The sequence below is a fragment of the Lycium barbarum genome, chromosome 7 (assembly GCF_019175385.1).
Source record: "Lycium barbarum isolate Lr01 chromosome 7, ASM1917538v2, whole genome shotgun sequence".
Classification (NCBI taxonomy): Eukaryota; Viridiplantae; Streptophyta; class Magnoliopsida; order Solanales; family Solanaceae; genus Lycium; species Lycium barbarum.
Genome location: NC_083343.1, coordinates 42,036,329 through 42,324,686, shown reverse-complemented (window position 1 = coordinate 42,324,686; position 288,358 = coordinate 42,036,329). Strand labels below are relative to the sequence as shown.

At 40.3% G+C, this 288,358-nt stretch overlaps 1 protein-coding gene across 1 annotated transcript; it reads left to right on the top strand.

Moving 5' to 3' along the window:
- The first annotated feature begins 199,198 nt into the window (after positions 1–199,198).
- LOC132601472 (protein ALP1-like) lies at positions 199,199–200,366 on the top strand. The gene is made up of 4 exons (XM_060314553.1): positions 199,199–199,332; positions 199,435–199,486; positions 199,600–199,825; positions 199,939–200,366. The coding sequence occupies exons 1-4, from the start codon at positions 199,199–199,201 to the stop codon at positions 200,364–200,366; spliced, it is 840 nt and encodes a 279-aa protein (XP_060170536.1).
- Positions 200,367–288,358: the final 87,992 nt, after the last annotated feature.

Below are 288,358 nucleotides of genomic sequence, written 5' to 3'. Positions count from 1 at the left end.
CCGCGTCAATATTTTCATGAACAACATATATATTAACTAAAATCAAAATATTTCCTTATCTCTTACAAGTCACAATTATTTCAAATTTTTTCGAATGTGCAAAATACGGGATATAACACTTGTATCACCCCGGAAAGGAAAATGTTGTAGCTAATGCTCTTAGCCGCAGATCTATGGGATGTTTGTGTGATGTACGACCAGAGAAAAGAGAAATGGCTCGTGAGCTCCAGCAACTAGCTAGTCTAGGAGTTCGAGTAGTGGACTCAGGTAGCTAGGGAGCTACTATCCATAATTCAGCATTCTCGTCGCTAGTAGCAGAAGTGAAAGAGCGAAAATATGAAGATCCCAGACTAATGCATTACAGAGATATACTCCCTCAGAAAGAGGAGTCATCATTTGATATTTCAGGAGACGGAGTTCTCCAATGCCAAGGCGGATTGTGTGTTCCCAATGTGGCAGGTCTACGCCACCAGATATTGAGAGAAGCTCATTGTTCCCATTACTCTGTTCACCCCGGTGCGACGAAGATGTATCATGATCTTAAGTCTGTATATTGGTGGAATGGGATGAAGAAAGATATAGCGGAATTTGTAGCTCAATGTCCCAACTGCCAACAACTGAAAATCGGGCACCAAAAGCCGGGTGGATTGTTGCAGGCCATAGAAATTCCAACTTGGAAGTGGGAAATCATTAACATGGACTTCATTACAGGCTTACCCCGTTGTCGACGCAAGTTTGACTCTATATGGGTGATTGTGGATAGACTCACCAAGTCAACTCATTTCTTACCAGTCAGAACGACGTATGTGGCAGAAGATTATGCAAAGCTTTATCTTAAAGATATAGTAAGACTCCGTGGTGTTCCAGTATCTATTATCTCCGATAGAGGGACTTAGTTTACATCCAATTTTTTGAAGTCTTTCCAAGAGGGTCTAGGGACCCAAGTGAGCCTTAGTACGACATTTCACCCACAAACCGATGGACAAGCCGAGCGTACCATTCAGACTCTTGACGATATGTTGCGGGCATGTATGCTAGATTTTGGAGGAAATTGGGATGACCATTTGCCACTCATTGAATTTGCTTACAATAACAGTTATCATTCTAGCATTCAAATGGCACCGTATGAAGCTTTATATGGACAAAAGTGTAGATCCCCAATTGGGTGGTTTGAAACGGGAGAGGCTAAATTGATAGGGCCAGACTTGGTCCAGCAAGCCATAGAGAAAGTCAAGCTCATACAAGATCGGTTGTTAGCAGCCCAAAGTCGTCAAAAGTCCTATGCGGATAATCGTCGAAGAGACTTAGAGTTTCAAGTTAAAGATTGGGTATTCTTGAAAGTGTCACCAAAAAAGGGCGTAATGAGATTTGGCAAAAAGGGGAAGCTTAGTCCCCTATATATTGGACCTTATGAGATTGTACGAAAGATAGGAAAGGTGGCCTATGAGTTAGATTTACCTCCGGATTTAGAGTCAGTCCATCTAGTTTTTCATGTCTCGATGCTTTGAAAATGTATTGGAGATCCTACTAAAATCGTGCCAATAAGCGATGTGCAAGTGACAGAAAAGTTGACTTATGAAGAAGTGCCCATTTCCATTCTAGATATTCAAGTACAGAGGCTTAGAAACAAAGAGGTGGCCTCAGTTAAGGTTCTATAGAGAAGTAGTAAACGAGAAGAAATGACATGGGAGGCGGAAGAAAGTATGAGATCCAGATACCCGCATTTATTTCAGCCCTTGGAAGAGATCAAAGATGAGATGTCAAGATTATAAGGTATGTATGTTTTCCTTTTATGCTTTTCGGTCGTGTGTGGCCAAATTATATTGCTATTATGTTGTAGCCCTGTGAGGCATTGGTATTATGGGTTATTGTGACAGGATGGTAGTGCCATGTTATAGGGGATACTCTGGCGAAATTTTTATAGAATCCCCGAGGACTTTAACATTCGAGGACGAATGTTCTTAAGAGGGGAAGAATGTTACACTTCGAAAACAAACACCTCTGTTGTTGCACAAGTGAATGAACTAGTGAGGAGTACGAGTATACGATATTTCCATGAGTATGAAATGACATTGATGACCCTAAGTAAGATTCCAATGGCGATTGCAATAAGAGATAGGTTATGCTCCATAATGACTAATTATAGGTTCTGAAAATGTGGAAAGGTTCAGATTTGTATTTTGGCCAGTTGAACGTAAAATGAAATACGGACCGTAAAGTGGTATACGGCCCGTAAACTGCCATGTCGTATTTTGGCTTCCAAAACTTCAACTTTCTGCCAAATGATCAAATGGTTATATACGACTTGGAATACGGACTGTAAATCGAAATATGGCCCGTAAATCGTGATCGTAAATCACCATGACTCCAGCATACCTTTCTGGTTCTATGATGCTTAAATACGACCATGAAATACGGCCCGTAAAATAGAATACGGACCGTAAACTGGGTTTACGACCACTGCGCACTTTCGACGACTGCTCATTTCAGATAAGATTTTGGGTTATTAAAAAGGGGACCAAGTTTATTATTTCATTTCATTTCACTTCTACGTGACACCCCTTCTCTCTAAAACATCTCTCTACATAAATTCCACAAGAATTCAAGGATATTTGGAGATCAACAATATAAACTAAGTGAATCAAGTATAAGGAAAACCCATTAAGGATCATACAAGTCAAGAAATCTCATTGGAGATAAACTAGGGTTTTGCTCAAGTGTAGTATTATCAACCAAGGCTTGTTCCTACGATATCTAAGGTAAGAATTATGATATTTCTATGTTGTTTAAGCTATTTAAGAGTTGAAATATTTGGATTGTAGAGAGGTATGGCAAAATGGGTCATGAATGTGGAATAGTACCATTTTGAGAAATAGTTTTAATTGAGTTATGAGTCTTGATGTATTGTAATGTAAATATGTTATAAATGGTGTTGACAACATGAGATGAGCAATGTACGTGAATGGACATAGTCGTGTGTTATAGCCATGGATATGGGTAATTGAAAGCAAATTGAGAAATGTGGATAATGTGGATGAATAATGACTATTGTTATGGTATTGTGAATGTATTATTGACGTGTGAGAGTTGATATACGCTATAGAGGAATGACATATGAATAGAGGGGATGCTGTCCGATTTTCTCTAGCTTTAGTCATATATGCTAGCTATCGATTCTAATGATAGTATGACATTAATGAAGGAAGAAATGCTAGCATTGGAGGAGAACGCGCAAGTGTAGAATAGTTGAACGGAATAGGTATGTAAGGCTAACCCTTCTTTCATAAGGCATGGTTCTTTGGCCAATCATCTAAATCTTCTACGAGCTTATGATATTCTCCAAATGCTTCTATCTTCGAAGCTACTAAGCTTATGATTCTCCATATGCTACGATTGTAATAAGTTCCTCGTATGACGAGTAGGCCTATTAAGGTAAATGTGATGGATGACGATAATAGTAAAGATGCTTATGAGTTATTAAGTATATGTATCTATGTATGATTATTATGGGACCCCGAGCTTATGAGGCCGGGTAGAATATGTAAATAAGTATGTATATGATTACGTAACGCGCCCACACCTCTGCAGATGGTACGGATAACCCTGAGGCCTTGGTAGGGCTAGGTATGAGTAACTTTGAGCCTTGGTTGGCCAAGTATGTATGAAACACCGATCCTGCATGGTCGGGTATGCTATGTAAATGCAATGTATATGATATGATTATGTATATGATGTGATTGCGTATATGATATGGATACGATATTGTTATGTCTCGTATTTTTATACATTGGGACATTTTAAACTAAACGCGACAAGTTAAAGACAAGACTATTTTAAGATACGAAATAGAGACTCTAACTTCCGGTTTCGTTTCAAGTCACAAGTTGCCTATAAATTTTGTTTGGTATAGAAGTATTAATGGAAAATTGGGATTAAATTAACCATGATTAGATTAGTAAGTGGGATTAAAAAAACTAAATCAGTCCATTAAAATAGCCATAAGTGGCCGTGTAAGTTATATTGATGTGGTCAATGATAATTGACTCAAATATTGAGTAGGACACATGTCCAAATCATGGACTACATATACATAACAAGAATGCTGATTCATTCTACACTAACTAAATCATTTGCATCTTCACAAAGTTTAGAAACTTAGAGATAGAGTGAGAGGGTCTCGGCTAGAGCTGGCCGAGAATAGGGCTGCTCCAAGTTGATTAAAAATTCAGTTTCTCAAGCAATTTAACCCCTTTGAAGGTGTACAATAACGTGTAGCATTCATTGTAATAGCAAGAATAAGTGTTGAAATTCAAGAAGTGAATTTGAAGGGCTAGCCGATTGAAGGATTGAGTGACAAGGTAAGAGTTGATCATCTTTCATATGTTTTGTGGTGAATTGAATGTATATGATTGTGCATGTTGGTATTGGACTATTGTTGTTGAAGTTGAAGTGGGCCGTGTGCTATAGGTCTATAGGAAATAACGTGTAATCTCCTTGTACATGTATTGGAAATGGATGCAATGTGTTGTAGTACGAATAAACGAATGAAATTCATGAAGTTGTTGTAGTTGTGTTGAAGCCGTGTAGGGGCTGGTTTAGAGGAATTAATGGACTGTTTTGTGTCATGCTTTGATTGTTGTTGTTATGGAAATTGTGGTGTATTGTATGCATTATGAATATGTGAATTGAGGTGTAAAAGAAATGATTTATGTTGAAGTAGAAAAACAGTCCAAACCGTGGACTGTTTTAATGAAAGGGATAGATTAGTTTATTTTGAACGTTGATTGTTGTTATGGACGTATAGTGAAGATGAAGTTTAATGATTCAAGTTGAATTGAGATGGTTTGTGGGCTGTTGTAGGAGTTAATATGATGCTAAAACAGTTCCAATAATCGTATAAGTAAATGTTGTTAAACGTGTTGTTGTCGTTGTAGTTGAAGTTGGAAAATTTCGAATTGAAAATGGTAATGTTGTGTGGGCTGTTTGGCCGTGAATAGGGGACTGTTTTGAATAATGTACGGGCTGTCCGAAGCTCCCTTAAGTCATGTTTTAAATAATCCCGGGTTGGTACTTGAAAGTATGACTAGCAATATTAGCTTGGAGTACTAGTTGGGTTGAATGCGAACGAAACGTCGTCTAAATGTTAGAAAGGGATTATTAACATTAAAATACGTATTGAATTCCCTCGTGGACTAATCGTAACTCTTGATATCTTGATATAGGATAAGGTACTATTGGGCAGCGAGTACGAGTTATAATACGACTAAACGCTAAAGGTATGTAAAGCCTAATCCTTCCTTCTTTTGGCATGTCCTAGACGTAAGTAAGAAATGATATGAGCCTTGGGGTAAACTATACTCTCTAGTTCCAAGCATGACTTATGATTCTATTCATTCCTTAATGTTATTGTCACGAGCCTACTATATGATTGACTAACAAATGATGTATGGAAATTCCTACTCTTAAAGAATTGCATAATTAGTCATACTTGACCTTCAAAAGCTATATCATGTTAAATTGATACATGTATATGAATCCTGAAACGTTCCTTGCTATGGTTTGTAATAAGATTTAGAAAGAACTGGATATGATTATTATCCTGACACTTGAAAGCTGATTAGTTACTTATCTATTGAGTCTCCAAATATGATTTGCATGTATGTGGTTGCTTATTATTCTGCTCGTGCTTACCGTTACATCCTTCACTGAGTCCCGGGCCGGACACGTTTTCGTGCGCATATTTACTATATTACTCACCGAGTCCCTCACTAGAGGGTCGGGACACGTTATATATATACATGATGATATGATGACATGATGATATGATGATATGGGGATGGCGGCCAGGAGGGCATATGATCATTATTTCACTGAGTCCCTCACTAGAGGGCCGGGACACGTATATGTACATGTTTATGATGCTATGATTTTAATTACCGAGCCCCTGACTAGAGGGCCGGGACACGTTATATATGCTATGTACAAAATGATTATTCAACTTTGACTACTAAACTCTATATTGATATTGGTATGAGGTTGATAAATATGAATTATGTTCAAAGGTAAGTTTTATGGATTTTTGTTAGTTGCATTAGATCCTACACTCTTTGTCTCAGTATGATTCTATTTACTATATTTCACGCTTTACATGCACAGTACATATTCCGTACTGACCCCCCTTTCTTCGGGGGGCTGCGTTCATGCCCGCAGGTACAAACGCTCGTTTTGGAGATCCGCCAGCCTAGGATATCTATCCAGCTACTTTGGGAAGCTCCTTTGTTCCGGAGCCTAGCTTGTGGTATAAATCCCTTTTGTTGTATATATATGTGTTTGTTCGGGGTACGGCGGGGCCCTGTCCCGTCATATTACACTGTCATTACTCTTAGAGGTCTGTGGACATTTGTGTGGGTCTGTATATAGTTGTTGTTTCGTTGTATGGATATGACTTATGTTTGGGGCGTACCCATTCGTAGTGGCAGCCTTGTCGGCTTGCATATACATATATGTTTGGGATGTTGCGTGTAGTGGCAGCCTTGTCGGCTTGCGTAGATATATATATGTTTGTTGTTGGAAATTGTAACTCCTCAGGAGACAGGTGGCTATGACATGCATATATGTGACAGCTTTAAAATAACGTCTTGCCTTTTTATACAAATAAGTTCTCGCTATGCTAGCTGTAGATGATTATAGTTAACAGGTGATATGAGTGTCCAACTCGGGCACTAGCCACGGCCTACGGGGTTGGGTCGTGACAGATATGAATGTGAATAAGGGTATGTATACAAATACGAGTACTAATTTGGAACGGATACGATTTGGATGTAAGCACACAAATACGCATTAGAAATGGAAAGATCCTATATAAGGCAAGTGGGCGCCTATGACGATGATATTACCATCTCCCATCTTGTGCTATTTCTCATGTTCTTCATTATGCTTTTATATTGATATTGATCATGCTTTATATACTCGGTACATTCTTCGTACTGACGTCCTTTTGTTTGTGGACGCTGCGTCATGCCCGCAAGTGCACTGGGAGACAGGCTCGATCCATAGCTATATTCTCAGAGACTACATAGCAGAGCTCCATTTCATTCGGAGCCATAGCTTTTGGGTACTTATTCTTTTATGTATATAATTATGGGCATAGGGGGGTCCTGTCCCGCTTATGTGATATGTTATACTCTTCTTAGAGGCTCGTAGTCATGTGAATATGGTTAGATATGTCTGGCCTTGTCGGCCTATATTTTGTATGTCATTTTGATAGCCTTGTCGGCTCATGTACATTGGCGTGGTATAGATGCCAACCATGATATGAAAGCATTATCGTCCGATGGGACTATCCTGAATGATGAATAAAAATGTATGTTTAATTATGTGGCTCACCTAGATGTAAGTATAAATGTAAGCCAAGGGGTACCCGGGTGGGCTAGCACCGGGCGCTCGTCGCGGCCCCATAGACGGGTCGTGACACGTACATACCTTATATTGTTGGCGTTTCATCTTGAATCTCTCCTGGGGGTTGGAATAAATGCGGGTACGTGGATTTCATTTTCTCTTCCGCTTCCCAAGTCATTTCTTCTCGGTTGTTGTTTCGCCACAAGACCTTGACTGAGGCTACATCCTTATTTTGAACAACAACCAACTCAATACAAAGACCAACAACAACAACAACAATACCAACATCAATCATAATATTCGCAATACCAAAATAATCCATAAACATTCCAAATGGGGTTTATCCCATATTTCCACCAACAAAACTATTATACTACTATTTGACAGTTCTACCTCCGTAAATAAACCAACATTAACATTAATAATAATAGATTCATACCTTTCTCCCGATAATATTGCTGTATCTTCACTTTTTCACCTTGAATTTAAGCCCAACTCTACCGCAAAATGATGTTATAGGCACAACTATGCACCACCCGAGCCTTGGTTAGCTAAAATCACTCAAATCTCTCATCTTTTTATGACCAAAATAACCCTATATGTGGCTGAGCTCTAAAATCTTATTTTTGGTGAAAAAATGGGGTTTTACCCCTTTTATAAGGTTATAAATTCGGGTCAGGGGTCACTGTAGCACTACTGTAGAAGTCGGTAATGTAGCAGTTACTGTAGCACACGTTTCTGCTCCGTCATTCTAACTTGTAACGTCCATAATTCTCTACTCCGATGTCGTATCAACCAGCGGCTTATTGCGTTGGAAAGTAGACACGACGAACTTCATTTTAGGATTTTGAAATACCTTAAAAAGCATAATATACAAGGAGATATAACCCTCCAAAGTTGACTAAAAATTTGCCCAAAATCCTGCCAACTTTTTATGTATTTTCTTCCAACTTATTTTCTTCGATTTTCTTGATCCCGGAATATTCCAAAACTCTCCATACATGATATTTATCATTAATCATACTTAATAATGTTCATGTCTTTTGGTTCCAAGGTTGTCCTTCCCGGTTAGGACTTACAAGATCATAATTCATCCTTTACTTAAAGTTGTCTTAAACAATATACTTAATAATGCTTCGTTCCTCACAATCCAAAGTTGTTTTACCTAGCTATAGCTCGACATAATTACATTCAAATTTAACCAGTGCTTCTCCGAGGTACAGGGTGTAACATCCTTCCCCCCCCCCCCCCCCCACTCCCTCTAGAAATATTCGTCAACGAATGTTGAGCTCTTAGCGATTTCTACAAACATTTTGCCAAAGTTTCCCCTGTAATTGTACCACAACCATCCTGTCTCAACAAACCCAAAATATGCAATGCCTCACAGGGCTACAACATCAATACTCATATTGGCCACACACGACCAAGAAATTATTCAAAGAAGCATCACATACCTGAGGATAATGATGTCTATGGTTGGAGCTCTTTTGTTCTCGTGTACATAATCAGAAATCAACTAGTATCCCATCCTCGCTCTCTCTCGGTTACAGTAATCTTGCCTTATTATGTCACGGCTTTTCCACATCCTGCGAATACTCTCTTTTCTCGCTCTTTATTTCCCTATTAGTGGGCAACTCCCTTGTTTACTCCTTCGATGCTGCCTCGAGCTATCCCTTCTTATACTCATTGATCTTTTATATGCACTATATTGTCTCCTTATCGCTTCTTTAGGATAAGTCACTGCGTATCTGGGTGCGGTACAATTTCCCCAGTACGAGGGATTCGAACCACGGTCTAGAAACATCATTTTCTTTGACTTGTTAATTCCCCTTATGTTCCTATCATACTTTATTTCTCATAACTGCCCCATAATAGACTTATTTTCGACCCATTTCTGCTTTCTCCTGATACATTCTCAAACTTTGGCCTTTTCAAGCTAACACATTTCTTTCTTTGGAATTTTGGGAAGGTCATAATTCATTTGAGGACTAAATCTGCTCTTCCCCCCTTTTTAAGGATGTTCTTATACACCAGTAACCTTTGAATATTAATCATTTTTTTAATCACCTGGCCAACCTTAATGATCCTTCTACCTCTCGGTTCCTTATAATGCCGGAGTTCCTTTCATCACATGGTTTGACTTATTTCCCTTTCTACTAGTTGAAGCCTTGTATCAGATCAAAATGGGCATACATATCAGATCCAATATAGGTGCCTCCTTTATCGTCTTTTCACTTCTATCTTTCATGACTAATAATTCCCTGGCTAATAAATTAAAGGGGACAGCGGAACTCATTAAACCTCTTCATGGAATATCATATTATACCTCGCTTCTTTAACCCTAGCCTCCCTTCTCTTCTTTTTCTTCTTCGTCTTCTTCTTCTTATTATTCTTCTTCTTCTTCTTCACGACTATCTCCTTAACACCCTTAAAATTCTTCTTGCTCTAGGTTCTCAATTCCAATTTACGCTTATATTATACCATTAAAATTTAACATTCCACACCTTTCATTTCCACGACTCGTCCATTCATGTACTTAACTCATTTGTCTGTAATTCTCCTTAACCACGTGTTTGTATCATAACTATGTGTTATAGTTCTTCCAGTGTCCTGTCGCTTCTAGTTCTTATCATAAAATACTTACAAGGTACACTCTTTCCCTTTTTATCTTGGTCAAGCCTTCTTCTTTCTTTCCGCCCCTACGGCCGGTTCATTTTTATAATTATTCCCCCTTGTATCGGTCTATCTTCTTTATGATCAAATCTCTATACTTTTTACAGAGGTTCCTATCCCATGCCACTGATATATTGCCTCTTGGTAAGCTTTATTAACTTATTATCCTCCCCCTTGTCCTCGGTGATTGCCTGATTTTCTTCAATCAATCCGTTAGTGCACCCTTCTTACTTCCGTTCTTAGGGGTTTTAAGTTCCTTTACTCCTAAATGCTCTCCTCCACTTGCCATTTAATAACACTGGCCCTAGAGTTCGTGGAATATCCTTTTAGAAGTGCACATCCGTGCTATCTTTGAGTTATCTTTTTGGAAGGGCTTCTCCATTTCCGAGGTAGTGTGGCATGTTATTAAGACTATACATTCGCTTCTTCGAATGTTCCTCAAACGTTAGAAACTCTGTAGCATCTTTTACCAAATCCTGCTTATTCTTTCCCAATTTACATCCCTGTTCGTTGTTACTGCTCTTCAGTCCCACTTATTAAAATCTATTTGGGAACCCTCTACATTCGTCTTTCGTCCATACTACATACTCCAATCTTTCCGTATACTTACTTTCGAGATTCATCCGAATGGTTCTTTGCCGATGTACTTACCTTCAAGATTCCAATCTTGAAGCTTGAGTTAACCCTTTCTAGCAACATACCTCCATTGCTTACACCTCTCATTTTCCCAGGGCATCCTAATTTTCTTACACTTGTATACTCACTTTCTCCCTTTTCCCTGATGTGATTACATCAGGATTATCCAACTTTAATTTTAGAGAGACTATTATCGCCTCACCCTGTAACACTTACCACTCGAACTTCATTACCTTGTTCAATCAGTACCTTTAACACATCGCAACGTCGATTATCGGGGCACGCAAACTGATTGACCACACATAAGATATCGTATATACCTCTCCTAACACCTTACTTAAAAAATATCCCCAATACTATTTTAAAATCGTCCTAGTTTTGTAGCTGTAATAGGTCTTCTCTCTCTTTGCCAAGCTGGTCCGCCTTATCTCTCACAATAATTTGGAGTTTCCAACCGTGAGTTTCATATGCTTCTAATTTCCCTCAAACTATTCTAGTCCCTCATCCTTCTCTTATGCCAGAATTTGTAGGACTCTTAGTACAATTCCTAGGGGGTCACCCATCCTAGTATTACTCTCACCCCAACACGTTTAACTTTAGAGTCCTGATGAGATCCGCTGCGTTAATGCTGGTACGATCGTATCCATCCTGCTGCGTGACCTTTATCGTATGACCTAGAACAAGTTGAAGTTCTAATGGATCCTCATAAAATTCCTGTAATGCATCTCCCTCCGTATTGGGACGATCCCTTACTTTCCTGACCGAGCAAAAGCTAGTTTAGCCCTCGGAACTCGCAATAATAACCATTGATCAACAAATGACTGTCTTCCATTCCTAAATTTAAGATTCCTAGTAGGGGCCAAAACATCTTAGTCACAGTTATCCATAAATTTTAGCTTTCTTGTTTCCGTCCCTGATTCCGCTTCGTTTCTCCATCACTCGGCCTTTCGTGACATCCTTGTCTTAGAACTTTGAGTAAGGCTTTCCTTGAAATCTTCTAACCTTATCTTTTTTGAAGTGGTTCCTGGTTCCTCTTTCTTGTACCTTGGTTCTACCTTTGTCTTTTATTCATGTGTCCTTATATACCTATCTCCGCACCACATCCATACCAACATATTTCATGTACTAAAAGGCCTTTGTCGACATCTGGCTCTTTTAGTAACGTACATCGTTCTCTTACCTCAGATACCCCTTTGTACTTTTAAATCATTAGCATATTTATACTCAAGAGTCGTATTTAAACATATACTTATCCCTTCCACTTCTTACCTTGAGAAGAAGTAACAACTCCTATCTAATCATCTTGACGCCACACTGGTGAAGCACTCTGAAAGGTTTAATCACATTTTGCCCCGATCCGACCAGCAATATAGGGAGTAATAGATAGCAATGTAGGATGCGGACCAGTCAATACATATACATCGTAAAGAAATACTAACAATTTACCTGCAACAATGTCGGGTGAAGACTCAAGTCCCTATCGCTTAGCTAGTACATAGGTATGATGCTGAAGATTACTCGACCTAGATGCTCCTCTTTGAGATCTACCCCAGTCTGCTGATGTCTGAGAGCTTTTCCCTGTAGGGCGTACAAATGACGAAGAACCGGTTGTTAATCCTGTGAGCGGGACCTTACCTTTATCACGCATCCATGGATAGTCACGCCTACGATGGCCGGGCTGAGCATAGGCATAACAAACATCTAACCCCCATCGGCACGGTCCAGAATGCAGTTTACCATACTGGGTATATCGTAGTATAGGTGGTCTCGTCTGACTGGAAACAATCCTAATCTAAGAACTGGAAACTTTAGAGCTCTGAATTGGCCCAGAATAAATGGATCTATCAAACCCGGGTCTAGAAAACTGTGAAGGCGCACTAGTTGTTGAAAGAGCTGAGTGCCTAGGGAACAGCTTTCTCGGGCCACTTCTAAACACACTGTAATTCCTTGAGGACCTAACCCTCTTCCTTTGACCCCAATTACCATGGCCCGCACCCTATCGCTGATCTTGGGCTGCTACTAACTGGGTCAGCAAAAGGATAGCCTGTCTCATCTCCTGGTCTGTGGCACCTGGTGGAAGAACTGGAGGTATTTGAGTAGGAGTTGAAGCTCTTTCCTGCTCCGCTGACAAGGGTGGAGTATGAGAGGCTCAGGAGGGAACCTCATTATGAGACTCACCCTCTCCTACCTCCGCCGGTGGCTCCCGTTCGATTCCTCTTTCCGCTACCGTCTGGCCCTTCTGGGCTGCTGTAGCTTTCCACTTCACAGGCATTGCTGAAATCATAACACGCAATTAGGAAAGAGGGAAACCTGGTAACATGGCTCTATCGCACAATCTAAGATAAGAAAAAAGGTCAATTGTTCCTAAATGCCCTACAGCATCCTGTCTATAAGTATGGCACGCTTCACACCCATAAACAGGATTCTACTAGACACGACTCGTAGACATACCCTAGGACGAACTGTTCTGATACCACTTTTGTCACCACCACACTAGAGACCATGACGAGTACCCGGTACTAATATACCGAGCACCTCTGATATAATATTCCATTCTCGCTACTTGGTGGGCCACATGGATAATTTATGAATATCTTGCTTAATATAGTCATCAATGGCTATACCCGTAAGCATATGTCAACAAGCTTTACCAAATATTATATAACAGCAAGGATTGACGAAGTTACGAAACATCTATCCAGATACGTCTGTCTATGAGCCTCTAAATAAGATACATAAATCCACGAGGACAGGGCAGGATTTCACCATGCCCAAATATATACACAAGAGCCGTACTAATAAGTTGTAGCTCCGGAACAACTGGAGCGCTTTCAAGATGCCGCTGATGGAGCTTCTAAGGATTAGGTGCGTCTACCGGTTTACCTACGGGCATGAACGCAGCGTCCACGAGAATGGACGTCAGTACGAACAGAGTACTGAGTATGTAAGGCAGGAATAATAATATAATAAGACATATGGAGCATAACATAAGATAAAAGAATAACCTGTATATCTGATGGCCTGTTAAGATGGATAACATGCATGCTTAGCTTTTCATAAAATCTTTCTCATACATATGTATCATAATAGTGCTGCAGAACGTGCAGGCCAATCCATATATATATATATATATATATATATATATATATATATGAATGAACGGCCCGATCCATTTAACCATATATCCCGTGTCTAGGCATCTCGCGTCCAGGACGACATCATAATATACCAACTTATCAGGTGGCCATGAGTATGTAACGCCTCGCCCATTTTCCTTTCCCCAAAAAATCATATAGATACATATAAGCATATATAATATAAGTAGCATGCATAAGAGCCCAAATAAAGGTTGTTACTTTATCGGAGTGACGTAAGGTCGGTAACCTCCGTTTTTGTATTATGGAATAATCATCATCGCTCTATCTCACCTTGAAGGAACAATGATTATAAGGTGAGATCAACAACAATGAATAAAATCAAGGAAATCATGAAATAAGCTCAATAATCTCATAATAACATTAAAATTACAAGCTTTGAAATTTCTAGGATTAAAATCATCATCATCATGCTCATCATAGAAAACATCTCATCTTTAGCATCATAAGAAACGTTTAAGAATCATGAACTTCTAACTTTTGGAAGTAAGGAGATTATGAAAAATATGTAGGGAATTATAGCATAGGAACTTCTAGAAATAGGATTATCGTCATCATAAAACATGCTTATCTTTAGCATCATAAGAACTCTAAGAATAATGAATCTCTAGCTTTTGAGAATAAGGACATTTTAGGAAACATGTATGGGTTCACACGAAAGGAATCATGCCTTTGGAAAGAAAGGGTCTAGCCTTAACCTACCTTTTTGGAAGCCTTAACTTTATCTACTCAACGCTTGTCCTCCGAGGATCGTAAATCTATATTCAAGAAAATTTATACTATTGTTAGACTCACCCCCAGGGGCCTGTCTTACGCCCTCAAACTAACCCTTTCTAGAATCTGCTGAAATTTCGGCAGCATCTCCCCTGTTTATATGCCTAGCCCGAAATCTCAATTCAACAACCAACAACAACAACAACAATACCAACATCAATCATAATATTTTCAACACCAAAATACTCCATAAACATTCCATATGGGGTTTATCCCATATTTCCACCAACAAAACTATTATACGGCTATTTGACTGTTCTACCTTCGTAAATAAACCAATATTAACATTAATAATAATAGATTCATACCTTTCTCCCGATAATATTGCTATATCTTCACTCCTCCACCTTGAATTTAAGCCCAACTCTACCGCAAAATGATGCTATAGGCATAACTATGCACCCCTTGAGGCTTGGTTACTAAAATCACTCACATTTCTCATATTTTTATGACCAAAATAACCCTATATGTGGCTGAGCTCTAAAATCTGATTTTTGGTGAAAATAATGGGGTTTTACCCCTTTTATAAGGTTCTAAATTCAGGTCACTATAGCAGTTACTGTAGCACACATTTCTTCTCTGTCAGCCTAAATTGTAACGTCCATAATTCTCTACTCCAATGTCGAATCGACGAACGGTTTATTGAGTTGGAAACTAGACACGACGAACTTAATGTTAGGCTTTTGAAACACCTCAAAACGCCTAATATAGTAGGAGATATACCCCTCCAAAATTGACTAAAAATCTGCCCAAAATCCTGTCAACTTTTTCCGAATTTCCGTCAAACTTATTTTCTTCTATTTGCTTGATCCCGGAATCTTCCAAAACTCTCAATACATGATATTTATCATTAATCATACTTAATAATGGCCATGTACTTTGGTTCCAAGGTTGTCCTTCTCGGTTACGACTTACAAGATCATAATTCATCCTTCACTTAAACAATATACTTAATAATTCTTCGTTCCTCACCATCAAAAGTTGTTTTACCTAGCCATAGCTCGACATACTTACATTCAAATTTAACCAGTGTTTCTCCGAGGTACGAGGTGTAACAGAAAATCACTATAGAGATTGAACTGGTGAAGCGTAGCATAGTGGAAAATAGCAATAGCGAAATATGGTATAAGTCGAGAAACCTAAGTAAAGACATAGTATCCTAGATATGGTACATCTTTAAAAACCAAAGATTAAAAGAGTATTCAGGGAAGGAGTATTTCAGTAAGGTAAATTTATAGAGTATCAGGACCGACTATACGATAAATGTAGTGAAGTTATATGATCTATTCAGAAGTAACAAAGGTGAAATATTACAGAGTTTGTGATTCGTTAATAAATAAACAGGAGCCTGAAAGACCGAGGAAGCAAATGGATATGTCGTTAGGGAATGAAGGAATGGATATGGATTTTATAATTATAAGGGATCATGTAAGCTATATATAGAATTGGTTGGTTAAGATGATCAATTGTTGTGGCTGAATTGGCATATCTAGATGGCCCGTCTGAAGCTCTATAAGAATGGGAGAATATTAGATTGTTTGAGGCTTGGAATTTCATCCTGAAAAGCTTTAAGAGAGGTAATAAAGAGGATATGTTTACACTTGGATACCTTAGACTTTACAAGATGATAATCGAAGGGCCTATAAGATTTCTCTTAAGAATTGGAATCTGCATATTCAGTCCTTTACACATCTATGCTCAACAAATGTATTGAGAAATCCCCCACATTTGTACCCATCTGATGACATTCAGAATACAAAATAGTTATCCTACGAGGAAGTTCCTACTACTCTCTCAGATTGCCAAGTTCTAGGGTTGTGAATTGAGAATCAGAGATGTAACCTCAGTAATAGTACTATGAAAGAATGTGAAGGTAGGAGAGATGACTTTAGAGGCTGAGGAAGATAAGAATTCCAGGTATCCACATTTGTTCCCACTCCTAGAGAAGGTTTAGATAGAGCCATCAATGTCATCAGGTGCATAATGCTTTCTTTGAATGATTTCTTGGTCATGTGTGGCCAATATGGGTATTGATGTTGTGGCCCTGTGAGGCACTGTCTATATTTTGGGTTGTTATGGCAGGACGGTAGTGGTACAATTACAGGGGACTCTATGGCAAAATGTTTGTAAAATTTCCAAGAGCTTAACATTTGAGGACGAATGTTTCTAACGGGGGAGGAATGTTACACCTCGTAGTTTTGTACATTGAGATTTTGTACATTGAGATTCGTTACTTGAGATATTTCCTAGGGTATATGAGATTATATGTGCCTATTTTATGGTTATGGGGGTTTAATTTCATGTAATACGTCATGGAAGGATTGGAGAACAAGTGAATCAAGGAAACTAAATTGTTGGAATTTTGGAGAAAGGATGGGCATGATTTCATACAATAATTTTGAGCCAATTTTGGGAAAGGATATCTTTTATCATATGAAGTTTTTTGAAGTACCAGCTATGGGTGAAAATAGCCAACTAGTGGGCTTAGGTAGACCCACCAGCCTAACTCTCTCTTTTATGTATTCAATTTTTCTGTATGTATATGTAATTGTAAAAATGTGTGAAATATTGGAACCCTTATGTATGCTTAGAATTTTGGAAAACGTAGTACTATTAGGAATGTCGCCTAAACATTTTCAAAACTCGACTAATTGTAACTTTGAATGAAAAATGAGATTTAACCTGATTTTGCAAAGTTTAAAAACTTGTTCAGCATCTTAAATAAAAGAATAAAACCATTTCAAAATGGTTAAGTAGTAAAATGATTTGGGCTTTCGCCTCTTTAAGGAATTTGAAACAAATAGTGACTGAGTAAACCGTTTTCTGGGCCTTAAGCCCAATGGATAATATTATAAGTTATTTACTGAATTTCTGAAGATTGGGACCTGAGACAAAAAATAAAGAGGTAACTAGAGGCTGTTTGTGGTGAAGTTCTTTTTGACAAAAACACTTTGAGTGAAATTCTGAAAATTTGAAAAGTTTGAGGCTTCGGTACCATTTGACACGGAATTGGACTTTTTTCGGACTTGAAATGTAAAATGATTCTGAGATTGTTTGGACCAAAAGCCCAAAGACTTGTGGACGGAAAACAAGAGGAAATTCACTTGGACCTAGTTGAGATAAGATGGAATTTGGTTTGATATAAGTTGACTTATGGAGCTTTAAATAAATAAAATTGGACTTAACAAAACTTTCATTTTCCCCTATGTATATATATATGTATAAAAATAGGAGATATACTCCATATTTTCTTATATATATGTATATGTCACGACCCAACTTAGGATCGTGCGGGCACCTAACTATCCTGCCTCTGTAGACAAACCCTCAATTAAATAACACATCAACCAAGTAAAGACAAAGCATTTAATCTAGTAAATATATAAAAATAACTGCGGAAATCAATTTATTTTATGAACTCAAGATTTCAAAAGCAATTACAGTAGTTAAATAATTACAAGACTCAATCCGACTTTCCACGACCTGATCTAGACTAGTGCAAGAGCGATGAAATGATCAAGATTACAACAACACTTTAAGACCCAACCTCCATCCAAGAACGAAGTGGGAGGAGGCCTTCAAGATAGGCACCGTGCATTTCCGAACGTGTCAAAATCATCACCTGAAACACTCTACACCCAAAAGGGTGTAACAAAAGCAGTATCAGTACAATCAACGCGTACTGAGTGAGTATCATAGGCCAACAATGGTTAGAAACACATATCAGTAAAAGTATTCACAAATAAGCACGATAAGCACTAGATCAACCATACATCCATCTACCACTCGTATAACACCAAGACTCTAAAAGAAAATCATGTAAACTCTCCTCTAATGACCATTATTCAATTCCACAACGGTTTTACATTAGTCAACTATTATTATGCCATTCATCCTGAGTAAAGGAGTCCACTCATCATTAAGGCATTCCTTTCCTACATTCATTTGCAAGCCAAACGTATAACTGATCTTATGATTGATCTAATCGATAAAATAACAAGTATAAGGCAACCATAATCATAGCCAAGTACACATCTTCGCCTAAGTAGAACATCTAATCCCAAATGACCAAGCCTTACTCTATCAAATCCAAATCAAACATCACAAGTACAAAACCAAGTCATCTCAAGGTAAGTCGTGAATGCAATGCAGTGCAATAATGTATGGATGCAATGCAATGCCATGCAAATTCTGTGTACACATGTACTAAACATCAACATCTCGGTAGCACAACCCAAGGTGACTCGCGAAGTCTAAGTGCCACTCGTCCCGGATCTTTGCCCAACAAACAGACGAGACCCCAGATCTTTGCCCACGGGGGTTTTCATCGGCACCACCCTGGGGGTCCCGCGCAGTCCATGCACTTACTCAATCCATGATTTCAGAACTAACATCGGATATCGGACTCTCATATCACTCTCATTTAAAAAATGAGCCAAGCTCATCACAATGTTTCATCAAGTATCATCAGTGTCTCAACAGTATATCATGAAGAATGCGATTGTGTGCAATGCATGTATCAACATAAATAATCATGCGCGATATCACAAGTACTAACAATGGTTACGCCAATAATATATCAATGTCACAAGTACCAACAGTAGGTACACAAACAGTATCACAATCAAGATGGAACGATAGATTCCAATATCTACTAACAACACGTGGCATTAAGCCAACACAATAGAACAATCAAGTCACAACACATTATTATCGCGCTCCTTTTATCAGCCTATTTAGCATAATACAAGTAACTTCACCTTCTACTCACAAGATATTCGCTACTACTCATTCTAGAACTAATTCACAATCTTTAGTACCTTTTATCCACCCAATTATCAAATGGACTCACTATTAATGGCATAGCGCAATCGGTAGCATCTTACGGAAGTTGTCATCATGAGGCATAGAAAATTAGGTACCACCCACTACTTCCAAGTTGCATAAAATCCACCGATACTCAAGGAAATCTAATCAAGAATCCAACAATACCGCACAACAATACCATCCTATGTTTCCATCCCAAATATCCAATTCCTACACATGCATTATTCGTTTCTTCTAATACAAGATTATGGGACACTAATTGGAGTCTACCGAAAGGAAACCCGTAGCCTACCTCAAGGCCGAGCGGGTGCCATGAACATCCGTTGATTCTCTAATTTGATCATCACGTCGTAATCCGCACGAAGGAACCCTGAGACAAACATGAGACCCAAGAATAGAAATCATCATTAGAACTCTTATTGGAGATTTCAGATTAATAAGGAGGGTTTGGGAACATAGCCTACTTCTCGATTTCATTCATAACAACACTAGGTGATTTATCAACTTCTTTCCCTGAATAAGGCCAACTATTTTAGCCATTAGCTAGGTAAAGTTACCATTTTTAAGCTTATCTTGGAGATATCCATTTTTAATATCTATGGAAGAGTCCCATTTAGTAACTTGTAAGGAAATGAGAACTTTTTTGGAACCATTCCAGGGTGATGAACAAGAGGGAATAATTCAATGAAATCCATAATAAGAACAACTAAGTAATCCTCCTTGTAAGTCTAGGAGATTGTGATACCCATTCTTGTGGTTTCTAAATGAGGGATTTTAATAAGAATCACTAATGTAAAGAATGAATAGTTGAAGTTAGAAGGATTACCTTCCCCAATAAAATATCATTTTTGGCTCCATAAATGCTCCAAAGGCAGGTGGACTCTTTAAGGTTTGGAAAAATGAGGTCAAATCCCGAAATGAAGTCTTAAATAGGTAATTCACTGTACGTAACCACCCTAGCGGTATGTTCACCACTTCAGTGGTGCCGCTAGGGTGGATATGTCGGCCACCGCTAGCCAATCACCCTTACCTCAAATGCGGTGTTTCAACTGCTACAGTGCCGCCCCTATAGCGCCCTTGCAGCTACTGTGGCAGCCCAACTGGGCCTGGTAGCCCTCGTTCCAAGATTTTACGTGATGCGCCCAATGGTATTTTATTTAGTTAGCGATTTCCAGAAACATAACTAAACGAAGACATTTTAAGGAGTCAGGGTTGCAAGTTTCCTCGAAATTCACAGTAACGATGAAACGGGTCATTACAGTATAAAACCTATAAGTACTAAACTCATTTTATAAGGACTAAAATAGTAGCGACTTTACTCAGCAGAAATCCCGGGCCTATCGTAGTCCGGCAATAAAGTGAGTTGAACACTTATACGGATTTTCAAACCCAAAACGCCCTTTTCCCAAGGGGACCTTTGTGCCTAAATTTTGAGTTTAATGATAAAATGAATGACATTTTGCAAAAAATTAAACACTCAAGCAAGTAAATACATTAATCACACATTAAAGCTTGTAGGTCAAACGTACTCTACGGATCCGTAATACTAGGATGCTTAAAACCTTTCTTAGGGGATCACCAGAACCCATACCTCAAACTCTAGTCCAAAAAGGATTTTTCTCTTGTTTGAAAAACCCTTTTAAACCCAGTTTTCCTATTTTCGCTTAAATAAATTAGGTGGCGACTCTAAAATACTAAAATCCAATTGGAGCACCAACCACCTCTTTGTAGCTTTTATGCGCCCGCGTAAAAGTGAGCCGTAACAGATGGCGACTCTGCTGGAGATTTCCTAGGTTCTAACCATAAGTGTTTCAATATAATGTGATTTTAACTGTATTTATTTTCTTATGTGTTTAATTTGTGCAATTTTTAACTGTCATTCATATCATAAACTCTGTTACTCCTGGCAAAAACATGGTTTCAAAGGGGACACACGGGATCGCGGTCTAACCTTTACTAAAAATCAGAAACACCCTTTCTTTGGAACACATTGAATGTTAAGTTGGTGTGTGGTCACCCAACGGCCAATAACGGTTCACCCCGAGTAGTCCGCTTGGGTCCATGGTCAATTAGAAAAACCCACTCCTGCATAAGCTTAGGATTAGAGCTAAGAACAATCCAAAGATGAATTAGACCGGGAGGGTTTGGATATTTTAGACATATCTAAACTCGTTAGGAAGACTACCCCATGTCAAGTACGGTCTTGACCCGAAAAACACTGCATCTCATATTATGTGCTACTTGAAAACATGTAATGTGCCTATGAGTTAAACCATTGCCTATTGAGGAGGACGGAAGGGGGAATTAACCTTAGCTTTTGTTTTGTAGATGTCGGTCAATTTGGAATTCAATATGGTTCTTACTACACCGGACTTACTACATATTTGGTAGGCTCAAATGTCTCAAGAGGAAAAGAAGTGTATTTCATGTCATTTAGAAAATTTGACATCTATTATGACAAGGGCGGGTTGAAAAGAGTTGATAGAGGTAATTATCAAGTTTTGGGAACGGGATAGAATGGTCTTTAACTTTGGGAGTGATGTAGAGATGGCCCCCATCTTGGATGTTTTGACTAGTGTAGGTTCGGGACTAAAAAGAAGAAAAAAACCCGACCGTAATGCCTTAATCCCAGAAAAGCTCACCTACTCCCAAATTTGCAAAATGCTTTCCTTATCCCACCCCAATTGGGCCTACGGTCCAACCATACTCTTTAGAGAGTTGTACAAAAGGCTCCGAAACCAAGTGGATTTGTGGAACATCTGGGGGAGTTCAAAACATTGGGGACCAAACCAAGCAGAGTTGGGCCTTCACCTTTTCTAGGTTGAAAGAAGAATGTGTTCAATGGATGTTCCACGACTTCATATCCGATAAAGTTGTAGTCAAGGGTAGGAAATGTCCATTTTTACCGCTTATAGGGATTCGAGGAATTCACCTTTGTATGCCTGCTAGAGTCTTAAGACAGTTTGGGAGGATCCAACTAATACCCCAAGCCGGAGGCATGGGAGATTTCATCATTGACTATGACAGGGATAGGCTGCCAAAAGCTTTGGAGTGCTTGCGCGAGTGAAAAGGTCTCATGACTTGGGCTCCCGATACTTTAGCTCCCAATAGGTTTCGTCCTGGGTGTGTGGTGGAGTATAAGGATTTTTAAGGGTCGACTTACTGGGTACTCTCCCTCCCAGACCCATTCTCTACAGTAGTGTACAAGATAAGGATTCACAGGTGGAGATTCGAGCCCGTCTGGTTCAGAAGAGAGCTGACGACAGAGATTCCAAGTATTTGAAAAAGATTGAGCACGACAAAGTCACCATTGCTAGTTTGAGGCGTGAGTTGGAGTTTACTAATAACTGTTGGTTGAGCTTGATGATCGGATGAAGAAGACTTTGGATGACGTTTCTCCATTGACTTTTACACAGAAGGGTTTTCCGATGGAGGCCATATTGGCATCAGCCCAACTTCATATCTAGACTACCCTCTGAAAGGCAAAGAAGGCCAGGGACTGAGCTTCATCATCAGCCACCGCAGGACACTTCTTGTTATATCCCGTATTTTGTACATTCGGATATCTCAAGATAGTCGTGGTAAGTTAAGGGCAAGACTATGTCCCAAAGTTATTTTAATATCCAAGTTGTTTATTAGTATGGAAATATTGAGAAAGGCTAAGGGTAAAAAGGGTCATTCGGCCATGGCTCCAAAAATTTATGCCATGGAAAATTGATCAAAAAAAATATTTTCTTCTAGTAATTCAACCAAGTGGAACGTCCCTAACAACATGGAGTGATTGTTGGAGTAAGCAAAGCATTTGTTGTGCAAGTTGTAAATCTAGCCGAGTAAGAAGATGAGTGGGAAAAAGGTATGTGTTCAATCTTCTTTTACATGTGTTATGGATGATTTGTGAGTGTTGTAGTATGTAGAAATGGATGAAATTCATGAAACTATGTATGTTGAAGTGAGGCCGTGTAGGTGTGTGTATCGTGTAGAAGTGATGAACTAATTCCACTTAGTATTTTGATTGTTGTTGTTGTGGATTCCATAATTAAAAAAATGAAGGTTTGATGGTTTGAAATGAAGTTGTAATTATTGTGGGATTGTTGAAGAAGTTAATGTAACATTAGTGTGGTTTCTTATAATTATGAGAATGAAGTTGTTAATAAGTAGATTGTTGGTGTAGTTCATGAATTTGGAAGAAAGGAAATGTGTTGTTATTGTTCTTGTTGAATTTGGAAGGTTTCGGGTGAAGTGGTATGTTGGTTGGGTTGTTTTGAATATTGTGTGTGAATTGTTTGAAGTGTTCTTGAGTCATGTTAGAATGATTTCGGGTTATTGTTGATAATTTGGCCGAGTTGAATTCTCAGATTGTTGATTGATAATTTGGTCGAGTTAGATTCTCAGGGATGGATGTATTTACAGGGGAAATGTTGCCAAAATTTTGGTAGATTGTAAATAAATTCATTTGAAGGACTAAGACAAGTATATGACAATGAGTCTAATGATTGTGTCAATTCTCTTGAATGTAGACTAGCAAGCTTGGACGAATAAGCGTAGCCAATAGGACGTGGAACAGGTATGTAAGGCTTACCCTTTCTTTCTTTTGGCATGATCCTTGTTAAACGAACAGACAATGTATATGTATGATTTCAAAGAAACTCCTATTCTTAGAGCCACTAGGATGGCTAATGTTCTTGACTTCCGAAAACTATTTTGCTATGTCTTGATATGTGTGTGTGGTTTCAAAAGTTCTACTTTGATTTGATCCATAGCGATATTCGAAAGGTACTTGATATGACTATTGCTTTGATTTTCCAAAAATAGCCTCTAAAACGTTCGTGGAGGTTTCTGTACTAAAATGTCCATAACTTTCTTATACTAACTCGGATTGACTCAAAATGTGTTTATGAACCTCAAATGTCGTTTTGAGTACTTATTCATCGAGTCTTAAAATTTGATTTATGTGCATATATTTTCTCACTACTCTGCTCGTGCATGCCTCAATGCATTTTTCACTGAGTCCCGGGCCAGGATCTGTTATCGTGCGCCTTCCTCTGCATTGTTCACCGCGTCCCTCACTAGAGAGCCGGGATCTGTTATATGTATATATGTATATGATGATATGATGATATGGGGGTGGCGGCCAGGATGGCATATGATGATTCTGTTCACCGCGTCCCTCACTAGAGGGTCGGAATCTGTTATATGCATATATGATATATGATGTCGGCATACATAAATTGTGTCTGGAAAACAAGCATTTTGATATTCTGGATGATTTACTTACTTTCTGTACTTCTTCTGACATATGACATCGGCATATACGATTTGCGTTTTGAAAAATAAGCATTTTGGTATTCTGAATAATGTACTCACTTTTTTTACTGCTTTTTCCATTATGGTTCTGTTTTCTGTATTCTGTGCCTTACATACTCAGTACATATTCCGTACTGACCCCCTTTCTTCGGGGGCTGCTTTTCATGCCACGCAGGTACACCCAGATGAGTAGAAGACATTGCTAGAAGATGTTGGAGCGGGATTGGCGAGCTTCATTTCCTTCCGGAGTGTTGCCGAGTCTGAGTATATATGTTATGAATTCTGATTGATGTTAGAGACTTTGCAGACATAGTCGTGGGTATAGAATGTCAGTCTTGTAAGCGGCTCTGCAATCCGATGTACCATTTTGCGTTATGTTATAAATTCCATATGATTACAGATTTTAGTTTACTTGAGAATGACAAAGAGATTGTTTCTGAAAGCCCTTATCATATATTTCATTGTTATTGGACTTAGGAGTCCAAAGCGATTATGTGTGTAGTGAGAGTCAGCAGGTTCGCTCGGCCCTAAGTAAGGGTCGGGTGCCCATCACACCCTAGCGAGGTTAGGGTGTGACACTTCTACTGATTCATTTTATGCACTTTCTTTACTTTATCCTTTTTATACCTCTCTAGGGAAGAATATTATTATTAATGAAATATCATGACTATAAGGAATGTCACGACCCAACCCCGTGGGCCACGACTGGTGCCCTACTTAGGCACCCCAACCAGACTCACAGCCAGATCATCGGATTCAGACTCATTCAAACTCAGCATACGTTATTTGAACTGAATAATGAACAACAGACGCCAGACACAAACATTTATCGAACACTTATCTTAAGCGATCGCCCGTTCAAATTAGTCAAATCAAAATTAGAAAGGTGGCGGAATATACGTCGCCCAAATGCACACACACATACAAACTCAGGGGCCGTCTTGGCCATGGTAGCGTACGGGCCGCTTAAGAAAGCACAACAGATTCACATACAAACACACCGGACCCACGACCCACAAATGTGACTACAGGCCTCTAAACAAAACAGAACATACGAACGTATGACGGGACAGGGCCCCGCCGTACCCACACATCCACAAATGTACAGAATACCCACACAACAAAAGGTATGTACCAAAAGTTAGGCTCCGGATCAAAGGGAGCTCTCCAACACAGCAGAATGAGTAGCCTAAACCGGAGGACCACCCAAACGAGCTTCTGTACCTGCGGGCATGAAACACAGCCCCCGAAGAACCGGGGGTCAGTACGGGAGAAGTACTGAGTATGTAAAGCAGATGGTACAGAAATCACAAACACAACTGGAGTCAGAAGGAACAAACACAAACGTCAAAGTAGCAAAGCAAACCTGTGCGGAAGGCAAATGTACAAATGCAAATGAAATCATGTATAGGGTTTAGGAACGTGGTCACCCCCGACGCTGGTGCCACAACACATCATAACTCCAGAAGTTTTCAAATCTCCGTACAGTCTCCAGACACATCATATCACACACATATCACATCATCAGAACATATCAAATGCCATATCACATCATAACTCCATAGACGGTGACCGGCCATATGGCGAGGCCTCGGAAACCGTATCACATCATAACTTCCGAATATGGTATAGCGCGCACGATCACAAAGCCGGCCCGGGTACCGACGAACGAATTCATAGTGGATGGCACGAACGGAGTAGTGCAAAAACCATATGCATATTAAAGGTAAGTTACCGGACTCGACATATAGTTACATATAGGGATATACCGACGCCAGAGGGCTCGGAGTAGAAGTCAGGTCGATCAAAATTAATGTATGGAAGTCGCGAAGTTTCAGACTGCAGAACCTTTGGAAAAACCATTCACGGATCATTTTCCGAACATCTAACATCATTCATAGTGCAAAACGTTCCATGACGATATAGAAATTTTCAAACGAACCTTTGAGTCACAGACAAATGATTACTTTTCCTATCGAACGAAAACAAACCAAACAAGTCGAATAAGGGAAGCCTCGGGGCTTGCGGGCCCACCTCGAGTCAAATTGAGGCGGCGGACACAAATCACTGACTCTAGGCTCCATAGAGCCATCTACGAAAGTTTCGGAGAGTTTCGGACACAACGGCAAAAGTTATGAAGGTTCGAACATTCTTTCAACCAAATACAACGAATAGGGTTCAATTGCGCTGAATGAATAGTATCCAAACTTGAATCTAAATTTCCAAGAGCAGAGTTATCCCCGAGGGTCCGATCTTAACCTAGTATGACTAGGACATGCCAAAAGAAGGATAGGTAGGCTTTACATACCTGGATGGCGCCTTACGCTCGTCAAATCTCAATTCCCGTTTCGTCCGAAAACTGCAAATGGTCACTTTTACCAGTTACTATTCATGAAAGTTAACATTTTCATCTTTGGGCTATACTTGGCTACCGAAATTTCGGCAGCACTTCCTCTATAAATCTAACATCCCCGAGACTTAACTCGGCTCAAAATACAACAACAACAACAACCCAAACATCATCAAACAACAAAACCCATAATCAAACCACTCTAGCTTCACAATCCTACCTTACTACACAAGTTGACAATTCTTGATAATCACTAAGTATGAATCATATATATCCACTTATAGAACATGTGCATGGCACATGATCATTAAGAAAGGGCTTGGGCCATTGATATGGCCGGCCACCCCTTCAAATTATTGGGCCTCATTTTTGTTTTGTATTTCCTTGGCCCAATTCATAAAACATCCCGTTTTGTAATTCCCGAGACTAATTTCCGAAATTCCAAATTTACCCTCGGCCTTCCCCGGGGTCTTAACATTAATAATTCCATAACCAACATAGTCATATTCACTAAAATCAAATTATGTCCTTATAACACACAAGTCGTAATTATTTCTCGATTTCCAATTATACGAAAACACGGGACATAACATTCTCCCCCCCTTAAGAACATTCGTCCCCGAATGTTAAATCGACCTTATGGGGCGTCATACTGCTCCGGGAGGGTTTTCTTTATCGTCCTTTACTGATTTTCCGACACGGCTTCTTTACCAACATTAGGGGGTAAAAATTATTTTTTTTCTTTTCACGTCACTGACGCAAATACCTTCATAATACATTTTCTCATACCCCACGTAATCACCAAACCACACGCTATATTATTGTAATGGACGAACGCTTTCCAGACATCATAGTCAATATCATTTTTCGTTACACTTCTGAGTCTCTTACCACATCGTCGTAATCTCACTTTACTTCATACCAGGCACTACATGCCAAACAGATTCAGAACTAAGGCCAGACGCGCATAAGCATATCGGACGGATTCATAGTTAACATCAAAGGTACGGAAGTATATCAGACAAATCTGAGATCGGAGTCAGACGTACAAAGGCGTATCAGACGGGTTCATAATCAGACCCGAACACACGGAGACATATCAGACATATTCATAATCGGGGTCAGATGTACGGAATCACATCGGACAGATTCGAAGTCAGGATCGAATGTACAGAATTGTATCATACAGAGTCGTGATCAGACAGACTGAAATGTGTCAAACATACGCGTGATCAAAATCAAACGCACAGAAGCATATCAGACGGATTTATATCCAGAGTCAGACATACAGAGGTGTGCTAGGCAGAGCCTTATCGGAATCGTGAGTGCAGAAGCACAACAGATAGAATGTCGAATTAAGATCAAATTGCTTCTATTAAGGCTCCAATAATTCATAAGAATTTCCTCTTACTTGCAAACTTGTTTGCCAGGTAATCATACAAATTTTCTTACATGTCGTGTATCGACTTTTTCAAAGATTCTACTTATTCACACTACTTCTCTTTCATCTTCCCTACCCTCCATACTCATTTTCTCTTTCAGGCATCGTCATTCCAAACTATGTTATAATGTAATCGGGGATTTTCTATCCCTTGACAACATTCGGGTCGTCGCTCCCCACTTCGCTTCATGTATTTGGTTTAATAAAACCTTTCGTCTTTCACAACATTAGTTGCCGGGGCTCGGCTCTTAATCCATACGGGCACCAAACGAAAATCATACACACACACATACACATACTTACTAATACCGTACTAGCGAACGTCTCTGACTGTTATTCAAATTCGTTCAATTTCCCAAGCGGTGATGTACCCTTTTCTTTTTGCCCATTTAGTCCGCCTCGTTCCGCGCGACTCCTGAAAGGGCACTAATTACTCCACACACATTCTATTTACCTGCTGATTACCCCAAATTTCTATTTATATTCATCATACTCTCACTTATGAAAAACTTTGCATTACTTCCCAGGGGGGTCACTCATCGCAGAATTGCTCTGGCTTGAGCACGCTTAACCCCGAAACTTTCATGCATTTTGACGCGTTAGGGCTGATATAATTTCATCAATTGCCCCGCACGACCTTTATCACGTAATGTTTAGGGCCAAACGGTGTCTTAGCAAATTTTTCGGGAAGTTTTTATAGCGGGTCCCACTCCAACCCAAAGAGGTCGTTTGCTCTTCTGGCTATGTGGTTTATCGTTTTAGCCTTCCAAATTCCATATATTCGCCTCCCACATGTATAGATAACTGCCTCGGATATTTTCATTAATTCGGATTCTTACCCTACTTTTACTGACACACAAAAAGAGAATATCGCATAATATACTGGAATACAGACCTATCATTGCACATATTCATTCAGAAAAAGGTTAGTAATATACCTGGGTCTGCGTCTGGGGATGCCTCTGGGTCCCGCCGACCAGTCAAAGAGTATATGCGGTTCGAGGGACCGCTAGAATCTGAACCCCCACCACGGCCTCTACCGCGGCCCGCTGGTGCTGGCATACCTCGCCCCGTGGAGCGCGTGGCCGAAGGGGTAGATGACGAACCAGCAACGGATCTCATCGGCGGTGCTGCACTACCGGAACCGCCTGCCCACGGACAATCCCGCATAATATGGCCCTGACGGCCGCAAGAAAAACAGGCCCCTGTGGCCCTGAAGCACTCACCTGGGTGCGATCTTCCACAATACGAACACGGGGGCATAGGTGGCCTAGTCTGACTGGGACCCCTACTCGCCTGAGAACCTGGGGCTCTAGAACTCTGGTCTGCCCTGGACGGTCCTGCGCCATCAAATCGCTTACTAGCAGACTGTGTGTCCCGGCCTAACGGAGGGAAATACCCACTGGACTGATACTGGGGCTGCCCTCCCCGAGAATCTCCAGAATACCCCGCTGATCTGGCCCTCTTGGGCCGTCTCCCATCATACTCTCTGCTGGGCCTATCTGCTCGGTGCCGGTTCTCCATCCCCTGGGCGTAGGCCTGTAGACGGGCAATGTCCATATCTGTCTGCAATGACACCACTATACAGCCGTCAATCAGGTAACGATCCAACCCCATAACATATCTATGCATCCGATCTGTCATATCTGCCACCACGGCAGGGGCATACCGGGCCAGGGAATCAAACTCCAAATTATATTCACGAACGCTTCGACCCCTCTGCTGCAGATGTAAAAACCGATCAGCTCGCTCTCGTCGTAACTCTGGGGGCAGAAAGTGGCAGGTGAAAGCAGTCACAAACTGATCCCACGTAGCTGGAGGAGCACCCTCACCCCTGGATAACTCCCAAGTCTCATACCAATGTACGGCAACATCCCGAAGTCTATGCGAAGCCAGCTCAACCGACTCGGTCTCTGAAGCCCTGACAAAGTCTAATGCACGCCGCATCCCCCGAATAAAGTCATGGGGGTCCTCGTCGGGCTTAGACCCGAAAAACTCTGGAGGGCCACATAATAAGAACTCCCGAACTCTCAGGCTGTCCCGCCTGTCCTCATCATCATCGTCCCTCCGCCCGCGTCTGCGAGCCTGTCCCGCTACTATCGTGGTCAACAACTGTACAGCCTCCCTCAGGGTCCTATCCTCCGCCCCTGGCTGAGGAGCTGGAGTCTCAGGAGCGGGTGCACGGACCTCTGGAGCTGCTGAAGGTCCTGCTCCAGGCTGTACTAGTGGGGGTGTAGCAGACCCCTCAGAATGAGGCACAACCTCAGGCAGATCATAGACACGAGCTCGGGTAGCTCGCTGTGCCTGGCTAGTCTCTCCCATCTTCGCCTTGCCCTTCTGGGCCGCCGTTGCCTTCTTCGGAGGCATCACTGCAAACACAACAACGGGTCAGATCAGAATGACCCTAATAGCACAGCTCTATCGCACGATCTAAGATTCCAAAGACAGCAACATCCTAAATGCCCTGTGGCCTCCTGTTTATAGATGTGGTGCACAACACATCGATAAACAAGACTCTACTAGACACGGCCTGTAGACATTCCGAGGACAAACTGCTCTGATACCACGTTTGTCACGACCCAACCCCGTGAGCCGCGACTGGTGCCCTACTTAGGCACCCCAACCAGACTCACAATCGTATTCAGACTCATTCAAACTCAGCATACGTTATTTGAACTGAATAATGAACAACAGACGCCAGACACAAACATTTATCGAACACTTATCTTAAGCGGTCGCCCGTTCAAATTAGTCAAATCAAAATCAGAAAGGTGGCGGAATATACGTCGCCCAAATGCACACACACATACAAACTCAGGGGCCGTCTTGGCCATGGTAGCGTACGGGCCGCTTAAGAAAGCACAACAGATTCACATACAAACACACCGGACCCACGACCCACAAATGTGACTACAGGCCTCTAAACAAAACAGAACATACGAACGTATGACGGGACAGGGCCCCGCCGTACCCACACATCCACAAATGTACAGAATACCCACACAACAAAAGGTATGTACCAAAAGTTAGGCTCCGGATCAAAGGGAGCTCTCCAACACAGCAGAATGAGTAGCCTAAACCGGAAGACCACCCAAACGAGCTTCTGTACCTGCGGGCATGAAACACAGCCCCCGAAGAACCGGGGGTCAGTACGGGAGAAATACTGAGTATGTAAAGCAGATGGTACAGAAATCACAAACACAACTGGAGTCAGAAGAAACAAACACAAACGTCAAAGTAGCAAAGCAAACCTGTGCGGAAGGCAAATGTACAAATGCAAATGAAATCATGTATAGGGTTTAGGAATGTGGTCACCCCCGACGCTGGTGCCACAACACATCATAACTCCAGAAGTTTTCAAATCTCCGTACAGTCTCCAGACACATCATATCACACACATATCACATCATCAGAACATATCAAATGCCATATCACATCATAACTCCATAGACGGTGACCGGCCATATGGCGAGGCCTCGGAAACCGTATCACATCATAACTTCCGAATATGGTATAACGCGCACGATCACAAAGCCGGCCCGGGTACCGACGAACGAATTCATAGTGGATGGCACGAACGGAGTAGTGCAGAAACCATATGCATATTAAAGGTAAGTTACCGGACTCGACATATAGTTACATATAGGGATATACCGACGCCAGAGGGCTCGGAGTAGAAGTCACGTCGATCAAAATTAATGTATGGAAGTCGCGAAGTTTCAGACTGCAGAACCTTTGGAAAAACCATTCACGGATCATTTTCCGAACATCTAACATCATTCATAGTGCAAAACGTTCCATGACGATATAGAAATTTTCAAACGAACCTTTGAGTCACAGACAAATGATTACTTTTCCTATCGAACGAAAACAAACCAAACAAGTCGAATAAGGGAAGCCTCGGGGCTTGCGGGCCCACCTCGAGTCAAATTGAGGCGGCGGACACAAATCACTGACTCTAGGCTCCATAGAGCCATCTACGAAAGTTTCGGAGAGTTTCGGACACAACGGCAAAAGTTATGAAGGTTCGAACATTCTTTCAACCAAATACAACGAATAGGGTTCAATTGCGCTGAATGAATAGTATCCAAACTTGAATCTAAATTTCCAAGAGCAGAGTTATCCCCGAGGGTCCGATCTTAACCTAGTATGACTAGGACATGCCAAAAGAAGGATAGGTAGGCTTTACATACCTGGATGGCGCCTTACGCTCGTCAAATCTCAATTCCCGTTTCGTCCGAAAACTGCAAATGGTCACTTTTACCAGTTACTATTCATGAAAGTTAACATTTTCATCTTTGGGCTATACTTGGCTACCGAAATTTCGGCAGCACTTCCCCTATAAATCTAACATCCCCGAGACTTAGCTCGGCTCAAAATACAACAACCCAAACATCATCAAACAACAAAACCCATAATCAAACCACTCTAGCTTCACAATCCTACCTTACTACACAAGTTGACAATTCTTGATAATCACTAAGTATGAATCATATATATCCACTTATAGATCATGTGCATGGCACATGATCATTAAGAAAGGGCTTGGGCCATTGATATGGCCGGCCACCCCTTCAAATTATTGGGCCTCATTTTTGTTTTGTATTTCCTTGGCCCAATTCATAAAATATCCCGTTTTGTAATTCCCGAGACTAATTTCCGAAATTCCAAATTTACCCTCGGCCTTCCCCGGGGTCTTAACATTAATAATTCCATAACCAACATAGTCATATTCACTAAAATCAAATTATGTCCTTATAACACACAAGTCGTAATTATTTCTCGATTTCCAATTATACGAAAACACGGGACATAACAAGGAAATAGTTTGACTCTAATGGCATATTCATGTTTCAAATGATTAGTATGCCTTGGTTCAAAAAGTCTTAGGAACGCGATTAGGACACCTACACTTGTATAAATTGCTCTGCGTGACTTATTTGCTTCATATGTTCCTTTTAAATACTTAATTGATCTTAAGTACCGACCACTATCCCAAAGAAAAAAAATGAAAAACAATGCCCATACTAAGCTTAGGGCTGCCTCTGCCACACCACCAAGCCCAAGAAGGGAGCCCGACAAATGGGTAGAGTTCTTCCGACCGGCATCGCCCAGGCACGTGACAAGTGAGGAAGTTTTGGACAAACTTAGGAGTAAGGGGATAATTTGTATCAGCCATGAGAGGTTGCCACCTTGTGCTCCGGTTTTTGCACATAACAGGTGCCCTTTTCATCAGGAGCGAGTTGGTCGTACTGCGAATGAGTGTTTGGCCCTGAGGAAAAGGATTTTGAGGCTGATAAATGAAAAGAGTATAACTAAGCTATAGGGCCCGCACTCATTGTTGCTCCATGACAAAGTTCCCCCAGCTCAAAAGATCACGCTGAACACTCACATTTGGGGTTACGACTTCACTGTCTTCAAGGACTCGTATGCCAGAATTTTCCAAAAGTTGGTCCGCATTGGGAAGATCATCCCAATCAGAACTCGCAAAGCTTATACTAAGGGAACCAGCAGAAGGAGGATGTGCCTTTACCATTCCGAGGCCCTTGGCCATGATATTGAGGAGTATGAGGCTTGTAAGTTTGAGGTGGAACATTTGGTCCACACGGGCAGCATCTGGGTGCTGCTCCCACCGCAGTATTAATAATTAGGGCCTGTGCTCCGAGAGAAGGGTTGAAAGGACAAACAACTCGTTCTGACCTCAGGAAAAGGTCACATTTTGGTTAATTTTTAGGGGATCCCATTTTTTGTATTTAACATAGATTTTGTTATACCCCGTATGTTCATACGTCAAATTATTCGCAAGCAAGTCGACCCAAGTTAAATGAAGAATCATTTTTGGACACGAAATAGAAATCTTTTAATTTGCAATTTTAATTAGAACATAAATTGTGTATAAAATTTATTTAGTGTAAAAATATTATTAGGGATTAAATTAATTGTGATTAGATTATTAAGTAAGGGTTAATTATTTATAAAAATTAATTAATTTAATTATTGAAAGTGGGCCCCACCCGAAAATTTTAAAAAAAAAAGAGATAACAATTTAACAAAATAATTGGTGAGTCATTAAAGGGAAGGGAGCACGTGTCCAAGGGAGAGAAATCATATATATAGTTGTGTCAAAGACCAACTTGATCAATCCACTTTCATTTTGCAAATTAGAAAGCTTAGGAAAAAAAAAACGTTCATGGAGCAGCCATGGCTGCTACTGTTCACGACCAACCATGGCTGTTTTAAAAAAAAAATCTTTGATTTAATTTCAAGGTGATTTGCAAGTTCAAGGAGGTGATAGCAACATTGGATATTGAATCGAGGAAGAAGAAATTGGAACAATTGGAACAATTGAGCGTACAAATTTCTCCGAGGAAATTAAGGTAAGATTTTCCTATTTTATGGTGTAGTTGTGTTAATAATGTTGTAATTAAATTATTAAAATTGAATTGGACGAAATTGGAATTAAAAAAATGCATGAAATTGATGTTATAGGAAATTGTGGGTTGAAATGGATTAAGAGAAGTTGTTGGGTTGTTATAATTGTTATGGGCTGAATTGTGAGAATTTCGTATGTATATCTCTGTTGTTGGTATTCCTGTGTTAACAGGAGGATAAATGGAAATTCGAGTTAGGCAAATATATAGGGGAAATGCTGCCCGATTTTCGTTAAGCCCTTAACTAATGAAAAACTCTAAACGAGAATGTATAGGTTAAAGAACAAGTTCTATAAAGTGATGGGCTACGGATTTACGAACTAGAAAGTATAGTTACTGACGATAACGTTACCTTTATGTTAACTAGGCTAAAAGAGCAATAAAGCGAACGGTTTTGCGATTAGTCGTCAACAGGTATGTGAAGTTGTCCCTTCTTTCTTTTGGCATGTCTTAGACTTAAGTCATGAATGATATAAAATTTGGGGTAATTCCATTCATAAACTTTGAGTGATATTTATAATTCTTATTCACTTCTTGATGTTTCAATTCTCAAGTAATTGAGCCTTCCTCTTCAGTTTTTTGTACGTTGGTTAATAGTCGATATATATCCGTTCCTATTCTTCGGAACTCTATGATAACTAGTGACTGGACTTCTATAAGGTGTTTCATACTATAGTAACATATGACTATGATCCTTAAGGCTTTGTGATATACTTATGATGACATTCAAGGGATGTTTGATATGTTCCGAGTGACATTCGAAAGGTATTTGATACGACTATTGTCCTGATTTTCAAATGGTAATTCGTGTTGATTATTCTATTGAGTCTTTGAAAATGTTTTTAAATTGCATATAGTTTCTCACTACTCTGCTCGTACATGCCTCAATATGTCTTTCACTGAGTCCCGGGCCAGGATATGTATTCGTGCACAGTTTCACTGCATTGTTCACTGAGTCCCTCACTAGAGGGTCGGGTACGGTATATATATATTATGGTGTTATGCTGTGTTATGGAGTTATGCTGTGTTCTGGAGTATGCTGTGTTATGGCGCCAAAGACGGGGTGGCGACCATGTTCACCGAGTCCCATAATGCGCCGGATATGATATATGATATTGACATGCATGATTTAAGTTTCAAAGGCAAGAATTTTGGTATTCTGGTTATTGTACTCCTTATTTCAGTTATGATCCTGTTTACTGTATTTCATGCTTTACATGCTCAGTACATATTCCGTACTGACCCTCCTTTCTTCGGGGGGGGGGGGGGGGGGGGGGGGGGGGGGGGGGCTGCGTTTCATGCCCGCAGGTGCAGATACTCGTTTTGGTGATCCGCCAACTTAGGACTCCCTTTTTGCTGTCTTGGAGAGCTCCGTTGTTTCGGAGTCTAGACTTTTGGTTTGAATCTTATGATGTATATACGTATATGCTATCCAGGTGTACGACGGGGCCCTCTCCCGTCATATTTCACTATTCGTACTCTTAGAGGTCTGTAGACATATGTGTGGGTTGTGTATGGGTTCTGTTCAGCTGTGTCTATACGATGTGCTGTGGTATGATGTTCGTCTGTAGTACTAGCCTTGCCGGCTTGCATACGATATTGATATGTGATGGCAGCCTTGTCGGCTTGCGTATTATTTCATGATATGATTAGTTGTGACTCCTCAGGAGACCGTTGATCTGGAAGTATATATATATATGATGATGTTACGAACTTTGGAGTTCCTTTATAAGTTTCCGCATTGTCGTAGTTTCAGTTTGATGTTATATGTAACAGGTTGGTATACGGGTGCCCAGTTCGGGCACCAGTCACGGCCTACGGGGTTAGGTCGTGACAAAAGTGGTATCAGAGCAGTTCATCCTCAGAGTGTCTACAGACCGTGTCTAGTAGAGTCTTACTTATCGGTGTGTTGTGCACCACATCTATAAACAGGAAGCTACAGGACATTTAGGATGTTACCTTTCTTTCATCTCTAAGATTGTGCGATAGAGCCCAGCCATAGGAAATGAAATTCCTTGTACTAACCTTTGATTTCAGCTGAAGAACGACATCGACAGAGGAAAGCGACCGATGATATTGGAAGCTACACAGTACGCAGGTAAGCAATGGTGCGAAAGAGGATGTCGAATAAGGTTGGAATATTGAAACATAATTGAAACGTTAAGTTGGAGGATGAAAGAGGAGGTGGATAGGAAAGTATAGCAGAACAGATCGTCAAAGGATCAGGTACGTCTCGAGGTGTGATATGTGAGGTAAGTTCCGACACCTTTATACCTTTTACTCGAAGTTGGGAGCCCTGTGTGGCTATGATACGATATGATATATGTGTATATATGTTGGCCCTGTGAGGCATTGTTGGTATTTCCTGCGTGCAGATTCTGGGATAGTAAGAAGTACAGAGGAAACTCTGCCCAAATTTTCCCAGGAATAGGAAAGAAGAAAATGAAATATAGGTTCATAACATGCCTTGAAAGTTGATACCGATAGGGTAAATTTATTATTATGGACTAAAGCTTTAAGAGATACCCTCCATGTCATTCGTAAGGGGCACCATTCTTACTTGGGAAATTTTATTTCGAAAAAGCATATATGAGCAGCAAAGTTTGGAATTCATTTGGATGGACCAGAATACTGTCCAGACGCATTTTTGCTTTAGAAAAGTTTAGGTTGAAGGGCAAAAACGTCTAGCAATTAAGTTTCACTTTATTGGAAGAGTACAAAGCATACAGTAAGTAGTTTGTGAACTAAATAGTTCATTCATGACCTAAGGACGAATGTGAAGGTAAACTATGCAAATCAAGCATTAGAAGTCCCGTGGTGCTGGTCGGATTCTAGTTTTTCTTCTAGTGGTGGTTGGAGAATGCTTTATGGTAACATTTTATTAGTTCTTACCAACTAATTGGAGATAGAATTTGTGAAAGGAAAACTCAAACTTATGAGCTGTCACGGATCAGGTGTTCCATATGTTATTGATGAAATACTAGGATAATTTGGAAGGGCTTCTGATACTAAAGGATGATTTAGAAAAAAAGTGGCACATCTTAACAAAACATTTTATTGAGGTATCAGGTGAACTGATAAGTAGGGATAAACTATGACGAGTTTACAGTTAAAAGGAGTAATAATATGATTGAGATAAAAGTACGAAGGAGGAAGAATTATGACGAATCATGAAGGTATTGATAAGACAGCTTGTGAGATATTAAGGATAAGATTGATCAGAAAGGATGAAGGGTTAAGTACGCCTAGTCCATAGAGTGTAATTAAAACATAGTAAGAATCGTGAATAAGGTTAAGAAGTGTTACGTTATAGGATGGATTACGAACATGATGCAATGTGAATACCATAAGGATTGCTATAGAAATGAGTAAAGCCTAGCAAGGAAGTAACTAAAGAATATGATGTGATTAGTGTGAAACGGAAAAGTAAATGTAGAATGAATAAGAAAGACTTACAAAAGTTCTATAGGGAAAGTTCAGAATAAAAGTATGGTAACGAAAGTGAAAGTGAGCACAGGAAGAGAAGGAGTTAATAGAAAAAGGAGGATAAGAAGAAAGCGAGTGGGATTACAGTGTAGTGATGCGTTATGACAGGTATAGCTTAGAAAACGAGTAATACAAGTGACAGAATTGTGAAAGACTAACCTAAAGAAAGATGAGCAACAAGATAGAGTGAATGCCAGAAATGACTGGTATGATAAGAACAAATAGAGATGAACAGAATTTGTTTTGAAAACGAGAAAGGGGTTATGTAGAAGTAGTGTTCCTCGTGCACAAAATAAAAGATGGGCACATATTGGGGAAATGAAACGAATGAAGCACTCAAGACAGACGTAATTAATTGAGTATGAGTATAGGATAAAAGGGAAATGTATAACTACAAACTTAAGGTGTAGTATGGCAAAAAGATGATAAGACAAGACCACTATTAAAACGAATTTGATATGATTTTGAGTAAGTTAGAAGTTAGCGTTGAGTATCCAACAAGAATGAAAGAGCATGAGGCATAAAAGAGTGCTACGTGTATGTGACTTCACCTCGGAAATAGTGAAATCTTTAAAGGACAAGGATTGCGGATTTGGCAAACAACTGAGGTATTGTGAATTTATTAGAAGAAACAGATGATATCCGTTGGGATAAAGACGGTGTTATAGGAAAGCTTGGGACATTTATCATTAGAATATAAGTGCTACCGAATGGAGAATTTGAAACGACTATAAGCACTAGCTAATTGCTGATTGGAATGAATGGAATGTGGCTTCGGACAAATTAGGCTACATTAATTATATCACTCGAGTACCAACCATCAGACGAGATTTTGTACTATATGTCGAGAGTTCCCATCGCCTCGTGATTGCGTTGGGGTTTCATACATGGGTAATCTAAATTATAGATGATATAAAGGAAGACATGGATATGGCACAGTATACCAAATGTATTGGAAAAAGAATCATAGGAATTTGAAAGTTGGAAATGGAGTCATAGAGTAGAATATAAATAGATAGTGATGTGGGTACACCCTAAAGGGGGGAAGTGGATGAGAGGAATGCAATTGTAAGATGAAATCAACTGATATTGCAACACGTTTAATGTGAACACTTAAACTTCAAGTGAGATTGTTACACCTTGGAAAATCTTCCGTTGGAACGCAAGTGAATGAACTAGTGGAAATACGAGTAATGGGTTAATGATGACTTGAGGGCGTTTTGGGAAGGAGTTATAACGTCCCTTAGATTGTTAATGAAGTATTAAACAAGTGTTAAGAAGGTTCCATAAGAATCGGAGATCAATCGAAGTGACTAGAATAAGTTCAGTGGACTGATGGGTTATACGGCTCATTATACGGATCGTATAATGTTTTACGGACCGTATAATGGACCGTAAAACCATCACAAAAAAGGTTGCTCGCTGGAGAGGTTTTACAGTAAGTTATACGGACCGTATAAATTTATACGGACCGTATAATGGACCGTAAAACGTTCACAGTGAAGGGTGAAGGAGAGACCCATTTCACGGTCAATTATACGGACCGTATAATGGACCGTATAATGAACCCGACAGATCAGTGATGGGTTATTAAATAAGAGGCCAAGTTCATGAAATCATTTCCACATTTTATCCTTCTCTCTAAAATTGTCACACCCTAATCCCGCTAGGGTGTGATGGGCACCCGACCCCATATCCAGAGCCGAGCGAACCCACAGACTCTTATTTTATACATAATCTCCTCGGACTCTGAAATTAAATAGTAGTGAAATATATAGTAAGCTTTCAAATCTTTATTTCATCAATGTTTTTGAATCAGACAAAAACTATAATCATATAGAGTTTATCACATAATACAAAATGACATATCGGCTTATGGAGCCGCTTACAAAACCGACATACTACACCCACGACTCTGTCTGCAAAGTCTCTAATTTCGAACAAACAATCACAGTACATATACTCTGACTCAGCAACACTCCAGGAGCAAATGGAGTTGCCAATCCAGCTGAAGCATCTTCTAGCAATGTCCTGTACTCATCTGGGTGTACCTGCGTGGCATGAAACGCAGCCCCCGAAGAATAGGGGGTCAGTACGGAATATGTACTGAGTATGTAAAGCATGGAATACAACAAACAGAATTATAATCGAAAGAAACGGTACAGAAGTAAGTACACTTTCAGAATACCAAAATACTTATTTTTCAGAATGCAAGTCGTATGTCACGACCCAACCCCGTAGGCCGCGACTAGTGTCCGACGTGGACACTCGTATATACTTACCCACCAAATCTCACTTATGCCTATATATTATGAATCTCGTGCGTCCCAAATTATAAACATATCTTTTAAACCATCATTTATATCATAAAACATAGATCGATCATATTAACGTAGTGTAGGGGAAAACTGGGCACAAACCAAGCAAACATCACTGACCAAACACGACCCATGACCCACATACATGTCTACAGGCCTCTAATACAGACAACAGAATCATATGACGGGACAGGGCCCCGCTGTACCCAAAATAACCATAAACACGAAATCATATACACCAGAGAGTTCTATACCGAAAGTATGGGCTCCGGATCAAAGGAGCACTCCAAGCAGCAGACTGTGTACCCTAGGATGGCGGATCACCACAATAAGCGTCTGTACCTGCGGGCATGAAACGCAGCCCCCGAAGAAAGGGGGTCAGTACGGAATATATACTGAGTATGTAAAGCATGGAATACAGAAATCAGAACTATAGTCGAAACAAGCGGTAAAAAAAATGAGTACATGGTCCAGAATATCAAATCACTCACTCCCCAGACCCAGATCATACAGATCATCACAAATCATACAAACCGATATAACCTGTCAAAAGGGTTGCCAAACGTACAGAGTTTCCAGACACAACTTATTCCTACCTAGCTCATGTGTCAGCCGGAATGTATGACATACATAATACTCAGATGACGTCATATATAAAAAGGAACACGGGACTTACCGGGTACTCAGATGATATAGTATACCGGTTGGAATACAGGACGTACAGTGTATCAGAACTTACTTTCCAGACGCAGATCACACATAGTGCACATTATAGTCATATGCCATATCAGAACGCCATAGCGTATCGGATCAAACGCTGCAACCTGGGAATCATATGATGTTTACAAGAAGTGTGCCACCTTGAGCTCAGCCCGGTACAGTGGTCACACCATACATAAACGTATCGTATCAGGCGGCGTATAGCCGGAGTATATCATATCAGATCATATCATATCATATAGGAACACGCGTCTACAAGGGGTATGCCACCTCGAGCTCGGCCCAGTACAGTGGTCATCCCAAGCTGAAACTGCCCGTTTTTCCCGCTCGAGCTCTGCCAAGTACACGGGTCACGGATCAGTCTCGGGAGCTCGAGCTCTGCCCAGTACACTCCCAACGCGTCCGCCTGGTATCAGATTATGTAGCGCAGATACTGTCCGCTTTGGGGATCGAGCTCAGCCCAGACCACCCTTCACGGTTTTATTTCAGAACACTGTGGACAACATAGGGGAACAGCGCACGATAACATATCCTGGCCCGGCTCAGTGAATAGACATGCTAAGGCTCGCACGAGCAGAGTAGTGAGAAACCAGATGCACATGGAAACCAAGACTCGACAGACAAGCGTCCTTACCGATACCTGGAGGCTCGGAACAGATTTCAGGTCAATCCAACGTAGTATGAGAAAGTTACGAGCGTTTGAAGTACAGAACGCTTCGTAAGCGTTTCAGAAGCCTTTTTCGGAGAATCAGAGTCATAGTCATACCAGGCACCTTCAGATGTCCTTACGAATCAGATCAAACAGAGATTTTTGGTACCGGAACCTCTTCGGGCACTTCTAAGCAATCCGATGTCGTATACGAAAGTTGGAGACGCTAAAGTTTACAGAAAGCATTCATATTGGATACTCACATCAGAGTACTTGTATCAGAATACTCATAGTAGAATACTTATAATAGAACACTTACATCAAAAATCTTGTTTCAAAATGCTTATGTCGAATACTTATTTTAGAAGACTCGTATCATAATACTTTATCCAGATACTTATATCAAAATACTTACATCAGATTACTTATATCAAAATATTTATATCGGGATACTTATATCAAAATACTTCTAGCGGAGTACTTGTATCGGAACACCTATGCCCGGATACTCATGTCAACAAAAGGGCATACGGTCGAATTGTCATAGTGCGCGTGATCAATAACCGGCCCGGGAACCGGTGAACGATATCGTAATAAAGGGGCACGAGCAGAGTCATGAGCGACTAATACAATTTATAAATCGAAATAGTTATAAAACTTGATATAATCATATATCAGCCCATTAGTCAGACTAGTTCGAACAATTGGTCAATACAGGATTTATTTCACGAAATTACTTTCAAAGTTACATTTATAGTTCGAAATGTAATTTAGAACGTCAGGGACAGTCAAGACATTATTCTATGATAGCCAAAGTCATAACAATAATCTTTTTCCGACACTATACAAAAATACGCCTATTAGAACAAACAAAGGAGTCTCGGGATTAGTGGGCCCACCTCGGGTCATGTCGAGGAGGCGGACCTGAATCACAAGTATTAGGATTTATGGAATCATCAATGGAAGTTTCGAAGCTATTCTATTACATTTACCAAAGTTTCGGACGTTTGATCATTTTCCAACAAAATGTGAGGTTTTCTAATTCAATTAGATTGAATGAATAGTACTCAAATTCAAATTCGAATTTCCATGAACGGAACTGTCCCCGAGGCTCAAGTATTGACCTAGTATACTTAGGACATGCCAAAAGAAGGAATGGGTTAGCTTTACATACCTTACGTGCGTCTTTCGCTCGCTTAAACTCAAATCCCGTTTCGCCCGGAATCTACAAATGGTCAAAGTTACCAATTGTAAGTTATGGATTCTAAGGATTCAACTTGAAGTTATAGTTGTCTACCGAAATTTCGGCAGCACCTCCCCTGTAAATATAGCACCCCCGAGAATTATCTCGGCTCAAATAGCAGCAACAACAACCCAACAACATCAACAATGTCACAATCATCACAAAAATGCATTATATCCTCAATAGTCTACTTTTCTATATAGTTTACAACTTCCATCCCACTTTCCATTATCCAACTAACATCAACATTTTCCATATTCATTACCTAGTTCAAGATCATCCAAATACATTCAATAGCATTCCAAACAATATTCATGAATTCAAGTATTGCCGCTAATTTCATATTCCATCCGATGTTTCTACAAACGTAACGAAACTTCCAACTCACATTGTTTTCCTTCCTAACTCTTTAACAACAACAAAAATTCACATTTGAATCTTACTTCCATACTTATATAAAAATCTTACAAAATTCATATAATTTCTCATAATCACATACAAGCAAATTCAATGCCAATTCAAATCATTAAACCTTCATTTGCATTGTAAAGATCACAACAACACAACAAGACTTCATAACACAATTAAAAGGGATGAATTCTTACCTTTCCTTCAACTTCCAACTTTCCCGCAAACGTGGTTCTCTCACTAAACTAATTATACCACGTCGAAGAGCGCCTTGAACTTATCAATAATTCAAGAAAGACAAGATTTTTGGATTGGAATCAAAGGCTAGGAAAATTTTTTCTTTTCCTTTCACTAGGGCCGAATGCCCTTGTTTTGTGGTGTTCTTCAATTTTTTTGAGAGTGTTCTTGAACTTTCTTGATCATGAAATCCTTTATATTAATTTGTCACATGACCTAGTCACATGACAATTAATAACATGGGTTTGGGCTAGCATTATGGACCATGGCCGGCCACCTTGTGGCTTTGGGCCTCAATTTTTCCTCAAATTTTTGTGAGCCCAAATTGTTAGAATTCTCATTTTAAAATTCCCGAAACTAATTTCCAAAATTCCAATTTTGCCCTTGGCCTTCCCCGATGTCTCCGCGTCAACACTTTTCATAAACAACAACATATATGTCAAATGAAATCTAAAGGGGGCCTTATTCTTTACAAGTCACAATTATTCCAAATTTTCCGGATACGCGAAAACACGGGATATACATCCTCCCCCCCCCCCTTTAGAACATTCGTCCTCGAATGTTAAATTAGCCTTATAGGGTTTTACAAGCATTTCTCGGGAGTTCTCCTTATTTCCTTCAAATTTCTGCCACTCCGTCACAATTATTATCCCTTTTTACACACTCGCCTTAGTTCTATTCTCGAATATCATTACGCTAAGACTTTCCGGCTTTAACTAGTGGTGAAACCGACATCAGTCTACTTATAACAGTTACATCGTGTCTTTCGCTTTGCCCCTTAGGTTCCGTTCAGTCAAAGTTTTCATATATCATAACACTGACTGCTGGGGCCCACCTGTCAGTCAAAACAGTCGTAACTGGGATGTGATCTACACACATATACATTCATTACCATTTCCCTTACAATACATTTTCAAACGCAATTTAAATTTATTCTAATTCCAGGACTGTGTCGCACCTTCCTTTTCTTCGGCGGCCGAGCTCGCCTTAGCCTACCCGACCTATTTAGGGTTTCTAACCTTTCGGTACATTCTAATTTATTTAGGTTACCCCAGACTTTCCATTGGTCTCTTATATCTGCGTTTATGAAAATTTTGTACACTTCCCAGGGGGTCACCCATCCCAGAATTGCTCTGGCCCCAGCACGCTTAACCCAGAGACTTTAGTATATTTAGACGCGTTGATGCCGGTATAGTTGCATCGACCGCCCCGCACGGCCTTGGTCACATAATTTAGGACAAGTCGGGGTCTCGGTAATTTTGGAAAGTTCTCGTAGCGGGTCCCGCTCTGATATAGAGAGGGCCCCTTTTATTTTTTTATTTTTTCCGATTATGTAACTACTGCGTTAGCCCTTTTAAACTTTTCGACTCTCACTTTTTTATCCACATATATCATTACCTCAGACGATTTTATCAATTTGGGCCTTATCTCAGTTTTACTAGCAATCGGGGAGGAATACATGATGAAACAAAATCTGGACCTACCAAAGCGTGTGTGTGTATATATATATATATATTCAGAAAAAGTGGGCAATATACCTGTAAACACATCTGGTGCCGCCTCTGGGTCCTGCCGGCTAGCCAAAGCATATAAGCGGTTCAAAGGACCGCTAGAACCGGAAGCTGCGCCACGACCTCTACCGCGGCCCGATGGTGTCGGCACACTCTGCCCCGTAGGGCGTACCGCTACAGAAGAAAAAGGTAATCAGCAACTGACCCGCTGGGCTGGGCTGCACCACCCGAACTGGTCCTATACGGACACTTTCTCATAATGTGGCCTTGACGGCCACAGGAAAAACAAGCATCTGTAGCATAATGACATTCTCCAGAGTGGCGTCTCCCACAATAAGGACACCGAGGTCTGGGTGGCCTCGACCGACCAGAACCTCCGTCCACCTGCGAGCTCAAGACTCTGGAGCTCTGTCCTGCCCCGGAGTACCATGTGTCACCAGACCTCCTGCCCGAACTCTGTGGAGGGGTATCCCATACTGGCTGGGAAAAATGATTGCTGTGCTGCTGCTGAGGCTGTCTGCCTAAGAGTTTCCTAGAATACCCAGCCACTCTAGCCCTCTTGGGCTGTCTCCTGTCACAACCTCTACCTGACTGATCCTCTTTGTGCCGATCTTCCATCCCTAGAGCATACGCCTGTAATCGGGCGATGTCCATGTCAGTCTGCGATGCCATCGCCATGCAGCTGTCAACCAAGTAGGGGTCTAACCCTATCACGTACCGGTGCATCCGGTCAGCTATATCAGCTACTATAGCGGGTGCATACCTAGCCAGAGAATCAAACTCCAGATTATACTCACGAACGCTCCGACCCCCCTGCCGCAACTGCAAAAACCTATCAACCCGCGCCCGCCGTAGCTCCGGGGGCAAAAAGTGACGGAGAAAAGGAGCCACAAACTCATCCCACGTAGCTGGGGGAGCATTTTCACCTCTGGACAGCTCCCAAGACTCGTACCAATTTACCGCTACATCTCGCAGTTTGTGTGAGGCCAGCTCGACAGACTCGGTCTCGGAAGCCCTAACTAGTCCCAGCACACGCCGCATCTGTCGAATGAAATCATAGGGGTCCTCTTCGGGCTTAGACCCGTAGAACTCTGGGGGACCACAAGTCAAGAATTCGCGGACCCTTAAACTGTCACGCCTATCCACATCATCAACCCCTAGCCCGCGTCCGCGAGCCTGCCCTGCTACTATCCTCGTCAATAACTGTACTGCCTCCCTCATCGCCCTGTCCTCTGCCCCTGGCTGAGGAGCTGGAGGCTCGGGCGCTGGAGCCTCCGGAGCTAATGGCGGAGCCGCTCCAGGATCGTCTGCTAATGATGGCGTAGCGGAATCCTCTGACTGGGGTGCAATATCGGGCATAATCTGAGTATGAGCCCGGGTGACTCTATGTATCTGACTGGCCTCTCCTACTTTGCCTTTCTGGGCAGCCGTCGCCTTCTTCGAAGGCATCACTGTAAACATAGCAATCTGTTAGAAAAGAGCCACCCTAATAGCACAGCTCTATCGCACGATCTAAGATTCAAAGAAAGGGTAACATCCTAAATGTCCTGCAGCCTCCCGTTTATAGATGTGGTGCACAACACACCGATAAACAGGACTCTACGAGACACGGCCTGTAGAAATTCCGAGGACAAACCGCTCTGATACCACTTTTGTCACGACCCAACCCCGTAGGCCGCGACTAGTGTCCGACGTGGACACTCGTATATACTTACCCACCAAATCTCACTTATGCCTATATATTATGAATCTCGTGCGTCCCAAATTATAAACATATCTTTTAAACCATCATTTATATCATAAAACATAGATCGATCATTGTCACGACCCAACTAGGGGCCGTGACGAGTACCCGATACTTGTACCGAGCACCCCTTATCTATCTCGTATAAACAGAGCCATATTTTTTTTTTTTTTTGAAACATAGACTTGCAAACGTCGTTAATACTTTATACAACAACATCATAATGCCCAAACATCGTATATCTACTGAACCTGCCTAACTGTACATATCTGTCTACGAGCCTCTAGACATAGTGTAATTACACATAGAAAGGGCCGAGTACTATCGTGCCCGAATATACATATACAAAATAGTACCGCTGAAGTAAAGCTCCGGAACAACTGGAGCACTGTAGAGTACTGCTGATAAGCTCCTATAGATCACGTCCACCAGCCTGCTGACCTGCGCGGCATGAAACGCAGCGTCCACAAGAAGGGACGTCAGTACGAATAGTGTACCGAGTATGTAAGGCATGGAAAATAATAGAAGCAGTAATACAGAGCATGATTAACAATATCAGGGAATCATAGGATCGATAATGCAGCAAGAAAATAACCTGCACGTAGCGAGGCCCCTTCTCGGGCCGGCTTTCATATGGACTTGTCCCCTTTTTTTTTTTTTTTTTTTTTTTTTTTCCTTCTGCAACGTTTCTTTTTCGTAGACTTAGGAACTAGGGTTAATATCATGTTGCATTTTGTCACATTACGCTCTGCACTATCATAGTATGTCGTATCCGGTCATATCGTAGCTTATCACCTCACGGTATTTTATATTCTAGCGTATCATGTCATAGTGTGGCTTGCCACAATATAGTCTAGCTTATCATATCCTATCTTATCATATCATAGCATTTCGTGTCATAGTATATCATCTTATTACATAGCTTTCTTTTGAAAAATCTCTTCTTATACATATATGTAAAAATAAGATGTCTCATATTGCCGAGGCGTCGGCAGCCGATCCATTTAGCCATAAATGTACTTCCCGCGTCCGGGCATCCCGCGTCCGGGACGATATCATGTCATGTAATGCCAACTGATCAGGTGGAAATGCGTGTATAACGCTCTGCCCTTATCCCCATCTTCCCCGTATACGTGTACATACATCATGCTTATATGTCAGCGTCTATAGCGCTCTGAATCTTTGATTATAGACATACTCTGGTACCATGTATGGATGTCGGCGACTATAGCGCTCTAGATCTTTGATTATATACACAGCTTGTACATACATATGTGTTTTACATACATTTACTTACATTATCTACATATACATATAGTGTATAAGCGTACAAGGGGGCCAAGGAGAATCATGTATCCATCGGAGTGACGTAAGGTCGGTGACCTCCGATTATCTTATGAAAGGATAGTGATCGTTTTGTCTTACCTCGGAAAGAAAACAAGTATTTAAGATGAGAGTATCAATGGAGGATAATATTATAATGGACGTAAAATAAAATCGGGGTATTATAGATGTCATTTCATAGACTTTGAAATCTTCTAGAAAATAAAATCATGGCTAGGGAATATAAATAAGTTTCAAAAATTAGTTTGTCACTTTCATGTTCGTATAAGATGCTTAGCTTAGTCGTCTTAGTCATAGGGTCATTCCGGTGGTACGTATTATAGGCATTCCCGCTTATCTAACATCATGGTCATCCTTGTCATCACAGAGGCATCCTCGTTAGAGGAATCATAGTACTTATCTCATGGTAACAAGATCGGGATCAAAGGTTCCCTTCGGGTTCACTTGAAGTACATCAACCAATACTATAGGAAAGTCCGGGGGTAGCGGGCCCACCTCGGGCCGGATGAGGTGGCGTATATTATTTACATATACTACAGGTCATGTCATTACTTGTGAGGGTTCTAGGGTGATCGGGTCCCATTTACGCACGTCATAGAGGTCTAGGAGGTCTTTCTATCATTTTGCGCACTTTCTACTTCAATTCAATTGAATGAAAAGTTGAAAACTTTAGGTGCGGATTCCGGGGATTGAGGTCGTCCCCGAGGCTTGTGCCCGACTTCTTACAACCAAGACATGCCATAGAAAGAAGGGTGAAGCCTTACATACCTCTCTCCGCTCCTTTAGCTACTCCAAAATCGCGTCACAATCTCGTCAAAATCTGCAATTTGGTCAAGTTTACCAAAACTTTCATTAGTATACTTTGAGTTAGAATCTTAAGGAAACATTTGGCTACCGAAATTTCGACAGCACTTCCCCTATAAATACTCCATCCCACCAAGTTCAACTTGGCTAATTTCAATCAACAACAATCCCGGGAATTCAACCCGGCCAAAATATCAACCACAATTCCAACAACAACAATACTAACAACTTCCATATTCAATCAACTTACTACTTCTTCCAAAACTTTCTAACTTTTATGAAAACAATGACAACCTCATAATCTATATTCCAACAACATCATACTAAATAAAATTGACTCATTCTCTTCCATTTTTTCCATAACCACACGGCCAACACCAACATACACACTACAACTTCTTAATATCCATTCAACTTCCATTTTTTTTTTCCATATATCATTCACAACAATAACAACCAAACATTAATTAAAATAATTGAAGCATGGCTCATACACATATATACATACACACGGCCATGTACTATATTTCTCTCCTTCATAAATTTCATCCATTTTAGCATACTACAACACATATAAACCATGTATAACACATAAAGCAAGGTTAGAATTTTACCTTTATTCTTCAACTTCTCACTTGCTTATCTCTTGGAAACCTATATGATTTTGAATTTTTCTTGCTCCAACAACAACTTCACCTTGTTGTGCACCCTCTACTTGATAGAAAATAATTTTTGGAGAGATTTTTTTCAATTTTTCTTGGATTTTTTGTTCTTGGCCGAAAGGCCTTGGGGTTTCTCCCCTTCTTTCTTTCTTTTGAGTTCTTGAAATTTCTAGACACTTAATGGATGAAGATGACTTAGTCATCCCTTATATTGACTAAGTCTTATTTCATATTGGGCTTGGACCCTCTCCAAGGCCGGTTGGGCCTATAAATTCCCAAAGAAAACCTTCAAGCCCATTTATATTTTGGGCTACTACTTGAAATTCTTGAAGGCAATTTTTCCAACTTCCAATTTTGCCCTTCGTCTTCCTCCGTATTTCCACGAGTCATGTCGTGAACTCCCCTTCATGCTCTTGACCTTTCTCATTATTTCCACTCCTAGACTCTTCATAAACAACTCAAGTGCCAAACACAATAAAATGTAGCCTCGCTTGTCGTTTTCCCGCGATTGTCTTGAATTATCCAATTACATAAAACGCGGGGTATAACAATCATATTAACGTAGTGTAGGGCCAAACTGGGCACAAACCAAGCAAACATCACTGACCAAACACGACCCATGACCCACATACATGTCTACAGGCCTCTAATACAGACAACGGAATCATATTACGGGACAGGGCCCCGCCGTACCCAAAATAACCATAAACACGAAATCATATACACCAGAGAGTTCTGTACCGAAAGTATGGGCTCCGGATCAAAGGAGCACTCCAAGCAGCAGACTGTGTACCCTAGGCTGGCGGATCACCACAATAAGTGTCTGTACCTGCGGGCATGAAACGCAGCCCCCGAAGAAAGGGGGTCAGTACGGAATATGTACTGAGTATGTAAAGCATGGAATACAGAAATTAGAACTATAGTCGAAACAAGCGGTAAAAAAAAATGAGTACATGGTCCAGAATATCAAATCACTCACTCCCCAGACCCAGATCATACAGATCATCACAAATCATACAAACCGATATAACCTGTCAAAAGGGTTGCCAAACGTACAGGGTTTCCAGACACAACTTATTCCTACCTAGCTCATGTGTCAGCCGGAATGTATGACATACATAATACTCAGATGACATCATATATAAAAAGGAACGCGGGACTTACCGGGTACTCAGATGATATAGTATACCGGTTGGAATACAGGACGTACAGTGTATCAGAACTTACTTTCCAGACGCAGATCACACATAGTGCACATTATAGTCATATGCCATATCAGAACGCCATAGCGTATCGGATCAAACGCTGCAACCTGGGAATCATATGATGTTTACAAGAAGTGTGCCACCTCGAGCTCAGCCCAGTACAGTGGTCACACCATACATAAACGTATCGTATCAGGCGGCGTATAGCCGGAGTATATCATATCAGATCATATCATATCATATAGGAACACGCGTCTACAAGGGGTATGCCACCTCGAGCTCGGCCCAGTACAGTGGTCATCCCAAGCAGAAACTGCCCGTTTTTCGCGCTCGAGCTCTGCCAAGTACACGGGTCACGGATCAGTCTCGGGAGCTCGAGCTCTGCCGAGTACACTCCCAACGCGTCCGCCTGGTATCAGATTATGTAGCGTAGATACTGTCCGCTTTGGGGATCGAGCTCAGCCCAGACCACCCCTCACGGTTTTATTTCAGAACACTGTGGACAACATAGGGGAACAGCGCACGATAACGTATCCTGGCCCGGCTCAGTGAATAGACATGCTAAGGCTCGCACGAGCAGAGTAGTGAGAAACCAGATGCACATGGAAACCAAGACTCGACAGACAAGCGTCCTTACCGATACCTGGAAGCTCGGAACAGATTTCAGGTCAATCCAACGTAGTATGAGAAAGTTACGAGCGTTTGAAGTACAGAACGCTTCGTAAGCGTTTCAGAAGCCTTTTTCGGAGAATTAGAGTCATAGTCATACCAGGCACCTTCAGATGTCCTTACGAATTAGATCAAACAGAGATTTTTGGTACCGGAACCTCTTCGGGCACTTCTAAGCAATCCGATGTCGTATACGAAAGTTGGAGACGCTAAAGTTTACAGAAAACATTCATATTGGATACTTACATCAGAGTACTTGTATCAGAATACTCATAGTAGAATACTTATAATAGAACACTTACATCAAAAATCTTGTTTCAAAATGCTTATGTCGAATACTTATTTTAGAAGACTCATATCATAATACTTTATCCGGATACTTATATCAAAATACTTACATCAGATTACTTATATCAAAATATTTATATCGGGATACTTATATCAAAATACTTCTAGCGGAGTACTTGTATCGGAACACCTATGCCCGGATACTCATGTCAACAAAAGGGCATACGGTCGAATTGTCATAGTGCGCGTGATCAATAACCGGCCCGGGAACCGGTGAACGATATCGTAATAAAGGGGCACGAGCAGAGTCATGAGCGACTAATACAATTTATAAATCGAAATAGTTATAAAACTTGATATAATCATATATCAGCCCATTAGTCAGACTAGTTCGAACAATTGGTCAATACAGGATTTATTTCACGAAATTACTTTCAAAGTTACATTTATAGTTCGAAATGTAATTTAGAACGTCAGGGACAGTCAAGACATTATTCTATGATAGCCAAAGTCATAACAATAATCTTTTTCCGACACTATACAAAAATACGCCTATTAGAACAAACAAAGGAGTCTCGGGATTAGTGGGCCCACCTCGGGTCATGTCGAGGGGGCGAACCTGAATCACAAGTATTAGGATTTATGGAATCATCAATGGAAGTTTCGAAGCTATTCTATTACATTTACCAATGTTTCGGACGTTTGATCATTTTCCAACAAAATGTGAGGTTTACTAATTCAATTAGATTGAATGAATAGTATTCAAATTCAAATTCGAATTTCCATGAACGGAACTGTCCCCGAGGCTCAAGTATTGACCTAGTATACTTAGGACATGCCAAAAGAAGGAATGGGTTAGCTTTACATACCTTACGTGCGTCTTTCGCTCGCTTAAACTCAAATCCCGTTTCGCCCGGAATCTACAAATGGTCAAAGTTATGGATTCTAAGGATTCAACTTGAAGTTATAGTTGTCTACCGAAATTTCGGCAGCACCTCCCCTGTAAATATAGCACCCCCGAGAATTATCTCGGCTCAAATAGCAGCAACAACAACCCAACAACATCAACAATGTCACAATCATCACAAAAAATGCATTATATCCTCAATAGTCTACTTTTCTATATAGTTTACAACTTCCATCCCACTTTCCATTATCCAACTAACATCAACATTTTCCATATTCATTAGCTAGTTCAAGATCATCCAAATACATTCAATAGCATTCCAAACAATATTCATGAATTCAAGTATTGCCGCTAATTTCATATTCCATCCGATGTTTCTACAAACGTAACGAAACTTCCAACTCACATTGTTTTCCTTCCTAACTCTTTAACAACAACAAAAATTCACATTTGAATCTTACTTCCATACTTATATAAAAATCTTACAAAATTCATATAATTTCTCATAATCACATACAAGCAAATTCAATGCCAATTCAAATCATTAAACCTTCATTTGCATTGTAAAGATCACAACAACACAACTATCATGTTACACAAAATAAATCCATCATTATTTCATCATAACATAACCCACGGCCAACATGGCAATTTTTCCACTTCATCCAATTTTCATTCAACTCTCATTTCCAATGCAAATTCCACAATTATCACAACTAGAATACAACTTAAAATTCAACTCATTCCACTTACACATTGATACACACACACGGCCAAACTCTATATTCCATACCCACTTTGCAAACTTCAATTTTTCCATACAATCAACTCATTCCCACATACTACAACACAAACAAGACTTCATAACACAATTAAAAGGGATGAATTCTTACCTTTCCTTCAACTTCCAACTTTCCCGCAAACGTGGTTCTCTCACTAAACTAATTATACCACGTCGAAGAGCGCCTTGAACTTATCAATAATTCAAGAAAGACAAGATTTTTGGATTGGAATCAAAGGCTAGGAAAATTTTTTCTTTTCCTTTCACTAGGGCCGAATGCCCTTGTTTTGTGGTGTTCTTCAATTTTTTTGAGAGTGTTCTTGAACTTTCTTGATCATGAAATCCTTTATATTAATTTGTCACATGACTTAGTCACATGACAATTAATAACATGGGTTTGGGCTAGCATTATGGACCATGGCCGGCCACCTTGTGGCTTTGGGCCTCAATTTTTCCTCAAATTTTTGTGAGCCCAAATTGTTAGAATTCTCATTTTAAAATTCCCGAAACTAATTTCCAAAATTCCAATTTTGCCCTTGTCCTTCCCCGATGTCTCCGCGTCAACACTTTTCATAAACAACAACATATATGTCAAATGAAATCTAAAGGGGGCCTTATTCTTTACAAGTCACAATTATTCCAAATTTTCCGGATACGCGAAAACACGGGATATAACATCCTCCCCCCCCCCCCCTTTAGAACATTCGTCCTCGAATGTTAAATTAGCCTTATAGGGTTTTACAAGCATTTCTGGGGAGTTCTCCTTATTTCCTTCAAAATTCTGCCACTCCGTCACAATTATTATCCTTTTTTACACACTCGCCTTAGTTCTATTCTCGAATATCATTACGCTAAGACTTTCCGGCTTTAACTAGTGGTGAAACCGACATCAGTCTACTTATAACAGTTACATCGTGTCTTTCGCTTTGTCCCATAGGTTCCGTTCAGTCAAAGTTTTCATATATCATAACACTGACTGCTGGGGCCCACCTATCAGTCAAAACAGTCGTAACTGGGATGTGATCTACACACATATACATTCATTACCATTTCCCTTACAATACATTTTAAAACGCCATTTAAATTTATTCTAATTCCAGGACTGTGTCGCACCTTCCTTTTCTTCGGCGGCCGAGCTCGCCTTAGCCTACCCGACCTATTTAGGGTTTCTAACCTTTCGGTACATTCTAATTTATTTAGATTACCCCAGACTTTCCATTGGTCTCTTATATCTGCGTTTATGAAAATTTTGTACACTTCCCAGGGGGTCACCCATCCCAGAATTGCTCTGGCCCCAGCACGCTTAACCCTGAGACTTTAGTATATTTAGACGCGTTGATGCCGGTATAGTTGCATCGACCGCCCCGCACGGCCTTGGTCACATAATTTAGGACAAGTCGGGGTCTCGGTAATTTTGGAAAGTTCTCGTAGCGGGTCCCGCTCTGATCCTTTTATTTTTTTATTTTTTCCGATTATGTAACTACTGCGTTAGCCCTTTTAAACTTTTCGACTCTCACTTTTTTATCCACATATATCATTACCTCAGACGATTTTATCAATTTGGGCCTTATCTCAGTTCTACTAGCAATCGGGGAGGAATACATGATGAAACAAAATCTGGACCTACCAAAGCGTGTGTGTGTATATATATATATATATATATATATATATATATATATATATATTCAGAAAAAGTGTGCAATATACCTGTAAACACATCTGGTGCCGCCTCTGGGTCCTGCCGGCTAGCCAAAGCATATAAGCGGTTCAAAGGACCGCTAGAACCGGAAGCTGCGCCACGACCTCTACCGCGGCCCGATGGTGTCGGCACACTCTGCCCCGTAGGGCGTACCGCTACAGAAGAAAAAGGTAATCAGCAACTGACCCGCTGGGCTGGGCTGCACCACCCGAACTGGTCCTATACGGACACTTTCTCATAATGTGGCCTTGACGGCCACAGGAAAAACAAGCATCTGTAGCATAATGACATTCTCCAGAGTGGCGTCTCCCACAATAAGGACACCGAGGTCTGGGTGGCCTCGACCGACCGGAACCTCCGTCCACCTGTGAGCTCAAGACTCTGGAGCTTTGTCCTGCCCCGGAGTACCATGTGTCACCAGACCTCCTGCCCGAACTTTGTGGAGGGGTATCCCATGCTGGCTGGGAAAAATGACTGCTGTGCTGCTGCTGAGGCTGTCTGCCTAAGAGTTTCCTAGAATACCCAGCGACTCTAGCCCTCTTGGGCTGTCTCCTGTCACAACCTCTACCTGACTGATCCTCTTTGTGCCGATCTTCCATCCCTAGAGCATACGCCTGTAATCGGGCGATGTCCATGTCAGTCTGCGAGGCCATCGCCATGCAGCTGTCAACCAAGTAGGGGTCTAACCCTATCACGTACCGATGCATCCGGTCAGCCATATCAGCTACTATAGCGGGTGCATACCTAGCCAGAGAATCAAACTCCAGATTATACTCACGAACGCTCCGACCCCCCTGCCGCAACTGCAAAAACCTATCAACCCGCGCCCGCCGTAGCTCCGGGGGCAAAAAGTGACGGAGAAAAGCAGCCACAAACGCATCCCACGTAGCTGGGGGAGCATTCTCACCTCTGGACAGCTCCCAAGACTCGTACCAATTTACCGCTACATCTCGCAGTCTGTGTGAGGCCAGCTCGACAAACTCGGTCTCGGAAGCCCTAACTAGTCCCAGCACACGCCGCATCTGTCGAATGAAATCATGGGGGTCCTCTTCGGGCTTAGACCCGTAGAACTCTGGGGGACCACAAGTCAAGAATTCGCGGACCCTTAAACTGTCACGCCTATCCACATCATCAACCCCTAGCCCGCGTCTGCGAGCCTGCCCTGCTACTATCCTCGTCAATAACTGTACTGCCGCCCTCATCGCCCTGTCCTCTGCCCCTGGCTGAGGAGCTGGAGGCTCGAGCGCTAGAGCCTCTGGAGCTAATGGCGGAACCGCTCCAGGATCGTCTGCTAATGATGGCGTAGCGGAATCCTCTGACTGGGGTGCAATATCGGGCATAATCTGAGTATGAGCCCGGGTGACTCTCTGTATCTGACTGGCCTCTCCTACTTTGCCCTTCTGGGCAGCCGTCGCCTTCTTCGGAGGAATCACTGTAAACATAGCAATCTGTTAGAAAAGAGCTAACCTAATAGCACAGCTCTATCGCACGATCTAAGATTCAAAGAAAGGGTAACATCCTAAATGTCCTACAGCCTCCCGTTTATAGATGTGGTGCACAACACACCGATAAACAGGATTCTACGAGACACGGCCTGTAGACATTCCGAGGACAAACCGCTCTGATACCACTTTTGTCACGACCCAACCCCGTAGGACGCGACTAGTGTCCGACGTGGACACTCGTATATACTTACCCACCAAATCTCACTTATGCCTATATATTATGAATCTCGTGCGTCCCAAATTATAAACATATCTTTTAAACCATCATTTATATCATAAAACATAGATCGATCATATTAACGTAGTGTAGGGGCAAACTGGGCACAAACCAAGCAAACATCACTGACCAAACACGACCCATGACCCACATACATGTCTACAGGCCTCTAATACAGACAACGGAATCATATGACGGGACAGGGCCCCGCCGTACCCAAAATAACCATAAACACGAAATCATATACACCAGATAGTTCTGTACCGAAAGTATGGGCTCCGGATCAAAGGAGCACTCCAAGCAGCAGACTGTGTACCCTAGGCTGGCGGATCACCACAATAAGCGTCTGTACCTACGGGCATGAAACGCAGCCCCCGAAGAAAGGGGGTCAGTACGGAATATGTACTGAGTATGTAAAGCATGGAATACAGAAATCAGAACTATAGTCGAAACAAGCGGTAAAAAAAAATGAGTACATGGTCCAGAATATCAAATCACTCACTCCCCAGACCCAGATCATCACAAATCATACAAACCGATATAACCTGTCAAAAGGGTTGCCAAACGTACAGGGTTTCCAGACACAACTTATGCCTACCTAGCTCATGTGTCAGCCGGAATGTATGACATACATAATACTCAGATGACGTCATATATAAAAAGGAACACGGGACTTACCGGGTACTCAGATGATATAGTATACCGGTTGGAATACAGGACGTACAGTGTATCAGAACTTACTTTCCAGACGCAGATCACACATAGTGCACATTATAGTCATATGCCATATTAGAACGCCATAGCGTATCGGATCAAACGCTGCAATCTGGGAATCATATGATGTTTACAAGAAGTGTGCCACCTCGAGCTCAGCCCAGTACAGTGGTCACACCATACATAAATGTATCGTATCAGGCGGCGTATAGCCGGAGTATATCATATCAGATCATATCATATCATATCATATAGGAACACGCGTCTACAAGGGGTATGCCACCTCGAGCTCGGCCCGATACAGTGGTCATCCCAAGCAGAAACTGCCCGTTTTTCGAGCTCGAGCTCTGCCTAGTACACGGGTCACGGATCAGTCTCGGGAGCTCGAGCTCTGCCCAGTACACTCCCAACGCGTCCGCCTGGTATCAGATTATGTAGCGTAGATACTGTCCGCTTTGGGGATCGAGCTCAGCCCAGACCACCCCTCCCGGTTTTATTTCAGAACACTGTGGACAACATAGGGGAACAGCGCACGATAACATATCCTGGCCCGGCTCAGTGAATAGACATGCTAAGGCTCGCACGAGTAGAGTAGTGAGAAACCAGATGCACATGGAAACCAAGACTCGACAGACAAGCGTCCTTACCGATACCTGGAGGCTCGGAACAGATTTCAGGTCAATCCAACGTAGTATGAGAAAGTTACGAGCGTTTGAAGTACAGAACGCTTCGTAAGCGTTTCAGAAGCCTTTTTCGGAGAATCAGAGTCATAGTCATACCAGGCACCTTCAGATGTCCTTACGAATCAGATCAAACAGAGATTTTTGGTACCGGAACCTCTTCGGGCACTTCTAAGCAATCCGATGTCGTATACGAAAGTTGGAGACGCTAAAGTTTACAGAAAGCATTCATATTGGATACTCACATCAGAGTACTTGTATCAGAATACTCATAGTAGAATACTTATAATAGAACACTTACATCAAAAATCTTGTTTCAAAATGCTTATGTCGAATACTTATTTTAGAAGACTCATATCATAATACTTTATCCGGATACTTATATCAAAATACTTACATCAGATTACTTATATCAAAATATTTATATCGGGATACTTATATCAAAATACTTCTAGCGGAGTACTTGTATCGGAACACCTATGCCCGGATACTCATGTCAACAAAAGGGCATACGGTCGAATTGTCATAGTGCGCGTGATCAATAACCGGCCCGGGAACCGGTGAACGATATCGTAATAAAGGGGCACGAGCAGAGTCATGAGCGACTAATACAATTTATAAATCGAAATAGTTATAAAACTTGATATAATCATATATCAGCCCATTAGTCAGACTAGTTCGAACAATTGGTCAATACAGGATTTATTTCACGAAATTACTTTCAAAGTTACATTTATAGTTCGAAATGTAATTTAGAACGTCAGGGACAGTCAAGACATTATTCTATGATAGCCAAAGTCATAACAATAATCTTTTTCCGACACTATACAAAAATACGCCTATTAGAACAAACAAAGGAGTCTCGGGATTAGTGGGCCCACCTCGGGTCATGTCGAGGAGGCGGACCTGAATCACAAGTATTAGGATTTATGGAATCATCAATGGAAGTTTCGAAGCTATTCTATTACATTTACCAAAGTTTCGGACGTTTGATCATTTTCCAACAAAATGTGAGGTTTTCTAATTCAATTAGATTGAATGAATAGTACTCAAATTCAAATTCGAATTTCCATGAACGGAACTGTCCCCGAGGCTCAAGTATTGACCTAGTATACTTAGGACATGCCAAAAGAAGGAATGGGTTAGCTTTACATACCTTACGTGCATCTTTCGCTTGCTTAAACTCAAATCCCGTTTCGCCCGGAATCTACAAATGGTCAAAGTTACCAATTGTAAGTTATGGATTCTAAGGATTCAACTTGAAGTTATAGTTGTCTACCGAAATTTCGGCAGCACCTCCCCTGTAAATATAGCACCCCCGAGAATTATCTCGGCTCAAATAGCAGCAACAACAACCCAACAACATCAACAATGTCACAATCATCACAAAAATGCATTATATCCTCAATAGTCTACTTTTCTATATAGTTTACAACTTCCATCCCACTTTCCATTATCCAACTAACATCAACATTTTCCATATTCATTACCTAGTTCAAGATCATCCAAATACATTCAATAGCATTCCAAACAATATTCATGAATTCAAGTATTGCCGCTAATTTCATATTCCATCCGATGTTTCTACAAACGTAACGAAACTTCCAACTCACATTGTTTTCCTTCCTAACTCTTTAACAACAACAAAAATTCACATTTGAATCTTACTTCCATACTTATATAAAAATCTTACAAAATTCATATAATTTCTCATAATCACATACAAGCAAATTCAATGCCAATTCAAATCATTAAACCTTCATTTGCATTGTAAAGATCACAACAACACAACTATCATGTTAAACAAAATAAATCCATCATTATTTCATCATAACATAACCCACGGCCAACATGGCAATTTTTCCACTTCATCCAATTTTCATTGAACTCTCATTTCCAATGCAAATTCCACAATTATCACAACTAGAATACAACTTAAAATTCAACTCATTCCACTTACACATTGATACACACACACGGCCAAACTCTATATTCCATACCCACTTTGCAAACTTCAATTTTTCCATACAATCAACTCATTCCCACATACTACAACACAAACAAGACTTCATAACACAATTAAAAGGGATGAATTCTTACCTTTCCTTCAACTTCCAACTTTCCCGCAAACGTGGTTCTCTCACTAAACTAATTATACCACGTCGAAGAGCGCCTTGAACTTATCAATAATTCAAGAAAGACAAGATTTTTGGATTGGAATCAAAGGCTAGGAAAATTTTTTCTTTTCCTTTCACTAGGGCCGAATGCCCTTGTTTTGTGGTGTTCTTCAATTTTTTTGAGAGTGTTCTTGAACTTTCTTGATCATGAAATCCTTTATATTAATTTGTCACATGACTTAGTCACATGACAATTAATAACATGGGTTTGGGCTAGCATTATGGACCATGGCCGGCCACCTTGTGGCTTTGGGCCTCAATGTTTCCTCAAATTTTTGTGAGCCCAAATTGTTAGAATTCTGATTTTAAAATTCCCGAAACTAATTTCTAAAATTCCAATTTTGCCCTTGGCCTTCCCCGATGTCTCCGCGTCAACACTTTTCATAAACAACAACATATATGTCAAATGAAATCTAAAGGGGGCCTTATTCTTTACAAGTCACAATTATTCCAAATTTTCCGGATACGCGAAAACACGGGATATAACATCATATATACCGATGCCACATGTCATAAGAAGTACAGAAAGTAAGTAGGTCATCCAGAGTGCCAAAATGTGTATTTTCCAAACACAGACCGCGCGTGCCAACAGCGTATGTCATCATATACGTTTACACATAACGGATTCATATGTAACATAATAGTGCCGAGGAACGTACGGCCCGATCCACATATATATTTGCTGCTGAACGTGCAGCCCGATCCATATACACATTTTATATTGTTGTGGCACGTATAGAAGGTTAGTACAGACATTAAGCACGATATGCAAAATAATAAAACACTTACTGGGAACACAAATCATGCATGCCAAGAATGGTATCCGGCCCCTTAGGGGACCCGAGGAAACGTGGTGCCGCCCTGCCTTTGGCGCCACACACATCATACTCCAGAAGGCTTGCTCCGTAATCTCCGTCACACATCATAATATCACATCATAAGATCAGAACATACATATACACATATATGGTTCGGCGAACCATGAACACATCATAACACCGTAACACATCATACTCTGTAATACAAATATGGCACCCGGCCCTCAAGCAAGGGACTCGGCGAACCATGCGCACGATATATACCGGCCCGGGACTCGGCAAAAGAAGTAATAACCCATGCACGAGCAGAGTAGTGGGAAAGTAAATGCACATAAATCAAGACTCGATGGATAAGTATACTTACCGACCTCTGAAGGCTCAGAAACGAGTTTCGGATCAATCCGAATTAGTATAAGAAAGTTATGAGCGTTCTATGAACATTTCAGAAGCCGTTTTTGGAAAATCGAAGCAACAACCATGTCAAGTACTTTTCAGATATCGTTATGGACCAAATTAAATATAACTCTTGGAACCATATGTACGTGAAAGCTACGGACAATTTTACAACAGAACTTTTACGACCATTTCAAAGCAAACCCAAGATCTTTTACGAAAGTTAGGGACATTAAAACTTACAGATCTCTTTTAGAAACACAATTCTTTTTGCTTATCTCGTTATTCAATCATATAATAAGCTCGATCATATCAGACTTACTTATATCAGAGGTGAATCAGAATCGTAGACAACCTCGGAAACGTGTCAAATAGAACTTCGGAAATCATAGATACATATCAAAAAGGTGAATGTGAATCATAAAGAAACTCTGAATCACAGAATTGCATAATCCCCAAAATGCATATCATACCATATTCGACTCTAGGACATGCCATAGAAAGAAAGGGTAAGCCTTACATACCTGCTCCACGTCCTATTAGCTACGCTTATTTATCCAAGCTTGCTAGTCTAAATACAAAGAATTCACATAATCATTAGATTCATCGACATATACTCGCCTTAATCTTTCAAATGAATTCACTTATATTCTACCGAAATTTCGGCAGCATTTCCCTTGTAAATACACCATCCCCGAGATTCCAACTCGGCCAATTTTATCAACAACAATCCGAGAATTTAACTCGGCCAAAATATCAACAACAATACCAACAGTTATTCTAACAATATCCACAACAACAATTCTAATAATCTTGCCAACAACATCAATAATCAAATCGAGACACATTCGAACATTAACAACCTTCATCGCAAAATCCAACGGTATTTCATTTAGATTCAATTCAATCACCTATAATCAAGCTAACACCAATGATCTCACATTCAAGTATTAATCCGAAATCTTTCTAACATGATTCAAGAATGCTTTTAACAATTCACATGACATTCCAACAACCCAATCAACATTTTTACTTTACCCGAAACCTTCCAAATGCGACACAACAACCACAATACATTCTCTTCTTCCAAATTCATGAACTATACCAACAATTCACACACTAACAACATTATTTTCCATAAGTGCAAGAACACTATATTCAATTCACATTAACTTCTAAAATAATTTTCCAACATTTACAACTTGAACTAGAATTATTAAACTTCCATTTCTCATCACAGATTCCATTACAACAATGACCAAAATACTACATAAAATTAGCTCGTCATCCCTACACACTACAACACATATACACGGCCACACACACTACACATCCATATTTTCACAAACGATTACAACTTCATTTTCAACCATTAAATCCTCATTTTACATCATAGAATCCACAACACAACAACAATCAAATTACTAAATAAAATCAATTCATTTGTTCTACACAATACACTTATATTCGGCCACAACATCAACCCACATGGCTACAACATAGCACCCACACTTTCATGAATTTCATCCATTTCTTCACTCTACCACATATACAAACCTTACCCACAACATGGCCCTTTTTATTCAAGCCCACTTCTTTTCTCTACTCTTCTTTTTTTGTTTATAATTCATGAAAATTATTTTCCTAATTCCAAATTTTCCCTTAGCCTTCCATAATATTTCCATGAACTCTTTTGTGAATTTCCCTTTTTACCCTTAACCTTTCTCAATATTTCCATACCAATAGTACTCACAAATAATATTCACAAACAACTTGCACACTAAAATAGTTTTGGAAAATGGTCTCGCCTTCAACGTACCACGACTACCTCGAAGTATCCAAACGTACAAAGTACAGGCTATAACATCCTCCCCCCCTTTAGAACATTCATCCTCGAATGTTCAACTGATCTTAAGGGGTCTCATGACACTTCAGGGGGGGGGGGTCCCTCTTATAATTGTCCTTTCCTTCATGCCCATTCCTTATCTTTCACCCTATTTCATTTATAATCAAACTTCTTAGTCTTTACATGAATCCTTATTCCGTGTCATAGGTTCCTAATCCGCTGTGCCAACTCATGATCCTTGTACTCCCCAGATTATCTCTTCTCTGTTATTGTTTCATCACCACACTTGACAGAAGCCACGCCTTTGGTGCGCAATCTTTACTTAACGATCCAATATGGCCACAGGCTATTCCCTGCTCTCATTTGATCTACAATATTGCAGTCTCACTTGTCATGCTATAAATATTCGTCTGTCTTTGGTGTTCTCCTTTCATCACTCCCTGCTTCTTTATACCTTTGTCGCTATCCCCTTTTTAATTTTCCATTCTAAATATTCATCCAAAAATGTATGTACGAAATGTTTCCTTATTTATTATGCCTTCGCAGTCCAGTAATCCTTATGGTAGCTTATGATTTGAATTCGCCTAACTTCTTAGTTCACAACACCTTTGAGTTCTTACTACAACTTCTTCTTTATTTCCTTCCCTCACATTTTTCGACACAAGTGTACTTCTCTTTGACTTCTTTGTATTGGCGCTCAGTTCGTCCTTTGTTATTTCTTGTTGGCCCTCCGGTGGGGATTTCTTACAAATGTGATCGAGCATCGCTTCACATCGATGATTCTTATAAATTCATAGCGTATATTCTCATGTTCCGTATAATTAATGGTACATGAACCATTTTCTAGTATCCGACGAACTCTTCCATTTTACTCATAGGTACTGCGTTCTTTCTTTCGGTCAAAGTTTTTGGCTATAAATTGTTGATACTCCCGTTATAACAGTCGTTCCCGTCCGAAACATCTTTTGAATCTAATCATTTCCTCCCTTATCCTCTCTGCATTTAACTTGTAGACATTTTCTTGCTCTTTTATTACTCTTACAAAATGTCACTGCGTACTTAGGTACGGCGCAAATTTGTCCGATAAGAGAGATTCAAATCACGGCATAAACATAGCATAATTCATGTTGGCAAGAAATATTCTCTTAAGGTATCTTTTATTCTTTCCCTTCATGTCGGCCTCACGGTACACTCACTGTCGGTTCGTTTCTACTCCTTCCATGTATCCTTTTGATGTGTCGACATGTTTCGAACTCTGGCCCCGAGCTAATAAATTTCCCCTTTCTAGCGTTTGATAATGTCATGATTCCTTTTTGGCCTAATATAATACGTTCTCCCCCCCCCCCCCCCCTTTAAGGGGGCTCCTTGTGTGTCAACAGTCGTCAAGTACCTTCGGCTACGACAATTACCTTATTCCTCGTCTTTCTTTCCAACTCTGTGCATAACATGTCGAAAACTCCATACCATAAGCTTTTCTTTCATTTTTATGACCACATCATCATTCTTGTCAACATTCCCATATCTTTTCATCCACTATTAGTCCTTTCACTTATTTAGCTTACTTGCTTGTAATTTTCCTTAACCGTGCACTTGCGTTGCAACGACACATCCATATTTTTCGAGCATTCCGCTACTCTTGTTCTTAGCACAGAATCCTTACGGTTTGTACCCTTTCCTTTCTTTTCCAGATATCGTTGTGTTAAGACTTTTCCATTCTTAACCTGTAGCGAGAATAACATCAGCTTATTTTATAACACTTGCACCATTTATTGTTTTGCTGTCACTCGAACTTCGGTACCCTTAACTGATTAATGCCTCCTTTACTGCGGCGCTGGTTGCTGGGACCCACATGTCCACCGATACAATCACATATGAGATATCGTACACATTCACATATATAAATATATATTGTTACCAACTAGCCCACAAAACACTTCCAAACGCTATTCAAGCCTATCCGAACTCCTAAGCTGCCGTGCACTTTCTTTCTCTTTACCGATCTAGTTTGTCTCGTCCTATGCGACCTCTCGTGGCCTCCAACCATCCCGTATACTCTAATTTCACTCAGGCTATTCTAGCTTTTCATTCGTCTCTTATGTCTAAATCTTTAGGATTTCTTGCATACTTCCTAGGGGGTCACCCATCCTGAAATTTCTCCCACCTGACCACGCTTAACCTCGAAACTTCGATAGAATCCGATGCCTTAATGCTGATATAATCGCGTCCACTTCCTCGCATGACCTTTGTTACATAATCTGGAGTAAATCGAGGTCTTACAAATCCCGAGATATTTTCGTAACACGTCCTTCGCCTTTACAATTACTATTTTACCCTTACGGTTCCCAGTGTCCACTTTTCACTTATATGTATAACTATTTCTTATCCTGGACTTCCAGATTCCCGAGGGCAGCGAACGTACTTTCATCGCCGTTACTTATGCATACTCGATTACTAGCCAGTTCGGACTCCCACTCACCATCCTTACATAATAATCTACGACAAAACGGCTTGTCAACGTTCTCTGAATCTTTCAACAGACCTGATTCCCCTTATACCATTCTTTTCCTTTCAAAATCTGTACACTACAAATATCAACAATGCCTCACAGAGCATACGACTATTTATCACATTCTAGCCATCCGGAACTGCCAATTTCAAGTAACAGATCAAATATATTAATACTTACCGCAGTGACTTTCCGTATCATCACTTACGTCCTTCCGTCGTATGTAAGGCTTATATATGGAATTTCATTTTCTTATGACTTGGCTCTATCGCAAGATCTAAGACAGAAAGAAGGTCAACAGTCCCTAGATGCCCCGTAGCCTCCTGTTTATAAATGTGGCGCGCTTCACACCATAAACAGGACTCTACCGGACAAGACTTTGCAGACAACCCCTAGGACAAACCTGCTCTGATACCAGTTTGTCACACCCTAATCCCGCTAGGGTGTGATGGGCACCCGACCCCATATCCGGAGCCGAGCGAACCCACGGACTCTTATTTTATACATAATCTCCTCGGACTCTTAAATTAAATAGTAGTGAAATATATAGTAAGCTTTCAAATCTTTCTTTCATCAATGTTTTCGAATCAGACAAAAACTGTAATCATATAGAGTTTATCACATAATACAAAATGACATATCGGCTGATGGAGCCGCTTACAAAACCGACATACTACACCCACGACTCTGTCTGCAAAGTCTCTAATTTCGAACAAACAATCACAGTACATATACTCTGACTCAGCAACACTCCAGGAGCAAATGGAGTTGCCAATCCAGCTGAAGCATCTTCTAGCAATGTCCTGTACTTATCTGGGTGTACCTGCGTGGCATATGTACTGAGTATGTAAAGCATGGAATACAGCAAACAGAATTATAATCGAAAGAAACGGTACAGAAGTAAGTACACTTTCAGAATACCAAAATACTTATTTTTCAGAATTCAAGTCGTATATACCGATGCCACATGTCATAACAAGTACAGAAAGTAAGTAGGTCATCCAGAGTGCCAAAATGTGTATTTTCCAAACACAGAACACGCGTGCCAACAACATATGTCATCATATAAGTTTACACATAACTGATTCATATGTAACATAATAGTGCCGACGAACGTACGGCCCGATCCACATATATATTTGCTGCGGAACGTGCAGCCCGATCCATAAACACATTTTATATTGCTATGGCACGTGTGGAAGGTTAGTACAGACATTAAGCACGATATGCAGAATAATAAAACACTTACTGGGAACACGAATCATGCATGCCAAGAACGGTATCCGGCCCCTTATGGGACCCGGTGAAACGTGGCGCCACCCTGCCTTTGGCGCCACACACATCATACTCCAGAATGTTTGCTCCGTAATCTCCGTCACACAACACAATATCACATCATAAGTTCAGAACATACATATACACATATATGGTTCGGCGAACCATGAACACATCATAACACCATAACACATCATACTCCGGAATACATATATGGCACCCGACCCTCAAGCAAGGGACCCAGCGAACCATGCGCACGATATATACCGGCCCGGGACTCGACGAAAGAAGTAATAACCCATGCACGAGCAGAGTAGTGGGAAACTAAATGCACATAAATCAAGACTCGATGGATAAGTATAATTACCGACCTCTGAAGGCTCAGAAACGAGTTTCGGGTCAATCCGAATTAGTATAAGAAAGTTATGAGCGTTCTATGAACATTTCAGAAGTCGTTTTTGGAAAATCGAAGCAACAACCATGTCAAGTACTTTTCAGATATCGTTATGGACCAAATTAAATATAACTCTTGGAACCATATGTACGTGAAAGCTACGGACAGTTTTACCACAAAACTTTTACGACCATTTCAAAGCAAACCCAAGATCTTTTACGAAAGTTAGGGACATTAAACTTACAGATCTCTTTTAGAAACACAATTCTTTTTGCTTATCTCTTTATTCAATCACATAATAAGCTCGATCATATCAGACTTACTTATATCAGAAGTGAATCAGAATCGTAGACAACCTCGGAAACGTGTCAAATAGAACTTCGGAAATCATAGATACATATCAAAAAGGTGAATGCGAATCATAAACAAACTCAGAATCACAGAATAGGATAATCCCCAAAATGCATATCATACCTTATTTGGCTCTAGGACATTCCTGTTATAGCCCGTACATTGTACGTTTGGATAGTTCAAGGTCGTCGTGGAAAGTTAAGGGCGAGACCATTTTCAAAACATATTTTTGGTATACAAGTCGGTTATGAATATTATTTATCAATATTATTGGACAGAAGTATTGAGAAAGGTTAAGGGCAAAAAGGAGAAATTGCAAAATGGTAAATTGTAATATTGAGGAAAGTCGAGGGGCTTAAGTGTATATACATAGGTAAATGGTGGACAAAATAAAAAGAAGACATATGGATAAAGCTTATGAGATAAGCTAAGTGGTCATCTTTTATTTAGGAAAATTTCAAGAAAATGGAGGAAAACTCTAGACAAAGAAAGAAAGGGAGGCATGTGGTTATTTCATATTAAGTGGGGATTAAAGTGTACAAAAAAAAACGACACTTGGTCTTCTTTGACCAAGTAAGAGGATTCAAGAAAGGAAGAGAAAAATCAAGGAAAAAGAAGAAAATTCTAGAGAGGGACCTAAGTGCAAATATATAAAGGTGGTGGAGGATGTATATATATATGAAGTCATCTTTAATTCAACAACTTTGGAAGAAGAAAGAAGAAAAAAAAAAAAAAAAAAGAGAAGAGGAGAGTGGGTTTCGGCCATGGCTTCAAAATTTAGCCATGGAAAATTGATGAAGAAAAACTATTTTCTCCTAGTTTTCCTACCTAACGGAAGGTCCTCTACAACATGGAAGGGTTGTTGGAACAAGAACATCATTCATTTGCACGAATTCATAACTTTAACCAAGTGAAGAATCAAAGGAGAAAGGTAAGAATTCATCTCCTTGATTGTGTTATGAATGGTTTGGTATGTTGTAGTATGTGGGAAAGAATAGAATTCATAAGAAAATATGGATGTTGAAATTGTAGCCGAGCATGGTGTGTGTGTGGCCTTGTATGTGTTGTTGAATGTAAGTATAATGAACTAAATTTATGTAGTAGGTTGGTTGTTGTTGTAATGCATGAAAAAAAATGAAAATCCATGGAAATATGCATGATGTAGTTGTGGCCGACTAAGGGGCTGTTTTGGTAGCTATGGTAAATTGATTTTATTTGATATTCTAGTTGTTGTTAATGTGGATTCTATGATGAAAATGATGGTTTGGTAGTTTGAAATGAAGTCGTCGACGTGTAGATTGTTGATGTGGTACTTGAAGTTAAAGGTAAGAAATGTGTTATTGATGTTTCATTTAATTTGGAAGGTTGCGGATTATGTTGTGGTAGTTGGTTGGAATCTAAACAAAACGCCGTTGAATTTTGTGAAACGAGTTATTAATGTTAGAAGGTGTTTTGAGTAAAATTATTGAAATTGTTGGTATGATTGTTGGCATTGTGTTGATAGTTTAGCCGGGTTGAATTCCCGGATTGTTGTTGATTGAAATTGGCCAAGATAGATTCTTGGGGACGATATATTTACAAGGGAAATGCTGCCGAAATTTCGGCAGACAAATGTTACTTTAAAATCCCACTTCTAAATGCTCTAATTAAGGTTTGGTAAATTTGGAGCTTGAGTTTGGTGAATTTGGAGCTTGAGTTTGGAGAAGCAAAAGGAGCGGAAAAGGTATGTAAGGCTTCACCCTTCCTTCTTTGGCATGCCTTAGACATAATAGGTCGAATACGAGCCTCTGGGACAACTCTATTCTCCGGAATCCGCGCCTAAAGTTTTCCTTTTTTCATTCAGTAGAATTGAATTAAAAAGTGTGCAAAATGTTGGAAGAATTTCCTAAACCTCTAGAACTCGCATAAATAGGACCCGACTACCCTAAAACCCTCACAAGTAACGCCATGACATGTAACATATGTAAATTTGGTACGCCGCCTCATTTGATCCGAGGTGGGCCCATTGGTTCCCGGATTTACCTTATTGTTCCGCTTGACTTACTTTGAAGCTGAATCCAAAAGAAACCTTCGATCCTTATTCCATTACCAAATGACAAGTACTGTACCTATCCCAACGAGAATACTTCCATGACGATAATGATAACGATGATGTCAGAAAAGAGAATATGCCTATGATAAGTACGACCAGAATGATTCCACGACTAAGAGCCTTGAGCTAAAAATCCAATGTGAATATGAAAGTGTTATACTAGTTCTTGAACCTTAATTTTATTCCGTAGCTATGACACTAGTTTCTAAAAGACTTCAAAGCATATGAATTGACGGATATAATGCCCATGATTTCATTATATGCTCTCTCTTAAGGCTATTTTCCGTTGGTAGTCTCGCCTTAAAATACTCGTTCCTTCAAGGTGAGACAAAGTGACCATGATTATTCCATAACGTAATCGGAGGTCACCGACCTTACGTCAGTCCGATGGACACATGACTTTCTTTGGGCTCTCATGCAGGCCAATTGTATGACATATGTATATGAATTTGAATATGTATATGTATATGTATATGGGGAAAGGGGAAGGGCCACTGTTATATCACCACCTGATTCAGCTGGATTTCGTCCCGGATGCGGGATGCCCGGAAGCGGGATATGGGAGAGCCGGATACGGCGTCTGTATATGTGATATATATATAATATGTTGGGACACTGTTGGGGAGGGGGGTGGGAGAGCCGATGTACTCGGCGTCTGTGAATGTAAATAAAGGACACCGTTTTCTGAAATGTTCTGTTTTCTGTACATGTAAATAAAAAGCACCGTTTTTCTGAAAAAGAAACTAAGCATGCATGGCATCCACAGAAAGGCATTCACATGTACAGGTTACTTCTGTTCCAAGATAAGCTCCATATGTCTATTCCGTTATTATTCATACTGCATATTCCTTTATGATGTCACTATTCATGCCTTACATACTCAGTACATTACTCGTACTGACCCCTCTTCTTCGGGGGCTGCGTTTCATGCCGCGCAGTTACTCCCAGATGATTAGAAGACCTTACTAAAGATGTTCCAGCGGAGATGGCGAACTCCACTTGTCCCGGAGAATTGCCAAGTCCAAGTATATGCTATGATGTTCTGTTCTATGTTAGAGACTTTGTAGACAAAGCAATGGGTATTGGGTTGTCAGTCTGTAAGCGGCTCTAGCAGCCGATATGCTATTATGTTTTATGTCACGAGTCTTACATGATGTAAGAGCTTACTTATGAAAAGAAAAAAAAAATATTGGAGAGCTTACTATGTATTTCTTTCTTTACTGATTCAAGGGTTTCTATACGTAACAAGAGTCAGCGGGTTCGCCCGGCTCCAGATATGGGGTCGGGTGCCCATCACACCCTAGTAAAGTCGGGGTATGACAAAGTGGTATCAGAGCAGGTCGGTCTAAGGGGTTGTCTGCAAAGTCGTGTCCAGTAGAGTCCTGTTTATGAGTGTGAAGCCGGCCACATTTATAAACAGAAGGCTGCGGGGCATGTAGGAAATGTTGACCTTCTTTCTGTCTTAGATCGTGCGATAGAGCCAAGTCATAGGAAATAAGATTCCTGATACTAATCGTTGATTTTCGCAGAGGTCCAGTAGCGACGGGAAAAGGCGAATGACGATATGGCAAGTCACAGAGGTAAGTCTGGATATCTGTTCTGTTACCTGAACTGGAAGTACTGGATGGCGGGGATGTGCCGTATAGTCGTACGTTCTGTAAGGCATTGATGACATTGGCCGCATACAAATTTTGAATGATAGGAACGGTAAAGGAGGTTCTGCCAGAACGGGTACGCCCCACAGGAATAAGTATGGAAAAGAGATACGGTAAATAGGCAATAAGTGAAATGCGTTGGTTCCGAAAGGTTATAGATTTGGGCGTGGCGACGAAGGTGAGGTCGCTCCCATTGGGAATCTGGAAGTCCAGGATAGGAGTTAGCCATAAGGTGAGTGTTGGAAACCAAGAAGGGCAAAATAGTAATTACACAAGAAAGGACGTGTCGCGAGGGTGTCCCGGGATTTGTAAGACTTCGACTAGTCTCAAATTATGTAATAAAGGTCATGCGTGGAAGTGGACGCGAAAATATCTGCATTAAGGCACCGGATTCCAGCAAAGTTTCAAGGTTAAGCGTGCTCAGGTGGGAGCAATCCTAGGATCGGTGACCCCCTGGGAAGTTTATAAGGAATTTTACATATTCTGACATAAAAGACAAATGGAAAACTAGAATAGCCTAAGTGAAACTACGGTATATGAGCTGATGGGAGACCATAAGAAGACGCGTGAAACAAGGCAGACTAGCCCGGTAAAGAGACAGAAGATGCATCATAGCCCTGGAATTAGGATAAGCTTGAATAACGTTTGGAAGTATTTTGTGAACTAGTTGATAGTAAATATGTATGTATATATGAATGTGTAAGATATCCCGCATATGATTGTATCGGTGGCGTGCGAGCCCCAGCAACCGAAACTACGGGGAGAAAGGTATTGATCACGCAAAGGGGCCGAAGTATGAGTGACAACAAGAGTAAATGGTACAAGTGCGGCGAGTGAACTGTTATTATTTTACTATAGGTTGAGGTCGGGAATTCCAGTATAACGATACTCGGAAAAGAAAGAGAGTGTGAGTAAATGGAAGATAGGAAGCTTAAATGTCGGAAAAAGGGAAAAGTTAAGAAAACCTTAGTAAGTGAAACCCCCGCTAGAAATTAATGGTAAAAGTACGAGACCACTAGGATGAAAATTCAAGTAGGCATGTGAGACGAGATAGAGTGAGGTAAAAGGGAACAAGGAGAAATGTGGAGAGGTTGAGAGTTGATTTCAACAAGTAGGGCTAAGAGAGTGGTGACCAGGGTAAAGGAATGTGAAGTAAGAGAAAGAATGCTCAGGATGGTGATGGTGTTGAGGTGACAGATCTGTAAAAGGACAAGTATGTAGCTATAGTAATATGCTTAGAGGTTTAAGAAAGTAACAGAACGCTTAAGAAATATGGACGCACAGCTACAATACGAACACGTAGTTAAGAAAGAATTACGAGCAAGAGAGCTGAGCAAGTTAAAGGACGAATAAAGGATAGAAAGGCATGAAAATGTGGACAAATGAGGACCTAGACAGGAAGTAAAAGAAGAGCTTAAGATAAGAAGTTTTCAATATGTAGGCACAAAGTTGGAAAAGGAGGTGAGGAATAAGGTATAAGCGAAGACTTCATAAAGGACTATCAGCATATAAAGAACCCCTTAAAGGGGGGGAGGCCATATCAGGCTTACAAGGGATAACGATGAACGAAATGAGCACCAACACATGAAGTCAAAGACAAGTATACCTGTATCAAGAAGATACGAAAGGAGACTGAAGAAAGAATTGTAGTAAGAATCTAAAGGTGTGGCTTTTGTTAAGATATGGTCACGAAACAGTAACGGAAAAGAGATGATCTGAGAAAGACAAGGATAATACGTTGACCCGACAAATTAGAAAACCCATGACACAGGAAGAAGATTCATGTAAGAACCAAGAAGTTCGATTATAAGGAAAATAAGGTAAAGGATATGGAATGGACATGCAGAAAAGGGCAACTATAAAGGAACCCCCTCCTGAAGTATTATGACACCCCATAAGATCAATTGAACATTCGAGGACGAATGTTCTAAAGGGGGGGAGGATGTTATAGCCCGTACTTTGTACGTTTGGATAGTTCAAGGTCGTCGTGGAAAGTTAAGGGCGAGACCATTTTCAAAACTTATTTTTGGTATACAAGTCGGTTATGAATATTATTTATCAATATTATTGGACAGAAGTATTGAGAAAGGTTAAGGGCAAAAAGGAGAAATTACAAAATGGTAAATGGTAATATTGAGGAAAGTCGAGGGGCTTAAGTGTATATACATAGGTAAATGGTGGACAAAATAAAAAGAAGACATATGGATAAAGCTTATGAGATAAGCTAAGTGGTCATCTTTTATTTAGGAAAATTTCAAGAAAATGGAGGAAAACTCTAGACAAAGAAAGAAATGGAGGCATGTGGTTATTTCATATTAAGTGGGGATTAAAGTGTACAAAAAAAAAGACACTTGGTCTTCTTTGACCAAGTAAGAGGATTCAAGAAAGGAAGAGAAAAATCAAGGAAAAAGAAGAAAATTCTAGAGAGGGACCTAACTGCAAATATAGAAAGGTGGTGGAGGATGTATATATATATGAAGTCATCTTTAATTCAACAAATTTGGAAGAAGAAAGAAGAAAAAAAAAAAAGAGAAGAGGAGAGTGGGTTTCGGCCATGGCTTCAAAATTTAGCCATGGAAAATTGATGAAGAAAAACTATTTTCTCCTAGTTTTCCTACCTAACGGAAGGTCCTCTACAACATGGAAGGGTTGTTGGAACAAGAACATCATTCATTTGCACGAATTCATAACTTTAGCCAAGTGAAGAATCAAAGGAGAAAGGTAAGAATTCATCTCCTTGATTGTGTTATGAATGGTTTGGTATGGTGTAGTATGTGGGAAAGAATAGAATTCATAAGAAAATATGGATGTTGAAATTGTAGCCGAGCATGGTGTGTGTGTGGCCTTGTATGTGTTGTTGAATGTAAGTATAATGAACTAAATTTATGTAGTAGGTTGGTTGTTGTTGTAATGCATGAAAAAAAATGAAAATCCATGGAAATATGCATGATGTAGTTGTGGCCGACTAAGGGGCTGTTTTGGTAGCTATGGTAAATTGATTTTATTTGATATTCTAGTTGTTGTTAATGTGGATTCTATGATGAAAATGATGGTTTGGTAGTTTGAAATGAAGTCGTCGACGTGTAGATTGTTGATGTGGTTCTTGAAGTTAAAGGTAAGAAATGTGTTATTGATGTTTCATTTAATTTGGAAGGTTGCGGATTATGTTGTGGTAGTTGGTTGGAATCTAAACAAAACGCCGTTGAATTTTGTGAAACGAGTTATTAATGTTAGAAGGTGTTTTGAGTAAAATTATTGAAATTGTTGGTATGATTGTTGGCATTGTGTTGATAGTTTAGCCGGGTTGAATTCCCGGATTGTTGTTGATTGAAATTGGCCAAGATAGATTCTTGGGACGATATATTTACAGGGGAAATGCTGCCGAAATTTCGGCAGACAAATGTTACTTTAAAATCCCACTTCTAAATGCTCTAATTAAGGTTTGGTAAATTTGGAGCTTGAGTTTGGTGAATTTGGAGCTTGAGTTTGGAGAAGCAAAAGGAGCGGAAAAGGTATGTAAGGCTTCACCCTTCCTTTTTTGGCATGTCTTAGACATAATAGGTCGAATACGAGCCTCTGGGACAACTCTATTCTCCGGAATCCGCGCCTAAAGTTTCCCTTTTTTCATTCAGTAGAATTGAATTAAAAAGTGTGCAAAATGTTGGAAGAATTTCCTAAACCTCTAGAACTCGCATAAATAGGACCCGACTACCCTAAAACCCTCACAAGTAACGCCATGACATGTAACATATGTAAATTTGGTACGCCGCCTCATTTGATCCGAGGTGGGCCCACTGGTTCCCGGATTTACCTTATTGTTCCGCTTGACTTACTTTGAAGCTGAATCCAAAAGAAACGTTCGATCCTTATTCCATTACCAAATGACAAGTACTGTACCTATCCCAACAAGAATACTTCCATGACGATAATGATAACGATGATGTCAGAAAAGAGAATATGCCTATGATAAGTACGACAAGAATGATTCCATGACTAAGAGCCTTGAGCTAAAAATCCAATGTGAATATGAAAGTGTTATACTAGTTCTTGAACCTTAATTTTATTCCGTAGCTATGACACTAGTTTCTAAAAGACTTCAAAGCATGTGAATTGACGGATATAATGCCCATGATTTCATTCTATGCTCTCTCTTAAGGCTATTTTCCGTTGGTAGTCTCGCCTTAAAATACTCGTTCCTTCAAGGTGAGACAAAGTGACCATGATTATTCCATAACGTAATCGGAGGTCACCGACCATACGTCACTCCGATGGACACATGACTTTCTTTGGGCTCTCATGCATGCCAATTGTATGACATATGTATATGAATTTGAATATGTATATGTATATGTATATGGGGAAAGGGGAAGGGCCACTGTTATATCACCACCTGATTCAGCTGGATTTCGTCCCGGACGCGGGATGCCCGGACGCGGGATATGGGAGAGCCGGATACGGCGTCTGTATATGTGATATATATATAATATGTTGGGACACTGTTGGGGAGGGGGGTGGGAGAGCCGATGTACTCGGCGTCTGTGAATGTAAATAAAGGACACCGTTTTCTGAAATGTTCTGTTTTCTGTACATGTAAATAAAAAGCACCGTTTTTCTGAAAAAGAAACTAAGCATGCATGGCATCCACAGAAAGGCATTCACATGTACAGGTTACTTCTGTTCCAAGATAAGCTCCATATGTCTATTCCTTTATTATTCATACTGCATATTCCTTTATCATGTCACTATTCATGCCTTACATACTCAGTACATTACTCATACTGACCCCTTTTCTTCGGGGGCTGCGTTTCATGCCGCGCAGGTACTCCCAGATGATTAGAAGACCTTACTAAAGATGTTCCAGCGGAGATGGCGAACTCCACTTGTCCCGGAGAATTGCCAAGTCCAAGTATATGCTATGATGTTCTGTTCTATGTTAGAGGCTTTGCAGACAAAGCAAAGGGTATTGGGTTGTCAGTCTGTAAGCGGCTCCAGCAGCCGATATGCTATTATGTGTTATGTCACGAGTCTTACATGATGTAAGAGCTTACTTATGAAAAGAAAAAAAAATATTGGAGAGCTTACTATGTATTTCTTTCTTTACTGATTCAAGGGTTTCTATACGTAACAAGAGTCAGCGGGTTCGCCCGGCTCCAGATATGGGGTCGGGTGCCCATCACACCCTAGTAAAGTCGGGGTGTGACAATGCCAAAGAAAGAAAGGGTAAGCCTTACATACCTGCTCCACGTCCTATTAGCTACGCTTATTTATCCAAGCTTGCTAGTCTACATACAAAGAATTCACATAATCATTAGATTCATCGACATATACTCGCCTTAACCTTTCAAATGAATTCACTTATATTCTACCGAAATTTCGGCAGCATTTCCCCTGTAAATACACCGTCCCCGAGATTCCAACTCGGCCAATTTAATCAACAACAATCCGAGAATTTAACTCGGCTAAAATATCAACAACAATACCAACAGTTATTCTAACAATATCCACAACAACAATTCTAATAATCGTGCCAACAACATCAATAATCAAATCGAGACACATTCGAACATTAACTACCTTCATCGCACAATCCAACGGTATTTCATTTATATTCAATTCAATCACCTATAATCAAGCTAACACCAATGATCTCACATTCAAGTATTAATCCGAAATCTTTGTAACATGATTCAAGAATGCTTCTAACAATTCACATGACATTCCAACAACCCAATCAACATTTTTACTTTACCCGAAACCTTCCAAATGCGACACAACAACCACAATACATTCTCTTCTTCCAAATTCATGAACTATACCAACAATTCACACACTAACAACATTATTTTCCATAAGTGCAAGAACACTATATTCAATTCACATTAACTTCTAAAACAATTTTCCAACATTTACAACTTGAACTAGAATTATTAAACTTCCATTTCTCATCACAGATTCCATTACAACAACGACCAAAATACTAAATAAAATTAGCTTGTCATCCCTACACACTACAACACATATACACGGCCACACACACTACACATCCATATTTTCACAAACGATTACAACTTCATTTTCAACCATTAAATCCTCAGTTTACATCATAGAATCCACAACACAACAACAATCAAATTACTAAATAAAATCAATTCATTTGTTCTACACAATACACCTATATTCGGCCACAACATCAACCCACACAGCTACAACATAGCACCCACACTTTCATGAATTTCATCCATTTCTTCACTCTACCACATATACAAACCGCCCACAACATATAAAAGGGGATGAAACCTTACCTTTTTCCTTAACTCCACAACTTGGCTTGGGTTGCTCCTTGTAAGAATGAGTGGTTTTCTTGCTTCAACAACTATCCCATGTTAAAGAGGACATTTGAATTAGTAGAAATGCTAGGAGAAAATATATTTTTTGAATTCAAAATTGGATGCCTCTCTTTCTCTTGCTCATGGCCGAATAGGCCCCTTATGGTTTCCTCTCCAAGGTTCTTGAAAATTCTAAGGATGGAAATGAAAATATGACTACTTAGTCACCTTATATGCACATGCGTAATTAATTTAGTTGGGCCAAGCCCACCCCAAGTGCACGGCCAGCATGGCCCTTTTTATTCAAGCCCACTTCTTTTCTCTTCTCTTCTTTTTTGGTTTATAATTCATGAAAATTATTTTCCTAATTCCAAATTTGCCCTTAGCCTTCCATAATATTTCCATGAACTCTTTTGTGAATTTTCCTTTTTACCCTTAGCCTTTCTCAATATTTCCATACCAATAGTACTCACAAATAATATTCACAAACAACTTGCACACTAAAATAGTTTTGGAAAATGATCTCGCCTTCAACGTACCACAACTACCTCGAAGTATCCAAACGTACAAAGTACGGGCTATAACAAAAACATCTCTCTACATTTATTACACAAGTTTTCATGGATTATAAGCCATCAACAACATAAAACAAGTGAATCAAGAGTAAGAACCCATCAAAGATCATCTAAAGTCAAGAAATCCAAATGGAGGGAAACTAGGGTTTTGCTCAAAATGGAGTATTATCAACTAAGGCTCATTCCTACGACATCTAAGGTAAGATTCATGATATTTATATGTTGTTCAAGGTGTTTGAAGGTTAAAATGCTTGGTCATTAGAAGAGTATAGCAAAATGGGTTATGAATGATGAATAGTGACGTTTTTGAGAAATAGTTTGAATTGAATCATGATTGTTGTTGTATTGTGACATGAATGTGTTATAAATGACGTTAAGACCATGAAATAGACATTGTATATGAACGGACGAAGTTGGGTGTTGTGACCATGAATATGGATGAATGGAAGTGAATTGAATGTGGATAATGTAGATTATTAATGGCCATTGTTATGATATTGTGAATGTATTGTTGACGTTTGGAAGTTGAATTACGATATGGAGGAATGTCGTATAAATAAAGGAAATGTTGTCCGATTTTCTCTAGCTTTAGCCATGTGTGCTAATTGTCGATTCTAATGATAGTACGACTTTAATGAAGGTAGAAACGTGAGCATCCAAGGAGTATGTGCAACTGTAGAATAGTTCGACGAAAAGGTATGTAAGGCTAACCCTTCTTTCATAAGGCATGGTTTTTTGGCCCAAAGTCTAAATCCTCTATAAGTCTACGATTCCTTCAAATGATTGACCTTCTGAGCTAGTAAGCCTATGACATAGATGTAACGATAACGGTGAGGATAGAAATGATGCTAGAGATGCTTATGAGCTATTATATGTTCGTGTGCCTATGAAGGGCTATAATATGACCCCGAGCTTATGATGCCGGGTAAGAATATATGTATATGAATATGTATAAAGTATGTATAATATTATGTAACGCGCGCACACCTCTGTAGATGGTACGGATAACCCTGATGCCTTTGTAGGGCCAGGTATGTATGACCTTGAGCCTTGGTTGGCCAAGTATGTATGAAACACCGAACCTTCATGGTCGGGCAAGTTATGTATATGTATGTATATATGTGAATATGTTATGTATATGAGATGTAAATGATTATGAGAGTAATTAAGTACGGATGTGGATGTATGTATACGGATACGCAATAGAAACGGAATGCCCCTATGGAAGGAAAGTAAGTCCCATGATGATGATATTGTTGTCTCCCCTCCTATGTTACTGCCTAAGTTGTCTATTATGCTTCTATATTGATGTTGATCATGCTTTACATACTCAGTACATTCTTCGTACTGACGTCCTTTTGTTTGTGGACGCTGCGTCATGCCCGCAGGTGCACAGGGAGACAGACTGGACTCATAGTTGCTTATTCAGAGATTGCATAGCAGAGCTCCATCTCATTCGGAGCCATAGCGTTTGGGTACTTATTCTTTTATGTACATAATTATGGGCATAGCGGGGTCCTGTCCCGCTCATGTGATATGCTATACTCTTAAAGGCTCGTAGTCACGTGTATGTGGTTAGTTATGTCTGGCCTTGCCGGCCTATATTTTGTATATCATTTTGTTGGCCTCGTCGGCCCATGTACATTGTTGTGGCATAGCTGCCTATGATGATTAAAGATGTTGTCGTCCAATGGGACTAGTATGATTGATGCTTAGAAATGTATGATTGATGATGTGGCTCATCTATATGCGAGTATTAGTGTAAGCTAAGGGGTGCCCGGGTGCTCGTTGCGGCCCCCTAGTCGGGTCGTGACAAAAGTGGTATTAGAGCAGTTCAGTCCTAGGGTGTGTCTACGAGCCGTGTCTAGTAGAATCTTGGTTATGGGTGTGTTGCGCGCCACACTTATAAACAAGAAGCTGCGGACATTTTAGGAAAATGAATGACCTTCTTTCTTCATAAGAATCGTGCGATAGAGCTATGATGTAAGAAATTCTTGTTCCTTAATCGGTTGTTGTGTATTTCAGAGAATGCCTGTAAAGAGAAAGACTACAGCAGCCCAAAAGGGCAAGACGGTAGCAGAAAAGCGGGCTGGAAAAGCACCGCCACCGGTAGTAGAAGAAAACAAGGCCCAGAGTGCGGCCCAATCTCAGCCCTCCCAGACAATGCCTATTACTGAGGGGCGTGAGGGAGCTTCAGCCCAGCTCCAGCACCTCTAGCTCCTCTACCGGATGCATCTGGCAAAGATGTAAAAGAGGCCATACAGTTGCTTACACAGTTGGTTGCTGCTCGAAGTCAGTGGCAAGGTACGAGGCAGGGTGATAGGGCTGTTAGTGCAAGGGCCCGTGATTTCATTACTTTAAACCCTCCAGAGTTCTTTCGGTCAAAGCCGGAGGAGGATCCTCAGGACTTTATTGATGGTATGCTAAGGACGCTTCGGTTGATACATGCTTCAGACACCGACTCGGTACAGCTAGCGTCACGTAGATTGAGAGATGTCTCGATCCAGTGGTATACGGTATGGATGGCTTCACGGGGAGCCAATGCACCTCCTCCGGTATGGAAAGAGTTTGTTGATCCCTTTCTCCTTCATTATATGCCTCTAGAAGTTCGGCGAGCTAGGGCCGATAAATTCTTGAACTTGAGGCAAGGCAGTATGAGTGCCTTAGAGTATAGCCTCCGCTTCAATTCCTTGGCTAGGTATGCTTCGGCCATGGTAGCGGATATGGGCGACCGGGTACACCGATTCGTAAAGGGCCTAGGGACACACTTGATGGATAAATGCTTGACTGCGTTCCTTCAGGACGGTATGGATATTGCACGGATTCAGGCACATGCTCAGAACTTAGAAGAAAACCTACAGTAGCGGAGAAGTGAAAGCGAGCAGGATAGGGGTCATAGTAAGAGGGCTGGATATTCAGGCCCAATTAGTGAGTCCAAAGGCGGACACAGGCAGCAGTTTCCCAGACATTCAGGCTACTCTATGACCAGTGCACCTCCATGGGTTTCAGGCCAGGGATTTGATAGATCTGCTCGTTCGGGGCCGAGTCAGAGTTATTCAGGACCTCAGTTTAGAGATGATTCAGGCCAGTCAGGGCCACCTGTGCCATGATGTTCCCAGTGCGGGAAGTCGCATTGGAGTCGATGCCGATTGGGTTGAGATGTTTGCTATTCATGTGGTCGACCAGGCCATATCATGCGTGATTGCCCCTCAGTACATGGTAGAGGTAGGACCCCGCCATCAGGGTCGGTAGCCGGATCATCGGCATCTGTACGCCCAACGGGGCCAGGTTCATATGCGCCAGTCGGCCATGGTAGAGGCAGAGGGGGAGCCCCCAGTTCCAGCGGTCCTCAGCACTGTATTTATGCTTTGGCTGGACGCCAAGATCTTGAGTCTTCTCCTGACGTGGTCACAGGTATATTATCGGTATTCTCTCATGATGTATATGCTTTGATTGATCCGGGCTCCATATTATCATATGTTACTCCTTATATTGCGGGTCAATTTATAGTTGAGCCGGAGTCGATCAAACCTTTTGAGGTGTCCACACCCGTGGGTGAATCAGTAATAACTAGCCGAGTATATAGAGATTGTGTAGTTATGATTTGTGATCGTCGTACCATGATTGATTTTGTACGAGCTAGAAATGGTAAATTTTGATGTCATTATGGGCATGGATTGTTTGGCTTCTTGTTATGCCAATGTTGATTGGCGAATGAAAATGGTTCATTTCCAATTTCCGGGAGAACCAGTCTTAGAATGGAAAGGGAATACGGCGTCACCAAAAGGTAGTTTTATTTTCTATCTAAAGGCAAGGAAGATGATCGCAAAAGGATGTATTTATCATCTAGTGCGAGTTCAAGATGTAGAAGCTGAGTCGCTGACTCTTCAGTCAGTTCCAGTGGTGAATGAATTTCCGGATGTATTCCCGGAAGAGCTCCCAGGCCTTCCTCCCGAGCGGGAGATTGATTTTGCTGTTGATGTATTGCCAGGCACTAAAACCATATCTATTCCTCCTTATAGGATGACTCCCGCAGAATTGAAAGTGTTGAAGGAGCAATTGAAAGACTTGCTTGATAAAGGCTTCATTAGGCCTAGTTCATCCCCGTGGGGAGCACCCGTATTATTTGTCCGAAAGAAGGATGGCTCTTTGAGAATGTGCATTGATTATCGGCAATTGAATAAAGTGACGACCAAGAACAAATAGCCCCTTCCGAGGATTGATGACTTATTTGATCAATTACAACGTGTCAAATGGTTTTCAAAGATTGATTTGAGGTCCGGGTATCATCAAGTGAGAGTTAGGGAGAAAGATATCCCTAAGGCAGCCTTCAGAACAAGATACAGTCATTTTGAGTTCCGAGTAATGTCATTTGGGCTAACTAATGCGCCGGCAGTATTTATGGATTTGATGAACAATGTATTCAGGCCTTTTCTGGATCTATTCATGATTGTATTCATCGATGATATCTTGGCGTATTCTAGATCCGAGGCCGAACATGCCGATCATTTGCGTATTGTCCTCAGAGTTCTTCGAACTCGAGAGTTGTTTGCCAAATATTCCAAATGTGAGTTTTGGTTGAACTCAATGTCATTTCTGGGGCATATTGTTGCAGTTGATGGTATTCGAGTGGATAGCCAAAAGATTGAGGCCGTGAAGACTTGGTCAAGGCCCACGACTCCTACGGAGGTTCGTAGCTTTCTAGGCTTAGCAGGTTGTTACAGGAGATTCGTTGAGGGTTTCACTTCCATTTCTGCACCACTCACAAAGTTGACTCCGAAATCAGCTAAGTTTCAATGGAGAGACGCTTGCGAACGTAGTTTCCAAGAGTTGAAAGACAGATTGACTTCTGCCCCAGTCTTGACAATCCCAGAGGGATTGGAAGGATATGTTATTTATTGTGATGCTTCAGGCGTCGGGCTAGACTATGTATTGATGCAAAATGGTAAGGTGATTGCGTATGCTTCAAGGCAATTACGGAAACATGAACGGAATTACCCAACACATGATTTAGAATTGGCTGCGGTGGTCCAAGCATTAAAGATATGGAGACAATATTTATATTGTGTCCATGTGGATATTTATACAGATCATAAGAGTCTCTAGTATATTTACAAGCAGAAAGAGTTGAATTTGCGGCAGCGACGGTGGCTGGAATTGTTAAAAGATTATGATGTTGATATCTTGTATCACCCCGGAAAGGCAAATGTTGTGGCTGATGCTCTTAGCCGCAGGTATATGGGGAGTTTATGTGATGTGCGATGAGGAAAGAGGGAAATGACTCGTGAGCTCCAGCAGTTAGCTAGTCTAGGAGTCCGAGTGATGGATTTCGGTAGCCGGGGAAGTACTATTCAGAATTCTGCAGTTTCGTCGCTAGTAGCGGAAGTGAAGGCACGACAATATGAAGATGCCATGCTAGTGCAGTGCAGGGATGCCCTTCCTCAGAGAGAGGAGTCATCATTTGACATTTCAGGAGACGGAGTTCTCCGATGTCAAGGCAGGTTATGTGTCCCCGATGTGGCAGGTCTACGCCACTAAATATTGAGAGAAGCTCATTTCTCCCGTTATTCTATCCACCCTGGAGCGACGAAAATGTATCATGATCTTAAGTCTATGTATTGGTGGAATGGGATGAAGAAAAATGTAGCAAAATTCGTAGCCCAATGCCCCAACTGTCAACAAGTGAAAATAGAGCACCAAAAGCCGGGCGGACTGTTGGACGCTATAGAAATCCCAACTTGGAAGTGGGAAGTGATTAATATGGATTTCATTACAGGGTTACCCCGTTCTCGACGTAAACATGATTCTATATGGGTGATTGTGGATAGACTCACCAAGTCAGCCCATTTCCTACCAGTCAGGACGACATATGTGGCAGAAGACTATGCCAAGCTTTACCTTAAGGAGATAGTGAGACTCCATGGTGTTCCAGTATCTATCATCTCCGATAGAGGGACTCAGTTTACAGCTAAATTTTGGGAGTCTTTCCAAGAGGGTTTAGGCACCCGAGTTAGCCTTAGCACGACATTTCATCCACAGACTGATGGGCAAGCTTAATGCACCATCCAGAATCTCGAAGACATGTTACGGGCATGTATGATAGATTTTGGAGGAAGTTGGGATGATCATTTGCCACTCATTGAATTTGCTTACAATAATAGCTATCATTCTAGCATTCGAATGGCACCGTATGAGACTTTATATGGGCGAAAATGTAGATCCCCAATTGGGTGGTTTGAAACTGAAGAAGCTAAATTCATAGGGCCAGACTTGGTCAAACAAGCCATAGAGAAAGTCAAGCTGATACAAGATCGGTTGCTAGCGGCCCAAAGTCGTCAGAAGTCCTATGCGGATAATCGTCGAAGGGATTTGGAGTTCCAAATTATAGATTGGGTGTTCCTGAAGGTGTCGCCAATGAAAGGCGTTATGAGATTTGGCAAAAAGGGGAAGCTTAGGCCCCAGTATATAGGGCCTTATGAGATTGTGCGCAAAATAGGAAAAGTGGCCTATGAGCTAGATTTACCTTCGGAATTGGGATCAACCCATCCCGTATTTCATGTCTCGATGCTTCAAAAAAGTATTGCAGATCCTACTAGGATAGTCCCAGTGAAAGATGTGCAAGTGACAGAGAGACTGACTTATGAAGAGATACCCATTGCCATATTAGGCAGGCAAGTACAGAGGCTTAGAAACAAAGAAGTGGCCTCAGTTAAAGTTTTGTGGAGGAATAAAAATCGAGAGGAAATGACATGGGAAGCGAAAGAGAATATGCGATCCAAATACCCACATTTATTTCAGCCTTTGGACGAGGGCCAAGATGAGACGTTGAAATCACAAGGTATGTATGTTTTCCTTTTATGCTTTTGGGTCGTATGTGGCCAAATTTTAAATGCTATTATGTTGTGGCCCTGTGAGGCATCGATATTATGGGTTGTTGTGGGAGGATGGTAGTGCCATATTATAGGGGAAACTCTGGCGAAATTTTTATAGGAATGTTCTTAAGGGGGGGGGGGGGGGGGGGGAGAATGTTACACCTCGGAAAATCTTCCGTTGGTACACAAGTGAATGAACTAGTGGAAATACGAGTAACGGGTTAATGATGACTTGAGGGAATTTTGGGAAGGAGTTATAACGTCCCTTAGATTGTTAATGAAGTATTAAACAAGTGTTAAGAAGATTCCATAATGATCGGAGATCAATCGACGTGCCGAGAATAAGTTCAGTGGACTGATGGGTTATACAGCTCATTATACGGACCGTATAATGTTTTACGGACCGTATAATGGACCGTAAAACCATCACAGAAAAGGTTGCTCGCTGGTGAGGTTTTACGGTCAGTTATACGGACCGTATAAATTTATACGGACCGTAAAACGTTCACAGTGAAGGGTGAAGGAGAGACCCATTTCACGGTCAATTATACGGACCGTATAATGAACCCGACAAATCAGTGATGGGTTATTAAATAAGAGGCCAAGTTCATGAAATCATTTCCACATTTTATCCTTCTCTCTAAAACATCTCTCTACATTTATTACACAAGTTTTCAAGGATTATAAGCCATCAACAACATAAAACAAGTGAATCAAAAGTAAGAACCCATCAAAGATCATCTAAAGTCAAGAAATCCAAATGGAGGGAAACTAGGGTTTTGCTCAAAGTGGAGTATTATCAACTAAGGCTCATTCCTACGACATCTAAGGTAAGATTCATGATATTTATATGTTGTTCAAGGTGTTTGAAGGTTAAAATGCTTGGTCATTAGAAGAGTATAGCAAAATGGGTTATGAATGATGAATAGTGACGTTTTTGAGAAATAGTTTGAATTGAATCATGATTGTTGTTGTGTTGTGACATTAATATGTTATAAATGACGTTAAGACCACGAAATTGACATTGTATATGAACGGACGAAGTTGGTTGTTGTGACTATGAATATGGACGAATGGAAGTGAATTGAGAATGTGGATAATGTAGATTATTAATGGCCATTGTTATGATATTGTTGACGTTTGGAAGTTGAATTACGATATGGAGGAATGTCGTATAAATAAAGGAAATGCTATCCGATTTTCTCTAGCTTTAGCCATGTGTGCTAATTGTCGATTCTAATGATAGTACGACTTTAATGAAAGTAGAAACGTGAGCATCCAAGGAGTGCGTGCAAGTGTAGAATAGTTCGACAAAAAGGTATGTAAGGCTAACCCTTATTTCATAAGGCATGGTTCTTTGGCCAAAAGTCTAAATCCTCCATAAGTCTACGATTCTTTCAAATGATTGACCTTCTGAGCTAGTAAGCCTATGACATAGATGTAACGATAACGATGAGGATAGAAATGATGCTAGAGATGCTTATGAGCTATTATATGTTCGTGTGCCTATGAAGGGCTATAATATGACCCTGAGCTTATGATGCCGGGTAAGAATATATGTATATGAATATGTATAAAGTATGTATATGATTACGTAACGTGCGCACACCTCTGCAGATGGTACGGATAACCCTGATGCCTTGGTAGGGCCAGGTATGTATGACCTTGAGCCTTGGTTGGCCAAGTATGTATGAAACACCGAACCTTCATGGTCGGGCAAGTTATGTATATGTATGTATATATGTGAATATGTTATGTATATGAGATATAAATGATTATGAGAGTAATTAAGTACGGACGTGGATGTATGTATACGGATACGCAATAGAAACGGAATGCCCTTATGGAAAGAAAGTAAGTGCCATGATGATGATATTGTTGTCTCCCCTCCTATGTTACTGCCTAAGTTGTCTATTATGCTTCTATATTGATGTTGATCATGCTTTACATACTCAGTACATTTTTTGTACTGACGTCCTTTTGTTTGTGGACGCTGCGTCATGCCCGCAGGTGCACAGGGAGACAGACTGGACTCATAGTTGCTTATTCAGAGATTGCATAGCAGAGCTCCATCTCATTCGGAGCCATAGCGTTTGGGTACTTATTCTTTTATGTACATAATTATGGGCATAGCGGGGTCCTGTCCCGCTCATGTGATATGCTATACTCTTAAAGGCTCGTAGTCACGTGTATGTGGTTAGTTATGTCTGGCCTTGCCGGCCTATATTTTGTATATCATTTTGTTGGCCTCGTCGGCCCATGTACATTGTTGTGGCATAGCTGCCTATGATGATTAAAGATGTTGTCGTCCAATGGGACTAGTATGATTGATGCTTAGAAATGTATGATTGATGATGTGGCTCATCTATATGCGAGTATTAGTGTAAGCTAAGGGGTGCCCGGGTGCTCGTTGCGGCCCCCTAGTCGGGTCGTGACAAAAGTGGTATTAGAGCAGTTCAGTCCTAGGGTGTGTCTACGAGCCGTGTCTAGTAGAATCTTGGTTATGGGTGTGTTGCGCGCCACACTTATAAACAAGAAGCTGCGGACATTTTAGGAAAATGAATGACCTTCTTTCTTCATAAGAATCGTGCGATAGAGCTATGATGTAAGAAATTCTTGTTCCTTAATCGGTTGTTGTGTATTTCAGAGAATGCCTGTAAAGAGAAAGACTACAACACGTTCGCGCGCCGTTTGGGCGCGCGTTCGCGCAGCCTTAGTTTTTCTGCCTGCGCCTTCGTCCAGTAAAAAGGTCATAACGCTTGATCCCGATATCGTGTGAGGGTCCATGAAGTATGGTTGGAAAGCTATTTCAATTATATAAAACTTTCATTCTTGTGTTTTTTAAAAATTACCAACTTATAATATCGTTTTGGCCCCTCCAAGTCAAATCATCCGAAAATGTTTCCTTAAATCGCCCTCTTGGGGGGCTTATGCCCATTTTTGGCTTAAGGGACCTTCTTAGGAATTGCTCAACTTTCCATGTACTACTCATATACTTCTTTATATGTCCTTTCTAAAACTCGGGCGTGTGGACCCCACTTAGCTTATAGCAGCGAGGCTTTTCGTCAAGTGACATATGAACTAATTCACACCATATGGTCTCCAAATGTCATATATATTATTATTACACTCTTGTAATATAACCTTCGTCCCGAACCGGGGCATCAAAATTGCTCAGCGTGTTTGGGCCTCGTGGTGGCGCGTTCGCGCTGTATTGTCCCTCGGCCTTCTGCGAGTTCAGACCACTCCCTGGCGCGTTCGCGCAGACCATTTTCATGGTCTACCAGCCCTACTTGTAACGTCCATATCTCCTTAACCCGATGTCTTATTGAGGAGCTGTTTGTTGCGTTGGAAACTAGACTCCCCGAACTTCACTTTAGACTTTTGTTTCACTTCAAAACTCTTAATATACTAAAACATATTCTTTCTTCCAGTTAGACCAAAATTTTCGTACCAAACCTTGCCCAACTTTCCTTCAAAGCCTCGGAAGCTTAATCTCCTTAGTTCACTGGTTTTCAATTCATCCTATAACCTGTTACACGAACTCGGACTCTTATAATCGTAAAACGAGCACCTATGATCTTGCATCTTCTCGACAATAACTCCGTTGTATGCAATTGAATAGCTAATACCTAACGAATCTCAACGTACAGAAACTACGGGGTGTAACATCCTTCCCCCCTTAGAAACATTCGTCCTCGAATGTTGCAGTATTGCCAACCTACAATACCATCTTTGATTCCTTAGAACTGTTATTCTTCCCTTCGGGTCCGATTACGTTTGCTTAGACTATAACTTGGTTCAGGCTCTTCTCATCTTCCCTTAACTCTTTCATCGCCTTCAGTCAGCTTCTTTCACTTCTTTGTCTTCATGTACATGGTCGAAAATTAACTAGCATCTCGCTCTCATTTTGTCTCCATTATTGTAGTCTTGACTTATCGTGCCATAACTATTCATCGACCCGTAAGTATTTCGCTTTTTCTTATTCCTTATTTCCTTGTTAGTGACCTACTGCCTTTCTCATATACGGTGCCCTTTCTGCGTTTATCCCTTCAGTACCATCTCGGGCTACTCTTTTTGATATCTGTTGGTCTTGGATATACACTGTACTGACTCCATGTAGTTCATTGGTCAGCTTCATTAGTCCTGACATCCTTGTCGCCATCTCTCTTACCCTTACATTCCGAGTGTTTATCCAATATGACCTTGTCGCTAGCGGGCATAATGGTCGTGTTCCTTAAACTATTCCTCCCAGTTCCTTTCAAAGACCACTTCGATCGATCCAAAGTACGTATATACATAATGGTTCTTCACCCATTACTATCCTTCGCAGTACCATTATATTTATGGCAAACTTATAATTCGAGTTCAAGTTAAATCCCTGGGGCTCCTGCCACAACTTCTTCGTTAGCTTCCTGCTCCCAAATCTCGCGATATAAACCCAGAAGCGTAGGATTATGACAATTATCACTCCATTACAACTCTCTTACAACATATATATATATATATATATATATATATCTAGCTTCGATTTGTTTGTACCGGCGATCACTTCATCTGTCGTTATTCCTTATTGGCCTTCTGATATGACCTTTTTGCAAAGATAGTTGGGCATAGCTTCACGTTGACGGTTCATATAATTCCCTAGCATATACTCTCATGTTCAGTATAATTAGCGATCCATGAAGTGTTTTCTAATATCTGGTGAACTCTTTTATTTCCATCCACAAGAGCTGTGTTCTTCATTTCCTTAGAAAATTACCAAACTACCAGTCTTCGTTGCTTTTGATACAATTGTTATCCCTTCCGGTGCTAAAATCCCTTTTTTTTTGTCATTCTTGGATTCGCTGTCCTCTCTGTCATCCTTATAAATTTGAGTTGAAAACCTTTCTTGCTCTCTTTATTACTGTTTAGGACATATCGCTGCATACTTAGGTGCGGTACAATTCTTTCCTGATATGGGGGTTTCAAACCACGGTCTAGAAATGTCGTAGCTGATGTCGGCGTGAAGAATTCCCTTGAGTTGTCTTCCATACTTTCTTTCTATGTCTGCCTCATGGCATACTTATTTTCCGTTCGTTTCTGCTTCTTTCTAATATCTTCCTGATATGCCGATATGTTTCGAACTCTGGCCGCGAGCTAATAAATTTCTCCTTCTGGAGCTTGAGAACGTCGTAATTCCTTTCAAGTTCAATATGTTCTTCCCCCCCCCCCCCCCACCCTTATTAAGGAGGTCCTAATACACATATAGCTTTAGAAATATCCATCATCTTCGGCAATTATCTGCCGCCTTTCACGACCTTCTCACGGTCGGGGTTCTGTCATCGTATGTTCTGCCTTATCTATCTTCACTCTTGTATCTAATCGGAACACTTATAAGGGTTAGATCCAATTCTGATGCCTCCCTTTCCGTCTTTTCACACCTCTGTCTTTTATGACTAACGGTTTTCAGACACGCAAGTTAATGGGTGCATCGAGATTCACCACGTCCTTTATTAAGTTTTCGACTATACCTTACTCCTCGTCTCCTTCCCATTTGCTTATGAAATCTCTAAAACTTCTTACTATGAGTTCTTCTTCCATTTATGTCTATATCCTCATTTTGTCAATATTTCCATACCCTACCATCCACTACTAGTCCTTTCGCCCGTTTAGCTCATTTACTCATATTTCTTCTTAACTATGCGTTTATGTTGCAGTTGTGCATCCAAGTTTTCCGAATGTCCTGCTACTTCTTGCTCTTAGCACGGAATTCTTACGATGTACACTCTCTCCATCCTCATTCATCGAGCCTTCATCCTTCTTTCTGATGTCACGGCCATGTTTTCTTCTCCTCCATGAGCATTCTTTACATTTCATTCTATTTCCTTTATAATCGAACCTCTCAGTCTTTACAGAAGTTCTTGCCTCATATCATTAATTTTCTAATCACATGGGTCACCCCATAATCCTCGTTCTTATCTTGATGATTAATCGGTTTCCTACCGCCAACTCGTTAAAGTATCCTTCTTACTCTCATCGTTAAGGATTTCTAGTTACTTTGCTGCTAAATGCTCTCCCCCTTTTTTTGGGATCAACCATTAGTATACCTTCCCTATTTTCATCCTTAACCATCCTTAGGTTCCTTCCTCCTTGAGCGCCTTTCTTCTCTCGTTATTTACAGTATCGACCCTGAAGTTCGTGAAATATTCCTTAAAATGTGCAAATCCGAAGTTCGTGAAATATTCCTTGAAACGTGCAAATCCGTTCTATTCTTAAGTCACTTTTTAGGAAAGCTTATCCGTATCTGAGGCAACCATATCAATATGATTACACATCTATCCCTTTATATATATATATATATATATATTTCGAGAGTTGGAAATATTTTAGCATCGTTGCAAGGCTTAATCATTTTTTCTCTTACTTCACATTCCTTGTCGTGGTCACTATCCTTTTTGCCCCACTTATCGAATTCGGTCCTCGAACCCCACCATTCCTTTTTTGTTCCATACTACCACACTTTATCCCTTTCACATGCCTACCTTCGAATTTTTACCCAAATAGTCTCGTGCTTTGCCCATCGTCTCTCTTGGAGACTCCACTCACTCATATTTCTTACTTTTGACATTTTGATCTCCTTACCTTCCATATATTCACTTTCTCTCCTTTCCAGATGTCGTTGCATTAGAACTTTCCAAGCCTAACCTGTAGTGAAAGTAACATCAGCTTATCTAGTAACGTTCTTCCGTCACTTGCACTTTATTACCCTGTTCGATCAATGCCTTCAATATACCACAACGTCGGTTGCTGGGATACTCCTACCCGTTGATACAGCCGTATACGGGATATCATACGCATTCATATATATATTTTTTCTAACACCTCGCTTACAAGGTATTTCAAAACGCTACTTAACCTCATCCTAGTTCTAGAGCTATGATGCACCTTCTTTCTCTTCACCGGTCTAGTCCGCCTCGTCATACGCGACCTCTTAAGGTTTCCGACCACTCCGCACACTCTAATTTCCTTTAGGTTACTGTAGCTTCTCATTTGTCTCTTATGTTTAAATTTATAGGACTTTTAGTACACTTCCCAGGGGGTCACCCATCCTAACATTTCTCTCACCCCAACACGCTTAACCTTGAAATTCTGATGAAATCTGGTGCGTTAATGCTGGTATGATCGCATCCACCTAATCCCATGACCTTCATCACATAATCTGGAGCTAGTTGAAGTCTTAACATATTCCAAAACATTCTCGTAACACATCTCCCTCAGAATTAGAAAGGGTTTTTACTCTTCTGACTATACAATCACTATTTTGGCCTTTTCAATCCTCAATATTCACCTTTCACCTATGTGTATGACTACCTTTCATCCCAGATTTCCAGATTCCCACTGGTGACGAAAACTCCTTGATCGCCGTTACTTATAAATACTTGGTTATCGGCCCTTGGATTTCCGCTCGCCGCTATTAAGTAATAATCTTACGCCAAATACACATACCTAGAAAATTCCAACAAAGGCTCATATATCTGTAGCCGATCGGTCTATACTCTGATCTGGCGGACTATAAGGTGAAGTGTGCTCCTCATCATCGTCTACCCACCATCTGCTCGCGTGGCCTTCGTCATCTCTTTCATCTGAATTCGAGGGATATACATAACTGGGTAACTCCTGTGTTATAGCCCGTACTTTGTACGTTCGGATACTTCAAGGTAGTCGTGGAATGTTGAGGGCAAGACCATTTTCCAAAATTATTTTAATAAACAAGTTGTTTATGAATATTATTTATGAACACTGTTAGTATGAAAATATTGAGAAAGGATAAGGGTAAAGAGGGAAATTCACAAAATGGGTCATGGTAATATGGCGGAAGGCCAGGGACAAAATGGGAATTTCATAAAATATTCGGGAAGGTTCTTGGAGGAGCCATGTTGGCCGTGTGGCACATGCCATATTTTATTAAATGGGGGCTAATTATAAATATATATGGACTAAGCTTACCTAGCAAGACAAGTTGGCATATTTGATTATTTTTAAGAAACTTCAAGAAAAATAGAGAAGGGACATGTGTCCACTCTTCTATTTGTTGGGAGTAAGTATAAATATGGGTAAGGCTTACATAGCAAGACATGTAACTTGGAATGAAAAAAAAGAAGAAGAAGAAGAGAGAAATATAGTAGGTTCGGCCATGGATCAAAAAATTGAGGCCATGGAAATTGATCAAGAAAAATATTTTCTTCTAGCTTTTCTACCAATTGGAAGGGCCTCTATTACGTGGAGTAGTAGTTGGAGCAAGCAAACCATTCTTTGAGCAATTTTAACCCCTAGCCAAGAAAGAAGATGAGTGGAAAGGAAGGTATGTGTTCAATCCTCTTTTACTTGTGTTATGGATAATTTATGCATGTTGAAGTATGTGGAAATGGATGAAATTCATGAAATATGCATATGTATGGTGTTGGCAGAATAAGAGGGGTGTTGGTAAGATGTGATGAATTAATTTTATTTAGTAGTTTGATTGTTGTGTTGTGGATTCCATGATGTAAGATGAAGGTTTGGTAGCTTGAAATGAATTTGAAATCGTTTGTGCATTATTGGAGAAGTTAATGTGACGCTAGTGGGGTTCCTTGTAGTTGTAAGAATAAATTTGATAATGTATGGGCTGTAAATATAATTCATGAATTTGGAAAAGAGACATGTATTGGAAGATTGTAAGTTGGGTTGTTGTGTTTGAATTTGAAAGAAGGAAATGTGTCGTTATTATTCTTATTGAATTTGGAAGGTGTCGGGTGAAGTGGTATGTTGATTGAGTCGTTTTGAATGTTATGTGAATTGAATTGAATATAAATGAAATGTCGTTAAATTGTATGACAAAGGTTGTTAATGTTAGAATGCGTCTTGAGTTGATAGTTGATGTTGTTGGTATGCTTGGTGGTATTGTTGATTGATGATTTAGGCCGAGTTAGATTCTCGGGGATGGTGTATGTACAGGGGAGATGCTGCCGAAATTTTGGCAGATCATAAGTGAATTTACTTGAAAGATTAAGACAAGTATATGGTGATGAGTCTAATGATTGCGTCAATCTTCTTGAATGTAGACTAGCGATAGCGAGCTTGGACAATTAAGCGTAGCTAATAGGACGTGGAACAGGTATGTTAAGGCTCGTCCCTTTCTTTCAAAGGCATGATTCCGATGTTATGATTTCATAATTGTTTCCATATCCTCCTTGTTTTCGAAAGTTAGATGTCTATGATTCTAAGGCATGATTACTTTCCCGATAACCCATCAATGTTTTCCAAAATGTCCGTATTTTTCCAAAACAAAGGTTTATGGTATCGTAAGCTTTTATGACAATAACGATGGATATGTTTTACAACGACATTGATGATATCAAGGATGAGAGTATTTCTATGATGACTATGATAAGAATGATTTTCCAAAAATAGCTTCTGAAATGTTCGTAGGAGGTTCTGTACTTGAAACGCTCATAACTTTCTTATACTAAGTCAGATTAACCCGAAACTTGTTTCTGAGCCTTCAGGTGTCGGTTTATGTACGCTGTTATTCATTGCTAGTCTCATCTTATAATAATTGTTCCTTCAAGGTGAGACAAAGTCATGATGATTATTCCATAATGTAATCGGAGGTTACCGGCCTTACGTCACTCCGATGGATACATGACTTTCTTTGGGCTCTCATGCATGCTGCTTATATGATATATGTATATGGGGAATATGGGGAAAAGGGACATATGTATATGTATATGGGGAAGATGGGAAAAAGGGCCAGAGAGTTATATACGCGTATCCACCTGATCAGTTGGTATAATATGACATCGTCCCGGACGCGGGATATATGTGGGGAAGCCGACGTTGTTCGGCGCTATGTGGGGGAGCCGACGTTGTTCAGCGCTATGAAATGTTCTATTTTCTATATATATGAAAAAGAAATGTTTTCAAAGGAAAGATAAGCATGCATGGCATCCGCCCTAAGAGGCACTCATATGTACAGGTTACTCTTCTACCTCATGATATGTTCTATATTTCCATTCTGTTATTATTCATATTTATATCCCTACTATGTTACTATTCATGCCTTACATACTCAGTACATTGCTCGTACTGACCACTATGTTACTATTCATGCCTTACATACTCTTCTACCTCATGATATGTTCTATATTTCCATTCTGTTATTATTCATATTTATATCCCTACTATGTTACTATTCATGCCTTACATACTCAGTACATCCAGATGAGTAGAAGCTACTATAGAGGATGTTCCAGCGGAGTTGGCAAGCTCCATTTGCTCTGGAGTGTTGCCGAGTCAGAGTACTATGCTATGATATCTTGGTTGAAGTTAGAGACTTTGCAGACAGAGTCGTGGGTGTAGTATGTCAGTCTTGAAAGCGGCTTCACCAGCCGATGTGTCTTTATATTTTATGTTACAGACTCCACATGACCACAGATTTTGTTTGACTTGAGAACGGCGAAAGAAAGATTCTGGAGGCTTAACTATGTTTTTCATTTCTTATTGATGTAAGAATCTACAGAGATTAAGTATGCAATAAGAGTCAGCGGGTTCGCTCGGCTCCGAATATGGGGTCGGGTGCCCATCACACCCTAGTAAGGTCGGGGTGTGACATCCTGGTTTATCGACGGCCAGGATAGGGGCTGGAGTAATCCATAATACCCACCGGGGAGGCTGGTCCGACGTAGTTCTCAACCATATGAGCAGCTGGTACGGCCTCGGGAATCTCCTCCTTTGGTGTCCCAGACGAATACTCGGACGGATCTGTGTCATAACTGCCCTCAGGGGGGTCCTCCTCCCTAGAAATCAAAAACTCTGGAGGAATAGTCGCTAGGTCCCCCGAAGGATCAGTCTCAATAGAATAACTGGGCTCCTCCTGCTCGGTCCTGGAGCCTGTGGTCCTGGAGATACTCTAGGGGCCTTCTTAGCACCCTCACTATCTGAAGCTGATCTCCTCATCTCTCGTCAGTCTGTACTTACCTGCAGGAAAAATGATTAGAAGCTATCTTTCCTAGACTCTGACTCTATCGCACGGTCTAAGATAGAGGAAAGGTCAAGGATTCCTAAATGCCCTGCAGCCTCCATAAGTATGACCGGCTTCACACCCATAAACAGGACTCTACCGGACATGGTCAGTAGACAATCCCTAGGACAAACTACTCTGATACCACTTTTGTCACGACCCTAACCGATGAGCCGTGACAAGTACCCGGACACTACTGGCCAAATACTCCTATGCTTGCATTTACTTCTCACTGACTATCCTGGGCCCATACACAATCTATAACCAAGCTGAACTGTCTCCCGAACAATGAACATAAGAGACACCGTATCAGGAATTCACAGCCAACACATACATATAAACACAAATGCTGAGAGTAACAGTGCAAGCCGATTTGGCCGCTACATATCTATTGTACAACAAAATAAGTGCCGACGAGGCTGCATAACAACACGACTACGTATCACTGTCTACAGGCCTCTATAGAATACAAACTGTAGAAAGGACAGGACAAGGCCCTTCCGTACCCATATATGTACGTAACAAGATGGCATACTAAACGGACTGAAGTTCCGGATCAATGGAGCGTACCGACTGCAGCTGAGGGGAGGTCCTACTGCTGTGAATCGTCTGACTGTCTACCTGATCCTGTGGGCATGAACGCAGTGTCCACATGAAGGGACGTCAGTACGAGTAATGTACCGAGTATGTAAGACATGAACGATAATATAATAAGGGATACAAGTATGGATAATAACAGAATGGAAATATAGAGCATATCATAAGATAAAAAAGTAACCTGTACATATGAGTGCCTTTTAGGGCGGATGCCATGCATGCTTAACTTTCTTTGAAAAACATTTCTTGTTCATGTATACATAAAATAGAACATATCATGTTGCCGAGGCGTCGGCTCCAATCCATTTAGCCACATATGTCCCATGTCCGGGATGATATCATGTCATATAATACCAACTGATCATGTGGATACACGTCTATAGCGCTCTGGCCGTCTTTCCCATATTCGTATACATGTATCATGTTCATGTATCATGTACATATATCATGTTCATGTATCATATACATATATCATATAAGCAGCATGCAGGAGAGCCTAAGGAAAGTTATGCCTCTATCGGAGTGACGTAAGGTCGGTAACCTCCGATTATATTATGGAATGATCATCATCGCTTTGTCTCACCTTGAAGGAACAATTATTATAAGGTGAGACTATCAATGAAGAATAAAATCAAGAGAAAACATAGAATAAGATCATAAATCTCATAAGGCGTCAATTCATATACTTTGGAATCTTTAAAAAAATGGAGTAATTCAATGAATAAAATCGAGGGTCAAGAAATGGTTCATCATTCTCATATTCACATAAAAACCAAGGGCTTGGAATACTTTAATAGCAAATCATCGTTATCAGTGTATCCATAAAATCATAATCATCATCACATGATAGAAAATGTTCCCATCTTTGATATCACCATCATCGTTGTGAAAACAAGTTCATCGTTGTTATCGTAAGAGCTCACATAATCATAGACCTTTGGTTTGGAAAATACAGGCAGTTTGGAAAGACATTTATGGACCACCAGGAAAGGAGTCATGTCTTTCGAATCATAAGATTTTAACTTTTGAAAACAAGATGTTATGGAAGCATTTATGAAATTGTAACATAGGATTCATGCCTTTGAAAGAATGGGGCAAGCCTTAACATACCTGTTCAACCTCCTATTGGCTACGCTTATGGGTCCGAGCTTGTAAGTCTACATTTAAGAGGATTTACACTAACGTTAGCCTCTTTATCGCACACTTATTCCAAGTTTCAAATCAAACTATTCTTTATTATGCCGAAAATCGGGCAGCATCTCTCCTGTTTATATGCCTAGCCCGACTTCTCAATTCAACAACCAATAACAATCATAACAATACCAACATTAACCATAATATTTACAACTCAAAAATACATCATAAACATTCCATATGGTGTTTGTCCCATATTTCCATCACAGAATCATTTTATAACAATTTTACAGCTCCTTCTCTGTAAATAAACCAAAATTAACGTTAATAGCAAGGGATTCATACCTTTCTTTCGATAAGAATGCTATATCTTCACTCCTCCACCTTGAAATTAAGCCAAAACACGTTAATACATAATTTTTTAGTTGCAACGATACCCGTCTGGACCGGGATTTGGGAATTATACCTGGTTTCGGGCTAAAAAGTTGATGATAGAAAGTTGGGGAATATTCTGGAAGATTAGTGTTACACCTCAGAAATTTCCAATCTCGTACAGTGAATAGACTAACGAAGAATATGAGTATACGATGTTTTAATCAGAAGGGAATGACGATTGACGACCCTAAGTAAGATTTCAAAGGCAATGGGAATAAGAGGTAGGTTATGAGCCCAAAGACTATTTATAGGCTCTGAAAATATGAAAAGTTGCAGATTTCCACTTTGGTCTCGTCGATGAAATACGGACCGTAATGTGGTATACGGCCCGTAAACTGCTTTGTCGTCTTTCAACATTCCAAAACTTCAACTTTCTGCAAAAAGACTTGAATGGTTAAATACGACATGAAATACGGACCATAAACTGAAATACGGCCCGTAAACTAAGTTCGTAAATCACCATGTCCTCAGCCTACCTTTCTGGTTCTGTTATGCTTAAATACGCCCATGACATACGACCCGTATTCTAGAATACAGACCGTAAACCGAGTTTACGACCACTGTGCACTTTCAACTACTGTTCATTTCGAATCAGATTTCAAGTTTTAAATAAGAGACCCAAGTTCATTTATTTCATTTTAATTTTTCATTCTCCACAACTCAAGACTTCTCTAGAAACTTCCACACATTTCATATACAAGAACTCATGAGAAATTGATGACAACTTCATCAAATCAACAAAACCAAGTGTGGGAAACTCATCACACTTCATCCAAGTTAAGAAATTTCAAGAGAAGTAAACTAGGGTTTTGGTGCAAGAAGAGTAATACCACTCAAGGCTTGTTCCTACAACATCTAAGTATGTTTTATGGCATTTACATGTTATTTATGGTATGGAAGAGTTGAAACACTCGGATTATAGAAGGATGTAAGAAATGGGTCATGGAAGTGTGAATAGTAGCATTGTTGAGTAAAGGTTTGAATTGAGCCATGATCATTGATAATTTGTGATTATAAAAAAATATTATGAATGACATTTAGAACATGGAATAACTATCCTATGTGAGAAAAATGCGACAATGAACCATGGCCATGATTATGGAGAAATTGAAGACAAATTGTGAAAGACGGATATTGTAAACGAATGATGAGTGTTGTCTATCATATTGATAATGTTGTTATGAACGCTTGAGAGTTGATATAGAATATGGGAAGAGTTGTATAAACGAAGGAAATGCTGTCCAATTTTCTCTAGCATTAGTAAGTCGTTCTTATAATTGTTAGCTAATGTCGATACGAATTCTCTTGAAGGTAGAACGTATGCACTAAAGGAGAACAAACAAGCGATTGATTAGTAAACAACAAAAGTATGTGAGGCTAGTCCTTTCCTTCTAATGGCATGAATCCTATATCGTGACTCTTCTTTCCTTTTCATGAATTCTTACATTCCGGAAAGCTAAAAGTCTATGTCCATGAATAGCTACATAAGATAAGAGATATATTATGAGCTTATAATGATGATGATGAGCTAATGTATAGAGATTTTAAAATGTATGATATGATGATCCTATAACGTTAATGATGTTATTTATTGCTTACACTCACCTTATATGCTAATTCCTTCAAGGTGAGGAAGAATGTCGGTGAATGCTCCATACTGAAATCGGGGGATCACGACCTTACGTCACCCCGATGAAGTATAGTTGTTATTGAGCCTTATGCATGTACTATGATAAGGATATTATAATGATGATATACACCGCGCCTATATGGCCGGGCAGTCACCACTAAGGCAGGCACCGTATACACCATGGCCAGATGGCATGGGCAGACACCACTATTGGGCGGCATGAGATGATACCCCGGACGCGAGAGACCTGGACGCAGGCTAACGTTATGATTATCACACCGATCCGATAGGGACGGGCAACTTATACATTATCACACCGTACCTATATGGACGGGCAGCATTTCCATTATGCCCATATGATATGATGATGAGTATGAGCAAGGCAGCATGACTTATTTCCTTTATACTTGACAGTCAGATATAGATGATCCATATTGATATTTCCCTAGCATCATTGTCTTATTTCATTGTTTATGCCTCTCATACTCAGTACAATATTCGTATTGACGTTCGTTTTCTTTGGACGCTGTGTTCATGCCTACAGGTAGACAGGGAGGAGAGCTCGACCCAGATCCGTAGTAGCTGTCAGCTGATTGGAAGCACTCGTTTGTTCCGGAGGTGCTTGATTATTCTTTTGTGTATATTCATGTATATGTATTTTTGGGCATGACGGGGTCTTGTCCCGTCCTTGTGTTTAGCACTCCAGTAGAGGCTCGTAGATACGCTGTGTGGGTTATGTGGTCTTACGAGGTCGCTACTATGTATATGTATATATTATTTTAATGGCCTAAAGGATTATGCATATAAAAGAAATTATGTTTTCAAAAAGAAATATGATTTTCTTATAATTGAGTACAAGTTTGATAAAAGAGCATTAAATTAGTATAATGAGTAATAGAACGAGCGGTGCTCGGTGGTTAGTCCCGAGTACCCTTTGCGGCCCCTAGCTGGGTCGTGACAAAAGTGGTATCAGAGCGGTTCAGTCCTAGGAAGTGTCTACGAGCCGTGTCTAGTAGAGTCTTGTTTATGGTGTGTTGCGCGCCACATCAATAAACAAGAGGCTACAGGGCATTTAGGAAAAATGACCATCCTTCTTCTTATGAGATCATGCTATAGTGCCTTGTATAAGATATTATCCTCCCTAATAGCGTGTTATGATTCCAGAAATGCCTCCAAAGGGAAAAGCTACAGCCGCCCAGAAGGGTAAGACTACGACAAAGAGGCGGGTAGAAAGAGAGCCTCTGATGAATATTTAAGAGGGTGGATCGCGTAATGAGGCCTTATCTCGTACTTCCTCCACCCCGCCTAATGTGGAAGAACAAGGAGGAGCTCCAACTCCAATTCCTCCACCGGGTGCTTCGGGTCAACAAGTGACCGAGGCCATTCAGTTATTGACACAATTGGTTGCCGGTCAGGCAGAGCTGAAAAATGCGGGCCCAAGTGATTGGTCAGCCAGTACTAGAGCCCGTGATTTCATGACTTTAAATCCTCCGGAGTTCTTCGGGTCGAAGTCGGATGAAGATCCGTAAGGCTTTATTGATGAGATGTTGAGGACCCTAAAGATTATTCATGCCTCTAAGACTGAATCCGTGGATTTGTCCTCTTATAGACTTCAAGATGTGGCGGTATTGTGGTATAATAACTGGGTATTATCAAGAGGAGAAAATGCGCCTCCTCCGGTCTGGCAAGAATTCGTAGATGCTTTTATCCGTCACTATTTTCCACCCGAGGTCCGCCGAGCTAGAGCGGATAGATTTCTAAATTTGAAGCAAGAAAACATGAGTGCCCGGGAATATAGCCTTCAATTTAATTCATTAGCTAGATATGTCTCGACTATGGTGGCTGATATGGGGGATCGGGTACATAGATTCATGAGTGGCTTAGGGCCACATTTATTTAAAGATTGCTTGACAACTTCGCTATAAGACGGGATGGATATTTCCCGAATACAAGCCCATGCTAAGAATTTAGAGGGGCGACAACAACCACAAAGAGGTGACCGCGATATTGATAGAAGGCAAAGTAAGAGGGCCAGATCTATGGGAGCAGGAAGTGATTATAGAGGGGGATCCAGGCAGACACATTCTACGTATTGAGGCCAGTCGGTGACTAGTGCACCTCCTCGATTTGCAGGTAGGAGATTTGATTGTTCCTTCCGTTCAGGACAGGGCCAGAGTTCGAGGGCCTCAGATTCCTAGTTCAGGGAAGATTATAGTCAGAGGAGACCCCCCGTATCGCGATGCAGCCAGTGCGGTAGATTACATTCCAGACAGTGTCGCCAGGGTTCGGATGCTTGCTATGCTTGTGTCCAGGTTGAGCACATGATGAGGGATTACCCGTCGATGAGTGGTAGAGTTGGAGTTCAGCCCACAGGTTCAGCAGCCGGTTCTTCCTTAGTGCGCCCGGTAGGGCAGACTCCCCAGATGTCAGCAGGCCGATGTAGAGGCAGAAGAGCAGCATCTACTTCAGGTGCCACTCATCCCCATGTATATGCTTTAGCCGGACGACAGGATCTTGAGTCCTCCCCGGATGTGGTTACAGGTACATTGTCTATATTTTCCCGTGATGTGTATGCATTGATAGATCCGGGTTCTACTTTCTCTTATAACACTCCATATGTTGCTGGTTGTATTGGGGTGAAACCCGAGCCAATTAAACCTTTTGAGGTATCTACTCCGGTTGGTGATCCCGTGATAGCTAGACAAGTGTATAAAAATTGTATAATTGTGATATGTGATCGCCAGACAAAAGCTGACCTATTTTGGATGGAAATGTTAGATTTCGATGTAATTATGGGTATGGATTGATTGGTATCATGTTATGCTAATGTCGATTGCCGAATGAAAGTGGTGCGATTTCAATTTCCGGGAGAGCCCGTGCTTGAATGGAAGGGTAATACATCATCTCCAAAGGGTAGGTTTATTTCCTACCTTAAGGCAAGAGAGATGATAGCTAAAGGCTATATTTATCATCTAGTTCGAGTTCATGACACCGAGGCAAAGTCGCCAACTTTCCAATCCGTTCCGGTAGTGAATGAATTCCCAGATGTATTTCCTGATGAGCTTCCAGGTCTTCCTCCAGAAAGAGAAATTGATTTTTCTATTGATGTGTTACAGGACACCAAGCCTATTTCTATTCCTCCGTATCTGTCACGACCCAGCCCCGTGGGCCGCGACTGGCACCCTACCTGGGTACCCAGACCAAATCGCATATTCATTTCTGAATCCAAACTTATTTCAGAATTTTCAAGAAGTTATATCAAACATAATTTATATCGAAAATATGTCTTAAGCGGTCATATCAAATCAAACTCAACAAAGCGGCGGAATAGACATCGCCGGTCAAAATACAAATATATACAAAAGGGCCATTCGGGGCCATCATATCAAACAGACCACTTTAAGACCCGAAGGCAAAATCAGACAATAAACACATAGGACCCTCGCCCCACAAAGATGACTACAGGCCTCTACGAATTCAAAACATAACATAAGGCGAGACAGGGCCCCGCCGTACCCAAACTGTCAAATATACAAAGTATATACAGAGTAGAGGAGTCTGTAGCAAGAGTGGACTCCGGACCCAGTAAGAGTACTCCGAAAAACAAGAAGTGAAGCCTACTGCGGAGGATCACCGATATCTGCACCTGCGGGCATAAAACGCAGCCCCCGAAGAAAGGGGGTCAGTACGAAATATGTATTGAGTATGTAAAGCACGGAGTACAGAATTATAGATCAAAACCGAAAGCAAATCAAATGTCAAAGTGGGGTACAAACTGGTATGTCAAAATCTGTATCGGAATCATACACATATATTTTATGCAAATAAAATCATGCAAACGCTTAAGAACGTGGTCGCCACTCCGACGCTGGCACCACACACATCATAACACCAGAAGGTTTCAAATCTCCGTACATCCCCGAACATAATCATAATCATCGGTGAGCGTATCGCATCCCGAGCCATATCACAGCATAACTCCAAACGGAACCCGGCCCTATGGCGAAGCCTTGGGAACCGTAACACAACATACGGCCGAATTATCATAAAACGCACGAATCAAAACCGGCCCGGGAACCGGTGAACGAAGTCATAATAAGGCACGAGCGGAGTCGTGATCAAACAAATGCAAATCGTATTTCAAAATAGTGTTTCAAAACAAAGTAAACTCATAAATCATATCCTATTACAAAATAGTCGAATACTTAGTCGACAAAAGGTTTCATTTTGCAAAACGATTCCAAAATGGTCCATATAGTTCAAAACCTGGATTAGTGCATAGAATAGTCCAAACATACCCCGTGGAAGGATGTTCCAAAGATCAGAAGTGGTACGTTCAACTCTATTCTCAAAGATGGCCCGAAGGGCAAATCGGGCATTTTGGGGTAGCGGACCCACCTCGAGTCGACGTGAGGTGGCGAACATATTTTTACGAGCAATAATATGCCAAGGGTCATACATAATCATTTCTAGGTTACCCGACCACATTTCGATAGGTTTCGGACGAATAATGGCATTCTAGCCAAAAGGGAGCCTTTAGGCTTCAATCGAATTGAATGAATAGTAACTTTCCTGTGGATCGGGTTTCGAGGAGCAGAAATGCTCCGGAAGGTCTCATATTCAACTAACACACTAAGATATGCCAAATAAAGAATTGGGAAGCTTTACATACCTCTCAGATGTCGTAAGCTCCTCCAAAAGTCCGTCCCGTTTCGTCAAAAATCTGCAAATGGTCAAAGTTACCAATTGAGATTCTTAGGCTCAAAAATGCCTTTAACTTCATATTTGCCTACCGAAATTTCGGCAGCATTTCCCCTATAAATCTAACATCCCCGAGGCGTAGCTCGGCTCAAATTAACCAACCACAACAGCCCACACATCAACCAAACAATGTAAACAACAATCAATTCACTCTAGCTTCAAAGTCCTACATGATTTCTTAAGTTGGCAACTTTCCATTCAAACTTTCAAAATTCCAATTCTATATCTACCTATTTGTATTCATTCCCACATTCAAACTTATACAACCACATTCTCATTACAATTCAAACCATACACGAAATTGCATCAAAATCCATTAGTTCCATAATTCTTCAAAACATTAAAATTCACGACGAACATTCTAACTGACGTCGTTTCAATCCGAATTCGTCAACATCGATATAGATTCATATCTAAAGTCTATAGCACCCCAAAATATACATTGATATACATAAGAATACCAAGGATATACACTTTCCGATAATATCCGAATTCGTTTTCCACCGCCAATTTAATTCAACAATCAATCAATTACGATCTAAGGGTCACAACAACACATTATGCCAACTTAAAGAAGATCAATTCAAACCATTTCTTTCCTTCCATAACTCACGGCCAAACACACTACACACACACACCCACGACTTTCTAGTTACGTTAAAATTACGGGATCTCCATCTACTTCCAATGCTTAACACATTCACATCAATTCTATAACATAAAAGGGGCAAAATTCTTACCTTTTCTTGAAAACCCGACTTGTCGAAAACGTCATCCTCGTGCCAAACTATTTATACCACGTCGGAGAGCGTCTTGAGTACTTCACAAATATGTAGAAACCAATATTTTTGAATCACTACACAAGCTTGGAATTTTTCTCTTCTTTTCCTTTTTCACTTCGGCCGAACCCCTTTTTGGTGAGTTCTTGATTTTTTTTTTTTCTAATTTTGTGATAAGTCAAGTGTAATCCATGTATATATCTACTTTAGGGGTCATGTGCATAGCACATGCCCCCTTAAAAAATGGGCTTGGGCCACTACTATGGCCGGCCCCCCCTTCATTTGTTTGGGCTTCATTTGCATTGTAATTTCTTGGGCCCAATTCTTAAAATGCCCCGTTTTGTAATTCCCGAAACTAATTTACGAAGTTCCAAATTTATCCTCGGCCTTCCCCGAGGTCTTAGCATTTAAAGATTTCACAACCAACATAGTCATATTCACAAAAATTAAATCATTTCCTTTTTAACACACAAATCGCAATTATTTCTCGATTTCCAATTATACGAAAACACGGGACATAACATTCTCCCCCCCTTAAGAACATTCGTCCCCGAATGTTAGATTAATCTTATAAGGTCTTATGATCAAGGCAGGAGTGTCCCTTTTTAATAATGACATACATAATTTATTTTATCAATCACCACAACAAACTGAAAAAAGGAATTAGATTACCTGTGGATGTCGGGAACAAGTGGGGATATTTCTTCTTCATCTCGTCCTCCGCCTCCCAAGTCATCTCCTCCCGATTATTGTTGCGCCACAGGACTTTGACGGAGGGCACTTCTTTAGTGCGTAGTCTCCGCACCTGTCGATCCAGAATAGATACAGGCTGCTCGTCATAAGATAACTGCTCCGTCACCTGAATGTCGTCAACTGGGAATATCCTGGCAGGATCACCAATGCATTTCCGCAACATAGACACATGAAACACCGGGTGTACGGCCTCCAAGTCGGATGGTAAGTCTAGCTCATAGGCGACCTCGCCTATCTTTCGCACGATCTGATACGGTCCAATGTACCGGGGGCTCAACTTACCCTTTTTACCGAATCTCATGACACCCTTCATGGGCGATACCTTCAGGAATACCCAGTCGCCAATCCGGAACTCTAACGGTCGACGTCGTCTATCTGCATAAGCTTTCTGTCGACTCTGAGCAGCCAATAATCGTTCTCGAATAAGCTTTACCTTATCTACAGCCTCCTGGATCACGTCTGGGCCAATCAACTTAGTCTCGCCCACGTCAAACCAGCCAATAGGAGACCTGCATCTCCTGCCATAAAGGGCCTCGTACGGAGCCATCTGGATGCTGGAGTGATAACTGTTATTATATGCAAACTCAATAAGCGGCAAATGATCATCCCAGCTGCCCCTGAAATCAATAACGCAGGCCCGCAACATATCTTCGAGCGTCTGAATAGTGCGCTCGGCCTGCCCGTCGGACTGAGGGTGAAAAGCTGTACTGAGACTCACCTGAGTCCCTAATCCCTCCTGAAATGACCTCCAGAAATTTGCTGTAAACTGGGTACCTCGGTCAGTAATAATAGATATAGGGACTCCGTGAAGTCTGACTATCTCTCTGATATACAATCTGGCATAGTCCTCAGCCGAATAAGTAGTCCGAACCGGAAGGAAATGGGCTGATTTCGTCAGCCTGTCAACAACAACCCAGATAGAGTCGTACCTGCGTGGAGTGCACGGTAATCCAACAACAAAATCCATATTAATCATCTCCCATTTCCAGGCTGGAATTTCCATCTCCTGTAATAATCCACCGGGCTTCTGATGCTCGATCTTAACTTGCTGGCAGTTCGGGCACTGACTAACAAACTCAGCAATATCTTTCTTCATGCCGTCCCACCAATACAAACACCTGAGGTCCCGATACATTTTAGTGGAACCAGGATGAACAGAATACCGTGCATTATGGGCCTCGCCCATAATCTGCCGCCGTAAGCCCGCAACGTCCGGTACACAGAATCTGCCGTCATATAATAATACTCCGTCAGGCGAGATCTCCAACTGAGTCTTTGATTTACTAAGGGCCACATCTCTGTACTGAATCAAAAGAGGATCCTCAAACTGGCGCTGCTTTACCTCCTGAATAATAGATGACTCAGCAACTGGACGGACAGAAATCCCAGAATCTCCAGAATCCACCAAACGGACTCCGAGGCTGGCCAGCTGATGAATATCACGAACCAAATCTCTCTTATCAGATGGAACATCAGCCAGACTACCCACGGACTTGCGGCTAAGCGCGTCAGCTACCACATTGGCTTTCCCCGGATGGTACAGAATATCAACGTCGTAGTCCTTTAGTAACTCAAGCCATCTCCGCTGCCGCAAATTTAGTTCCTTCTGCCTAAAAATATACTGGAGACTCTTATGGTCCGAATAGATATCAACATGGACCCCATATAAATAATGCCGCCAAATCTTCAAAGCATGAATCACCGCGGCCAACTCAAGATCATGAGTGGGATAGTTCTTCTCGTGCGGTCTGAGCTGTCGGGAAGCATAGGCTATAACTCGACCGTGCTGCATCAATACACATCCTATCCCAATACCAGAGGCGTCACAATAGACAACATACCCGTCAGATCCCTCTGGAAGAGCCAGAACTGGTGCTGTAATCAATCTCTCCTTCAGCATCTGAAAGCTGCGCTCGCAGGCATCCGACCACTGGAATTTTGCTGCTTTCTGGGTAAGCCTCGTCAGTGGTGCTGAAATAGAAGAGAAATCCTCCACGAACCTGCGGTAATACCCAGCCAATCCAAGAAAACTACGCACCTCTGTCGGTGTAGTAGGCCTGGGCCAATTCTGCACAGCCTCAATCTTCTGCGTGTCGACCCGAATACCATCTGCGCCGACAATATGGCCCAAGAATGCCACAGAAGTCAACCAGAACTCACACTTAGAGAATTTAGCATATAACTTCTGCTGACGGAGGATGCCATGTACCGTCCTCAATTGATCTGAATGCTCCTCGGCTGATCGCGAGTAAATAAGGATATCATCAATAAACACAATAACAAACATATCCAGGAAAGGCCGAAATACCCGGTTCATCAGATCCATAAATACTGCTGGAGCATTAGTCAGCCCGAAAGACATAACTCTGAACTCATAATGCCCGTACCGAGTCCTCAAAGCAGTCTTCGGGATATCTGACTCCCGTACTCGCACCTGATGATAACCAGAACGCAGATCTATCTTTGAAAAATGTCTAGCACCCTGCAGCTGGTCAAACAAATCATCAATCCGGGGGAGGGGATATTTATTCTTAACAGTCACCTTATTCAGCTGCCGGTAGTCGATACACATCCGCAATGACCCGTCTTTCTTTCTGACAAACAGCACCGGCGCTCCCCAGGGTGATGTGCTGGGTCTAATAAAGCCCTTATCCAGCAAATCTTTCAGCTGCTCCTTCAACTCCTTCAACTCAGCTGGTGCCATTCTGTACGGAGGAATAGATATAGGCTGCGTATCCGGCATCAACTCAATACAAAAATCAATCTCCCGCTCAGGCGGAAGGCCAGGAAGCTCGTGAGGAAAAACATCTGGAAACTCGCTGACGACCGGAACAGACTGAAGGGTAGGTACCTCCGCGGCAGTATCGTGCACACGAACCAAATGATAGATATACCCCTTCTGGATCATCTTCTTAGCCTTGAGGTATGAAATAAACTTACCCCTCGGCGATGCTGTAGATCCGAACCACTCTATGACTGGTTCCCCTGGAAACTGAAAACGGACTACCTTTTTCTGGCAGTCGACATTAGCATAACAGGAAGACAACCAGTCCATGCCCATAATGACGTCAAACTCAAGCATGTCTAACTCTATCAAATCAGCCTTAGTGCTACGATCATAAATGGTCACAGAACAATCCTTATAAATCTGCCTCGCTATAATAAAATCCCCAACTGGCGTAGCTACCTAAAATGGTTTTATAGGCTCAGACACTATCCCAATCTTACTAGCAACGAGCGGGGAAATATATGATAAAGTAGAGCCAGGGTCAATCAATGCATATACAGATCTGGAGAAAACCAGCAATGTACCTGTGACGACGTTTGGCGAAGCCTCCTGATCCTGGCGGCTGGCCAAAGCATATATGCGGTTCGAGGGACCGCTAGAACCTGAAGTGCCACCGCGGCCTCGACCGCGTCCTGCCGGTGCTAAAATACCTCGCCCTCCAGGGCGTGCAACTGATGGAGCAGAAGAAGAACCGGTGGCTGACCCTGTCTGCTGAGCAGCACTACCAGAACCGCTAGCCAATGGACAATCTCTCATAAAGTGGCCCTGACCACCACACGAAAAGCAAGCTCCAGTCGCTCGGTAACACTCCCCGGGATGAGACTTCCCGCAATGAGGACAACGGGGTCTGGGTGGTCTGGCCTGGCTGGGACCCCTGGGTACCTGTGAACCTGCCACTCTGGAGCTCTGACCGGCCCCAGACGGTCCTGTACTGTCGAATCTCCGGCTACCTGACTGAGTACCCCGGCCGGAAGGAGGAAAATGCCTGTCTGACGGCTGCTGCTGAGGCTGTCCGCCTCGAGAATCCCCTGAATAACCCACGGATCTAGCCCTCTTGGGTGGCCTCCTGTCTCGATCTCTGCCAGCAGGATCGGATCCGCGACGGTCCTCCATACCCATCGCATAGGCCTGAAGCCGGGAAATGTCCATGTCTGCCTGCAATGACACTGCCATACAACTATCAACCAAATACCGGTCCAATCCCATAACATATCTGTGCATCCGATCGGACATATCTGCTACCACGGCCGGTGCATATCGGGCCAGAGAATCAAACTCAAGGTTATACTCGCGAACACTCCGACCCCTCTGCTGCAGACGTAAGAATCGATCAGCCCGTGCCCGCCGTAACTCTGGGGGCAAAAAGTGGCGGGTGAACGCTGTCACAAACTGATCCCAAGTGGCTGGAGGGGCACCCTCTCCTCTAGACAGCTCCCAAGTCTCGTACCAGTGGGTAGCCACATCTCGAAGCCGGTGCAAAGCCAGCTCAACTGACTCGGTCTCTGAAGCCCTGACCAAGTCCAGTGAGCGTCGCATCCCCCGAATGAAGTCGTGGGGGTCCTCGTCGGGCTTAGATCCGAAGAACTCTGGAGGGCCACATAGCAAAAACTCCCGAACTCTCAGGCTGTCCCGCCTGTCATCATCATCGTCGTCCCTCCGCCCGCGCCTGCGAGCCTGTCCTGCTACCAGTGTAGTCAACAGCTGTACAGCCTCCCTCAGGGTCCTATCCTCCGCCCCTGGCTGAGGAGCTGGAGTCTCAGGTGCGGGTACACGGACCTCTGGAGCTACTGAAGGTCCTGCTCCAGGCTGTACTAGTGGGGGTGTAGCAGACCCCTCAGAATGAGGCACATCCTCAGGCAAATCATAGACACGAGCCCGGGTAGCTCGCTGTGTCTGGCTAGTCTCTCCAATCCTCGCCTTGCCCTTCTGGGCCGCCGTTGCCTTCTTCGGAGGCATCACTGCAAACACAAAGGCGAGTCAGATCATAATCATCCTAATAGCACAGCTCTACCGCACGATCTAAGATTTCAAAGAAAGTGACATCCTAAATGCCCTGTAGCTTCCCGTTTATAGATGTGGTGCACAACACATTGATAAACAAGACTCTACGAGACACGGCCTGTAGACATTCCGAGGACAAACCGCTCTGATACCACTTTTGTCACTACCCAGCCCCGTGGGCCGCGACTGGCACCCTACCTGGGTACCCAGACCAAATCGCATATTCATTTCCGAATCCAAACTTATTTCAGAATTTTCAAGAAGTTATATCAAACATAATTTATATCGAAAATATCTCTTAAGCGGTCATATCAAATCAAACTGAACAAAGCGGCGGAATAGACATCGCCGGTCAAAATACAAATATATACAAAAGGGCCATTCGGGGCCATCATATCAAACAGACCGCTTTAAGACCCGAAGGCAAAATCAGACAATAAACACATAGGACCCTCGCCCCACAAAGATGACTACAGGCCTCTATGAATTCAAAACATAACATAAGGCGAGACAGGGCCCCGCCGTACCCAAACTGTCAAATATACAAAGTATATACAGAGTAGAGGAGTCTGTACCAAGAGTGGACTCCGGACCCAGTAAGAGTACTCCGAAAAGCAAGAAGTGAAGCCTACTGCGGAGGATCGCCGATATCTGCACCTGCGGGCATAAAACGCAGCCCCCGAAGAAAGGGGGTCAGTACGAAATATGTACTGAGTATGTAAAGCACGGAGTACAGAATTATAGATCAAAACCGAAAGCAAATCAAATGTCAAAGTGGGGTACAAACTGGTATGTCAAAATCTGTATCGGAATCATACACATATATTTTATGCAAATAAAATCATGCAAACGCTTAAGAACGTGGTCGCCACTCCGACGCTGGCACCACACACATCATAACACCAGAAGGTTTCAAATCTCCGTACATCCCCGAACATAATCATAATCATCGGTGAGCGTATCGCATCCCGAGCCATATCACAGCATAACTCCAAACGGAACCCGGCCCTATGGCGAAGCCTTCGGAACCGTAACACAGCATACGGCCGAATTATCATAAAACGCACGAATCAAAACCGGCCCGGGAACCGGTGAACGAAGTCATAATAAGGCACGAGCGGAGTCGTGAGCAAACAAATGCAAATCGTATTTCAAAATAGTGTTTCAAAACAAAGTAAACTCATAAATCATATCCTATTACAAAATAGTCGAATACTTAGTCGACATAAGGTTTCATTTTGCAAAACGATTCCAAAATGGTCCATATAGTTCAAAACCTGGATTAGTGCATAGAATAGTCCAAACATACCCCGTGGAAGGATGTTCCAAAGATCAGAAGTGGTACGTTCAACTCTATTCTCAAAGATGGCCCGAAGGGCAAATCGGGCATTTTGGGGTAGCGGACCCACCTCGAGTCGACGTGAGGTGGCGAACATATTTTTACGAGCAATAATATGCCAAGGGTCATACATAATCATTTCTAGGTTACCCGACCACATTTCGATAGGTTTCGGACGAATAATGGCATTCTAGCCAAAAGGGAGCCTTTAGGCTTCAATCGAATTGAATGAATAGTAACTTTCCTGTGGATCGGGTTTCGAGGAGCAGAAATGCTCCGGAAGGTCTCATATTCAACTAACACACTAAGATATGCCAAATAAAGAATTGGGAAGCTTTACATACCTCTCAGATGTCGTAAGCTCCTCCAAAAGTCCGTCCCGTTTCGTCAAAAATCTGCAAATGGTCAAAGTTACCAATTGAGATTCTTAGGCTCAAAAATGCCTTTAACTTCATATTTGCCTACCGAAATTTCGGCAGCATTTCCCCTATAAATCTAACATCCCCGAGGCGTAGCTCGGCTCAAATTAACCAACCACAACAGCCCACACATCAACCAAACAATGTAAACAACAATCAATTCACTCTAGCTTCAAAGTCCTACATGATTTCTTAAGTTGGCAACTTTCCATTCAAACTTTCAAAATTCCAATTCTATATCTACCTATTTGTATTCATTCCCACATTCAAACTTGTACAACCACATTCTCATTACAATTCAAACCATACACGAAATTGCATCAAAATCCATTAGTTCCATAATTCTTCAAAACATTAAAATTCACGACGAACATTCTAACTGACGTCGTTTCAATCCGAATTCGTCAACATCGATATAGATTCATATCTAAAGTCTATAGCACCCCAAAATATACATTGATATACATAAGAATACCAAGGATATACACTTTCCGATAATATCCGAATTCGTTTTCCACCGCCAATTTAATTCAACAATCAATCAATTACGATCTAAGGGTCACAACAACACATTATGCCAACTTAAACAAGATCAATTCAAACCATTTCTTTCCTTCCATAACTCACGGCCAAACACACTACTCACACACACCCACGACTTTCTAGTTACGTTAAAATTACGAGATCTCCATCTACTTCCAATGCTTAACACATTCACATCAATTCTATAACATAAAAGGGGCAAAATTCTTACCTTTTCTTGAAAACCCGACTTGTCGAAAACGTCGTCCTCGTGCCAAACTATTTATACCACGCCGGAGAGCGTCTTGAGTACTTCACAAATATGTAGAAACCAAGATTTTTGAATCACTACACAAGCTTGGAATTTTTCTCTTCTTTTCCTTTTTCACTTCGGCCGAACCCCTTTTTGGTGAGTTCTTGATTTTTTTTTTTTTCTAATTTTGTGATAAGTCAAGTGGAATCCATGTATATATCTACTTTAGGGGTCATGTGCATAGCACATGCCCCCTTTAAAAATGGGCTTGGGCCACTACTATGGCCGGCCCCCCTTCATTTGTTTGGGCTTCATTTGCATTGTAATTTCTTGGGCCCAATTCTTAAAAATGCCCCGTTTTGTAATTCCCGAAACTAATTTACGAAGTTCCAAATTTATCCTCGGCCTTCCCCGAGGTCTTAGCATTTAAAGATTTCACAACCAACATAGTCATATTCACAAAAATTAAATCATTTCCTTTTTAACACACAAATCGCAATTATTTCTCGATTTCCAATTATACGAAAACACGGGACATAACAGTATCGAATGGCTTCGGCAGAATTGAAAGAGCTAAAGGCACAGTTGAAAGATTTGCTTGAAAAAGGGTTTATTAGACCCAGTTCATCACCTTGGGGAGCACCAGTCTTGTTCGTGAGAAAGAATGACGGATCCCTACGAATGTGCATTGATTACAGGCAGTTGAACAAAGTGACGATAAAGAACAGATATCCTCTTCTGAGGATTGATGATTTATTTAATCAATTACAAGGTGCCAAGTGGTTTTCTAAAATAGACTTGAGGTCGGGTTATCATCAAGTGAGAGTTGGAGAAGCAGACATTCCTAAAACAGCTTTCAGAACGAGATATGGCCACTATGAATTCCGGGTGATGTCGTTTGGGTTGACTAATGCTCCGGCTGTGTTTATGAATTTGATGAATAATATTTAGGCCTCTCTTGGATTTGTTCGTGATAGTATTTATTGATGACATTCTGGTGTACTCTCGCACAGAATCAGAACATGCAGATCACTTACGTATCTTACTTGGAATTCTTCGAGCCCGCGAATTATATGCAAAATTTTCAAAGTGCGAGTTTTGGCTAAATTCTATAACATTTCTGGGCCATGTTATTTCAGATGATGGCATTCGACTTGACACTCTGAAAATTGAAGCTGTGAAGACTTGGCTAAGGCCTACGACGCCTACAGAAGTTCGTAGTTTTCTGGGTTTGGCAGGTTATTATAGAAGGTTCGTAGAGGGCTTCTCATCTATTTCAGCCCCATTGACGAAGCTAACCCAGAAGTCAGCTAAATTCCAATGAAATGATGCGTGCGAGCGCAGTTTCCAAGAGTTGAAAGACAGATTGACCTCAGCCCCAGTCTTAACACTTCCGAAAGGGTCAGATGGTTTTTCGTGTTTTGTGATGCTTCTGGTGTTGGGTTAGGATGTGTATTGATGCAACATGGTAGAGTTATTGCTTATGCTTCGAGACAGCTGCGGAAACATGAAAAGAACTATCCAACTCATGATCTCGAATTGGCTGCGCTTATTCATGCATTGAAAATGTGGAGACATTACCTGTATGGTGTGCATGTTGATATCTATACAGATCACAAAAGTCTTCAGTACATTTTCAAGCAGAAGGAGTTGAACCTGCAGCAGAGGCGATGGTTAGAATGTTGAAAGATTATGATGTGAATATTTCGTACCACCCCGGAAAAGCGAATGTAGTAGCCGATGCGCTTAGCCGCCGATCAATGGGCAGTTTATGCGAAGTTCCTCCGGAAAAGAAAGAGATGGTTCATGAGCTCCGTCAACTAGCTAATCTTGGATTGCGTGTAATTTATTCTGGTAGTGCAGGGATCGGTATAATGATCCAACAGTTTCATCTTTGGATATAGAAGTGAAAGAGCGGCAATATGAAGAACCTCAATTGTGTCATTACAGAGACACATCTCATGGAAAAGAAAAGTCTTCATTTGAAGTTTCTAGGGATGGAATTCTTAGATACCGAGGTAGGCTATGTGTGCCGAATGTGGCAGAATTGCGCCGACGAATTCTAGAAGAAGCACATTGTTCCCGGTATTCTATTCACCCAGGTGCAACCAAGATGTATTATGATCTTAAACTAATATATTGGTGGGATGGCATGAAGAGAGATATAGCAGAATTTGTAGCCTAATGTCCAAATTACCAACAAGTAAAGATTGAACATCAAAGTCCAGGAGGCTTATTGCAAGCGATGGAGATCCCTATTTGGAAATGGGAAGTAATCAACACGGATTTTATTGTGGGGTTACCTCGTTCCCGTGGCAAGTATGATTCCATTTGGGTGATCGTGGACAGACTCACGAAAGCAACCCATTTTCTTCCAGTTAGAACCACGTACTCAGCAGAAGACTATGCGAGGTTGTATCTCAAAGAAATTGTGCGACTCCATGGTATAACATTATCTATTATCATAGATAGAGGAGCACAGTTTACAGCCAAGTTCTGGAAGTCCTTTCAAGAAGGTCTAGGCACTCAAGTGAAGCTTAGCATGGCATTTTATCCACAGAATGATAGACAAGCCGAACGTACTATTCAGACCTTAGAAGATATTCTACGAGTATGTGTGCTGGATTTCTGTGGTAGTTGGGATGATCATTTACCGCTAATCGAATTTGCATACAGCAATAGCTACCATTCCAGCATTCAAATGGCCCCATACGAAGCTTTATATGGGAGGAAATGTAGGTCTCCAATTGGATGGTTCGAAACAAGAGAAGTGCAATGGATAGACCCTGAATTGATTCAGCAAGCGGTAGAAAAAGTTAAGGTGATCCAAGATTGATTGCTAACAGCCCAAAGTCACCAAAAGTCTTATGTGGACAATCGCCGACGAGACTTGGAATTCCAGGTTGATGATTGGATATTTTTGAAAGTGTCGCCAATGAAAGGGGTGATGAGATTTTGCAAGAGAGGGAAGTTAAGTCCTAGATATATTGGACCTTATAAAATTATCCGCAAGGTAGGTCATGTCACCTATGAATTGGACTTGCCTTCGGAGCTTGAATCAGTCCATCCAGTCTTCCATGTTTCGATGCTCCGCAAGTGTGTGGGAGAGCCCACAAAGATTGTCTCGATAGATGATGTGCAAGTAAAAGAAAAGCTAACCTATGAAGAAGTGCCTATTGCTATTCTAGACAGGCAAGTACGAAGACTTCGAAATAAGGAAGTAGCCTCAGTCAAGGTCTTATGGCGAAACAACAACTGGGAAGAAATGACTTGGGAGGCGGAAGAGAAGACAAAATCCACGTACCCACATTTATTTCAACCCCCAAGAGAGATTCAAGATGAAACGCTAACTATATAAGGTATATATGCTTCCTTTTCATGCTTTTGGTCGTGTGTGTCCATAGATATGTTGATATTGTGATGTAGCCCTATGAGGCGATAATATTATGGGTTGTTGTGACAGGTTGGTAGTGCCAAATTACAGGGGGAACTCTGGCGAAAATTTCGCAGGATACCGAGTGCTTAACATTCGAGGACGAATGTTCCAAAAGGGGGAAGCATGTTACACCTCAGAAATTTCCAATCTTGTACAGTGAATACACTAACGAAGAATGCGAGTATACGATGTTTTAATCAGAAGGGAATGACATTTGACGACCCTAAGTAATATTTCAAAGGCAATGGGAATAAGAGGTAGGTTATGAGCCCAATGACTATTTATAGGCTCTGAAAATATGAAAAGTTGAAGATTTGCAATTTGGTCTCATCGATGAAATACGGACTGTAAAGTGGTATACGGCCCGTAAACTGCCTTGTTGTCTTTCAACATTCCAAAACTTAAACTTTCTGCCAAAGATTTGAATGGTTAAATACGACTTGAAATACGGACCGTAAACTGAAATACGACCCGTAAACTGAGTTCGTAAATCACCATGTCCTCAGCCTACCTTTCTGGTTCTTTTATGCTTAAATACGCCCATGAAATACGGCCCGTATTCTAGAATATGGACCGTAAACCGATTTTACGACCACTGTGCACTTTCAACTACTGTTCATTTCGAATCATATTTCAAGTTTTAAATAAGAGACCCAACTTCATTTATTTCATTTTAATTTTTCGTTCTCCACAACTCAAGACTTCTCTAGAAACTTCCACACATTTCATATACAAGAACTCATGAGAAATTGATGAAAACTTCATCAAATCAACAAAACCAAGTGTGGGAAACTCATCAAACTTCATCCAAGTTAAGAAATTTCAAGAGAAGTAAACTAGGGTTTTGGTGCAAGAAGCGGCATACCACTCAAGGCTTGTTCCTACAACATCTAAGTAATTTTTATGGTATTTACATGTTATTTATGGTATGGAAGAGTTGAAACACTCGGATTATAGAAGGATGTAAGAAATGGGTCATGGAAGTGTGAATAGTAGCATTGTTGAGTAAAGGTTTGAATTTAGCCATGATCATTGGTAATTTGTGATTATAAAAAAATGTAATGAATGACATTTAGAACATGGAATAAGTATCCTATGTGAGAAAAATGCGACAATGAACCATGGCCATGATTATGGAGAAATTGAAGACAAATTGTGGAATACGGATATTGTAAAAGAATGATGAGTGTTGTCTATCATATTGAGAATGTTGTTATGAACGCTTGAGAGTTGATATAGAATATGGGAAGATTTGTATAAACGAAGGAAATGCTGTCCAATTTTCTCTTGCGTTAGTAAGCCGTTCTTATAATTGTTAGCTAATGTCGATACGAATTCTCTTGAAGGTAGAATGTATGCACTAAAGGAGAACAAACAAGAGATAGATTAGTAAACGACAAAGGTATGTGAGGCTAGTCCATTCCTTCTAATGGAATGAATCCTATATCGTGACTCTTCTTTCCTTTTCATGATTTCTTACATTCCGGAAAGCTAAAAGTCTATGTCCATGAATAGCTACATAAGATAAGAGATACATTATGAGCCTTATAATGATGATGATGAGCTAAAGTATAGAGATTTTAAAATGTATGATATGATTATCCTATAACGTTAATGATGTTATTTATTGCTTACACTCACCTTATATGCTAATTCCTTCAAGGTGAGGTAGAATGTCGGTAAATGCTCTGTAATGAAATCAGGGGATCACGACCTTACGTCACCCCGATGAAGTATAGTTGTTACTGAGCCTTATGCATGTACTATGATAAGAATATTATAATGATGATATACACCACGCCTATATGGCTGGGCAGTCATCGCTAAGGCAGGCAGCGTATACACCATGGCCAGATGGCATGAGCAGACACCACTAACGGGCGGCATGAGATGATACCCCGGACGAGGGAGGCCTAGACGCAGGCTAATGTTATGATTATCACACCGATCCGATAGGGACGGGAAGCTTATACATTATCACACCGTACCTATATGGACGGGCAGCTTATACATTATGCGCATATGATATGATGATGAGTATGAGCAAGGCAGCATGACTTATTTCCTTTATACTTGACAGTCAGTACAATATTGATATTTCCCTTGCATCATTGTCTTATTTCATTGTTTATGCCTCTCATATTCAGTACAATATTCGTACTGACGTCCGTTTTCTTTGGACGTTGTGTTCATGCCCACAGGTAGACAGGGAGTAGAGCTCGACCCAGATCCGTAGTAGCTGTCAGCCGGTTGAAAGCACTCCTTTGTTCCGGCGGTGCTTGATTATTCTTTTGTGTATATTCATGTATATGTATTTTGGGCATGACGGGGTCTTGTCCATTCCTTGTGTTTAGCACTCCAGTAGAGGCTCGTAGATACGCTGTGTGGGTTATATGGTCTTACGAGGTCGCTACTATGTATATGTATATATTATTTTGATGGCCGAAAGGCTAATGCATATAAAAGTAATTATGTTTTCAAAAGGAAAGATGATTTTCTTATAATTGAGTACAAGTTTGATAAAAGAGCATTAAATGAGTATAATGAGTAATAGAACGAGCGGTGCTCGGTGGTTAGCCCGGGTACCCTTTGCGGCCCCTAGCTGGGTCGTGACAATTAGATAGAGTTTGGGGTGGTTTGGGACGAAAATGAGGGGGTCTCCCCCTTTAAATAGTTGTCCAGGTTCTGCCTGGACCGACTTAATTTTCCTTTAGCGCGTTCGCGCAGTCTTAGTTTTTCTGCCTGCGCCTTCGTCTAGTAAAAAGGTCATAGCTCTTGATTCCGATATTGTATGAGGGCCTATGACCTATGGTTGGAAAGATCTTTCAATTATCTAAAACTTTCATTGTTGGTATTGTTCCAAATTCCCAACTTATAATATCGTTTTGGCCCCTCCAAGTCAGATCATCTGAAAATGTTTCCTTAAATCGTCCTTTTGGAGGGCTTATGCCCATTTTTGGCTTAAGGGTCCTTCTTAGGAATTGCTCAACTTTCCATGTACTACTCATATACTTCTTCATATGTCATTTCTAAAACTCGGGCGTGTGGACCCCACTTAGCTTACAGCAACGAGGCTTTTCGTTAAGTGACATATGAACCAATTCACGCCATATGGTCTCCAAATGTCATATATATATTATTATTACACTCTTGTAATATAACCTTCGTCCCGAACCCGGGCCTCAAAATTGCTCAGCGCGTTCGCGCCTCGTGGTGGCCCGTTCGGGCTGTATTGTCCCTCGGCCTTCTGCCCGTTCACGCCACTCCCTGGCGCATTCGGGCAGACCATTTTCCTGGTCTACCAGCCCGACTTGTAACGTTCATATCTCCTTACCCCGATGTCCTATCGAGGAGCGGTTTATTGCGTTGGAAACTAGACTTCCTAAACTTCACTTTAGACTTTTGTTTCACTTCAAAAATCTTAATATACTAAAGTATATTCTTTCTTCCAGTTAGACAGAAATTTTCGCACCAAACCTTGCCCAACTTTCCTTCAAAGCCTCGGAAGCTTAATCTCTTAGTTCACTGGTTTTCCAATCCTCCTATAACCTGTTACGCGAACTCGGACTCTTATAATCATAAAACGAGCACCTATGATCTTGCATCTTCTCGACAATAACTCCGTTGTCTGCAATTGAATAGCTAATGCCTAACGAATCTCAACGTACAGAAACTACGGGGTGTAACAATTTCATCGTGGGATTACCCCATTCCCGAGGCAAGTACGATTCCATATGGGTGATCGTGGATAGACTCATGAAAGCAGCTCATTTTCTCCTAGTCAGAACCACATACTCCGTAGAAGATTATGCAAGGTTGTATCTCAAGGAGATTGTGTGACTCCATGCTATCTCGATATCCATTATCACAGATAGAGGGGCACAATTTACAGCTAAGTTCTGGAAATCTTTTCAAGAAGGCTTAGGTACTCAAGTAAAGCTTATCACGACATTTCATCCGCAAACTGATGGGCAAGCCGAACGTACCATTCAGACCTTGGAGGATATGCTAAGGGCATGTGTTCTAGATTTTGGTGGTAGTTGGGATAACCACTTACCTCTAATTGAGTTTGCATACAACAATAGCTACCATTCCAGTATCCAAATGGCTCCATATGAAGCTTTATATGGAAGGAAGTGTAGATCCCCAACTGGATAGTTTGAAATAGGAGAAGTACAGCTAATAGGCCCTGAGTTGATTCAACAAGCAGTAAAAGTCAAGGTGATCCGAGATCGATTGTTGACAGCCCAAAGTCGCCAAAAATCTTATGCGGACAACCGCCGGCGAGACTTAGAATTTCAAGTTGATGATTGGGTATTCTTAAATGTGTCACCAATGAAAGGAGTGATGAGATTTGGTAAGAAAGGAAAGTTAAGTCCTCGATACATTGGACCCTATAAGATTATCCACATGGTGGGCCAAGTAGCTTATGAATTGGACTTGCCTCCAGAACTTGAATCAGTCCATCTAGTTTTCCATGTCTCAATGCTCCGTAAGTGTGTTGGAGATCCTACGAGGATTGTTCCAATATATGATGTTCAAGTGACAGAAAAGCTAGTCTATGAAGAAGTGCCCATTGCCATATTAGACTGGCAAGTACGGAGACTTCGAAATAAGGAAGTAGCCTCAGTTAAAGTCTTATGGCGAAATAACAACTAGGAAGAAATGACTTGGGAAGCAGAAGAGAGTATGAAATCAAAATACCCACACTTATTTCAGCCACCAGAAGAGATCCACGATGAAATATCGAGATTATGAGGTATGTATGTTTTCTTTTTATGCATATGGGTCGTGTGTGGCCAACTTATATTGCTATTGTGTTGTGGCACTGTGAGGAAATGTTATTCTGGGCTGTTGTGATAGGATGGTAGTGCTATATTACAGGGGAAACTCTAGCGAAATTTTTGTAGAAATTCCCGAGTGCTTAACATTCGAGGATGAATATTCCAGAAGGGGGGAAGAATGTTACACCTCGAAAAAAAATTCCCGTTAATGTACAGTGGATAGACTAACGAAGGGCATGAATTATACGATGTCTATATAAGTAAGAAATCATATTTGAGGATCCTAATTGAGATTTCAAAGGCACTTGAGGTAAGAGAAGAAAGTTGTTAAGGAAAGCAAGGTATATGTTGTGTGTCGGGCAAAATTTACGAGTATCGAATTACTGAGAGCTTAATGAAGTTTTGGAGAAGAATCATAATGTCCCTTGGATTGGTAATGAGGTGTTAGACAAGTGTGAAGAAGGTTCCATAAGGATTGGAGGTCAAACGAGTCGACGAGAACGAACTTCGGAAAGCTAGGCATTATTCGGCCCAACATACTGGCCGTATAAAACATACTGGCCGTATGTTAGGCCGTATGTTATGACCAGAATGGGTCCTTCACTTGACCAGATCTACAGCCAAACATACGGCCAGTATAATTTATACTGCTAGTATATTGGTCCGTACAATCTGGTCGGGACAGCTTTAAGAATTAATATAAGGATCCTCTCTCATTTAATTTATTTCATTCTCTCTCTCCACACCTCAAGAACCCTCTAGAAAGCTCTGCACTATTCATGCACAAGAACCCAAGAGATATTGGTGATTAACTTCATCAAACCAACAAAATCAAGTGTATGAAACTCATTGAAGTTCATCCAAGCCAAGAAATTCCAATGGAAGTGAACTAGGGTTTTGGTGTAAGAGGAGTATTTCCGCTCAAGGCTAATTCCTACACTATCTAAGGTAAGTTTTATGATCTTTCCATGTTGTTTAGGGTGATGAGAGGTTGAAAGACTTAGATTATGGAAGGAGATTGAAAATGGGTCACAAAGATGAGAATAATGAGATTGTGAATAGTAGTTTGGAATGAGTCACGAATATTGATATGTTGTGATTGTAAGTATGTTATGAATGACATATAGAACATGTGATAAGCATTATATGTGAGAGAACGTAATAGTGAACCATGACCATGATTATGGAGGAATTGAAGTGAAATTGTGAAAATGTAGATGAATGATGATTGTTGTCTATAATATTGTGAATTTTGTTATGGATGTTTGGGAATCGATATGTGATATAAGGAAAGTAGTATAAACAAAGGAAATATTGCCGAATTTTCCCTAGCTTTAGTAAGCACGTTCTTACAATCAATTAGCTAATGTTCATACAAACTTTCTTGAAGTAGAAACGCGAGCATCGAAGGAGAACAATAAAGCGATAGAATTGTTAAACGAAAGAGGTATGTAAGGCTAATCCTTCCCTTGTAAGGCATGACTCCTACGGCATGAATCTTCCTATTTTTCCACGATCTTCCTAAATAATGGAAATTATGAGTCCATGACTATAAAGAGCTACACACGTATATGATAAAGAAAGGAGATACGATACGAGCATGATAATGATGACGATGAGTAAGTATAAAGAATCTTTAAGTGAGGTACGATGTCCATGCGGTTAATGATCCTAAGTATGGTTCCATTGATGCTTTTCCTTGTGTACGCTCACCTTAAAATATTAGTCCCCTCAAGGTGAGATATGGTGATTATGATCACTCCATAATGTAATCGGGGGTTCACGACCTTATGTCACCCCGACATAGTCATAGTTGTCTTCAAGTTCTAATATATGTTTTGATGATAAAGATATAGTGATGCTAGTTATGATAAGGTCATGATATGCCTATGAGATGTATAATAATGATAAGTCTATGATGCGCTCACGATGATAAAATTCCACCGTGCCCAAATGGCCGGACATGTCACCGCTAAGGCGGGCTGCTTGTGATTCCACCGTGCCCAAATGGCCGGACATGTCACCGCTAAGGCGGCCTGCTTATGATTCCACCGCTCCGAGAAGGCCGGACATGATAACCACTAGTGGGCGGCATATGATAGTTACTCGGACGCGGGTTAACGATGATGATATATATGATGTGGGGATGTATGTGCTATGATGATATATGTAATACGATTATATATGATATATGTATGAAATGCATCCATTCTTAAAGATTAAGCAGGCTATATCTTCATCTTATGTCTTATGATTCCTTTATTTTATTCATTTCATTCATGCCTTACATATTCAGTACAATGTTCGTACTGACGTCCGTTTTCTTTGGAAGTTGTGTTCATGCCCATAGGTAGGCAGGGAGGTGATCCAGACTCGTAGGAGCTATTAGCTGACTTGAGAGAACTCCATTGTTCCGGTGGTGCCATTGACTTATTCTTTTGTGTATATACATGTATTTTGGGTACGACGGGGTCCTGTCCTGTCCCTATGTCTAGCACTCTAGTAGAGGCTCGTAAATACATATGTGTGGGTAATATGGTCTCACGGTTTCTCCTCGTATGTATATATATATTATTTTGATAGCCGGAGGGCTTATGTATATAAAGGTAATTATGTTTCAAAGTGAAAAGTGGGTTTTCCCATGATTTGAGTATAGGGCTAATAAATGAACGCTTGATATGTACGGCGGGTAATGGTATGAGCGGTGCTCAGTGGTTGGCCCCGGGTACCCATCATGGCCCCTAGTCAGGTCGTAACAAATATAACATAGACATCAGCTCAAAGGATATTCAAGGGCAGCTGACACAATCCTGTACCTGAAACTTGAAACTTATCATTAGATCACAACTTATAAGGATATATCGACAGAAGTTACTAACACCATAGTTAGTCTCGTGAACAGTGACAATGCATACTTTCATATAAATCAATCTCAAAGCATCAGCTCTTTAAACCCATCAGTACACGAATACTCAAACTCTTAGAGACCAATGTATGCATATATGCATGGGCCTTCATACACAACAATGTATATATATGTATGTATGTATGCATCATGGCGTACCCGGTCTGGCCCAGAACTCGATGTTTAAATCATGCAAGTATAATCTGTATACCGTACCCGGCCCTTTAGTAATGGACTCGATTATGTAAATATAAACTGTACCCGGTCCTTCAGTAAGGGACTCGGTTATATAAATATATATCGTACCCGGTCCATTAGTAAGGGACTCGGTTATGTAAATATATATTGTACTCGGGTCTTTAGTAAGGGACTCAGTTATGATGCATTATGAGTGCAATATGAATGTAGGATGAATGCAAGATGAATGTGTACTGTAGAAATAAACTCGTAATCATCCGTTCGTGATAATAGCCCCACAGGAATAGTCTATCTCATATCATATTAGTCAGTCAGGTGACTTTGCACTCGCATATCGTACCCGGCCTGTCATATAGTGGCTCGGTGTGTATGATACCAAACAGCACATCTGTAACTTTTAGCCATCTTATTAATACTCATAGGATTACCTTGAGACTCTTTGAATGCTAGGGCATTATATTGCGCACGACTGTCAACAGAAGTTACACTACGACATAAGAGCTTAGAATCATGACAAAGACTATAGTAGGATGGAGTAGTCTTATAGAGTTGAGAATATCAATCACACTTACACTTCTAAGGATAAAGATTCTTGTGATGCTTATATGGTTGTAATTTATTCACCAGAGATCTTGTTCATAAGAAAATGTAGAAGACTGAGTATGGTAACTAGTGAGAGTCGTACTGAATCTATGTGCGCTGAGTCTGTCCATGTAGCGTAGCTATCTGTTTCCTTAGTCATTAGTGTCAGTATTAACTTGGTTCTATTATCTATGCTTTCTATCATCCAGTAATTCTGAGTAATCCAGTTCAAGGCACTAAAATCGTTTTGTCATTCTACGGCGCTTTGTTGACCAATTCCTCACTTAAGTATAACTTGTTTCCTAAGGGTGAAACCATAAAATCTAGGTGTAAGCATGACTATGTAAGTTACGTCACCAATCTGAAGATAGGGTGTTTCTCCTGACTTATATGACAAGTTATTCCGCTCACTCTAGTGACTCATATTTCTTCTGGAAGGTTTAGGGTCATATGAAGGGAATGGAAAAACAAGTAAATAAGGTTGGCAAAGGGTCGCCTCTATTAGATTAGAAATACTTATCTCATTCTCACATCTTTATAATATTCCCCATCTCATCTTATTCTTTTCTCTAGCCGTTCATTATTCTTTAGACAATAAGGAATCCATTGGGTGATTACAAGAGTCTAGAAAATCGCGGAACTTATATACTTGTTTCTTGACTATAGGAGTTTCAGGAACGTATTGCTCAAAGAGCTACTATCATTAAATCGGGAATAGATTGACAAAAAGGTACTCAAGCTTAAACTTTGACTTGTATTCCTCTAGTGGCAAGATTATCGTAATAACAATGAGTATATAAAGAATTCGTAGGATGTTTCGTAGAGTTCGTTAGTAAAACATAGGCTCGCACAACTATTTAATGTTATTGGGACTTATTGTGACTACACAAGACCTTTTGGAAACATACGCACAATTAATAATTCATAAGATAGACATTGGAGATAACCTAAGTGGTCCCAAGATGTTCAAGAGTAAGAATCATCTGTGGCTCATGAAACTTTATGACATTATTATGAATTACGTCATCGCTTAGAGAAGTTCGGGAATCATGAATATGAGTCAAGTTACAGAGAACTAGCCTTTAGGAATCAAGAATACTAATCATCATAAGAATACTAAGAATGGAAGTCATCTTTAGATTTTATACATTAGTCGTCACTCTATCTTTACACAAGACATGCCAAGGAAGAAAAAAGGATTAGCATTAACATACCTGGTCTTAGCTCAACGGCTCAAGAACTCAACTCATATTGGCTCCACGATCTATATGATAACAATAATAATACTATCGTTAATTATACAACGATACCCTTAATAGTATAGAGAAAATTAAACTTATCCTAAAACAAAATGGGCAGCATCTCCCCGTTATTCTCATTTCCCCCAATTCCATATATCAATAACAACAACCAGAACAATCCATCAAGTGCATATATCAATAACAAGATACCATGTAGTAACAACAAGTCATAAGCATTTCACGACGAGCGACGAGCGACAAGACCGAATGAATCATCCAACACACTTCTCCAATTTTTCTTTCCTTCAACATACATATCAATGACAACAACATCAATATACTTAGGTTATTCCAACAATTTCCAGACACAGCACTGTTACACCTCGGAAAAATCTTCCGTTGTTGCACAAGGGAATGACCTAGTGGGGAGTACGAGCATACGATATTTCCATGAGTAAGAAATGACATTTAACGAACCTAATTAAGATTCCAAAGGCAATTGCAATAAGAGATAGGTTATGCTCCATAATGACTAACTATAGGTTCTGAAAATGTTGAAAGTTGCAGATTTGCACTTTGGCCAGTTGATCGTAAAATGAAATACGGACCGTAAAGTAGTTTACGGGCCGTAAACTACCATGTCGTATTTCAGCCTCCAAAACTTCAACTTTCTGTCAAATGCTTGAATGGTTAAAGACGACTTGAAATACGGACCGTAAACTGAAATACGGACCGTAAACTGTGTTCGTAAATCACTATGTCTTAGCCTGACTTTCTGGTTCTGTTATGATTAAATACGTCCACGAAATACGGCCCACAAACTGGAATACGGACCGTAAACTGAGTTTACGACCACTGTTGCACTTTCGACGACTGTTCATTCCAGATCAGATTTTGGGTTATTAAAAAGGGGACCAAGTTTATTATTTCATTTCCACACTTCACCCTGTCACGACCCAACCCCGTGGGCCATGACTAGTGCCCAAACTAGACACTCGTATGCATACCTGTTGAATATGATCACATTGAGACTACGACAATAGGGGATTTTGCAAGAGTAAGCTATAGACTCAAAACGCCGCATATCATAAACCTGTCCCTTGAGGAGTCACAGCTAACCAATACATAATATGATACGCAAGCCGACAAGGCTGCCACTACATGTCAATATGATACGCAAGCCGACAAGGCTGCCACAACACATCAATTACCATACGCAAGCCGACAAGGTTGTCACAACATATCAATACCATAGCAAACCATATAGATGCAGCTGAACAAAACTTATACACAACCCACACATATGTCTACAGACCTCTAAGAGTATCGATAGTGAAATATGACGGGACAGGGCCCCGCCGTACCCCTGGATAAACATATATATATATACATCAAAATATCTGTACCATAAGTCTAGGCTCCGGAACAATGGAGCTCTCCAAGACAGCTGAGTGGAAACCCTAAGCTGGATGATGACTGGTTCGCCATTTTGTATATACAAATTTTGATAACGTAACCTCGATGAAATATCTTGCCTCTGTAACTCCCAGTAGCATTATTTACCTTCTCTTGTCGACACCACTCTCCTGCTGAAATCAAAGGTCAGTATATAAGGGGTATCATTTCCTATCTCTTGGCTCTATCGCACGATCTAGAGTAAGAAGGAAAGGTAACATCCTAAATGTCCTGTAGCTTCCTGTTTATAGATGTGGTGCACAACACACCGATAAAAAAGACTCTACTAGACACGGTCTGTAGACACTCCGATGATGAACTGCTCTGATACTACTTTTGTCACGACCCAACCCCATGGGCCATGACTAGTGCCCGAACTGGACACTCGTATGCATACCTGTTGAATATGATCACATTGAGACTACGACAATAGGGGAATTTGCAAGAGTAAGCTATAGACTCAAAACTCCGCATATCATAAACTTATCCCCTGAGGAGTCACAGCTAACCAATACATAATATGATACGCAAGCCGATAAGGCTGCCACTACATGTCAATATGATACGCAAGCCAACAAGGCTGCCACAACATATCAATACCATAGGCAAGCCGACAAGGCTGTCACAACATATCAATACCATAGCAAACCAAATAGATACAACTGAACAAAACTTATACACAACCCACACATATGTCTACAGACCTCTAAGAGTATCGATAGTGAAATATGACGGGACAGGGCCCCGCCGTACCCCTGGATAAACATATATATATATATATACATCAAAAGATTTGTACCAAAAGTATAGGCTCCGAAACAATGAAGCTCTCCAAGACAGTTGAGTGGAAACCCTAAGCTGGAGGATCACCAAATCGAGTATCTGTACCTGCGGGCATGAAATGCAGCCCCTCGAAGAAAGGGGGTCAGTACGAAATATGTACTGAGTATATAAAGCATGAAATACAATAAAGAGGATCACGACTAAAATAGGGATCACAGGAGACAAATATGACATTCAAAATACCAATACACTTGCCTTATGAACTGTAAATCATGCATATCAATATCATATATCATACCCGGCCCATTATGGGACTCGGTGAACAAGGTCATCACATGCCATCCTTGGCGCCATAATCACATCATCATATCATCACATCATCATATCATCATATATATACTGTACCCGGCCCTCTAGTGAGGGACTCGGTGAACAATGCAGTGAAACTGTGCACGAAAACATACCCGGCCCGGGACTCGGTGAAAGATATATTACGGCATGCACGAGCAGAGTAGTGATTAACCATATGCAAACTAAATCACATCTGAGACTCAATAGAATAATCAAAATGAACTATCATTTGAAAATCAAGACAATAGTCATATCAAGTACCTTCGAATGTCACTATGGATTATATCAAAATAGGACGTCTGGAATCATAGACACGTATTAAGACATAATAAAATAAGTTCTGGGAATAAAAACACATTAGCCATCCTAGTGTCTCTAAGAATAGGAGCTTTTTTGGAGTCATATACACGTCGTCTGTTTGTTTCATAAAGATCATGCCAAAAAAAAAAGGGTTAGCTTTGCATACCTGTCATAGACCAATCGTAACCAAGCTTGCTTCGTCGCCCCTTTAGCCTATGAATATGAGAGTAACACTATTGTTAATAAACTACGACTTCCCAAACTTATAAATTTACAACAAATCACCTATGGGAATCACTTCTTAGTTCATACTTCTTGATTAGTATTTTGATTAGTTAAGAACTTAATGGAAATCGGGCAGCATTTCCTCTATATAATTCGCCTAACCCGAACTTCCAATTAATCTCCGACTAGCACCGCAACACTAACAACAACGATTCCAACAGTTTCATATCATACTAGAATTAAATTCATTCTTAAATCACTTCCAAAACAGCCCAATATGCATTCGTATACCAATGCTTGTATACACTTCTTTATTTTCGTATATCCATAGTATAACGGCAACAAAAATAACAACAACTAAAACTACAACCAATCCCACGATATTCCAGCCCACAAAACAATTTATGACAACCACCAACCAACCCACATGATAACAACAACAATAACTTATTCGATTTTCCGCAATTAATTTCGTAGTTCCCGTCTCACAATTTCACTATGACCTGGATGAATTTAAATATATCTAGTAGACGAGAATTCTTACCTCATATGCCAAGAAATACTCTTCTTCCATATTACTTCATCTTGAAGAAACCCAGATTCACCTACACGATGAAATGGAATAATGAGATCGAAGCGGTGAGCAAAACCCGTAATATAATTAAACACTGTTGCTGCTTCAAAATAATTTGTTGCGTTGATGATCGAAAATAGGGAATGAACTAAAAGTAGCTGAAATGTATAGCTTAATGTTGCTGCCTAATTATCACGTTTCAGCCCTCTATATATTTATAACATCATTTCTATCCTACGAAGCCACTATGCAAAGACCTCAAATATTTTTCTCTTGGTGGAATGTGGGGTCCAGCCCCCCCCCCCCCACCCCCAACGTGTCCCTACCAGAATTATGACCTTAAATTAGTCATATGGTCCTTACATGCATAGTCCCACGTTGATATGGAAATAAATGCCATAGCCCCACTTATCCTCTTAATTTCCTAACTAAATCATTTTATAAATTCTACTTTATTGGTAATTAATTTCTTATACCCAATCCACTTATACACATAATTAATTTCTTGATCTCAATTCACTTAAATAATAATCATTTTTGATATACTTCATATAGCCATTACCATGACCATGTAATATAACACTAGTCCACAACCTCAATTGCCATACATAAAATATTATTTGCAATCGCCGTCGTCACACTCTTCCATCTTAAATCATTTCGGGACTTCATTCCTCGTATACACCGAGTTCTTGATTTTCATGCTTGAATATAACCAAATTTTCCGGACTCGAGTAAATTTGCTCATGTTGGACGATTAAATTTTCTAATCCAAAAATACGGGATATTATTACTTGGACCGTATTCCATTCAAATAAATTTCAAGGTTGCTGGTACGTTCCTGGGAAGATGAATCACTATGAAAAATGAATTCTCCAAAATTGTAATAATTTATAGGACCATGGGTCCCCCCTAGATCAGCCATTATTTATGTGATAAAGTCTTGGCTACAAAGTGGCCACAATTAAGTAGACAAATATAACTATGAGTCATAGGTTCCTTATTTGTAAAGGCCCCACGTGGAAAGTCACTTATCCACTTATACATATATTAGAATCTTGTTTCTCACTATAATTATACCGCCACTAAACCAATTTTTCTTGAACATTAATTAAATCCCCATTTAATAATCTAATCATGATTAATTAATTCCTAATCTTCACTATTGTTTTCATACTAATAGTAATTAGCTAGCAAACCGTGCAATATTAAAATTGGGATTAAAAAGTCCTTGTCCTACAACATCTAAGGTAAACCAAGTGGAGTATTATCAACCAAGGCTTGTTCCTACAACATCTAAGGTAAGATTTATGATATTTCTATGTTGTGTAAGGTATTTGAGAGTTGAAATACTTGGATTGTAGAAGGGTATAGAAAATGGGTCATAAATGTGGAATAGTGCCATTTTGAGAAATAGCTTAACTTGAGTTACGATTCTTGATGTGTTGTGATGTAAATATGTTATAAATGATGTTGAGAACATGAGATGAGCAATGTATGAGAATAGACGTCGTCGTGCGTTATGGCCATGATGATTGAAAGTAAGTCTAGAAATATGGATAATGTGGATGAATAACGACTATCGTTATAGTATTGTGAATGTATTATTGACGTTTGGGAGTTGATATACGTTATGGAGGAATGTCGTATAAATAAAGGAGATGCTGTCCGATTTTCTCTAGTTTTAGTCATATATGCTAGCTATCGATTCTAATGATAGTATGACTTTAATGAAGGTAGAAACGCTAGCATTGGAGGAGAACGCGCAAGTGTAGAATAGTTGAATGGAAAAGGTATGTAAGGCTAACCCTCCTTTCATAAGGCATGGTTCTTTGGCCAATCATCTAAATCTTCTACGAGCTTATGATATTCTCCAAATGCCTCTATCTTCAAAGATACTAAGCTTATGATCCTCGATATGCTACGATTGTACTAAGTTCTTCGTATGACGAGTAAGCCTATAAAGATAGATGTGATGAATGACGATAATAGTGATAATGATATTGATGACGGCTATAATGGTAATAGCGATGATGATAATGATGAAGATGATGATAGTAATGATAATAGTAAAGATGCTTATGAGGCCGGGTAGGATATGTAAATGAGCATGTATGTATGTTTATATAAAGCGCGCACACCACTGCAGTTGGGCACGGACAACACTGAGCCTTGGTAGGGCCAGGTATGTGTAACACTGAGCCTTGGTTGGTCAGGTTTATATGATCACCGAGCCTAGCTAGGGTCGGGTACGTGATACACCGAACCTTCGAGGTCGGGTATGTTGTGCAAACGATATGTGTATGATGTGATATATGATATAGATATGAACATGAATACGAGTATGAATAGGGATATGTATACGAACACGATTATGGATACGAAATGTAAAGGAGTACGAATATGAGTACAGAGAAGGATACGGATGTATGTACATAATTATGTGCTAGAAATGGAAAGTCCCTATGAAAGGCAAGTAAGTGACCGTGATGATGATATTACTATCTCCCATTTTATGTTATTTCTTATGTTGCTCACTATGTTTCTATATTGATATTGATCATGCTTTACATACTCAGTACATTCTTCGTACTGACGTCCTTTTGTTTGTGGACACTGTTGTTACACCTTGGAAATTTCCCCGTGAACGTATAATGAATAGACTAACGAAGAATACGGGTATATGATGTTTCAATGACAAGGGAACGACGTTTGACGACCTTAAGTAAGATTTCAAAGGCAATTGTAACAAGAGATAGGTTATGATCCACAATGAATAATCATAGGTTTTGAAAATGTGAAAAAAAAAAGTTGCAGATTTTCATTTTGGCCAGTCGGTCGTAAAATGAAATACAGTTCGTAAAGTGGTATACAACCCGTAAACTGCCAGGTCGTATTCCAACTTACAAAACTTCAACTTTCTGCTAAATGTTCAAATGGTTAAATACGACTTAGAATACAGACCGTAAATTGAAATATGGCTCGTAAACTGCGATCGTAAATCACCATGATCCTCAGCATACCTTTCTGGTTTTGATATGCTTATATACGACCACGAAATATGGCCCGTAAACTGGAATACGGACCATAAACTGGGTTTACGACTACTGTACACTTCAGCTACTGTTCATTCCAGATCAGATTTTAAGTCATTAAAAGGAGAACCAAGCTCATAAAATTCATTTCATCTCCACGACATTTCTCTCTAGAAACCTCTAGAATACTCTCCACTCTTCACTTACAAGAAAACAAAGGAAATCAAAGATCAATATCAAGAATTCAAGTGAATCAAGTGTATGGAACTCATCAAATCTCATCCAAGTTAACAAATTTCAAGAGAAGCAAACTAGGGTTTTGGGTGCAAGAAGAACAATACCACTCAAGGCTTGTTCCTACAACTTCTAAGGTAAGTTTTATGGCCTTTACATGTTATTTAGGGTATAGAAGAGTTGGAACACTTGGATTATAGAAGGATGTAAGAAATGGATCATTAATGAGTGAATAGTGTCATGGTTGGATGATAGTTAAATTGAGCCATGATCATTGATAAATTGTGATTATAAAAATGCTATGAATGACATTTAGAACATGGAATAAGTATCCTATGTGAGAAAAATGCAACAATGGACCATGGCCATGATTATGGAGAAATTGAAGACAAATTATGAAATACGGATATTGTAAACGAATGATGAGTGTTGTCTATCATACTGAGAATGTTGTTATGAATATTTGAGAGATGATATAGAATATGGGAAGAGTTGTATAAACGAAGGAAATGCTGCCCAATTTTCCCTAGAAATAGTCACGCGTTCTTATAGTCGATTAACTGACGTTGATGCGAATTCTCTTGAAGGTAAAGACGCGAATATTGAAGAGGAACGATCAAGCGGTAGAATAGCTAAAGGAAAAGGTATGTAAGGCTAGTCATTTCTTTCCAAGGCATGAATCCTATGATATGATATTATTTCCCTACATTTCCCTGGCTTCATTATATTCCGGGACCAAGAGCCTATGCTCATGGATAGCCACATGAGATAAGGATAAGAGACATGTTATGAGCACGATAACGGAGATGATAAGCGTAAGACTAAAGATTCTAGAGTTCATGGTGTAATATTTTAACAAATCTAAAGACATTAACTACGATCTATTAGTAATGCTTGAGGTATACAGTCACCTTATATACTAATTCCTTCAAGGTGAGGTGGAATACCTATGAATGCTCCATAATGTAAGCGGGGGCTCTCGACCTTACATCACCCCGACATTGTTATAGATTGTCCATAAGCCTCAATGCATATCCTATGACCAATGTTTCGAGAAACTACGAGTCTATGTTCATAAAGGATTTCATATGAGATAAAGGTAAGAGATACGCTATAGAAATGATGAGCTTAAGCCCAAAGATTATAAAGACTATCATACGATATTTATACGAAATTCGTGCTACGAATATGATGTGATTTTCATAGATTGTCTTTAAATTTAAATGTGTGCATCAATGAAAGGTTACAATAAGCTTATGAGATGAATGTGATGGCAATGATAATGATGAGATATATTGATCCTTGTATGATGCATGTGATATGGTCGAGCCACTACGTGGCCGAATACGGAAGATATGTATATGATATTATTGAGCCACTACGTGGCCGAATACGGATACTGTCGAGCCACTACGTGGCCGAATACGGATATTGTCGAGCCCTACGTGGCCGAATACGGATAATGTATTTTGTGTATGAGAAGCTATGGTACTACGATGAGGATGTATACGCTATCATGATTTATGCACGACGATTATGTATATGTGATATATGTATGAAATGCATTCATTCTTAAAGGTCGCGCATGTTTTGCCTTCACCTCATGACTTATGATTTCTCTATTATGTTTGTTTCATGCATGTCTTACATACTCAGTACAATATTCGTACTGACGTTCGTTTTCTTTGGACGCTGTGTTCATGCCCACAGGTAAACAGGGAGACGGCGCAGACCTTTAGGAGCTATCAGTAGATTTGCAGAAGCACTCTATTATTCCGGAGGTGCTAATCGGGTTTATACTTTTGTGTATATATATATGTATATGTATTTTGGGCACGACGGGGTCTTGTCCCGTCCATATGTCTCGTACTCTAGTAGAGGCTCGTAGATACGTATGTGCGGGTTATATGGTCTCACAAGATCACTACTGTATATATGTGGATATGTGTACATTATCTTTTGATAGCAAAAGGGCTTGTGTATATAAAAGTATTTATGTTTCTTAATGAAAATGATTTTCTTATGATTATGAGTTCATGAACGAAAAAAAGGCTTAATGAGTATGATAAGTAGTAGAATGAGCGGTGCTTGGTGGTCAGCCCCGGGAACCCGTCACGGCCCCTAGCTGGATCGTGACAGCTGCGTCATGCCCGCAGGTGCACAGGGAGACAGACTTGATCCATAGCCACATTCTCAGGGTCTACATAGCAGAGGTCCATTTCATTCGGAGCCATAGCTTTTGGGTACTTATTCTTTTATGTACACCATTATGGGCATAGTGGGGTCCTGTCCCGCCTATATGATATGTTATACTCTCCTTAGAGGCTCGTAGACATGTGTATATGGTTAGATATGTCTGGACTTGTCGGACTATATTTTGTATATCATTTTGATAGCCTTGTTGGCTCATGTACATTGACGTGGTATAGATGCCAATCATGATATAAAAGCATTGTCGTCCAATGGGACTAGCATGAATGATGAATAGAAATGTATGTTTAATTATGTGGCTCACCTAGATGTAAGTATAAGTGTCAGCCAAGGGGTGCCCGGGTGGGCTAGCACCGGGTGCCCGTCGCGACCCTCCGGTCGGGTCGTGACAAAAGTGGTATCAGAGTAGTTCAGTCCTAGGGAGTATCTATGAGCCGTGTCTAAGTAGAGTCTTGCTTATGGGTGTGTTGCGCGCCACACTTATAAACAAGAAGTTGCGGACATTTTAGGAATAAATGACCTTCTTTCTTCATAAGAATCGTGCGATAGAGCTATGATATAGGAAATTCTTGTTCCTTAACCATGTGTTGTGTATTTCAGAAATGCCTATAAAGAGAAAGGCAACAGCAGTCCAAAAGGGCCAGACGGTGGCAGAAAAGCGGGCTGAAAGAGCATCGCCACCGGTAGTAAAGGAAAGTGAGTCCTAGAGTGCAGCTCAATCTCAGTTCTCCTGATCAGTACCTATATTAGAGGAGCGTAAGGGAGCCTCAGCCCCAGCTCCAGCACCTCCGGCTCCTCTACCGGATGCTTCAAGCCAAGATGTGAAAGAGGCCATACATTTGCTTACTCAGTTGGTTGCTACTCAGACTCAGCGGCAAAGTGCAGGGCAAGGTGATAGGGCTGTTAGTGCAACGGCCCGTGATTTTATTACTTTGAACCCTCCGGAATTCTTTGGATCAAAGCCGAAGGAGGAACCTCAGGATTTTATTGATGGTATGTTGAGGATGCTTCGATTGATACAAGCTTCAGACACCAAATCGGTGGAGTTAGCGTCGTATAGATTGAGAGATGTCTCGGTCCATTGGTACACAGTTTGGATGGCTTCACGGGGAGCCAATGCACCTCCCCCGGTATGGCAAGAGTTTGTTGATGCTTTTCTTCGACATTACATGCCTCCAGAAGTTCGGCGAGCTAGAGCCGATAAGTTCTTAAATTTGAGGCAAGGTAGCATGAGTGCTCTAGAGTATAGTCTCCACTTCAATTCTTTGGCTAGGTATGCTTCGGCCATAGTAGCGGATATGGGGGACCGGGTACACTGATTTGTGAAAGGCCTAGGGCCACATTTGATGGATAGGTGCTTGACTGCGTCATTTCAGGATAATATGGATATTGCACGCATTCAGGCTCATGCTCAGAACTTAGAAGAAAGTTTACGACAGCAGAGAAGTGAACGCGAACAAGATAGGGGTCATAGAAAGAGGGCCAGATCTTCAGGTCCGGTGAGTGAGTTCAAAAGTGGGCACAAATAGCAGATTTCCAGGCACTCGGGCTATTCTATGACTAGGGCATCTCCACGGTTTTCAAGCAAGAGATTCGATAGATCTACTCATTCCGGGCCGAGGAAGAGTTTTTCAGGGTCTCAGTTCAGAGGTGATTCGGGTCAATCAAGGCCACCGGTACCACGATGTTCCTAGTGTGGGAAGTTGCATTGGGTTCAATGCCGATTGGGTTCAGAGGGTTGCGATTCATGTGGTCTACTGGGCCATATTATGCGTGATTGCCCTTCGATTCATGGTAGAGGTAGGACCCAGCCTTCAGGGTCAGCAGCCGGATCTTCATCTTCTATGCGTCCTATGGGGCCCGGTTCACATGCGCCAGTCGGCCATGGTAGAGGCAGAGGGAGAGTTCTCAGTCCTAGCGGTCCTCAGCACCGTGTTTATGCTTTGGCTGGATGCCAAGATCTCGAGTATTCTCCCGACGTGGTCACAGGCATATTGTCGATATTATGTCATGATGTATATGCTTTGATTGATTCGGGCTTCACATTTTCATATGTTACTCCATATATTGCGGGTCGATTTAGAGTCAAGTCGGAGTTGATTAAACCTTTTGAGGTATCTACACCCGTTGGTGAATCGGTAATAGCTAGCCGAGTATATAGAAATTGTGTAATTGTGATTTGTGATCGTCGTACCATGATTTATTTGCATGAGCTAGAAATAGTGGATTTTGATGTTATTATGGGCATGGATTTGTTGGCTTCTTGCTATGACAATGTTGATTGTAGAATGAAAATGGTTCGTTTCCAATTTTCGAGAGAACCAGCCTTAGATTGGAAAGGGAATACGGCGCCACCAAAGGATAGGTTTATTTCCTATCCAAAGGCAAGGAGAATGATCACAAAAGGGTGTATCTATCATCTAGTTCGGGTTCAAGATGTAGAAGTTGATTCGCCGACTCTTCAGTCAGTTCCTGTAGTGAATGAATTTCCAGATGTGTTCCCGAAAGAACTTCCAGGCCTTCCTCCCGAGCGGGAGATTGATTTTGCTATTGATGTGCTGCCAGGCACTAAGCCTATATCTATTCCTCCTTATAGAATGGCTCCCGCATAATTGAAAGAGTTGAAGGAGCAATTGAAAGACTTGCTTGATAAAGGCTTTATTAGGCCTAGTTCATCCCCGTGGGGAGCACCCGTATTGTTTGTCCGAAAGAAAGATGGCTCCTTGAGAATGTGCATTGATTATCGAAAATTGAATAAGGTGACAATTAAGAATAAATATCCTCTCCCGAGGATTGATGACTTATTTGATCAATTGCAAGGCGCCAAATGGTTTTCGAAGATAGATTTGAGATCCGGATATCACCAAGTGAGAGTTAGGGAGAAAGATATCCCTAAGACATCTTTCAGAACAAGATATGGTCATTTTGAGTTCCGGGTAATGTCATTTGGGCTAACTAATTCACCGGCAATGTTTATGGATTTGATGAACAATGTGTTCAGGCCCTTTCTGGATTTATTTGTGATTGTATTAATCGATGATATCTTGGTGTATTCTAGATCCGAGGCAGAACATGTGGATCATTTGCGTACTGTCCTTGGAGTTCTTCGAACTCGAGAGTTGTTTGCGAAATTCTCCAAGTGTGAGTTTTGGTTGAACTCAGTGGCATTTCTGGGGCACATTGTTGTCGCCGATGGTATTTGAGTGGATAGTCAAAAAATTGGGGCCGTGAAGACTTGGCCAAGGCCCACAACTCTGACGGAGGTTCGTAGCTTTCTGGGCTTAGCAGGTTATTACAAGAGATTTGTTGAAGGTTTTTCTTCTATTTCTGCACCACTCACAAAGTTGACCCAGAAATCAGCAAAGTTTCAATGGACAGATGCTTGTGAACATAGTTTCCAAGAGTTAAAAGGTAGATTGACTTCCGCCCCAGTCTTGACACTTCCAGAGGGATTGGAAGGATATGTTGTTTATTGCGATACTTCAGGTGTTTGGCTAGGCTGTGTATTGATGCAACACGGTAAAGTGATTGCGTATGCTTCAAGGCAATTACGGAAACATGAGCAGAATTATCCAACTCAAGATCTCGAATTGGCCGCGGTTATTCATGCATTAAAGATATGGAGACATTATTTATATAGCGTCCATGTGAATATTTATACAGATCATAAGAGTCTTCAGCATATTTTCAAGTAGAAAGAGTTGAATTTGCGGCAACGACAATGGTTAGAGTTGTTAAAAGACTACGATGTCGATATCATGTATCACCCCAGGAAGGCGAATGTCGTGGCCGATGCCCTTAGCCGCAGATCTATGGGAAGCTTATGTGATGTACAACCATAGAAAAGAGAAATGGCTCGTGAGCTCCAACAATTAGCTAGCCTAAGAGTTCGAGTAGTGGACTCGGGTAGCAAGGGAACTACTATTCAAAATTCAGCAGTCTCGTTGCTAGTAGCAGAAGTGAAGAAGAGACAATACGAAGATTCCATGCTAATGCATTACAGGGATATACTCCCTCAGAAAGAGGGGTAATCATTTGAGCTTTCAGAAGATGGAGTTCTTCGATGTCAAGGTAGATTATGTGTTCCCGATGTGGCAGGTTTACTCTACCAGGTATTGAAAGAAGCTCATTGTTCCCGTTATTCTGTTCACCCTGGAGCGACGAAAATGTATCATGACCTTAAGTCTATATATTGGTGGAATGGAATGAAGAAATATATAGCGGAATTCGTAGCTTAATGTCCCAATTGTCAACAAGTGAAAGTCGAGCACCAAAAGCCGGGTGGATTGTTGCAAGCCATAGAAATCCCAACTTGGATGTGGGAAGTGATTAACATGGACTTCATTACAGGCTTACTCCGTTCTCGAAGCAAGTATGACTCTATATGGGTGATTGTAGATAGGCTCACAAAGTCAGCTCATTTTTTACCAGTCAGAACGATATATGTGGCAGAAGATTATGCAAGGTTTTATGTTAAAGAGATAGTGAGACTAGATGGTGTTCCAGCATCAATTATCTCCGATAGAGGGACTCAGTTTACAGCAAATTTTTGGAAGTCTTTCCAAGAGGGTTTAGGGACCCAAGTGAGCCTTAGCACGGCATTTCACCTGCAGACCGATGGGCAAGCTGAACGTACCATCCAGACTCTTAAAGATATGTTACGGGCATGTATGATAGATTTTGGAGGCAATTGGGATGATCATTTGTCACTCATTGAATTTGGTTACAATAATAGTTACCATTCTAGCATTCAAATGGCACCGTATGAAGCTTTGTATGGGCGAAGGTGTAGATCCCCGATCGGGTGGTTTGAAACAGGAGAGACTAAATTGATAGGGCCAGACTTGGTCCAGCAAGCCATAGAGAAGGTTAAGCTCATACAATATCGGTTGTTAGCAGCTCAAAGCCGTCAAAAGTCCTATGCGGATAATCATCGAAGGGACCTAGAGTTTCAAGTTAAAGATTGGGTATTTTTGAAAGTTTCGCCAATGAAGGGCGTTATGAGAATGGAAAAAAGGGGAAGCTCAGTCCCTGGTACATTGGGCCTTCTGAAATTGTACGAAAAATAGGCAAAGTGGCTTATGAGTTAGATTTACCTCCAGATTTGGAGTCAGTCCATCCAGTTTTCCATGTCTCGATGCTTCGAAAATGTGTTGGAGATCCTACTAGGATCGTGCCAATAAATGAAGTCCAAGTGACAGAGAAATTGACTTATGAAGAGGTACCCATTGCCATACTAGATAGGCAAGTACGGAGGCTTAGAAACAAAGAGGTAACCTCAGTTAAGGTTCTATGGAGAATCAGTAAATGAGAAGAAATGACATGGGAAGCGGAAGAAAGTATGCGATTCAGATACCCGTATTTATTTCAGCCCTTGGAAGAGATCCAAGATGAGACGTCAAGATCATAAGGTATGTATGTTTTCCTTTTATGCTTTTGGTCGTGTGTGGCCAAATTTTAATGCTATTATGTTGTGGCCCTGTGAGGCATTGATATTATGGGTTGTTGTGACAGGATGGTAGTGCCATATTATAGGGGAGACTCTGGTGAAATTTTTATGGAATCCCCGAAGAACTTAACATTCGAGGACGAATGTTCTTAAGGGGGGAAGAATATTACACCTCGGAAAAATCTTTCATTGTTGCACAAGTGAATGAACTAGTGGGGAGTACGAGCATACGATATTTCCACGAGTAAGAAATGACATTTGAAGACGCTAAGTAACATTCCAAAGGCAATTACAATAAGAGATAGGTTATGCTCCATAATGACGAACTATAGGTTCTGAAAATGTGGAAAGTTGCAGATTTGCACTTTGGCCAGTTGATCGTAAAATGAAATACGGACCGTAAATTAGTTTACGGGCCGTAAACTGCCATGTCATATTTCAGCCTCCAAAACTTCAACTTTCTGTCAAATGCTCGAATGGTTAAAGACGACTTGAAATACGGACCGTAAACTGAAATACGGCCCGTAAACTGTGTTCGTAAATCACCATGTCTCATCCTGACTTTATGGTTCTATTATGATTAAATACGTCCACGAAATACGCCCCGTAAACTAGAATACGGACCGTAAACTGAGTTTACGACTACTATTGCACTTTCGACGACTGTTCATTCCATATCATATTTTGGGTTACTAAAAAGGGGACCAAGTTTATTATTTCATTTCCACACTTCACCCCTTCTCTCTAAAACATCTCTCTACATTTATTCCATAAGAATTCAAGGATTATTAGTGATCAACAACATAAACCAAGTGAATCAAGTGTAAGAAAACCCATTAAAGATCATACAAGTCAAGAAATCTCATTGGAGATGAACTAGGATTTTTGCTCAAGTGGAGTATTATCAACCAAGGCTTGTTCCTACAACATCTAAGGTAAGATTTATGATATTTCTATGTTGTGTAAGGTATTTGAGAGTTGAAATACTTGGATTGTAGAAGGGTATAGAAAATGGGTCATAAATGTGGAATAGTGCCATTTTGAGAAATAGCTTAACTTGAGTTACGATTCTTGATGTGTTGTGATGTAAATATGTTATAAATGATGTTGAGAACATGAGATGAGCAATGTATGAGAATAGACGTCGTCGTGCGTTATGGCCATGATGATTGAAAGTAAGTCTATAAATATGGATAATGTGGATGAATAATGACTATCGTTATAGTATTGTGAATGTATTATTCACGTTTGGGAGTTGATATACGTTATGGAGGAATGTCGTATAAATAAAGGAGATGCTGTCCGATTTTCTCTAGTTTTAGTCATATATGCTAGCTATCGATTCTAATGATTGTATGACTTTAATGAAGGTAGAAACGCTAGCATTGGAGGAGAACGCGCAAGTGTAGAATAGTTGAACTGAAAAGGTATGTAAGGCTAACACTTCTTTCATAAGGCATGGTTCTTTGGAAAATCATCTAAATCTTCTACAAGCTTATGATATTCTCCAAATGCCTCTATCTTTAAAGCTACTAAGCTTATGATCCTCGATATGCTACAATTGTACTAAGTTCCTCGTATGACGAGTAAGCCTATAAAGATAGATGTGATGAATGACAATAATAGTGATAATGATATTCATGACGGCTATAATGGTAATAGCGATGATGATAATGATGACGATGATGATAGTAATGATAATAGTAAAGATGCTTATGAGCTATGATGTATATGTATCTATGAATGATTATTATGGAACCCCGAGCTTATGAGGCCAGGTAGGATATGTAAATAAGCATGTATGTATGTTTATGTAAAGTGCGCACACCACTGCAGTACGGTACGGACAACACTGAGCCTTGGTAGGGCCAGCTATGTGTAACATTGAGCCTTGGTTGGCCAGGTATGTATGATCACCGAGCCTAGCTAGGGTCGGGTACGTGAAACACCGAACCTTCGAGGTCGGGTATGTTATGCAAACGATATGTGTATGATGTGATTATGTGTATGATATAGATATGAACATGAATACAAGTATGAATAGGGATATGTATACGAACACGATTATCGATACAAAATGTAAAGGAGTACGAATATGAGTACAGATACGGATACGGATGTATGTACACAATTATGTGCTAGAAATGGAAAGTCCCTATGAAAGGCAAGTAAATGCTCGTGACGATGATATTACTATCTCCCATCTTATGTGTCACGACCCAACCCCGTAGGCCGTGACTAGTGCCCGGTCTGGGCACTCAAACACATTCTAGTATGTAGCAGAAGCCGACAAGGCTTTATTTCCAATTTAGATAATTTCCAGAAAAATTTCGGCAGAGTTTCCTTTGTTTTACGGACTATCCCATATACCCTGCACGCAGAAAATACCAACAAAGGTCACACAGGGCCAACAGAGTAACGTTTAAATATATGCGGACCGGCCGCCTCGGCGAATGGGATCGCCCAAACACAACATATACACACAGCTGTACAGAAAGATCCCAACCCACAAACATGTCCACAGACCTCTAACAGACCGACAGAATCATATGACGGGACAGGGCCCCGCCGTACCCATGAACGAGAATATACATATATAGAAGTGACAAACTATACCAAAAGATGGCTCTGAATAAAAAAGCGCTCCAAAAATAGCAGAATGAGATCCTAAGCGGACGGATCAGCAAACCTGTCGTCGGTACCTGCGCGGCATGAAAACGCAGCCCCCGAGGAAAGGGGGTCAGTACGAAATATGTACTGAATATGTAAAGCCTGAGTTGCAGAAACAAAATCATAACTGGTATAGAACGTACAGAAATAAACAGAAAAATCCAAAGTATCAGATACATAATTTCAAAACATGCAGAGTGTGTACAGAAACATATGTCATATCAAATCCGGCCCCTGCCAAGGGACTCGGTAGACAGAACGTGGCCACCCTCCCGACGCTGGTGCCACAACACAGAAGAATCAGAATGGGGCATAACCCCGTCACATATTATATCGTATCAGATGGCCATAGCAAATCATATCAGAACAAGCGTACATGGCACAGCATACTCCACAAACCCATGTACGCGTATACCTGCCCCCTCACATCGAGGCACGACGAACAATGCAAAGGATCACGCTTGACAACATATCCTGGCCCGGGCTCAGTGTGGGAAACATTGGGGCATCCACGAATGGAGTAGTGAGAGACTAATGCAATTAAAATATCATGAACGTTTCCATAGACTCGATGAGGCATATCAAAGACAAACCGATCCAATGAAGTCGAAAGGAATCATAGTAAATGAGTTTCGAGTATCAAAACAATTTATCAGACTTAATGGAATATTTAAAACAACGTTTGTTAGGTAATTAGAATGGTAGTCAAAACGTTTCTTTTAAGAACTATTCGAAAAGAAGACTTAAGTACATTAAGGGCAAAACCGGGAATAGTGGGCCCACCTCGGGACAAGCAAGGCGATGGGTCCAAATTACGCCCTTTAAGCTTATGGGATCACCTATAAAGGTTCTACGGACATTCTATAGCTTTCCAAGGAGTTTAGAGAAGGTTTGCATAATTTCCAAGAAAACATACCAAAAGAGTTCAATCTTACTGAAAGAAAAAGTGATATTTTCACTTGCGGATTCCGAGGGGCAGAAAGTCTTTCGAGGCCCGAATTCGATCCTAATACACTTAGGCATGCCAAAAGAAGGATCGAGGTAGCTTTACATACCTTTTGAGCTTTATAAGCCTATCCAAGCTCACTCTCCGTTTCGTCGAAAATCTGCAAATGGTCACATTTACCAATTGTAAGCTATAGATGCTACGAATTCAATTCAACTCATATTTGTCTACCGAAATTTCGGCAGCACTTCCCCTATACATATAGCACCCCCGAGAATTCAACTCAGCTCACAATCATCAACAACAACCCAAACAACAACATCAACATCAACAACAAACACTAGAAACACAATATGGCACAACTAGTTCTACTTGCCGACATAATGCCATAACCCTTTACTTTAACCTTAACTTTCAAACTAATCTCAACGATTTCACATTCATTATCAATTTAGATCACCACAACGTAGTTTAGAAGCATTTCATATCGTTTTCCTCAAATTATACACACGATATACATAATATACAAACTTTCCGCCAAAGTCATAATTTATCCAAAACTCCTAATCTTTGGCATACGTATTCATAACATGTTTCCTTCTTCCAAGTTCATCAATACTTGTCATAATTAGCAACCTAATAATTTCATTTTCATAATGTCGTAAAATCGTACTAAAACGACATAAGCTTCAATATTCCATTTCGATACAAACTTATATCATTTTATCTCCATATACATTGCAAGTATCCTAATAACACATTAAACAAACTTAATCCATTTCCATTCCACACACTCCAAACCACACGGCCAAACACCCCACTAACCACTTCTATCAATTTCATTTCCAATATGCATCTCACCACAATCACAACTAGAATATAACACAAATTCAACACATTATGGCTATACAACATATACATACACACGGCCATACACTAATAACACACACCCACTTTGCAAACTTCCATTTCTCCATACAATCAACACATTTCTACATACTACAACACAAACAAGACTCCATAACACAATAATAAGGGATAAATTCTTACCTTTTTCTATAGTCTTCTTTACTTGATTAAGAGATCAAATTGATGAACCAAGGCCTCTTTCTTCCAAAACAACTACACCAAGTTGAGAAGGGACCTTGAATTAGTAGGAAAACCACAAAAGAAAATTTTTAGGAGCAAGATTTTTGGTGGTGATTTTTGCACCTCAAACCCGAAACCCCTCTCTCTTTCTCTCTTGTTTCTTTGCTTCTTATCTTGAGTCTTCTAAGAGATGAGATTATATAAATATAATACATGGTCCCTTAGTTAATTAAGCACATGGAAAAATTAAATAAAACATGGGTTTGGGCCATTGGCTTGGCCGGCCACCCCTTGAATATTTGGGCCTCATTTCAATTCAATTTTTTTGAGCCCAATGACTTGTGAATCAAATTTTGTAATTCCCGAAACTAATTTCCAAAATTCCAAAATTTACCCTTAGTCTCATTCGACACCCCCACATCAATATTCTTTCATGCACAACTCCTATGTCAAATAAAATCAAATTTGACCTTATTTCTCAAAAATCCAAGATATTTCAAATTTTTCCAACGTGTGAAAACACGGGATATAACATTATGTTATTTCTTATGTTGCTCACTATGTTTCTATATTGCTATTGATAATGCTTTACATACTCAGTACATTCTTCGTACTGACGTCCTTTTGTTTGTGGACACTGCGTTATGCCCGCAGGTGCACAGGGAGACAGACTTGATCCATAGCTACATTCTCAGGGTCTACATAGCAAGGCTCCATTTCATTCGAAGCCATAGCTTTTGGGTACTTATTCTTTTGTGTACATAATTATGGGCATAGAGGGGTCCTGTCCCGCCTATATGACATGTTATACTCTCCTTAGAGGCTCGTAGACATGTGTATATGGTTAGATATGTCTGGCCTTGTCGGCCTATATTTTGTATATCTTTTTTATAGCCTTGTCGGCTCGTGTACATTGACGTGGTATAGTTTCCAATCATGATATAAAAGCATTGTCGTCCAATGGGACAAGCATGAATGATGAATAGAAATGTATATTTAATTATGTGGCTCACTTAGATGTAAGTATAAGTGTAAGCCAAGGGGTGCCCGGGTGGGTTAGCACCGGGTGCCCGTCGCGACCCTCCTGTCGGATCGTGACAAACACAACCCAAAAATATACCTCAAATAAGCTCACATAATAACAACAATAACTTATCCGATTTCCCATAATTAATTTCGTAGTTCTCATCTCACAATTTAGATATGATCGGGATAAACTTAAATATATCAAAAATAATAGAATTCTTACCTTATAAGCCAAGAACTACTTTTCTTCCACCTTACTCCACTTCAAAGAAATTCCAGATTCAACAACACGACAAAACGAACAACGAGATCGAAGCAATGTGTAAAATCCGTATGTTGTTCTTGAAAAAAATTATACCATGCTCCCTTAGAATTGCGAATCACGTTGCTACTATATAAATACAAGGTTGTGTTGCTGCTATAAGGATGGGACCTACGTTAATGTTCTTCTAAAAATAGATATAAATAAGATTGGACATGTACGCTTTTGCAGCAGCCCCAAAGTAGAAACTCACGTACAACCTCTCCAAAATGGAAATACATTTTTGTGGTTGTATAATTTTGTTGTTGCCCCAAATCCTTAGTCTTACAAGACATACTCTCTCTAATTGATATGACAATCATGTTCTCTTAGTGGAAAGTGGGTCCTACCATAAGAGATGACTTTGCAGATGAATTTTAAAAGGTTGACACCCAACCATCTTATACTTGGTATAGTCATTTGTTAGTTCCTTCCATTGATTACACGTGCATGCCCCCAATTGACACCTATCTACTTAATGATAATTAATCCATCGCTTTCCCACTTTATCCCATTATTTAACCAATTACCCACATAATTAATTTATTGCCACAATTCACACAATATTTATCACTTCTAACACACTTCATATACTCATTACAATGATAATGTGATATAACACTAGTTCATATACTCTATACATACATCAAATATGATTCCAATCCCCGTCATCCCACTTCCAAGTCTTAAATCATTTCGGGACTTTATCCTTTTGTACACTGAGCTCTTGATTTACTTGCTTGAATATGACTAAATCCTCAGGGATCGGGTAAATTTTCTCATGTTGGATGGTTCAATTTATTAGTCCAAAAAATGAAATATTATAGCTTGGACCATATTTCATTCAAATAAATTTCAAACCTCGACGAAACTTATTTTCTTCGATTTGTTTCACTTCTAATATTTACAACACATATGTACCATCACTCTAACCACCTATAAGCTTGGGGGATAACCTCGTTTCTGTTACTAATGCCATTTAGCTCGCACGCTTTCCAATGCATGAAGACACGGGATGTAACAGATCTTATGGGTCTATGAGTAGGGTATAAAGCATGCATTTTCTATCTCTTTGATTGCGTGTCTATCTTGTTTTTTATGTGTGGTACTCATCACTCCTAAATGCTAGTTGAAAATTGGAAAAGAAGCTAAGATAATGACTTTATTGCCTAATCGGCTAAACATAGGCCTTTACAACTTATAATGAATAAAGACAAGATCACTTACTGTATTTATTGGCTTGTTGTTGCTATGCATTTCACATTCATATTTATCATGGTATCTCATATGCATTGATGGCACTAATGAAAAGTCCGAAGGGAAACAATTCTGGATGAAGTGATGTTGATTATGAGCCAATGGGCTAGTTAATAGGTATATGAGCCTAAGGGGATGAGACATTAATTATACGACCTAAGGGGATGATATATGATATGTGGAGACTGTGATTCGAGGATTTTTCAGAGCGGTGATATATGGACCTCGCGAGTCCCCCATGGGTTACGATTCGTTATCATTCAAACGTGTACGTGTGTGTACTGGGAGGTGGAAAGGCCTTGCATTGCATGGAATTACATGTATTTGCACTCTATATCTTGTCATTCATCCTATCTCTTTTGTTGTATAGTGGTTTCAACAAATTGATTGTCTATTATGCCTTGATTTTGGTTTGGATTGCCTTTTTCGGCTTTGGATAATTGACAGATTAAGGACTTGGGTGCTTATTTGATTTTTTGATAAACCAAGGACTTAGTTGGTTATTCGGTTACCTGATGTACTTATGGATTAGAAGCTTCACATAGGCTTGAACTGAGATTATCACTCTTGATATATTATTATTATTATTATTGTGATATTACCTTATTATTATTGTGAACTAATGGTGGTTAAGTGTCGAAGTAGTAATTATAGGCCAACCCTCATCTCCATTTTCGTTAGGGTTGGTCGACGATGCTGCTGAGTACACATTGTTCCCCGTACTCACGCTACACTTGTTGCACTTTTTTCGTGTCCATATTCTATTCCCGGTACGAGTGGAGTTTGAGACGCTGCTGACTGTTGTGGTTTTCATTTGGTTGATTCGGGGTGAGCCATCAGTTGATCCATGGCATAGGATCTTCTTTAGTTATCTTTATTGTTGTCTTTTATTTCGGACAACTTATGTACTTTCCGGATGTATGCCTAGACTTATACTTCATTTAGCCGTTCTTGTACTAGTGACACCAGATTCAGGGATGGTTGTACCTCTATTTTTAATGTTTTATAAAGATAAGAATTACTAATACTTGAATGATTTCTTTTCCTCTTCAATTCCTTTATTAAATTGTTCTAGCTTGCTAACTTGGTAGGAGTTAGTGCCTTCACGACTTATGAAATTGGGTCATGACATATTGGGGTCAGAGCTTTAGGTTAATCAGTTTCCCAAGTACAAGAACAATTTCTAGTAGAGTCTTGAGGATCAGTGCGGAGACGTCTGTACTTTTCTTCGAGAGGCTATGGGACGCTTAAGAAAATTCCAATACTACATTCCTTATCGTGCATATATGATTTTGGTAAGGTCTGAACTTCATTATTCCAATCTCTCACTAATGGTGAGGCTAAATTTTTTGGTTAGGGCATGAGCAGCGGGATGTGGCATTGCGTAGCATGGAATGAGGTGTGTCACTGTGATAAGAACTTTGTTTTGGGGTGGGTGTGATGGATCTTCAGTTACTCGATGGAACGGAGGTGTATGAAAGGAATTCAAATGGATCATTCTCAGTTATGGGAGGAGCACAAGTGGTGGATGTTCTTATCTAGCAATTAGTGGTTATAGGTGATTGACTATTGTGGAAATGATCGGGCATAATCCTTTGGTAAAGGTCGGGTTTGCGGGTTTGTATGATATCTCGTTGTTTTTATGATAAGGGGTCATTTTGAGCTACGAACCCATCGGCTTTGCAAGACTACTCTGCCTATGAAGTTATTGCTAATTGGATGTAAATTTATGGGTAAGTTCAACTACATCATATGCTCTTGTAAGAGACAGTGATCGGTTAATAGGGATGGATCTAGCGAGAGATGAGTGTGACAATTTGAATAATTGTGCATAGTGTAAATGTGACTTTGGCTCAAAAGGGTTCTATGATTAACGGTGGATATTAACTAATTAAAGTCGCGAGGTATATTTCAAAGTGTTATTGGAGGATCAGTGAAATCAGTTTGAACAAAGAGTAGTGGATTCGCCAAAGAACTTTGGATACTTGTTTTGGGTCGGTAGACTCATGGTCCAGGATGGTAGATCTATTCATTTTTTAAGGAAACTTTGTCAAGGAAACCGGTATGAGCTATATGAGGACGTTGGTAGAAATTCATGTGTAGTAGTCAAGGATCACCTTCAGGTTATAGACTACTTCGATGGCGATTGAAAGTTGCACCGGCGGTGATTCACTTACTTGAATGACCAGGGTTGGTTGGTATTTTCTGGTTGAAAGGCTTCTTGAGGAATGGTGTATGTGTTGCGTTGGAATTAGAGGAGCTTTTCGTTTTAAGGTTCGAGTGAGGCAAGTGAAACTCTAAAAGGCTCAAGATTGTGGTTTGCTATGACCTCCATGATTGGCTTAGCTATTTTGAAAGAGTTATAGTATTTTGATATACCCCACGAGTGGGTTTGGGTGAGTCTTGGTTGTTATTGATATAAGTGGTTTTGATGGAATATTGAAACAGAGGAGTTAAGAAAAGGGCATCTTATTATCAGATTTGAAGGATTAATTTTCATAAGACTTGAAATTGAAGCAGCGCGACCACTTGAATCATGATCGGGATATGGTGTCCTTATATTGGATCTTTCAGAAAGGGTTTTAAGTGACAAGTTGATTAAGGAATTCTATGGATGATTTGACTTGGTGTGTGTCGTAAATACTAGCAGAACTTTGTGAATGAGGGTTGATTAGAAGACAACTGGTTGAGTACCAAGATTGGTAATTTCATGGCATCTTTGAATGAATGAGCGAGAATTGATCGACAAGAAGGAATCCTTATAGTTGGTAGTTGGAGTCATAATTTCTAGAAAATACTATATACGCAGCAGTAGACGGTGTTGAAGTGTTGATGATTAGATAGTATGGTCGATTATTTCTAATGGGATTGACTAAAGGGTATCCGTACGGGGTAAGGCTCATGGATTGTGAGATTGATACTCTTAGATTTGCTAAAAGGTGCAATAACTATTGCACTCAGGGATTTGCGGTTATGAAGGGTGAAGTCGGGGCCATAGGCTTTACTTTGGAATGATTAGTTGATGTTTTAGAATTGGTATAACAAGATAAACAATGGGGGTAGTGTGCATAGTATGATACTTGAAGGACTAAATGGATCTGTGTGGTGAGTATTGACTTAGTAATTTCTGCTAGTCGGTGTGAGACTAGGGGAACTGGGAATTGTGTAATTGGCTTTGCATAAGATCAGTTGTTGATGGAGATGCTTAGAGTTTGCCCAGTACAAGCACACATTATTTTCTAGTCTGATGGAGTCATAACTTGGATTCGAGATGTGTGACTATGTGATTTCTGCGGGTTCCTAGTGCTAGAAATGGCTTTGGATGGTGAGGGAGAAAGATAAGTGAGATTGAAGTACTTTGCGGGTGCAGTTTGACAATGGTTTACGACTTCAGATAGAGGATTGTGGCTACTACGATGATAATTATGCAATTAACAGATTGCTTTCTGGGTTATGGTTATAATCTAATCGGGTATCTCAAGTGGAACTGGTCGAATGTAAAAGGATTATACTTTTGAGCTAATTTAGGAAGGTTTGACAGATTAAGTGAGCAAGAGAATTTTTTCGGACTTCGTGGTAAGATTATCATAGTTGTTAGGAAAATTTTGATGTCACGTGGGTCGTGGTGGATACTTAGACTAAGTTGATTCATCTCAAACCGATATAGACTACTCTCAATTCAGAGAAATTTGCTAGAATTTACATTCGAGAATTGGTTCGTTGCTTGGGGAGCACATTCCTATCACTTCAAACTTACTCCTCATTTCTGGCGTTCTATACAGGAAAGGTTGGGTTCTCGGTTGGAGCATAGTGCAGCATTCCACCCTTAGTTTGATGATCCATCCGAGCGGGCTATTAGGGCCCTTGACCATATGTTACGAACTTGCGCGATTGATTTTGGTAGTGATTAGGATCAAGTTTTGCCTTTTTTGGGGTTTTCTTACAACAACTATCATCGTCCGAGGCTCTATAGGGTAGGAGATGTCGATCTCCGGCTGGTTGGCTTGATGCATTTGAGGTTAGACTGTGTGGTACAGACTTTTTACGCGATTTTCTTTGGATAGAATTAAGACATTTCAATGGAGATTTCTCATAGCTCAGAGTAGACAAAAAAATTATGTAGATCAGAAGATTTGTGACTTGGAGTTTATGGATAGTGAGATGGTTTTGTTGAAGGGTCCACTCTTAAAGGAAGTGATGAGGTTAGTGAAGAAGGGCAAGTTGAGCCCTAGGTGAATTGGTCTTTTTGAGATTGGTCAGCATATTGGTGAGGCAACCTACGAGTTTGACTTTGCCACTAAGTTGTCGGGTGTTCACCCTGTGTTTCACTTTTCCCTTGTTCTAAAAGTACCAATCGAATGGTTCTTGTGTGATTCAGGGGGTTTCAGCATTGCTTAATCAAAATCTGCCTTTTGAGGAAGGGCTGGTTGCTATTTTCAACAGATGGATTTGTGGATTAGATATCCCTAACTTTTTCGGTAATTCTGTTATGTCCCTTTTCCTTTCTTGTTCGAGGGCGAACATGTGTTTAAGTGGTGGATGATGTAACAAGTCGTTAGGTCATTCTAGCACATTTGACCATTTTACCGCTATTGTCCTTCTCTGTGGCTTTGTTAGAGTTTATTTTACTTATTGGGATGGTTGATGTAATTCCCGAGCCAATCGTATGTGATTTATATGAGAAAATTAGAGTTTTGCATTTGATAAGTGTTGGGTTGACTTTAGGCATCATCGGGCGGAATTGAGTCAGTTTGGGAATTTTGTCGGTTCCATCAGATTTGGAGCGTCAAATATTGGTTGGTTGTGTATTTAGTTGAGTTCCAGAGGGTCTTGGGGGCATTTTGGTCATTTGGTTGGAAAGGTGGTTTTTGGGAGTTCGGGTTGGACTTGGTCATGACCTCTTTTTGAAATTCTGAGAGTGCGAGCGAGTTCGTAGCGCGTTTTTACATGTGGCTTCGTATTTGGTTTGTATCGGAGAGGGTCCGGGAGAGTCTCGAGATTTCGGGGTGTGAGAGTCAAAAACCAGATTTTTGCTGGTTCTGGTGCATTTACACCGGTGAAGGGTGTTCCGTCTATGCGGAATCGCCACAGCGAGAGGGGGGACCATAGGAGCGAGCCTTAGGTGTCTTGGCATGATTTCACTTATGCGAAGGTTTTCGCGCAGGAACGAGACCGCCGCTGTGCGTGAGCTTCTACCGCTGCAGGACCTGAGACATTAGTTGAGCTTCCGCATTGGCGAAGTTTCTTCCGCCGAAGCAGGTGCAAGCGTTAGTGCAGAGATGCGAGAAATCACTTAACAGAATGTGTTTTTAGAGTCATTCTTCATTGGACTTCCCATTCTAAACCCTTACGCCTTGAGAATGTTTTTGAAGGATAACTGAGAAGATTTCAAGGAGAATGTTGCACATCGCTTTTCGCATACATTAAGGTTTCGTCTTAGGTTAGTTTTCGTTGGCTTGTATTGGGAGTCATTTGGGAAGTTTTGTATGAGGACTGCGGGTGTATCTCAGAGTTATATAAGTTCTTAAACATGTTTGGAAAGTGTATGAAGGTTGGACATCAAACGCATCAGAAAGAATACGTTTCACCAGAAAATTGGAACAAGGCTTTTTCACGGCCACTTTCATGGACCGTGAAAATTTCACTGGCCATGAAAGTGGTGATTGGCCACCGTGAATTGGTGTCAGTGGGTGGAAGCCGCTGGAATGATTTCACGGCCACATTCACGGCCACATTCACGGCCAATGAAATTATTCACAGTCCGTGAAAGTGAGCCGTGGAATTGAGGCGTTGGAAATTTTCCCTTTTGTTATAAATTAAATGACCACGACTTGGGGCTCATTTTTCCCCAAAATCAGATCCATACCTCTTCATGCTCTCTCAACCATCCCTAATCATCCATAAAAATCCTAAATCATATCAAGAGAAGATTAAGTCCTAAAATCTTCAACTAGTTCATATAAGGTTATTGTTCTTGTTTACACTTGAAGTTGTGGTGAATTTGGTCTTGAAGCAAGTTGTGTGAGTTGAAGTTCTTCAAGTATAAGTTATATTCGTCATCTTATTTCTTAAGCTGAGTTGACTTCAAGGTTTAGCAAGTCTTAAAGTGAAGAGAATCGTGGTAGAGAAGTCATAAGCTATTAAGTTGAAGTTGATGGCTATGAATTTATTTTGAAAGGGAGTTTTAGATTGATTTGAGTTTAATTTGAATGTAATTTTTTGGCTATGGTATTGTTGATGTTGTTATTGATGTTTGGGAGTTGCTTTAGAGTTTGGTGGAAGTAAGTGATATAGGGGAAATGCTGCCCAAATTTCGTTAGCTCATTTATTAGCTTAGTTTGACCTTATAAGCGTTTCAACAACTTAACCTTAGCATCAATCATCTTGAATGTTGATTATCAAACTCGGGAGGATAGACGTTGAGTGGTTAAGTACACGACAAGGTATGTTAAGGCTGTTTCTTTCTTTGTTATGGCAAGATATTATTGACACGAACTTACACAAATGACGTCCACAATGACTCCGTTATTAGAAGTATTAGGAGCTTATGTCCTTGATCCTCTTATGATATTTTTGATTTTTGTCTCATGATTATTGATCTTGTCTCATGATTGATCTTGTTTATGATTTTTAGTATCATCTTATGGTTATTGTTCCTTCAAGGTGAGATATGTCAACAATGATAGCTCTATAATTGTAATCGGAGGTATACTGACCTTACGTCACTCTGATAGAGTTGTAACGTTTCTTTGAGCTCTCATGCATGTTTTATATATATATAGTCGGCCGGGTACGACACCTATTGTGCACACCACTGCAGTTAGGTGCAGATAACACCGAGCCTATCATGGCCGGGTATAGATGACACCGAGCCTATAATGGCCGGGTATGGATGACACCGAGGCAATTATGGCTGGGTACGGTATTATGATATATATATGTATGAAAATGTTTTACTTAAAGGAAAGCATGCATGGCATCCGCCTTAAGAGGCATTTAGATGTACATGTTATTCTCTCTTATATAATGTTATCTTTATATCCTTATCATATTGTTTTCCATGCCTTATGTTACACCCCGTAGTTCTGCATATTGAGATTTTTTTTTAGGTGTTAGCTAATCAATTGTAGACATCGGAGTTATTGACAAGAAGATACCAGATCATAGGTGCTCGTTTTATAATTTTAAGAGTTCGAGTTCATGTAACAGGTTATAGAAGGATTGAAGAACGAGTGAACTAAGGAGATTAACCTTCCGAGGCTTTGAAGGAATGTTGGGCAAGGTTTGGTACAGAAATTTTGGTCTAATTGGGAGGAAGAATATATCTAAGTATATTAAGAGTTTTGAAGTGAAACAAAAGCCTAAAGTAAAGTTCGGGAAGTCTAGCTTCCAACGCGACAAACCGCTCCCCAATAGGACGTTGCGGTAAGGAGATATGGACGTTAAAAGTCATGATGGCAGGCCATGAAAATGGTCTGCGCGAACGAGCAGAAGGCCAAGGGCCAACTCAGCGCGAACGCGCTGAGAAAATTTTAGGCTCGGGTCAGGGATGAAGATTATATGATCTGAGTATAAGAATATGTATACCTATGACATTCAGAGACCATATGGTGTAAATCAGGTAGTACGTTGCTCGATTAAAGCCCTCGTTACTGCAAGCTAAGCGGGGCCCACATGCCGAGGCTTTATAAAGGACATATGAAGAGATATATGAGTAGTACATGGAAAGTTGAGCAAGTCCTAAGAAGGACCCTTAAGCCAAAAATGGGCATAAGCCCTCCAAAAGGACGATTTAAGGAAACATTTTCGGATGATCTGACTTGGAGGGGCCAAAACGACATTATAAGTTTGGAATCTGGACAAACACCAAGAATGAAAGTTTTAGATAATTGAAAGATATTTCCAACCATAGGTTGTGGGGCCTCACACGACATCGGTATCAAGAGTTATGACCTTTTTACTGAACGAACGCGCAGGCAGAAAATTTAAGCCTGCGTGAACGCGCCAGAAGGCACCGCGATCGCGCCGAACGATTTTAGAGGCGGTGCAGGCAGATTTTGGAGCTTTATTTAAAGGGGCCAACCCCCCCCCCCCCCCCCCATTTTCTTCACCAAACAACCCAAAAAACCTCTCCAAAAATCTGGAGACTTCTCCCCAACCCCCCCAAGACAACTTTTAACCCAAACCAGGTATAATTTCTAAATTTCGGTCCGGATAGCGTATGGTTATTGTTGCAGAATAATATAGCGGTGTGCTGTGGCCTAAACTTTGGGTGGAAAAGTGAAGATACAATAATATTAATGGGAGAAAGGTATGGATCTCTTCCTATTTATGTTGATATTGACTTATTTACAAAGATAGAACGGTTAAATGGTTGTAAAGTGAATTGATTAGTTATGAAAGTTGGAAAACAGCATGTGGGATGTTTTATGGAATACTTTGATGTTGGTATTGTTGTTGTTGTTGGTTGTTGAATTATGAATTCGGGTTAGGCAAATAAACAGGGGAGATGCTGCCCGAATTTTGGCAGATTTTAAGGAGGTTTAATTTGAAGGTTTAGGACAAGTGTATGAAGGTGAGCCTAACAATAGTGAGAATGGTTTTATATGTAGATTTCAAGACAGGAGGTAGGTTGGAAAGTCGAGAAGCGAGATTCCATGTATGTTAAGGCTATCCTTTCCTTCTTTTTGGCATTATCCATGACAAGTGCGAAGCGTAACGATATCCAAAATGAATCCATTCCTAGATGTAGGATATCCTGAGTTTTTTGACCTCTTAAGCCCGAAGGGGCATTCTTAAGTTGTGCGATTTCATAATGTTGTCTAAATCCCGAAGGGGACATTCATGAGGTCTTTCTCTTACCTATGCATTTTACATTTAATTTTTGAGTCTCGAAGGAGACAAATGAAAAGGGTTTTGATTCCATACATGACATCCATAACAGTTTTACTCCTAGAAATGTCAGAAGCCTATAGTTTCTGAAGAATCTTACGATGACTCCAATCCTAGAGATTTTCATGCCTAAGTTTCTAGATGATTTCATGACGCGACTGAGTGTGCTATATAACATATGGCCTCGGCTTATGTCTGAGTGTTCTATGGCCTCAGCCTATGTCTGAGTGTGTTATGGCCTCTGCCTATGCTTGAGTGTGCTATGGCCTCAGCCTATGCTTGAGTGTGCTATGGCCTCAGCTTATGTCTGAGTGTTCTATGGCACGCGCTTATGTCTGAGCGTGCTATATAACATATGGCCTCAGTTTATGTTATGGATCATTCAAAGTGATACATGATAGTTTTGAGAAAAAAGGGGAAGAAGTTCCCATTTTTAAGAAAAAGGGAAGAAGTTCCCGTTTTGAAACTAAAGTTGCTCCGAAGGGAGTCTTTTGATGGTTTTTAACGATTTTTATGCATTTGCATATTTCCATACATGCACGACATCATTTCATGGAGAAGGGAAAAGGGCTAAGGCGTTATATACACAAACCACCTGATCAGCTGGTATACGATGATTATGATGCCGGGAGGGGCTGCCCGAAGGGGCCATTATGCTATTATGCCTGAAGGGGCCATTATGTTATTATGCTCGGAGGGGCTGCGAGCAGGGTGAAGGCATGCATTATATATATATATATACACACACACATACTCATGCTGCATCAAAAGTTCATATGCACGTACATGTTTATCAGAGTTGATAACAGGTACAGGTTGAGTCTGTTACTCTTTTATCATTCGAGTCGAGATATATTGTTTCAGTTCTGCCTTACATACTCGGCATATTATTCGTACTGACGTCCCTTTACATGGGGGCGCTGCGTTTCATACTAGGCATGTGTATACAAATGAGTAGAAGATATTGGCTATAGGATGTTCCAAGACTCAGTTCGGAGTGTTGCCAAGTCAAAGTACATATGTTTTGGTATTTTGTATATGTTAGAGACTTTGCACACAGTGTCCTGTGGATGGGGCGTCGAGGAGTCGACAGTTGTGTTGTCACGACACAAACCGATGGGCCATCACTAGTGCCCGAGCTGGACACTCTTACACAAACCTGTTAGCTATAATCAGACTGATAATAGGACAGTGCGGAAAATTTGCAAAAACGTGCTTTAAACTCATAATGTCATATATCAATATGAACCTGTCTCCCGAGGAGTCACAATTAACCAAACATAACAAAATATGCAAGCCGATAAGCCTGCCACTATACGCGGGAATATCCAAACGAACTACATCCGTATAGCTGACCGAACCATATATACAACCCACATATGTCTACAGACCTCTAAGAGTGTAACAAAGTCTACGTCAAAAGGGTATGTACAAAAAGAGCTCAAGCCCCGGAACAATGGAGCTCTCCAAGCAGCAGGCAGAAGTCCTAAGCTGGAGGATAACCAAGCTGAGTGTCTGTACCTGCGGGCATGAAACGCAGCCCCCGAAGAATGGGGGTCAGTACGAATAGTGTACAGAGTATGTAAGGCATGAAATGAACATATACATAAAATCCTGGAAAACATTTGAGGCATGAAAATGAATGGCAAAATAAATGCATCAGTATAGCTATATCAAAGAAACATATATATCCATAGAAAAATCACAACAAAGGCCACAGCGTCACCCCCTGTCAACTGTGCCATATATACACACATCATAACAAAGGCCACAGCGTCACCCCCTGTCAACTGTTCCATATATATACACATCACAACAAAGGCCACAGCACACCCCCTGTCAACTGTGCCATATATATACACATCACAACAAAGGCTACAACACACCCCCTGTCAACTGTGCCATACATATACACATCACAACAAAGGCCACAATACACCCCCTGTCAACTGTGCCATACATATACACATCACAACAAAGGCCACAACACACCTCCTGTCAACTGTGCCATATATATACACAACAAAGGCTACAGCACACCCCTGTCAACTGTGCCTTATATATACACAACAAAGGCCACATCACACCCCCTGTCAATTGTGCTTTACGTATACATGAAGAATGAAAATGAGTGCAGTGCATAATCAAAATGAAATAATAGAGCTCTCTGTAATGTCACAGAGTAGCCATATACATATATTATACTCATGGCATGCATAGGAGTTCAAATGAAAACTATCGCTCTATCCCACCTTGGAGGAACAATTTATAAGGTGAGATCAACAACAATGAAATAAATCGAGAAAATCATGCAATAGCTTAACATTTTTATATCATCGTTGAAATCATATTTGAGACCTTAAGCATAAAATCATCCTCAACGTAATCCTCGTAAAAACATTCTCGTTCTTAACATCATAAGAAGCTTTAAGAGTCATAAACATCTAGCTTTGAAATCAAGAAGGTTATGGAATCATAACATAGGAATCATACCTTTGAAAGAAAGGGACGAGCCTTAACATACCTGTTCAACCTCCTAGTAGCTACGCTTATGTGTCCGAGCCTGTAAGTCTACATATAAGACCATTCATACTATGATTAGGCCCATTATCATATACTTATCCTAAGCCTTCAAATAATTCTTCCTAAAATCTGCCAAAATTTCGGCAACATCTCCTTTGTTTATATGCCTAGCCGGAAATCACAATTCAGCAACCAACAACAACAACAACAATACGGACATCAATAACATCATTTCAAACACCATTATGTACCAAAAAATATCCCACACGCTGTTTTCCAACTTCCATAACTAACAAACTTACTACACGATTGTTTAGCGACTTTATCTCCGTAAATAAGCCTCAAATAATACCACAAGAGAAATATTCATACCTTTTTTCTTGTTAAAGCATAAATATCCTCAATATCCACACTAAAATCTCTCGCAAAACGATACTAGAATCACAACCATGCGTTACCCGGACCTAAACCACTACTCCGCGACTTAAAAATTGCTCACTTTTTGTTTCCCTCTCTCTCTCTCTCTCTCTCTCTCTCTCTCTCTCTTCATTTTCTGGAATTTTCCAGAAAAATCTGGTGAAACAAAGAGGTTCCTACCCTTTTTATAAGGGTCAAATTTGGGTCGGGTTTACTGCAGCAGCACTGCAGCAGGACGGTACTGTAGCACGCGTTTCTGCTCTGTCAACTGAACTTGTAACATCCATAATTCTCTACTCCGAAGTCCAATCGACGAGCGGTTTGTTGCGTTGGAAACTAGACTCGACGAAATTTATTTTAGGATTTTGTTTCACCTTAAAACACTTCATAAGCTAAGATATATTCATCCCCCCATTTGGACCAAAAGTTTCACACAAAACACTACCCATCCTTTCTCCAAAGTTGTACTACTCGATTTCTTCCACTCATTTCCTTATAAAACCTTTTGGTTTACCTTATTTACATCCTTTATCATTAAATATACTTAATAATTCTTGCTCCTTATATTCCAAAGTGGTTTTACGTAACCATAACTCAACGTACTTATGTTTCAAATTTGATAAGTGCTTCTTCGAAGATACGGGGTATAACATCCTTCCCCCCTTAAAAACATTCATCCTCGAATGTTGTAGTGCGCCGATCCTCAATATCCTTATTGAATTTTTGTTCGATTACTATATACTTATACTATAATTTGGCCTGTTTTGTCTTGCTTTTTCTTAGCTCAAATTCATTTGTGAGTCGTACAGCCTTCAATCTTCATGTATACAAGTTAGCTAGTATTCCATTCTCATTCTGTCTTCCTTCCTGTGGTTTAACCAGCCACACCACGGTTACTTGCCATCCTGCGAGCGTCTTTCCTCTTCGTTCCACATTTCTTTATTAACGGATAACTCCCTTGCTCGAATACAGCAGTTTCTTCTTTCTCTTGTTGACTCCTCCGATGCTATCTTGGCTATCCCTAATTGTACTTGTTGAGCTTAGATACGTGCTAGATTATGCCCTCTTAATTCATCAGCCAAGCTTTCGGATTCATTATAGATTTTCTTATACTAATGTCCTGTTGCTTGTTCAACGTTACTCTGCTACTGACAAATCCTTACTCTTAACGGTTACGTTTCTTCAACCATCCGTCTTAATTCATTTCCATGATAGGTTATAACCATATCCTCAATACGATTTATTAAATACGTAAATTCCTAATGTTCCATCAGTATCTTTATTATTCCTCGTAGCATGATTATATATTGCGATGAACCAATAATCATAGTTCGAACTGGTCTGTAGCTCACAATATCTTCGAGTTCTTGTCAAAACTCTCCCTTTAATATCTTTGCCTCAAATCTTGCAATATAACTCATAATTATGAAGTTAAGGCAATCTCACTTTACCACAGATTCTTTTCCAACATCGGTATGGTATACCTACCCTTGACTTCCTTATTCTAGTGATCACTTAGTTAGCTGTCATTCCTTGTTGGCTTTCCGGTGTGTCCATTCCCATCTGTGGGGCATAACCTTACGCTGATGGTTCATATAATTCTATAATACATACCCTTATGCTCAGTATGGTTAGTGACCCGTGATATACTTTCTAATTTCTTATTGATGCAGCTGCCTTTCTATCTGCACCCACATCATTCTTCCTCTCTTTAGAGATCGCCACACCACTCATCGTTACACCCTTTGTTAGGATTCTTATATTTTTCCTTTAATATCAATATTTCTTCCGTTGTAACCCAATGTGTCCTTTGTACTCATCATCGATTTCATCATTCTCTTTGTAATTAGCTTGCAGAACTTTTTTACTCTCTTTATTACTCTTTAGGTTACGCCGCTGCCTATTTAGGTGCAGCACAAATTTCCCTGGTCTAGAAATATCATATCTCACGGCTGCATGAAGTATTCTCTTGATCCACTTTAATTCCTTTTCATACCTGCTTTGTGGTATGCTTATCTTTAATTCGTTCCTGCTCCCTCTTAATGCATTCTTGGTATGCCACTACACCCCGAATTTTGGCCTCCTTAAGCTAACACCTTTATTTCCTTAGAATCTTTACAATGCCATACTTCATTTCAAGACTAGATCTGCTCTTCCCCCCTTATAAGGGTGTTCTTATACAATAGTAATTCCCGAATATCAGTAGTCATTGGCCAACCTTAACGATCCTCCAACTCCTTTGGTCTCTCATAATACCAGAATTCTCTCATCATATAGCTTGACTTATTTTCCTTTATGCTAATCGAGGGCTTTTTATTTGAACGAAGCGCTTATGCATTACAGATCCATTCTCGCTGCCCTTTCTACTTCTACCTTTCATGACTGAACATTTCCCGAATCAACGGGTTAACGGGAACATTGGAATTCATCAAAACATTTTACGGAACATTTGGTCACGCTTTGCTATTTTTATCCCTCGTCTTCCTCCACAACTATTATCACTGAAATTTTTCTTACTCTAAGTTGCCAGTCTCACTCTACGTCTACAATATATCATTGAGGGTTAATATGCTACACTCTTCCCCTTCCACTATCAATCCTTTTATTCTCTTGGCTCACTTATCCGAAATTTTCCTTGACTACTTATTTGCGTCCCACCTATGCGTTGTAGTTCTTCCAGTGTTCTTCCACTTCTTGTTCGTGTCATGAATTCCTTGCAAATATTCCCTCTTCTTTCTTCTCCTTCCTGCCGCCGAGGCTAGTCCATACTCATGAATATTTCCCATACATCCTTCTATTTCCTTTATAATTAAACCTCGGTATTCCTTATCCTCATCCCAAGTCATTGATGTACTACCTCCCGATTAGCTTTGTTAGTTCATTAATCTCTCGCTTGTCCTTGGTGATCGCTCAATTTTCCTTTTCTTCCCTTCTTCTTCTCTCCTCTCCTTCTGACCTGCCCATTAGTGTACCTTTCCTGCTTTCATCCTCAAACCTTCACTGAGTTCCTTCCTCCCCAAGCGCCCTTCTCCACTTGTTATTTTATAGTATCGACCCTAACGTTCATAAAATATTCCTTTAAACGTGCAAGTCCGTTCTATTCTTAAATCATCTTTTAGGAAAACTTCTCCATTTCCGAGGCAACCGTGTCAGTATGACTACACATTTATCCCTTTATATACCTCTCGAGAGCTGAAAATCTCTTCATATCGTTGCAAGGCCTGGTCATTCTCTCTCTTACTTCACATCACTATTTGCGATTACTATCCTTTAGTCCCACTTATAGGCCCATTAACATTTTGTTCGACCATTTAAAATTAGTTTAATAAAATAATTACGGCCTAATTGTTCCTATAATTAAAACTTCTTTAATTTTAATATTTTTTCTAATTATTCGATTTTATGTATTAGATATACATATGTATACACCAAGTGTGTGTGTGTGTACACCAACTGTATATATAAATCCATAGGGCCTTTTAATTATTTCAAATTTTTGGACCGAGTCCAGTCCAAGACCAAGACCCGGCCCAATTCGTTAATGAAGTACCCCCCCCCCCACCCTTTATTTTTCATTTTTTCATTTACTCTTTTCAAATTAACCCCCCCCCCCCCCAACCCACTTCTCTCTCTCTCTCTCTCTCTCTCTTTCCTTTCTCATGAAAAACCCTAGTAGCCGCCTTTGATTCCCTCGTCTCTGTCAGGCCAACAATGGCATATTTACAGAGATATGATTGCATGCACAACATCTGGATGCTCGTTGTGGTGAAAATATCAAATGTTCACTCGATTCCATGACTTATTTTACCCGAATATGGTATAAATCCGTGGTTTGCTCTTTGTTTTCAGATTTTAGTCAAAGTCGTCATTTTATTTTGCTTTAAAGCTTATTTTGCTCGCAGTTTTACTATTGGTTCGTGATTGTTGGGTCAGATCGACCCAAGAAGGATCAGATCGACCCAAGAAGGGTCAGATATGACCGTATGTTGGCTATGCCTTAGATCTAGGTTGTTAATTTGTTGTTTACAGAGTTTGATTGTTAAAATTTATCCCACATCGTTATTGTTGGTTATAGTAAAACTTTTGGGGTTCTATAAATAGAACCCCAACCCTCTTACAACAATAAGTTTTGGAAGGTGGAAAAAATAGTAGAGAAGAAATAAATAAAAAAATTTGAAAGTAAAGAAGTTGGAAAATTTCGATTTTTCAAAGTTGGGTTTTTTCCTAGTTAAAATATTGGTTCTTACTTCGTTTCATTTTCGCGTGGCTGCGTTTGTTGAGGTTTGGAAGCACAAAGGCTCCCAAATACATTCTTTTCCTGGCTGCACATATAAAAGATAACTCCTTATTCATATTCTTTTGTTATTTAGAGTTTTGCCAAGTTTAAGTATATTTATGTTAGTTAAGTTAGCTTAGGGTTTAGTGTTTGTTCATGGTGGTTCCCATTTGCTAAAAGAACTGCCTTATTGAGTTCTGTGCTTAAATTTTTGGTTTGTTTAAGGTAAAACAGTAGAATTAAAGTGAATGTTTCATTGAAATTCATTCAAGAAATAAACTGCTTGAATCCTCCTATTAGTTTGTTTGTTCATATGATTCTAGTATTCCTATGTTTGTTGTGAAAAGACGTGGTTGAAATACTTTAAAAAGTTTCAATTTTTTCCCCATTATTCATTCTTCCTTATTAAAGTCTAATCCTAGGTGTTGTTTAAAGGAAGTAAAGCAGTTCATATGTTAGTGGGGATGAATATGAATAGATTTCCTGCAATGTGTGCTTGTGCTCCTAATTTAAAATAACATCTTCTTACTAATTAGGCATGAATTACTCTCTCTTGTGAAACACAATCTCTTATATGGATCTTCTTGACTATGGATGCTTGGATTTAACAAATAGGTTTAGATAGAGCTTCTAGTTTTTTTTTTTTACGTGAATAAATACTTAAGTATAAATTGAACTTGTTTGCTGACTTTTCTTTATGAAGATGTAACAGCAGATGATTCCATTTTTCTTTTTCCTCTTTATTAAGTGGTCTTGCTCACATAAAATAGAATAAACGTAAGGATTGATTAACAGTTTGCCCTCTTCAGTTAAATAATACCCAGATTAAAGAGAATTAGGTCCAGTTTGAGTTATGTGAGTTGGTAGACTATTAATGACAATACGTGTGACTATGATCTCATCTAGTGTAGGGCAGCTTGTGTAATTGTCTATGACTTGTAACAAATGTGTGCTAATTGTCCATGACTTATAGCAAATCCTAGAACCATTAGGATTAAGGTATTTGAGTGTGAGTTCTGTTTCCCTTTTGGTTTGATCAAGGATTCGCTTTCTTGTCTGAATTTGTTGCCTAAACATATGGTGTTCATAACTTGCTCTGTGTGGATTATGTCACAAGTCCTTCACCTGGAAATAGTCTACTCCTAAAGGTTCAGAGTCTGGTAAAAAGGGAAAATGTAAGGAAATAACTAACTCTAATGAATATAGGACTAAGTTCCCATTGGAAGGTTAATTAGAATTAATCTAATTGGTAACTAGTTAATAGGTTGGTTGTCAATCTATAACTTGGTCATGATCATGTTGAAATTGAAAAGCATAAAATTGCAATGAAATAGTGTCTAGGAGAGAAGTCTGTTCTCCTATTTGTGATTTCCTCTTATTAGTCCTACCCCATTAGTTTTTGGCTAAAGGGTGAAGTAAGTTTATTATAAAAGTGGAATGATGTGTCCTATTCTTGCATGTGATTTGATTTTTATCCATGTATGGGTCTTAATTTGATAAGTGATCATAAGAGTTCCAATTTTATAAGTTTAAGTGTTAAAAGAAGAATGAAATGAAGCAGTTTGGTCTTTATATGTCCAAGTCCTGAACAATTTGGAGACTAAGGCTTTTGTCTTGAAAAATGAATTCTTTTTTTTGCTTTTTGCTTTTTCTATGTGCATAAGTGGATGATGTAGTAATCATAAACCCTGGTCTTCAATTTGTCTAGGCTTAAAGATGGAACAGATAGGATAAAACCTCATGATTCTAGTCTGAGTAAAAGAAGAGTATACAAGGATGGAAAAGAAGAAAACATTAGTTGGGAACTTAAGAAAACATTTGTCTTTGATCTGTGAACTGACCAGTCTCTTTTGGTATGTGATAAAGGGTAATAAAAGATCATAAGTGTAGAGGTTAAGGTTGAAAACCACTTGGGTAAAGGGGGGGAAAGTCTTTTAAGGACATCTTAGGAGAGGATTGAGAAAGGGTCAAGCATCACTTGGCACACAGTGTCTTTCTTCCCAAATAAAAGATTTTCATGGCATTCCTCACAAGCCTATGGGGGTATAACCTCCTACCTTTGCACCTTTGGTGTTTCCTTGATATTTTGTTAATTTCATTGGATCCTAAAAAATGAAATTTCTTGTGTATTTGTTAGTTGTTCACTAGGATTGACAGTCTGTTCTTGTTGTATTTGTTTGGATGTGTCGTAAGAAAAGTGGTTGGACCAGTTTAGATAATGTGTGATGATTTGAAAATTGTAATAAAACTGGAAAGGCGAAAAGTTGTTTCCAAAAAAAGAGAATACTGATTGTTTTGGAAAATAAGGTAAAAGAGTTATGAAGATGATGTGATAATATGTGACAGATTCTTTAACATTTTGGTTAAGTTTGGATCATGATTTAGACCTTTATGAGGACTCTGTGTGCACTGATGTGGGTCAAACTTGGGCTTGAAAGATGATTTGTTCTATCCTTGTATCCTAAGTCATAGTATTACCTCAAAAATAAGGAAGTCAATGGTTTGCGTTCATTTAAGGTGGCAGTAGAGGTTGAGGGGTATGTTTGACCCTTTTCTTTGTGATACTTTGGACAATGCCCTATAGTCCTTCCATTTTTTGAGATATGTTCTAAGCTCATTAGTCTAAAAAAGGTCTAAGTGTCACGACCCATTTTGGCCTAGGTCATGCGGGCACCTACCATTTCCACCTCGGTAGGCGAACCCTCAACTCAACGTTCACAATCAATAAATATAATAAAATAGGGGAAGAAGTATATGACGTATGTCTCACAATATAATATAATATAGATAAGTGCGGAAGTAAATGAATCCACCCCAGTATCAGGTCTGGTCATAAGAAAGCATCTAAATCCGAATACTAAGGTCTTAATAATAATACATAAAATGTCTCAAATCATGTCTTGAGTGAAAAGTAAGACATAAGCAAAAGAAGAGTCTTCGAGGTCAGCGGACGCCATGCTTACCCTAGGAAACTCAAGTAGAAGCTGAGGAGTCGATCAACCACGAGTAAGTGAAGTAGATCCGGCTTGATACTCTGCATTCATAAAAGAATGCCGCAAGTGCAGGTCAGTACAAACAACAGTAGTGGTAGGCATCATAGGCTTAGTAAGCATAGTTAACACAATTCAGAAAACAACGCAGACAAACAAGTAAACCAATCACGCATGGAACAATACAATCGTAATCGAGTATCCATCAACACCTATGTAAGTATCTAAGCCCAATGTAATAAGTCTGAGTATATCTAATCCTGGCACAATCAACACAATACAATCAACAACACAATCCATCACAATACAGTCATCACGACATCTCACTCAAGTCATAATGCAATGCAATACAATAATGGTATGAATGTGATGCCATGCCATGCTATGCAAATGAGATGTATACATGTACTCCGGCCGGAAATATCGACGTCCCAGCAGCACAACCCAGTGTGACTCGCGAAGTCTGAGTGCCAACCGTCCCAGATCTTTGCCAAACAGACAGAAGGGACCTTGGCTAATTGCTCACAGGGGGAGTCTCGCGGGCACCACTCAGAGGGACCCGCGGAGCCCATCCACTACATTCAAATCCGAGGTAACATTGGAAATGGCCATGCACAACGATGCCCGAATAAAATCATCGGACATCGTCCTCCTCACAATCACTCCAAAGAGTTGTCAAATATCAGTTTCATAAATCAATGATTTCGGAATTAAACCTCGGACATCGACCTCTACATAATCACTCAAGTAAAAGAGTTTAGCAAGTATCAATTTCATATGAACAATGATTCTGGAATGGATCTTCGAACATCGGCCTTTTTCACAATCCCTCAAGTAAAAGAGTTTATCAAATATCAGTTTCGCTTAATCAACGATACCGGATCATCACCGGATATCGGCCATGCATGATAATATGAGAGAATACGTGCAATGCGTATGTCAATCATCAACAAGTAAGCTCAATATCACAAGTACCTCAACGGGGTACGCCAACAATATATCACATCACAATACTAACAGTGGGTATGCCAACATATATCAATAACTCAAGTACTAACAGTAGGTACGCCAATGATGTATCATAGTACAAATACCAAGAACAGGTATGACAATCCTATCCCAAATCAAGACAACAAGCGACATTCGCTATCCACCAACTACACATGGCATCAAGCCAACACATTTAAACAATCAAATACATATAACGGGGTGGCTAGTCCCAACACACATCAGGGCCCAACGTAAGGCAATATTCATCCCAAATTCACACCCGAAGGTTCACATGTTGTCTCTGACATCATAATCTAAATATGTGATTCACTATACTAAGTCCTACCAAAGGTAAACCATAACCTACCTGGACTGCCGAACTGTAACACCAACAAGTCATTCTATCGCTTTGCCCTTTCTCTGTAGCTCAGAACCAAAGTAGTCTAAGCATAATCGAATTCTAAATTAAAAATCATGAATAATGATACTAATATTGCTATGATATAAATTAGGTCCATTTTAACGCTAGAAATTGGGAAAACGGGCCCACAAAGGCAAAACGAGAAATTCACGGGTAAAATACCAAATTGAGTCCTAGATAATCATAAACCCATTATTAATTATTGATTTAGCTCAAGAATTATTTCCTAATCTGATTTCTACTAAAACCCCCAAATTGGGTATGAACCCTAAATCTCCAAATTCGAAATTCAACGTTAAAAGTGGAAGATATAGGGTTACTAAGCTTAGATTCGTCATATTTTAGTATTAACATCATCAATTTTATCAATTACAACCCTAGGGAGAAGTCTCCCAAAACCATTATTCAAATTCTACTTCTAAGGGATTGAAAAGGGAAGTGATGATTCTAAGATGATTGTGGTTAAGAAAGAGTAAAGGTGTCACGACCCGACTCGGGGCCGCGACGAGCACCCAGTGCTAGCCCACCCAGGCACCCTCTTAGCTTACTCTTATGCTTACATCTAGGTGAGCCACATAATTATACATGCATTTCCATTCATTCGTCAACTAGTCTCATTTGGACAACAACACATTTATATCATCATAGGCATCTATGCCACATTAATGTACATGGGCAAACGTGGCCAACAAAATGATATACAAAACATAGGCCGACAAGGCCAAACACATCTACCCCCACACACACATGTCTACGAGCCTCTAAGAGTATAACATATCACATTAGCGGGACAGGACCCCGCTATGCCCATAATTACATACACAAAAGAATGAGTACCCAAAAGATATGGCTTCGAAGGAAATGGATCTCTCTATGTAATCTCCGAATAGGCAGCTATGGATCAAGTCTGTCTCCCTGTGCACCTGCGGGCATGACGCAGCGTCCACAAAGAAAAGGACGTCAGTACGAAGATGTACTGGGTATGTAAAGCATGAGTAACATCAATAAATAAGCATCATGAACAACATATGAAATAGCATAGGAGGGGGGAGACAATAATATCATCGTCATATCACTTACCTGCCTTTCGTAGGACTTTCCATTTTTCATATGTATTTGTACACCTACGCCATCATCCGTATTCCATAATAGTACTCGTACCTTGTGCTCATATTTGTATACATGTCCTTATTCGTATTCTTATACATAGTCATATCACATTCATATTCATATTATATATATAGTCATTTCATATACATAGCATTTACATAGCATACCCGACCTCATAGGATCGGTGTTTCATACATACTTGGCCAACCAAGGCTCAAGGTTACTCATACCTGGCCCTACCAAGGCTTCAGGGTTATCCGTACCATCTGCAAAGGTGTGCGTGCGTTTCGTAATCGTATACATACTTTATACATATTCATATACATATATCCTACCGGGCGTTATAAGCTCGGGGTGTCATTATAGCCCTTCATAGGCACATGTAAGTATAATATCCCGTAGGCACCTTTAGCATCATTATTATTATCATCGTCATCACTATCATCATCATCATTTTCGCTACATCTATATCTTATGCTTACTCGTCATATGGGGTGCGTAGTACAATCGTAGCACATATCGAGGATCGTGAGCTTATGAGCTCGGAGTGTCAATCGTTTGAATACAACATACTCATATAGAGGATTTAAGAGTTTGGCCAAGGAACCATGCCTTATGAAAGAAGGGTCAGCCTTACATACCTTTTCGTCGGACTATTCTACATTTGCACGCTTCCTACCAATGCTAGCATCTATACCTTCATTAATATCATAACAATGGCCATTAGTCATTCACATTATCTAGATTCCTTAATTTGCCTCTAATTCACCCATATTCATGGTCATAACATCCAACTTCGTCCATTCGTCTAAAGTGTCTAGTTCATGATCTTAGTGCCATTTATTATACATTCATATCACAACACAACAACATTCATGATTCAATTCAAACTATTCCTCAAAATGTCACTATTCATCATTCATGACCTACTTGACCATATTTTCTACAATCCATGTATTTCAACTCTTCAATACCTTAAACATCATGTAAAAATCATGAATCTTACCTTAGAAGTTGTAGGAACAAGCTTTGGTTAATAATACTCCACTTTGAGCAAAACCCTAGTTTTTCTCCATTTGGATTTCTTGACCTAGATGATCTTTGATGATGTTCTTACTCTTGATTCACCTTGTTTTATGTTGTTTATCCTCAAATATCCTTGAAAACTTGTATAATAAATGTAGAGAGAGGTTTTAGACAGAAGTGGTGTAATGTTGTAATGAAATAAAACAAGTGTTGGTTCCCTTATTTAATGAATTGCAAAAATCTGTGCTGGGTGAACAGTGGTCGTCCATGGAGGTTTACGGTCCGTATTCCACTTTACGGACCGTCCCTCGTGGTTGTCTTTAACCATTTCCAGAACCAGAAACATTGGTTACATGCATGGTGATTTACGACCATGGTTTACGGGCTGTAAATCACTTTACGGTCCGTCCTCCTGGTCGTATTTTACCATTTCTCAACTGGGCAGAAAGTCGAAGTCTTGCATGGTAATTTACGACTGCCAGTTTACGGACCGTATACCAATTTACGGTCCGTATTTTGCACTTTACGACCACTGGGCAGATTTCAAATCTGCAACTTTTAATATCTCTTAGACTTCTCATTTTAATCACCCACGTCCATGCACATGCATTGCTCACCTTATATCTCATCTTAACTTAGCCAACTTTCTCATCTCACATCGGATACCTTCGAAATCTCGCCTAAGGTCATCAAATGTCGTTTCTTGCTCATGGACGTCATGCACTTATACTTATCACTAGTTCGTTCATTTACGTACCAACGGAAATTTTTTTCGAGGTGAAACATTCTTCCCCCCTTAAGAACATTCGTCCCTGAATGTTAAAGTGCTCGGGAATTCTACAAAAATTTCGCCAGAGTTTCCCTTATAATATGGCGCTACCATCCTGCCACAACAACCCATAATATCAATGCCACACAGGGCCACAACATAACAACATAAAATTTTGGCCACACATGACCCAAAAGCATAAAAGGAAAATATACATACCTTATGATCTCGACGTCTCATCTTGGGTTTCTTCCAAGGGCAGAAATAAATGTGGGTATTTGGATCGCATACTTTCTTCTGGTTCCCATGTCATCTCCTCTTGTATACTTCTTCTCCATAGAACCTTAACCGAGGCCACCTCTTTGTTTCTAAGCCTCCGTACTTTCCTGTCTAATATGGCAATGGGTACCTCTTCATAAGTCAATTTCTCTGTCACTTGCACATCATTTACTGGGACGATCCTAGTGGGATCTCCAACACATTTTCGAAGCATCGAGACATGAAATACTGGATGGACTGACTACAATTCCGGAGGTAGATCTAATTCATAGGCCACCTTGCCTATTTTACGCACAATCTCATATGGTCCAATATACCGGGGACTAAGCTTCCCCTTTTTGCCTAATCTCATAACGCCTTTCATTGGCGACACTTTCAAGAATACCCAATCCTTCACTTTGAACTCTAAGTCTCTTCGACGATTATCCGCATAGGACTTCTGACGACTTTGGGCTGCTAACAACCGATCTTGTATAAGCTTGACTTTCTCTATAGCTTGCTGGACCAAGTCTGGCCCTATCAATTTAGTTTCTCCGGTTTCGAACCACCCAATTGGGGATCTACACTTTCGCCCATATAAAGCTTCATATTGTGCCATTTGAATGCTGGAATGATAACATCAGCCACAACATTTGCCCTTCCGGGGTGGTAGAGGATCTCAACATCATAGTCTTTTAGCAACTCTAGCCATCGTCGTTGCCGCAAATTCAACTATTTCTGCTTGAAGATGTATTGAAGACTCTTATGATTTGTGTAAATATCAACGTGGACACCATATAAGTAATGTCTCCATATCTTTAATGCATGGACCACCGCGGCTAATTCTAAGTCATGGGTAGGATAATTCTGCTCATGTCTCTGCAATTGCCTCGAAGCATACGCAAACACTTTGCCATGTTGCATCAACACACAGCCTAGCCCAACACCTGAAGCATCGCAATAAACAACGTATCCTTCCAATCCCTCTGGAAGTGTCAGAACTGGGGCAGAAGTCAATCGACCCTTTAACTCTTGGAAACTATGTTCGCAAGCATCTATCCATTGAAACTTGGCTGATTTTTGTGTCAACTTTGTGAGTGGTGCAGAAATAGAGGAAAAACCTTCAACGAATCTCCTGTAATAACCTGCTAAGCCCAAAAAGCTATGAACCTCTGTAGGAGTTGTGGGTCTTGGCAAAGTTTTCACGGCCTCAATCTTTTGACTATCCACTCGAATACCATCGGCTGCCACAATATGCCCTAAAAATGCCACTGAGTTCAACCAGAACTCACATTTGGAAAACTTTGCAAACAATTCTCGAGTTCGAAGAACTCCAAGGACAATACGCAAATGATCCGCATGTTCTGCCTCGGATCTAGAATACACCAAGATGTCATCGATAAATACGATCAGACTTGGTCAAGCAAGCTATAGAGAAAGTTAATAGGGCCAGACTTGGTCAAGCAAGCTATAGAGAAAGTTAAGCTCATACAAGATCGGTTGTTAGCAGCCCAAAGTCGTCAAAAGTCCTATGCGGATAATCGTCGAAGGGACTTAAAGTTCGCAGTGAAAGATTGGGTGTTCTTGAAAGTGTCGCCGATGAAGGGCGTTATGAGATTTGGAAAAAAGGGGAAACTTAGTCCCCGGTATATTGGGCCATATGAGATTGTACGAAAGATAGGCAAAGTGGCCTATGAGTTAGATCTATCTCCGGAATTGGAGTCAGTCCATCCAGTATTTGATGTCTCGATGCTTCGAAAATGTGTTGGAGATCCCACTAGGATCGTCCCAGTAAATGATGTGCAAGTGACAGAGGAATTGACTTATGAAGAGGTACCCATTGCCATATTAGACAGGTAAGTACGGAGGCTTAGAAACAAAGAGGTGGCCTCGGTTAAGGTTCTATGGAGAAGCAGTAAACGAGAGGAGATGACATGGGAAGCAGAAGAAAGTATGCGATCCAAATACCCACATTTATTTCAGCCCTTGGAAGAAGCCCAAGGTGAGACGTCAAGATCATAAGGTATGTATATTTTCCTTTTATGCTTTTGGGTCATGTGTGGCCAAAATTTTATGTTGTTATGTTGTGGCCCTGTGTGGCATCGATATTATGGGTTGTTGTGGCAGGATGGTAGCGCCATATTATAAGGGAAACTCTGGCGAAATGTTTGTAGAATTCCTGAGCACTTTAACATTTGGGGACGAATGTTCTTAAAGGGGGAAGAATGTTACACCTCGGAAAAATTTTCCGTTGGTACGTAAGTGAACGAACTAGTGATAAGTATGAGTGCATGATGTCCATGAGCAAGAAACGACGTTTGATGAACTTAGGCGAGATTTCGAAGGTATCCGATGTGAGATGAGAAAGTTGGCTAAATTAAGATGAGATATAAGGTGAGCAATGCATGTGCATGGACGTGGGTGATTAAAATGAGAAGTCTAAGAAATACGAAAAGTTGCAGATTTGAAATCTGCCCAGTGGTCGTAAAGTGCAAATACGGACCGTAAACTGGTATACGGTCCGTAAACTGGCAGTCGTAAATTGCCATGCAAGGTTTCAACTTTCTGCCCAGTTGAGAAGTGGTAAGATACGACCAGGAGTACGGACCGTAAAGTGATTTACGGCCCGTAAACCATGGTCGTAAATCACCATGTTGGCAGCCTTAGTTTTCTGGTTCTGTTATGGTTAAAGACGACCACGAGGGACGGTACGTAAAATGGAATACGGACCGTAAACCTCCATAGAAGACCACTGTTCACCCAACACAGATTTTTGCAAGTCATTAAATAACGGGACCAAGGTTTATTTCATTTCATTTCTACATTACACCACTTCTCTCTAAAACCTCTCTCTACATTTATTAAACAAGTTTTCAAGGATATTTGAGGATCAACAACATAAAACAAGGTGAATCAAGAGTAAGAACATCATCAAAGATCATCTAGGTTAAGAAATCCAAATGGAGAAAAACTAGGGTTTTGCTCAAAGTGGAGTATTATCAACCAAATCTTGTTTCTACAACTTCTAAGGAAAGATTCATGATTTTTACAAGATGTTTAAGGTATTGAAGAGATGAAATACATGGATTGTAGAAAATATGGTCAAGTAGGTCATGAATGATGAATAGTGACATTTCGAGGAGTAGTTTGAATTGAATCATGAATGTTGTTGTGTTGTGATATGAATGTATTATAAATGGTACTAAGATCATGAACTAGACACTTTAGACGAATGGACGAAGTTGGATGTTATGACCATAAATATGGGTGAATTAGAGGCAAATTAAGGAATCTAGATAATGTGGATAATATGAATGACTAATGGCCATTGTTATGATATTAATGAAGGTATAGACGCTAGCATTGGAAGGAAACGTGCAAGTGTAGAATAGTCCGACGAAAAGGTATGTAAGGCTAACTGTTACATCCGACATTTTTGTTTATTCGAAAAATTCAAGGTGAATTGACTTGTGATGAATAAGGCCACAATTGGACCTTACTTTGTATGCATGTTTAGGTTATGAATTCAATGGGGTGGAATTACGAAAGGTGGCCAAGGGCAAAATTGGAATTTTGGAAACTTTTCCCATGGATTACAATATGTAGCCACCAATTTGGACTCAAAAATAATAAAACAAGGCCCAATAATGGAAGGCCCAACCGGCCATAGAGTGCTACAAATGGCCCAAGTCCATTATTTCATCATGTGACATTATATACTAATGTATATCCTTAGAAACTTCAAGAAAGAGAAAGAACAAGCAAGAGGAAAAAAGAAGAGAGGGCATTTCGGGTGAGAAAGAAAGAAAGAAAGAAAAGAAAGAAAAATTGTTGGAGCCTAATCTTGGGTTCAAAAATCTTATTCTTGTGGGAATACTACTAAGTGCAAAGTCCTCTACAACTTGGTACAATTATTTTGGCAAGAGGACAAGTTTGGTGGCAAGTGAAGAACTTGAGGAAAAGGTGAGAAACAATTCATTTTCTTATGTTATGGAGTTTGATTTATGTTGTAGTATGTATAAATGAGAAGAACTTGTAAAAATATGGAAGTTTGCAAGTAGGTGTGTTTGCATTTGTTTGGCCGTATGCATATATATAGATTGCATGTCTATGGTGACTTGAAACTATGTTGAAATCTAGTTGTAGTGTGGTAGGAATTGTATTAGAAATGAAAGTTGAATGAATTAAGGAAAATTGAGAATTTTAAGGTGTGGCCGTGTGGTGTGTGTTGGTGTTGGAAGGTGAATTGAATCTTGTTAGCATGTTAATTGTGTTGTTATGGAAGATTGGTTATTAAGTTGTTGAAGGAAATTATTTAACTTTGTGATGATTTGTGTATGAGTGAAAATGAAAGTGTTAAGAGGCAAATTATGCTTACGACAATGAACTTGGAATATAAAAATGTGTTGATGAGCTTGCATGTTGAAAGTTAGGAAGGGATTGGAAAAGTAGTGACTTGATGGAAAGTTGAATGTTTGTGAATTTTATGAATATCTTGTGAATATTATGTGTACATGGTATGGATTCCTCCGATGTGTGTGTCGTAATGATTTTGATGGATAATGGATAGGAAAATAATAAGTTTTGGTTGGAAATGCAAGTTTAAAACGAAAAATAACTCGTTGTGTCGAAAGATGGCTAATAATGCCATAGTGTATGAATTAGTGTTTATTGATGTTTGCTGTTGTTTGGATGTTTTCTCTGGGCTGTTGTGTTGAGGAATTGAGCCGAGCTAAGTCTCGGGGATGTCGTATATACAGAGGAAATGCTGCCGAAATTTCGGTAGGCAATTATGTGTAAAGATAGAGTATTGAAAGAATGAAACTAACCAAATGGTAAACTTGACCATTTCCAGATTTTGGACGAAATTTGGATTGACGCCGAGCGAGCATAGGGCGCCATCGAGGTATGTGAAGCACTTCTATACGCTCCTAGGCATGTTCTGGATGTGGTAGGCTCGGCCGCGAGCCCTAGGTCCGACTCCGTTCCCCGGAATTCGAGACGGAAAACCGCTCCAATTCCTTCAATTCAATTGAACCTATTTTCTTACAAATAGCCCTTAAAGTGAGATTTTGTACAAAACTTCCCCAAACGGAGTCGGAACACTTCCGAATGAGTATGGGTGACCTCATAAGGTCAATCATCAGTAATTTACGTATGTAGGCTCGGGTTGGTCCGAGGTGGGCCCACAAGGCCCGATACTTCCGGTACGATTTTTAAAATACTTCTGTTTTGGTCCGATCTTCTCCAAAAACTTCTGAACTATTATTTTGTGAATATTATGGATATTTTTGTGTAATTTATACAATATTATTTCTGAACATCCGAGCATCCCATTCTGATAATCTGTCGTGCCTTCCTAACTAGGATATGAGCGCGTGCTATGCATACTATCTGGATATTCTGATTTTGGCTCGCCGTTTGGCACCCTTCAGTTTGATCGAGTCTATATGTTGAGTCTGTAGGTAGGTGGTTTCTCATTTATCGATTCGTGTCTGTCTCAATGCATTCCTTCACTGCGACCCGGGCCAGGTTCTGTTATCGTGCATATTTCTCTGCATTGTTCACCGCGTCCCTCGGCGTACGGGCCGGGATCTGTATGTCTGTATGATCTGTGTACGGGGATGGCGGCCAGGATGGCATATGATCTGATGTGATTCTGTCTGTCCACCGCGTCCCGTACTAAGAGGGCCGGGTTCTGTTACCGCGCCCCCAGACAGGGCCGGGATCTGTATGAATATATGCGTGTGCCATCTGTATTTATAAAGCACACGCCTTTGTAGGATTTTGTATGACTCTGTGCTACTCTGCATGCATAATTCTGTCCGTCATACTACTGTCTGTCTGTCCGTCTATGTTACGACTATTTCTGTTTGCCCGTATGGCTTCTGCTTCTGTATGTCCGTATGGATTCAGATTCTGCTCGTCTGTCCGTATTATGATTTCGTCTGTCTGTCCGAACTATAATTCTGTCCATTTGTGTGTAACACGATCCTGTATGTCTGTCTGGATCATAACTCTGTCCGTCAGTTTGACTTATGATTTTGCCCGTTATATTTCTGCGACTCTAGTTCGGACTATGTTTATATCTGTTACGTTTCTGCTTTACATACTCGGTACATTTTCCGTACTGACCCCCGTTCTTCGGGGGCTGCGCTACATGCCCGCAGGTACAGACGCACCAGGTGATACGCCGCCCGCGTAGGTTTCCGACTGTGCTACTTGAAGAGCTCCTTTGACTCGGAGCATATATCTTTGGTATATATATCTTCTGTCTTTGTGTACTCCGTATGTCTGTATATTCTGGGTACGGCGGGGCCCTGTCCCGTCATATGATTCTGTATGTCTGTAGAGGCCTGTAGATAGATATGTGGGTTACGGGTTCCGTCTGTATGTTAGCCCTATCGGCTTATCTGTAAATGTCTGTGTGTTCAGGTATATGTATATATATATATGTATGTTACGCGCACGCCGTATTTGTATCGGCCTACTTCTGTACTTCTGTTTTGAAAAAAAAAAAAAAAATCTGTATGGTTCGAGTTCGATAAGGTAGGTACGTATGGGTGCCCAGTTAGGGTACCAGTCGCGGCCCACGGGGTTTGGGTCGTGACACTAACCCTTCTTTCATAAGGCATGGTTCCTTGGCCAAACTCTTAAATCCTCTATATGAGTATGTTGTATTCAAATGATTGACATTCCGAGCTCATAAGCTCACGATCCTCGATATTTACTACGATTGTACTACTCACCCCATATGACGAGTAAGCATAAGATATAGATGTAGCAAAAATGATAATAATAATGATGTGAAAAGGTGCCTACGGGCTAGCATGCTTATATGTGCCTATGAAGGGCTATAATTAAACCCCGAGCCTATGGTGCCGGGTAGAGTATATGATTATATATATGTATGTATGTATACGATTACGAAACGCGCGCACACCTCTGCAGATGGTACGGATAACCCTGAAGCCTTGGGAGGGCCAGGTATGAGTAACCTTAAGCCTTAGTTGGCCAAGTATGTATGAACACCGATCCTATGAGGTCGGGTATGCTATGTAAATGCTATGTATATGAAATGACTATGTATATAATATGAATATGAATTTGATAAGACTATGTATAAGAATACGAATAAGGACATGTATACGAATATGAGCACAAGTATGGTACGAGTACTATTATGGAATACGGATGATGGCGTAGGTGTACAAATACGTATGAAAAATGGAAAGTCCTACGAAAGGCAGGTAAGTGCTATGACGATGATATTATTGTCTCCCCCTCCTATGCTATTTCATATGTTGTTCATGATGCTTATTCATTGATGTTGCTCATGCTTTACATACTCAGTACATTCTTCGTACTGACGTCCTTTTGTTTGTGGAGGCTGTGTCATGCCCGCAGGTGCACAGGGAGACAGACTTGATCCATAGCGGCTTATTCAGAGATTAAATAGCAGAGCTCCATTTCTTTCGGAGCCGTAGCTTTTGGGTACTTATTCTTTGTGTATGTAATTATGGGCATAGCGGGGTCCTGTCCCGCTCATGTGATATGTTATACTCTTCTTAGAGGCTCGTAGTCACGTGTATATGGTTAGATATGTCCGGCCTAGTCGGCCTATATTTTGTATGTCATTTTGTTGGCCTCGTCGGCCCATGTACATTGTTGTGGCATAGATGCCTATGATGATTAAAGATGTTGTCGTCCAACGGGTCTAGTTGATGAATGAATGGAAAGGTATGTCTAATTACGTGGCTCACCTAGATGTAAGCATAAGAGTAAGCTAAGAGGGTGCCCGAGTGGCCTAGCACCGGATGCTCGTCGCGGCCCCCTAGTCGGGTCGTGCCAATAAGAAACCTGAACCAAAACAAAGTGAGCGGCTTAGTCAATCGATCCACTATCACCCAAATAGAATCAAACTTGCCAAGGGTCTTCGGAAGACCCGTGACAAAATCCACGGTATACCTCTCCCACTTCCATTCGGGAATGGGCATCCTCTGAAACACCCCCCCCCCCCCCCCCGGGTCGCTGGTGCTCATACTTTATCTGTTAACAATTTCCACACTTAGCCACAAAATCAACTATACCCCTCTTCATACGGCGCCACCAATAGTGTTGCCTCAAGTCACGGTACATCTTAGTCACTCCCGGATGAATGGAATGGCGAGAGCTGTGGGCCTCAGATAAGATCAATTGAATCAGGTCACCAACACAAGGAATGCATACGCATCCTCTAATCCTCATAATGCCCTCAGAATCAATGATGGCCTCCTTGGCCTCACCTCTCGACACTCTATCTCGAATTTTGCTTAACTGAGAATCCTCAAACTGATGAGCCTTGATCCGATCCAATAATTATGACTTCGCCTCTATACAAGCCAAAATCCTGCCCGAGGTCGAGATGTCGAGACGGATGAAACTGTTGGCCAGAGTCTGAACCTCCATGGCTAACGGACTCTTGGAAACAACAAATCGAGCTAAACTCCACATACTCACTGCCTTGCGACTCAAGGCATCAACCACCATATTGGCTTTACCAGGGTGATACAGAATAGAGATGTCATAATCCTTCAGGAGCTCCATCCAGCGGCGCTGCCTGGAATTAAGATCTCTCTGGGTAAACACATGCTGAAGGCTATGGTGATCGGTAAAAACCTCACACTGGACATCGTACAAGTAAAGCCTCCAAGCTTCAAAGCGAAGACTACGACCAACAACTCCAAATCATGGATAGGGTAATTCTTCTCCTGAAGTTTCAACTGACGAGAAGCATAAGCTATCACCCTACCCTCCTATATCAACGCCGTACCCAAGCCCATACGACAAGCATCACAATAGATCGCAAAGTCCTTACCCTTCACAGGTAAGGCTAGGATCGGGGCTGTGGTTAGGATCGGGGCTGTGGTCAAAAGAAGCTTGAGCATTTGAAAGCTCTCCTCACAATCATCAGTCCACTGTAAGGGAACATCCTTTTGAGTCAATCTGGTCAAGGACGAATCAATGGCAGCAAAACCCTTCACAAAACGACGGTAATAACTGGCCAAACCCAAAAAACTACGACTCTCGGTAACAGTAGTGGGCCTCACCCAACCCCTCACAGCCTCAATCTTCTATGGATCAACCATATTCCCCTCTTCAGACACCACATGGCCCAAGAATTCTATGGACTATAACCAAAACTCACACATAGAAAATTTAGCAAACAAACTATGTTTCTTCAACAACGCAAGGACGGTACGAAGATGGCTCTCATGCTCGACTCTACTCTTAGAATACACCAAGATGTCATCAATAAACACAATCATAAAAGAATCAAGGAACAGCGTAAAGATGCCATTTATCAAGGTCATAAATGCAGCTGGGGCATTGGTAAGCCCAAAAGACATCACTAGAAACTCATAGTGGCATATCTCATCCGAAATCCTGTCTTCAGAATATCCTCCGCCCTAATCTCCAACTGATGATAGCGGGACCACAAATCAATCTTAGAAACACTGAAGCACCCTGAAGCTGGTCAAATAGATCATCAATACGAGGCATAGGGCAATTGTTCCGGATACTGACCTTGTTCAACTAGCAGTAATCAATGCACATCCTCAAGGTCCCATCTGTCTTCTTCACAAGTAACATTGGAGCACCCCAAGGGGAGACGCTCGATCTAATGAACCCCTTGCTCAATAAATCCTGCAATTGTTCCTTAAGTTCTCTCAACTCGGCTGGTGCCATCCTATATGGTGGGATAGAAATAGGACGAGTATCTGAGTCCACGTCGATACAGAGATCAATGTCACGATCGGGTGGTATACCCGACAAATCTGACGGAAATACCTTCGCGAACTCGCTCACAATAGGAATAGACTCAAGGGATGGAGATGCAACAGTCGTATCATGAATATGCGCCAAATACACTAAACACCCTTACTTACTAATTTCTTCGCCCGAAGGAAGGAAATAATCTTCTTCGGAGCGGGACTAGGAGTACCTCTCCACTCAAGCCTGGGGATGCCTTGCATGGCTAAAGTGACCGTAATGGCGTGATAGTCCAAGATCGCATGATAAAGAGAAAGCCAGGACATACCTAATATAATATCAAAGTCCACCATATCCATAATCATCAAATCTACCCAGGTGTCATACCCCATAAAAGTAACTAGACAAGACCGGTAGACTCGATCAACAACCACAGAATCTCTGACTTGAGTAGACATACGAACAGTTATCTTCATGCTATCATAGGGTAAATCCCAACCAACAATATGAAATGCAGATACATACGAATAAGTGGATCCATGACCAAATAACACACATGCTGCTCTATGACAAACATAAAAGGTACTTGAGATCACAGCATCTTAGGCCTCTACCTCGGGCCTACCAGGAAATGAGTAACAATAGGCTCCACCACGCCCGATCTGGGATCTCCCTTTCGAACTCTGAGTACCAACTCCAACTGACTGGGACCCACCTCTAGAACCATGAGAAGTATCGCGGCCTGAGTGAGCACCGCCTCTCGTGAGAAGTCCCTTCCGGACCACTGGATGATATAGGAGTGCTCGGCGGCTGATAATCTCGCCTAGGTTGGGGACATCTCTTTGCAATATGCCTAACCTCCCCACAAGAGAAACATGTAAGAGGAGTCGAATGCTGAAACACAAAAATTGAATACCCGGATGAAACAGTCCTGTCCACTAGTTTAGAGAACGAGCTCTCAGGAGCTCTCTGTCTAGGTGGCTCATTAGAGGAAGCCGATAATGCTGAATGTACGGGATGACCGGAATAGGGCTGAGGTGGCCTCGAAAACTGACCGACGCCCCTCGTACCAGAACCCCCAAAGCTGCTAGTCTGACGTGGCCTCTTGTCACCACCACTAAAAGCACGAGCGTTGGCGCCCTCAACTATCGAAGCATGCTCAATAATGGACTTGAAGGAAGCCCCCATAGACTTCATCTGAAGACAAGAAATCTATAGAGAGCCCACTAGTCCTCCAACAAAGCACCTGATCCTATCAGCCTTGGTAGGAATCAATGGAGTAGAGTATCTAGACAAATAGATGAAATAGGTCACATAAGACTCCAAGGACATGCCCTTCTGCTCAAGGTGTAGAAACTGCTCCCTACGAGCCTCTATCAAAGACCGGGGCACATATTTCTCGAGGAAGGCCCGGTAAAACTGAGTCAAAGTCAATGGAGGAGAACCCTCAGGTCTGCACGACACGAAATACCTCCACCACGTCTTCGCGTTTCTGTGAAATTGGTAGGACACATAATCAATGTCGTGGGTCTCCACTATCCCCATACGGTGCAGCAACTCATGCATATCAAGAATACTCATAGGTATCCTCAGACGAAGTACTAGAGAACCTCGGTGGCTTTAACTTCCTGAACCTCCCCACTAGGTCCTGATCAGCAGCAGTCATAACGACACCATCCATGGGCCTAATATCCTCCCCAGTGGTGGGTATAGTATCAATGCGGGGTGCCATATCTGCGGTGGGATGTGCTACCCGTGTAGGTCCCTGCTCTAGGGTCTGAGCCCCAACTCTAGTCTGTGAACCCCCAACGGGAGTAGTAGCACCGGCGGCCGCCTGCTGAGCATCAAGGTGAAGTAGGATCCTGGCCATAGTGTCATACACAGCCTGGTCAGAAGTAACCTCAGGCGATGTCCGCGCTGGGGCCACACCATCCTCTGCAGTTTGGTCCCTACCCGGCTGATACTCTGGCTCGAAAGGTGGAGACCGCTGACGTCACTGGCCCACCATTGGAGCTCTACCCGTAGCTGGGGTGGCCCCGCGGCCTCTCACTCTGCCATAGCTATGGGCTCCGGCACTTGACCTCGGGCCATAGTAGCTCGAGTCCTCACCATCTGTGAGAGAAGAGATAAGAGTCAGATACAAATTTGACCTTTTCAGATACCAATTTGAATAAAGCAGCACGATGGAAAAAAGAAGGTGACATTTCCTAAATGTCCCATAGCCTCCTGCAGTTAAGTACGGAGTTCATCGTACCGATCCATAAGACTCTACTAGACACGCTCTTGTATTAAAGACCGGGTAACCTAGGGCTCTAATACCACCTTGTCATGACCCATTTTGGCCTACGTCAGGCGGGCACCTACCATTCCCACCACGGTAGGCGAACTCTTAACTCAACGTTCACAATTAATAAATATAATAAAATAGCGAAAAAAGTAAATGACGTATGTCTTACAATATAATATAATATAATATACATAAGTGCGGAAGTAAATGAATTCACCCCAGTATCTGGTTTGGTCATACACGAGCATCTAAATCCGAATACTAAGGTCTGAATAATAATACATAAAATGTCTCAAATCATATCTTGAGTGAAAAGTAAGACATAAACAAAAGAAGAGTTTTCGAGCTCAGCGGATGCCATGCTCACCCTGAAAAACTCAAGTAGAAGCTGAGGAGTCGATCAGCCATGAGTCAGAGAAGTAGATCCGGCCTGATACTCTGCATTCATAAAAGAATGCAGCAAGTACAGGTCAGTACAAATAATAGTACTGGTAGGCATCATAGGCCGACTAAGCATAGTTAGCACAATTCAGAAAATAACACAGATAAACAAGTAAACCAATCACGCATAGACAATACAATCGTAATCGAGTATCCATCAACACCTATGTAAGTATCTAACCCCAATGTAATAAGTCTGAGTATATCTAATCCTGGCACAATCAACACAGTACAATTATAAACACAATCCATCACAATACAATCATCACGACATCTCACTCAAGTCAGTATGAATGTGATGCCATGCCATGCTATGTAAATGAGATGTACACATGTACTCCGGACGGAAATATCGACATCCCGGTAGCACAACCCAGTGTGACTCGCGAAGTCTGAGTGCCACCTATCCTGAATCTATGCAAAACAGACAGACGGGACCCTGGCTACTTGCTCACAAGGGTAGTCTCAGTGGCACCACTCTGGGGGAACCCGCGAAGCCCATGTACTATAATCGAATCCGAGATAACATTGGAAACGGCCATGCATAACGATTCCCGAATATAACCATCGGACATCGTCCTCCTCACAATTACATAAAAGAGTTGTCAAATATCAGTTTCATAAATCAACGATTTCAGAATTGAACCTCGGACATCGGCCTCCACACAGTCACTCAAGTTAAAGAGTATAACAAGTATCAATTTCATATGAACAATGATTCCGGAATGGATCTTCAGACATCGGCCTTTTTCATAATCCCTCAAGTAAAAGAGTTTATCAAATATCATTTTCGCTTAATCAACAATACCGGATCATCATCGGATATTGGCCATACATGATTGTCACGACCCAAACCGGAGGGTCGCGACCGACACCCAAGACCCTACTCAGCTGAGTGCCATACTACTCTTCCATCCCTGAGTCACAACCTTTTGTGAACCTTTAATCTATGAAATGACTCTTCCGTCAGGTACACAAAAACCTTTTCAATAAAACTCTTTTGTCAAATCAGGGTCTTCTCCCTCGTTAATTCAGGAAAACCTTTAGTCACAAATAAAATCTTTACAAAGGAAACAAAGCATAAAGACACATCGACCTATATGGTCGCTTTACACAACTGTTGACTCCTCGACGCCCTATCCACTGGACACTGTCTGCAAAGTCTCTAACATATACAAAATACCATAACATAAGTACTTTGAGTCGGCAACACTCCGAACTGAGATGGAGCTCACCAATCCAGCTGATAGCCTGGGAATATCCTATAGCCAATGTCTTCTACTCATCTGTATACACCTGCGTGGCATGAAATGCAGCGCCTCCAGGCAAAGGGACGTCAGTACGAACAATGTACCGAGTATGTAAGGCAGAACTGGAACAATATTGTCACACCCCACCCTTTGTAAGGTATGATTGGCACCCGGCACCTTACAGGAACCGAGCGAACCAACTTATAACTTACATCCTTCGTGTTTCAAATGGAAACAATAGGATCGAGAGGCTAAATACGAACATAATATCATGCATAATTATATGTACATTGGACCCATCATGCCAACATTACTATCGTCACACTATGACCCAGCTGTACACAGGAACTGTCTGCAAAGCCTCTGTGAAGACTGAAGTATACAAGTCGGGACATGGCCCTCGACATACCTTGGAAAAACTCGTACATATATATATCTAGACTCGGCAGTGCTACAGGATGAAATGGAGCTCACTAATCAAAACTGGTACCTGAAAGCAACCTACTACGGAAGATTCTCGTCTCGTCTACTTGCACCTGCTGGCATGAACGTAGCGTCCACAAGAAAGGACGTCAGTACGAACAATGTACTGAGTATGTAAGGCAAGAATGGTAGTATGATATCAGAGTGAAGAAAACATAAGATGAAGTAATTAAACTTCGTACTCTTCTTAAGATCTCTGTTATGTGAACTACCCGTCTACAGGAAAAACATGTCATACACATCCATACACAACATACATACTTATGCATTCACACGTACTTACTATACATACATCTATCATATCCGTACCCGGCCCTTTCGGGACTCAGTGTGATCCGTACCCGGCCCTTTCGGGACTCGGTGTGATCCGTACCCAACCCTTTCGGGACTCGGTGTGATCCGTACCCGGCCCTTTTGGGACTCAGTGTCATACCCTACTGATTAGTGGGATGCAATGCATACATACATACATACACATAAAAATACATAAATGAAATCAACATCATCATTAGCATTATCGTTATCACTATATCCTTCCTTAGAAGATCAACTATTTTAAGGTGAAGTCGACGATGTCATGGGAGTCTCGAGAATCATAAATTTAGATAGCATTAGAAATAGAATCGTCATCGCTATATCTCAACTCGAAAGAACAAGTATTATGAGGTGAGATCAATCTCAAATAATAGTCTCAAGATCATGAATAAGCTCAATAATATCGTAAGGACCATGAGATTCATAGAATTCTAGCATTTGTGGAAGCAAGGATATTATGGATATGGCACAAGGGTTTATAACAAAAGAATCATGCCTTTAGAAAGAAAGGGTTTAGCCATACATACCTTTTTGGTCGCCTTAACTTTAACTACTCAATGCTTGTCCTCCCAGGCTTGTAAATCTATATTCAAGAAAATTTATACTATTTTTAGACTCACCTTTATACGCTTTTCTTAGTCCTTCAAATAAATATTTCTACAATCTGTCGAAATTTCGGCATCATCTCCCCTATATTCTTTACCTCCTCCAAATACCAAAACAACTCCCAAACAATACCAACAACATCAACAACCATATCAATACCAATATATTCCATAAAACATCCCACACGATGTTTCTCCAATATTCAAACCAACCATAACAACATCCATAATGCCATAATCAAAGAATTAAATTCAACTCTTTATGATTTTTCTCCTATGATTCTTTCCTTTACAAGAATTGCTAAACCTTCATATCATCTTAATCATGTAAATAATAGGAAGAACATACCATATAGTAGAAGAACTTCACTTTATTCACCTTAAACTTGAACCAAACGCGTCGCTATACGGTTCTATACTCGCAACTATACGTTGCCTGAACTAGAATTCGGGAATTTTTGTTGATTTAGGCTTCAAATTTGGGTTTGGAAGTTGGGGAAATTTCTAGAGGATTTTGGTACAATTTGGAAGTGGTTTTTTGGATGAAAAAGAGGGGGCAAGCCCCTTTTATATTAGTTCAAATTCGGGTCGGGTCACTGTAGCACGTGTTCTGCTCGGTCAGCTGAACTTGTAACGTCCATAATTCTCTACTTCGATATCGTAATGACGAGCAGTTTGTTGCTTTGGAAACTAGACTCGTAGAAATTCATTTTATGATTTTGAAACACCTTAAAACTCTTAATTTACTAGGAGATATACCCCTCCAAAGTTAACACCGAAATTTTTGCTTAACTCCTCTTGCTCTTAGTTGGATTTCTTGCACTTGTGCTTGCTGACGGTAGCTCTTATACTTATACCACACCTCTCAAATCGCTTCCTTAATGATTTCTTTCCTTCAACTTACCCTTAAAGTTTTTGATTCCTTAGTTCGGTTAATAAATTAGGAGTGAACTCTTAACTAAGGGTTTTTGTCCTGTAGCGAATTCAAATCGCTTCTTTCTTTCCATATCTGTAACCTCGATTCCTCCCCTCTTTTTAAGGGAGGCCATTATTCTACTTGTTCTAATTTTTCACCAACTTGTTTCGACCAAACGCAATATCCTTTGATCATTTCCTTTGGGGTTCTCCCTTTATTTTTTGACCTTTGCCCAACTCTCACTTAATAAGTCTAATGCACTTATCTGTTGTTTTAGTTTATCAGTCAAGCGGATCTCTTAATTCCTTAAATGCTCTTCTCCTCTATTTATATCCTTGAATCCTTTTCTTGCGATCTTATCTCCATTTACTTTCATGACTTCTCCTTGCATTTCCTTAGCTCATCTTGCTTCATAGCTCATTATTTTTCGATTGCCCCATTGTCGGGTGTCATAATTCCTCCAATACTTCATCCAGTCAATCCTTGTCTTCGTCATTAAATACCTATAAAGTGCATCCTGTCATTCACTTCTCATTTCCCTTTACGATATCATAGCTTGCTCATATGTATGTCTATTCCTCGTATTTTCGTCCTGTTTCCTTTATCATCGTATCTCTATTCCAAGTCCACTGTCTTATGCCATCACTGTCTACCTTTCGCCAACCTTACTAATTTATTAAACTTCCTCTTATCGTCGATGGTCACATAACTTCCTTTAACCATTCATAACCGTAGTTTCTCTTACTTCTATGTCCTTTGATTTCCTTTGCTCTTAAGGTGCTCTTTCCCGTCTGCCACTTAATAATATCTACCTAGAAGTCTGCAAAACATTCCACTATGAGTACAAACCCATCTTGATCTCGTATAGATATATATATACTTTTAGGGTGAAACTCCCCGTACTCATTAAATTCCTTCTCCATATCAGTATTTCTTTGTTACCTCTTACTAACTAATCCAATCTATAAATCTTAATACCTTATTTGAGTTCCTAATGCCAACTTTCCCTATCTTTCCAATAGGTCTCAATCCCCCGAAATCTCGGATGCAACTCATTCCAGTTTCTTTAACTGCTAATCATTTTTCCCTCCCGGGTTTCTCCTTTAAATTAAATTAAAATCATTCTAAAACTTCTCCTTGAAAGCGTCTCATCGTTATTCCTTCAATCATGACTTACCAACCGGTTGATTGTCATATTTTTCCTTTACTCTTTCTCTATAAAATGCAAACAATTCAATTTGTGAAAATTTCGGCAGAGTTTCCTCTATAATTCTTACTACCTCATTCCTGTACACAGTCTAGAAAATACATCCAATTCCCATAGTGCAATCACAAATACCCATAATATCTTGCTCAAGTTCTTATATCAACATCTATCCATATTAATAAAACAGGAAACATACCTTTCGGATGAACAACTTCAATTCTCAGAATTATCTCGTAGCGGCATAATCAACTGCTTATCCATGATCAAAACATTTGGGGTTAGAATCAGGGACATCATATCCTGTGATTTAGCTCTATGGCACGATCTAAGATGAGAAAGAAGGGTCAATCCTTCCTAAATGCCTTGCAGCCTCCTGTTTATAAATGTGGTGCACTGCACACCATAAACAAGATTTTGCTAGACACGGCTTGCAGACAACCCTAGGACAGAACCTATTTTATACCACTTTGTCACACCCCCACCCTTGGTAAGGTGTGATTGGCACCCGACACCTTATAGGAACCGAGCGAACCACCTTATAACTTACATCCTTCGTGTCTCAAATGGAAACAATAGGATCGAGAGGATAAATACGAACATAATATCATGCATAAGTATATGTACATTGGACCCATGATGCCAACATTACTATCGTCACACTATGACCCAGCTGTACACAGGAACTGTCTGTAAAGCCTCTATGAACATGAATAAAGTATACAAGTCGGGATAGGGCCCCCGATATACCCTGGACAAAATCGTACATATATATATATATATATATATCTAGTCTCGGCAGTGCTCCAGGAAGAAATGGAGCTCACTAATCAAAACTGGTACCTGAAAGCATCCTACTACGGAAGATGCTCGTCTCGTCTACTTGCACCTGCGGGCATGAACGCAACGTCTACAAGAAGGGACGTCAGTACGAACAATGTACTGAGTATGTAAGGCATGAATGGTAGTATGATATCAGAGTGAAGAAAACATAAGATAAAGTAAGTAATTATACCTCGTACTCTTCTTAAGATATCTGTCATGTAAACTACTCATCTACGGGGAAAACATGTCATACACATCCATACACAACATACATACATATGCATTCACACGCACTTACTGTACAAACATCTATCATATCCGTACCCGGCCCTTTCGGGACTCGGTGTCATCCGTACCCGGCCCTTTCAGGACTCAGTGTGATCCGTACCCGGCCTTTTCGGACTCGGTGTCATACCCTACTAATCAGTGGGATGCAATGCATACATATATACATACACATAAAAATACATAAATGAAATCAACATCATCATTAGCATTATCGTTATCACTATATCCTTCCTTAGAAGATCAACTATTTTAAGGTGAAGTCGACGATGTCTTGGGAGTCTCGAGAATCATAAACTTAGATAGCATTAGAAATAGAATCGTCATCGCTATATCTCACCTCAAAAGAACAAGTATTATGAGGTGAGATCAATCTCAAAGAATAGTCTCAAGATCATGAATAAGATCAATAATATCGTAAGGACCATGAGATTCATAGACTTCTAGAATTTGTGGAAGCAAGGATATTATGGATATGGCACAAAGGTTTATAACAAAAGAATCATGCCTTTAGAAAGAAAGGGTTTAGCCATATATACCTTTTTGGTCGCCTTAACTTTAACTACTCAATACTTGTCCTCCCAGGCTCGTAAATCTATATTCAAGAAAATTTATACTATTGTTAGACTCACCTTTATACGCTTGTCTTAGTCCTTCAAATAAATCTATCTACAATCTGCCGAAATTTCGGCAGCATCTCCCCTATATGCTTTACCTCCTCCAAATACCAAAACAACTCCCAAACAATACCAACAACATCAACAACCATATCAATACCAATATATTCCATAAAACATCCCACACGATGTTTCTCCAATATTCAAACCAACCATAACAACATCCATAATACCATAATCAAAGAGTTATATTCAACTCTTTATTATTTTTCTCCTATGATTCTTTCCTTTACAAGAATTGCTAAGCCTTTATATCATCTTAATCATGTAGTTAATATCAAGAACATACCTTATAGTAGAAGAACTTCACATTATTCACCTTAAACTTGAACCACACGCGTCGCTATACGATTCTATACTCGCAACTATAAGTTGCCTGAACCGGAATTCGGGAATTATTGTTGATTTAGGCTTGAAATTTGGGTTTGGAAGTTGGGGAAATTTCTAGAGGATTTTGGAACAATTTGGAAGAGGTTTGTTTGCTGAAAAAGAGGGGGCAAGCCCCTTTTATATTAGTTCAAATTCGGGTCGGGTCACTGTAGCACGTGTTTCTGCTCGGTCAGTTGAACTTGTAACGTCCATAATTCTCTACGTCGATATCGTATCAACGAGCGGTTTGTTGCATTATAAACTAGACTTGATGAACTTCATTTTAGGCTTTTGAAACACCTTAAAACTCTTAATTTACTAGGAGATATACCCCTCCAAAGTTGACCCAAAATTCTGTCCAAAAATTCTGTCAACTATTTTGCAGTTTTTCAACAAATTTATTTTCTTCGATTTGCTTGATCCCGGAATCTTCCATAGCTTATTATATGAACTTAAACCCTCATAACCATAAGGTTGGCGCATATAATCTCATATATCCTTGAAGGTAACTCCAGTAACCATACTTAGAACGTCCAACAATTATAAATTTCCACGTACGAACCTACGAGGTGTAACAAATATATCTCGACTCGGATGATAAAACAGTAACAGACTCAACTTGTACTTGTAACCAACTCTGATAAACATGTACGTGCATATGAACTTTTGATGCAGCATGAGTATGTGTGTGTGTATATATATATATATATATATATATATGCATGCCTTCACCCTGCTCGTAGCCCCTTCGGGCATAATAGTATAATGGACCCTTCGGGCAGCCCCTTCGGGCATCATAATCATCGTATACTAGTTGATTAGGTGGTTTGCGTATATAACGCCTTAGCCCTTTTCCCTTCCCCATGAAATAATGTCGTGCATGTATGTAAATATGCAAATGCATGAAAATCTTTGAAAACCATCAAAAGACTCCTTTCGGAGCAATTTTAACGCAAAACGGGAACTTCTTCCCCTTTTCATTTGTCTCCTTCGAGACTCCAAAATTTAAATGTAAAATGCATAAGAAAGAGAAAACCCTTTGAATGCCCCCTTCGGGAAATAAATAACATTATGAAATTGCACAACTTCTGGATGCCCCTTCGGGACTCAAGAGGTCAAGGATACGAATACTCCTATACTGTCTAGGAATAGAGTCTTTGGAGTTCATTTATTTGCTGGGTTCGTTTAGATGGTAAGGATCTTCACCACTACCATAATCATCACCACTATCACGTCTCACTTTGAATGATCCATAACATAAACTGAGGCCATATGTTATATAGCATGCTCAGACATAAGCTGAGGCCATAGCACACTCAGACATAAGCTGAGGCCATAGCACACTCAAACATAAGCTGATGCCATATATTATATAGCACACTCAGTCATGTCATGAAATCATCTAGAAACTTAGGCTTGAAAATCTCTAGGATTGGAGTCATCGTAAGATTTTTCAGAAACTATAGACTTCTGGCATTTCTAGGAGTAAAAATATTATGGATGGCATGTATAGAATCAAAACATAGGAATCATGCCTTTGAAAGAAAGGTTTAACCTTAACATACCTGGAAGCTCGCTTCTCGACTTTCCAACCAACCTCCTGTCTTGAAATCTACATATAAAACCATTCATTCTATTGTTAGGCTCGTTGTTATGTACTTATCCTAAGCCTCCAAAGAAATCTTTCTAGAATCTGCCGAAATTTTGGCAACATCTCCTCTATTTATATGCCTAGCCCAAAATCTCAATTCAGCAGCCAACAACAACAACAACAATACCAACACCAAAAACAATATTATCAACACTAATATGTACCATAAAACAGCCCACACACGTTTTTCCAACTTCCATAACTAACCAACTTCCAACACAATTATATAACAACTTTATCTCCGTAAATAAGTCTTAAATAATACCAAGAGAGAAAGATTCATACCTCTTTTCTTGTTAAGACAACAATACCCTCAACATCCACGCTAAAATCCACCGCAAAACAATACTAGAATCACAACCATGCGTTACTCGGACCTAAACTACTACTTCGCTACTTGAAAATTGCTCACTTTTTGTTTTCCTCACTCTCTCTCTTCAATTTCTGGAAATTTCTAGCAAAATCTGATGTAAAAAGAGGGTTCTTACCCTTTTTATAAGGGTCAAATTCGGGTCGGTACTGTAGCATTTTACTGTGGCATCACTGTAGCAGGTCGGTACTGTAGAAGTACTGTAGCACACGTTTCTGCTCTGTCAACTGAACTTGTAACGTCCATAATTCTCCACTCCAGAGTCCAATCGACGAGCGGTTTGTTGCATTGGAAACCCGACTCGACGAAATTCATTTTAGGATTTTGTTTCACCTTAAAACACTTCATATGCTAAGAGATATGCGTCCGCCAAGTTGGACAAAAATTGCTCCTCATATTTTCTCCAAAGTCCGACAAACTTAATTTCCTTGATTCACTTGCCCACCAATCCTTTCGGTACTTCTCATACATGATCTTAAACCCTTACAACCATAAAATAGGCACATATCACTACAGTGTTCACATTTAAGCTGTTAACACCTACGCACTTAAATCGACATCAAACGCCTTACCCCTTTTCCCTTCCCCATGAAATGATGTCGTGCATGTATGTAACTATGCAAATGCATGAAAATCTTTGAAAACCATCAAAAGACTCCCTTCGGAGCAATTTTAACGCAAAACAGGAACTTCTTCCCCTTTTCATTTGTCTCCTTCGAGACTCCAAAATTTAAATGTAAAATGCATAGGAATGAGAAAACCCTTTGAATTCCCCCTTCGGGAATTAGACAACATTATGATCTTCACCACTACCATAATCATCACCACTATCAAGTCTCACTTTGAATGATCTATAACATAAACTGAGGCCATATGTTATATAGCACGCTCAGACATAAGCTGAGGCCATAACACACTCAGACATAAGTTGAGTCCATAGCACACTCAGACATAAGCTGAGGCCATATATTATATAGCACACTCAGTCACGTCATGAAATCATCTAGAAACTTAGGCTTGAAAATATCTAAGATTGGAGTCATCGTAAGATTTTTCAGAAACTATAGACTTCTGGCATTTCTAGGAGTAAAAATATTATGGATGTCATGTATAGAATCAAAACATAGGAATCATGCCTTTGAAAGAAAGGTTTAACCTTAACATACCTGGAAGCTCGCTTCTCGACTTTCCAACCTACCTCTTGTCTTGAAATCTACATATAAAATCATTCATTCTATTGTTAGGCTCGTTGTTATGTACTTATCCTAAGCCTCAAAATAAATCTTTCTAGAATCTGCCGAAATTTCGGCAGCATCTCCTCTATTTATATGCCTAGCCCAAAATCCCAATTCAGCAGCCAACAAAAACAACAACAACAACAATACCAACATCAACAACAATATTATCAACACTAATATGTACCATAAAACAGCCCACACACTGTTTTTCAACTTCGATAACTAACCAACTTACTACACAATTATGTAACAACTTTATCTCCGTAAATAAGTCTTAAATAATACCAAGAGAGAAAGATTCATACCTCTTTTCTTGTTAAGACAACAATACCCTCAACATCCACGCTAAAATCCACCGAAGACAATACTAGAATCACAACCATGCGCTACCCGACCTAAACTACTACTCCGCTACTTGAAAATTGCTCACTTTTTGTTTTCCTCACTCTCTCGCTTCAATTTCTGGAAATTTCTAGCAAAATCTGATGTAAAAAGAGGGCTCTTACCCTTTTTATAACGGTCAAATTCGGGTCGGGTACTGTAGCATTTTTACTGTAGCAGTCGGTACTATAGTAGTACTGTAGCACACGTTTCTGCTCTGTCAATTGAACCTGTAACGTCCATAATTTTCTACTCCGGAGTCCAATCGACGAGCGGTTTGGTGCATTGGAAACCAGACTCGACGAACTTCATTTTGGGCTTTTGATTCACCTTAAAACACTTCATATGCTAAGACATATTCGCCCGCCAAGTTGGACCAAAATTGCTCCTCATATTTTCTCCAAAGTCCGACAAACTTAATTTCCTTGATTCACTTGCCCGCGAATACTTTTGGTACTTCTCATACATGATATTAAACCCTTACAACCATAAAATAGGAACATATCACTTCAGTGTTCACATTTAAGCAGTTAACACCTACGAAAATCAATGTCCGAACTGCGAGGTGTAACAATGATAATATGATAGATTACGTGCAATGCATATGTCAATCATCAACAAGTAAGCTCAATATGAGAAGTACCTCAACAGGGTATGCCAACAATATATCACATCACAATACCAACAGTGGGTGTGCCAACGTATATCAATAACTCAAGTACTAACAGTAGGTACGCCAATGATGTATCATAGTACAAATACCAACCACAGGTATGACAATCCTATCCTAAATCAGGACAACAAGAGACATTCGCTTTCCACCAACTACACATGGCATCAAGCCAAAACAATTAAACAATCAAATACATATAACGGGGTGGCTAGTCCGAACACACATCATGGCCCAACCTAAGGCAATATCCATCCCAACTTCAGACTCGAAGGTTCACATGCTTTCTCCGACATCATAATCTAAATATGTGATTCACTATACTAAGTCTCACCAAAGGTAAACCATAACCTACCTGGACTGCCGAACTGCAACACCAACAAGTCACTCTCTCGCCTTGCCCTTCCTCTAAAGCTCAGAACCAAAGTAGTCTAAGCATAATCGAATTATAAATTAGAAATCATGAATAATGACATTAATATTGCTATGATATCAATTAGGTCAATTTTAACCCTAGAAATTAGGGAAATGGGTCCGCAAGGGCAAAACGGGAAATTCACGGGTAAATTACCAAATTGAGTCCTAGGTAATCATAACCCCATCATTAATTGTTGATTTAGCTCAAGAATTATTCCCTAATCTGATTTCTAGTAAAACCCCCAAATTGGGTATGAACCCTAACTCTCCAAATCCGAAATTCAACGTTAAAAGTGAAAGATATGGGGTTACTAAGCTTAGATTCATCATATTTTAGTATTAACATTATAAAGTTTAATAATTACAACCCTAGGGATAAGTCTCCCAAAACCCTTCTTCAAATTCTACTTCAAAAGGATTGAAAAGGGTAGGGATGATTCTAAGATGATTGTGGATTTTCGTGAATTAACTTGTAAATGACTTGTAATCGTGATTTCCCAAAATAACTTGTAAACATGGTTTCACGAAATAACTTGTAATCATGGTTTCATGAAATAACATGTAAGCATGTTCTGAGGTGATATAACATAAACATGGTTTCATATAAAATAGCTTGAAAAACATGGGTTTAAACAATATAGTTACATAACAAACTTGCATGAAAATGTGTAAAACATGTAGGGGTCATTTGGTAGAGGGTAGAAGGTAGGATATACTGGTATTAATTTTTTGGGTTCAATTTATACCATATTTGGTTTGAGTTATTAATTAGTCCAGGTATAAAATTATACCACAAATTGGGATAATATTATCCCATTTACTAGCTGGTATAACTAATACCGATATTAATAATCTTGGGATAACTTTTCAAAATGACCATCTTGCCCCTTAACCTGTTCCATATATACGTTGTTCTAGAAAATCCTTTTCTCATCATCACTTCTCCCACCAGAGCTTTAGGCACTCAACTATGGCAGATTGATACTCCAAGAAATCCATCTCTGTATGTTTGTCCTTTTGTTTTCTTCTCCTTTTCTATTACTTTACCATTCTACTTACAAACACGTCATCCCCTCCTACAAATCTTACTAGTACTTTAATTCGTTGTCTATATTTATTAAAATTTTCAAATATCATGTCACACACATATAGGAAGGGAAATATTTGAATTCCCAAGTAGTCTGGGGTTAATTCCAAGATATATCAACTCTTTTTGCCGATTGCGATCCATTTACTTTTGCAATTCGAGGGTCTCGCCATCTCTACTACATCTTGGCCGTCCGATTGATATTTTTTTATCTGAATATGGTAAAAATTTGTAAACCCTACCTTGATTTCAATCAAAGTTCAAACCTTTTTGTGAATTTTCAGTTCTTGGAATCTTATAAAAGAGGACAATATTGCGGTGAAGAACGTAACTCTTTTGTGAAACGTATTTGTTCTAGTGACCAGTGGTGACGATGGTGAAATTTCTTTGTACATGAGAACAAAACAAGAACTCAGTTTTATATTATGTAATATATATGTTTCAGTATATATACTCAGTTTAATAATGATTTTGCAATTTTTAAATGACAAATAGGTGTCTATGGATCCTCAACAATTGTACGATGTCAAATGCTTTATCATCCTTGAGGAGATTATGGTGCATTCATATGTTGTCTTTATTTGTCTTTTTATGGCCATTTACAACATAATTTTAAGAAGACAATCTAGAAATAAACGGGTCACTCGATATCACACTGGTGCTAGAATTCCTAAAATCCTGTCTCATCTAAATTCCATCATTCGCGACAGTGATATTGTATGTGTTGATAAGCTTAGGATGGATAGAAAGGCCTTTCACTTTTTAGCTTCTTTAGCCACGAATATTGGAGGACTGACAGACAGTAACAATATGTCAACTACTAAAAAGCTAGCAATGTTTTTAAATATATCGGCTCATTACGAGAAGAACAGGTCTATCAAAGTTGATTATATTAGATCGGGGTAGAGTGTAAGTCAAGCCTTTAATGAATATCTAAGAGCTATTCTCAAACTAACTCCATTGTTACTTATTAGTCCTAATCCAGTGGCCGAAGATGAGACTGATGATCGATGGAAATGGTTTAAGGTAGGTAAATTTCAATATAACATTTGATTTACTGTAAAAAGATTTAAAACATTATCATGTAAGCATTTTGCTGATAACTGTACTTTAGTATTTAAACATTAATTTTTTTATAGGGTTGTCTAGGTGCGTTGGATGGTACTTACATTCCCATTAGAGTTCTAACTATATATAAGCCAAGATATAGGACACGGAAAGGAGATATAACAACTAATGTCTTGGGAGTTTCTGATAGAAATCTCAACTTTACTTATGTCTTACCTGGTTGGGAGGGATCAGCTGCTGATGGTCGTGTATTGCGAGATGTTGTTGTACGAAGGAATGGTTTGAAAGTACCCGAGGGTATGCTATATACAGAAAGACTTATCTATTCTTATTACCTCAAAAATAGAAAAATATTTTAAAGTAGTTATATCATTGTTTATATTTTTTAGGCAATTATTATTTATGACAAGGAGGATATACAAATGGAAATGGTTTTCTGTCCCGCTATCGAGGATATAGATACTGGCTAAGGGATTGGCAAGGTGACAATCCATCACCTCAATGCCAAGAAGAGCTCTTTAATATGAAGCATGCTAGGGCGCGCAATGTTATTAAAAGAGAATTTGGTGTAGTGAAAGGACGTTGCGGAATTCTTAAAAGTCCTTCGTGGTACTCGGTTAAGATTCATACTAGAATCATTAGTGCATGTTGTTTGTTACACAATTTCATTCGAAGAGAGATGGAAGTTGACCCGTTAGACATGGAAACAGAATTCAACATGGAGCATCAACATGAACATGAACATGGAAATATTGATACCGTTGAACCATCTGATGAGTGGACCACTTGGAGGGATGAGCTAGCTCAGTCTATGTGGAATGAAAGATCTGGCAATTAATCTTTGTAATTTTATGTTGTCATTTTGTGGTGCTTATGCACCTTAATTATGTTTTTACTTCTTTTTTAAATATAAGCAATGTATCTGTGAGTTAGTCTCATATTATTATTTTTCCTGGACAATTTAGTTGTATTATAATTTTTTTTGGTGATGGCTAAAATATTTATCAGTGAGTCATCAGTTAGTAAGTGACTTCACATCTTCTTGTTAATGTTTTTAATTATTTGATTGCAAATAGCAAATACTTTTTCATTTCTTGCTATGTTGTTTACTTGATTAGCTTTGGTGAAGATCATATTGACAGAATGAGTAATCACACATCATCTTCTGACCAAGCATCAAAACGATCGAGCCGAGAAACACCCCAGAGTCGAAGGTCATGGACACTAGAAGAAAAACACACTCTTATTGATGGTTTAAAGGATTTGTGTGTTAAGGGTTGGATAGCAGATAATGGCACCTTTAGGCCTTGATACACGACGGAATTGGAGCTTTATTTAAACAAAATCCTTCTTAACTGTGGATTGAAATCCCAACCACATATTAATTCTAAAATGAAAGGGTGGAAGAGGGATTACGGGATTATAGCTTTATTAAAAAGTCGTAGTGGTTTGGGCTTTCAATATGGTGAAGGAAGAATTATAGTTGATGATCCAAGCAAATGGGATGAGTTTATTAAGGTAATGAAAATTTTATTTTCATGTCACCGAATATGTTGTTAATAAAGTTCCTTAACATGTGATTTATGTTGCATATGCCAAGTAAAAGAGAGATATGGCTTTATTATTTGTGCTCTTTACTATGCTTGTCCTCAAATTTTAGAGTCACGGATATTACATCACCAAGTATTAAGGATGTTATTTATTGATAGTTCAGCTAACACTTATACCATCTATAGAGTACTGCCTTAGCTCTATTTTAGGATTGTGAACTTCACTAACTTAACTAGAGGAAGTAATATTGTTTTATCTCAAGACTATAATATCAATGTCTATTCTTGGACTTATTCCTTTTGTTGCATCAATTTGTATGGTTTGTGGTATCAATTTGTATAATTATAAAGTACATATGTTGATTGAATATGTGGCTTTATCCTATTTTATTATAGGCTGATCCAAATGCCAAAGGAATGTAAAACAAGGCATGGCCATTGTTCGAGGATTGGGAAGAAATATTTGGAAAAGATAGAGCAACGGGAAAGTTTATAGAAGGGCCGAAAGATGCTTTTGAGGAAATTGTTAAGAGCCAAGGTCTGGGAGTTTCTAATGACAGAAGATTGGAATTTCTTATTGAATTTGATGATGAAGATGATGAAGAAGATGCTAGACATGAACCTGATGGAGCCCCTGGAGAATGGGAAAAAGCTCATGGACCTAGTAGAGCTTCTCAAAGTGCAGATAGAGCTTCTCAAAGTGTAAATCCCGGACGCCAAAAAAATCAACAACAAGGTAAAAATACTAGAAGCTCCTCTTCTAATGTCAATGATAAGGAGAAAAGCAAAAAAAGAAAAAGAATAGTTGAAGATGATAACGAGAAAACTTTAAAGGATTTAGTTGATGTTATAAAGGAATTTATGATAAATCACGGCAAAACAATGGGTGCTTTAATTGACATGTTTGGGGCGCATGATGAATCTGAAATTCGTGGAAAAGATTTATATATCCTTTTATCCCCTACTTATCAAGAGTTGTATAGTCCAGATTAACAAATCAAAGCATCAATGGGGCTTACTTCTGATGTCAGAAAAATGGATTTGTTCTTACGAATTGGTGAACTTCAATGTCAAAATATAGTGTGGATGATTGTCAATGACATGTTTCCAAGTATATGAATATGATTGTAAGGGCTGGCCATGGGTTGATAGTTTTTGCTAAATTGACGACCTTCAAAAGGGTTAATGGTTGTATCTGTTTTTGATGCCTCAGCTCTATAAACTTGATATGTGGTCGGGAAGAGCATGAGGATGTAGATGTAAATGTTATATGTGTGGCTGGTTACCAATGATAGGTTTCCAAGTATATAAATATGAGTGTACAGGCTGGCCATGGGTTGATAGTTTTTGCTAAATTGACGATCTTCAAAAGGTTTAATGGTTGTATTATATTTTGATGCGTCTGCTGTATAAACTTGATATGTGACGGAGAAGAGCATGAGGATGCAAATGTAAATATTATATATGAATGCTAATCATGTATTTTGAACTTTTCTTATGGTATAGTGTTGTGTCTATGTTTCTACAAATTTTAGTTTCGGTTTCTACAATCATTTTTGCATTTTCTGCATAATTTTTTCACAGTTTCTGCATTATCTGCATCATTTTTGCACAGTTTCTGCATTTTCTGCAACATTTTGGCACAATTTCTACACAGTTTCTGCATTTTTTGGCTTCAGTTTTTGCATTTTTCTGCATAATTTCAGCAATTTCTGCATAGTTTCTGCACTCATTTTTTGCACAATTTTTGCATTATCTGCATAGTTTCGACACTCATTTTTGAACAGTTTCTGCATCATTTTTGCACAGTTTCTGCATTTTTTTGCTTCAGTTTTTGCATTTTTCCGCATAGTTTTTGCATTTTCTGTATAGTTTCTACACTCATTTTTGCACAATTTCTGCATAGTTTCTACATTTTTTGGCTTCAGTTTTTGTATTTTCTGCGTTTGTTTTTGCATTTTTCTTTATAGTTTCTGGCTTTTTGCACACTTTTTTGCATTTTTCTACACAAGTCTTTTTCTGTATAAGTTTAGTACTGCTTATGCACAATTCATGCATTTCCGGCACATAGTTTCAGTTTCTATTGTTTTTAGTTTCTAGGCAACCAATTTACTAGCTTGAGTGACTAACCACAGTTGTATGAAGAAAAAAAAAGGAAATAAACTAGTGAGAGTTCATTATGATAGGTAATTTATAACCTATGCACCAGGTTGGATCTCTTGCATGTTTCTGCACTTATGCATAATAAGCCATTGGAATATCAAGGTTAAAATTGGAAATGAAAACTTTATCTAGCTTGATCCAACTTCAAACCAAACACATGCTTTGGATTATACATGGTATATCCCACCTTTAATCCAATGAACCAAACAAAGAACTAGTACTAAATAATCCAGGAATTATTTAGTCCCAGTCTATAATCCCAGCATAACTTTGTCCGCGTACCAAACGACCACGTAGTGTATTTCTTGAAAATATCATAATAGTCATAACTTGCATGTAAGAACCCATGGAACGCAAACTATGGGTTCTCATGGATTACAGACAGATTCTCAATAACCAAAATGGAATATCAAGAAACAAATAACGAACTATTCATAGAAGCATGGTATATCATAGTATATAGACTTAGGGTTTATCATGAACATGGCTAAAACCCTAGTTTTAGGAGAACTTTCGTATAATCATGGAAGAATGTGGCGTGGGGAAGAACAAGGACGTTCCCACACGTAGATAGTAACTCTACATACCTTAATTGCTCTAAAAACTTGAGGAAAATCTGAATCCTTAAAGAAAAATTCCAAAAGTTTGAATCTTGAACCTTGAGATGGATTTTCTTAAAAACCCTAGCTTAGGAACAATGATTTCCTAATTAGATTTAATGAACACATGTTAGAATTGACTTGGAATGCTTAGAGTAGGCTTACCTTGATATCTTGGAAGGATGAGAGAAGAAAACCTTCATTCTAGGGTTTGGAATTGTGAATAATTAAATAAAAGAACTGAAGGCCTGAATTTATACTAAACTGAGTTGGAAAATTATATAATCATTTATACGGTCCGTATAATATGACCATATCTAATCATGGCGTAAAATAGAATGTCAAGCTAAAATTTCATAAAATACGGTAATTTTATACGGTCCGTATAAAATTATATGGACCACATAATTCGTCCGTATAATATGACCAGTGAGCGGACTACTCTGCAACCCTTCAGTAAAATGGCCATAAAATTTTGTACAGATGTCCGCTTGAGCTCCATAATATACCGCTGGAAATGATTTCAAAGGGCTGCAAATTTCATAGAGGAAGTTTTCCCAACTTTCTAATTAATAAAGGGGTTATCGTCGCTTGAATTTGAACGTTCTGCAAACTCACTGGAAAACACCTTCCGTAGAGAGGCTTCCAACTTTGCTTTGTCCAAAAACTCTTCTTATGACTTGATTAGTTTTCAAAACACTTCCTAAAAAGCTCATATTGGTTCCATTATACCCTTTCCTTATGGATCGGACCCTAGCCCGAATGCACGAGGTGTTACAATATCTTCCCCTCGGGATCATTCGTCCTCGAATGATAGATCATGGTTAAGAATATGGCTGGACATGGCATGAATACTTGAACATGATGAAACATGACATGAAACATAAGACCTCGACATGATTACGTGGGATCACGGTCATGGATCATGAGAACTGAATACGTGATTACATAGAAACATGTAAATGGGAACATGAAACTGAGTAGTACCTACATGAACGAGAATCGTGAAACAATTGTCCTCGATTCATGAATAGTGGTTAAGAGTTACTACTAAGTTTGGAATTTACGAAAATTATGACAGGACTTCCTTCGTAATTCGGACTCTCACGACATTTCTCAAACTCCTATCAACTAACTAAAGTACCAACATAAACCTCACAACGTAACTTAATACGTATGATGTGATATAAAGGGATTACTGAATCTTGAGTATGGCTAACATGAATACTGAGCTGTCTTGAACATATGGATATTGGCTGAATGATTACATGATTACTATACATTGGGTTTGGAAGAGAATCTGTAAGCACAATGACATGAGCATTGGAAAATAGGCACGAATATTACATGATTATCTGGGCATGAGAAGCATGACATGGGACTTAAATACATGAAAACTGTCTGGCATGAATACATGAGTGCTAAACTGTCATGAGATACAAATACGTGTAAACATGAACATTATAACATGAGATCAAAATGTCGAAAACATGATTGTTACAGCAGGAGATTTGTATGTTGAGTGGAGATGAGATCTGAACACTTAGAGTCTTGATCATAGATGTTCATCTATCACCTTCACGATTTATATATAAGATATGAGTACGACTTAGGCTATGAATGTAAGCGCAACTCGGTGCAAATGAGACAGATGTGAGTCATATAATAGGAATATGATTCTAATATACGTATTCAAAAAGCTCCAGTGTATACATGACATGAATACGTTGAATCTGAGTAGAATACTTTTCAGATAAGTACCATAGAATACCTGAAGAGATCTCACCTTGAACTTGGAACATACCTTACTTCAAACCTTGTCTTGTTCGCTCAGAAACATAGATATGAATACCTTGTCTTACCTTGCTTATTATTCTGAGCAGGTCATAAAAGATTGAGAGAAAGGAATCATTTATACGAATCATATGAGACACTTCGTCTTAGAACATAGACGTGGCATGGGTACATCAAACTGAAAAACATAACATGAAACATGCATACATGGAAACGAGATTAATATGGCACAAAACATGAATGCATGAGTAGCATGGCATGGGGCATAAGAAACATGGTGTTTACATGAGTACTTCGAAGATACATACCCTAGCATTTGGACATTAGGCCATGAATATTGAAGTGAGAATAAGACATAAGTGTGACTTGCATGGAGTACAATTTGTAGGGTTCACTCTTGAGTACTTAGCGACATAGGGCACAGATAAGATATCACCTTTGGAACTTAGATATACTTACAGAATGGGACATGGTTCAACATCGTTTACTCTTATCATCGTGAGTCGACACCCTTATTAAAAAAAGGCTCATTGAAGAAGGGATCATAGGCATAAATACGTCGTTCATCAAGCACCTACGACATGAGCAGAAAGTCACCATGAACATAACAGGGCATAGGTACTATGAAAAAGAGAAGGGCATCCTTTGTGCCAAGCTACGAGATGGTTTAAAACATTATCCAGAGGAACATAAGCACGAATTACATCGAATCATGGGTAGGCCATCCATCTTGATCTACTTTCATCATTACCTATCATAAACATTGTTACGATACTACTACAAGTGGGATGCATGAAGAAATGAATTGGGGTATGATTATGTGGCAATGTGGATAGCATAATCATTGGGATCAAAATAAGACATTTACCTTAGGCCTTCTCCTCTTATTCAAGGGTTAGGTATAGATCGCATAGGCCTTTTTGTCTTTAAATGTTGACATTACATTCTCCCTGATCCTCATCAAAATCATCATCATATTCGAAAATCACTTAGAAGCTAGAACATGGGCGTATAAAAGCACGATAGATACGTGGGGCAAGAATGCGGTTTTTAGCTTTAGCCATGAGCACAAGCTGATGTGCGAAACATGAAAGGACATTTCCTTTGTGTAGCCTACCATTGTATGGAGTCTTAATTCTTGTATCTTGAACGTGGAGTGTAAAGAGCTAACGTAGGCATGATATAGGTATGAAAGGCATGAGTAGAGTGCGTCTGGGCATTAGTACCACATAGTGCATGAATTACTCTTGAATTGGAACCGTTACACCCTTAAATCCACTATTCAATCTAGAACTTCATCTCATAACATATTTACCTAATACTTGATCTCAACGGGCATGACAAAAATTGCATTATACACACCTTATATTGGCTACATAAAACTGCGATCCTCGGACATAATCTCCTTAACATCTATCAACTTACAAAACACATAATCTATATTAGCACCTTATCGTACGATCTCCCCCTTAGTTCAAAAGATGACGTTTAAAGCATATGGATCTCCTAAGTTAGTGATAAGTGGTCATCTAATCGTTTCGCTGATTTTCTCTAAATTTTATTCTATCTTTAAGTCTATCCCATAAACTTGTCTTTTTATCTCCTTACCTACTTGCTCTATTACCCATCAAAATAATATTCTTGTGGCAACATACTAACACCATGCCCTCTAATTCGACCTAAGCCACGTAACAAGTTAGAACTATTATGAAAGACTCAACATCATCTGACCCTATTCTGTGGTCGTACACTATCTTTTCTGTCCTATAGACATGGATCACACTTAGGGAACTTTCGTCAGTCTTAAATGATAGATTGGAATACTTAGCCCTGAACTTTCTATACATTTTAAAATCATATCATACTAGACACATCTAGGGGTAAACATTCAATCACCTAACCTTAGAAGGAATTGTCACATCTTATCATCTTATAGTAGCATCTACTCCTTGTAGTAACTTACTAACGTCATATTCTCTAGGTATAATCTGAATAGCTTAAATAATTTTAAAACTATCCCTAGAAATTCAACATTGTCTGCTCGCGATTTTCTTATGGTACTCAGTCCCTTCTTAGTCATGTGCATAGTTCACATAGAAAAAATATATATATATCCTTGAAAAGGTCGAGACATTCTAGTATTACAGGTGGTTGCTCTTAGGCTATTTCCTGCTCAAAACTGGACAGTTTACGCCTACTGCAGTTAACTTCATAACATGTTGCCTTGTAGAAATTTGAATTATTATCCTCATACTATATCTCCATGGTCAAAGAATCCAAATAAACTTACTCTGTAAGGTATATAACCTACATGTACTACCATACCGAAACTTGTCTTTAAAATGGTACTACCACCTAATAAACACACCATGCGCCATTTGGCAAGTCTTGGGTCTCGAATTTTCCTTCTCGTCGCTTACGCATTCGATACGTTTGGAATTAGATGGAAAGAAAATGTTACTTACTGCTCTAAGCTTCATGGCATAAGTTGGAATAATTCTTGATGACTTCATCTGAAAGCAACACATCGATAATGATTAGCTTTACATCTTTCTCACCCATTGAGATGAGGCGTATTCGGTAGAATGGGAAACAACACATGAGTTCAAGTGATTTCTGAGAACACAACTCGATTTCACGATATAAAGATGAAAGAAATGAGACAATCCTAGATGTCTTGGTGGTCAACTGTTTATATGTGTGGCGCACACACACTTATAAAAGTAACCCCACTGGACATGGTTTCATAAACTCCCTAAGACACTTGATCCTAGGCTCTGATACCAAGATTTGTCACGCCCCGAACCATGACCTGGGCGTAACACGACACTCGGTGCCTAACTGCATATGACCGAACGAACCACATGGCTTGCGAAATCATCATGAGGCATATCATAAGTGGAATATAACGTGAATACATGATGAGCTTTTTATAAAACACAAATAAGTCATAATACTTAATAAAAATAATTGTTTAAACATGAGTGCGGAAATAACATGAATGAGCCAAAAGTGGCTATATGACTCTGAATATCTGACATGATATAACTAACTAGTCTAGTCTATGAAACCTCTAACATGAGTCTGAACTATTAATCATAACTGCTGGGACAAGGCCCTCAGCATACTTTAAATGCATAACTGACATAAAAGTAAATAATGACTAAACCCCGAAGGAGATAGGGCTTACCAAAAGCTAATACGTGGATGATCCAATAGAGCAGATGTATCGTCCTGTAAATCCATACCTGCATCGTGAATTGTAGGCCCCCGGGCAATAGAAAGGGGACATCACCACATTGAATGTATTGGTATGTAAAGCAACTGAATAAAATAAGCAAGGTACATGAAATAACATGATAAGAGCTGAAACTGAAACTGAAACCTGGTCATGAACATGAGCATGAATACATACATACATATATATGTATATATATATATATATGTATATATATATATATATATATATATATATATATATATATATATATATATATATATATATATATATATATATATATTATATGAGTAAAACATGGTAAGTAGGGAGAGCATTTCATAAACCGACAACATGATATCACCACGTTGGTACATGGAGTCTGGTACCTCCCCGGACCAGCGGAGCCCTATACCTTCCCAAGGTATAAGCTGTAACATGCCTGATGGATCCATTCAGTGTAAAATTAAGGAATCATCCTAACTGGGCGAAGTGATCTTTGTCCTACGGTGGCTACGTAGTTTCTGGCTATCTGAGCCTTCTCGGTAACTTATGCAATTCCCAAAAAGATGAACATGATATAGTTGGCTGAGAAGCCCATGATTTTCGTGAATAAACTTGTAAATGACTTGTAATCATGATTTCACGGAATAACTTGTAAACATGGTTTCCTGAAATAACTTGTAAACATGGTTCCATGAAATAACTTGTAAGCATGTTCTGAGGTGATATAACATAAACATGGTTTCATACCAAATAGCTTGTAAACATGGGTTTAAACAATATAGTTACATAATAAACTTGCATGAAAACGTGTAAAACATGTAATGTATTTCTTGAAAATATCATAATAGTGTAAGGTATGGGTTTTCATGTATTACGGACAGATTCTTAATAACCAAAATGGAATATCAAGAATACAATAATGAACTATTCATAGAAGCATGGTATATCATAGTATATAGACTTAGGGTTTATCACGAACATGGCTAAAACCCTAGTTTTAGGAGAACTTTCGTATAATCATGGAAGAACGTGGCGTGGGGAAGAACAAGGGCGTTCCCACACGTAGATAGTAACTCTACATACCTTATATTGCTCCAAAAACTTGAGGAAAATCTGATCCTAAAGAAAAATTCCAAAAGCTTGAATCTTGAACCTTGGGATGGATTTTCTTGAAAACCCTAGTTTTAGGAGAACTTTCGTATAGTCATCGAAGAATGTAGCGTGGGGAAGAACAAGGACGTTCCCACACGTAGATAGTAACTCTACATACCTTAATTGCTCCAAAAACTGGAGGAAAATCTGATCTTAAAGAAAAATTCCAAAAGCTTGAATCTTGAACCTTGAGATGGATTTTCTTGAAAACCCTAGCTTGGAAACAATGATTTCCTAATTATATTTAATGAATACATATTAGAATTGACTTAGAATACTTACAGTAGGCTTACCTTGATGTCTTGGAAGGATGACAGAAGAAAACCTTCATTCTAGGGTTAGTTGTGAATAATGAAATAAAAGAACTGAAGGCCTGAATTTATACTAAACTGAGTCAGAAAATTATATGGTCATTTACACGGTCCGAATAAAGTTATGCGGTCCGTATAATAGGACCATAGTTAATCATGGCGCAAAACAGAATGTTGAGCTGAAATTTCATAAAATACGGCCATTTTATACGGTCCATATAAAATTATATGGATCGTATAATTCGTTCGTATAATATGACCAGTGAGCGGACTGCTCTGCAATAATATACCACTGGAAAGGTATTTCAAAGGGCTACAACTTTCTTCGAGGAAGGTTTCCCAAATTCCTAATTAATAAAGGGGTTGTAGTCACTTCAATTTGGCCCTTCTAGAAACTCACTTGACAACACCCTCCGTATAGAGGCTTCCGACTTTGCTTTGTCCAAAGACTCTTCTTATGACTTGATTAGTTTAAAAAACAATTCCTACAAAACTCATATCGGTTCCATTATACCCTTTCCTTACGGGTCGGTCCCTATCCCGAATGCACGAGGTGTTTAGAATATGAGGAGTTACGGAATCCATAACCTATGTAAACGTAAGTTCAGGGAGTCTTCTTTCCAGTGCAATTGGCAGATTGAAATTTGGAGAAGTACAGAGTAAATTATGAGTTGTGCAATTCGACGGTGCAATTGTATGGACCATCGACATGATTGACGACCGTCAATATGCACCGTTAACGTGAGGCGGTGCAATTTCCTGAACGGCTTAAACGCATATATATATCATGATTTTCCTTTCATTTTTCATTTCCACATGTTCATAAACCCTCCCAAATACTGTCTAAGTGATCCTAATTTATTTCCATCAAAGTTTGACAAGAAATTACCCTATAATCAAAGGACTAGTATGGGGTGACATAGTAACTGTGATGCTTTATGCGTGGCTGCGTGTTTGAGGTCGAAGTGGAGGATTTTCTTAGTGATTCTGAGCGTTCAAGGTAAGAACACAACCTTAATTTTGTTATTAAGTCATTTATGGAAAGATTTGTTGTTTTTAAGGTGAAGAAAATATGTTTTATAAGGCATAAAGTGAGTGATCGATATGGCTATCTTGTGGACTGATCTTGGATGGAAATTAGAAGAGATTTTCACTTGATTATGTTATTGCATATCGCTGTTTTTGTTATTGATGATGTTGTGTATGTTGTGGGCTATGGTTGAGTTGGATTGGAGTGAAAATTATAGGGGAAATGCTGCCCGAATTTCATTAAGTTTCCTACTTACTTAAGATGAATGGTAAGTGATGTATATGGTCTAGTTGTAGCCTATGCTATCTTGATTGTGGTGTTGCAAGCTTGGAAAGTAGACGTGGGATATTTAGATAGATTTCAAGGTATGTAAGGCTATCCCTTTTATTCTTTTTGGCATGTATCATATGAGAAGAACGAAACGAACAAAGAGAGTTATCCATAATGATTCCATCCTTAGAATCCTAGAAAACTTATGTTTCTTTGGACTCCTGACAATATTATTTCTTCATGTTTATGATTCTTGAATTGATCTTATGATCATTCATCCAGTAACGGTAAGATATGTTGATGATGTTAATCCTATAGCAATATTCGGATGTTACTGACTTTACGTCACTCCGAAAGGCTCAGATGTCACCTTTATGAGTAAGTCATGCATTGCATATATATGTATACACTTATTTTACCACACCGAGCCGACCTCTTTGAGTGAATCGAGAAATAGGTTTGATTGTCCATCTTTTTGATATATATCAGGCATTGCATTCTCTGGATAATTCAAATCGAAGCAATTAGATGTCCAACTCGGGCCTATATGACATGATCGATCAATAGATCCACCTTTGTCATATATTCCATACATTATACTACTGCGACGAAGAATTAAATTATCACTATAGTTATTCCTTTTTCTACTTCTTCTTCCAAGTGCAGGATAACCCCAAGGGGTTGTGGGTTTTTTTCTACCAATTGGGGCTCTTAACGGCGGGGTATGGCACCTATTGTGCACACCACTGCAGTTGGGTACGGGTAAAACTGAGCCTGTCACTGCCGGGTACATATAACACCGAGCCTATAGTATATGGCCCGGTACGATATTATGATATATGTATGTGATTTTTGAAAGAAAACATGCATATCCTACACCCTTAGAGGCACTTTCAGTCATACAGAGTTATACAGACACTTTCAGATGTACAGTCACACAAAAACATTCAGATATACAGATTGATTGTCATGTCTCAGATTCCTTTCATGATTCTTATGTATATGTTGTTTTCATGTCTTACATAATTGTACATTATTCGTACTGACTCCTCTATTGCTTGGGGGGCTACGTTTCATGCCTGTAGGTCTTGAGATACAGGTTGGTGATCCATCTATTAGGATGTCAGCTGAGCGAGTGAGGTTGATGCACTCCATTTGTTCCAGAGATGTCAGGAGTCAACATGGTACTATGTCTATATATAGATATGTATGCACATATGTACGGGTACGGCGGGGCCCTGGCCCGGCCCGACCACGTTATGTTATGTTTTCTAGTAGAGGCTTGCAGATAGTTATGTACAGTCAGATGATGTCTAGACTTGAGGTTTCATATGTCATCACAGGTGGTTATGATAGCCTTATCGGCTCATGTAGTATGTCCAATATATTCATATAGATAAATCTTTCATAATAGCTGACGCATGCAAGTTCCTTATGAGTTTATCGAGAATCTAATGATGGCCCTATCGGCCCACCTATGTTTATGTTTATATCACAGATGTATGTAAGATGGTACTTGACTAGTATGGTCAAGTACCCGTCATGGACCTCCAGTTTCGGTCGTGACAAATACCACCTGCAAAACTGCCTTCTCTGAATTTTTTCTATTTTAAAAAAATCTTTAAATACGATCCATATCTCAAAATACGAACCATATCCCACTTATACGACCCATATACCATATTTTCCAAAATTAAATTTTGACGAACTCTTCCGCTTCGATTCACTTATTCTCTAACCCTCATATTACTTACCAAACATCTGTAACTTACCAAACATGAACTTAAACACTTTTAAGCATAAGTTAGGCATGTCCAACCTCATATAATCTCGGAAGACAAATCCAGACGTCCAAACTAAAATAACTTACGTACGATGATTATAAATGTATAAAACCACAAGGTATAACATTCTTCCCCCCATAGAATCATTCGTCCTCGAATGTTAACTTCCAGGAATTCTATAAAAATTTTGACAGATTTTTCCCTGTAACTACACCACTTCCAACCTGCCACACTGCAACCCAAACAATACAATGCTACATAGGGCCACAACAATCAACAATCAATAACAAAAATGGCCTCACACGACCATTAATCATAAGAAATGGAACACGACGTACCTGAAGGCTTTGACGTTTTAGTATGTGGAAAAACAAACGTGGATATCAGAATCTCCTGTCTTCCCCAGCTTCTCAAATCATTTCCTCTATATTCCCATTCCTTCATAATACTTTTATCAAGGCTACATTCTGGTTTTCAATTCACGAATCTAGAACTTGGCGATCTGAGAGGGTAATAAAAACTTCCTCATACGATAATTAGTTTGTAATCCGAAATTTATCAATTGGCACAACTCTTGGGAGACTTCCCAACACACTTACGTAGTATGGACATATGATAGATTGGATGTACCGATTCCCAATCTAAGGGTATCTAACTCGTAGGCTATTTGGCTCACTTTGCTTGTAGTCTTGCGAGAGCTAAAATATCTAGGGGTAAACTTGTCCTCATTATCAAATCTCATAAATCTCATGAGATTGAAATTCCAAATCTCAAACCGTCTGATACTCTTCCATTCTTATTGGGTTTCATGCAGGTCATCTAAATATTGGAATGGTGACTAGAACACACTAATTGGTCATCCCAACTTCCTTAATGGTCTAGCATACTTGTTCATCATACATATATCCCGAGATGTTTGAAAAGCGCTCTACTTATCCACTTATCTCAAGGTGGAAGACAATACCGGGGTATTCTATGTTTTTCGGCTTTCTCTGAATGTACTAATCCTCAGGCGCTAGTGGAGAACTGGACATCTTAAACGGATAACCAAAGATACAAGGTAACCGAATAATTCCATATGTAGCTCCCATAATTCCTTATAGTTATGAAACCCATATTGATTATTCCGTCATTTCTCAATGACATATCCATTTGTTTCCTCAGTCTTTCAGGCTTCTGTTTATTTATTAGCGGACTATGAACTCTGTAAGATTTCCTTTTTATCGATCCACCAAGGTCATGATACATCTTTGTTGCCTCTGAATAAATCATATACCTTTGCTATATTTAATATAGAGTCGGTTTTGATATCTTTGGAATCCACCTTACTGAGATACTCTTTCTTGAATACCGCTTTCAAGCTTTGGTTTAAGAGATATGCCATATCTAGGATACTATATCTTTACTCAAGTTTTCCGACTTATATCATTTTGTTTTCCATTACTATCCTCGACTACGCTACGCTTCACTAGTTTAAATTCTATAGTGATCTTGGCAAACTTCTCATATACTTATATCATCTCTGCGGTATATATTTCTATACCCTTCTACTACTTTCCAAAGTGAACGTATCCACTTCGGTGCTAGATCCATCCTTATTCTTCTTAATGCAATGAAGTTGTCTTACACGAACTTACTTCCCATTATCCTCTTCACTACCGCCAATAGCCTTTTGTTCCTCATTTAAGCCTCTTTATTTCATTTACTTACAATGCGACTTTAATTCTTTTACCTTCTGAATCATCTGTACATGAAATCCTCGTACCATCTATAGGCTTTTGCTTCCATGTTATCATACCCAATCCTTCTTTGTTTCTTCATTACTGGACCTTTCATAACATCTTTGTCTAGTAACTTCGAGTAAAACCTTCCTTGGAATCCTATCTCCCGACCTTATCATTTTTGAGGTGGTTCCTGATTCCTTTTTGTTGCTATCTTTCCATCTTCTAACAAAACATACTTCTGATCCAATACTTGTTTGTCTCATCTTCCCCCCTTAAGACGTTAGCCCACTATTCTATATTTAACTCTCCTTTTTCATGCAAGTACTTACTTTCAGTAATTTATGCGACTAATCTTAGCTATAATTATCTATCGTCTGAGTCTATCTAGTCAGTTGCACATGCTTGTAACGGGTCACATATTCTTATAGATGTACTGGCCCTGGATGGGCATAGTCTTTCATTGAAAAGATCTTCATAATCTCCTTATTGTTCTTCCAAAATCACCTTTCTCCAATTCCTCGCTTTCCCATTTCATCACCGTAATGGTATCTAGTGCAAATTTTATTCTCAAAATCTACCCTGATTGTTAATATCCCACCTTTTCTTTGCTACATAAACACTCGATCTGTAGGCAAGCCTCTTTTAGGCTACAAATTCATCTCATTAATAAAGGGCACATCTTATATCAACTCGTGACTTCAAACTCATTCATCTCCCATCATACAATTAATTCCTTCAAAGCATCATTCACATCCTTAATTAGCTATTCAGCCTTGTATTGCTAACTCAACAATCTTGTGGCAAGAGAACTTCTAAAGGAATTTTTTTTTGTACCATGGTCGTACTTTTGTCTTTTATTCATATATCCTTATACTCTCACCTCTGTACAACATCCTTGCCGATATATTTTATACAATAAGAAGGCCCTTGTCAATATCTAGCTCTTTTAGTAACGTACATCATTCTTTTACCTCTTCTGCCCAATCATAGCTTTTCTGTAATATTCAAACAACAACTAACCTTGGTGAATTTTGCATTCCATATCCTATCCCCTTTAGACATTAAGCATTATCATCCTTATATCTGATACTCCACTCTGTTTCCGTAATTCTTGTTTTACCTCTTTCTGCTCGTAGATCATTGGCATATTTTCACTCAAGGGTCGTATTTAAACACAGGGAAAGTTACAACTCCTATCTAATCATATCGATGTCTCATTAAAAAAACACTTCTAAGGTTGCTAACCACTTATAGTATAACCACAATCGTTGCTATCACCAAACTCAAAATCCCATTAAACTTCTCTTCTTTTAAGTCCCATCAATAATACTCCAAAAATTATCTTAACAGAATTACATGTAATATCTCAATACCATCCTCAAGGATGTATAAACATTATTAAAACATTAATTATACCTGGTGTCACCACTCATGTCCTCACACTGTACTATCTCCTCTTATATACAAGTTATTCGTATCTTACTGATTCCCCTTAACCCTCATTATTTGGAATTCTGTAGATATACTCTCTCTATCGAACTATGTTCCCCACACCTATCTTTACTGATTAATCATACTATTTCCTTATTATTACAACATATATTTTTCCACAATTCTATCAACGTCTTCACAAGTTTAACCCATCGTCTAACCACAGATTCACTTAAGGTTCCTCTTTTAATATTAGTCTTTCTTCTTTCCGTAATATAATCACTGGGGAATTATGACTTACCATTGTTGCATAACATAATACATATCACAATCATATTTGCTTAAATTTAACACTTTATCAAAGCGACAAACATACCTTCCATTTTTAGTTTGCTCTGGTCCCTAAATTTCGATGGATGTGAGCCTCTCCATGGCCCTACTTTAGAACCCTGGTCTAACACGAATCGCTCTAACATGGGCTGGGAAAATTCCTCTTCCTTTTATCTCTCTATCGGTTGTTCATTGCCACCCAGAACTTCTACAAATGTACCAACTATGCTAACCTGTCTGGTTTGGCCACCACCTTCATTTGACCCTTGCTCCGAGGATGCCATCAAGTCTTGGTTAATAGGTTCTTTAGGCTGCAAACTCCTTGGTTCCTCGGAAGGCCCTGCACTCTCCGCGGGTCTACCATAATCCAAAGCTTATGGTTCAACTTTCAGCATTGGCCTTTCCCTTTCTTGCCCAACTTTAGCTAAAGGTGAGACTGGCAACATTTGAGCTTTTCCTGGCTCTTTTACACTTGTCAAAGTCAATGGTATTTGTAACACTAATTCATCCTGAACCTCCGACGGGTCTGTTTCCATAGAAGACATGATCTCACATGGGTCTGTCTCAATGGAGGATACATCCTCACTTGGGTCCTCCTCTAAAGAGTAGCTTATTATTTCCCCTGTCATCATTGCAATCTTCAAATCACCTGTAGTCCTTTCTGAAAGAGTCGTCGTCAATCTGTAAAACAACAGAGGTCAGGGTTGAAGATTTACACCCTATGACTCAGCTCTATAGCACGATATAAGATATCAATAAGGGTAACCATCCTAAATGCCCTGCAGCCCCATGTTTATAAGTGTGGCGCGCTACACACCCAAAAACAAGATTCTCCTGGACACGGCTTGTAGACAACCCTAAGACGAACTGCTCTGATACCACTTTTGTCACGACCCAAGCTAGATGGGCCATGACAGGCACCCGGAGATAACCTACTGAGCACCACAACATGTACATACATCTCATATCCATACCTGAGTGGGCCATGATACTAACTCATAGATATCATAAGTTGTATGGGACATAATGTTATATCCTGTATTTTATACGTTCGGATATTCCAAGGTAGTCGTGACGAAGTTGAGGGAATGACCATTTCCCAAATGTACTTCAATGTACAAGTGGATTATAAATATTATTTACAACATTAGTATCATGGAAATAACGTGGATGGTTAGGGACGAAACGGTAATTTCACAAGGTGTTCATGAAGGTTCTTGAAAGGCCATAGTGGTGGTGTACCCTATGTGGACTAAGACTTACATAAGAAGACACATAGTCTTCTTTATTCATTTTTGAGAAAACTCAAGAAAATGGGAGAAAATTTTAGAAAAGAAAGAAAGGAGGGCTAAGTGTGAATTACAAAAATTATATGGGCCAAATCTTGCATGGAAAGACATTAGTCTTCCTTATTTAGACTTAAGGAAATTCAAGAAAAAGGAGGAATTTTCTAGAAAAGAATGGAAGGGGTCATGTAGTCATATTTTTGTGTTGAGGGACTTATTCATAAATATGGAAAAAAATGGGTGGAAGACTTGTATAAAGTTATTCCAATATTCATTATTTCTCTAGAAATTTGAAGAGAGTGAAGAACAAAAAGAAGAGGAGAAAAACAAGAAGGCATTTCGGCCAAGAGGAAATAAATTCCAAGAAAAATTCAAAACATTTCTTCAAAATCATTTCCTACCAATTAGAGGGTCCTTAACAAGGTGGAGTTGTTGTTGGAGCAAGAAAAGCTTATATTCTTTCAACCTACAAAATATAGCCAAGTGAAGAGTTGAAGCAAGAAGGTAAGAATTCATCCTTTTCTTATGTGTTATGGATGTTGTGCATGTTGTAGTGTGTAAAATGAGTGAAATTTATGGAGAATAAGAATGTAAGGGTGTGGCCGTGTGTACCTAGGTAGATGTAGGAAATTATGTTTAATTATTGTGTCTAGCATTGGGTTGTTGTTGTATCGTGGATACTATGTTGTTAAGGAATGCATAATAATTTTGTGAAGTTGTAGAAGTTGGAGACTTGTGATTGAGGTATTTAAATTGAATATTATGTTCTTGTATGTATGGAGGATAATGTTGTTAGTATGGTATTGTTGGCATATGAATTATAATGTTCTTATTGGAGTTGGAAAGTTTTTGGAAGAAGAAGTAAATTGATTGAATATGGAAATTGTTAGTATTGTTGTTGGCATTGTTGTTGAATTATGTTAATAGTTTGGCTGGGTTTGAATTCCCGGATTGTGTTTGATGAGAATTTGACTAAATTGAATGTCGAGGATGGTATATTTACAAAGGAAATGCTGCCGAAATTTCGGTAGCCAAGTATTACCTTAAGATTTCAACTCTAAGTATACTAATGAGTGTTTTGGTAAAAACGACCAATTTGCAGATTTTGACGAAATTGTGACGTGAATTTGGAATAGCAAAAGGAGCGGAAGGAGGTATGTAAGGCTTCACCCTTCTTTCTATGGCATGTCTTAGTTGTAATAAGTTGGGTACGAGTCTCGGGGACAACTCGGTTCCCCGGAATCCGCACCTAAAGTTTTCCACTTTTTGTTCAATAGAATTGAACTAGAAAGTGTTCCAATTGTTGGAAAAACCTCCTACACCCTTAGAACTTGTATAAATGGGACCCGATTACCCTAAGACCCTCACAAGTGACGCTATGACACGTAACATACGTAAATCGTATACGCTACCTCATCCGGCCTGAGGTGGGCCCGTTACTCTCGGATTTTCCTATAGTCGTGGTTGACTTACTTGAAGTAAATCCAAAGGGGACTTTTGATCCCAATCTCGTTACCGAATGATAAGTACTGTGACTACTCTAACGAGAATGTTTCTATGAGGATAATGATAATTACAATGTTAGACAAAAGAATGTACCTTTGATAAGTACGACCGGGACAACTCTATGACTAAGATGACTAAGCTAAGTATCTTACGTAAACATGAAAGTGATACACTAATTTTTGAATCGTATTTATATTTCCTAGCTATATCTTTATTTTCTCTGATTCCAAAGCCTATGACGGTCGTCTATGATGCCCACAATTTCATTCTACGGTTACTGTAATACTATTCTCCGTTGATAGTCTCGCCTTAAAATACTTGTTCCTTCAAGGTGAGACAAAGCTATCACTAGCATTCCATAACGTAATCGGAGGTCACCGACCTTACGTCAATCCGATGGATACATGATTTTCCTTGGCGCTTGTGTGCTTATATGATATATGTATATAAAATAAGATAAGTAATTGAATATGAGACGTGTATATGTATAAAATATAAGCAAATGTATATGTATATGTGTATGGGGAAAGGGGAAGGGCCACTATTATATCACCACCTGATTCAGCTGGATTCCATCCTGGACGTGGGATGCCCGGACGCGGGATATGGGAGAGCCGTACGCAGCGTCTGTATATTTATATAATGTATGATACATATATATGATGTAATGTGTTGGGACACCGTTGGGGAGGGGGTTGGGAGAGCCGATATATTCGGCGTCTGTAAATGTGAATAAAAGATACTATTTACTGAATTGTACCGTTTTCTGTATACAAGAATAAGGGACACCGTAGGAGTGGAGCTGATTGTATTCGGCGTCTGTAAATGTGAGCAAAAGGTACCGTTACTGAAATGTACTGTTTTCTGTACACGAGAATAAGTAATATATAAATGTTAATTCCTATGCTTATGAAAAGAAACGTTTCAAAGACGAAAGGGCAAGCCTACATGACAGCCGGCCTAAAAAGGGGCCTTCCTATGCACAGGTTGCTTTCTCGCCTCGTTATATGCCCTGTGACTCCATGATATTTTTAATCGTACTCTATGTTACTGCTTGTATTATTTTCTATGCCTTACATACTCGGTACACTATTCGTACTGACGTCCCTTCTTGTGGACGCTGCGTTTCATGCCGCGCAGGTCAGCAGACAGGTGGACTTGATCCTTAGGAGCTCTGCCAGCAGTACTCTACAGCGCTCCAGTCGTTCCGGAGCCTTACTCGTAGGCAGTTATGTACAGTCGGTCAAGCATAGTTAGATATATGGTGTTTTGGCATGTTAATGTTGTCGTATAAAGTGCTAACGAAGTTTATTAGCCTATGTTCAGAATGACGCTGCTAATGTTAATGTTCAAAAAAAAAATATGGCTCTGTTTACACGGCTTGTTAAGAGGTAAGGGTAATATGATAGATAAGGAGTGCTCGGTACAAGTATCGGGTACTCGTCACGGCCCCTAGTCGGGTCGTGACAGAAGTGATATCAGAGCAGTTCGGTCCTAGGGGTTTGTCTATGAGCCGTGTCCAGTAGAGTCTTGTTTATGAGTGTGTAGTGCGCCACACTTATAAACAGGAGGCTACATGGCATTTACGAAATGTGACCTTCTTTGCATTCTGAAATCGTGCGATAGAGCTAAGTTGCCAGGCTTCCATATTCCTTTTCTTAAACCGATGTTATGGTTTCAGTAATGCCGCCGAAGAGAAAGGCTACGATGGCCGAGAAAGCCAAGAGGGTGGCGGCCAGTAGAGTTGAACGGGAGCTAGAAGAAGAAGAATCTCATAATGAGGCTCCCCCTCAGACTTTTCCTGCCCCCCCGGCACCAGCAGAACAGGAAAGAGTTCCAGTTCCAGCCCCCGCACCCCCAGTCCCACCGCCAGCAGCTCCGGGCCAGCAGATGGCAGAGGCCATCCAGTTATTGACCCAGTTAGTTTCCGCACAGGCTCAGCGGCAAGATGTAGACCTGGGAGATAGGGCGGTAAGTGCAAGAGCCCGTGACTTTATTACCCTGAAGCCGCCAGAGTTTTATGGGTCAAAACCAGAGGAAGACCCGCAGAGTTTTATAGATGAGATGCTGAGGACTCTGAGAATTATACATGCTTCAGATACGGAGTCCGTAGAGTTGGCTTCATACAGGCTGCGGGACGTTGCAGTCCTATGGTATAATAGCTGGGTATCTTCGAGGGGAGCAAATGCACCCCCTCCGGTTTGGCAGGAATTTACTGAGGCATTTCTGCGACATTTTCTACCACCGGAGGTTCGACGGGCTCGAGCCGATATGTTCTTGAACCTTCGACAGGGAAATATGAGCGTACGTGAGTACAGTCTTCGTGTTAACTCGTTAGCCAAGTACGCCCCAACCATGATAGCTAATATGGGGGATCATGTGCACCGATTTGTGAGTGGGCTGGGGCCACATTTAGTCAAGGAGTGCTTGACGGCTTCACTCCAGGATGGGATGACTATTACTCGTATTCAGGCCCACGCCCAAAACACTAGAGGAACAGTATCAGTCACGAAGAGAGGAGCGTTATTCAGATAAGGGTTCTAGAAAAAAAGGCAGATTTTCCGGGACTAGAAGTGAGTATAGAGGGGGGCAGGCACAGGGGCAACCTAGGTATTCAGGCCAATCAGTGGCCAGTGCGCCACCTCGATTTGCAGATAGGGGATTTGATCATCCTACCTATTCAAGACCAGGTCAGAGTGCCAAGGTTTCAGGGTCCCAGTACAGAGCTGATTTTAGCAGGACGGGGCTGCCCCCACCACGATGTGCTCGGTGTGGCAAGCCACACTCTGGGCAGTGCTACCTAGACACCGGTGGTTGTTTTGCCTGTGGTCGAACTGACCATTTTGTACGTGATTGCCCACTAAAGGATGAAGGAGGCTGAACTCAGCCAGCCGGATCAGCAATCGGTTCATCGTCGACCGTGCGCCCTCGTGGACAGACTTCCCAGGCTCCAGCGGGCCGCGGCCGAGGTAAAGGAGGGGCACCTAGTTCAGCCGGTCCTCCGCACCGCCTATATGCACTGACAGGACGACAGGACCCTGAACCTTCCGCAGACGCGGCCACAGGTACTTTTTCAGTATTTTCTATGATAACCGTGTGTTAATCAATTCAGATTTTATTTTACTCTATACTGTCCTCTGTATTACTGAACATACTAAGAGTTTGGAAATTTGGACGAAAAGTGGCTATACGCATAGGTAAAAAGGCGGATACTGGAGATTGCGGAGGTTAGAACTGTAAATAAAAGAAAAGACGTGTTACGCGGACGTTTCGAAACCTGCTAAAACCCCAACACGTCCCATATTATGCGACATAAGTAGTACGGGGAAGTGGAGGTAGAAGTACTAACACCGAGACACTGAAATGCATTAAAGTTTCAAGGTTAAGCGTGCTCAGGTGGGAGTAATTCCATGATGGGTGACCCCCTGGGAAATATGCTGAAAATCTCATAAAGGCGGAAACAAGAGACGAGTGTAAGAGTAGGCAGCCCAAGGTAAATTGGGGTGCGGAAAGTGGTTAGAAACCCCATACGAGTTATATAGGCCGAGACGGACTAAACTAACAGAAAAAGGGAAGTCATGACGACAGAAAGCTTTGGGAATGACGGAGAAAAGTACAGGTGTCACAGGGAGAGACCAATATTAAGTCCACACTAGCTAAGGCAAGGAATCCCTAATTTGGCGGCATACGGGAACGTGTCTAGTGAGGGGATAGTCGCGGCGGATGCCACGAAAAAGGGATTATAACCGTGAAGGTCGCAAGAGGCAACCTAAGCTCCCAAGATGAATATGCTAAGTGACATGAGACATCTACAGAGGAGACCTCCCCGAAATAATATACTACGCTATGAGGCCAGTTCAACATTCGAGGACGAATGTTCTAAAGGGGGGGAGGATGTTATATACTGTATTTTATACGTTCGGATATTCCAAGGTAGTCGTGACGAAGTTGAGGGAATGACCATTTCCCAAATGTACTTCAATGTACAAGCGGATTATAAATATTATTTACAACATTAGTATCATGGAAATAACGTGGATGGTTAGGGACGAAACGGTAATTTCACAAGGTGTTCATGAAGGTTCTTGAAAGGCCATAGTGGTGGTGTACCCTATGTGGACTAAGACTTACATAAGAAGACACTTAGTCTTCTTTATTCATTTTTGAGAAAACTCAAGAAAATGGGAGAAAATTTTAGAAAAGAAAGAAAGGAGGGCTAAGTGTGAATTACAAAAATTATATGGGCCAAAGCTTGCATGGAAAGACATTAGTCTTCCTTATTTAGACTTAAGGAAATTCAAGAAAAAGGAGGAATTTTCTAGAAAAGAATGGAAGGGGTCATGTAGTCATATTTTTGTGTTGAGGGACTTATTCATAAATATGGAAAAAAAATGGGTGGAAGACTTGTATAAAGTTATTCCAATATTCATTATTTCTCTAGAAATTTGAAGAGAGTGAAGAACAAAAAGAAGAGGAGAAAAACAAGAAGGCATTTCGGCCAAGAGGAAATAAATTCCAAGAAAATTTCAAAACATTTCTTCAAAATCATTTCCTACCAATTAGAGGGTCCTTAACAAGGTGGAGTTGTTGTTGGAGCAAGAAAAGCTTATATTCTTTCAACCTACAAAATATAGCCAAGTGAAGAGTTGAAGCAAGAAGGTAAGAATTCATCCTTTTCTTATGTGTTATGGATGTTGTGCATGTTGTAGTGTGTAAAATGAGTGAAATTTATGGAGAATAAGAATGTAAGGGTGTGGCCGTGTGTACCTAGGTAGATGTAGGAAATTATGTTTAATTATTGTGTCTAGCATTGGGTTGTTGTTGTATCGTGGATACTATGTTGTTAAGGAATGCATAATAATTTTGTGAAGTTGTAGAAGTTGGAGACTTGTGATTGAGGTATTTAAATTGAATATTATGTTCTTGTATGTATGGAGGATAATGTTGTTAGTATGGTATTGTTGGCATATGAATTATAATGTTCTTATTGGAGTTGGAAAGTTTTTGGAAGAAGAAGTAAATTGATTGAATATGGAAATTGTTAGTATTGTTGTTGGCATTGTTGTTGAATTATGTTAATAGTTTGGCCGGGTTTGAATTCCCGGATTGTGTTTGATGAGAAATTGACTAAATTAAATGTCGAGGATGGTATATTTACAGAGGAAATGCTGCCGAAATTTCGGTAGCCAAGTATTACCTTAAGATTTCAACTCTAAGTATACTAATGAGTGTTTTGGTAAAAACGACCAATTTACAGATTTTGATGAAATTGTGACGTGAATTTGGAATAGCAAAAGGAGCGGAAGGAGGTATGTAAGGCTTCACCCTTCTTTCTATGGCATGTCTTAGTTGTAATGAGTTGGGTACGAGCCTCAGGGACAACTCGGTTCCCCGGAATCCGCACCTAAAGTTTTCCACTTTTTGTTCAATAGAATTGAACTAGAAAGTGTGCCAATTGTTGGAAAAACCTCCTACACCCTTAGAACTTGTATAAATGGGACCCGATTACCCTAAGACCCTCACAAGTGACGCTATGACACGTAACATACGTAAATCGTATACGCTACCTCATCCGGCCCGAGGTGGGCCCGTTACTCTCGAATTTTCCTATAGTTGTGGTTGACTTACTTGAAGTAAATCCAAAGGGGACTTTTGATCCCAATCTCGTTACCGAATGATAAGTACTGTGACTACTCTAAAGAGAATGTTTCTATGAGGATAATGATAATTACAATGTTAGACAAAAGAATGTACCTTTGATAAGTACGACCGGGACGACTCTATGACTAAGATGACTAAGCTAAGTATCTTACGTAAACATGAAAGTGATACACTAATTTTTGAATCATATTTATATTTCCTAGCTATATCTTTATTTTCTCTGATTCCAAAGCCTATGACGGTCGTCTATGATGCCCACGATTTCATTCTACGGTTACTGTAATACTATTCTCCGTTGATAGTCTCGCCTTAAAATACTTGTTCCTTCAAGGTGAGACAAAGCTATCACTAGCATTCCATAACGTAATCGGAGGTCACCGACCTTACGTCAATCCGATGGATACATGATTTTCCTTGGCGCTTGTGTGCTTATATGATATATGTATATAAAACAGGTATATGTGTATGGATATGTATATATAAATAAGATAAGTAATTGAATATGAGACGTGTATATGTATAAAATATAAGCAAATGTATATGTATATGTGTATGGGGAAAGGGGAAGGGCCACTGTTATATCACCACCTGATTCAGCTGGATTCCATCCTGGACGCGGGATGCCCGGACGCGGGATATGGGAGAGCCGTACGCGGCGTCTGTATATTTATATAATGTATGATACATATATATGATGTAATGTGTTGGGACACCGTTGGGGAGGGGGTTGGGAGAGCCGATATATTCGGCGTCTGTAAATGTGAATAAAAGATACTATTTACTGAATTGTACCGTTTTCTGTATACAAGAATAAGGGACACCGTGGGAGTGGAGCCGATTGTATTCGGCGTCTGTAAATGTGAGCAAAAGGTACCGTTACTGAAATGTACTGTTTTCTGTACACGAGAATAAGTAATATATAAATGTTAATTCCTATGCTTATGAAAAGAAACGTTTCAAAGACGAAAGGGCAAGCCTACATGACAGCCGGCCTAAAAAGGGGCCTTCCTATGCACAGGTTGCTTTCTCGCCTCGTTATATGCCCTGTGACTCCATGATATTATTAATCGTACTCTATGTTACTGCTTGTATTATTTTCTATGCCTTACATACTCGGTACACTATTCGTACTGACGTCCCTTCTTATGGACGCTGCGTTTCATGCCGCGCAGGTCAGCAGACAGGTGGACTTGATCCTTAGGTGCTCTGCCAGCAGTACTCTACAGCGCTCCAGTCGTTCCGGAGCCTTACTCGTAGGCAGTTATGTACAGTCGGTCAAGCATAGTTAGATATATGGTGTTTTGGCATGTTAATGTTGTCGTATAAAGTGCTAACGAAGTTTATTAGCCTATGTTCAGAATGACGCTGCTAATGTTAATGTTCAAAAAAAAATATGGCTCTGTTTACACGACTTGTTAAGAGGTAAGGGTAATATGATAGATAAGGAGTGCTCGGTACAAGTATCGGGTACTCGTCACGGCCCCTAGTCGGGTCGTAACACATAAGCCCAAAGATAATATACATCGTCAAGCTGAAACCAAGTATACAAGCTCGACCAGACTAACACATACATCTAACCGTACATACTATCTACAAGCCTCTACTGGAGTACATGACGTAACGTGGCCAGGACAAGGCCCCACCATACCCATGCAAATGCATATGCAACCATGCTGACTCACAGAGAAACTCCGGAGCAAGTGGAGTGCCACGACAGTGCCTGCTGAGCTGGTATCCTACTAAGAGATCCGTCAGCCTGTATCTCAAGACATGCGGGCATGAAACGCAGCACCCCCAGCAAAAGGGACGTCAGTACGGACAATGTACTGAGTATGTAAAGCATGAAAAATAACATAGTAGAGACATGAGAGTAACATCAAACATGAAAGAGAAAATAAACCTGTACATCTGAGCTATTTCTATAGACCAATGATATGCATAAATACTGTGCATCTGAACTCTCTGAGGGATAATGATATGCGTAAATACTATGCATGCATGCATCAGGTCATATATATATGCATATATAACACCTGTCTAGCCACTGTGTGCATCCTATCGTATCGTATTGTCCGACATCATTATCATCATCATCGTATCATCATATGACCAGCCGATTAGGTGGTAGTGCGTATATAACGCTGTCACCTTCACCATACCCTATATATATATATACATATATATAGCGCTTGAGGGGTCTCGAGTCTGTATATGCATATGTATATATGAATGCAATGCATAAAACATGATAGAAGTACAAGTGACTCTAAAGACCAAAGTTGATCTAAGCAAGACTTTCTGAAGATAGCAATATGGAGCATGAATCAAATGGATCATTTTTAACTCTAACAGTAACACTACGTGTACATTCGGCACACAAGGATCATGCCAAAAAGAAAGAAAGAGATTGCCTGACATACCTTATCGTGTCCTTAACTTACTTAACGCTTATCCTCTCGAACTTATAAATCTACATTCAAGATAATTCATACTAAGGTCAAGCCTTTGAAACTCTCAAAAGATCAAACTAGAACTAATAAATGAGCCAACGAAAATCGGATAGCATTTCCTTTATATCTTCTACTTCCTCTAACTTGAAAACAACTCCCAAAACCACAATAAAGCATCAACAATTCCATAATCAAAAGATTACATTCGAATTATACTCAGTTCAATCCCAAAACTTATTTTCATAATTAATCCATAACAACTTCAACATAACCCCTTATACATTTGTATATGACACTTCCTTAACATCATTATTATCGTTCAAAACAAGATTATGCTCAAAGCATGCTAATAATTATAGCTCAAGTTAATTTACAACTAAAAATATCATCAAATTCATATTTGAACTTTTCCTCCAATTTTCTTCTCCTCAAGTCTTAACATAATTTGGGATTGAATTGGTTATTGATATTACATTGCATCAAATTCATACTAATTTACATTATACATTGATATTGCATGGTTATTGTACTGATGATGATAAGTGAGAGAGTGTAGCCTCCGAGGTCTCTGTCGGAGAGCATAAAAGAAAGATGAGAGTGTGTGATCCGAGGTCGTTTACCAGAGAAAAATGAGTGTATGTTGCCTGAGGTTTCTTGTCAGGAATGAATGAGTGTATGATGCCCGAGGTCTCTTGTCGGGATCGGGAGAGTGCTCGTGATCCGAGGTCAATTTCTAGAGCGAGTGGTACATGAACTTCGCGGGTCCCCCATGGTTTGTGCTACCGAGATGTGATGTTCCATTGTCGGAGTACATGTGTACGGTACATATACATTTCATTGTACCTTCTGGTTTCCTATGATATGTTGTGATACAATTGTGATATACTGGTTCGAAATGATTATACTGAGACTTGTCACAGTTGGACTTAGATGCTATAACATAGGTGATGACTTGTTGTGATATGATTGTGATGTATTTTTTCGTAATGATTATACTGAGACTTAGCACAGTTGGGTTTAGAAGCTATAACATAGGTGATGACCTGCACCATAGATATGGATTCATGTTGACTTGTACTTTGCTGGCTTGCGTCTTTATCTTGCTTTGTTGTCTTTATATACGTTAGCTGGTCTTACTCGGCCTATGATACCTACCAGTACTTGTTGTTTGTACTGACATGCACTTGCTGCATTCTTTTATGAATGCAGAGTAGCAGGTGGGATCTACTTTTACTCCTCGTGGCTGATATTCGAGAATTGTTGATTCGAGTCTCTATAGGGTGAGCATGAGGACGTTCACTGCCCAAACACTCTTCTTTTTATTATTTCTTGCTTTCCATTCTAAGACATGATTGTGAGACTATTGATGTATTATTATTCAGACTTGTAGTATTTAGTTAGATGCTCTTGTATGACCAGACCAGATACTGGGTAGATTTCTTTTACTTCCGCACTTATTTATATTATACTATCGTGAGACTTACGTTATTTAGTTACTTCTGCTATTTTTTTATTAATTGTGAATTTTGAGTTAAGGGTTCTCCTATCGAGGTGGGAAAGGTTGGTGCCCGCAAGACTTAGTGAAATTGGGTCATGACACAGGTGTTACACCTTGGAAAATTTCGTGTCGTTTGCATTAGAAGTAAGATAACATAATCTCAAAGTGTACATGAATCCATTACAAGGTTAAGCAGGATATCTAATAATTTTAAGTGTGTACCTTAACGTTTCGGAGTAAAATGAATCGGCAGAAGTAAGTTCGTTGATGTTTAGAATTGGTGTCATGTTTTTGGGAAGATTTCGTATCATTTGAGCTATACAGTGCTTATCATTACCTTGAGAGGGAGTTATAGGGCTCCTTATATGGTTAATGAAGTTTTATACAAGTGCCAAGAAGGTGTCATAAGGATTGGAGGTCAAACGAATCGAAAAGAACACATTTTCGCGAAAATTGGAGTTTGTGGGATGCTTGGGGCCGCAAACTAAGTTTGCTGTGTGGAATACTGGATGCAAACTCCCAATTTTTTGGCACCTCACTGCCCAGAACCACCCCAAGGAGAGGAAGGGAGATGCGGCCACAAGTTGCAGCTTGCTGGGCCTCATCTCCATCGCAAGTTGAGGCGGAGGGGTGGTTTTAAATCCTTTTTAAGTTCCAAAAGATCCCATTTTTCACACCTACTTTCTACACTTCTCTCCCCATATTATTAGAGAGTTCTTGAAGGTTATCTAATATTCCAAAACCTTCCACACCATCAAAAGAGAAGATCAAATATCAAAACCCCAAGATAATCCATGGAAGATGATTATTCTTGCTTCTAGTCAATGTTCTGATGGACTTTTTCTTGGAAGAATTTGAGTGTGGTGAATTTCTTCTACTACAAGGTATGTTCTTCATCTTATTTATATGATTGAGTTGACTTAAAGGTTTAATAATTCTTGTGAAGGAAAAGAATCATAGTGGAGAAGTCACAAGGTATTGAATTTAAGTTGATGGCTATGGTTGATTTTGAAATGGGATTTTGGATTGAGTTAAGCTTAATTTGAATGAAATCTCTTAATTATGGTGTAGGTGATGTTGTTATTGTTGATTGGGAGTTATTTTGGAATTTGGTGGAAGTCGAACAAAATAGGGAAAATGCTGCCCAAATCTGCTAGCTCACTAATTACCCTAGTTTGAATTCATAAGTGTTTTCAAGACTTAGCACTAGTATAAATCCTCTTGAATGTAGATTTGCGAGATTGGAAGGAAAACATTAAGTAGTTAAGGAGACGAAAAGGTATGTTAAGGCTAACCTTTCCTTCTTATGGCATGATCAGTTCCATATGAATGTCTATGCTAATGTCCTCCATGATGACTCCATTTCTAGAAATACTAAAGCTTATAGTTCTTACGATCATATTGAGTTTTGTTGCATGATTATTGATCTTGTTCATGGTTGTTGATCTCATCTTATGATATAGCGATGATGATTATTCCATAATGGCAATCGGAGGTTTACCGACCTTACGTCACTTTGAGAGAGTTATAGCTTTCATTGGGTCTCATGCATGCTTTATATATGTATGTATATTCTCACACCGCGCCACGCTATAGTCGGTCGGGCAGGCACGTAGATTTGTACACCACTGTAGTGGGCAGGTTATGAAGTTACCCCGGATGAGGGATGCCCTGAACGTGGGATGATGATGATATGATGATAACACCGAGCCTAAATGGCCAGGTAGGATACTATATTTATGTATGTATGAAAATAATTTTTTTAAAATCTAAGCACGCATGCCATCTTCCTTAAGACGCATTCAAGGTACAGATTGATCTCTTTATCTTATGTTCTCTTCATACTTTCCTTATTTTGGTACTCATGCCTTACATACTCGGTACATTATTCGTATTGACGACCTTTTATTTGTGGATGTTGCATTCATGCCCGCAAGTAGACAGGGAGACGGACCAGACCCCTAGGCTGCTTCATCAGCGATTGTACAGGGGTGTTCCATTTGATTTGGAGCTGCGGTTCAGCTGGTATCATTCTTTTGTGCACATATATGGGCATGGCAGGGTCCCTTCCCGTCTTTATGATGTTATGCACTCCATATAGAGGCTCGTAGATAGGTGTGTATAGTTAGACGGTCTACAACCTCATCGGTTCATATTTTGTATATCATTTTGGCAACCTTGCCGGCTTGTACATATGTGCATAGTTGATGATGATTATATAGACGTGCATATATTTATTGAACTCATGTCTCTTACAGTTTATAATAATTGCGAGTTAGCCATGTGGCCCACTTAGATATAATTATGAGATGTATGTTAGGAAGTGCTCGGTAAGTTAGCTCTGGGTGCCCGTCACGGCCCTCCGGTAGGGTCGTGACAATAGGCCCACAAGGAAATCGAAAGATGAAACATGCAACTCAAGCTCTAAGTGATCAAACCCACTAAGAAATTGCTAAAACAACTCAAGATCAAGACTAATTCGTATTTAAGGTAAAACTCCCAAATTTGGGTATGAACCCTAATTCTTCAATCCTCAAATTAACCACTAGTAATGGAAAAAATAAGCTTAACAACAAGAAATTCATCAAATTCTATGGTTATACTAGTCAATTTTACCAACAATTTCCATTTTAGAAGTCTAAACGCATTTCATGAATTTTAACACAAGACTCACCTTCTCTATTTAGATTCTAGTTATTCTAAGAATGAAATAGGGATCTAGAAAGGTAAATGATAAAGGCTAGGGTCATAGATCTTACCTCCAAGAAGATTCAGTCCACAAGTTACTCTATTCTCCCAAAGAGTGCTTAGAAAAGTGATGAGAACAAGTAATAGGGTTTAAGGGTTTTTACTAAAGAAAAGAATAGAATTTTTCCCAACATTGGCTAACGCGGTCAGAGGAACAGCCGCACCACACGCTCTATGGCGCCACAAGGCCCGCTATGGTGGCCATCCCCAAAACCCACATGCCGCTAGAGCGGCAAGAACTCCGCTACTGCGAGCTTGCTATGGTGGTTGGAATGACCTCTATGGCGGCTCGTCACTAAACAAAAAGATCGCCATGGCCGTCTATCCAACGATATAGTGGGACCTTTATGGCAGTTTATAGCCGCTGCAACGCCTACACTAGATATCAGAAAGTTCTGGTTTTGACCAATCTAAACACGAAATTCGACTATCACCCGAGGCCCCCCACATACAAAATAAACATGCAAACGCACATAAAAATGGGTTACGAACTCACCCGTGGCCTCAAATTTCCCAACGGAAGTCTATTTGACCAAGTCAATCCCCAATGGCCTAAAGCCAAATTTCCAACACAAGTTTCAAAATGCTCCCAATTGTATTGGGAATCGAACCAAACAAACTGCCAAGTCATAATTGACTATCCAGAACTCTTGAAATCAACGGAATTACGGAAAAGGTCTGTTTACTCAAAGGTCAATTCTGGGTCAAACGAATTCCACTTAAGGCTCAAACAGTAACGACCCAACCAGTAGGCCATGATGGGTACCCGGAGCTGACTACCAAGCACCACTCATCATGCTAACCATCATACCCAACCTGTACACATGTAATCACCAAGGCAATACCTATATATATATATATATATATATATATATATATATATATATATATACATATACATACATAAGCCCTCACGGCGGTAAAATGATACATAACAATATACCCTGGGGCCAACCAATCCATGTCTATGATCCATCAAAATCTAGCATTTCTAGTTCAATCAAATCGGCTGTAGTGTGGCAGTCACATACCACCACCACACAATTTTTATATACCTGTCTGGCTATTATCGGATCACCCACCGGAGTGGATACCTCGAAAGGTTTAATTGGCTCGAGTTTTACCCCAATACGGCCAGCAATATAAGGAGTGATATAAGACAATGTGGAACCTGGATCAATCAATGCATAAACATCATGAGAGAATTTGGTCAAAATACCTGTAACTACATCGGAGGATGACTCAATATCCTTGCGTCCGGCTAAAGCATAAATATGCGGAAGGGTGCCACCTGAACTGGATGCTCCTCCTCTGCCCCTACCAGAGCCTGCTGAAGTTTGGGGAATCTTCCCTACTGGGCGCATGGATGAGGAAGAACCAGCTACTGTTCCTGTGGGCTGGGCCCCAACTCTACCACATATCGATGGACAATCTCGCATCATATGTCCAACCTGACCACAGGCATAGCAAGCATCTGAACCTCGGCGACACTGGCCTGAATGTAATCTACTACACTGACTACATCGCGGCACCGGTGGTCTCCTCTGACTAGGATCACCTCCAAATTGAAGACCTGCGACCTTCGAACTCTGATCCGGACAGAAATAATTAGGGGAATCAAATCTCCTGCCCGCAAATTGGGGGGTGAACTGGCTGCGGACTGACCTGAATATCTCGAGTATTGTTGCAGCTGACCCCCTCTATACTCACTACTAGTACCCACAGATCGAGCCCTCTTACTCTGCCCTCTATCAATATCACGCTCACCCTTTTGCGTTGCTACTCTTCTAAATTCTAGGCGTGGGCCTGAATACGGGAGACGTCCATCCCCTTCTGTAGTGAAGCTGTCAAGTAATCCCTGAACAAATGTGGCCGTAAGCCACTCACATATCGATGTACTCTATCTCCCATGTCAACTACCATAGTCGGGGCATACCTAGCCAACGAATTAAAGTGAAGGCTGTACTCCGGGGCACTCATATTCCCTTGCTTCAGATTCAAGAATTGATCAGCTCTGGCCCTTCGAACCTTGGGTGGTAAATAATGACAAAGGAAGGCATCTACAAATTCATGCCAAACCGGGGGAGGTGCATCTTCCTTCCTTGAAGCTATCCAATTATTATACCATAAAATGGCGACATCCCGCAATCTATAAGACGCTAACTCCACTGACTCTATATCGGAAGCATGTATAATCCTCAGCGTCCTCAATATCTCATCTATAAAACCGTGCGGGTCTTCATCTGGCATTGACCCGAAAATTTCCGGTCGGTTCAAACTCATAAAATCAAGGGGTCTGGCACTAGTGGCTCTATCATGCGGACCCGCACTATACCGCTGAGCTTGGGCAGCAACTAACTGTGTCAACAACTGAATGGCCTTGGTCATATGTTGACCCAAAGCACCCGGTGGAGGGACTTGAGGTACTGGAACTATAGCTGGAGCCCTTTCATGCTCTTCCTAAACAGGCGGAGTGTGAGAGGTATGAGATAGAGCCTCATTGTGGGACTCACCCTCCTCTACATGTACCTATTACACCTCAGAAATTTCCCCGTGAACGTACCACGAATAAACTAACGAAGAATATGGGTAGATGATGTTTCAATCAGAAGGGAATGACTTTTGACGACCCTAAGTAAGATTTCAAAGGCAATGGGAATAAGAGATAGGTTATTCTCCACAATGACTAAATTATAGGTTTTGAAGACTTTAAAGTTACAGATTTGCACTTTGGCCCAGTTGGTCGTAAAATGAAATACGGACCGTAAAGTAGTATACGGCCCGAAAACCACCATGTCGTATTTCAACTCAGAAAACTTCAACTTTCTGTCAAATGTTCAAATGGTTAAATACGACTTGGAATACAGACCGTAAATTGAAATATGGCCCGTAAACTGCGATCGTAAAAGACCATGATCCTCAGCATACCTTTCTGGTTTTGATATGCTTAAATACGACAACGATATACGGCCCGTAAACTGGAATAAGGACCGTAAACTGGGTTACGACCACTGTGCACTTCGAATATTGTTCATTTCGGATCAGATTTTAAGTCATTAAAAGGAGACCCAAGCTCATTAAATTCATTTCATCTTCACGATATTTCTCTCTAGAAACTTCTAGAATACTCTCTACTCTTCAACTACAAGAATTCAAAGGAAATTAGTGATCAACTACATGAAACCCACGAAATCAAGTGTAAGAATCACACTAAATTTCATCTTTCTCAAGAAAACCCAAAAGAAGTGAAGTAGGGTTTTGGTGCTAAAGGAGTAATTCCATTCAAGGCTTGTTCAACCATCATCTAAGGTAAGTTTCATGACTAAACCATGTTTTTTAAGGTATTGGAAGGTTAAGATACTTGAATTGTAGAAAGACATAGGAAATGGGTCATTAATGAGTGAATAGTGTCATGGTTGGATGGTAGTTGGGTTGAATCATGAATGTTAGTGTGTTGTGATTATGAATGCGTTATAAATGACATTTAGATCATGAAATAACTATTATATATGAGGAAACGCAATAGTAAGCTATAACCATAAAGGTGGAGAAATGGAAGGGAAATGATGGATTGTGGTCGATGTATACAAATGACGATTGTTGATTTCAATATTGTGAATGTTGTTGTGAGCTTATGGGAGTTGATATAGAATATGGGAAAGTAGTATAAACGAAGGAAGTGCTGTCCATTTTTCCTAGAATTAGTAATGCGTTCTTATAGTCGAATTAACTAACGATAGTGCGAATTCCCTCTTGAAGGTAGAAAGTGGTATCGAAGGAGAACAAGCAAGCGATAGCTCAGTTAAATGTCAAAGGTATGTGAGGCTAGCCCTTTCCTTCTATCCCACCCTAATCTTGATAGGGCATGATGGGTACCCGACCCCATATTCAGAGCCGAGCGAACCCCATTAGTTCTCGTTATGTTTATAACCTCACTGGACTCTTAAGTTACGAAATGAAACGCATAATAAAATGCTTGTCAAAACCATTCTTTTCGTCGTCCTCAAGTCAAGTAAAAACTGTAATCATATGGAATTTGTAACATAATAAATAATGGTACGTCGGCTTGCAGAGCCGCTTACAAGACTGACATCCTATATACGTCACTCCGTCTGCAAAGTCTCTAACATCAATCAAGATACCATAACATGGATACTCTGACTCGGCAACACTCCGGAAGGAAATGGAGCTCGCCAATCCAGCTGGTACATCTCCTAGCAATGTCCTCTACTCATCTGTATACACCTGCGTGGCATAAAACGCATCCCCCGAAGAAAGGGGGTCAGTACGGAATATGTACTGAGTATGTAAGGCATGAAATACAGTAAAGAGGATCATAACTAAAATGGAGATTTGCCCGAAACAAGTATGACTTTTAAAAGAATCAATACACTTGCCTTATGAAATGAAAATCATGCATATCAACATCATATATCATATATACATGTAACGTGTCTCGGCCCTCTAGTGAGGGACTCGGTGGATAAAGTCATGCATGTCAACATCATATATCAAATATATATAATGTGTCCCGGCCTTCTAGTGAGGGACTCGGTGAATAGAGTCATCATATGCCATCCTGGCCGCCATCCCCGTATCATCATATCATCATGTCATCATATCATCATACACATATAACGTGTCCCGGCCCTCTAGTGAGGGGCTCGGTGAACAATGCAGTGGAATACGCACGAGAACGTGTCCTGGCCCGGGACTCAGTGAAGGACATATTGAGGCATGCACGAGCAGAGTAGTGAGAAACCATATACATATAAATCAACTTTTGGGACGCAATAGGTAAGTACACTACTCGACACTTGAAGGATCATAAACACGTTTCGAGTCAATCTGAGTTAATATAAGAAAGTTATGAACGTTATTCATTACAGAAACCTCTATGAACGTTTCAGAGCAATCCGAGACCGCCTATGAAAGTTAGGGACATTAATCCTTATAGAACCCTTTTAGGAATAGATACTCTTTATTCTTTGCTCGTTATTCAATCATACAATAAGCTCAACTATACTAAGTATGCTCGTGTCAAGAAATGAATAAGAATCGTAAACAAGCTCGGAATTAAAGAATAGAGTTACCCCAAGATGCGTGTCATACCTTACTTAGCTCTAGGACATGCCAAAAGAAAGAAAGGGTAAGCCTTACATACCTTGCCCGCTTCCTAAGCTAATCCGAACTTAAGTCTCGGCTTTCTCAATATCTACAACAACGTCAGAAGATATCAAACATTAGCTATAGCTATTTAGGAATCCGATTCCAAGCTAGCAATTCACCTACAGAAATTTGGGCAGCATTTCCCTTATAATTTCAACCAACCCCGAGAATTCAACTCGGCCAAATCATCAACAACAATACCAACAACCACATTAACAACTTCAACAATTAATTCAAAATGCATTCTAACGTTAGCAACCCTTTCTACATAATTCGACGGCATTTCATTTACCTTCAAGTTAACCACGACAACCCAACATACAATCTTCCAAACTCAATAAGAACAACAACAACACATTCCTCGCTTCCAAGTTCATGAATTATACCAACAACCACACGTTAACAACATCATTCATACAAATATAAGAAACCATGCTAACGTCACATTAACTTCTACAACAACCCACAACGATTACAACTTCATTTTACGCCATCAAACCTTCACTTTCATCATGGAATCCACAACAACAACAACCAAAAATACTAAATAAAATTAATTCACCATATCCTACCAAAATAGCCCCCATACGGCTACACCCATACACACATGTTTTCATGAATTTCATCCATTTCTACATACTACAACACTCACAAATCATCCCTTACACATAGAAAAGGAGATTAAACCTTACCTTTACCCTTTAACTTCTCAACTTGGCTAGGGTTTATGAGTTGCACAAATGAATGCTTTGCTTGCTCCAAAAAATACTCCACGTTAATAAGGACCTTCCAATTGGTTGAAATGCTAGAAGAATTTTTTTTTTTGATCAACTTTTATGGCCTCAAATTCGGCTAGCCATGGCCGAATATGGCTCCTCTTTTTCTTGAAGTTTCTCCAAGTTTCTTAAGTTGTGAAGATGAATATGTCTTGCTATGTCATCCCTCAACTATATATATATACATGGCTCCTACTAATACCAAGTGGACACATGCCCCCACTCATGGCTTGAGTTAATTGGCCAAGCCATGGGTGGGACCCACACATGCCACACGGCCACTTGTGGCTTTTGTGGTTCATGACTTAATTAATTCCAAATTCCAACTTTGCCCTTAATATTCCATACCAATAATATTTATAAGCAACTTGTGCATTAAGAAAAAACCGGAAAATAGCCTTGCCCTTAACTTATCGCGATTATCTTGAAATATCCGAATGTACAAAATACGGGATATAACATCTAATGGCATGAATCTTCTAGCATGATTTTCCTTCCTCCTCATGAGTTCCTATATTCCAGAAAGCTAAGAGCCTATGTCTATGAATAGCTATATAAGATAAAAGATATGACATGATGATTCTATAATGTTAAAGGTGTTTTTTATTGCTTACACTCACCTTATATGCTAATTCCTTCAAGGTGAGGCAGAATGTCAATAATTGCTCCATAATGAAATCGGGGGATCACGACCTTACGTCACCCCGATAAAGTAAAGTTGTTCATAAGCCTTATGCATGTATTATGATAAGTATGTTACAATAAGCATATTATGATGAGCATGTATGATGATGATATAACACCTCGCCTAGTTGGCCGGGCAGTCACCGCCAAGGCGCGCAGCTATACGATACACCATGGCAAAATGGCATGGGCAGACACCACTAGTGGGCGGCATGAGATGATACCCCGGACGCGGGAGGCCTGGACGCAGGCTAATGTTATGATTATCACACCGATCCGATATGGACGGGCAGTTTATGCATTATCACACCGTACCTGTATGGGCGGGCAGCTTATATATTTAGGCATACATTGTTATACCCCGCGTTTTATGCAATTGGATAATTCAAGACAATCGCGGGAAGACGACAAGCAAGGCTACATTTTATTGTGTTTGGCATTTGAGTTATTTATGAAGAGTCTAGAAGTGGAAATAATGAGAGAGGTCAAGAGCATAAGGGGAATCCACGACATGACTCGTGAAAATATGAAGGAAGACGAAGGGCAAAATTGGAAGTTGGAAAAAAAAAATGTGTTTCATTAATTTCAAGAGCTAGCCCAAAATAAAGTTGGGCTTGAAATTTTAATCCAAAGAAGAGAGCCCAACCGGCCATGTTCATGGCCCAAAGCCCATGGGAAATTAAAATACATGGATAAATAAGATGGTTATCCTCATTTTCCTCCATAACTTAAGAAAGTTCAAGAAGAAACTTGAAGGAGAAAAACCAAGCTAGGTTTCGGCCATAGATAAATTTTCCAAGAAAAATTGATAAAATTCCCCTAAAAATCATTTCCTACCAAGCAAAGAGTGCTTAACAAGGTGGAGTAGTCTTTGGAGCAAGAAAGATTCAAGATCCTCCAAGTTTCCAAGAATTAAGCAAGTTGAGGAGTTGAAGAAGAAAGGTGAGTTTTTAATCTTGTTTTGTGTGTTATGAAGGTTTATATGTGTTGTTGTATGCCAAAATGGATGAAACTCATGAAGTAGAGGGAAATAGTATGTGGCCGTGTACCTCTACATAGGTATAGGAACCATGCTTCAATTAATTGGATTAGTTTTTGGTTATTATTTTGGGAATGTTATGTGAAAAGTGGAAGTTGAATGATTTTGGAGAGATTGTAGTTGTGTGTGCATGAGGTTGAAGCCGTGTGGTGTAGTGTGTGTGGTGACCGTGTGTGTGTGTTGTTGTTGTGTAGAGAAAGAGTGAATTAATGTTATTAGTAGCTTGATTGTTGGGTTGTGGATCCTTGTCGCTAACGAATGCTTAATAATTTTTGTGAAGTTGTTGCAATTAGAGACTTGTTTAGGAGTTATATGAATGGAATATGATGTCTCTTTGTATGTATGAATGACAATGACGTTAGTATGGGATTGTCGGAATGTATATTATAAGGTTGATATTGTACTCATTGAAGTTGTATGGCTTTGAAGAAAGTGGCAAATTGATATTATGTGCCTGAATTGGAATATGTGAAGCGCTAGTGTGATTGTCGAATTTTGTTAACCGTTTGGCCGGGTTTGAATTCCCGAGTGGTGTTTGATGAAAATTTGATGAAATTGAATGTCGAGGATGGTATATTTACAGAGGAAATGCTGCCGAAATTTCGGTAGCAAAGTCCTTCCTTAAGATTCTAACTCAAAGTGTACTAATGAAAGTTTTGGTAAACTTGACCAAATTGCAGATTTTGACGACCTTGTGACGCGAAATTGGAGTAGCTAAAGGAGCGGAAAAAGGTATGTAAGGCTTCACCCTTCTTTGTATGGCATGTCCTAGATATAATAAGTCGGGTACAAGCCTCGGGGACAACCCTAATCCCCGGAATCCGCACCTAAAGTTTTCAACTTTTCATTCAATGGAATTGAAGTAGAAAGTGCGTAAAATGATAGGAAGACCTCCTAGACCTCTATAACTTGCGTAAATGGGACCCGATCACCCTAGAACCCCCACAAGTAATGACATGACATGTAATACATGTAAATAGTACACGCTACCTCATCCGGCCCGAGGTGGGCCCGTTACTCCCGGACTTTCCTAAAAGTCTTAGTGGATGTACTTAAAGTGAATCCGAAGGGGACCTTTGATCCCGATCTTGTTACCAAATGGTAAGTACTATGATTCCCCTAACGAGGATGCCCCCAGGATGATAATAATGACCATGACGTTAGAAAAAAAAAGGAACGCCTATGATACGTACTACCGGAACGACTCTATGACTAAGACGACTAAGCTAAGTATCTTACGCAAACATGAAAGTGTTAAATTAAATTTTGAAACTTATTTATATCTCCAAGCTACGACTTTATTTTCTAAAGGATTTCAAAGCCTGTGAAATTACATCGATGATGCCCCGATCCTATTTTACGTCTACTTTACTATTATTCTCCGTTGTTAGTCCTACCTTAAGATACTCGTTCTTCCAAGGTGAGACAAAACTATAATTAGCATTCCATAATTAAATCGGAGGTCACCGACCTTACGTCACTCCGATGGATATATGATTTTCCTTGGGCTCCCTCGTGTGCTTATATGATGTATAATTATATGAAACATGCATATGTATATAAGAAAGATATAAGTATATGAAGTACATATATGTATATAAGATAAGTAAATGTATATAAGATATGTATATGTATACAAGCTATGTATATGAACCTGGGCTGGGGGAAAAGGATATATGGGGGAAAGGGAGGGAAATATGTTCACTACCACCTGATCAGCTGGTTTATCATCCCGGACGCGGGGTGCCCGGACGCGGGATATATGGGAGAGCCGATTTATATATATCTACATCGGCGCCATGTGGGTGAGCCGACATTGTTCGGTGCTATGATATGACCTACCATGTCATGACCAGACATGATATGCTATGATACGCTATGACATGATATGCTATGATACGCTATGACATGAAATGCTATGATACACTAAGCTATGCTATGATAGGACAGACTATGCTATGACATGATAAGCTATGATATGATACGATAAGCCATACTATGACGCGATATGCTATGACACGCTATGCTATGACATGATGCGTTAGGATATCATACCCGTGACATGACCAGCTACGATATGATAGGATGCGATACACTACGATAGTGCAGGGCGTAACACGATAAAGCGTAACATGATATAAACCCTAGTTCCTATGTCTGCAGAAAAGAAACGTTGTAAAAAGAGAAAGACAAGTCCATATGACAGCCGGCCCGAGAAGGGGCCTCGCTAAGTGCAGGTTATTTTCTTGCCGCATTATCGATCCTATGACTCCCTGATGTTGTTAATCATGCTCTATATTACTGCTTGTATTATTTTCCATGCCTTACATACTCGGTACATTATTCGTACTGACGTCCCTTCTTGTGGGCGCTGCGTTCATGCCACGCAGGTCAGCAGACAGGTGGACGCGATCTTTAGGAGCTTACCAGCAGTACCCCACAGTGCTCCAGTTGTTCCGGAGCTTTATCTCAGCGGTACTATTCTGTATATGTATATTCGGGCACGATAGTACTCGGCCCTTTCTATGTATAAGTATACTATGTCTAGAGGCTCGTAGACAGATATGTACAGTCAGTCGGGTACAGTAGATTTAGGATGTTTGGCATGATAATGTTGTTGTCTAAAGTATTAACTATGTTTGCCAGTTTATGTTTCAAAAAAAAATATATGGCACTGTTTATATAAGATAGCTAAGGGGTGCTCGGTACAAGTATCGGGTACTCGTCACGGCCCCTAGTCGGGTCGTGACATACATGACATGATGATGAGTATGAGTAAGCCAGCATGCATTATTTCTTTTACGCTTGACAGTCGGATACAGCTATTCTATATTGATACTTCTTTTATGTCATTGTTCTATTTCATTGTTTATGCCTCTCATACTCAGTACAATATTCGTACTGACATCCGTTTTCTTTGGACGTTGTGATCATGCCCACAGGTAGACAGGGAGGACAGCTCGACCCAGACCAGTAGTAGCTGTCAGCTGATTGAAAGCACTCTTTTGTTCGGAGGTGCGTATGATGATTCTTTTGTGTGTATTCGTGTATATGTAATTTTGGGCATGACGGGGTCTTGTCCCATCCATATGTATAGCACTCCAGTAGAGGCTCGTAGATGCGCAGTGTGGGTTAGATGTTTTCGCGATTTATTACTATGTATGTATATATTACTTTGATAGCCGAGAGGCTTATGCATATAAAAGTATTTTTATGTTCTTGAATAAAAGATGACTTTTCCTACGATTTGAATATAAATTGGTAAAAGAGCAGTAAATGAGTAAGGTGAGTAGTAGGACCAGTGGTGCTCGGTGGGTAGCCCCGGGTACCCGTCGCTGCCCCTAGCTGGGTCGTGACAAAAGTGGTATCGGAGCGGTTCAGTCCTAGGAAGTGTCTACGAGCCATGTCTAGTAGAGTCTTGTTTATGGTATGTTGCGCGCCACATCAATAAACAAGAGGTTACAGGGCATTTAGGAAAAATGACCATCTTTCTTCTCATGAGATCGTGCGATAGAGTCGTGTGTAAGATTTAATCCTTCCTAATAGTGTGTTATGATTTCAGAATGCCGCCAAAGGGAAAGGCTACAGCTGCCCAGAAGGGCAAGACTACAGCTGCCCAGAAGGGCAAGACTACGGCAAAGAGGCGGGTAGAAAGAGAGCCTCCGATGAATATAGAAGAAGGTGAATCACATAATGAGGCCTTGTCTAATACTTCTTCCACCCTGCCTAATGTGGAAGAGCAAGGAAGAGCTCCAGCTCCAATTCCTCCACCGGTTGCGTCGGGTCAACAAATGATCGAGGCCATACATCTATTGACACAATTGGTCGCCGCACAGGCACAACGACAAAATGCAATTTCAAGTGATCGGGCAGCAAGTACCAAAGCCCGTGATTTTATGAGTCTAAATCCTCCGGAGTTTTTCGGATCAAAGCCGGATGAAGACCCGCAAGGTTTCATAGATGAGGCGTTGAGGACATTGAAGATTGTCTATGCCTCCGAAACTAAATCCGTGGAGTTGGCATCTTATAGACTTCGGGATGTGGCTGTTTTGTGGTACAACAACTGGGTATTATCAAGAGGAGAGAATGCGCCTCCTCCGATTTGGCAAGAATTTGTGGATGCTTTTATTCATCACTATTTGCCACCCGAGGTCCGCCGAGCTAGAGCAGATAGATTTCTAAATATGACGCAAGGAAATATGAGTTCCTGGGAGTATAGCATGCAATTTAATTCTTTGGCTAGATATGCCCCGGCTATTGTGGCAGACATGGGAGATCGGGTACATAGATTTGTAAGTGGCCTAGGGCCACATTCATTTAGAGATTGTTTGACGGCTTCCTTGCAAGACGGGATGGATATTTCCCGAATACATGCCCATGCTCAGAATTTAGAGGGGCGACAACAACCACCAAGAAGTGACCGCGATAACGAAAGAAGGAAAGGCAAGAGGGATAGATCTATGGGAGCACGCAGTGGTTATAGAGGGGGATCAAGGCAGACATATTCTGGTTACTCAGGCCATTCGGTGACCAGTGCACCTCCCCGATTTACAGGTAGGAGATTTGATCGCTCCTCCCATTCAGGACAGGGTCAGAATTCGAGGGCCCAAGATTCCCAAATCAGGGAAGATTATAGCCAGAGGAGACCCCCAGTACTGCGATGCAGCAGTGCGGTAGATTGCATTCTGGACAGTGTCGCCAGGGTTCGGACGCTTGCTATACTTGTGGCCAAGTTGGGCACATGATGAGAGATTGCCCATCGATGAGTGGTAGAGTTGGGGTTCAGCCCACTGGCTCAGCAGCTGGTTCTTCATCAGTACGCTCGGTGGGGCAGACTTCTCAGATGTCAGCAGGTCGAGGTAGAGGCAGAGGGGCAACATCTACTTCAAGTGCCACTCAGCCTCGTGTTTATGCTTTAGCTGGACGACAGGATCTTGAGTCCTCTCCGAATGTGGTTACAGGTATATTGTCTATATTTTCCCGTGATGTGTATGCATTGATAGATCCGGGTTCTACATTCTCTTATATTACTCTATATGTTGCTGGTTGTATTAGGGTGAAACCTGAGCCAAGCAAACCTTTCGAGGTATCTACTCGGGTTGGTGATCCCGTGATAGCAAGACAAGTGTATAAAAATTGTGTAGTTGTGATATGTGATCGCCAGACCACAGTTGATTTGATTGAGTTGGAAATGATAGATTTCGATGGGGCATGGATTGGCTGGCGTCGTGCTATGGTAATGTTGATTGCCGATTAAAAGTGGTTCGATTCCAATTTTCGGGAGAGCCCGTGCTGGAATGGAAGGGTAATGCATCATCTCCAAAGGGTAGGTTTATTTCCTACCTTAAGGCAAGGAAGATGATAGCCAAGGGTTATAATTATCATTTAGTTCGGGTTCATGATACCGAGTCAAAGCCGCAAACTTTCCAATCAGTTCCGGTAGTGAATGAATTCCCAGATGTGTTTCCAGACGAACTTCCAGGTCTTCCTCCAGAAAGAGAGATTGACTTCGCAATTGATGTGTTGCCGGACACCAAGCCTATTTCTATTCCTCCTTATCGGATGGCTCCGGCAGAGTTAAAGGAACAGTTGAAAGATTTGCTTGAAAAGGGGTTTATTAGACCCAGTTCAGCACCGTGGGGTGGACCAGTCTTGTTTGTAAGGAAGAAAGACGGATCTCTACGAATGTGCATCGATTATAGGCAGTTGAACAAGGTGACGGTAAAGAACAGATATCCTCTTCCGAGGATTGATGATCTATTTGATTAGCTACAGGGTGCCAAATGGTTTTCAAAAATAGATTTGAGTTTGGGTTACCACCAAGTGAGAGTTAGAGAAGCGGAAATTCCCAAGACAGCTTTCAGAACGAGATATGGCCACTATGAGTTCAGAGTGATGTCGTTTGGGTTAACTAATGCTCCAGCCGTGTTCATGAATTTAATGAATAATGTGTTCAGGCCACTCTTGGACTTATTTGTGACAGTATTTATTGATGATATTCTGGTGTATTCTCGCACGAAATCCGAACATGCAGATCGTTTGTGAATTGTTCTTGGCATTCTTCGAGCCCGGGAGTTATATGCAAAATTTTCAAAGTGCGAGTTTTGGCTAAATTCTGTGACATTTTTGGGCCATGTTATCTCAGATGATGGCATTCGAGTCGACACTCAGAAAATTAAAGCTGTGAAGAGTTGGCCGAGGCCTACGACGCCTACAGAAGTTCGTAGCTTTCTGGGGTTGGCAGGTTATTATAGAAGATTCGTAGAGGGCTTTTCATCTATTTCAGCCCCATTTACGAAGCTAACCTAGAAGTCAGCCAAATTCCAATGGAATGATGCTTGTGAACGTAGTTTCCAGGAGTTGAAAGGCAGATTGACCTCAGCTCCGGTCTTAACACTTCCAGAAGGGTCAGGGGGCTATGTTGTGTATTGTGACGCTTCCGGTGTCAGATTAGGATGCGTATTGATGCAGCATGGAAAGGTTATTGCATATGCTTCGAGACAATTACGGAAACATGAAAAGAATTACCCGACTCATGATCTCGAATTGGCCGTGGTTATTCATGGCTTAAAAATATGGAGGCATTATTTGTATGGTGTGCATGTTGATATTTATACAGATCACAAAATTCTTCAGTACATTTTCAATCAAAAGGAGTTGAACCTGCGACAGAGGCGGTGGTTAGAATTGTTAAAATATTATGATGTCAACATTTTGTACCACCCCGGAAAAGCGAATGTAGTAGCCGATGCGCTTAGCCTCCGATCAATGGGCAGTTTATGTGAAGTCCCTCCGGAAAAGGAAGAAATGGTTCATGAGCTCCGCCAACTAGCAAATGTTGGAGTGCGTGTAATCGATTTGGGTAATGTGGCGGTTAGTATCAATGATCCCACAATTTCATCCTTGGACATGGAAGTGAAAGAACGGCAATATGAAGATCCTAAATTGTGTCGTTACAAAGACGCATCTCATGGAAAAGGAAAGTCCTCATTTAAAGTTCCTATGGATGGAATTCTTAGATACCGAGGCAGGTTATGTGCGCCTAATGTAGCAGAATTGCGCCGACGAATTCTAGAAGAAGCACATTGTTCCCGGTATTCTATTCACTCGGGTGCAACTAAAATGTATCGTGATCTCAAGATGATGTATTGGTGGGATGGCATGAAGAAAGACATAGCTGAATTTGTAGCACAGTGCCCAAATTGCTAACAAGTAAAAGTTGAACATCAGAAACCAGGAGGCTTATTGCAAGCAATAGAAATCCCTACTTGGAAATGGGAAGTGATCAACATGGATTTCATCGTGGGATTACCTCGTTCCCGCGGCAAGTATGATTCTATATGGGTGATTGTGGATAGATTGACGAAAGCAGTCCATTTTCTCCCATTTAAGACTACATACTCAGCCGAAGATTATGCAAGGTTGTATCTCAAGGAAATTGTGCGCCTTCATGGTATTCCATTATCTATTATCACAGACAGAGGAGCACAGTTTACAGCTAAGTTCTAGAAGTCCTTCCAAGAAGGTCTAGGCACTCAAGTGAAGCTTAGCACGACATTTCATCCGCAGACCGATGGACAAGCCGAGCATACTATTTAAACCTTGGAAGATATGCTACGAGCATGTGTGCTGGATTTCGATGGAAGTTGGGACGATCATTTACCGCTAATCGAATTGGCATACAATAATAGTTTTCATTCCAGCATTCAAATGGCTCCATATGAAGCTGTATATGGGAGGAAATGTAGATCCCCAATTGGATGGTTTGAAATGGGAGAAACACAATTAGTAGGCCCTGAATTGATTCAACAAGCGGTGGAAAAAGTTAAGGTGATCCGAGATCGATTATTGATAGCCCAAAGTCGCCAAAAGTCTTATGCGGACAATCACCGACGAGACTTGGAATTTCAAGTGGGTGATTGGGTATTTTTGAAAGTATCGCCAATGAAAGGGGTGATGAGATTTGGCAAGAAAGGGAAGCTATGTCCTAGATATATTGGACCCTACAAAATTATCCGCAAGGTGGGTCATGTAGCCTATGAATTGGACTTGCCTTCGGAGCTTGAATCAGTCCACCCAGTTTTCCACGTTTCGATGCTCCACAAGTGTATTGGAGATCCCACAAAGGTTGTTCTGATGGATGATGCGCAAGTAACAGAAAAGCTAACCTATGAAGAAGTGCCTATTGCTATTCTCGACAGGCAAGTGCGAAAACTTTAAAAAAAAGAGGTGGTTTAAGTTAAAGTCTTATGGTGAAACAATAACCGGGAAGAAGTGACTTGGGAAGCGGAAGAGAGTATGAAGTCTAAGTATCCGCATTTATTTCGACCCCCAAGAGAGATTCAAGATGAAACGCCAACGATATAAGGTATCTTTGTTTATTTTTCATACTATTGGTCGTGTGTGGCCATAGATATGTTGATATTGTGATGTAGCCCTGTGAGGCGATGATATTATGGGTTGTTGTGGCAGGATGGTAGTGCCATATTACAGGGGAAACTCTGGCGAAATTTTCGCAGAATCCCTAGTGTTTAACATTCAAGGACGAATGTTCCAAAAGGGGGGAAGAATGTTACACCTCGGAAATTTCCCCGTGAACGTACCACGAATAGACTAACGAAGAATACGGGTAGATGATGTTTCAATCAGAAGGGAATGACGTTTGATGACCCTAAGTAATATTTCAAAGGCAATGGGAACAAGAGATAGGTTATGCTCCACAATGACTAAATTATAGGTTTTGAAGACTTGAAAGTTACAGATTTGCACTTTGGCACAGTTGGTCGTAAAATGAAATACGGACCGTAAAGTAGTATACGTCCCGTAAACCACCATGTCGTATTTCAACTCAGAAAACTTCAACTTTTTGTCAAATGTTCAAATTGTTAAATACGACTTGGAATACGGACCGTAAATTGAAATACGGCCTGTAAACTGCGATCGTAAAACACCATGATCCTCAGCATACCTTTCTGGTTTTGATATGCTTAAATATGACCATGATATACGGCCCGTAAACTGGAATACGGACCGTAAACTGGGTTTACGACCACTGTGCACTTCGACTACCGTTCATTCCGGATCAGATTTTAAGTCATTAAAAGGAGACCCAAGCTCATTAAATTCATTTCATCTTCACGATATTTCTCTCTAGAAACCTCTAGAATACTCTCTACTCTTCAAATACAAGAATTCAAAGGAAATTAGTGATCAACTACATGAAACCCACGAAATCAAGTGTAAGAATCACACTAAAGTTCATCTTTCTCAAGAAAACCCAAAAGAAGTGAAGTAGGGTTTTGGTGCTAAAGGAGTAATTCCATTCAAGGCTTGTTCAACCATCATCTAAGGTAAGTTTCATGACTAAACCATGTTGTTTAAGGTATTGGAAGGTTAAGATACATGAATTGTAGAAAGACATAGAAAATGGGTCATTAATGAGTGAATAGTGTCATGGTTGGATGGTAGTTGGGTTGAATCATGAATGTTGGTGTGTTGTGATTATGAATGCGTTATAAATGACATTTAGACCATGAAATAAGTATTATATACGAGGAAAGGCGATAGTAAGCTATAACCATAAAGGTGGAGAAATGGAAGAGAAATGGTGGATTGTGGTCGATGTATACAAATGACGATTGTTGATTTCAATATTGTGAATGTTGTTGTGAGCATGTGGGAGTTGATATAGAATATGGGAAAGTAGTATAAACGAAGGAAGTGCTGTCCATTTTTCCTAGAATTAGTAACGCGTTCTTATAGTCGAATTAACTAACGATAGTGCGAATTCCCTCTTGAAGGTAGAAAGTGGTATCGAAGGAGAACAAGCAAGTGATAGCTCAGTTAAACGTCAAAGGTATGTGAGGCTAGCCCTTTCCTTCTAATGGCATGAATCTTCTAGCATGATTCCTTCCTCCTCATGAGTTCCTATATTCCAAAAAGCTAAGAGCCTATGTCTATGAATAGCTATATAAGATAAGAGATGACATGATGATTCTATAATGTTAAAGGTGTTTTTTATTGCTTACACTCACCTTATATGCTAATTCCTTCAAGGTGAGGCAGAATGTAAATAATTGCTCCATAATGAAATCGGGGGATCACGACCTTACGTCACCCCGATAAAGTAAAGTTGTTCATAAGCCTTATGCATGTATTATGATAAGTATGTTACAATAAGCATATTATGATGAGCATGTATGATGATGATATAACACCGCGCCTAGTTGGCCGGGCAGTCACCGCCAAGGCGGGCAGCTATACGATACACCATGTCCAAATGGCATGGGCAGAGACCACTAGTGGGCGGCATGAGATGATACCCTGGACGCGGGAGGCCTGGACGCAGGCTAATGTTATGATTATCACACCGATCCGATATGGACGGGCAGTTTATGCATTATCACACCGTACCTATATGGGCGGGCAGCTTATATATTTAGGCATACATGACATGATGATGAGTATGAGTAAGCCAGCATGCATTATTTCTTTTACGCTTGACAGTCGGATACAACTATTCCATATTGATACTTCTTTTATGTCATTGTTCTATTTCATTGTTTATGCCTCTCATACTCAGTACAATGTTCGTACTGACGTCCGTTTTCTTTTGACGTTGTGATCATGCCCACAGGTAGACAGGGAGGAGAGCTCGACCCAGACCAGTAGTAGCTGTCAGCTGATTGAAAGCACTCCTTTGTTCGGAGGTGCTTATGATGATTCTTTTGTGTGTATTCGTGTATATGTATTTTTGGGCATGATGAGATCTTGTCCCGTCCTTATGTATAGCACTCCAGTAGAGGCTCGTAGATGCGCAGTGTGGGTTAGATGTTTTCGCGATTTATTACTTTGTATGTATATATTATTTTGATAGCCGAGAGGCTTATGCATATAAAAGTATTTTTATGTTCTTGAATAAAAGATGACTTTTCCTACGATTTGAATATAAATTGGTAAAAGAGCAGTAAAACGAGTAAGGTGAGTATTAGGACGAGTGGTGCTCGGTGGCTAGCCCCGGGTACCCGTCGCGGCCCCTAGCTGGGTCGTGACAGTACCGACAGCTCCTGTTCGACTCGCCTTCCTGCCGCAGTGTTGCCCTTCTAGGCGACTGTTTCTTTTCTCTTTACATCGCTAAAATCATAACGCACAATTAGGGAAAGAAAATCTTGTAACATAGCTCTATCGCACGATCTACCGAGCACTACTCATCATGCTAACCATCATACCCAACCTGTACACACGTAATCACCAAGGAAATACATACATACATACATATATATATATATATATATATATATATATATATATATATATATATATATATATATATATATATATATATGTATATATATGTATGTATATATATGTATGTATGTATATATGTTGCGTCCAGGCCTCATGCGTCTGGGGTAAACATCTCATGCCGCCCACTAGTGATGTCTGCCCATGCTATCTAGACGTGGTGTGTATGCCGCCCGCCTTAGCGGTGTCTGCCCAGCCATGTAGGCACGGTGTAATCTTCTCATTATATACTTATCATAAAGCATGCATAAGAACTCAAGTAAAAGCTACAACCCTATCGGGGTGACGTAAGGTCGAGAACCCCCGATTCCATTATGAAGTAGTCACGGTCATCATGTCTCGCCTTGAAAGAACTAGCGTTATAAGGTGAGATTAGCAACAATGAATAATATCAAGGAATCATGTAAGGATCACTAGCTTCATAATAATATCATATCGTAAGCTTTTGAATCTCTAAACATAGATTCATCATCATCATTACCATGGACATATCTCATATTTATCTCATAAGGAGCTCTTAAGAATCTTTAACTTCCATCTTTTGGGATGTAAGAAGATCATGGAATTGTAGAAATGGAATCACAAAATAAAAGTCATGCCTTTGAAAGAAAGGGACTAGCCTTACATACCTTTACGTCTCTTTAACTTTGCCGACTAAACGCTTCCCTCCAAGTTCACGATTCTACATTCAAGAGAATTCGTACTAAGATTAGATATCGGAAACATACTTAAAACTAAGCTAAGGCAACTGGGGCTAACGAAAATTGGGCAGCACTTCCTTTGTTTCTACAACTTTCTCCATATAATATAACAACTCACAAACATCAATAACAACATCCATAATATCATACTCAATAACTTCTTCAAGTTAGACATTATTTAATCCTCACAATTCTCTTTCAAATCATCCACACCCATTACTACAATACAACAACGTATTCATTTTTCACATAATACTCCTCCAAAGACATTAGCATCATTCATAACAAAACTATGCTCATTTCATGCTAAGAATCATGGCTCAATTGAACTTACTACTCAAAATACCATTATTTCCATATTTGAGCTCATATTCTATATTCTTCTTTAATCCAAGTCTTTCAACCACTCAATACCTCTAATAACATGAAATAAGTGCAAAACTCACCTTTGAATATGTAGGAATGAACTTTGGATGGTAATACTTTACATGGAGAAAACCCTAGCTTTGGTTCAATGGAATTCTTGATCTCCACAAGCCCTAGAGAACATTCTTGCACTTCATTCTACTAATATTTGGTGCTTAATCCTTGATTTCTCATGGGTTTATGTTGATATAGAGTGGGGAAGGTTCTAGAGGTGTGCAGAAGGTTGGAGAAGATGAGAAATGAAATAAATGAATTTGGGGTCCTCCCTATATAAAATTTAGAAGCTGCCCGTCGGGTGCTATACGGTGCGAATGACGAAGCATCCATCTGATCGGCGAAGCGTCGATCTAACCGTCGAAGTTTTGAAATTTCTAGTGAGCAGTCTATCGTCTCCTTTCATTCTATGGTGAGAAGGACAGTCCGTACAACTGATCGACGGGGCGTCGATCTGCTCCGTCGAATGGTCTCTGCGCTAAATCAATTCTACGGCACAATTGACGAAACGTCGATCCATCCGACGATACAAAGAATGACCGTCGAACCCCCCTTCCGCAGAACTGCAGTGAAGTTTCATTTTGACGAACTTTTCTCCCTTGCCTCAAATGTCTTTGGAATCTTAATTAGAACTATTAAGTATCCCTTCTTACTTGTAGGGACATCATATACCCCTTAACTTACATTAGTCTATTCACCGCTCAGCGACCCGAAATTCCTTCGTTCATATATTCATATGATTTTAAGCATTTTGCTGGATGCGAACATGTACATCTCCTCTTCTTTTAGTCTTAATTAATATTTTTGGCCGAGTGTATTTGTAGGATCCCTTTAAATTAATTTACTGTTGTTCCATCTTGTTTCATTTAATTAATTTGAACTTATATTGCATGGAATAGCCTTTTTACTTATTTGTTAGTTTAGTTGGTTTTTTTCCTTTTTATCCAAACCTCTAAGTTCTCTAAAATATACACTCTGTACATCTTTGTAATGAAATTGTATTCATTTTTATATTAATAAACACTTTTCTTTATTTTTATACAAAACGTTGTTATACTCCTCTTTCATAATCACTATTGTCTTTGTTGCAATATTTTACCTAACTCTTTCATAATTAGACACTCCTTTTCTTGACTATCTACTTCATTATTTAGGATGATTAATAATTCCCTTTCATGTTTGTTCAATAAAATTACTTATATAATTAATCGATCAATTTTACGATTAATCACTTAATTGCCACATAATTTTAAATTCGGCGGGGAACCACATATGTGGACCTCGAAAGGTGCTTAACACCTACCTTTTGAGGTAATTTGAACCCCTACACGATCTTTGGTGACGTAGATTAGTTGTAACAGAATTATTTGCAATTAGTATAGTAAATGGTGCCCTAATGCACCTTAATTCGTTAGGTGGCGACTCTTCTCTTTTAAATCTACCAAAAGAGTTGTCACATGTGTTGGCCCATCTTCCGCGAGAAAAATATGGCGCAACAACATGGCGACTCTGTTGGGGATACTTAGGTTCTAACCATTATGGATTTATGTTTATGTGGGAATTTTGTGTTTCTTTGGCATTTAGATTGTATTTTCTAGTAGGATTTATTTTTTTTACCTTATGTGTTTGTTACTTTCTCAAGTATAAATTCCTCTCCTCTTTCCCTTAACTCGCTTCCTTTAATTTTCCTTCCATGTTTAATCTCTTTCCTTATTTTTCTTTACTTTTTTTCTTGGGTATTTCATTTTCCTTCCATGTTTAATTCTTTCCCTTTCCCCTTTACTTGTTTTCTTGTGTAATTCATTTTCGTTTCGTGTTTGATCCTTTCCTTTTTCTTGTACTCGTTTTATTGTGCAATTTATTTTCTTCCATGTTTATTCCTTTCCTTATTCCCCGGCCTTTATTTGTTGCCTTGTTTAATTTATTTCCCCTTCCATGTTTAATCCTTTTCTTTTTTACCTATATTTGTTGTCTTTTTTTAATTTATTCTCCTTCATGTCTAATCCCTTTCTTTATTCCACTTTATTTGTTTTCTTGTTTAATTTATTTTCCTTCCATGTTTAATACTTTTCCTTATTTACCTTATTTTCTGAGCTTGTTTAAATATATGCACTTTTCATGCTTATCCTTTCCGTATTCCTATATTCATTTCCATAAGTATCATCTTGTTTTGGTATTTTTGCAACTAACAAGTTTCTTTCTGTCTTTTGTATTTGCTTTATTTTTTGTCATTGTATATTGTTATTGTTTTCTTTAAAATACGTCTTTTGTTACCATTTTTCCTCTACATGCTACTTGTTACCACTTTATAATAATTGTCATTCCGCTCATATGTTACACCTCGTACTTTTGTACGTCGAGTTTCATCGCGAGTTAGCCGTCATAGACTTGGAAAGCGGGATTGTCCTCGAGGTTGTACGAGCTTAGACATGTCTATCCTAAGTATATAAGAGTTTGAGACCAGGATTGATAGGTATTGGAAGGTTTCGGGATCAGGCGAATTGAAGAAATTAAGGTTGTCGAAACTTTGGAAAAATTTGACAAAATTCTGGATAGGATTTTTGGTCCAACTTTAGGGAGGTATATCTCCTAGCATATGAGTAGTTATCGAATGCATAACCTATGTAAATTAAATTCAGAGAGTTTTCTTTCCAATGTAACTGACAGATCGTAAATCCGAGAAGTATAGTGAAATGTATGGCCCGTACAAATTTATACGATTTCAAGTACCGACCGTATTTCATTGGCGGTGGCTGACCTTTGAGGGTTTAAAAAGGATAGAACGTTCATTTTAAGTCATTTTTGCCTCAAATCAGTCCCTAGACTTCCTAAGCCCTCTCCTAAAGGTTCTCTAAGGGTTCCAAGGGTTGCGAAGAAGATTTCACCAAAATTCCATGGTATTGTAATAGCATCAAAGGTGATTGGGAGCCAAAACAAGCTGAGGGTTCGAGCTATAGTTTCTGTGTAAGGTGAGTATATTATCTTCTTGGTTGTGCTAAGGTTATTTTGGTGTTTGTTATGTTGTTTGAGTAGAGAATTGTAAGTTACCACCTGAAAATGGTATGGAATGTTGTTGTTCTTGTTGGACGGTATTGGAAGCTATATTTATGAATTGTTGTGGCTGGAAAAATGAAGAGAACAACTTGAATATGGTAGGATTGATGTTGTTATGTATGTCTAGGTATTTATTAAGGGGGTTGAATGAAGAAATATGTATAAACTTGAAGTAGAAAGTAAAGATTGAGGTGTGGTGCATATGGGCTATTTTGAAAGGATTTATGAACTAGCTTTGCTCTGCTTTGATTGTGGTGACTTATATATATTATTGTTGATAATGTTCTAGTTGTTTGGAGTTGTATTGAGTTTGGATCGAAGTGAAAATTTTAGAGGAAATGCTACCCAAATTTGTGCAAGTCACATACTAGCTTATGAAGGTGTTGAAAGGATTATGATTGATTTATGGTTCTTATTGCCTTGTTGTAGATTGGAAAGCGCTGGAGGGCATACGTTGAGTTATTAACTTAACCTTCTAAGGTATGTTAAGGCTAACTCTTCTTTCTTTTGGCATGTTCTAAAGTGATACGAGATGTAAACGAATGTTATTTCAAAGGACTCCACTCTTAGCAGTAAAGGATATGCATGTTACTCATTTCCTGCCAATATTGTTTAAGCATGTTATAGATGATTCCAAGTCTGGTTGAAACTCATGGTAATGATGTTAGAACTATAACGTTCTAGATATATACATTGATTTACACACGAGATTGTAACGATATACATGTTACGGCCCTTAGCGGCAAGTCAGAGGTTACAGGTTGATTCTTATCCCTCTCATTGATAGTATTTTATCATTATGTTTCATTTCTACCTTACATACTCGGTGCAATATTTTGTACTGACGTCCCTTTCCCTGAGAACGCAGCGTTCTTACCAGTAGGTTTAGATAGGTTGCTAGGAGGATCGCGCTAATAGGATTTGCCGAGTATCAGCCAGTATGGTGAGCTCCGTGTCATTCGGAGTTATGAAGTCCAGATTTTCGTGTATGTATAGTATGGGTAGGTCGGGGCCCTGTCCGAACATGTCACAGTTACACTTCTGTAGAGGCTTGTAGACTTGTATTGTCAGTTCAGTATGTTAGTATGTAGGCCTTGTTGGCCCTTGTATATGTCTATTATGGGTTGCTGCTGCTTACTGAAACGTATACTGGCCTAGTCGGCCAGGTAGCTCTTCACGTACGCTTTGGGATGGTCCCGTCTTGAGGAATTAATTTGATGTACAGATATTACAGCACGAGTCATCGTCAGCCGCAATTATGTTATTATGTCTATAAGTTGGCCCCCTTGGCTTAATTTGTCATTCTAGACATAGATGGTTCAGCTTAAAGCTTGGTTCGCTCGGGCCTAGTAAGATGCCTGGTGCCAGTCACGCCTCACTTAGGCTGGGCGTGACAAAGTGGTATCGGAGCAGGTCTGTCCGAGGGAGTCTAGAAGCCGTGTCTAGTAGAGTCTTGTTTATAAGTGTGTTGTGCACCACATTTTATGAACAGGAAGCTACAGGGAATTTAGGAGTTTCTTACCCTTCTTTCAAATCTAAATCTGTTATGTCCCACGTTTTCGCATAATTGCAAATCGGGAAATAGCTATGACTCGGGTGTTAGAAGGACATAAATTAATTTGTGGGGATATGACTATGTTGGTTATGGAATTATTAATGTCAAGACCTCGGGGAAGGCCGAGGGTAAATTTGGAATTTCGGAAATTAGTTTCGGGAATTACAAAACGGGGCGTTTTATGAATTGGGCCAAGAAACAAATATAACAAAATGAGGCCCAACAAGTTGAAGGGTGGCCGGCCTTGTCAAGGCCCAAACCCACCATTTTAATGTCATGTGCTATGCACATGACTACTAATGGATATATATCACTATGCCATACTTAGAATTTTCATGAAATCAACAAAAAATTCAAGAACACCAAACACAAAGGGTTCGGCCGAGAATAGAAAGAAAAAAAAAAAATTATCCAAGCCTTGGTTGTGATCCAAAAAAATCCTAATCTCCACATAGTTGTGAAGTACTCAAGGCCCTCTTTAACGGGGTATAATTAGTTTGGCACAAGGATTTCGTTTGTGACAAGTCGGGGTTTCAAGAAAAGGTGAGAATTCTTACCCTTTTATGTTATAGAATTGCTATGAATGTGTTAAGGATTGGAAGTAGACGAGAATCCCGTAGTTTAGACGTAAATAGAAAGTCGTGGGTGTGTGTTTGTAGTGTGTTTGGCCGTGAGCCATAGATAGGGAAATTGGTGTGAATTAATCTTGTCTAAGTTGGTAGAATGTGTTGTTGTGGCCCTTATATCGTAAATGATTAATTGGTGAATGAAATTGGCATTGGAAATTGATTTTGAATATTATCGGAAAGCGTATACCTTCGGTATCTTTATGTATATCAATGTATATCTTGGGTGTTATAGACTTTAGATATGAATCTATATCGATGTTGATGAATTCGGAATGAAACGACGTGAGTTAGAATGTTCGTAGTGCATTTTAGATGTTTTGAAGAATTTGGGAAAATAATGGATTTTTATGCAATTTCGTGTATGGCATGGTTTGTAATTAGAATGGGATTATACAAGTTTGAATGTGGGAATGCATACCATTATGTAGATATAGAATTGGAGTTGTGAAAGTTTGAATGGAAGTTGCCAACTTTAGAAATCATGTAGAACTTTAAAGCTAGAATGGTTTGATTGTTGTTTGGTTTGGTTGTTGATGTGTGGGCTGTGGTGATTGGTTAATTTGAGCCGAGTTATGCCTCGGGGATGTTAGATTTATAGGGGAAATGCTGCCGAAATTTCGGTAGGCAAATATGGAGTTAAAGGCATTTTTGAGCCTAAGGATCTCATTTGGTAACTTTGACCATTTGCAGATTTTTGACGAAACGGGACGGGACTTTTGGAAGAGCTTACGACGTCTGTGAGGTATGTAAAGCCACCCACTCTTTCATTTGGCATATCTTAGTGTGTCAGTCAAATATGAGACCTTCCGGAGCATTTCTGCTCCTCGAAACCCGACCCACAGAAAGGTTACTATTCATTCAATTCTATTGAAGCCTAAAGGCTCCAATTTGGCTAGAATGCCACTATTCGTCCGAAACCTATCGAAATGTGGTTGGGTAACCTAGAAATGATTATGTATGACCCTTGGCATATAACTGCTCGTAAAAATATGTTCGTCACCTCACTTCGACCCGAGGTGGTCCGCTACCCCAAAATGCCCGATTTGCCCTTCGGGCCACCTTTGAGAATAAAGTTGAAAGTACCACTTCAGATCTTTGGAACATCCTCCTACGGGGTATGTTTGGACTATTCGATGCGCTAATCTATGTTCCGAACTATATGGACCATTTTGGGAACGTTTTGCAAAATGAAACTTTATGTCGGCTAAGTATTCGACTATTTTGTATTCTAAAATGACTTATGAGTTCACTTTGCTTTGAAGGACTATTTTGAAATACGATTTGCATTTGCTTGCTCACGACTCCGCTCGTGCCTTAATATGACTTCGTTCGCCGGTTCCCGGGCCGGTTTTGATTCGTGCGCTGTATGATGAATTCGGCCGTATGCTGTGTTACGGTTTCCGAGGCTTCGCCATAGGGCCCGGTTCCGTTTGGAGTTATGATGTGATTTGGTCTGGGCACCCAGGTAGGGTGCCAGTCGCGGCCCACGGGGCTGGGTCGTGACAAAAGTGGTATCAGAGCAGTCTATCCTCGGAATGTCTACAGGCCGTGTCTCGTAGAGTCTTGTTTATCGATGTGTTGTGCACCACATCTATAAACGGGAAGCTACAGGGCATTTAGGATGTCACTTTCTTTGAAATCTTAGATCGTGCGATAGAGCTGTGCTATTAGGATGATTATGATCTGACTCGCCTTTGTGTTTGCAGTGATGCCTCCGAAGAAGGCAACGGCGGCCCAGAAGGGCAAGGCGAGGATTGGAGAGACTAGCAAGGCACAGCGAGCTACCCGGGCTCGTGTCTATGATTTTCCTGAGGATGTGCCTCATTCTGAGGGGTCTGCTACACCCCCACTAGTACAGCCTGGAGCAGCACCTTCAGCAGCTCCAGACGTCCGTGTACCCGCACCTGAGACTCCAGCTCCTCAGCCAGAGGCGGAGGATAGGACCCTGAGGGAGGCTGTACAGCTGTTGACTACACTGGTAGCAGGACAGGCTCGTAGGCGCGGGCGGAGGGACGACGATGATGATGACAGACGGGACAGCCTGCGAGTTCGGGAGTTCCTGCTATGTGGCCCTCCAGAGTTCTTCGGGTCTAAGCCCGATGAGGACCCCCATGACTTTATTCGGGGGATGCGACGCTCGCTGGACTTGGTCAGGGCTTCTGAGACCGAGTCAGTTGAGCTGGCTTCACACAGGCTCCGAGATGTGGCTACTCATTGGTACGAGACTTGGGAGCTGTCTAGGGGAGTGGGTGCCCCTCCAGCCACTTGGGATCAGTTTGTGACAGCATTCACCCGCCACTTTTTGCCGCCAGAGTTACGGCGGGCACGAGCTGATCGGTTTTTGCGTCTGCAGCAGAGGGGTCGGAGTGTTCGCGAGTATAGCCTTGAGTTTGATTCTCTGGCCCGGTATGCACCGGCCGTGGTAGCAGATATGTCCGATCGGATGCACCGCTATGTTATGGGATTAGACCGGTATTTGGTAGACAGCTGTATGGCCGTGTCACTGCAGGCAGACATGGATATTTCCCGGCTTCAGGCCTATGCGATGGGGATGGAGGACCGTCGCAGATCTGATCCTGCTGGCAGAGATAGAGACAGGAGGCCGCCCAAGAGGGCTAGATCCGCGGGTTATTTAGGGGATTCTCGAGGCGGACAGCCTCAGCAGCAGCAGCAGTCTGACAGATATTTTCCTTCTTCCGGCCGGGGTACTCAGTCAGGCAGCCGGAGGTTCGACAGTACGGGACCGTCTGGGGCCGGTCAGAGCTCCAGAGTGGCAGGTTCGCAGGTATCCAGGGGTCCCAGTCAGGCCAGACCACCTAGACCCCGTTGTCCACACTGCGGGAAGTCACATCCCGGGGAGTGTTACCGAGCGACGGGAGCTTGTTTTTCTTGTGGCGGTCAGGGCCACTTTATGAGAGATTGTCCATTGGCTAGCGGTTCTGGTAGTGCTGCTCAGCAGACAGGGTCAGCCGCCGGTTCTTCTTCTGCTCCATCAGTTGCACGCCCTGGAGGGCGAGGTATTTCAGCACCGGCAGGACGCGGTCGGGGCCGCGGTGGCACTTCAGGTTCTAGCGGTCCCTCGAACCGCATATATGCTTTGGCCAGCCGCCAGGATCAGGAGGCTTCGCCAAACGTCGTCACAGGTACATTACTGGTTTTCTCCAGATCTGTATATGCATTGATTGACCCTGGCTCTACTTTATCATATATTTCCCCGCTCGTTGCTAGTAAGATTGGGATCGTGTCTGAGCCTATAGAGCCATTCGAGGTAGCTACGCCAGTTGGGGATTTTATTATAGCGAGGCAGGTCTATAGGGATTGTTCTGTGACCATTTATGATCGTAGCACTAAGGCTGATTTGGTAGAATTAGACATGCTCGAGTTTGACGTCATTATGGGTATGGACTGGTTGTCTTCCTGCTATGCTAATGTCGACTGCCAGCAAAAGGTAGTCCGTTTTCAGTTTCCAGGGGAACCAGTCATAGAGTGGTTCGGATCTACAGCATCGCCGAGGGGTAAGTTTATTTCATACCTCAAGGCTAAGAAGATGATCCAGAAGGGTTATATCTATCATTTGGTTCGTGTGCACGATACTGCCGCGGAGGTACCTACCCTTCGGTCTGTTCCGGTCGTCAGCGAGTTTCCAGATGTTTTTCCTGACGAGCTTCCTGGCCTTCCGCCTGAGCGGGAGATTGATTTTTCTATTGAGTTGATGCCAGATACGCAGCCTATATCTATTCCTCCGTACAGAATGGCACCAGCTGAGTTGAAGGAGTTGAAGGAGCAGCTGAAAGATTTGCTGGATAAGGGCTTTATTAGACCCAGCACCTCACCCTGGGGAGCGCCGGTGCTGTTTGTCAGAAAGAAAGACGGGTCATTGCGGATGTGTATCGACTACCGGCAGCTGAATAAGGTGACTGTTAAGAATAAATATCCCCTCCCCCGGATTGATGACTTGTTTGACCAGCTGCAGGGTGCTAAACACTTTTCAAAGATAGATCTGCGTTCTGGTTATCATCAGGTGCGAGTACGGGAGTCAGATATCCCGAAGACTGCCTTCAGGACTCGGTACGGGCATTATGAGTTCAGAGTTATGTCTTTCGGGCTGACTAATGCTCCAGCAGTATTTATGGATCTGATGAACCGGGTATTTCGGCCTTTCCTGGATATGTTTGTTATTGTGTTTATTGATGATATCCTGATTTACTCGCGCTCAGCCGAGGAGCATTCAGATCATTTGCGGACGGTACTTGGCATTCTCCGTCAGCAGAAGTTATATGCTAAATTTTCTAAATGCGAGTTCTGGTTGACTTCTGTGGCATTCTTGGGTCATATTGTCGGCGCAGACGGTATTCAGGTCGATACACAGAAGATTGAGGCTGTGCAGAATTGGCCCAGGCCTACTACTCCGACGGAGGTGCACAGTTTTCTGGGATTGGCTGGGTATTATCGCAGGTTTGTGGAGGATTTCTCTTCTATTGCAGCACCACTGACGAGGCTTACCCAGAAGGCAGCAAAATTCCAGTGGTCAGATGCCTGCGAGCGCAGCTTTCAGATGCTGAAGGAGAGATTGATTTCAGCGCCAGTTCTGGCTCTTCCAGAGGGGTCTGATGGGTATGTTGTATATTGTGACGCCTCTGGTATTGGGATAGGATGTGTATTGATGCAGCACGGTCGAGTTATAGCCTATGCTTCCCGGCAGCTCAGACCGCACGAGAAGAACTATCCCACTCATGATCTTGAGTTGGCCGCGGTGATTCATGCTTTGAAGATTTGGCGGCATTATTTATATGGGGTCCACGTTGATATCTATACGGACCATAAGAGTCTCCAGTATATTTTTAAGCAGAAGGAGCTAAATTTGCGGCAGCGGAGATGGCTTGAGCTACTAAAGGATTATGACGTTGATATTCTGTACCATCCAGGGAAAGCCAACGTGGTAGCTGATGCGCTTAGCCGCAAGTCCGTAGGCAGTCTGGCTGATGTTCCATCTGATAAGAGAGATCTGGTTCGTGATATTCATCAGCTGGCCAGCCTCGGGGTCCGTTTGGCAGATTCTGGGGATTCTGGGATTTCTGTTCGCCCGATTGCTGAGTCATCTATTATTCAGGAGGTAAAGCAGCGCCAGTTTGAGGATCCTACTTTGATTCAGTACAGGGATGTGGCCCTTAATAAAGCAACGACTCAGTTCGAAATCTCGCCTGAAGGAGTATTATTGTACGACGGCAGGCTCTGTGTACCGGATGTTGCGGGCTTACGGCGGCAGATTATGGGCGAGGCCCATAATGCACGGTATTCTGTTCATCCTGGTTCCACTAAAATGTATCGGGACCTCAGGTGTTTGTATTGGTGGGACGGCATGAAGAATGATATTGCTGAGTTTGTTAGTCAGTGCCCGAACTGCCAGCAAGTTAAGATCGAGCATCAGAAGCCCGGTGGATTATTGCAGGAGATGGAAATTCCAGCCTGGAAATGGGAGATGATTAATATGGATTTTGTTGTTGGATTACCGTGCACTCCACGCAGGTACGACTCTATCTGGGTTGTTGTTGACAGGCTGACGAAATCAGCTCATTTCCTTCCGGTTCGGACTACTTATTCGGCTGAGGACTATGCCAGATTGTATATCAGAGAGATAGTCAGACTTCACGGAGTCCCGATATCTATTATTACTGACCGAGGTACCCAGTTTACAGCAAATTTCTGGAGGTCATTTCAGGAGGGATTAGGGACTCAGGTGAGTCTCAGTACAGCTTTTCACCCTCAGTCCGACGGGCAGGCCGAGCGCACTATTCAGACGCTCGAAGATATGTTGCGGGCCTGCGTTATTGATTTCAGGGGCAGCTGGGATGATCATTTGCCGCTTATTGAGTTTGCCTATAATAACAGTTATCACTCCAGCATTCAGATGGCTCCGTACGAGGCCCTTTATGGCAGGAGATGCAGATCTCCTATTGGCTGGTTTGACGTGGGCGAGACTAAGTTGATTGGGCCAGATGTAATCCAGGAGGCTGTAGATAAGGTAAAGCTTATTCGAGAACGATTATTGGCTGCTCAGAGTCGACAGAAAGCTTATGCAGATAGACGACGTCGACCGTTAGAGTTCCGGATTGGCGACTGGGTATTCCTGAAGGTGTCGCCCATGAAGGGTGTCATGAGATTCGGTAAAAAGGGTAAGTTGAGCCCCCGGTACATTGGACCGTATCAGATCGTGCGAAAGATAGGCGAGGTCGCCTATGAGCTGGACTTACCATCCGACTTGGAGGCCGTACACCCGGTGTTTCATGTGTCTATGTTGCGGAAATGCATTGGTGATCCTGCCAGGATATTCCCAGTTGACGACATTCAGGTGACGGAGCAGTTATCTTATGACGAGCAGCCTGTATCTATTCTGGATCGACAGGTGCGGAGACTACGCACTAAAGAAGTGCCCTCTGTCAAAGTCCTGTGGCGCAACAATAATCGGGAGGAGATGACTTGGGAGGCGGAGGACGAGATGAAGAAGAAATATCCCCACTTGTTTCCGACATCCGCAGGTAATCTAATTCCTTTTTCAGTTTGTTGTGTTGATTGATAAAATGAATTATGTATGTCATCATTAAAAAGGGACACTCCTGCCTTGATCATAAGACCTTATAAGACTAATCTAACATTCGGGGACGAATGTTCTTAAGGGGGGGAGAATGTTATGTCCCACGTTTTCGCATAATTGCAAATCGGGAAATAGCTATGACTCGGGTGTTAGAAGGACATAAATTAATTTGTGGGGATATGACTATGTTGGTTATGGAATTATTAATGTCAAGACCTCGGGGAAGGCCGAGGGTAAATTTGGAATTTCGGAAATTAGTTTCGGGAATTACAAAACGGGGCGTTTTATGAATTGGGCCAAGAAAAAAATATAACAAAATGAGGCCCAACAAGTTGAAGGGTGGCCGGCCTTGTCAAGGCCCAAACCCACCATTTTAATGTCATGTGCTATGCACATGACTACTAATGGATATATATCACTATGCCATACTTAGAATTTTCATGAAATCAACAAAAAATTCAAGAACACCAAACACAAAGGGTTCGGCCGAGAATAGAAAGAAAAAAAAAAAAAATTATCCAAGCCTTGGTTGTGATCCAAAAAAATCCTAATCTCCACATAGTTGTGAAGTACTCAAGGCCCTCTTTAACGGGGTATAATTAGTTTGGCACAAGGATTTCGTTTGTGACAAGTCGGGGTTTCAAGAAAAGGTGAGAATTCTTACCCTTTTATGTTATAGAATTGCTATGAATGTGTTAAGGATTGGAAGTAGACGAGAATCTCGTAGTTTAGACGTAAATAGAAAGTCGTGGGTGTGTGTTTGTAGTGTGTTTGGCCGTGAGCCATAGATAGGGAAATTGGTGTGAATTAATCTTGTCTAAGTTGGTAGAATGTGTTGTTGTGGCCCTTATATCGTAAATGATTAATTGGTGAATGAAATTGGCATTGGAAATTGATTTTGAATATTATCGGAAAGCGTATACCTTCGGTATCTTTATGTATATCAATGTATATCTTGGGTGTTATAGACTTTAGATATGAATCTATATCGATGTTGATGAATTCGGAATGAAACGACGTGAGTTAGAATGTTCGTAGTGCATTTTAGATGTTTTGAAGAATTTGGGAAAATAATGGATTTTTATGCAATTTCGTGTATGGCATGGTTTGTAATTAGAATGGGATTATACAAGTTTGAATGTGGGAATGCATACCATTATGTAGATATAGAATTGGAGTTGTGAAAGTTTGAATGGAAGTTGCCAACTTTAGAAATCATGTAGAACTTTAAAGCTAGAATGGTTTGATTGTTGTTTGGTTTGGTTGTTGATGTGTGGGCTGTGGTGATTGGTTAATTTGAGCCGAGTTATGCCTCGGGGATGTTAGATTTATAGGGGAAATGCTGCCGAAATTTCGGTAGGCAAATATGGAGTTAAAGGCATTTTTGAGCCTAAGGATCTCATTTGGTAACTTTGACCATTTGCAGATTTTTGACGAAACGGGACGGGACTTTTGGAAGAGCTTACGACGTCTGTGAGGTATGTAAAGCCACCCACTCTTTCATTTGGCATATCTTAGTGTGTCAGTCAAATATGAGACCTTCCGGAGCATTTCTGCTCCTCGAAACCCGACCCACAGAAAGGTTACTATTCATTCAATTCTATTGAAGCCTAAAGGCTCCAATTTGGCTAGAATGCCACTATTCGTCCGAAACCTATCGAAATGTGGTTGGGTAACCTAGAAATGATTATGTATGACCCTTGGCATATAACTGCTCGTAAAAATATGTTCGTCACCTCACTTCGACCCGAGGTGGTCCGCTACCCCAAAATGCCCGATTTGCCCTTCGGGCCACCTTTGAGAATAAAGTTGAAAGTACCACTTCAGATCTTTGGAACATCCTCCTACGGGGTATGTTTGGACTATTCGATGCGCTAATCTATGTTCCGAACTATATGGACCATTTTGGGAACGTTTTGCAAAATGAAACTTTATGTCGGCTAAGTATTCGACTATTTTGTATTCTAAAATGACTTATGAGTTCACTTTGCTTTGAAGGACTATTTTGAAATACGATTTGCATTTGCTTGCTCACGACTCCGCTCGTGCCTTAATATGACTTCGTTCGCCGGTTCCCGGGCCGGTTTTGATTCGTGCGCTGTATGATGAATTCGGCCGTATGCTGTGTTACGGTTTCCGAGGCTTCGCCATAGGGCCCGGTTCCGTTTGGAGTTATGATGTGATTTGGTCTGGGCACCCAGGTAGGGTGCCAGTCGCGGCCCACGGGGCTGGGTCGTGACAAAATCGTGTCGTAAAGCTAAGTTATAAGAGTTGAGTCAGGACATACGTTTGTTATTGACACAGAGATGATTGCAATGACAGAGATTACCGCTAGACAGAGGGCTAACACAGCATCAGGTAAGAGTATTAGCATAAAGAGCTCTAGATAACGTAATGTGCATACCGGATGTGTAAGTTTCATGCTTAAGAACATAGAGATTAGGATGTGAAAAATATCATCGAGGGATCTCACAGTTCAGGGGGCGAATAAATAACTAAAGAATGTCAAAGGGACCACATAATAAGGCAAGCCAGAGTAAGGGAAATCAGAATTAAGAAGGGTACTTGTTGGGATATTTCGAGTAAAATGAAAAGTGGATTGTCACATAAGGCTGGTACGAAACCAAGTGCACCAATATGGGCAAATAGGACGGATCCCTAAAGGATGTATGTTAAATTAAGAGAGTATGATGAGATTCGTAAGTAAGAAAGGATAAACCAAAAGTGCACTTTGAAGTTACAGAAGTAATGATGGGTCATGTTTTCTTCAAGAGTTAAAGGGGACGATCTAAGATGAGCCAGAATTAGAAATATCGACTAGACGATCGAGAGATTTTCGCGCTTGTTAGTAATGCATTGTGGGAATGAATAAGGCGACCTATAGAGAAGGAGACAAGCAGAATACCAAAAGTAAGGTAATGAATTATTTCCCTGGGGGGGGGGGGGGGAGTTGACATTTATTAATTAAGAGAAGGAAATAACGGTAAGCAATGAGACTATATCCAGATTCAGATCCTATAGATTTCATTATTGTTATTGATTGTTGTAGCCCCGTGTGGCATTATATTGTTTGGTTGGGTGCGTGGCAGGTTGGTAGCAGTACAGTCTCAGAGGAGACTCTGCAGAAATTTCTATAATTCTCTGAGAGTTTAATACTCGAGGACGAATGTTTCTAAGGAGGGAAGGATGTTACCTTGTACTTTTGTACATCGAGTTTCGTTGCGAGTTAGCCATCATAGACTTGGAAAGAGGGATTGTCCTTGAGGTTGTACGAGCTTAGAAATGTCTATAATAACTATATAAGAGTTTGAGACTACGATTGATAGGTATTGGATGGTTCCGGGATTAGGCGAATCGAAGAAATTAAGTTTGTCGAAACTTTTGAAAAACTTGACAGAATTCTGGGCAGGATTTTTAGTCCAAATTTAGAGTGGTATATCTCCTATAATATGAAGAGTTATTGTTACACCTCCCGTTTTAGTGCAAAGAGATTTTGGCTAAATTGGTGGCATACACCTTCGGTACGGTAGTCCGCACCAGAGCTTTAGTCCCAAGATATTTTATCTTGCACATGTACAGAAGTATAAGTATGTATTCTTGACATCATGAAGTAATTAGAAGTGAAACGAATTAAATCAGAGCAGGGTGGAGTAGTTCAGAAAACTGCTGAAACCAATCCACGTCGACGACCCAATGGACAGACCGTCGACACGTCGATGAGCCGTCGTCTGGCACCGTCGACGAGGTTCTGCAATCAGACATCCTAGGCGGAGAGACGACGGCGCATGTCGATGGGCCGTCGACACGACGACGAGCCATCAACCCTGCACGTCGACCCGCCGATCTGGAAGTTTCGAGCCCTGGGTATAAATATAAGCTCCCATGATTTTATTTCATTATTTCTCCAAAAACAGACTCTATACCTCTCTACAACCCTCTGAAACCCTCTCTCTATTTCTACAACAATTTATACCAAGAAATCAAGATCAAAAGCCAAGATTTAAGAGATTCGTATACTAGGAAGCTTATTAAGGTTTGTGGAGAGCAAGAGTTCCTTTGGTATGCAAGTGGAGGATTTCATTCTAATGGAGTAGAGTGACTCAAGGCTTGTTCCCAAGTGCTTAAGGTGAGTTTTATGTTTATTTTCTATTATTGAGAATATTGAAGGGTTGAAGACTTAGATTATGTAGGAAAATAGAATATGGAGCTTAAATGTAGAATCAATGGTATTACTGAATAGTAGTTGACATGAATCATGACTCTTGATGTATTATGAGTGGAATGTTGTTATAAATGATATTAAGAACACGGGAGAAACATTATAGGAGGATGAATGCAATATTGCATTATGACCATGGTTATGGATGCCCTTTAAATGGGAGTAGGAGAATTGAATGATGTATGGTTGATGAAGATTGTGGATTATGAGATTATGAACATTCTTATAAATGTTGGGAGTTGTAATATGATATGGGGAAAGTTGTAGAAACTAAGGAGATATTGCCTAATTTTCATTAGCTTTATTTCAAATATACTTATATTATCGATTATCTAATGCTAGTACGAATTCCATTGAAGGTAGAATTGTGAGTTAGAAAGGCACGCAAGTAGACGATAGAGTTGGAGAGATACAAGGTATGTAAGGCTAGTCCCTTATTTTCTAAGGCATGATCCCTATGACATGAATTTCCCTATTCCTCCATGACTTCCTTATATTCCATGAACTATAAGTCTATGTTGATAAAGAGCTCCTTATGAGTTAAAAATAATAGATATGTTATGAGTACGAATACGAATACGATAAAGGTAATGATGAACCTAAGCCTAGAGATTCTAAAGCCTATGATACGATATTCTCACGATGTTCATGCTATGAATACGATATGACTTTTTACGAGACTAATGATCATTATACGATTCCTTGATGTATTCATTGTTGCTAAACCCACCTTATAATGTTAGTTCTTTCAAGGTGAGGAATGATGATTACTGTTATATCCTGTATTTTCGAACGTCGGATTATTTGTAAGTCGAGGTGGGGCCCACACGTCAACATTTTTTTTGGGACATGTGACAAGTTATATGAATCGTATATGTAAAGTTAAACACAACTCGTGAAGGGCCCTGGGGCCAAATCAAAGTGGAAGCCCTCCAAACGGATATTTTTAAGAAAACGTTTTCGGATGACCTGACTTGGAGGGGTAAATTCGGCATTATAAGTTTGGAATTTTGGAAAACGCCCAGCAATAAAAGTTGTAGATAATTGAAATAGCTTTCTAACGGTAGATCGTGGGCCTATAGGTGACATCGGTACAAGGAGCTATGAACGTTTTAAGGTTGAAAGGTCAGTGGGCTAGGCCCAACTCGTGACCAACCGAGTTGGCCCAAAACAAAATGAAAAAAAAATATTAGGCCCAATGTTTAAGGGGTGGCCGGCCAAGTGAGGCCCAACCCATAGTTTAATTAAATTTCCATGTGCTAATTAATATAAGAGCCTTGGATGAGTCATAAAGCATAGAAGTTTCAAGAAAACTTGAGAGAAAGAAAAGAAAGAACAAGGAGAAAACTCCATGGCCATTTCGGCCAAGATGGGGGAATTTCCCCCCCATGAAATATTGTTCTAAAAATTATTTTCTTGTTGTATACCCACTAATTCAAGGGTCCTCTACAACTTGGTGTAATTATTTTGGAAGATAGAACCCTTGGTTCATCAAATGCACACCTTGGTCAAGTGAAGAAGTAAGGAGAAAAAGGTAAGAATTAATCCCTTTTTATGTGGTATGAAGGGTTTATTTATGTTGTAGTATGTAGAAATGGTTAGAATTCATGAAAGTATGGAAGTTTGTATGGTGTTTATATGTGTGTAAGTAGCCGTGTGCATGTGAATATTATATAGCCAAAATGAGTTAATTTTATGTTGTATTTTAGTTGTGGTTATGGTTAAAATTATATTGGGAATGAAAGTTGAATGAATTTTGGTTGAAGTTGGAATGTAGAAGATTATGTCACTTTAGAATGATTTTGTGATATTATGGAAATGAAGTTGTTAAGATGTGAATTATGATTATGGTTGATGAAATTGGAAGATGGAAATATGTTATGGATAGGTAGGTTGAATATTAGAAGTTTTGGATGAATTATGACTTTGGTGGAAAGTTTGTATATTTTGTATACCTTGTGAATATTTTGTGGAAATGATATGAAATATTTCCAAATTGTATTGTAATGATCTTGATTAGTAAATGAATATGAGAAGGTTGATATTGACTTGAAAGTGTAAAGTTGGTTTGGAAGTTGTTGCATTATTTGAAAAAGAAGACAATTTATGTTAGAATGCATTTCTAATGGATTGTTGATATTGTTGGCATTGTTGATTGGGTTGGTTGTTGCTATTTAAGCCGAGTTGAATCTCGGGGATGTTGTATGTATAGGGGAGATGCTGCCCAAATTTTCGTAGACAAGTATTGGCAAAAATTGAACCTTTAGGCCCTATGATTAATATTTGGTAAACATGACCAAATGCAGATTTCGGACGAAACAAGATTTGAATTTGGAAAGGCGTAAGGAGCGAATAAGGTATGTAAAGCCTACCCCTTCATTCTCAGGCATGTTCTAGACGTAATAGGCTCGGCTGCGAGCCTTAGATACGACTCTGTTCTTCGGAATTCGAGATTGAAATCCGCTCCATTTCCTTCAGTAAGATTGAATCAGTTTTCTTATAACTTGCCCTTAAAGTAAACTTTATGTATGCAACTTTCCTAAACGGAGTTGGTATGCTTCTATATGATTATGGACGACCTCATAAGGTCTATTATCTGTAATTTACGTACGCCGCCTCGAGTTGGTCCGAGGTGGGCCCACAAAGCCTGATACTTTCTATATAACTTTAACTACCTTGTTTCTGTCCGATTTTCTCAGACAACATCTGGACTAATATTCTATCCGTTATATGGCAAGCGTTATGACTATTTTCATAAATCTGATAAAATATTTTTGACATCTGGAAATCTGATCCTGGTAATAATCTGTCGTGCCATCCCAAGTGATATATAGGCGCGTATTTTGAATACTGTTCGAATACTTTGATTTGACCTACCGTTTGGCCTATTTCAGTTCCATTGAGTTTGTATGATGATCTGTATGTATGTGGTTTCTCATTAATCTGTTCGTGGATGCCTCAACGCTTCCTTCACTGCGCCCGGGCCAGGTTCTGTTATCGTGCATATTCCACTGCATTGTTCACCGCGTCCCTCAGTGTGCGGGCCGGGATCTATTTACATCTGTATATGATATTATGATGTGTGTATGGGGTTGGCGGCCAGGATGACATATGATCTGATCTGTCTGTCCACCGCGTCCCGTACTAAGAGGGCCGGGTTCTGTTACCGCGTCCCTCATGAGAGGGCCGGGATCTGTATGTATGTATGTATATGCTATCTGCATCTGTATAAGCATATGACTCTGTATGACTCTGCATGCATGATTCTGTCTGTCCGTGTGGATTATGATTCCGTCCGTCCGTCCGTCCGTCCGTCTGGATTATGGTTCCGTCCGTCCGTCTGGATTATGATTCTGTCTGTCCGTCTGGATTATGATTCCGTCCGTCCGTCTGGATTATGATTCCGTCCGTCCGTCTGGATTATGATTCTGTCTGTCCGGCTGGATTATGATTCTGTCCGGTACATTTCTGCCCGTCCATTTGGATTATGATTCTGTCCGCTATATTTCTGTGCTTCTGGTTCAGACTATGATTATATTTGTTATATTTTCTCTTTACATACTCGGTACATTTTTTGTACTGACCCCCGGTTCTTCGGGGGCTGCGTTACATGCCCGCAGGTACAGACGCACCCGGTGATACGCCGTCAGTCTAGGACACTGATTCTGCTGTTTTGGGAGAGCTCCTTTGATCCGGAGCGTGTACTTTTGGTATATATCTTCTGACATCTATATATTCTGTATGTATGGTAACTTGGGGTACGACAGGGCCCTGTCCCGTCATCTGATTTTGTATGTCCGATTAGAGGCTTGTAGATATGTATGTGGGTTATAGGTTGTCACTGTTCAGGTAGGTATGTACGAGTTTGCTATTCTGTCTGCTATGATAGCCTTAACGGCTTAAGTGTAAGTCTAAGTATGCTTATGTATGTATATGTTCTCGTGCGCTGTATTTTATTTTATTATGGATCCGTGTACAGCTAATGTGAATTAGTTTTTTTGGGCACGCCAACTCTGGTAGGTAATTACGTACGGGTATCCAGTTAGGATACCAGTCACGGCCCACGGGGTTGGGTCGTGATAATTACGATTACCCCATAATGGAATCGGGGGTTCTCGACCTTATGTCACCCCGATATGGTTATAGATTATCTTTGAATTCTAATGCGTGCTTTATGATAAGTTTATAATAAGTATGTGATGATGACGATTCCACCGTGCCTGGATGGCCGGACATGTCACCGTTAATGCGGGTCGCTTATGATTACACCGTGCCTAGATGACCGGACATGTCACCGCAACGGCGGGCTGCTTGTGATTCCACCGAGCCTAGTAGTGTTACACCTCGGAAATTTTTCGTGAGCCAACAATGAATAGACCAAAGAAGGGCATGAGTGTGCGATGTTTTACTAAGTAGGGGATGACTATTTATGAACTTTGAAAATAAGGAAGTTGCAGAATTTCATTTCAGCCCAGTGGTCGTAAAATGGGATACGACCCGTAAAGTGATTTACGGACCGTAAAGTGCCATCATCCTCCAACCTTCCAAAATTTCAAATTTCTGTCAAATGCTTCAAATGGTTAAAAACGACTAGGAATACGGACCGTAAATTGAAATACGGCCCGTAAACTGAGTCGTAAACTGCCATGATCTTCAGCCAACCTTTCTGTTTCTGATATGCTTAAATACGGTCGTGGAGGACGGACCGTAAACCAGTATACGACCCGTAAAGTGGGGTTTACGACCACTGTACACGTCAGTCACTGTTCATTCCGGATTTGATTTTAAGTCATTAAAAAAGAGACCAACCATATCCAATTCATTTCAATTTCACGATATTCCTCTCAAGAAGCCTCTAGAATGCTCTCTGCTCTTTATTACAAGAAAACCAAAGGAAGTTTGTGATCCACTACATGAAACCCACGAAATCAAGTGTGAGAATCATACTAACGTTCATCTTTCTTAAGAAAAACCCAAAGGGAGTGAAGTAGGATTTTGGTGCTAGGGGAGCAATTTCACTCAAGACTTGTTCAACCATCATCTAAGGTAAGTTTCATGACTTCTTCATGCTGTTTAAAGTATTGGAAAGCTAAGCTGCTTGAATGGTAGAAAAATATAGAAGATGGGTCTTAAATGGATGAATAGTGTCACAATTGAATGGTAGTTGAATGGAATCATAAATGTTGATGTGCCAAGATTATGAATATGTTGTAAACGATGTTTAGACCAAGAAATAAGCTTTATATATGAGAAAACGTGATAACAAACTATAACCATAAATGTGGAGAAAATGGAGGAAAATGGTGGATTTTGCTCAACGTATATGAATGACGATTGTTGATACGATATTGTAAAGTGTTGTTGTAAATGTTTAGGAGTTGAAATAGAACGTGGGAAAAGAAGTAAAAACAAGGAATGTGCCGCCCAAATTTTCCTAGAAATAGTAGCGCGCGTTCTTATAGTCGCTTAACTAACATAAATGCGAATTCTCTTTTGAAGGAAGAAACGCGCTATCGAAGGAGAGAAAGCGAGCGATAGTTCAGTTAAACGTCAAAGGTATGTGAGGCTAGACCTTTTCTTTCTATGGCATGAATCCCATGATATGATTCTTCTTCCTTTCCATGATCCTCCTATATTCCGAAAAGCCAAGAGCCTAAGATCATGAATAGCTACATGAGTCAAGAGATATGATATGATGTTCTCATAAGGTAAATGATGTCGTTCCTTGAATACACTCACCTTATGTACAAATCCCTTCAAGGTGAGGCGAAATGTTCATAATGGAATCGAGGGTTCACGACCTTACATCACCTCGATAAAATATAGTTACTATAGAGGCCTTATGCATGTACGATGATAAGCATATTATGATAAGCATATTATTATAAGTATTTTATGATGAGCATGTTATGATCATATTACACCAGGCCTAGTTGGCCGGGCAGTCACCGCGAAAGCGGGCAGCTTATACGATACACCATGGCCAGTTGGCATGGGTAGACACCACTAGTGGGCGGCATGAGATGGTACCCCGGACGCGGGAGGCATGGACGCGGGCTAATGTTACTGATTATCACACCGCACCTATATGGTCGGGCAGTTTATGTATATATATATGATATACATACATGAGATGATGATAAGCTTAAAAGTAAGTCAGCATGCATTACTTTTCATGTAATTCCCAGTCAGGTACAATTGCTCCATACTTGATGCCTCCCTTATTTCCTTGATGTATTATTATTGTTCATGCCTCTCACACTCAGTACAATATTCGTACTGACGTCCATTTTCTTTGGACGCTGTGTTCATGCCCACAGATAGACAAGGAGGTGAGCTTGATCCAGATTCTTAGTAGCTGCCAGCGGATTGCGAGCACTCCATTGTCCGGAGGTGCTCATGATTATTCTCTTGGTATATGTATATTTTGGGCATGGTGGAGTCTTGTTCCACCTATATGTATAGTATGTCAGTAGAGGCTCGTAGATGCGCAGTGTGGGTAGATGGTCTCACGAAAGGCTTCTATGTATATGTATATATTATTTTGATGGCCGAGAGGCTTATGTATACAAAAGTATTTTCATGTTCTCAAATGAAAAAATGATTTTATTACGTCCTAAGCATGAATTGATAAAGGAGCATTAAGTGGGTAAGGTGAGTAGCAGAACGAGTGATGATCGGTGGCTAGCTCCGGGTACCCGCCACGGCCCCTAGCTGGGTCGTGACAAAAGTGGTATCAGAGCAGTTCGGTCCTAGGAAGTGTCTACGAGCCGTGTCTAGTAGAGTCTTGTTTATGGTGTGTTGCGCGCTACATTAATAAACAGGAGGCTACAAGGCATTTAGGAAAACAACCGTCTTTCTTCTTATGAGATCGTGCGATAGAGCCATGTGTAAGATTTTATCCTCCCTAATAGTGTGTTATGATTTCAGAATGCCGCCAAAGGGAAAAGTTACAGCTGCCCAGAAGGGCAAAGCCACTACGAAAAGATGGGCAGAAATGGAGCCTTTGATGAATGTAGAAGAGGGCGAATCACAAAATGAGGCCTCACCCAACGTAGAAGAGCAAGGAGGAGCCTCCGCTCTAATTCCTCCACCAGTCGCTTCGGGTCAACAAGTGACCGGAGCTATTCATATATTGGCGCAACTGGTAGCCGCACAGGCACAACGACAAAATGCGAGCCCGAGTGATCGTTCAGCTAGTACAAGAGCCCGTGATTTTATGACTCTAAATCCCCCGGAATTTTTCGGGTCGAAGCCGGATGAAGACCCGCAAAAATTCATTGATGAAATGTTGAGGACCTTAAAGATTATTCATGCCTCCGAGACCGAGTTCGTGGAGTTGGCCTCTTATAGACTCTGTGATTTGGCGGTATTATGGTACAACAATTGGATAGCAGCGAGGACAGAAAATGCACCTCCTCCCGCTTGGAAAGAGTTTGTTGACGCTTTTATTCGCGATTTAATTGCCAACCGAGGTCCGCCGAGCTAGAGCGGACAGGTTCTTGAATCTAAAGCAATGAAGCATGAGTGCTCGAGAATATAGCTTGCAATTTAATTCTCTGGCCAGGTATGCCCCGACTATGGTGGCCAACATGGGGGATCGAGTGCACAGGTTTGTGAGTGGGTTGGGACCACATCTACTCAAATATTGCTTGACAGCTTCATTGCAAGATGGGATGGACATTTCCCGCATGCAGGCCCATGCTCAGAATCTTGAGGAACGACAACAGCCACCGAGGAGTGATTGTGATATTAACCGAAGGCAAGGTAAGAGGACTAGGTCTATGGGAGCAAGCAGCAAGTATGGAGAGGGGTCGAGACAGATGTATTCTAAGCACTCGGGACGGTCAGTGACTAGTGCGTCTCCCAGATTTTTAGATAGAGGGTTTGATCGTTCTTCCCGGTCAGGACATGGCCAGAGTTCGAGGGCCTCGGATTCTCAGTTTAGGGGAGATTTTAGTCAGAGGAGACCTCCGGTACCGCGGTGCAGCCAGTGCAGTAGATTACATTCCGGACGATGTTATCGGGGTACGGATGCTTGCTATGCTTGTGGTCAGACTGGGCACATGATGAGGGATTGCCCGTCGGTGAGAGATAGGGTTGGGGCTCAGCCCACAGGTTCAGCAGCGGGATCTTCTTCAGTACGCCCTACAGCACAGACTCCTCAGACGTCGGCTGGTATAGGCAGAGACAGAGGGGGAGCATCTACTTCAGGTGTTGTTCAGCCCCGCGTATATGCTTTGGCTGGGCGACAGGATCTTGAGTCCTCCCCAGATGTTGTCACAGGTACATTGACTATATTTTCCCGTGATGTGTATGTTTTGATCGATCCGGGTTCTACTTTCTCGTATGTTACTCCATATGTTGCTGATTGTATTGGGGTGAAACCCGAGCGAATTAAACCTTTCGAGGTATTCACTCCGGTTGGTGATTCTGTGATAGCGAGGAAAGTGTATAAAAGTTGTGTCGTTGTGATATGTGATCACCAGACCAAAGCCGATTTGATTGAACTTGAAATGGTAGATTTCGATGTAAGCATGGGCATGGATTGGCTGGCTTCATGCTATGCAAATGTTAATTGCCGATTGAAGGTGGTTCGATTCTGATTTCCAGGAGAGCCCATACTTGAATGGAAGGGGAATACGGCATCCTCAAAGGGTAGGTTTATTTCCTACCGCAAGGCAAGGAAGATGATAGCCAAGGGCTATATTTATCATTTAGTTCGAGTTCATGATACAGAAGCAGATTCGCCAACTCTTCCATCTATTCCGGTGGTGAATTAATTCCCAGACGTATTTCCAGATGAACTTCCAGGTCTTCCTCCAGAAAGGGAAATTGATTTCGCTATCGATGTATTACCGGACACCGAGCTAATTTCTATTCCTCCGTACCGAATGGCTCCGGCAGAATTGAAAGAGCTAAAAGCACAGTTGAAAGATTTTCTTGGAAAGGGGTTTATAAGGCCCAGCTCTTCACCGTGGGGAGCACCAGTTTTGTTCGTGAGAAAGAAAGATGGTTCCCTACGAATGTGCATTGACAACGGAAAATTGAATAAGGTGACGATAAAGAATAAATATCCTCTTCCTAGGATTGATGACTTGTTTGATCAGCTGCAGGGCGCCAAATGGTTTTCTAAAATAGATTTGCGATCGAGTTACCATCAAGTGAGGGTTAGAGTAGCGGATATTCCCAAGACTGCCTTTAGGACAAGATATGGCCATTATGAATTCCGAGTAATGTCGTTTGGGTTAACAAATGCTCCGGCAGTGTTCATGAATTTAATGAATAATGTATTCCGGCCATTTTTGGACCTCTTCGTGATAGTATTTATTGATGATATTCTAGTGTATTCCCGCAAAGAATCAGAACATGCATACCATTTGCAAATTGTTCTTGGGGTTCTTCGATCTCGAGAATTATACGCAAAGTTTTCCAAGTGTGAGTTTTGGCTGAATTCTGTAACATTCTTGGGCCATGTTATTTCCAATGATTGCATTCGAGTCGACACTCAGAAAATTGAAGCTGTGAAGACTTGGCCAAGGCCTACGACGCCCACGGAAGTCCGTAGTTTTCTGGGTTTGGCAAGCTATTATCGAAGGTTCGTAGAGGGCTTTTCATCTATTTCAGCCCCCTTGACGAAGCTAACCCAGAAGTCCGCCAACTTTCAATGGGACGATGAATGCGAGTGTAGTTTCCAAGAGCTGAAGGACAGGTTGACCTCAGCTCCAGTGCTGACACTTCCAGAAGGGCCAGATGGCTACGTTGTGTATTCTGATGCTTCCGGTGTGGGACTAGGATGTGTATTGATGCAGCACGGGAAAGTTATTGCATATGCTTCAAGGAAATTGCGGAAACATGAGAAGAATTACCCCGCTCATGATCATGAACTAGTTGCGGTCATTCATGCCTTAAAAATGTGGAGACATTATTTGTACGGTGTGCACGTTGATATCTATACAGATCACAAAAGTCTTCAGTACATCTTTAAGCAAAAAGAGTTGAGCCTGCGACAGAGGCGGTGGTTAGAATTATTAAAAGATTATGATGTTAACATTTTATACCACCCCGGGAAGGCGAATGTAGTAGCCGACACACTTAGTCGCCGATCAATGGGCAACTTATGTGGAATCCCTCCGGAAACGAAAGACATGGTTCAAGAACTTCACCGATTAGCAAATTTGGGAGTGCGTATAATTGATTCGGGCGATGCCGGGATTAGTATAAATGATTCCACGATTTCGTCCTTGGATATGGAAGTGAAAGAAAGACAGTGCGAAGACCCGCAGTTATGTCGTTATATAGACACATCTCATGGGAAAGAAAAGTCTATGTTTGAAGTCTCTACGGATGGAATTCTTAGATACCGAGGCAAGTTATGTGTGCCGAATGTGGCGGATTTGCGCCGACGAATTCTAGAAGAAGCACATTTCTCTCGATATTCTATTCACCCAGGTGCAACCAAAATGTATCATGATCTCAAGATGATGTACTGGTGGGACGGCATGAAAAGGGACATAGCAGAATTCGTGACACAATGTCCAAATTGTCAACAGGTAAAAGCTGAACACCAGAAGCCGGGAGGCTTGTTGCAAGCGATGGAAATCCCTACCTGGAAATGGGAAGTGATCAACATGGATTTCATCGTGGGATTACCCCGTTCCCGTGGCAGGTATGACTCTATATGGGTGATCGTGGATAGGCTGACGAAAGCAGCCCATTTTCTTCCAGTCAAGACCATGTACTCAGCGGAAGACTATGCAAGGTTCTATCTCAAAGAAATTGTGTGACTTCATGGTATCCCACTATCTATTATAACAGATAGAGGAGCACAGTCTACAGCTAAGTTCTGGAAGTCTTTTCAAGAAGGTTTGGGCACGCAAGTGAAGTTTAGCACAGCATTTCATCTGCAAACTGATGGGCAGGCCGAGCGTACTGTTCAAACCTTAGAAGATATGCTACGGGCATGTGTGTTGGATTTCGGTGGTAGCTGGGATGACCACTTACCCCTTATTGAATTCGCATACAACAATAGCTACCATTCTAGCATACAAATGGCTCCATATGAAGCCTTATATGGGAGGAAATGTAGGTCTCCAATCGGATGGTTCGAAATAGGAGAATCACAACTAGTGGGCCTTGAATTGGTCCAATAAGCAATAGAAAAGGTCAAGGTGATTCAAGATCGGTTGTTGACAGCCCAAAGTGGCCAAAAATCCTATGCGGACAATCGCCGACGAGACTTGCATGGGTGTTCTTGAAAGTGTCGCCAATGAAAGGGGTGATGAGATTTGGCAAGAAAGGGAAGCTATGTCCCAGATACATTGAACCCTACAAAATCATCCGCAAGGTGGGTCAGGTAGCCTATGAATTGAATTTTCCTTCGGAGCTTGAATCAGTCCATCCAATCTTCCACGTTTCGATGCTCCGCAAGTGTATAGGAGACCCCACCAAGATTGTCCCGATAGATGATGTGCAAGTGACAGAACGGTTTACCTATGAAGAGGTGCCTATTGCTATCTTAGATAGGCAGGTGCGGAGACTCTGAAATAAAGAGGTAGCTTCAGTTAAAGTCTTATGGCGGAGTAGGAATCGGGAAGAAATGACTTGGGAAACAGAAGAGAGCATGAAGTCCAAGTACCCACACTTATTCCAACCCCCGGGAGAGATCCAAGACGAAACGCCAACGATATGAGATATGTACGCTTCTTTTTTTATGCTTTTGGTCATGTGTGGCCACGAATATGTTGATATTGTGATGTAGCCCTGTGAGGCGATGATATTATGGGTTATTATGACAGGTTGGTAGTGTCTAATTACAGGGGAAACTCTGGTGAAATTTTCGTAGAATTTCGAGTATTTAACATTCGAGGACGAATGTTCCAAAAAGGGGGGAAGAGTGTTACACCTCGGAAACTATTCGTGAGCCAACAATGAATAGACCAACGAAGGGCATGTGTTACGTCCCGTATTTTTATACATTGGGACAACCCGGATTAACTATGATAATTTAAGGCCAAGACTATTCCGGGATTTGAAGCCGGGACTTTTGACCATTTGATTTTATTTCGAGACATAAGTTATATATGAAATTGATGGCATTGAACACTTAGGGAAAATTGGGACCACAATTCACAAAATTGGAATTAAAAATCTTGCAAAAATAGAGCCATGTGGTCGTGTACAATGAAGTGGTCCCACACAATTGTGTGGCCAATTTTAAATGGTCCAACACATTGTGTGGGCCAAACATTTGTAGAGATATTTTAGTGGGACTAAAAGATGACTTTCAAGTCATCTTTCCTCATTTTCTACTTAGCAAAAATAGAGCCACAAGTTGAAGAGCTTCAACTTGAAGCTCACTGCCAAGAGGGGAAAATCCAAGATCATTTTTTTGCTTCTCTAAAAATTATTTCCTTGATACAAACCCACTATATTGAGGTCCCTAAGTAGCTTGGAAGCATTGTTGGAGTGATCAAGTCCTTCATTCAAGAGGTTGCAAACCCTAACCCCTTTGTGGAGTTGAAGAAGAAAGGTGAGAATTCCTCTTGTTTTGTGTGTTATAAATGTTGTATGCATATTATAGTATGTTATTATGGATGAAAATCGTGAAATGTAGTATGTTGGAAGTTGGGTCGTGTATGGTGTGTGAAGTTGTGTAAATGGGTGTTGTGACTAAGTGATGAATTAATTCCATTTAGTATGTTGATTGTTGCAAGGTGAAGAAATGAATGAGAATTATCGATATATGTATGTATGTGTGTATTGTAGCCGTGTATAGCCCCAAATGTTTGGCAAAGAATGAATTAAAATCGCTTAGCGTCGTAATGGCTATTGTGATGACTTTTATGTTGGAAATGAGAGTTTAATGTCCCAAAATTGATATGGTAAATGTGCGGACTGATTTGGAGAATTTGGGTGCACTTAATGTAACCATTATTTATGAGAACCATTAACATATGTATATGTGTAGCGTGGACGAATATGGGTCATATTATATGCCGAAGATCATATTTATATCGCTTAACGTCTTAATTGTCATCATTATGAATTCTAGTTGGAATTGAGCATTTAATGACTCAAGAATGACGTTGAGATTTTGTGGGCTGATTTGGGTCTTATTATGCTTTTGATGTAAGTTGTATATTTGTGAAAATGACATCGATATATTGTGGATTGTGATACAAAACATGACTTGAAAATGAGGAAAGAAAATAGGGGGCTGCTCTCGGCTAAGGAGGCTGTTTTCGGCCAAAAATTTGGAGAAATTATGGATTGTTAGAAATATTATGTGAATTGTTTAGAATGCCCTTGAATATTATGGTAATGATTTGGGTTGATAATTAAATGTGTGAACGATATTGTGGCTTGAAAGTAAGCCATTGAATTGAATAATTGGAAAGTTATCGAATGATGAAAAAGAGAGCTATTAATGTTATTTTGCCTTCCGAATTTATTATTGATGTTGTTAGGTTGGTTATTGTGGTTGTTGTTGTTGATTTTGAGCGAGATAAATTCTCGGGATGGCCTATTTACAGGGGAAATGCTGTCGAATTTTCCGTAGAATTTAATGATTAGTTTGGAATGGATGGCTTAAGTGCCCTTAGCTAATGATTGGATATTCGTTGGCATATTTGTAGACCTTGGGGGAGCCCGAGGCGTAGATTGGAATTTACTTTAGATTGGCCATCTTGGAGTGCGTACGAGGTATGTAAAGCAACTTCCTTTCTTTTTGGCATGCCTTAGTTTTACATAGGCTAAATTAGAGCCTTAAGGAAATTTCAAATCCGAAGTCCGAGCATGTTATGATCCGTATATGTTCTTTGGCACTCTTATGTATGATTTGATGAAATATGAACCCTTATGTCTTTGAAATAATCGTTTTCCGAATTTTGCATAAAAAGGGTTCACTTTAAAGAAGTTCGTAATTTTTGGAATGCCATATCTTTCACAAACATGCTCGGATTACTCTAATATTTTTGTAGAAGTCTATATGACATATGATATGTATGTTTTCCATAGGCGGGCCCGACTCGGGTAAATACCCACCCATGGGTCCCGCGACTTTCCTTTATGAAATCCGGAGAATCTTTGAAAGAATTTAGTATGACTATTATTTCGATTTTCAAATATGATCATTTTGCTTATGTTTGAATTTATGATAATGATTTTATGCATACGACTACTCACGACTCTATTCGTGCATTCTGTTATTCCTTTCGCCGAGTCCCGGGCCGGTTCTGTTGTCGTGCGCACTTTGTTATACTCCGGAGTTATGCTGTGTTTATGGTTCACCGAGCTACTCGCAAAAGAGGGTCGGGTTCCACTTATATTTGGTGGTATGCTGTGTATGGCGTTATGCGGTGATGTGATATGTGACGGGGATACGGAGATTTGAAACCTTTCTGGTGTTAATGTTGTGTTATGGCGCCATCGACGGGCGGGCGACCATATTCTTCTGTACCCTACGCATGACTTACATATTTGAAACTAAACATTTTGATATGATTGGATTTGCACTTATGTTCGGAACTTCTGTTTCGTTTATGTCTCAGGTTTGTTTTCTGTATATTCTGCTTTGTATACTCAGTACATATTTCGTACTGACCCCCTTTCTTCGGGGGCTGCGTTTCATGCCCGCAGGTACAGACGCACAGTTTGGTGATTCACCAGTTTAGGACATCCCCTTCTGCTATTTGGAGTGCTCTTCTCATTTCAGAGCATACATTTTGGTATATATTTGTTCGCTATGTATATATGTATTTGTTCAGGGGTACGGCGGGGCCCTGTCTCGCCATATGATTCGGTTTATCTATTTAGAGGTCTGTAGACGTATTTGTGGGTGTGTGTGCCTACTTCTGTTCCGATGTGTTTGTATGATTCTATTCGTTATGGCAGCCTTGTCGGCGTGCATTTGTGTATGTGTTTTTGGCCGTTGCGCCATTTGATAGCCTAGTCGGCTTTTGACATATTTGATAGCCTTGCCGGCTTTTTGATATATGTGCATATGTTCGGCGAGGTATATTCTGCCGCCTCTTCTGATTCTGATATGATGTTTTGTACGCGCAATCGCGCAAGAAAATATTCATTCTCAACTCTGTTTAAAAATGATGAATTTGAAATCCGTGTTAAGCTTTGCTATGATGATTTTGTTTGTATGTCCGTTTGGGTGCCCAAGTAGGGCGCCAGTCGCGGCCCACGGGGTTGGGTTGTGACAGCATGAGTGTGTGATGTTTTACTAAGTAGGAGATGACTATTTATGAACTTTCGAAATAAGGAAGTTGCAGAATTTCATTTCAGCCCAGTGGTCGTAAAATGGGATACGGGCCCGTAAAGTGATTTACGGACTGTAAAGTGCCATCGTCCTCCAACCTTCCAAAATTTCAACTTTCTGTCAAAAACTTCAAATGGTTAAAAACGACTTAGAATACGGACCGTAAATTGAAATACGACCCGTAAACTGAGTCGTAAACTGCCATGATCTTTAGCCAACCTTTTTGTTTCTGATATGCTTAAATACGGCCGTGGAGGACGGACCGTAAACCAGTATACGGCCCGTAAAGTGGGGTTTACGACCACTGTACACCTCAGTCACTGTTCATTCCGGATTTGATTTTAAGTCATTAAAAAAGAGACCAACCTCATCCAATTCATTTCAATTTAACGATATTCCTCTCAAGAAGCCTCTAGAATGCTCTCTACTCTTTATCACAAGAAAACCAAAGGAAGTTTGTGATCCACTACATGAAACCCACGAAATCAAGTGTGAGAATCACACTAAAGTTCATCTTTCTCAAGAAAAACCCAAAGGGAGTGAAGTAGGGTTTTGGTGCTAGGGGAGCAATTTCACTCAAGACTTGTTCAACCATCATCTAAGGTAAGTTTCATGACTTCTTCATGCTGTTTAAAGTATTGGAAAGCTAAGATGCTTGAATGGTAGAAAAACATAGAAGATGGGTCTTAAATGGATGAATAGTGTCACAATTGAATGGTAGTTGAATGGAATCATAAGTGTTGATGTGCAATGATTATGAATATGTTGTAAACTATGTTTAGACCAGGAAATGAGCTTTATATATGAGAAAACGCGATAACGAACTATAACCATAAATGTGGAGAAAATGTAGGAAAATGGTGGATTTTGCTCAACGTATATGAATGACGATTGTTGATACGCTATTGTAAAGTCTTGTTGTAAATGTTTAGGAGTTGAAATAGAACGTGGGAAAAGTAGTAAAAACAAGGAAAGTACCGCCCAAATTTTCCTAGAAATAGTAGCGCGCGTTCTTATAGTCGCTTAACTAACGTAAATGTGAATTCTCTTTTGAAGGAAGAAACGCGCTATCGAAGGAGAGCAAGCGAGCGATAGTTCAGTTAAACGTCAAAGGTATGTGAGGCTAGACCTTTTCTTTCTATGGCATGAATCCCATGATATGATTCTTCTTCCTTTCCATGATCCTCCTATATTCCGGAAAGCCAAGAGCCTAAGATCATGAATAGCTACATGAATCAAGAGATATGATATGACGTTCTCATAAGGTAAATGATGTCATTTCTTGAATACACTCACCTTATGTACAAATCCCTTCAAGGTGAGGCGGAATGTTCATAATGGAATCGAGGGTTCACGACCTTACGTCACCTCGATAAAATATAGTTACTCTAGAGGCTATATGCATGTACAACGATAAGCATATTATGATAAGCATATTATTATAAGTATTTTATGATGAGTATGTTATGATCATATTACATCGGGCCTAGTTGGCCGGGCAGTCACCGCGAAAGCGGGCAGCTTATATGATACACCATGGCCAGTTGGCATGGGCAGACACCACTAGTGGGCGGCATGCGATGGTACCCCGGACGCGGGAGGCCTGGACGCGGGCTAATGTTACTGATTATCACACCACACTTATATGGTCGGGCAGTTTATGTATATATATATGATATGCATACATGAGATGATGATAAGCTTAAAAGTAAGTCAGCATGCATTACTTTTCATGTAATTCCCAGTCAGGTACAATTGCTCCATACTTGATGCGTCCCTTATTTCCTTGATGTATTATTATTGTTCATGCCTCTCATACTCAGTACAATATTCGTACTGACGTCCGTTTTCTTTGGATGTTGTGTTCATTCCCACAGGTAGACAGGGAGTTGAGCTCGATCCAAATTATTAGTAGCTGCCAGCTGATTGCGAGCACTCCATTGTCCGGAGGTGCTCATGATTATTCTCTTGGCATATGTATATTTTGGGCATGGTGGAGTCTTGTTCCACCTATATGTATAGTATGTCAGTAGAGGCTCGTAGATGCGCAGTGTGGGTAGATTGTCTCACGAGAGGCTTCTATGTATATGTATATATTATTTTGATGGCCGAGAGGCTTATGTATACAAAAGTATTTTCATGTTCTCAAATGAAAAGATGATTTTCTTACGTCCTAAGCATGGATTGATAAAGGAGCATTAAATGGGTAAGGTGAGTAGCAGAACGAGTGGTGCTCGGTGGCTAGCCCCGGGTACCCGCCACGGCCCATAGCTGGGTCGTGACAAGAAGGCTGGACATGACCACCACTAGTGAGCGGCGCATGATGGTTACCCGGACGTGGGTCAACGACAATGGTATATATGTACGATATGTATGCATGTGTGTTCTTTTAAAGTTTAAGTAGGTTATACCCCTAGCTCATATTTCATTGTTTCATTATTATGCTATTATTATCCATGCCTTACATACTCAGTACAATGCTCGTACTGACGTCTTTTTCCTTTGGACGCTGTGTTCTGCCCACAGGTAGATAGAGAGGTGATCCAGAGTCGTAGGAGCTACCAGCAGACTTTGAGAGAACTCCATTGTTCCGGAGGTGCCACTGATTACTATTGTTTGTATATATATATTTTGGGCACGACGGGGTCCTGTCCCGTCTTATGTCTAATACTCTAGTAGAGGCTCGTAGATACATACGTGTGGGTTGTTGGTGTCCCATGATGATGTAGTGTACATTTTGTATATATCATTTTTCGTAACCGTACAGGCTTATGTTTATATATGTGTAGCCTCGGGGTATATATATGTGTGTGTGTGTGTTCAAGTAGAGTATGATGACTAGTGATATGAGCGTGCTCGGTAGTTAGCTCCGGGTACCCGTCATGGCCCCTAGTTTTCTTTCCAATCCTACTGACAGATCGCAAATACGAGAAGTACGGTACAATGTATGACCCGTACAAAATTATATGATTTCAAGTACGGATCGTATTTCAGTGGCGGTGGCCGACCTTTGAGGGTTTCAAAAAGGGTAGAACATTAAGTTTAAGTCATTTTTGCCTCAAATAAGTCCCTATACTTCCTATACACACTCCTAAAGGTTCTCTAAGGGTCCCAAGGGTTTCCAAGAAGACTTCACCATAATTCCACATCAAAGTTGAAGTAAAAGAAGGATATGCTCTTCTATAGTATTGTATTGGCATAAAAGGTGATTGAGAAATAAAACAAGCTTAGGATTCATGCTGTAATTGCTGTGTAAGGTGATTGTATTATCTTCGTGGTTGTTCTTAAGGTTATTTTGGTGTTGTTTATGTTGTTTGAGTAAAGAATAGTAATTAACACTTCGAAATGGTATGGAATGTTGTTGTTCTTGTTGGACGTGTTGGAAGCTATATTTATGAATTGTTGTGGCTGGAAAAATGAAGAGAAAAACTTACATATGGTATGCTTGATGTTGTTATGTATGTCTAGGTATTTATTAAGGGAATTGATGGAAGAAATATGTATAAACTTGAAGTAGAAAGTAAATATTGAGGTATGGTGCATATGAGTTGTTTTAAAAGGATTTATGAACTAGTTTTCATCTGGTTTGATCGTTGTGACTTATATATATTATTATTGATATTGTTCGTTGTTGGATTGAGTTTGGATCAAAGCAAAAAATTTATAGGTAATGCTGCCCAAATTTGTGCAAGCCACCTACTAGCTTACAAAGGTGTTGAAAGGACTATGATTGATTTATGGTTCTTATTGCCTTGTTGTAGATTGGAAAGTGCTGAAGGGCATACGTTGAGTTATTACATTAAATGTCTAAGGTATGTTAAGGCTAACTCTTGTTTCTTTTGACGTGTTCTAAACTGATACGATATGTAGACGAACGTTATTTCAAAGAACTCCACTCTTAGTAGTTAAGGATATTCATTTTATTCATATCCTGGCGATGTTGTTTAAGCATGTTATACATGATTCCAAATCTAGTTGAAACTCATGGTAATGATATTAGAATTCATAACTTAATCGGAGGTGTAACAACCTTACGTCACTCTAAAGGAAGCTCTAAAGATCCTAAAGGTGTTCCCTAAACTTATACACTTTTGTGAGAATAAAACATGTTTTTATACATATATATAGTACTTATACAGGCTTGATTAAAGTACACGCATTTACCAATGGGATAAGGCGATTAGGCAGACTCGTATTTACTACCAAGATAAGCCGGCTGGACAGATGCGCATTTACCACCAAGCTACGGTCGGCCAAGCAGATAAGTCTTACGCAAATACCATCGAGCGACGATCGGTTGGGCAGCTACCACTGCTCAGTTGGTCAGCTACCACTGCTCAGTTGGTCAGTCATCGCTACGATGATGAGGTAGTAAGTACTATAACGTTGTAGATATATACATTGACATACACACGAGATTGTGACGATATACATGTGATGGACATTAGCAGCAAGTCAGAGGTTACTGGTTGATTCTTATCCCTCTCGTTGACAGTATTTTATTATTATGTTTCATTTTTGCCTTACAAGCTCGGTACAATATTTCATACTGACGACCCTTTGCCTGGGAACGCTGCGTTCTTACCGCTAGGTCTCCAGGAGGATCGCGCCAATAGGATTTGCCGAGTATCAGCCAGTATGGTGAGATCCGTGTCATTCGGAGTTACCAAGTCCATAGTTTTGTGTATGTATAGTATAGGTAGGCTGGGGCCCTGTCCGAATATGTTATAGTTACACTTCTGTTGAGGCTTGTAGACTTGTGTTGTCAGTTCAGTATGTCAGTATAGAGGCCTTGTTGGCCCTTGTATATGTCTATTATGGGTTGTTACTGCTTATAGAAACGTATACTGGCCTAGTAGGCCAGATAGCTATTAACGTATGTGTTGGGATGGTCCCATCTTGTTGAA

Bases quoted from the DNA above. Each gene is read 5' to 3' on its own strand.
- LOC132601472 (XM_060314553.1), top strand. From the start codon at position 199,199: ATGGATAGAAAGGCCTTTCACTTTTTAGCTTCTTTAGCCACGAATATT. The intron at 199,487-199,599 runs GTAGGTAAATTT...ATTTTTTTATAG, and splicing joins ATCGATGGAAATGGTTTAAG to GGTTGTCTAGGTGCGTTGGA. The intron at 199,826-199,938 runs GTATGCTATATA...ATTTATGACAAG, and splicing joins TGGTTTGAAAGTACCCGAGG to GAGGATATACAAATGGAAAT.